Source organism: Chelonia mydas, chromosome 1 (assembly GCF_015237465.2).
Source record: "Chelonia mydas isolate rCheMyd1 chromosome 1, rCheMyd1.pri.v2, whole genome shotgun sequence".
Taxonomy (NCBI): Eukaryota; Metazoa; Chordata; order Testudines; family Cheloniidae; genus Chelonia; species Chelonia mydas.
The window spans coordinates 255,378,984-255,660,558 of record NC_057849.1 but is presented as its reverse complement, the minus strand read 5'-3'; the positions used below and the strand labels follow the sequence as shown (position 1 = coordinate 255,660,558).

The following is a 281,575-nucleotide window of genomic DNA, read 5'->3' as shown; positions in this document are numbered from 1 at the left end:
TCCCCTCTGCTCTCCAGGCGCTATTCGGCTCTGAAGAAACTTCTTCTGCTCCTCCTGCTACTGCTACTCCTGGCTTCCATTGCTTATGGTGAGTCATCCCAGGCTCCCAAGCTGTTCTCCCTGCCCCCTCCCTTATGCCCTGGACAGCGTGGCTCTAAGCTCAAGAAGACATCCTGAGCTCTCTGCGGCAATGTGATGCTCCTGTGAGGTCACAGGAGAGCCTGCTTCCCTCTGTGCTCTACATGTGTCTGTACCCAAAGGCACGCTCCCTAAGGCAGGTTCCAGCGGGCGGGGAATGCTTTCACACAGGGCCAGGATGTTGTGAGTTTGGCCTTGGCCCGTGTAAATCCAGCATTAGCGCTGTGCTTGGTAACCACTGTCTGATATTCTGAACCCATCCCCTGGGCCCCAATCCCCTGGACTGTGAGGGAATCCAGCTCCAGTTCCAAACGCTACAGCTGACCCTTATCTCCAGAATGAGCGAAACCAAACCCTTCCATCCAGCCTCCCCTTGTAGCCCTTGACTTTGTGTTCCCAATTTGTAGTTTAATGATCAGGAATAAAACCAAACTGAATTCTTTAAGGTTGGAGCCTCCAAGGTGGTTCAGGTAATTTAATTTTGTGGAGGACTGTGAATGACACGAGTGCTAAAATTAAAGACTTTATTTAATATCAAATAGTTAGTTAAAGAAAACAGGCATGCTCTGCATTTATGCCCATGTTCTAAGATGAAATAATGCATCCCGTGGTGATCAGTCCTGGATGAGAAGAATGGGTGTAATCCTTTCTCCGTACCTGGATGGTAGATGGGCGCATCAATCTAAAATTAGCATGCTGTCCTTGTTGTAATCACTTATAACAACTCCATAATTAATTAGCATTAAGCCTGCCTATTAATATATATCTATATTTCCACCACCATAATGAAAATACCTTCTACTCCCTCACTGGCTATTTAATATTAGACTTGCCTTTAATTAATATCTGCGTAAATGCCATAACAATGACTCTATCCATCTAGATAACGTTTTCCAAAACAATAACGTTTTATCTAAAACTCTTTGAAAAACAGGACCAAAACCTGTTTGCAACATGATGGGGGGGCAGGGGCTATGTCCTAACTCAGTGCTTTTCAACCCGGGGTCAGCAGACCCCTGAGGCTCCGCACACTATGCCTAAGATTTCCAAAGGGGTCTGCACCTCCATTAGAAATTTTTTAGGGGTCAGCAAATGAAAAAAAGTTAAAAACCACTGGCCTAACTTGTCTCTGAGCTGCCTCATTTTACTTCACTCAGATTTTACCAGGCCTCGCTTGGCTATTGTCAAGCCTATTTTTAGGAGGTAGATTTTTGAGCCTACTTATGTTTCAGCACATTTCTGTATAACATAAGCAAACTATCTCTGTGGGCTACACCCTATAGCAGCAGTCCCCAAACTTTTTATGTCACCCCCCGCCTCCCCTTACCTGTAATGGACTCTACTTGTGCCCCCCTGGGAGCCGGGGCCGGGAACCGAGCTGGGACCTGAGCAGAGCTGAGGTCAGCGCATGGCTGGGTGGCGATCCCTTCCTGCCTCCTGTCAGGGCTGGCCTGGGCCTTGCCCGCACCTCCAGGATACCCCATAGTTTGGGGACCACTGCCCTATAGCCTCTGGGTCAGGAGGCAAATTCTATTGCTTTGTCCTAGCTTCAACATATACACTGCAAGGGGGTTCTCTGCTGCCTTGTGTGGTGGTGGTGGTCATTGCTGTGAACTGCATCAAAAATGTGTACCTGAATGAGAGGAACCCATCTTCCGGTCACTATGGTGAAGTCACAAAGCCTGTTTGCTTTCTGTTCACATCTGTGAGCAAACCATTTCTGAAGCCTGTCTGGGCATTTCTAATGCACCTCCATTTGTGGTCTATTGTACACACCCCCTCTCCCTCCCTCCCCCCCTTAACCAACCAGTCCCCTTTTTGTGTTGCCAGGTGCTTGGTATTTCTACCCCTTTGGATTCCCGATGCTCTACCCTGCCATGTTTTCTTGGGGCACAGCAAAGCTTTCTCCCCCTGTTGCTGGGAAAGAGGAGATGCTTAGAGCCGGGGATTCGTCTGCGTTCTTTCGGGTGAGTGCCAGACGGATCTGGGGTGTGGGAGGGGAGCTCCAGCATTTCTTCTCATCCCTCCTGCTAATGTACCTACCCCTTAAAATCTCCAGTAGCAGGGTTAGGCAGACTGAATGTGGCTGAGGGACTCAGTCTCTAATCTGAGAGCAGCTCCCTTTTCATACCCTGGAAATGAAAGATGCGGGAACAAGGGAGATGTCTTTAGCATCTGGGCTTGGATCATTTCCAACCTGTGTGCATACAGCCCTCTCTGCTAGCTGAGCAGAGGGCGCATGCCCCTTTAGTCCGAGATGGATGTGTGTGCCTCCATGCGCACCACTGCCCCCTGCTGGGCGGTGACAGACGTGCTCGCTTATATAAGTTCCTTTGAGTGGTCGGCTGCCCTTCGTATACCTCAGCCATCCAACCCTGCCTGAATTTGTGCACACACCACTGCCCCCTAGTGGAGAATGGAGGACATGCTTGTATATATCCACTCCCTCTGCAGCCTGTACTGGCGAGTCACGGTTTGGTACAGAGCTGCTGGGACAGCTGGGTAAGGCTGCCGGTCCTACATTTGCCACTGTGTGTATTTGTTTGTTTGTTTTTTTTCTTTTTGCCACCCTGGGGGTAAAAGGCAGAGCAGCAAATCCTGTCTCGGTTTCAAAGTTTGGAGAAACGCTTCCAGACCCTAGAGGCTGAGGCATCCCGGCTGGAGAAGCTGGAGCTCCAGAGAGGGGTGGCGGCTGGGGGAGGCCTGACACACGAGGCCACCCTGACGCTCCTGGAGGGGCTGGTGAGCCGTCGAGAGGCCGCACTGAGGGAGGACTTGGCCCTGCACGTCAAGGTAGGGGAAGTGGGGGCTTCTCCTGGGGAAACCTGGCCTGCTCCGCCTACTTCTCCTTAAAGTCACAGCCACCTTTTTCCTTCCCGTCCCCTGGGCCTGTTGCTGTGGGGGTGGGAGAGGGGGGTGCATAAGGCTGATGTGGGTCTGGGGGTCAAGGTGGGTGGGTGGTGGGAAGGGTTGATGGTGGTTTAAGTGGTAGGATTGGGGTCAAAGTAGGTGGATGAGGGTGGCATAAGTGTGGTGAGTGGGGGTGGGGTTGGGTGTGTGCGGGGAGGTTGGTGGGTACAGGGAGTATGATCTGGGGTGGGTGTTGTGTAGTGGGATAGGGTTGGGGCAGCTGGAGTATGGCAGGTGTGCCATGAAGGTGGGTGGGCAGCAGGTGTGGGGGAGAGGATGTATTATGGGTGAGATGGTATATGTGCTGATCTCTCTCCCTCACCTATCTCCCTGCAGAGCGAGCTAGATACCATCCAAGGCCAGCTGCAGAAGGATTTAAACGGGCGCCTGGAGAAGATTACTCAGGCATCTCAGGTAAACTAACCTCCCTCTTTAAAGCATGCAAGTATCAAAAACTGGGGATGGGACAGTCCAGGGACTTTGCTCCTGTCCAACACGAGGTGTCACTATAGGGACCAGCCACGCTTAGGGAAGGAGGGGCATTTCACTTCAGTGCCTGCAGCTGTGGGACTGCAAGCTCATTGGGTCCTGTAAGCTAAATGCAGTTGGACTGGATCAATTCTCGAATAAGGAGATCACCAAGGAGAACCCAGGTGCTGCAGGAAGTGCTGCTGGTGACGCAGCAGGGTTTACTCTTCCCTTGAATTAGCAGGTGTCCTGTGCAGCTGATGGAAACCTAAAACCCAGGCCCTGACCGCTTGTGAGAGTCAGGATCTCATACCACTTTTCACAAGTGATGAGGCGTTGGCTCTGAAGAGCTTGCATGTTCTAGGTACAGTCATACATTAACTGTGCCTGCAGAGAGACGCACAACAACGCCCTTCCTCAAAGGTGGCAAATTCAAAACATACAAGGAAATACTTTTTCACACAATATCTAACTAGACTGCGGAACGCACCGCCACAGGAAGTTGTTGAAGCCAAGAACTTAACAAGACTCAGAAAGAGATTGGACACTTACATATTCATAACAAGAACATCTGGAGTTAGCATAATTAGGAACAAAAATGTTGTAGGGGATACTAACCTCATGTTTCAGGGTTTCAGCCGGTCTCTGAGTATTAGAGACCAGGATGAGACCTAATGAGGGGGGCAGATTATCCCACGCATACCTACTATGGGATTCTTACACCTTCCTCTGAAGCGTCTGGGGCTGGCCTTGGTCACAGACAGGATACTGGGCTAGATGGACATGGGGCAGAGCCAGATTAACCTTTTGTGGGCCCAGTGTCTGGACTGTGGCCTGGCCACCACCTCTGCCCATGCTCCAACCCGAGGCCCCAGCCTTGCATGGGCTCTTTCCCCCAGAGCCACTTGCCTGGAGACAGAGTGGGTGGAGAGAAGCGAGCGGGGCCAGGGCCTCAGGGTGGCACATAGGGGTTGGGGGGCCTTCTGAGTGTGAGCACAGCGCAATAGGCACCACTGTAAACCTGGTACTGACCTGGGGTTTAATCCACTCTGGCAATTCCTGTGTTCCTACGCAAAGTTGTTAAACACCCATGTGGCGGATCTCATCCTGTCATGTTTGTTTCCTTTATACTGCTGCTTTCACAGGAGGTGGAGGCCCGGATGCTCCAGCTGAATTCGGAATGGCAAAGGTAATCCTGCCAGTCTCTCGGGAACTATTCAAGTGTAGCCATAACATGTCCTCAACTTGCTTGGGGTGATGAGATTTCTAAAGGAGCAGGTAGCGGGAGGCATCTGTTGGAATCCCGCAGGGATCACTCTTAAGCCTGGTGTGGAACCCGGGGCTCATGGCACATCTACGATACCAAACTGGAAAGGGTTTCAGATTCTGATGCAGCCTGGAAAATATCAACAAACATGGGCAGGACCAAGATGAGATTTGACTTGGAGACAAGCCAGACAATATGTGGAGGGGAAAGGACCCAGCACACAGCTAGTGGGCGGGAGAGAGCGAAACCTGGAAAGCAGTGATGCCGAAAGGGAGGTGGCAGCAAGACTCGGCAGCCTGGTGGATGTGCTCTTGCAGTTTTGAGATGGTGGCAGAGAAAGCCAGTGTGCTCTTTGGCTACATGTGCAGAGGCGGTGCGTCCTGGAGCAGGTAGCCTGCAGTCCCTCTCTCTGTGACTGTCAAGATGGCACCTAGAACACTGTGCTCAGGTCTGGCACAGCAACCCCAGGAAGACATCAATACATTGCTGCTCTTCTCTCAGCTCCTCCAAAAATAACCAAGGGGGCTGGACTGGCTAAGGGCAGATGAGAAGAGCCAAGGATGTATCACTAGAGTAAAGGAAACATGGTAATCCACAAGCCCTGGAAGGGTGCTTGCACCGGGGAGGAAGGGGTGGGGGATTGTTTAAAGGGACATGTGTCTCAGAGCTAGGGAATGGAACTGAGCAAAGGGAATTGCAGCTGGAGATCGAAACCGTCTCTTGGGAGCAAGGGCTATTAGGCCTTGGAGTAACCTCCCATGGGAACCAACAGATGAGCTGGGGATGTTTAAATCCAGTTGGTCAGAGCCCTGGAGAATGTAACCTGGATGGGGACAATCTTCCGTTGGTTTGTGGGAGGGGTGACAACAGGAGAGAGGGGATGTTGGGTGAAAGAGATGTGACCTACCAAGTCTCTCACCAACAGATTACTTTGAGCCCTGGGGTGGGGTGTAAATCCAACAGGAATATACGCTCTGGTATTTATGGCTGTAACTTTCTGGCTGGTTTCCTCAGTACACCCGCTCCTCAGCGTCGTCCTCTGGGACCATGGCTGGAGGCGCCATGGGGTAGCTCACTGCCTCCATTGCAACTCGGCTGTGTTCTGTTCGTTTGCTTATTTTCCCCCCTCCCCCCCCCCCCCCCTCTTTTTTTTTCCCCCTCTGTAGCTCGACACAAGAGGGCCTGCAGGGGAGCTTCCGGCAGGAGATGGGCAGGCTGGAGGCGCAGCTGGCAGGCCTGAGGAAGGAGCTCGCACTCCTGGCATCTGACCAACAGGCAGTGGTGAAGCACATGGAGTCACTCCCGGGACAAATCAAGGGAGTGCAGGAGGACGTGAGTCCCCTTAACGGAAGTCCCATTTTACCCACTCTCTGCTAAACGGTGACGTGGGAATGTCTGGGTGATGCAGGACTTTGTGGTCCCACCATGTGCTAGGCACCTCTGGGTTAACGATTTCCTCCTCTTCCCCCCGCCCCCCCGCCCCTCCCCCCCGAAGCTGGACACTTCCAGGAGGGGTGACCTTTCTTCTGCCACAACCTGGGCACTGTTAGAGGTGGTCCTCATGCATCAGGTGTTATCCAGGGATAGAGGCTTCCCCGCACGTAAGAGTCTGTAGGCCAGACTCCCAGGGTCCTTGTGTGGTGCTGCTCTGCCCACGTGCTCTCCATCGTTTGTCGTGCTCTGCAGTGCAGACTCCCTCTCCTGGGCTGAACTCTTTCCCTTGGTGGTTTCAGGTGGAAGCACAGTTCCCCCAGTGGATCAGCCAGTTCCTGTCGCAGCCCAGGGAGGATGGAGTGGGCAGCCTGGTTCTCCAGCGTGAGGAGCTACAGGATCAGCTCCAGAAGCTGGAGCGCAAAATCCTCGCCAGAGTCTCTGAGGACCGGAGGATGTCTGCGCGGGATGCCAAGGCTAGCATTGGGGTAGCGCTGCAGCAGGAGGGAGTCACGGGTGTGACTGAAGAGGTGAGGCCCTGTCTGCTTAGCAGCTTCCCCTGAATAACTTATGTGGCTTGGGGGTTGTGGCATGGCACTGCCGACTGTCAAACAGGCTGATGCTGCTTTCAGTGTGTCAGGGCTGTCTGTGCAAGTGTGCAGACGTGGGGCAGGCCAGCCCTGAAACCCTCACACACTTGCATACATGGGGCGTGTGTGTGGCAAGCCGGGGTCCGTGTGTGTGCTCGTGGTGTGATGAATGCAGTGTGTGTGGCTGAACTGCTTTCCCTAGCATGCACATAGGTGTGTGTATGCCAAGCCTGCATGGGTGGCTATGTGCTGGAGCAGGTTGGGCTGTGAAGATCAGGGGCTTAGGGCTTCATACGTTTTCTGTGACCTATTTATTGCTTTTTTTTTTCTTACTCCCAGAACCCTGACAGTAAATTGGGTTGCGGTTGCCAGGGACTTGCTTTGGTTATTTTTAAAAGAATCAGTTTTGTGATTTACACATTTTATTAAACCCTCATGGAAAAAAGGAGGAGGCAGGGTGGGGAGTCAAGTCACTTACAGCCTGAAGTTTTGTTTTTGTTTTTTTTGTTTTTTGTTTTTCAGAAGTGCTGAGAGTTTGCAAACCCTGCAGTGAAGTCACTGAGTAGCAGGGGCTTGCCACCTTTGATAATCAGGCAATTAAAACGCAAAGCACTAAATATATCTTTACATAGGAGGAAGGATGAGCTTGTGGCTCAGGCAGTGGATTGGGACTTGGGAGATCTGGACTTAGTTCCTAGCTCTGCTACCAACTCTCCCTGTGACCTTTTAATTGTTTCATCTCTTTGTGCCTCGGTTCCCCCTCTGAAACATGCAGATGATATTCCCTTTCCCACACCCTTTTTCTGTCTTGTCCATTTATGCTGTAAAGTCTTTGGGGCAGGCACTGCCTTGCTATCAGGGCCGGAGTAACTCTCCTGTGGGCCCAGGGCTATTAGATTTTGTGGGGCCCCTGTATTACAAGTTTTTTTCCTAATTTAAAACAATTAATTATGGCATCAAGGCTATTAACACTATACTAAACTTGCCTTTTAATTAACATAAAGCCATTGGTGACATTTCAGTCTTAAAACATGTAGAATATAGTTAAGTTAGTTCAAAATAGCCTACTTCTTACCTTAGAACAGCTGTTATATTAGTTGCTTTCTGGGAGGGAGTTTGGGAGCAGGAGGGGGTTCTGACCTGGGGCAGGGGCGGGGGGGTGCAGGAGGGGGTGCGAGGTGCAGGCTCTGGCTGGGAGGCGCTTACCACAGGTGTCTCCCGGCTGGCGGTGCAGCAGGGCTCAGGCAGGCTGCCTGCCTATTGTGGCCCCATGCCGCTCCCGGAAGTGGCTGACTGCTGGCACATCTCTGTGTGCCCCTGGAGGGAGGGGGACAGCGTGTCTCAGTGCACTGGCCACAAGCGCAGCACCTTGTGGGGAAGGGGCCGGGGGCTAGCTTCCCTGGCCAGGAGCTCAAGGGCCGGGCAGGATGGTCCTGCGGATTGGATGTGACCCGCGGGCCGTAGTTTGCCCACCTCTGTTTTAGATGCTGCCTCTCATTTTAAGAAGGTTCTGATCTGTGGCTGTAACAATTCAGTGGCCTCACCTGAATCACAGAATCATAGACTATCAGGGTTGGAAGGGACCTCAGGAGGTATCTAGTCCAACCCCCTGCTCAAAGCAGGACCAAGCCCCAACTAAATCTGAAGCCCGTAATCAGCAGTTCCTTTAGTTCCAACAAACATGGTCCACATCACTTCTGTTCTGTGACTTCTTTCAGTGGTTTTAGACAACATGTTTGGAGTGCAAATGGCTGCCCTGCTACCTTTCACCCGCTTTGGACAAGTCGGCATTTTAACCAATGGCAGAGTTCAACCCAGTGCTCGCTCACTCGCTTGCTGTGTGTGTGTGTGTGTGAGAGAGAGAGAGAGTGTGTGTCCGTGTCCGTGCATGAATGGCTGTATACAATGTGTGTGCAGATGAGTGTGCCCTTAGGGACAAATGTATGTGGCAGGGGTTTGAGTGTGATGGGCTGCATGTTTTGTACCTCACTGTTGCATGTGCTGACCATTGCGCACATTGGTGTGTGTACACAGAGGCTTCATATACGGATGTGCATGCAGGTGTGTGTTGGGATTGTGTGCGTGCGTGCATGTGTGATCTGTATGTCTCCAACCTTTGCATTCAGCTCTGTTGTGTCCTTTACTCCTTGTTGCAGCAAGTGCACCTCATTGTGAACCAAGCCTTGAAGCGCTACAGCGAGGATCGCACTGGAATGGTTGATTACGCCCTTGAGTCAGGGGGTAGGTGAATCAGTGGCCACCTCGCTTCCCTCCTCCAATGGCCTCAAAATACAGAAAGGGGGTGTCAGACTGAAGACGCTTTTCCTTCAGAGGAAGGACTTGCTAGGAGACTTCTGACAGCTTAGTGCATAGCCGGCCACCTGGGCATGTGAAGAGGGAGGGTATTGGACTGTCTCTCACGCAGGCAGAGCATTACAGTGGGGCTCAGCTGGCCAGCCCAGCCTCACTGGGCGAGAGTCCGTGTACGGCACAGCACGCTGTGGTTAGAAGGGGAGTTCAGCCCTGCCTGTAGGAGGATTCTTGTCTATCGCCCTGTGAGCTGAGCTGGAATATCTCCTCCCTGCCCTGTACATTTATGCTCTGTCTGGTACCTCTCGCTCCCTATGTGAGACCATAGTTGGAAGTTATGCTCTCTCTGTATATCTGTCACCTGGTGAGGATCCTGTGGTCTCACATGTCTTTGTTTCCCTTTCAATCCCAGGGGCCAGTGTTATTAGCACCCGGTGCTCAGAAACCTACGAGACAAAGACGGCACTGATTAGTCTGTTTGGGATCCCCCTGTGGTACCATTCTCAATCTCCACGAGTTATCCTGCAGGTAGGGACCAAGCTGAGTAGAGAGGTGTCCATATTTCTCCCTGTGAACTGAGCTGGAACTTCCTGCCACTGTCCGTGGACTATTCCCTGCCTGTTGCCCCAACATAAGCCCAGCTGGATAGTTCTCATAACACCTCCCCTGATTTAGCTAATTTCTCATTGGTGCTGAGAGTGCCATCACATCACCCTTGAGTCATCTCCTCTCCTGTTGCTACCAAGTCAGGCCTCCCGTCCTCTGAAATCACACTTCCTCCATTTTCATTCCCTTTCTCTGGGTTCTCACAGTGTAACGATCAGATCTGAACATGGGGATAGGGATGCCTCCGACACCTTGTGCTACACAAAAGGCCTGTCCTGGGGCGAGGGAGGGGGAACACAGGAGTTAGGTGTGCTGTTTGTCACCTGATCTTACCTTAGCTGTGATCACAGCTGGGTCCTCAAACTCTGGTCATGGGTATGTGCGCACTGACCTCATTTGTGGCTTCAGTTCAAAAACCAGGATGCAAATGTCCTAGGAATTTCCATAGCAGACCAGGTCCATGCTCCTTCCAGCCCCATGTCCTGGCCCTGACAGTGCCCAATGCGAGATCCTCCAGAGAAAGGTGTAAGAAGCCCCATGTCTGAATGCAATGCTGTAACCAGGGGGAGACCTTTCTTCCTCATCCCAGCTAGTGAGCTCTTTGTCATGGAGCCTGAGGGCTGACCGCGCTTGTCATTGTTAATGGAGCTAGCTGGTGTCACTGCAGATGTTGCACAACTTTCTCTGTGGCAGTCAGGTTCTGGGTTGGCTCCTTTGAGTCCTTCTGCCAGCTGAGGATAGGCCAAACCTGCCCCTGATCCAGAACCAGCCCGAGGGGCACATCCGTGTCTTCCTCCCCAACGCCCACAATAACAGTGGGTTTCACGCCAGCCCAGGCTTAGGGTGACTCCTTCACAACATCTGAAAGGTAACTTTGTGCCACTCCAGTGGGGCGGGTTGAAGGTCAGACCCAATGTTTTCTTCATGTCTTGAACTGTGGTGTGTTGTTAACAGCTGCCACGTTGAATTCCAGAGGTGGCTGCACTTCCCGGGAGGGTGAGGGATCCCAGTATAGCAGCCTGTAAAGTCTGAGTCGAGTCGAGAGGGCCTAGAGAATTGCATGAGGTGATGATTATTACTGTTACCGAAAGCTGGCTTGGTTTTGTGTTTTGGATGTAGCCGGACGTTAACCCTGGGAATTGCTGGGCTTTCCGTGGATCGCAGGGCTTTGCTGTTATCCGTCTGTCCAGCCACATTCGCCCCACTGCTGTGACTCTGGAGCACGTCCCAAAAGCCCTCTTGCCCCTGGACACCATCCCCAGTGCGCCTAAGGACTTTGCCGTCTTTGTGAGTGTCTTTCTCTGCGCACGGAAATCCGGGGTAGAGGAGGAAAAGTCTGTGTTTGGGGAAGGAGGCACGGGTGGTCTTGGGATCTCTTGCCATTCATAATCACCCTCCAGTATTGGGGATGAGGATGTTTCCTTGCCTCAGAGATGGTAAACTGCTGTCTCCCTAGGGGGGGGCTGCAGAGGGCTGGTGTGTTAAGCCAAGGGACGGGGTGTTGGGGAGCAGGGTGAGATGGGGAACATGGGGAGGGACTATCCTGCAGAAGGAGTCAAGATGAGCTAGGGGTTCAGTACATTGGGGGAGGAGGAAACATGTTTGGGAGAGGAGGACAGAGACTGAGTACCTGAGGGAGGAGATGAGGTCTGAGGGGAGAGGGAATGGAGTACATGGGACAGGGGAAAGTGGGGGAGGAGGGAAGGGAGAGGTTGACTGGGGATCCATATGATGTGGGGACATTTAGGGGGGAGGGAAGGGAGGCAATGGCTGGGGGTACACGGGAAGGGGATGGTTTGTGGGGAGGCGGGTGGGTTGGGGAGGAGGTTGGGGGTACAAGGGGAGGGAAGGGCTGAGGACGTGTAACTCTCAGCCATAGGTGCTGGAACTAAGGGTGCTGCTGCACCCCCTGCTGTAAAGTGGCTTCCATCCTATCCAGGGTTTACAGTTTGGTTCAATGGCTCTCAGAACCCCCCCACTCTACAAATTGTTCCAGTGCCCCTGCTCACAGCCTTGTCCTGCCACTGCTCCTGCATGTTCCCTGTTTGTTTACTTTGGCATGGGAAAGCAGGAGTGGAGTTTAACTGCGCTTGTCTCTGTCTCCCTCTGCCCCTCTGGGCGCTCTGATCACCCCATGTTCCTCCTCTCTCTCTGCTTCCTCATCACTCCGCCCTCCCTTTCTTCCCCACCTTCACTTGGTCTCACAGGGTCTGGACGAAGAAGGACAGCAAGAAGGCATCGTTCTCGGACAGTTCACCTACAACCAGGATGGGGATCCCATCCAGACGTTCCACTTGGAGGTACGGAGGAGGAGTGGTAGGGCACGAGGGAGAAGAGCCCAGAGAGCCCCGCACCTTTAGTATTTAGAAGCCAGTTGAAGGTGTCATCACACAGGCCGTGCCCCTGCCAATGCCGTTACCTCTGCTGTGCCAGGGTCTCTGCCTGGAGCTCTTTGGACAGGGTGGTTTGGCCCAATGCCTTCCCAAGATGGGCCCGTTGCTGCCCACTGTCGGAGGTGCAGTAGGATGCAAGGATAGGTGGGCTAATGGCCTGATCCAGTGCAACAGGAGCAGGGAGACCGGAGTAGACAAGTTAATGGTCTGATCCAGTGCAGCATGCGCTTGCATGTGAACTACAGGATGTTTCGGCTACTACTCGACTGACTCTGGAGGAAGCCCCCACTGTGATGCTCCCCAGGGGTTCCGAGGTTCCTGGCCACAACCTGCCCTTTGTGAGAAGCCGTCCTATCTGTGCCTGCTGCGCATCAGCTCCCTGACACCCACAGCCTTGGGCCCACAAGCATGGACTCGGGTCTCCACAGACCTCCCCCTCTCTGTGACCGCTAGTGCTAGGTACGGCCCCCACCCCCAAGCGCTGGGTGCGTTCCCTGCCGTATCCAGGCCCTGTCACTGGACACGCACGGTACTACCCAGGTTTGCTGTCCCCAAAGAGACCGTGTACACACAGCTTGACTGGCCCAGGTCCTTGATGATAACACACAGCACTGGAATCTTACAGTGAAAACAAATGGGTTTATTTACAAAGATTAAGATTGAAGAGAGAGTGAGCAAGGACATTAAGAACAGGTTCCATGTAAAACAAAAGGTATAACACGCTTCTTAGTCTTACCTGAACTCTGACGGGCTAAAATCCTTGTCGATTCTTCACCTAAAGCAACCTCCCAGCATCACTAGCCCACAATCCAACTGTCTTGAATGCAAAGAGCGCTGTCCTTTCTGCTTTGTCAGTGAAGTATGACAATGTTTTTTTGCTTCTTCTATTTCCCCAAACTCATTGTTTTCTCCCCCCAAAGACAGGATAACTCTTGTGGTTCCCTTCCTGGGGTGCTGGCTCCAAGGTGTCTTCCCATACTCCTGTTCGATTCACATTTCCCCTCCACCATCCCCCCCCCCCCCCCCCCCCCCCCCCCCCGACTTTCATGTGTAAGTAAATAGGGTTTCCACTGCGTTGGCTTTACAGTGCTTGACTTCCGTCAGAGGCAAGGATAGGTGAATAGACCTGCTTTGTCTAGCAGAAAACCTGTTTGTCCGCTCTGCCTGGTTACAAACTTTTTAAAACCTAATTTCAGTGGGTATATGTAACTTCTTGGATATCATCAGTACGTACAATTCACTATGATATTAATGACCAGTAAGTTACCAGCTTTCTTTTGATATCTTACAAGACACTTTATGGATAAATAAATACCACGAAGGCAGTGCATTAGGTGTAGGAAGTTTGTCAGGCCTTGCTGTCACAGAACACTGACCCCTTCGCCAGTTGGCATGGAGGGGGTCTGAGGATCACAGTGACCCAGACCCCTGGCTGGGCTGTGGCTTAGTTAGAGAGGTGACTTTCCTTTTGGGAAGGTCCTCTGGACTTGAATGGATAATGCTGTAACCTCTCGATAGGGTTCTTTCTGAGCCATCCTGTAGAACTGAATAGCAAATTCTCCTCCTGCTGTACAATCCTACAGGAAGGCTCCAAAGCCTACAGAGAGGTTCTCGTTCTCTGATTGATACCAAGGGCCAGCCCCTCTGCCCCACTCCAGTCTGTTTGCACTGCTCTGGTGGCACAAGGCAGTTCTAAAGCTGGCTTAACAACGCCTGGGGATTCCCCCTGCATAGGGGACCACTTGTCTGGTGTAGAGTCACTATTGTGGCTCCTAAGCCCCACCCCATTTTTGGTCTCCCTGGCATAGGGGGTGTGGCCTGGGAGAAGGGTCCTGGTGGCACCACTTCTGTATCTGGCGGACCCATGCATGGCTGGGGCACATTTGCATTTAGATGATCCCTGGTTGCTGGGGCAGCCTGGGGAGACCACTGAATAGGACTAATGCAGAACCAGGATCCAGGGGCCACAGAGATGGCTTAAAGCCACTTCTTCCCCCACCCTTTCCCCTCTGGTCTTGTGCCAAGCACAGCTTTGCCAGACCAGAGGATCGGGCCCATTTAAGTTTGTAGAGTACTTTGCATAGGACCCTATTCATTCTGTCCCTATTAAATTCTGAGGGTGAATAGGAACTCTCCAGGATAGGTGTGAGTGAAGACCCCTTCTAAATCAGTGAGGAATCTGTGGGAAACGGGGGCTGACTCTTGCCTAGAAATGGTGCTGCTTTCTGCAGAGAACGACCCAGACTATGAAATGTCTCCTCTCTTCCTTGCCCAGGGTGAAGATGTGGGCACGTTCCAGGTGGTGGAGCTACGGATTCTGAGCAACTGGGGCCACCCGGAGTACACCTGCATCTATCGCTTCCGTGTGCACGGGGAGCCGGTCCACTAACCCCGCCCTGCCTCTCCCCTGCCCCCAGCTGGCTACCTCAGGTTCTGCGCTGGCCGCAAGCAACAACCATGACAGAGAGAGGTTGTCTCCAGAGAGAATGGCAAGCCGGTTAAGGAAATACTTCTTTTTGCTGCTTCTCTCAAGTCCCAGGGTGGGAGATGTGGGGGAATGACCACCCTTGGCAAACCTAGTCCCCATATGCTTTTCTGTGCTGCCGCTTCCAGAGGGAAGAGTTTGTATTGGGGGCGGGGGGTGAGGGGGGCGGGAAAGGATTTTAGTGTTCAAAAGGTGGTGTGATGGGAAACGAGGCTCCAATCCAGGTCAGACCAGACATTTTAACTTTTTAAAAATTTTATTTTTAAATGAGTCTATGCAGTCCAGACCTTTCCGCACCTCCCTTTTCCCAGCCCCATCCCTTCCAGATGTTAAAGAAGACTATAGCATAGTGTCCCAAGTTTTATGAACGAACATGTAGTTATTATTATACAGTGGGGTGGAGGTGATATATTTATGGCATCGCTGGCTAGGTAAGCAGCATCTGAATGTCATAGAGGTTGGAGGGAGGGTAGGCACATGGCCAAATAATTTTGCACTATCGCCCGTTTCCTTCCATTATTGGATCAGTGGTTTGTTTTAGTTAGACCCAGTGGCTAGCTTGCCATGGGTTGAATTTGCAACTCATGACCCTGCAAAGTAGCTAGCAGGCATGTTAGCAGAGGGAAATAATGAGGACACAGACATGTATTAAAGAGGTAATATATAAGCAAAAGACTGGGGTTTTAGACCTTGGGGGAGAAGATAATCTAGTCTCCCTGGGATTGTAAACCAGCCTCAACAATGGAAACCTTCCACTTGGGTCAGTGTCTTATATAGTCACCAAGATACACCTTCCCTTCCACTGCAGCTGAGTGCTATTGGATTTCACCAATATGCGAGGCTGTGGCCCAGAGTGGGAGAGGGTCCTGTATTATTCTCACACACGTATGTGTGTGTCGTTCTCGCATGTAAATCCCCAAAATAGTGCTAAACATTCACAAGTCAAAATGTCTGTGTTTGATGTCCTTTAAAACTCTTCCCCCGAAACTGTTTTTAGTAATAATGGATGTACTTTTCCATGCAACGTATAATTAACGTGTAGAACTTCATACCACAAGGGATACCACTGAGGCAAATCGCTTAGATTAGACCTTTAGAGTAGCATTTGTAGTAGCACTAGCTAGAGTGAAATGGCCAGGACTGTTTAATCCTCAGGCTTTGAGATGTGAACTGCTCAGTAGCTATATTCAGGAGAAAATTTCCCTCCATGGCTGCTGCATGATCAGATGCCATGGCCCAGGAGTTGGAGACAGGGTACTAGGCTCGATGGACCAGTGGTCTGGTAGTGCCTGCCTGCTTTGCTTTTGGAAAACCCTAGTCAAAATTATAACAGTCTGTGGTGGGTGTAAAAATATATAATTACACCCCCACTGGTTTATGTACATCTGTATATAAACAACTGTACATAGTGGGGTAGAGTCTAGGCTGTAGTTATCCAGACACATGGGGTTTGTTGATGGGGACACAGGGCAGACATGAGGGGATCAGTGTGATCGCTGGAAGTGGCACAAACCCTGCAGGATAACGGGGGAAACGAGACAATATTATACAGGCTTTGGGGATAAGGGGACGACAACCCTAACGGCTCTGATCTGGGGCGAGGGTGGGGAAAGACAGCAGGCTGAGCAGAGGGTATGGTGCCAAGGCTGGCTGAAGGGTTCTGTGACACAGCTCGTGGCGCTTACTGTAAATAGGGGTGGTGAGGCAAGCCAGTGCAGCGTGGTTCAGATCAGTAAGGATCCTGCTACCGGGCCTGCAAGGGAGAATAGTAATGGTGGCAGCAATGGTTCCAGGAGGGGGCTTGTGGCGGCAGCTGGGCCTGGCCTGTCCCCTCAGGGGAGGGGTGGGCAGGTCTGTGTCACAGCCCTCCCCCATTCACAGCTGCTGTCCTGGGCTGAGGCAGTGTATGGGGGCGGTTGGACAGGGCACATGTGGGCAGGGAGGGGCTGACAGCTACCTCTTCCCATGGATTTATCTGGGAGCAGGGAGACAGCACCAAGGTGGGAAAGGCCCCTCCCTGCCAGATTTGAGCCACAAGGACCTCCCCCCAGCCTGTTCGTGTTGTTCCCAGCTGGCAAGAGAAGCGGGGTGAGGGGGGAATTGTGAACAGGCTGGCGGGGCCTTCTAGTGGGTGTGGTTGTGAGAATATCAGCTTTGAGCTGCAGGACAGAGTAGAAGCTCGTATCAGTGGCCTTGAGAAGGTAACATGTGGCTGCTCAGAGAAGGGTTTTGTCTCTCTAGGTTTTGGCCAGCATGCTCTGCTCTTAGTTGAGCTTATGTTTTGAATTGTTTTTTACTTATCCATATTGTCTTCTCTTTATCTGAAAGAAAAGCCAAGGGCTCACTTTGTTTCAGCCCCATTTGAGGCTGGCACCCCCCAAGTCAAATTGGGGCTGTGAGCTGTGGGGGTACTGAGCACTGATTTTTGCCAGGTTGTCTCCAAAAACCTATTGAAGTCCAGTAGGGCTGGGATGGTGTGAAGGGGAAGTGAGTGGGGTACTCCCTTCCACAGCTGGCAATGGGCTTTTTCTGGCCTTAAATCAGCTGGAGAAGTCAAGCAGTGCACGTCCTCTTGGTCTGCTCCTCCACTGCCTCATCAAGCATTTGGCTCTGATCCATGTGCCCATAGGGATGAGCAGGGGACGGCACCTCCCTTTGGAATCAATCACCACTACACCTAAATAGGCTGCAGGGGGTGGTGACTGGGTGAAGAATGGCTTCTACACTAGATGCTGATTGCCCCAGGCACCAAGAGATTGGGAATCAAACCACGGGCTCCTTTATGGAAGAGCATGGCCCCGGTCCCTAGAACTCAGAGTCCCACCTGCAGGGGACTCAGACTGGCAATTGAAGATGGGTTGTCCAGGGCTTTACAACCCCCTAGGAGCAGTGGACCTACCCTCTGGTGAATCTTTAAAATCTGACTACTGACCCAACCCTCCCCCAACATCTAGGCATGCTGGAACAGTGAGGAAAGGAGAAAAGGTTTATTAACTTTTCCTGTGCTCCAGCACCAGCTGTCAAATCGCTGCTTCAGCTGCAGCCCCACTTCTTATCAACATGCTGGGTAATCATGGTACTAGATACAGAAGGTGAGTACAGCAAGGTGGTAATACATGGGAAAGATCTGCTAAGGCAGAGCTTCTCTGTTTACTCCCCTTGAGCTGCCTCACTTTTCCCCCTCTCTTTCTGTGTGTGTGTACCAGGAAAGTGTTATAAATTAACCTTGCACAAACCAAGCTGGGTACAGGCAGATTAATCTGTGTTTAATTCTGTAGCCTATTGCAAATGCTGCACTGTTTTGTTTGTTTATCTACAGACTGTAATTTATGCCTATGCAAAAAAAATCCAAGACAATAAATTGTGTCAAAACAGTTGAGATTTGTAGACAGTCCTCGGATGTGTTTGCAGTGGCGAAAGCGGGGGGCAGAGCTTGGACAGAACTCATTTTCCAGCGGGAGCAGAGGGGGAGAGACACAGAGCGAGATTCACAAGGGGGACGAAAGCCTTGCCGCACCTGACTTTTGGGGCCCTGCCAGCTACGTATTCAGGCTCTCTTGAAAAACTCCAGCAGGATGAGTAGGGAGTGGCCTAAGAGAGCCAGTAGGAAATGCAGGAAAAGGGTGTGGCCTAAGCTCTGACCCTCCAAGGGAGTTAGGCACCTAACTCTGCTCAGGATTCACAGCTATGAACCCTACCTGGGAGTTGGCCACCTAACCCATGGCAGCCCTCCTCTATAAAAACCAGGAGGAAATACCCTTATCTTACAACCTAGTGGGTAGAGCACTCACCCAGCATGTGGCAGGTCTGGGTTCAAGTCCCCACTCTGCCTGATGTCAAGGGACTTGAACCAGGTGAGTGCTCTAACCAGGAGGGGATTCTGGGTTGTCTCAATCTCTTGTTGAAGCTGTCCCCCTGTGTAAAATACTTAAATTTGCCAAACCAGCTTCATTTCCTTCTTTGACAGGGTAACCGATTTGTTGGCTAGGGGGGAATGCAGTGGACATAATATAATTAGACTTCAGCAAAGCTTTTGACATAGTCCCACATGACAGTCTGATAAGTAAACTGGAGAAATGCAAGCTTGGCAGAACTACCATTAAGTGGATACATACTCTTTGCTTGTGGTTGTTTAAGTAACTATTAATGGAATGATGTCGGGTTGGAGGGAGGTCTCAAAGGGGGTTCCACAGGGGTCTGTTCTGGGTCTGATGTTTAACATCTTTATTAATTACCTGGATGTAGGAATAGAGAGCATACTGATCAAATTTGCAGATGATGCAAAACTGGGGGGGTTGCTAACACTTTGACAGATGGAGCTAAAATTCAGAGGGATCTTGATAAATTGGAGAGCTGGGCTATAGACAAGAATGAAATTCAGCAAAGACAAATGTAAGGTGCTACACTTCTGGAAGAAAAACCAAATACAGATGGGGGATAACTGGCTTGGCAGCGGCATTACTGGGAGTTGTGGTGGATCACAGCCTCAACGTGATCCAGCAATGTGATGCTGCTGCAAAAAAAGTAAATGCAATTTTAGATTGCATTAATAGTGGCATGGCAATCAAGTCACAGGTGACAGTACTGTTCTATTTGGTCTGGTTAGGCCTTGGCTGGAGTATTGTGTCCAATTTTGGTCACCAATGTATAGAAAGGATATAGACATTAGAAAGGACCCAGAGGTGAGCTGCAAATATGATCAAAGGGATGGAATGCAAGCCATCTGAGCAAAGGCTGGAGGAACTGGGTATGGTTAGTTTGGAAAAGAGGTGATGAAGGGGAGACATGATAGTGGTCTTCAAATACTTGAAAGGCTGCCATAAAAAAGACAGAGAAAAGTAGTTCTCTTGCCACATACAATGGGACAAGAGGCAATCGATTCAAACTACAGCATAGCAGATTTAGATTAAATCTCAGGTAACACTTCCTAACTGTAAGAACAGTAGGACAGTGGAACAGACTGCCTAGGGAGGTTGTGGAGCTTCTTCAGTGGAGGCTTTCAAAAGGAGGCTGGATCACCATTAGTCATCTGGATGGTTAAAAGCAACAAATCCTGCATCGTGGCCAGGGTTAAATTAGATGACCCTTGTGGTCCCTTAGAACTCTTACAAAGTCTAAATAGTCACCGGGCCAGACTGTGATTCTAGCTTAGCAGTTAACTTGTTCCCCTGGAGTGCTCTAGGTTCCAGTCCCTGCTTCACATACCAGCTGAGTGCTCTAACTCCTGGGCTGCAGGGCATAAAGGGAAGGGGGGGGGGAAGAGTGCAACACCTTCATTCCTGTTTTTTTTTATTGGTGGTGGGGAGGACAGATCCAGTGGGCACACTCTTAGGCAGCCTTTGCGCATGTCTACCAGATTGGGCTCTACAGGCAATTTAGGTAGGGAAACACCTAGTTTAGGCTCTCAACTGGTTGGTGGTGACAAAAATGTAAGTGGCAGGGGGCCTTTAGGTACCTAGAGGGTTAGGTGGTTTTAAAAATCTTAGCGTTGCCTAAATGCTGGACTTTGTCTCCTAAAGTGGCAGTGAGGTGGCAGTCTCCCTTGTGAATCTAGCCCATGTCTTACCCAAACCCCTTCCATCCTCAGAGCACTGCAGAATTGTTCTTACAAATGCATTAGTCCAGCCTACGTTAAGTGTCTTACAATTCCTCATATCCAGCCACCATCTGACTTTGGCACTATTTTATCTCCTGCCTTATGCATACTCCCTACTTTCTCTAATACCCAGCTTGCAAAATCCCTTCCCTAAGCATTTTAGAAAACTGATTCAAGTAGTTTTTTCCCCCTGGCTAACCCCCTTGAGTTATCTTGTTTTCCCCCGCTCCAAAGAACAGCCTAGCTCTGCTTCGCACCACAGGGCCTCAAATAACCTAGCTGAGCTGGAAGTAGCCTGTCAGCGTAGAGGCAATTTGCAGGAGGATCCACTCACAGGTCTGGAACAACTGCTGTGTAACTGAACAGCTGCCTCAAATGAAGTTTGGCAACACAGGCTATGAACATTTTATATAGTAAATGGAGCCTATGCTTAGGAAGGCTGCTCAGCTCCCCCCAGTGGGTGGATTCCTTGCTCTGCAAAGCTGCCCCTGCCCGCTATTTGCATTGGAAGCAGGATTCTGAGATTCTGAGACGTTCCCACTTTTCTGGCTGGCTGGGGAGCAACTGAAGATATTAAGTGGGTGAGTTTGGACTCTGGCATACTGGGGCTTGGGTACTTATTTCCCAGCTAGTGTGAGGGATGAAGACAAGGATGCTGCATGTGATCACAGCTGCATGGCTCTTTGGCAAGGAAAAATTGAGGCCAGATGTAGAGATACCATATTACGCTATAGCAGGTCCCAGTCCACACTTAACTTCAGCAATAGAGAGGCAGTGCCTTCATAGCAGGAAAAAGTAATACCTAAACAGCTCGGAACTGCTTGGGCAGCAGATAAAAGGACACAGTTCAGCTGCCCCACACAGCAGATCCAAGTGTTCATACAAGAAGCTAGGTGTAGAGAATGGCACTTTTTGCAATTTGAATAGGCACTAAAGATTTGATTAGGTTCTATCCTCCATTGCAAAAGGGCCAGAGATACAGGGTTTAGTCCAGTGGTTCTCAACCAGGGGTACGCAGAGGTCTTCCAGGGGGCATGTCAACTCATCTAGATATTTGCCTGGTTTTACAAGAAGCTACATAAAAAGCACTAGCAAAGTCAGTACAAACTAAAATTCATACTGACAAAGACTTGTTTATACTGCTCTACGTACTATATCAGCAGTTCTCAAACTGGGTCATGACCACAAAGTAGGTCACGAGTTTGTTTTAATGGGGTTGCCAGGGCTGGCATTAGACGCACTGGGGCACAGGGCAGAAAGCCCAAGCCTGAACAACTTAGCTTTGCAGGGACTCCCCAGGCAATTGCTCTGGTTGCCACTCCCTAACACCAGCCCTGAGAGTAGGAATAGACTCAATGTAGAGAGAAACTTAACTGCTACTGTCACTTCACTGCTTCCCAGAATGAGAAGGCTCACAAGTGAAAAACGGACTCCAGTATCACACTGAAATGTAAGTACAGTATTTATATTCCAATTGATTTATAATTACATGGTAAAAATGAGAGAGTCAGCAATTTGTCAGTAATAGTGTGGCTGTGACGCTTTTGTATTTTTATGTCTGATTTTGTAGTTTTTAAATGAGGTGAAATTTGGGGATATACCAGACAAATCAGACTCCTGGTAGAGTAGTCTGGAAAGGTTGAGAGCTCCTGGTTTAGTCAACCTGTAGAAGAGAAGTGGGGCTCAGATTGAACTGCTCCAGCATCTCCACCCCTTCAAACTGAAAGCATGTCTTTCATCTACAGCTCATGGTGTGCCATGGTTCTCAACCCTGTCCCCTTTATATCATCCCTACAGCTTCCCCTTGTATGGGAAAGCAGCCTAACTTCACCAGTACTCCTCTGGAACCTATCCCCCTACAAATACAGAGGCTGCTCTCACATCTAGATTAGAGTAGAGTAAGGGGCAGGACTTTGTGAAGGCACAGGGATAAGTGATGGCCGTTCCCATGATTAACCTTTAAGAGCACTTAAAGCAACAAGACACTACTTAACTTAGAACAAACTTTTTATTTTATACATCACACCAGTCTCAGTGATCTTTGTATGCTGGTCACAACAAAAAGGAGATCACACCACCTCCTTAGCATGAATTGATGTAAATCCTCTTCAGGCCCTAGGCTTCCCTCTTTCAGTTGGGGCATAAGGAATGAAGAAAGAGGAAAATGGGCTCAGGAATGAAGAACACCCAGAGTTCTCTGCCTCCCTGAAGAGCAGTTTTAATGCTACTACAGGGCCTGGGCATGAATGAAGCCGGCCCCCATATTTTGCTAGCAACACTTCACACTCCTTCACAATTGGGGTGCCATTAATAGTCTAGCTACTTATTGTTTCTCCCCAGAGAGCTCTGGCAGTTAGGCAACTGGCTCAGGAAGGACCATGCTCTACCTCCTCACTTCCATTTGGTTTGCCCTCAAAGATGGCTTTAAGTCTCTCTAGTTAACAGCTTCCCAAGGTGGAGGCTCCCTGAAACAACGAACAGTGACTCACTTCATTCTGAGTAGAAAGTGATAGCTCTGCCTCAAGATATTAAGCTTCCCATTAGTCAGTGGAGGATAAGCATTATCCTCGAGGAAGCTCTTCTTTTGAAGACGCAGGGATGGGAGAGGAGAGAAGAACAAGTTGGGAGGTGACCAGCTACAAAGCCTGAGGTAAAAGGACATGATACTGATAAAATAAGTCACTTCAGAAGGAGTGTCCTGGAGGGCCTGTCCAAGAAGCTAGAACTTCATTTAAAAATAAAATAAAATAAAATCTCCATGGGCTCCCCAGGCTGAAAGTGCTTCTCTCAAAGTTGGTACCAACTAATCACTTCCCCCTTCTGCAAAGAGTGGGACTGACCAGTCTTACCACTGCCATGGCAAAGCTTGGCCTGCAAGTTCCAGGAGAGAAGGGAGCACTTGGAGCAGGCAAAGTCAAATGAGGGTGGCATTTGTTTTCAGTCTCCAGGCCCAAAAGGACTAGTCCACTTGTGATCATTGTCTAGTCATAGGGGAGACTTATGCTGGTCGCAGGCCGCACAGTGTTCCTGCACCACAGAGCAGTCTGGAAACATTCTCCCTATGTCACTGCTGCCAGGACCTTGAGGGGTAGGTAAGAGTTGTTCCAGCATGCATTGAACAGAGGTTAGAAGAGGAAGGAGGATGAGATGGGCAAGTAACCTCTATACTTAATCCTACCTCTGATTAAAGTTGTAACCGCTAGTGGCCTTATATTTGGGGAGGAGAGGAAGAAGTGTTAAGAAAAAAAATTTAAACATACCTACTTAAGGTCAAGGATCTCTCTTGAATCCACCTTCCTCTTTAAGGTTCATCTGTTCAGTTTTCTGCATCCCCCTCCAAATTGCAGTCACTGCCATATTAAAATTAACCCATTTAAAAAACAGTTTAAGACAGGGAGAGTCCAGAACTCATTTGGCACCTTACCGGAGAGTGAGGAATTGCTGCCCCCCCAACCACCCACCATTCAGCACATTTTAACCCTGGAATTTCAGGTCTTCTAATGCCAATGGACTGGGGACAGTGTAGAAGGTTAAACAGACAGGACCAGATAGGGGAAAGGGAAGCAGCCAAATGGCTCTTCTCCAATATGTCTGGATTTTCCTCATCTTCATGCACACATATATAATAAAGACTAAGAGCCCAGGTTGTACAAAAGTGTGTTGGGGTAGGAGGAGAAGGAAGGTGTCAGTCGATCAGTTCTGCGTGTCTTGTCACCTTCGTTAGCTTATTATAAGTTACAACCCCTCTGTCATTCCTTGGGAGGGAAGGTTCTTCTGCAGCAGATCAGCTGGATGGGGTTTGGTTTAAGCTGCTCTGGATCTCTTGGCTAAGAAATGGAGGGAGGGGGAGAATTCCTCAGAGGGTGAGGAAAAAGGGATATTCAGCAGCCACTGGCGGGAGTCACACAAGCTCCCTGAGACTTCACTTTATGGCGCTGGCCCCCACGTCGCCGGCCCCCTCCTCCAACCTTCGACTGGAAAACAAGAAAGGGAATGTTAGTTTGTGATGACCCCAAAAAATCAAAAGTGACAAACACAGAACTGAGGCAAGTGTTCTACCTGCACTCTCACTGCTAGGGTATTGGGGGAGCACCTCTCACAGGATCAGTTTCCTACTATCGCAGGTAGCAAGGAGACAAGCAGAAGCTAGTAAACTTTAGTTCTAGTCTTTTGGGGACCCAATTTACAGAAGCTCTGAACACTTAACTCCTATGAAGTCAATGGAAGCTGAAGGTGCTCAGGATCTCAGAAATCCAGGACCTGGGTTTCCATATTGTGGGTGCTGGAAGCAGAAAGCTTCCAGGATTGTTTTGCTAACACAGCTCTGTTCCCAGACTCAGGCCAGCAAGCCCACTTATCTCAAATCAGCTGTCAGGGTGCAAAAATACCTTATTGCCCTCTCGGTTGTGGGGCTCTTCATCCAGTGCAGTCTGAAGGAAAGCAGCAGGAAGAGAGAAGCAGAGATGAGCAAGAGCACAGCCACAAACACACCCAAGGGACAGGGCAAAAATACAGAGCAAGCGTAACAGGCTGGGAGTGCAGCCCTTTATCCAATGACACCGCAACAAAGAGGAGACAGAAAGGCATACAGAGACATGAACTGAAGGAAAGAATGCTGTCTCTTTCCAAGCCAGGCTCTGTGGTCTAAGTGTGATTTGACCAAAGGGAAGTGAGACAGCTGGCCTAGTGCCCTTACTTGGACTGTGAGTTCATTGTGGCAGGTGCTATGTGTTTGCACAGCACCTAGCACAACGGGGCTCTGGCCCACAACAGGGGCTCCTCAGCACTGTCTGAATACAAATGTTCCATTGAGAGGACAAGCTGACATCAGTGAGCTGTCAGGATTTTCTCAGTTATCAGGGGGTCTAGTTCCTTGCTGGGGCACTGCTGGCTGTACCCATATAATTTGTTATTGCCAAGGGAACAGTCCCAAGAAGGGGGAGCAATGCTGACGTTTTATGGCGCTGAGACCAACAGCTGGCAGGAAGGAGGATGTGACTAGCCAGAAGATACTTCGATGTCTTTTGCTAACCTGTGGTTGCAGGGCACTAGAAGGTACTGATGGGGTTGCTCCTGATGAGGTGGCATCATCCCCCACCAGGGCCCCCCCGGCTGCTGTCCCACCCTGGGGCACACCATCCTCTCGTTTCGTAAGGGGTCCTTTTTTTGTTGACTGCATCTTGATCTGCTGGGGCTTGGAGTTCATTGGAGAGTTGTTGGTGGTCTGGAGTAACTGCCGGGTACAGATGGAAGAATACGCAACATTAAAATGGCAGGGCCAGCCAGGCAAGGTTCAAAACTTCAGGGTTTCTTGAAAGTGAGGAGTGCTTAGAGAATTACTTCCACTAGCCATAAAGTGAACTATATAGCTAGCATCAGCCCACAGTTGCCCACACTAGCCCATCACCGTGCCTCAGGGCTGCCCCGAAGAAGCTATGTAGGGCTGAGAGGGGTGTTCAGTCTCTATAGCACAGCCAGGGCGACACCTGTCTCTGGAAGACAAAGACACCCGCAGCCTCCCCACGCAGTCAGTTTCACACAGGCCAGATGGCCATCAGACTGCAATACATGCTGGTCGCCACTAGCCTGAGTTTTGCTTGAAATTGGCAACCAAGATAGTGAAATTATATCCTCCCATTCCCTGATTCCCCTACTTGTCTCCTCATTGTAGGAGTAAAGGTTTACTGGGAAAGCAAAATGGCAAGGGTCTGGCTCCTCGGCCTTTACCTTGGTGATAGTACCCACTGCTTTCGTACGGCCCTCACGAAAGACCAGCCGCTGGTCTATATGCAAGTATTCGGGGGTCTTGATGAAGCGGAAGTGCACTGTAGCCTTGTCCCCTGTCCGTAGGCAGTCCTTGTCCATGCTGAGGATAGTGGCTGTCTGGCGGATACTGCCACAATGCACTGCAAATGATAATGTACCAGAGGCTCTCAAGTAGTAAAGGCCACTAGTGGAACAAGCCTCAGATTAGAGTCCAAGGTCATTACTGCTAATCTATCCACAGCACATTTGAGTTCAGAAGGAAAGAAACCTATTGTATTCTAATCAGTGCAAAGTTGACACTACAGATGCATTTGTTTGTTGCTCAGAAAAGAAGCTAAGTACTGGTTACAGCAGTGGGTCTCAAACTGTTCTGCACTGACTTTCCTAGTGACCACGCACTGAAGCATTAAGAACCAAGCAGTGGGGGACCGTGGTATTGAGAAGAACAGGGTATGTCTACACAGACAAGAAAAACCCGCAGCAGGCTCGTGCCAGTCGACTCGGACTTGCAGGGCTGTTCCATCACTGTGTAGACTTCCAGGCTCGAGCTGGAGCCCAAGATTTGGGACCCTGTGGGGTGAGAGAATCCCAGAGCCAGCCCAAGCCCAGAAGTCTACACAGCAAGGGAACAGCTCCTCAGCCTGAGCCCCACGAGCCAGAGTTGATTGGCACAGGCCAGCTGGGGCTTTTTCTTTCCCCTCAGTGTCTCAGGCAGTTTGTTGTGCAAATGATGAAGCTAGAGAACCACTGGGCTACAGCCAAAGCTGACTCTTGGTAGCCACTGTGTAGGCTTTCCTCTTCCCAAGCACACTGGTTCTTACCGGCAGCAATCCTTGCTCTTCTAGATCTGCTCTCTCACCCATAATGGAATTGGGGAAGTTAATACAAGGAACTATGCCCTACATCCTGGATAAAGCAGAAATCACAGGTGGATTAAGCAGCCTAAGGCTAAAGCAGAAGTCTACAACTGTGAGCTGTGCAACTGGGATCTAAGGGTCAGAGAAAGCTGCTACACCTACCCATGGCCTGATAGCGTGGGCTGATGGTGGTGGGATGATGCAGCACCAGAATCTCTGCTTCAAATTCCCAGGATGCTTGTGGATTCAGCCGGGGGGACACCATCACCATGCCTTTCCGGATGGAGGAACGCTTGATCTAGGGAGGAAACAGGAAAAAAGACAAAGAGTTAAGAATCATGCTTACTATAAGAATAAGTTAATTTCTTTTGCTCCTTTCATCCAGAGGGATCTCAAGGCATTTTACAGATCAATGATTACTCCAGCCATTTCTGGGATGCAATGTGATCGCTGTTCAGCAGCATACAACAATGTTATGCAGGGGTTCCAAAGAATGACTGCAGCTGAAACTTTTGAAGAAGTTGTAGATAGAAGAATGTGATTACCCAAAATTGAATTTTGGGCAGGACGCTGGGGTTAATATAGCTAAGAGTCCTTTTTACCTGTCATTCAGACAGACACTCCATCCAACAACACAATGCCCACTAGCACTATGCTAAAGGCTTGTTTACACAGTTTTTGTACAGCTTTTACGATATGGATTTGAAACCCGTGCAACACTGCTAGCATGGATGCAGTTATACTGGTATGAAGCACCATTATCCCTAGGTACTAGGGCTTGTACCAACATAACTCTTTTGGTAAAAAAACCTAAAGTCAGATTCCTAACGGAAAGTTAAATTGGTGCAAACACTACATATAGACCAGGCCTAGGACATTAGCTTAGTTCTGACAAGAGTGATTCCTTGCAACACTTGTATTTAATGAGCGATCTCCTACAAGCCACACCTACTACATTAGACTATCTGGTGAGAACACAGCTCAAGATAAAGGCACAGAATTATTAGACTGGTGACAACACTTGAAAAGGGAGTGGTATGTGGAATATGATCCACTAAATTAGTATGGGACTTTATGGTGCTGGTAGATGAACTCTCCCCCTGCCCTTCAGCGTTGGTGGAAGCAGTCTCATTTTAACCAGGATTAGAAAGTATCCTGAAGAAGCAAGGCTCTTGATATCAGGAACTAGGGCAGTCCCCCTCCCCATACACACACTCACCTTTTTCAAAGCAAAGGAGGCAGTCTGGCCACCACGCACCTCCTTCACAGGCATGCGTTTGCGGTGGATGGACTTGACAGCAATGGCCAGGAAGTTGCCCAAGGGGTCTGGACCCAGAAGCAAAGTGTCATTTAGCTTGATCAGGCCTCTCAAGGTTGTTCCAGACACAACTGTTCCCACACCCTGCACAAGAGAGAGAACCACTGGTAACTGGAGTCACTCAACCACGCTGTTAGAGCAGTAATGGAATTCCCCCTTCCAGCAGGCCCACCTCTGGTCCGGTCTCAAATGTGGCAGAGAGCCCTTCCCAGCACCAGTCCCCTTACCGGTACAGAGTAAGTGTCGTCTATTTGAAATTCTGCTGGCTCTTCCTCCCTGTAACTTGTTCGGGGAGACAGGAGATTGAGAAACATCTTAAGCAACTCCAGATTCTCACCAGTGACATTGGAAATCTGGAATATTGGGCACATCCTATAAGGGGGACAGACAACAGACAGCGGGAAATTAGTCCCCTCACCTTGATTAAAGTTCAAGGAGACATCAACATCTTGGACTGAGATAAATACTCAGCACTGGCAGGGGAAAGCTTGGCAGGCAGTTAGTTGCAGAACACCTCATAATTGAAATTCTGCAACACTGCATCTAAACTTCCTTGTGAGATTCAGAAAAGGGGCTTTAGATTCCTCCACTGAGGTCTGGGCACTGTGCTTCCATCTTATGTGGATAGCTCATCAGAAGCCCGTAACTTCCATCTGGGAGAGGAAAACATGGATGATCAGTCTGAGTTATCCCTTTATGGAACCGATGTATTATGCAGTAGATGAAACGTTAGTACATCTAAGCTGTGGGGATTCTGCTCCCTATCGTCTCACGCAGACACGCTCCACCCCCAAACAGGACTAATACAGACCACTCTCTCCACTCCCATTACCTCTCTGAGCTGAAGTTGGAGGCTGTTACAATGACATCATCTTTGCTCTGAACAAGCACCGGGATCTTCCTGCACCCTGGGGACTTCAGAAGTCGCTGTAACAGCTTCAGAGTTTCTTAAAGGGTGAAATGAACATAGTTAGGGCAGTATCCCCCCTCTTTAAAAATTGCCTTGGTCAGATTTCCTAAGGGAGACAGGCACATTTCCAAAAAATTGACTTGCGGGTCACATCTTCCATATCAGCTAGCCTGCTGCCAAGCCAGAACTGTTCCAAAAAAGTATGAATTTGCCTCTATATACATCTATTAGAGTTGAGTTTAAGTTTTAAGGTTGCTTATTAGAGGTCTGTTTTAAATGGGAGTGGATTAATTTAATCTGAGACAATTTAAATTAGCGATTTAAATCACTAAATGGAAAACGTCAATTTAAATTAGATTTCAAGCAGTTATCTTCTAACGAAAGATGACTTCTCATTGTTTTATAATCAACCAATCTGATTTACATTAAAACATGTTGATTTACAACTAAATAGACCCTTTATACTAGATTGGGTACATGTTTTTGTGATGCAGGAAGGTACACTATAACTATATACACTTATTCAAGCAATTATATAGCTCAGTATTTTCATATTCTTAATTGTACATTTTCAGTATGTTAGAAAAAAGGTCAGTAATATATTGCTTATTTACTACAAAATTAACTTTAGCTCATGATTTGTGTCAAGCTGCATCAGGATGGCAACTGGAATTAATTAAAACACAAAACAGCATATAAAATTTATTTGCATTAAAACAAAAAAAGGTAAATGTTTTGGATACAGGAACTTAAAAGATGTTTCCTATTTACAACCAAATGATTTATTAAAGGAACAGAGGGCTCAACTGTAGCCTGTGAATTAAACTGATTTCAAGTCAGCCTGTGAAATTTTTCAAATATGCACAAGTGAAAGTGACTGGAGCTTAAGTTTCTACTCACTTAAGTCTTTTGAAAATAAGACAGTCTCCTAAATTACTTACTCTGTCCTTCAAACTTTTAAAGCTAGATCTCATCCCCTCCCTCCTCATTTTTATTCATAGACTGGAAGAGGAAGACAAGTTTTCATACTCTTTCAACTTCCAATTGACTTCTCAACTTTGAATGAATTAGTCAAAATGAAGAAAATATTATTTCCTGATTGCAGAAGAAGCTACTAGTGTCAAAAGCTGGTTTAGCACTTCAATACACTCTGGTTCCTGGTGCTGAGCTAGTGACTTCTACCAATTCAGAGGTGGGACTCTTAAAGATCAGCCAGCATGTACTGCTTGAATGGTTCACTTCCAGCCCTGAAATTTATTATGGTTGGCATGATTGAGGGGTGATTACTGGATGCCCAAGTCATAGCAGCATCTTCTTCAGCAGTTGGGCATCTGTCCTGGAACTCTGAATTGAAAATACTGGCAAGAAAGAGGTGGAGTAGGTGCTTGATCCATCCACTTCTTTACTGCTGAAAATTTAACTTTGTTGCTGGGTATTTCTTTCTTCAATGTCTCTTGAGGTTCTTTCCAAATTTCAACAGCATCAGCAATACAGCGGCAATCTTTCTGCAGTTTGCTCAAGGCTATACTGAAACCTATTTCCATATTCAGTATATCTTCTACAGTTCTCTTTAGTCCAAATGTTAACTACACTGGCTGTGAGAGTTCCATCTATTGTGTTATGATTTTCTTCACAAAATTGTCATCAGAAGAGGCCAATTTTTAATTAATAGCTCAAAACAGTCAACCACTGAATTCCATCACACATTTTGGGGGAGAATTAGTTTGGATCCTCATGCTTTGTTCAGTGAAGCTGAAGCACAGTGGTTGTTATGAAGTATTCCGCAATGTCAAAAATGTTTTCCTTTATTTCAAAAGTTGTACTTAAGTCTTTGCTAAAAGACGCAATCAAGGAGCACTGCACACCCATATAAGTTTGAGGTTCCCTTTATTATCTTCTTCTAGACTTCTCATCTTTGCTACATTTGCAGCATTGTCTGCACCAAAGCTATGTGCTCAATTGTTTAATTTTTGTTCTGTTTGTTACAGCTTTTACTTCTACTTTAAGTATTCTGCTGAAAAGGCATTTCCTGATGTGTCAATTTCTGTAAAATAACATAAGATGGGGTTGTTGTGTGTCACACAAGAACAAATTACTGGATCATTGTATACAGTGCTCCACCCATCAAGACACACATTACCAAGTTTCCCGGTCAATGTTTTTTTGCACACTCTTCAGATTTCCTTTTCTTATACTGTATTCAACAACCTTTCAACAATGTCTGCTCGGCCGGATGCAGTGCAGCCTGGTCGTAATTACTGAACTACGTCCAATGAAGTGTTTGCTTGGAACAAGCTGAAATGAAGAATTTGTTGCATAAATGAACCAAGCAATCTTTAATCTGTGGAGTCGTTTTATCTTGCTGGAATTTGCTGGTCCTGCTTATGAACTCATCCATGCATTTCTTAACACAGTTAATTTACTGTCTGACATGTTTAGTTGCAGCACTCCTGGTGGTATCAGCAGGTGACTCTGAAGTTGTAGACATTGCAGGTGGATATTCATAACCCCTTATACCTAAACTGGATCCTGAAACAAAATGGTTAAAAAAAAGGGGGGGTCACTCGCTCAAGGATTACTGCTGAGTGCACTGCTTTAAAAAAAAAATTGTAAATGAACGATTCTGCCTACTAGTATTTGTACCACTGTTTAAATGAGTTTATTTTAAACCCAGTTTTATAGAAAAAATAAATCAAAGGATTATCTAAATCTATTTAAACCCTTATCTTTAACAACATACCAAACAAATTTTAAAAAAAGGTTAAGTGCTAAAATTCATAAATGCCCAATCAAACTTTAAAAAGAAAGTCATCACTTAGGATGTTTGATTATACTAAGGAATAAAGAATTTCAGAAGTCCAGCAGTGACAGTAAAAGTGTAATTGATAAATACTCCCACAAACTAACATACCGATTATATTTTGAACACATTTTGAAATTCATAAGTAATCCACCCAAAACACAAATTTATGACAATTTAAGTTATTTAAGGCATGGCAGGCAATGCATAAGAAAGATGCAAACTTATGTTTACTAACCAATTGATCCAGATTGTTCAGATGTGTCCACATCATCATCTTCAAAGCCATTACCTTCTGAGGAGCATTTTTCATAATACTGTTTCATTCTTACAGCCAGGCCTTGCATCTCTTTGTTGCATTACTGTATTTGGCACATTCCTTTTGTACCCAGGGGTACAGGAGTTTCTTGAAAATATTCCCAAACACGGTTTTATGACCTGCAGCCATGGCCGATTATTTTCCAGTTCCCAGGTGTTGAAGTCAACACTAGAAGTTGCACTCTGAAGAACATTGTCTCTTCTTCACAGTATCCTACTTTGACACCATTGTTGCTCCTTTCTGGTTGCGTACACTGTTCCTTCTGCCGTGTTACATAACTCACCCGCCCTCTCCTACCCCAAGAAAAACGAAAGAACTAACAGTCCAAGACTTCTGTTCATGTAACCCACGTGCCTGTTGCACTGCACTATTTTACTTGTTTAGAGAGAGAGAGAGAGGGAGGGAGGCAGTTGAGAAGTTAATGGATTTATGTTTGTATCTGTCTATGAACACAAGCAAGGAGACAGAGCGAGGCCATTTACTTTAAGTGTCCAGAACCACTCAGAAGTAAGGGTGGGCAGATACTGGGCATATCAGTGTATTCCCATGAGCTGGAAAGTAAGTTTGCATGGTGAGTGTTGTCAAATATTCACAATTTGAGACCTAAGCCAATTAGAGCTCAGGTAGAGAGAAAAGTTATAAAACAGGAGTATGAGTAGGGCCCTACCAAATTCATGGTCATGAAAAATGCGTCACGGACTGTGAAATCTGGTCTTGTGTGTACGTACTTTTACACTATACTATAGAGATTTCATGGGGAGACAGCATTTCTCAAACTGGGTGTCCTGACCCAAAAGAGGATCATGGGGAAGGGGAGTTGCAAGGTTATTTTACAAGGGTTGGAGTAGTGCCACCCTTATTTTGGCACTGCCTTCAGAGCAGGGTGGACAGAGAACTGCATTGTTGGCCAGACACCCAGCTCCGAAGGCAGCGGCCTGCCAGCAGCAGCACAGAAGTAAAGGTGGCAATACCATAGCAAGCCACCCTTACTTCTGCACTCCCGCCTTCAGAGTTGGGTCAGGACCCCTACAGTTACAACACCATGAAATTTCAGATTTAAATATCCGAAACCATGAAATTTATGATTTTTAAAATCCTATGATGGCAAAATTGACCAAAATGGTCCATGAATTTGGTAGGGCCCAAAGTATGAGGCCACATAGGTAGGCTCAGCAGAAGATCCTGATGAGCAGGGTGTGGCACTCTGTACCTCAAAGCAGCACCCTAGAACTCCCATATTCACCCATCATACGATGATATATTTCATACAAAGCATGCCACATAAGATACCATATGAAAGATCATAGTCTGCTGAAACCTGTTGGTCTGTCAAAATATGTGTATCATGTATATGAAGTTATGAGATTTTGCTGTATGGTTGCTACTGATCTAAAATAGGGGATAGTGGCATCATTCTTTGACTTTTTTCCTCCTGCACCTACACCAGAAGCAACAAGAATGGTGGGAAAACAAAGTCTTGAACTGAGGAGACTGGTCCCAGGCTTAAAGGGGAAGCCTATATATTAAGAACTGTAACATCTAGTGGGGTGAGAAAACAGCTTGATCCAAATACTGCCTAGTCTAATAAAGTTTAAGGTTTAGACTATGTACTTATCATTTTTCTTTGGTAACTATCTCTAACTTTTTGTGCCTACCACTTATAATCACTAAAAATCTACCTTTCTAAAGTTAATAAATCTGTTTTATATTTTACCTAAAACAGTGTGTTTTGGTTGAAGTGCTTGGGAAACTGCAGCTCAGTTTACAAAGGCTAGTGTGTCTCCTCTCCACATCAAAGGAGTGGTAGACTGGATAATAAACTTACATGGGTCAGGCTTCTGACTAGGACAAGACGGTACAGTTCTGGGTATAATGCTGGGGGGTTGGGATATTTGCTGGTGCCTTTCTCTGTCTGATTTGTGAGTGGCTCAGGTAGAATTCATGCAATCTAGCTGGGTGTAGGGCTCCACATGCTGTTATACTGAGTGACAACAGTGCCTAGAGGGGTTTGCTGCTTGTCACTAGCAAAGTGTTGGGAGAGACAGCCCAGGCTGGAGAGTTAAGGGGACACAGTGGTACTCTAGTTCCAGGTTGTACCCCAGGAATCCTAGAAATCAGTTTGCCATGGAAAAAAATGCAGAATTTGTATTTTTACAGAGAATCTTTAGTTTTTACATTTTGTGAAAAAATAAAAACATTAACTACATTTTACTGCTTGCAACCTCCCTCACTTGTGGTTGATTTTTGAATGCGCTTTAAATTTACATACTCCAGTAAACTGCTTCTGGTGCATAGAGGTTACTCAACAGCATATAGAGGTTTGTGTTTCAGTGCATCTCATTTCAGCCTCCACAAGTAATTAAAGTTATGAAAAGATGCTGAAAACTTTAAAAATCACCCCTAATGACCCCGTCACTGAGTTTGGAAAGGACAAATTTCACGTTGATAGCAATGTGCTGTTCTGTACTGTATGCAGCAAGGGTGCAGATTACGTTCGAAGGCAGACAATGGCAGAACACATGGAAAGCACCAAACTGAATAAAAAAGAAGCTAAAAACAAGAGGCTGAAACAGCAGGGCCATCCACAACACTAAAGAAACAATGCACTGTGACGGGACCATTCTATTAATTTTATTATAATGATTGGTACAGGTAGGCTTCAAACTTGCTTAAAAATTGTAAATATATCAATAATACATTGTTCAACTGATACCTATATTACGGCTAGGGAAACTAAAGTTCAGCATCTCATTTTAATTGTGGAAAAACATGGATTTTATTTATCTTTTAAATCACAGAAAACTAGAATCCCTGCTGATGAGATACATGTTACTGTCTCCTGAAGTCAGAGGCCAGGTCCAGTGGGTGGGATGACTGCCATAGGGTTGCTAGGTGTCAGGTTTTCGACTGGAACACCTAGTCAAAAAGGGACTTTGGCAGCTCCAGTCAGCACAGCTGACCAGGCTGTCAAAAGTCCGGTCTGCAGCACAGCAGGGCTAAGGAAGGCTCTCTGCATGGCTCCCAGAAGCGGCCAACATATCCGGCTCTTAGGTGCAGGGGCAGCCAAGGAGGCTCCACGCACTGCCAGAGTGCCGACTTGGCCACAGTCCTGGCCAATGGGAACTGCGGAGTCAGTGCCTGCAGGCATGAGCAGTGCGCAGAGGCCCCTGACCCCTCTGCCTAGGAGCTGCAGGGACATGCCACTGCTTCCAGGAGCTGCATGGAACCAAAGAGCCTGCCGACTTGGAGTGCTGGAAGTAAGCGCCACCCTGCACCCCAACCCCCTCCCACACCCCAATTCCCTTCCCAGAGCCTGCACCCCAACCCCAAGCCCCCTCCTGCACTCTGAACCCCTCAGGGCCAGCTCAGAGCCCCCTCCTGCACCCCAAACCCCTCATGCCCAGCCCCACCCCAGAGCCCGCACCCCCTCTCACATCCCTTGCCCCAGCCCAGTGAAAGTGAGTGGGAAGCAGAGCGTCAGGGAAGGGGGCAGGGCAAGGGTGTTCGGTTTTGTGCAATTAGGAAGTTGGTAACCCTATTTTGCCAGTGTCTTGCACAGCCCCCGCATCCCCCACAGGATCAAGCCCTTAATAGGGAGCATGATCTCTTGTGGCATCTTTATAAAACTATCTCCAGCCTTCAACTTAAAGTTTTTGAGAGAGGCTCACAGATTCAGCATATTGTTTTATTTAAAATGATTTAAGAAGTAAGTTTAGGCCTTCACATATCTGTATTAAATTCAGATTTCATTTTAAACAGGTTTATTTTTAAAAGAAAATTTAAATATGAATTTTTTCAAACAAGTCAGTGATCTTTATGCACTCTAGTTTTAACAATCATAATGGGATTGCAGAGCCATTGGCCATTATCTTTGAAAACTCATGGCGATCGGGGGAGGTCCCGGATGACTGGAGAAAGGCTAATATAGTGCCCATCTTTAAAAAAGGGAAGGAGGAGGATCTAGGGAACTACAGGCCAGTCAGCCTCACCTCAGTCCCTGGAAAAATCATGGAGCAGGTCCTCACGGAATCAATTTTGAAATATTCAGAGGTCAGAATGAATTCACCAAGGGCAAGTCATGCCTGACTAACCTAATTGCTTTTTATGACGAGATAACTGGCTTTATGGATGAGGGGAAAGCAGCGGACGTGTTATTCCTTGACTTTAGCAAAGTTTTGATACGGTCTCCCACAGTATCCTTGCCTGCAAGTTAAAGAAGTATGGGCTGGATGAATGGACTATAAGGTGGATAGAAAGCTGGATAGATCATTGGATAGTGATCAATGGCGCCATGTCTAGTTGGCAGCTGGTATCAAGCGGAGTGTCCCAAGGCTTGGTCCTGGGGCTGGTTTTGTTCAATGTCTTCATTAATGAACTGGAGGATGGCCTGGATTGCACCCTCAGCAAGTTTGCACATGACACTAAACGGGGAGGAGTGGTAGATAAGCTGGAAGGCAGGGATAGGATACAGAGGGACCTAGACAAATTAGAGGATTAGGCCAAAAGAAATCTGATGAGGTTCAACAAGAACAAGTGCAGAGTCCTGCACTTAGAACGGAAGAATCCCATGCACTGCTACAGACTAGGGACCAAGTGGCTAGGCAGCAATTCTGCAGAAAAGGACCTAGGGGTTATAGTGGACGAGAAGCTGGATATGAGTCAGTGTGCCCTTATTGCCAGGAAGGCTAATGGTGTTTTGGGCTGTATAAGTAGGGGCATTGCCAGCAGATTGAGGGATGTGATCATTCCCCTCTATTCAGCATTGGTGAGGCCTCATCTGGAGTACTGTATCCAGTTTTAGGCCCCACGCTACAAGAAGGACATGGAAAAATTGGAAAGAGTCCATCAGAGGTCAACAAAAATGATTAGGGGGCTGGAGCACATGACTTAGAGGAGGGCTGAGGGGACTGGGAAGAGAAGAACGAGGGGGGGGGGATTTGATAGCTGCTTTCAACTACCTGAAAGGGGGTTCCAAAGAGAAAGGATCTAAACTGTTCTCAGTGGTAGCAGATGACAGAACAAAGAGTAATGGTCTCAAGTTGCAGTGGGGACAGTTTAGGTTGGATATTAGGAAAAATTTTCACTAGGAGGGTGGTGAAGCACTGGAATGCGTTACCTAGGAAGGAGGTGGAATCTCCTTCCTTAGAAGGTTTTTAAGGTCAGGCTTGACAAAGCCCTGGCTGGGATGATTTAGTTGGGGGTTGGTCCTGCTTTGAGCAGGGGATTGGACTAGGCTACCTCCTCAGGTCCCTTCCAAACCTGATATTCTCTTATCATAAAGGATTTGACCTTCCTTAGTTTTCCATGATGAGCTGAATGCTAATTAGTGGTCAGGACTAGAAAGTGTTTGAATGATTACTTGATTTTGCCATGATAGGACAGGACAGTCTTACTTCTGTGGAACTGTGGTAATAATACTCAGAAGCAAGAGGGGAGCAGAGATTAGCATAAGAGCCAAGAGCAAAATGAAGTCCAGATAGGGGACACGCAGGAATCAGTGTTCCAGGGCAGAGGATTTGGCTTTCAGATCCGATTCCTGCCCTCCCTCTTCTCCTGCCATGATGGAGTCAGTTCTTTTAGTCCAGTTTCTTGCTTCCAGCAGTGGCCAAGACCCAGTGCATTAATGAAAGGTGATCTCCTACAATGTAACTGTACAATGCTATGCATGGGGGAAAACAAGGGGGATGATGTTAAGGACTTAAGTGGCAATTAGTTTATATCCCACAATTGTCAGCTGATCAGATTACAGCCTGGTTATGGTTATTAAGAAAAGGCAACTGTAGGAGACTAGTGTTTTGGCTAAGGAGATGCTGACATCTGACCATGTCATCTGTTCCTCATACAGAGCTCAAGGTAAAGGGGCCACATCTTCCATCTTCTATTCAAATTAAACATCTACATCCTTCTCTTGGCACTGTAGTGGGCTCCGAGATCAAAAAAAATTCTCCTCAAAAGGTCTGCTCTTTTACCCTAAACCAAATATGCTCCTCCCTCCCCAGTTACTCGCTTTATGACTGGGCTTCCATTAGTTTGCCAAACATCTTTTACACCTCCATTTCCTATGATTTCTAAAAGGTACTGCTCAGCGTCCCGTTTACTGAAAGCATCTTCCGACAGAATTTATACAACAGGCAGATTGCTAGTCTTCCTGGTTCTCAAAACTTCTGACCAAAAACATGTCACTGTTCCAAGTAACTAGAGCCAAATCCTTATGAGCTAGGAATGAAATCAAAGTAGGAGTATAAATTCAGGAAAAGAGCTGGCCCACATCCCCCAGTGGTGTGCATCAGAACAAAGGGAAGTGCCTAAACAGGTCACTTGACCTTCAGATAGGAAGCAGAGCAAGACCTTTTAAATTAATATCCATCCCCTACATCCCAACTGCAGGCTTCCCCCCCGCCCCCTTCAAATTTAGATACCAGGAGCGAAAGATAAACCCCCAACTCCAGCTAAAGCACTTGGCTGCCTCTCCCCAGAAAGTCTATGAGACTGCCTGCAGTTACAATCTCTCTTTGGGGACCATTATATTAAGTTTATGAATGATTTATGTATCACTGTGCACAAGGGATTGCATAGAACTCCAAGAGCAAGGGTTACCACAGCTCTTCCAGGAACTAAAAACTGGGTGGGTGATTAAGATGAATTATACAACGCCTCCCTGGGGAGGCTTATATATACTGGTTCCAACTGGGTTTTCCAAGGATCAAAGAATTTTTTATGCCAAAAGCCCCAAGTTTAAACGGACATGGGGCCTTCTTTTGACTCAGCAAGTGGACAGGACCCTCTGGCCAAGGGATCCCCTAACCCTTATGGAAGGGCTGGAAGGACTTTGGCTTACTAGGATCCCATAAGTGTGATGGGTGACCTCTACCAAGCTTTTAAAAAAGTTTGTATTAACTGGTGTTTATATGGTTTCCTCTGTAATGCTTTTACCCTGAGAATAAATTTATTTTGCTTTATGAAGTCTGCTTGGTAACTGGTGTACACTGTTGTAGTCCCTGGAGAAAGAGTTAACCACAGGTGCTGGACCCCAGTCAGATCTGCTGGGGAAATCACAGTAAGGCACAAAGTGAAAGCAAGCATAAATCCCCATCTGGGGGTGGGGGTGAGACAAGTGTCTGCCCAAGAAAAGTGTTCAGGATCCTGGCCATCACCTAAGTGGGTGCCATCGAGGAAGACCAGGATAAGGGCCAAAGGTTTAGTTAACCCTGACACCGACAGCCTAATTAGGCAAAACCCCACAAACACTTTATTGCTGCACAACTAAGCAATCCAAACAATAGAAGTGAGAGCTATAACACAAGTGAGGGGAGTGTCTTGGGAAAAAAAAAGAGGACTATTTCTAGAATGTATTTGGGCTATAGCCTAAGCCATATTAAGTATGAAGCGACTTCCATTAGCCCTGATTCACCATCCCAGCTGAGGGGACACTAGCAAGCCTGTGGATACCAAGTGTTCTGAGGACAGAGGAGCAGTTGCTGGCAAAGATCCACATTTACCTTGCAGGATGTTGGCAGGACACATGTCGATTTTTGTCACCACGACAAAGACTGGAACATTGAGTGCCAGCGCTAGGCCCAGGTGCTCCTTGGTCATCCCAACAATCCCAGCATTGCTGCCAACCTGCATCAAAAAGTCATACAACTGCAGGTAGCTGGATCACATAGGATAGTTTGGCCAGAGTATGCAGTAGACCAGCAGTTCAGGACCTAGTTTTAATGGGCTCTCCAGGGCTGGCTTACACTTGCTGGGGCCTGAGGCCGAAGCCCAAGGGCTTCGGCCCTCGGCAGCAGGGCTCAGGTTACAGCTCCCCTGCCTGGGGCTGAAGCCCTTGAGCTTCAGCTTTTCCCCCAACCTGCCTGGGGTGGTGGAGCTCAGGCTTTGGCCCCCAGCCCAGGATGGCAGGGCCTGGGCAGGCTCAGGCTTCAGTCCTCGCTCTTGGGGTCATGTAGTAATTTTTGTTGTCAGAAGGGGGTTAACAGTGCAATGAAGTTTGAGAACCTCTGCAGTAGACTATGATCAGATTGTAGACCTGTTGTGTGTGGGGAGGAAGGAGGCAATTCCAGGTCCCATCCCCTCAACCTCCCACCCCACCCCAAGAATTTTAAACACATCAGTAGGAGAGAGAGAGCAGTGAGGAAAAGAATTCAACTCATAACTAGTGAGTACAGTATTGTATTCCCAAGTTCAGAAATCTTTCTGATGACAAAGAAAACAGATATCCTGACCACTTATGGGTATTGAAGATCCCATGGCACTTCTCAAGAGCAGGGACACAGCCATGGAGTCCTGGCCATGCCATCATATTGGGAATTATATTCTGCCTACTGAAGCTATTATTTATATTAGCACAGTACCTAGGACACCCCACCCCATCATGGACCAGGTATTCACTGTGCTAGGTGCTGTAACAAAACATAGAACAAAGAGTTTCTGCCCCAAATAAAGTCATCCACTTCTCCTCTGTATTGGTATTTTACAGGTTTGAACAGTGGCATATTGCACTGCTTTACTGCCACTTACCATAAGCATGCAGAAATCTGGTAGGTGACCAGTCATGCCAAAGACTGTGGTCTTCAGGTACTTCTCATGCCCAGCCAAGTCAATGAAAGTGATGACCTTGGTAGATTTCTCACAGATTTTGGTCCACTCCAGGCTGCCACCATGGCTGTCAGGCTTGTTCACCACATTGCCCTCACTGTCAAAGCCCAAGATGTCATTGCCCACACTGCTGGTACGACCTGACTCGATCTCATGCTTGTGGCGGAAGAGCTTTTGCCGGGCAAAGCCCCGACCATTGTCCAGCTCACCATGCGTCAGGACACCCAGCAACGTGCTCTTTCCTGCATCCACATTGCCAACCACTGCTACCCTACCGGGGAGAGAATAAAGTAATCAAAGACCTGGAGAAGAGTTAATATCAGCTTGGTCGTCCCTTAGAAAAGTTATTCATGTTAATACAAGCTAGCGATGAGTGCTGTCACCAGAACCTGAAATCTGTTTTTAGAGTTTGCACAATATAAGCAACATAATCCAACTTAGAGGGACACTTTTGGGGAAATTCACTGTCCAAGGCTCATTCATGTATTAATATTAATATCTTTATTGATGCTGATGAGGGCGGCCATTGTGGCAGCATGAGTGATGCGAAAACCCACTCCACCTGGAACTGGACTGAGACTCCTAAGTCATTTTTATACAAGGTATCAGACACCCATCAAGAGATCACTTAAGTATTAGGCTGGAATTGAAATGGTGACTGATAAGCAAAAGGTTCCATATTTCAATATCTGACTTATTTTAAAGAGTCCACTCCTTGCAAGGTCCCCAGAATCCACTGCAATCACAGAATGACTGAGTCCCCAAATAACTCCTTGATGGATCAGCAGAGAATCCCTGAAGTGCTCCCAGATCAGGGAGAGCTCAACAGAGGCTGTCACTCAGACACTGAAACTTTTGAGCCAAGAACAGGAGTGCAAACTAAAGATCATTACAGACAGCTTGTATAAAAAGGAGGAGGAAAGATGTAATTAGCAAGGAGTGTTCAGACAGCTGTCTTTTCTGGGTTCATACAACACCCAAATTCAAACCACCACTTGCTCAGATCAAAGAGATGTGGCTGTGTTGCTGCCTAATCCTGCCTCCACCCGTCTCCTCACCTGACCTCCAGGAAGTCGTTGTCACCCACACGTTTCCGAACAAGGTAGTCGCGCACCTTGCCCCCTGCCTCCTGGTGCTCCCTCAGAAGTATCACATCTGCCTCAAGCTGCTCTGCCATGCTCTTCACGGTGGCATAGGATGCTTCCATATCTGCCTCACTCAGACCATATTCAGTCCCATCTAATGAGAAGTTGTGAGGGGGAAGGAAATAAGATTAGCAACAGTTCCCAACAGCCTGGAGTAAATGGTAATTTTATTCTCTCTTCACATGAACTGCCTGTAGCACTGATTATACACATGGGAAAGACACTAGTCAGCCTACAGAAACACAGGAAGAATGGCCTATTCCTGAAGGAAACTTTAGGCTTAATTTTAAGACTCAAAGGAATTAAAGCGTCACTAACAGCAAAAAAGCAAAACAATAAATAAATCCTACTATCTGAAAGTGCTTTATCTACTCGAGTTACAAGCAACACCTAAAATCACTGAAGGATTAGCATAAAAATTCAAATATTTCTCATTCTGCTTACTTTGTGCATTTAACAGCACTCTGGGTATTTAGTCAGTTTCCCCATCTACAGCCAGATATTGTATTTCCTCTATTTGTCTTTCACACTAGAGCAGGGGAGAGAAAGTGTTTTAAAAAAGCTACCAAGGGGATGCAGTGGAGAGGGTAGCTTTTGAAAAGCACTATTAACATGTTTTGTGAGACTGACTAGATCTCAAGTCTAGTTTTTCTTTACATTATTAAAACTAAAGAAATTCAAAGGAGTCTACGTGGGTTTGGGGGATTGTGACTGTGATATGAAGTCTCTCCTCTAGGTTACTGGTTCCAATACAACCCCAGGTTTGTATATAAAAATGCATATTTCCCCCTTCGGGAGTCATAATCAAGGTCTTAGCAAGCGAGTGCCTATCTCTAAACAATCACAAATTATCCTCCTTATGGGCAGTATCAGCAGAAAGCACAAGGACAGAATTGACTAACCGAACTTCCCTAGCTGTCATTATTCCCTGCAACAGGGATACAGAAAATAGATAGGACTGATATACATGGGAAGCTTGACTGAACACTGTCAATGTTATCCCTGTACTGCAGGCATAGCAATTGTAATGAATCAGACTAGTGGTCTACCTAATCCATTGTCCTGACAGACAGTGGCCACTTCCAGATGCTTCAGAGGAGGTGTAAGAAAATCTGCAGTAAACAGTTATGGGGTAACCTTGCAAGGGGGCAGGTTAACTGTTCCATAGCTTGAGGGTTGGCTTAGGCACTGAAATAGGAGATTTATATCCCTTCCAAAACATAGTAAATATTAAAAAAACCACTTATTACTCTGGATAGTCTTGATATCCATGTAAATGTCCAACTATTTTGAAACCCACCATGCTCCTGACCTTAGTGACATCCATGAGCTAATTGTACTTTCTATGAAAGGAAGAATTTCATGCTCTAGGGGTGTCAAATTCAGTATTTCTTTAGCACAACATTCAAAAATGTGATTTGCAAAAGAGAACGAACGAACAAGGGGCAGATATATGAAAGCCATGTTAAAGGATCAGGTGCGAAAACAGCAAACCACAAATATGCAAAGGCAGGTGGCTGCTGCCACACCTAGAATATATGACATTAAAGGCATTATATTTAGAAACAACAAAAAGGAACTGCTTTATGTACTATAGACAGCCTACAGGGGAGTAAGAAGCAGCTATTTTGGTTAAAGTTGATAGTTAAATATAAAGTGCTTCTAATACACTCCTGTGAAGTATTCCCAATTTACAAATGGGAAAAAAGCAATGACAGAGGTAAAGCAGACACCTCGGAACATGAAGGAAGTCTCAAGACTGAGATTATAACTCCAGAGCTCCTATCACCCAGTGCTGTATTCAGATACCTTAACCGCTCTTATTTCCAAACACATTTTATCAATAATACTTAGTTATGCCAGATATAACAGTAACAGGGTAACCAAATTATGTTTCCAAGCATAGTCACCAGCAGGGCATGCCCTGTATGTGGTATTATATTGGGGAATGGGGTGGAGGGAATTCTACTTTCCTCTGAAGCATCAAATTAGATGAACCAACACTTCCTTTTGAAGCAAGAGCAAACACCAACTTTACAAGAAAGCTGTACTCACCTGATCCTTGTCCAATTACATAGATGGTCTCCCCACAGCCCTCATCCATTCTCTCCCACATCTGCTGGAGCAGGCTGTCATACTGTTCCGATGTCGGACTGACCATCACCAACTAGAGGGAAGATCAGACACCCAGTTTAAACGCACTACCGGGGGGGACAATTCCCAAAACAGCGCGAGATAATAGTCCAGCCCAACGTGCTCTACGTAGGAAGGGGGCTCTTTCAAAGCCCCCTTTCAATCAGTTTGGACACGCTGGTCAGTTACAGCGCAGGTCTCCTCCCCACACTGCACAGAGGTATTGGAGAGGTACACTCACCGGTTTGAGCGGCTTTTAAACACTACGAAGTAGCGGGGGGGGGGATATCAGCCTCTGGGGTTGCTCAGTGAAAGGTCCCAGAAGGCGCCAATTTAGGGGGAAGGGCAGCAAGGTGCGGTACATTAAAAAATAAAAATAAAAATAAAATAAAGAAGCTGCCAGCTCACAATCCCCGCCGGGCCACATCCAGGAGCCGGGCCAGGCGCTCTCCGGGCATTAGGAGCAGCGAGCTCCAGAGACACCTGCCGCGCGACGCTTCCCGCCCTGCCGGCGACCTGCCGCCCCCGGCAGCATCTGACCCCGGCCCCCCGCGGCTCCCCAGCCCCACCGCCTCGGACAGGGGGCGGGCACCGGCCCAGCCCCCCGCGCTCGACGACACCGGCCGTTTTCTCAGCGGGACGCCCCCACAGGTGTGGCGCTGCCCCCGCCAAGGACACGCCCCAACCCCCGCCGCTGGGAGAACCGGCTCGGGCGCCCCAGCAGCCACACGTCTCCCCCGCCCGGGCCTACCTTGCTGGTGAGGTCGAGCTCGGGCTCCCCGTTGAGCACCTCCCCGTCCTCGCTGCAGTCGGAGCCGAAGGCGGCGCGGTGGGGCCGGGAGCAGGCGGTCGCCTGGGCCGCCCCGCCAGGGGAGCTGGGCTCCGGCGCGAATATACAGGCCGGTACCGGGAAGCCCTCAATGGGCGAGCGGCTCCGTTCCGCCGCCATCTTCCCTGCTGCCCCGGCCTCCTGCACCCGCCTCCTCAGCATAGCCCCGCCCTCTGCCCCCCTCTTCCTTCAGCCTGGCCTATGCGTAGTACTCCCTCGAAAGCCCGCCAATAGGTTTGTTAATAATTAAGCAGACCCCTCCAGCCAATCACCAGGCAGCTTTATGAATAATTAAGCATAACCATAACAACTACGGCCGTGCTCATAATTATTCATAAGCCACGCCCCCAAGCCAACGCTTCCTACTGCAGACTGGAAAGTAGAAGTAGCGTTGCCAGGTCGACTCCTTATATCCTCACAAGCTCAGAGTCCGCGCTACGTGGTAACTGTCCTGTGACCAATGGAAGAGGAGAACAGCATTACGAGCAACACTCTGCGCCAATCAAACAAGAGATTTAGAAAGAGGGGTGGGCCCTGAATCTCTGCCTATCATGGGACAGAGACAGAGAGATGGGTCAAAGGTTTTCCCGCAAAAGTAAAAGCAGGCATTTAGGTTTCCTAGCTAACCAATAAGAGAGTAGACTTTTCTGACAGACATATGGAGGAACCAGTCAAATGAGAAGACACACTCTGGGCCTGCTGTCTGTGGGGATTTCCCACCTGGGATGAATTGTCTTCCTCCTTTGGCAGATGCTGATGACATGGGGCTGAAATAAATCTGCTGGAACCACTTTATTCTGATGCAATGACTTTGTCAGTGCTTGACCAGGCTGCTTCTCCACTCCCACCTCCATGATTTTGGGGACCTACAAAGGTCAGGGCTAATCTCTGTCCCAGACCTTTTCATTAGTGTAAAGCCAGTGTTGATAAACTTCACATTGCCCCCTCTGACTAGCCTGTGACCTCTATGAAAGCTGATGGCCGTAAATCCATCAATTTTTAGGAGGGTAACAGTTCCCCGATCAACTGCTGTATCTGCAGTGGACAACAGTACCTCCCATGTTACCACTGCAAACTCCCTCCCTACCAGCTGCTCCACTGAGCAGCCAATGCAGCTTCTACCCACAAAGAAAACAGCTCAGTGTCACAAGGGATAGTGTAGTCTTAGAGTTGCCAGCCCTCCCACATTGGCCGGGAGTCTCCCAGAATCTGATTCAACCTCCCGGTTGCTATTGAAAGCAATCTGGGAGATTCTAATAGGCCAAAAGTCCAGCTGGCGGCACAGCGGGGCAAAGACAGGCTCCCTACCTGCCCTGGCTCCGCGCAGCTTCCAGAAGCAGCCATGTCGCTATGGCTGCTAAGTGCAGGGACAATCAGCAAGGCTGCATGCACTGCCCCCGCCCTGAGTGCTGGCTACGCAGGTCCCACTGGCCGTGAACCACAGCCAATGGGAGCTGTGGAGGCAGTGCTTGCAAGCGGGGGCAGTGCGCAGAGCCACCTGGCCGCCCCTGAGCCTAGGAGCCACAGGGACAGGTCAGTCAGTTCTGGGAGCCATCTGAGGTAAACACTGCCCAACTGGAGCCCACACTCCCTCCAGTACCCCAATCCCTGCCTTGATCCCCCTCCCAGATCCCACACCCCTCACCCCTTCCTGTACCCCTGCCCCAGCCTGAGCCCCCTCCCACACCCAAACTCCCTCCCAAAGCCTGCACCCCCTCCTGCATACCAACCTCCTGCCCCAGGCTCAGCCTGGAACCCCCCTCCCACATTCTGAACCCCCGGCCCCACCCTACAGCCCAGAGCCCGCACCCCAACCCCCTGCCCCAGCCCGGTGAAAGTAAGTGAGGGTGGGGGAAAGCGAGCCACCGAGGGAAGGGGGATAGAGTGAGAAGGGGTGGGGAGGTGCAGGGCCTCAAGGAAGCGGCAGGGCAAGGATGTTTGGTTTTGTGCAATTAGACAACTGGAAACTCTATGTAGTCCAGATGATTACTCCTGGGATTGAGAATAAGGGTCTAAGCACTCACTAATTTTTTTCCATGGGTGGTACAGGGCTGGAACACTCACAGAGTCAGCGTCTATGGTTCCTTTTAAGGCAGATTCTTTTTGTTAATAGAATACCATCTGCAGTCAGTCTGAGGCCCTCCTTTTAGAAACTTTCCCTTATTTCATTCTTTGAACCAGACATCCTCCCGACTTCAAGAAAACATTCTACAAATATGTTAGAAGTAAGAGGAAGACCAAGGACCAAGACCAACAAAAAATGTGGAAATAGCAGAAGTGCTAAATGACTTTTTTGTTTCAGTTTTCACCAAAAAGGTTTGTAGTCATTGGACATCTAACATAGTGAATGCCAGTGAAAATGAGGTAGGATCAGAGGCTAAAATAGGGAAAGAGTAAGTTAAAAATTACTTAGACAAGTTAGATGTCTTCAAGTCACCAGAGCCTGATTAAATACATCCTAGAATACTCAAGGAACTGACTGAGGAGATATCTGAGCCATTACCAATTATCTTCGAAGAGTCATGGAAGACGGGAGAGATTTCCAGAGGACTGGGAAAGGGAAAATATAGTGCTAATCTATAAAAAGGGAAATAAGGACAACTGGGGGAATTAAAGACCAGTCAGCTTAACTTCTGTACCTGGAAAGATAATGGAGCAAATTATTAAGCAATCAATTTGCAAAGACCTTGAAGATAATAAGATGATAAATAACAGTCAGCATGTATTTGTGAAGAACAAATCTTGTCAAACCAATCTAATAGCTTTCTTTGAGAGGGTAACAAGCCTTGTGGATAGGGGGGAAGCAGTGGATGTGGTATATCTTGACTTTAGTAAGGCTTCTGATACCGTCTCACAAGACTTACTCAAAAACAAACTAGGGAAATACTACCTAGACAGAGCTACAAAAGGTGGGTGCATAACTGGTTGGAAAACCATTCCAAGAGAATAGTTATCAGTGGTTCACAGTCAAGCTGGAAGAACATATCAAGTGGGGTCCCGCGGGGATCAGTTCTGGGTCCGGTTTTGTTCAATATCTTCATCAATGATTTAGATAATGGCATAGAGAGTACACTTATAAAGTTTGCAAACAATACCAAGCTGGGAGTGCTTTGAGGATAGGATTAAAATTCAAAATGATCTGGACAAACTGGAGAAATGGTCAGAAGTAAAGAGGATGAAATTCAATAAGGACAAATGCAAAGTACTCCACTTAGGAAGGAACAATCAGTTGCACACATACAAAATGGGAAATGAGTGACTAAGAAGGAGTACTGCGGAAGAGGATCTGGAGGTCATAGTGGATCACAAGCTAAATATGAGTCAACAGTGTAACACTGTTGCAAAGAAAAAAAAACGCAAACATCATTCTGGGGTGTATTAGCAGGAGTGTTGTAAGCAAGACACAAGAAGTAATTCTTCCACTCTACTCTACTCCACTCTACTCTGCGCTAATTAGGCCTCAGCGAGAGTATTGTGTCCAGTTCTGGGCACCACATTTCAGGATAGATGTGGACAAACTGGAGAAAGTCCAGAGGAGAGCAACAAAAATGATTAAAGGTCTAGAAAACATTGAAAAAAATGGGTTTGTTTCGTTTAGAAAAGAGAAGACCGAGAGGGGACCTGATAACAGTTTTGCAGTACATAAAGATTGTTACAAGGAGAAGGAAGGTAAATTGTTCTCATTAACCTCTGACGATAGGACAAGAAGCAATGGGCTTAAATTGAAGCAAGGGTGGTTTAGGTTGGACATTAGGAAAAACTTCCTAACTGTCACGATAGTTAAGCACTGGAATAAATTGCCTAGGACGGTTGTGAAATCTCCATCACTGGAGATTTTTAAGAGCAGGTTAGACAAACACATGTCAGGGATGGTCTAGATCAGAGTTGGGTAAACTACGGCCCACGGGCCACATAGAATCATAGAATATCAGGGTTGGAAGGGACCTCAGGAGGTCATCTAATCCAACCCCCTGCTCAAAGCAGGACCAATCCCCAATTTTTGCCCCAGATCCCTAAATGGTCCCCTACAAGGATTGAACTCACAACCCTGGGTTTAGCAGGCCAATGCTCAATCCACTGAGCTATCCTTCACCTCAGTAAATCCGGCTTGCGGGACCGTCCTGCGCGGTCCTTGAACTCCTGGCCGGAGATGCTAGCCCCCAGCCCCTCCCCTGCTGTCCCCCCTCTCCCGCAGCCATGCCGCTGTGTGGGCAGCGCTCTGGCCCACTGCTCCTGCTGGTCAGCGTGGCTTGCACCCACCCACCTCCCAGGCTTTCCAATAAGCCTGTCCTGTCGCTCTGAGCGGCATGGCAAGGGGGCGGGTAGCGTGGGGAGAGGGGGTTGGATAAGGGGCAGGAAGTCCTGGGGGGCAGTCAGGGGACAGGGAGTGGTTGGATGGGGTGCAGGTTCTGGGGGGGGGGGGGCCTCAGGAGACAAGGTGCAGGGGGGGTTGGATAGGGGGTGGGGTCCCGGGAGGGGGCGGTCAGGGGACAAGGAACAGGGGGGGTTGAATGGGTCAGGGGTTCTGAGGGGGGAGTCAGGGGGCGGGAAGTGAGGGGGGGGGATGGATACGGGGCAAGGGCCAGGCTGTTTGAGGAGGCACAGCCTTCCCTACCTGACCCTCCATACCGTTTTGCAATCCTGATGTGGCCCTTGCCCACCCCTGATCTAGATAATACCATGAGTGCAGGGGACTAGAGTAGATGACCTCTCAAGGTCCCTTCCAGTCCTATGATTCTATGATTATGTAAAAAGAGATTTATTTTCAGTAGCTCATTTAGTCTGAGATTGAGCTGAGACTGCCAACATGGGGAATACATTATTGCTAAATATGGTATTGGTTTTCAGTCCTGTTTCACTACTAATTGGACTGAAATCCGTAACACTGCATATTAGGATACTGAGCAGCCATTGTATGGTAACATTTTGAAATCATGTCTCGTTTGGGATTGTAATGGAATGAGTGACCTTGGGGGTGAAAGGCTCTATATCCTGTCCTGGAGCAACCCACGGAAAAAAAATTAGTGGGAGCTTAGCACCCACCGGCAGCCAACTCCTATCTCCGCCCCCCGGCGAGCACCGCCTGTCCGCCGGCGGCCTGGCAAAATAACTCCTCCCCCGTCCCTCCCACCATCTCCTCCCCACAGCAATCAGCTGTTCCGTTGTATGCAGGAGGTGCTGGGGGGGGGAGGAGTGGGGATGGGGCGCACTCGGGGGAGGGGTCAGAACTGGGTGGGAAGAGGTGGAGGTCTGGGAGAAGGGGTGGGGTGGGAGTATGGCCTGGAGTGGAGCAGGGGTGGGAAGAGGTGAGGCGGGGGTGGCGGCTTGGGGTCAGATGGGGTCGTGGCCTGGGGCAAAGCAGGGGGGTTAAGCACCCCTGGGGCCAGGAGGAAGCTGGCGCCTGTGAAAGGAACCAACATGGACATTCTCACCACACACATCAGTGTTATCTTAAAAGTAAAACCTATGGGAACCGAGGTATGACAGAAAAGCTGCTGGGCAGGAGGGGAAGAGATAAGGAGAAAAGACCTTGAGGAGAAAAGCGATTGTAAAACTTATCTAAATTAAACTTGGAAATAGAGGGGGGAACTGTCTTGAATTGATTTGTTAACTAAAGTGGTAATTAGCTCTGACATCATTTGTTAGTTAAAGGGTATAAAAGTAGGGTGACCAGATGTCCCGATTTTATAGGGACAGTCCCGATATTTGGGACGTTTTTTTATATAGGTATCTATTACCCTTCACGCCCTGTCCTGATTTTTTACACATTCTATCTGGTCACCCTATATAAAAGAGTTGTGATTTTGAGGTTTCTTTGTCAGACTCTACCTGATCATGCTGGAACATGCCAGGATGAGTTGGTTCCCCGTAGGTCTGGCCTACTTGTAAGTATACCAATCAGCTGCTTATGAATACTTTGTTTACTCCTGGGGGAATTCTGCACCAAACAATTAAAAATTCTGCACACAATATTTTAAAATTCTGCATATTTTGTTTGTCAAAATAACACAATATAATCAAGCCAGTTTTAATTATTTTGGTAATTTATTTCAAAATACCTGTCAGCAAGTATGGCTGTAACAATACAGACAACAAAAAAGATTCAGGAAATGTTTCTTGACAAAGAGACTCCTTACTAGGCATATTAATACAGAACTTTGAACAATAATACATTTAAACTACAATACAGAACAGTATTTCCTGCACCCCTCAGAAGCAGTGCAAAGGCTTGGGGAAGTCAGGGGTAACAAAGGAGCGAGGGAGAGGGAAGTAATTGCTGGGAAGGAGCCTGGGAGTGAATCTGTAGGGTTGTTGGGTGTGGATGGGAGAAATATGGAACAAGTTTTTTGGGGGGATTGTTAGGGAGTTAGGGAGCCTCCCCCACACAGACCCTTGCTGACCCCTAGCCTCTCTCATTCAATCAGGCACATCTGCCCCCCCTCCCGACATGTCCCTGCACCCCCACTCAGCCACCTCTCTTCCCCTGTCCCCATGCATCCCTGCACCTCCCCTCCCCCTGTCCCCATGTGTCCCTGCATTCCCACTCAGCCACTCCCACCCCCCTGCATCCCCACTCAGACACTTTCCTCCCTTCTGTCCCCATGGGTCCTTGCACCCCCTGGTTCGCCTATGTCCCTGCACCCCCACTCCCATTCAGCCCCGGCTGTCACCTCACTAGCTCCTGTGCCCCCACCCCAATCTGTCCCTCTCACTAGCCTTTCTGAACCCCAGACTATATGACCCTCCAGCAGCCCCATGTGCCCCGCTCTGTCCATCCCCACCATATTCTGTGCTTCCTCACCTGGCCCCACGAGCAAGGCGCTCTGAAGAAGGCAGACACTGCCCCCTCCCTCTCTATGGCTGGCTGCTCCAACCCTGAGCTGGCTGCCCTCTCTTCTGGCACCACAGCAGCTCCTGGTGGGTGAAAGGTGTAACTGCAACACCTCCCTGGCAGAATGTATTTTCTGCAGGGGAAAAAAATCTGCAGGGGACATGAATTCTGCATGTGTGCAGTGGAGCAGAATTTCCCCAGGAGTAAATTTGTTACTGTACTGGGTGTAGTACATGCTTATTTTTAAATTAGTAGGCATGTTTACAGCAATTGTATAAAACACCGTTGGGCCAAATTTATGGTCAAACTGGTGTCTGGTACTCTCCCATATTAATAATTTCTAATATTATTAATAATTCCAACAGCACAGAAGGGAACTAGTGACCTTTTAACAACCTAATTTCCTTTTTGAAATTTCTCCATTTGTCAGGGCCAGACTTTTCTACACCTCTTATTTCAGCAAGGTACCAGGCAATCAGTGCAGAACAGTTGGGTAAATCTGAAGCAAGAAAGTATTTCACTAAGGGTATGTCTACACTACGAAATTAGATCAATTTTAAAGAAGTCGATTTTTAGAATTCAATTTTATACAGTCGATTGCGTATGTCCACACTAAGCGCATTAAGTCGGCGGAGTGCATCCTCACTATTGTGGCTAGCATCGACTTACGGAGCGGTGCACTGTGGGTAGCTATCCCACAGTTCCCGCAGTCTCTGCCGCCCATTCTGGGTTAAGCTCCCAATGCCTGAAGAGGCAAAAACATTGTCACGGGTGGTTTTGGGTACATGTCATCAGTCGCCCCTCCCTCCGTGAAAGCAATGGCAGATAATTGTTTCGCGCCTTTTTTCCTGGGTTACCTGTGAAAACACCATTCCACAGCAAGCATAAAGCCCTCTCAGCTCACTGTCACCGTTGCTGTTGTGGGCAAGTCTACTGTGGGGGCTGCTGTGATCCAAGTAGCCAACGCAATCATTAACGTTCTTTTATCAAGGGTAGTGACTCTAGGAAATGTGCAGGCCTTTTTAGATTTTAGGTGCATCATATTCCTGTCCTTTGCCGCTGGTGAAGAAGTCTTGCAGCCGTCCATTCCAGTCTGGTTGGCGCTGTAACACCCCATAGCACTTCTGTGGTTGACACATGTAACAGCTCCAGGGCTCTTGCTCTTTTGCCGTGGCCGAGGTACCTTGCCCTACCAGGACCTCCAAGCTTTCGACACAGAAGCACTTGCAGCAGCTGGCATTGCTACACAGTAGCAGCTCCTGGGTGCCTTTGAAGCAGACGGTGCAGTAGGACTCCTAGCTGTCCTCGTCGGACATGTAGCTTGGTCAGGGGTTCTGGGAATGTCTTCCCTGCCCAGCTCCTAGCAACCTCGTCGGGGAGGAGTACAGAAGTCGATTTTAAGAGCCCTGTAGGTCGACGGAACAGGGTTGGTTGTGTGGACGCAGTCATTTTTATATCGACCTAACGCAGCTACATTCGACCTAACCCCATAGTGTAGACCAGGGCTAAGTCTTCTAGCACTGCAAGGTGCAAATTCCAATTAGCAGTCCTAACAGATTGACTAAAGAGCTGCAAAGACTCACCCATAGCTGGCATTTGTCCCAGCATCTTCAACTTTTTCCTGGTGCTCAATATACTTCTTCTCCAACCTTGTCAATTCAGTGTTTGGATGCACTAATTACAGCCTCAAGCATTGTGTTTAACCAGGTCTTCCACACTAGTATTCTCCAAAGATTCATTTACTAGTCAGTAATCTTTGTCTCTCCACTGATGCCTAAAAATGATCAAGACCAAAGTAAAAACACAGATTTTGTAATAAATTACTTTGGGATTATCATTATGTTGCATCTGATGAAGTGAGCTGTAGCTCACGAAAGCTTATGCTCAAATAAATTGGTTAGTCTCTAAGGTTTCAGAGTAACAGCCGTGTTAGTCTGTATTCGCAAAAAGAAAAGGAGTACTTGTGGCACCTTAGAGACTAACCAATTTATTTGAGCATAAGCTTTCGTGAGCTACAGCTCACTTCATCGGATGCATACTGTGGAAAGTGTAGAAGATCTTTTTATATACACACAAAGCATGAAAAAATATTTGTGCTGGAAATGGCCCAATTGATTATCATACACATTGTAAGGAGAGTGATCACTTTAGGTAAGCTATTAGCAGCAGGAGAGTGGGGTGGAAGGAGGTATTTTCTCATGCTTTGTGCGTATATAAAAAGATCTTCTACACTTTCCACAGTATGCATCCGATGAAGTGAGCTGTAGCTCACGAAAGCTTATGCTCAAATAAATTGGTTAGTCTCTAAGGTGCCCAAGTACTCCTTTTCTTTTAGTCTCTAAGGTGTCACAAGTACTCCTTTTATTATGTTATGTAATATACGTTATGTAACTTTGTACATACCGTTTGTGGATGGATTCCAGTAACTTCTGGCTGCATGCGGACATCATAACCAGTGCCTCATTACAACTCTTTTGGTGTAACAAACAGAGCGGATAATCAATACCACAGAACCTCTTCTTTTTTGCTGATGATGGCAAATCAAGTTGAAGCACTCCTTCCATGCATAGTAATCTGTAACATTAAAAAAATTAATCAGCTATCATATTCGGAGAATTAACTAATAACACAGTACTGTCAGTTGATGGTCATAGTTTAATTATGTGAGGGCTGCATGTATGACATACTTGTGTTAAAGTATAATTAAAAACACTGTTTTTTAAACTTTTTCTCAAATATATATCTACATAATTGTTCTGGGTTTGTCACATTTGGTACCATTGTGTTCACGGGAGAAAGGGCTTTCAAATGATACCCAACTCAACCTACTTCCAACCACATTATATCAACATTTCCTCTACCCAGAGGGCCTGGAGCTGGGAATGTGTGGTGGAGGCAGGGATTGAGTCCCCTTTGCTCTGCTGCAGAGGGTGACACCATTGAAATAATGATTCTGTAGATTTTTGACAAATCAAATGACACCACCCTTAACCTTCTATCATTAACTTGCCAACAGAATTATAATGCTCCCAGATTGTAATGTCATTAACAGGATATCGAACTAGATGAATCACTGGATCTGATCTTGTATAACCCTATGGAAACCGAACTTCTGTCACACCCCACAGAAGTAACTCCAGGTTAGGGCTGAGCCATATATGCAGATTGTGTATTTGTCACCTTAAAATGTTCCCATGGTAAATCCAGAGGTATCCAAAGGGTTAAGCATGTCATCCAGATATCAACTCCCTGCCAGCATTATGCTCTCAACATTCCAGACACTGGTTTAATTCATAAATAAAGAAAACTGCAGCACAGCAACAACAAATTACTCACACTCTTCTTCAGGGTTCATCACCACAGTAGAAAGTATTACTGTTATTGGGTGTTAGTTACATCACATATGAAGGAGGGAGGAGTGTGCAAAAGGAAGAAACAAAAAGGGTCAGAGTTAGAAAGCTGCAATAGCTATGCAATCCAGAACTGGCACTAGGCACAAGTAAACTAAGCAATTGCTGAGTCCCCAAGCAGCAAAAGGGAGCCCCCCATTCACTTTTTATTATGGCATTGTGTATGGGGGGGCCTCACAAAATATTCCTGCTTTGGGCCTCCAATGGATGCTATCCCACAACAGTGTGCAGACTGTGGGAGCTAGAGCAAGGGAGTCTCTGACCCATGCACAGGGTGTAAACCCAAAACACTATGCATGGCTACAGCCAGCTCCAAACTGCAACCCCCTCCAACTCCTCCTCTGTCCTTTGTCTCTTCCCCGGGTCTAGGAGGCCACCTGATCTCTTTGTTCTCCAACACCTTCAGTTGGCACTTTGCAGGGGAGGGGCCCAGGCCATCAGTTGCCAGGAGACAGGGTGTCAGCCATTCTCTGTGCAGACAGCCTAGGGCTCTGCAACAATCACACACACTTACCCCACTACCTAGATACTTAAGAAATGCATAGGGGAAACTGAGGCACCCACACAGTATTCAGAGAAAACATTTAAGAACATTCCCACTTTGTCACACTGGAGGAGGGGCAGCTCAGTGCAGAGAGAGAGGAAGAGAATGGGCTAGAACCAGGGAGAGGGTAGGTACCAGCTCTATGTGGGTGGGGCGGGGGGGATTCTGTTTATCCCCTCCCCAGCCCTGCTGTGCTTGCAGTTTACCCCTGGCCGCTCCCTTGCTCCAGGAACCAACCCTAGCTCCCACCCCACTGTGCTTTTGCCCCCGGCCCCTTTTACAATCATTCCCAGGGGGGGCCCACAAATATGTTTGGAGCCAGGCCCACAAAAAGTTAATCGGGCCCTGGCTACAAGAGCTGTTAAATGGCGGTGCTGAGGGTCTGACTCCTGCCCGGGCTGCAGCTCAAACTCTGTGCAGGGCAAGGCACTGAGCAGGCAGCACAGGCCAATACAAGGGGTGCGTAATCCAGGGCGGTCTGTACGGTCCACACACGGCGGCCTGCAGGGTCGCTACTCTAGCAGGGCACCAAGCAACACCGGCTGATGCCGTGGGTGACGTGACTAACCCACGGCCAGGCTGCAGGCGCGTGCTGCCTGGCCGCGGGGAGTCAGGTCCGCTCTCGGCACAGGGGGCGAACAGATTGCAGTGACGTCATCACTCGCGTGGAACTGCGCCCGGAGCGTTCAGGCTACGTAAGCGTGTGCGAGGCGGGGACAGAGCACGCGCCGTACGTGGGGCGGGTTGGCCGCGCGCGTGCGCGGGGACTCCCGGGGGTGGCTGTTGAGCCAGGGAGGTCGGGGCTGGCCAGCGGTGAGTAGGGGGCTCCCCGGGAGGGGGACACCGCGGCCGCTGCCTGTCCCCGCCGGGCGGCCCCGGCCTCTCCTCGGGCTTCCCCCTCATGCGGGAAACCCCCCCGGTCCTGCCCCGCTGCTGCCGCCCCCCCCCCCCCCGCGCGGGGCGAGCGCTCCCCGGCCACACGGTGCCTCAGGGCCGCGCTGGTGGGGGGCGCCCTGGCACCTGAGGGTGGGGGCTGCCCGCTCGCGCTGCTTTCCGAGGGGGGTCGGGGTAGAAATGCCTCGAGCGGGCTCCCCGCCCTGCCCGGAGCCCCGCGGGAACCTGCCCGGGCCCGATGCGCTTTGTGCCACTGCTTTTCCTGCCGGGCTAATCGAGGCTTCTCTTCCTTGCTCAGGAGCGTGGCAGGACTTGGCGAGGAGCTCACGCCTTGCGAGAGGCCGCTTCCCTCCCCAGCCCTTGGCATCTGCTTTTCAGGACACAGCCACTCCCAAAGGGATGGAGAAGGGCAGCTGAGAGGCCCCCAAGGCTCCTGCAAAGGGCCTCTGAGACTGGCCTCATCTTACCTGGTTTGGCTTCGTGGGGGTGGGCATTTCTTCCCAGCCTGCTCTGGATCCTTTTTAGCGGCGCTACGGACCAAAGGAGATGGAAGAAAAGGAGCGATGTGATAAATTCCAGCTAGTATCCTGATGCTAAGCGGATTTAAATCTTATTTTGATATTTTTGGAGAGGAGACAGAGGGAAGGAAATACCCCAACAGCAACTTTTTATGGGGTGGGGGAGGAGGGAGGGCGGGAAAAAATGTTACAGATCCCTACGTGATTTTTGCAAGCAAGCAATTACTAAACAAACTGAAGCACAAGAGAAGGGCTTGCCAGCTGGAAGCAGGATTTGCTGATAAAAGAAGGGATCAGTGGGCTCTTGTTTTGATTGTGGAGCAGGGGAGAAACTTCAGACTCCTCTGTTTCTCACCATCTTCCCCACAACTACCCTAAGAAAAAATGAGTTGCGTGCCATGGAAAGGTGACAAAACCAAATCTGAGTCTCCTGAGCCACCACAGCTGGCACCACTACGTATTTACCATGAGAAACAGCGTAGGGAGCTGTGTGCTCTCCATGCCCTCAATAATGTCTTCCAGGACAGCAACGCCTTCACCCGGGAAACACTGCAAGAGATTTTCCAGAGGTAGGGAGCACCCTGCACTGCCATTGTTAGTTCCATTTTTGCACTTCATTGCTGGGATGAGTATCTGAAATACCCTTTCTGTGCGTGGCAAGGGGGAGAGGAAGGTTGTTCAGAATCTGACACTGCTGAAGGCTAGACATGGCATCTTTTCTATTCTGTCACATAAATCTCCTATATTAATGATGGAAAAACCCTGATCTTCTCTCCCCCCTCCCCCCCCATGGTTTCCTGTCCCTCATACTGTTCAGGCTGCCACTGTAGGGTGCAAGGACTCAGTTGCAGATGCCCTTATGTAATAGGCCCGCTTTAATGGTCTCTCCTTCCCCAATGCTCTTTCCACCTGGTTCCCAAATTTCCTCCCTTCCTGTTTTTTAAAAGGTAAATTATTCCCATCAAAATACTTTGTTTGCCTTGTGGTCGTGTGGTTGGCCTGAGAGCGGGGAGGGTAGGAGAGGACTGAAAAATGGGTCAGAATGAAAAAATTTTGACGTAGTTCTGTCCAAAAACTTCTAAACAGCTGCAAGTTAGAGCCTATGTCTACTTCCTGTGCTGTTCTGTGATCAAATGAGTGACTCTTGGTGTTCATTTATGAATGAAATATTATTGCCTCTATATTTTCACACAGGCAAAGTCCTGTATACTCTAGCAAGCAAGATCTAAATTCTGCAGCTAGTTCCCTATGATCTGTGACACTGTGGTGCAAATCCTGCAGCAGTTTTGGATAACTTTTAAATATGGAGTTTTTTGTTTAAATATGAAAAGAAATAATCCAGTCAAAAGCCTTGATTTTTATGATCAAATTCAAAGTGTTTTATGCTTTTCCTACACTTTCATGGGAGCACTTGTGAATACTACTCTGAAAGTCACTTCCCTCCACCAATATACTAAAGGGAATCCCCTTTGATTCTCCATCTCTATCCAGACTCGTCATTGCAGATTAATCTAATTTGGGCTGGAGGTCCATTACCAGAATCTGATAGTCTAGAATATGTGAGAAGCCAAGCTCCATGTAAATAAATGTGCTGGAACTTCATGCCAGGGGACGTGACCTAAAGTCTTTTCTGCCATTGATCAAGGTTTGTGTAGTCCCTCAATGCTGACAACACAATAGCAGTATTCTGTATCAGTGAGCAGGGAGGTGTTTTCCCCCTAGCTACTCTTCTGAGAAGCCACGGTCCCATGAGAATGGTATCCGGCTCGCCCATGTATCTTTCTTTGATTATCTCTAACACATTTTCTTTTTCAATTTTAAATCAGACTACAATACTATCATGAGTAGTCTTCAAAATGGACCCTAATTAACATACTGATCAAGAAGTGGAGCTGTCCATCAGTGGTCAGCAATGAAAAGTGCTGGTGGTTTTGTTCCAGCACAGGGACAGAAACATAATCATGGATCATTTCTGTTGGACTGGGCTTCTGTGTTGAAGATCTTTCTCAGAAGTGGAAGAGGTTTTGCATATGGGTAGTGGAAAAGAACCTATCTTGGATTACTTGCTGAACTTTATTGAAGGCAAGAAGAGGTTGAAGGACTATGGGCCATCTTCAGCATACTGTGCTTCAGTTGACAGTTCCACTGTCTTCAGTCATCTCACTGTGTGTCATCAGATTCCCTAGAGGTTTGGTAAATGTATCCCCACCAAACAGTGAACTCACTGAACATGGGATCTAAACCTGGGGGTGACAAAATTAATGACTTGCCCTTTGAGTCCTTACCAGTCACCAAAGACAACCTTTGTAACCGTAATCACATCTACAAGAAGAGTTATTGAATTGCAGGCTTTAATAGTTGATCCCCCAACCTTCGTTGTATTCCATAGAGACAAAATGTGTCCTACATATTCATCCCAAATATATAGCAAAAGTTGGGTCCAGGCTTCCATCTGAATTAGACCACTCATATCCTGGTATTCTTCAGACCTTATTCCTATTCACAAGAAGTTAGATTGCATACCCTAGATGTCAAGAGTCTTTTATTTGCATATCCACACAACATCTGTTAAAGAGGACTAGTTGTGTTCTGAGACCTGGTTAGCCAGGATGACAGTACCTTAGGGTCTTGAGGCTTACTCTATTGCACATCAGTGACATACTTCCATAATGATTCTGTTTTATAAATCTGTAGGACGGCTACCTGAAATTCTACACATACATACACAGCTGTACTTGTACAGCTTGGAATCTAGATTGCATACTCTGTTTTGGGAGTGCAGCTTTGCATTCCTTGTGTAATTAAACTCAGCTGATCTATCTTTCTGTGGGTTCTACAGTACAAGTTAAGTGCACATACGAGTAGGAATACATAGAGGCAGCTCTCAAAGAGGAAATGTTACTCACCGGTAACAGTTTGTGTGTTACCTCTGCATATTTATACAACCTGCCCACTTTCCTTTTCTTCTCTGAATTCTACTCCTCTGGAAAGAACAAAATTGGTTGTAGCCTTACAGCTCTCTTATAAATGTGCTTCTGGACTTTTTTGTGCCCAGCGGGCACTGTTTACTAGAATGTAAGCTCTCTGGGGAAGGGTCTGTCTGTCGGGTTCCCCCCCCCCCCCCCCCCCCAGTTTGTACAGTGTCTAGCACAGTGGGGTCCTGGTCTGTGATTGGGGCTCCTAGGTGCTATTATTTCTATTACCATGATGCTCAGCAGCACCAGCCTGCATGTCATATGAGTGTAAGTATGCAGAGGCAATATTCTTGAAGTAGAGTTAAGTGTTTGGAAGTGGATATGCTGAAAGAGTTGTGGCCAACTATCTGCAAAAAGCAGCTTTTGTGTGACCGGTGAAAGCCAGTTGAAGTTTTGGGACCATAATTACTTGTGAATATTACTGCCTCTGTTTTTGGCACAGTCATATTCTGATCATGTTAAAAGAAGCAGTAATTTGACCTTTGCTCAGAAACACACCAGTGAAATTAGTTGCCTTTCCTATTAACAACTTGTTTCAAGCCTTCCCTCCCTTTTATAGGCCCATCACTTTTGGGTTGGATTACACCAACATAGTCTACTGTAGCTGCCTCTGAAGACTAGAAGCTTATATTAGTGCAAAATGCTGCCCACTTAGGCACTGATGGCCTGGGACCTGGCTATGTGAAAAGCTGTCTATCCCCTCCTGGTGTCAAAGGCTTTACCGTAGAATGCTCTAGGATCATGGTATTTTTAGTGGACAGCCTTAGCCTGCACAAGTCGTTCCATCTGGCTGTCCACCAAAGTTTGACAGCCTTCAGGGCACAGTGTAAGAACCAAGCAGGCATCTTTGCTCCCCCAGCCATGTGGGAGGAAGAGCAGGAGCTCCTGGGGATGGAGCTAATATGTGGGTGACTTTTCCAGCTGGAAGCAACAACCTTTGGACGCTAGTGATGTCATCGAACTAATTTCTTCAATTTAGCCAAATCAGCAGAGGTCATCTTACTTCAACTCCCTCACACCCCTTTTCCTTATGGGTCCTCTGTAGCTAGCTGCGCTTGCCGGCTATTGGGCCCCCCTCAGCTACCCCTCCCCTCTCCCTTTCGCTGCCTCCATTCCTTCCCTATCCTCTCATTCCTTCCTGCCTTTTCCTCACTGCAAAGTATATTTTAAAAAAAATACAAAAACAACAAAATGTAACTGGATATTTGCCAACCATCACTCTAACTGACCTGCTTGTATGATATATGCTTTGCCCCGTGCCTTGTCTATTGAGATAGTAAGCTCTTTGGTGGGGAGACTGTCTTCCTATATGTTTGCACAGTACACAGCATGATGGGACCCTGATCCTGATTGTGGCTGCTGTTGAGGTGCTATCACACTACAAACAAACAATAATGTCTAGGCAAGCTTCTGAGTGAATGTTTAAGTGGCAGCGAAGAGAGATTTCCCACCAGCAAGCTTAGCTGTTGAGCTATTATTGTAATAGCATTGACAGTTGGTCCATGCAGTGGTGATACTGCTTGTTTTAATAGGTTTCAGAGTAGCAGCCGTGTTAGTCTGTATTTGCAAAAAGAAAAGGAGTACTTGTGGCACCTTAGAGACTAACCAATTTATTTGAGCATAAGCTTTCGTGAACTACAGCTCATTTCAATCTGATGAAGTGAGCTGTAGCTCACGAAAGCTTATGCTCGGATAAATTGGTTAGTCTCTAAGGTGCCACAAGTACTCCTTTTATTCTTGTTTTAATAGGTTCCCAGATGCTACAGTGTTGGATTTTATAAACATGAGTTCTTCTTCCTTGGCAAACATGAAAACATACCAGCAGCCAAACCATTCCAGGGTGCTGTGAGCTCATCCATTCTTATGAGTTTAGTAGGGTCAGACCCAGTCAATACCGGTACTCTTTGGAGGTTTCCTATCTAAATGACATTACCCTTTTCCTTTTGAGTCAGGGCTGAACTAATACCTTGTCAATTTCTCTCTCTGCTGGGTAAGAGAGAGAGCAGAATAGTTCAGGTTGAAGATGCCAGGCTTTGCCAGTTGTCCGATTGGGATTTTGAACAGTGAGGATTTATAACAGGATTGCACAACCTTCCCATTGAATCATCATCTTTCAGCTGAACTTTGCATGGGACAGGTACAACAACCAGTGCCACTTCTAACTAGCGTATGGATGTATGAACCTGGGAGATGGATACAATGAACTCCTGCAACAGTATACTTTCACTTTGTGTTCACAGACTGTCTCCCAACACTATGGTGACACCACACAAGAAGAGCATGCTGGGAAACGGAAACTATGATGTGAATGTCATCATGGCAGCGCTTCAGACCAAAGGCTATGAAGCAGTTTGGTGGGACAAGCGCAGGTACTGAGAACCAGCTTTTAAATGCTATAGTTTGGGAAATGGCTGCCTCATGCTAGGGTTTATAACAGAGGAAGTAGGAGAAATAACTGAATACCATCTCTGCTCTCTCTGCTTCCCCAGGGATGTTAATGTCATTGCCCTCTCTAATGTGATGGGCTTCATCATGAATCTGCCCTCCAGCCTCTGCTGGGGTCCCCTGAAGCTCCCCCTTAAACGACAGCACTGGATCTGTGTCCGGGAGGTGGGAGGCACCTACTACAATCTCGACTCCAAACTCAAGATGCCAGAGTGGATTGGAGGTGAAAGTGAGCTCAGGTGAGTCTCCTTCCATCCTAATCCCCTACTCCTAGCCCCTATTACAGATTGAGCATCTGCTTTTAACACCCATATCTGGTACAATACAGTTCATGCTTTACTGCCACTGTAGAATGGCATGAATTCTGATAGCAAAGACTGAAGAATGGGAATGAAATTCGTATGCCCCTCCTGGATCTTACCCCATATGTCTTATTTATGTGAAGCTAAGAAAACAATGTTAGCTAATAGGAGACTTCAAGGTTCAGGAGAGCCTGGGCTTCTTTCCTAAGGCTGCTGGTTTTGTCACCACGATGAGTGTAGATTCCTAGATGGTTAATCTGTGGTGACACCTGTAATGGACCGACCTACCATGCTCTCATGTTTCTTCAGATGGGGAGCACTTGACAGCGTTCCACTGATGGTCAGTTATTGCATGTGTCCAACAGAGAGATGATTTAATTTGAAAAATGCAGCTTTTTTCCTTAAACAGTTTCTACAGTGGCTAATGAGCCTCTGCCCATTTTCCTGTTCTTTCTGAGATCCAGGTAGCACTTCTGTGCTTGTGCTAAATTTTCCATGTCTTTCAGAGTGTAAAATTGTGGTTCTTACCAATCATGGTCAATGAAGATTCGTGGCATTCGCCCCTCACATACTGAAAACCATAATGATTAGCCTTGATGCCCCAGACAAATTGATTCCATTTGGAGAATTGTGCTCTAGCAATGTCTGTAGAGCTGGTCATGCCAATCAAGAATTAGTGAATTGAGTGACAACCTAAAATTCCACGTGTGTAACTTCCAGTAGAGAATTCATTCACTCCTATGATTGCTGCTTAATACTGCTGGTTTGGAATGATTACTGTTTCAGTCTCAAGACAGTTGCATTTCAGCATTAAGTGAATGATTCCTGTGTATAAAATTTTGGGAACTTTTTTGGCAAAATATATAAGGGAAATTTAAGACTTATTTTCATATTATTTAAGTCCTTCTATCTTTGACTACCGGATAAATCACTCAGTCAAAGAGAGACTGAAAAAATGTATCGGATCCCAATTCACAGGCTGCCAGTAATCATTCTGTGCCACTAGGTTTACCATGGCATCCTACTTTTTCCTGCCAGTCACTTCACCTTGGGGTGGGGGGGGGGAGTGCTTTGAAATGGATGAGATTGCTGATCTCTGAAACCCAAAGAAGTAAGTTTGTTTATTTCAGTCGCATTACATCTTGCCAATTCACAAGAACAGCGTGTGTGTCCTTGGAGAATGGGCAAGATTTTTTTGTATAAACTCTAATAATGAGGTTAAGACTATGCCCATGTGGTTCCAAAATAACCTGCCAGGTGGTGTATGCATTTAGTTAGAAATTTAATATGTAGTTGTCAGAAAATTGATTGTGGAAAAAGAAAAAAAAAAAGACCTTCACCTATTATCTTCCTATGTATTTTGTCACATCTGCTTATTTAATAAGTCTTTACTCCTAAAGGCTTTGCAGAGCCAATACTACTTATTCTGGATTTTGTTGTTTCACCTCACTTTTGCCCTTCTCCTTTCCATAGGAAATTTTTGAAACACCAGCTGAGAGGAAAGAACTGTGAACTTCTGCTGGTGGTGCCAGAGGAGGTGGAAGCACATCAGAGCTGGAGAGCTGACATGTGACCCGGATTTGCCCTGTCTTTTCTCACTACAGCTCCAGTCCCTCCCCCCACAAACCCCTGATGTCTTCTGACCTGGATAATGGGTGCCCTAGCTCTTTTCCTCTGAAACTTCCTTTCACTGGTCTCTTCTTTTTATATTGATTGTGCAATAGGACAGTGGCATAGGGTATTGTGGGGGCCAGAATGGATGAGGATGGAAGCCAGTCACTTTTTAATGAGGAGAGTGAGCTCTAAGCTTTTAAGCTGATTACCTTGCATAGTGCTCTTTAAAATACACTTTGGGGATAGGGTGTTTGGAACACTCCTGCTGATTCTCCCCCATGCCCCAATATCTAAAAGACTGATTGTGGCTGGACACTACTCCCTCCAGACTTAACAAAACTTCTTTGGATGGGAAGTGTCAAGCATGCTGCCTCCTCTCTGAAACAGTCTCTACCCCCAAAGCAAACTATTCTGGATACATTTGCAAATCATGGGGGACTCAGGAAACTCTCGAACACTAGCAATGGTATGGTGCTCTGTAGAATCTCCTGCTTAGTGAGGGTTTGTGCCAAGGGTTAGGGACATCCTATCTTTAAAGAAACCGTTGGGGTAAGTTGGGGGATTCTTCTCTAAAGTTTTTAGGGATTTTTATTATACAGATGGCTTAGATGCTTCTTTGGATAGGGCAGGCTGATTAGGGAGTAGAAGTGGTAACAAGTTTAGGCTGGTTCAGAAGCATCACATATCTGGAGTAAGAGAGGCCACGAGGGGCTTGTAGAGGGTTTTCTTTGGTGCAGTATATAACATCTTAATTGTTCCTTTATGTGCACTTGTTAGTTCAGGAGCTGATTGCAGAGAAGGGAATAAAACTGAAGGTGTTTAAGAGGAAGGAGGGAGTTGTTCCCTCTTATTTTCCTCCTCTGTGGAAGACTAGCCACGACCATGAGAGAGGAAGAAAGAGGGTGGAGAAACTCTTCTACAAATAACCTAGAAGTTACGCAAAGCAAAATCAAAGCGAGGCATTGTAATTGTAGATTTCTCTGCCTCCTGCTGTCACTAGCAGTTACTGGGGGAGATGTGTACAGGGTTCATGAGAGAGTCTTCCTGATGGTAAGGGCAGACTGTCTAGCATGGTAGCTGAACCAAGTACTTTGGTTTTGGCTGACAGACATTCCCCCTGGCTGCTGAATCACCTCACCCTCTGTTCCCTCCTGCAGAGAAGAGTGACTATGACAGGGAGACTCCAGTAGGAATATTTCACTCAGTTTTTTTTCTATGCCACCCGGTGCTGGGTGTAGTTTAATCATTCCTTCCACAGCAGAAAGGAAAGGGTGAGTTTGGGATGAACTTCACACTATTGTTGACTCTTCCTGGTCAAGCTACGTTACAACTGTTTGTCTCATTTCCTAATGCACATGCTGTCCTCCCAGTTATGACAGCAAGTGTAGAACAGTGATGGAAACGACCCTGGGTAAGCCAGTGTCTGAAGCTAAACTTACAAACCACCAAAGCCTTCCCTTTGCAACAGAAAACAGAGGCCATGTGGCAACAGGACAAGAGTGGCGGCGTGGTCAACCCCGGACATCCTACAGGTACCATGCTGCAGCCTCCTGACAACAGACTGGCAGTGGCTCTTCTGCATGTTCTGCAGTCCAAACCCAATGTTTCTATTTCTACTTCCTTCTTACCACATTCCAATGACCAAAACCAGCTGGCAGAATTTTTAAACACATCACAAGGAATTCTGCTAATGACTTGAAGCCATTTTCTAAAAGGGAAGGAAAAAAACAGCAAAAGAATTTTCTATGTTGATTAAAATCGCACTTTGGAGAGACCCTGTTTGCATGGAAGCTGCAAGCCAATGGATCAGTGCACAATATGCAAAGACGTTTTAAAAACATTGTAGGGCTGCCTCCCTATATTTGTATCTAATGTCACTGCTTAACCCCCAGGGAAAAGGTGTGATCCAGCTGCTCAGGAAAAGGGAAACTGTATGATCACATCCCTGGGGAATAGTGCTGTGGTGACAGATGGAGGGGAAACAGACTAATCTCACTGCTTAGGAGTGGGGAAGCCCATGTTTGTTTTCTTGCTTGTTTGGTTTTGTTATAGCCTTGTCTTGGGTTTGTTTACAGAGATGTATTTTGTTTAACCAAATATTAAAAATGGAAAAATCTCCATATAAAGTGTCCTGTCACTTCTGTGTGTTCAGCTGAATTGTTCTGTAACATGGTATGTAAAGGAAAAAATAAATTGTTCTTTGTTATGAAGTTGTGGCCTTCTTGGGAGAAACTACCTTCATCAAACTGCTTCTGAACTCTGTTATGGAACCCATCTAGTTGACTCTAGGTAGCCCTAAGATACCACTCTTGAGACATTGCTAAGTTATCCAAAACTTCTTACCTATCTAAGCTGTCTTAGGTTGGAACCATCTCCTCTCCCACCCCATCACAGCTAACACTGTATACATAAAGCTGGAGAATAACCACCCATCTGGGTGCAAAGCAGTAACAGCTATTCTAGTCTTCCATTAGTATCTGGGGCCATGAACGTTGAGCCCTCAAGATGCAAATCCACAAGGGATGTCTACTAAACACAACATGTTTGGGTTCAATTTATTTAATATTTAATACAAAAAAGATATGCAGCCGATTTCCAAAGTGTAGTTGTTTTATGATGCAAACAATCGGCATAGGCAAAATCTTTAACCAAATGTGCTCCCCTTTCCTCCTCCAACAAAAAAAAATTGCAAAGAAAATATTGAAAACAAGTTTTCCTACAGGGCTCAGATGAAACTTACTACTCTTTGTACTCTGCCTCTTGGTAAATTCACTCCTTCCTTTCTATCACTGGCCTCTTCTGGCCTTGATTTAGCCAGGAGAAATACAGGATTTTCTTTTAATTGCAGAATTTACTGAACAAACGTGCCAGAGCCTAATTTGTGTCCGAAGGTAAGGAGCCCACAACAGGCGCTCTTCAATTTGAAGTCTCTGTAACTGCTCACTGCATGGACTGACTGGATAAAAGGAAAAATGTTACCTTTGGGGAGGGGAAGCTACAGGCAGAAGCCTGTCAAAAAAAAGGTCCAGGAGAGGGGATTTTGCCCCATTATGGATAGGTCAGTGTCCCAAAGTTTAAAAAAAAAAAAGAGGCAGGGGGAATGCCCAGACTGACAAACCAACAGTTCAAATGAATCAATGTTGAGGTCTCCCCATGTAATATGGATTGAAGCAGCTTTTGGAAGTTAGATCTTTCCAGAAAGTGGTGGCAGGGCCCCTGGTATACTGCCAGACAACCCTGTAGTGGGTCCTAAGAGAATCTGCAAGAGATGATACTGGGTTAAAAAAACTATTTAAATTAACTATAAAGATTGAAAACAGCATAGCACCCCTCCCTACCCCCATAGTTCCAGTAAGGAGGAGGTTTAGCATCTGATAATAAGGGTTCCACATTTGTGACTGGGCAACAAAAAGGTAGATGACATTCAATGTCGATAAATGCAAAGTAATGCATACTGGAAAACAATCTCAACTATACATACAAAATGATGGGGACTAAATTAGCTGTTACCATTCAAGAAAGATCTTGGAGTCATGGCTAGTTCTCTGAAAACATGCACTCAACGGGTGCAGCAGCAGACCAAAAAAAGCGAACAGTGTTATGTGCCGAGATTAAAAAGATTGGGACTGTTCAGCTTGGAAAAGAGACAACTAAGGGGAGATATGATAGAGGTCTATAAAATCGTGAACAGTGGGTGAGGAAAAAGTGAATAAGGAAGTGTTATTTACCACTTCACATAACCAAAAATCAGTGGTCACCTAATGACAGGTTTCAGAGTACCCAGCCGTGTTAATCTGTATTCACAAATGCATCCGATGAGGTGAGCTGTAGCTCGTGAAAGCTTATGCTCAAATAAATTTGTTAGTCTCTAAGGTGCCACAAGTACTCCTTGGTCACCTAATGCAATTAATAGGCAGCAGGTTTAAAACAAAAGGAAGGTACTTCATGCAATACACAGTCAATCTGTGGAAATTGTTGCCAGGGGATGTTGTGAAGAGCGAAAGTATAACTGCGTTAAAAAAAGAATTAGATAAGTTCATGGAGGACAGGCCTATCAATTGCTATTAGCCAGAATGGTCAGGAATGGAATTCTATGCTCTCGGTATCCTTAAGCCTCTGCCTGCCTGATGCTGGGGATGGATCACTCAATAATTGCCATGCTCTGTTTATTCCCTCCAAAGCATCTGGCATTGGCTATTGTTGGAAGACAGGAAAGTGGGCTAGATGGACCATTGGTCTGACCCAGTATGTCTGTTCTTAACTCACACTGCAGGGCTGAGAGTGCAATACTCCTGTCACTTTGCAATACCATTCCTGCTCTGCTATGGCAGCTAACTGCTGTAGACTTATTCAGATAGCAAAGGGAAAATAAGACATCTCATCTCAGTACTCTTAGTCAGGTGTATCAAACATGAGGCCCATGAGCTGTATCAGGCCTATATGATGTATTTGATGGCTGCATGATATACTCACGTTATGCAGAACTTAAGCCAATGGTGGGCAACCTGCGGGCTGTATGCAGCCCATCAGGGTAATCCGCTGGCAGACCAGGAGACAGTGTTTACACTGACCGTCCGCATGCACAGTCACCCGCAGCTCCCAGTGGCCGCGGTTCGCTATTTCCAGCCAATGGGAGCTGCGGAAGCAGCAGCAGCCAGTACATCCCTGAGGCCCGCGCCGCTTCCTGCAGTTCCCATTGGCTGGGAATGGCGAACCGTGGCCACTGGGAGCTGCGGGCTGCCGTGCCTACAGATGGTCAATGTAAACACTGTCTCATGGCCCGCCAGCGGATTACCTGAAGGGCCACAGATTGCCCACCACTGACCTAAGCGCTCTTCCCCACACCCCAGCCTAAGTTCCCTCTAAGCAATGCGGCTGTGCAGCAGGCTATCAAGGTCTACGCAGGCACGCAGCGCAGAGAGGTGCCTCTCCCCCGGCCCTGGAGCTGCTGCGGACAGGGAGAGGCTCTCTTGCCCAGGCCTGGGCTGCTGTGGCGAGAGAGGGCTGGGGGGAGTTCTCTCTCCCCACCACAGCCCCAGGGCAGCCTGTATCCCAAACCCCTCATCCCTGGCTCCGCTCCAGAGCCCACACCTCCAGCCAGAGCCCTCACCCCGCCCCCCAACCCTAAGCCTCCTCCCTCACTCTTAACTCCTCAGTGCCACCCCCGCCACACATCACCTATTGGTGCACATAACAAAATTTATTCCACACATGGATGTAAAAAATGAGAGGGAACATTGCCCCCAACCCAAATCAGCTTTTAGCCCTCACTGCTGCAAAGAGCACCTTCCTCATACAAACTAAATGTAAACAATGTCATGTCAGCTGCCTGAATCTGCAGAGAGCTTGGAACAATGAGTCTGTGATGAATTCCCCTTCCCCCTTTTAATCTGATTGAAGTAGCCACTGTAAAAATCCAGTGATGACATGCCAACATCAGCATTAACTGATAACTCTAGCAGATGGAATAGGGTAGTGGGTGTGAGTGCAGCCTTCAAGAGAGAGAGAGTTGATCTCTGTGTGAACCTCCCACTGACATCAGTGGGATTTGTGCTGTGGATTGAGGATAATAAGCCATCCTGAATTTATGCCCTGGTTCACGGACCATAATTAAACATGAAATCAAGCCCTCTCCTCTCTGCTAAATGAGTTTGAAACTGCTGGTATTAGAAAAAGTAGGGGGGAATCCTGGTGACTCAAGCAAAACAAGGTTTATGATGTCCCACAAACCCCATTATCATCTGCTAATCTCTCTGTTGCAAGGCAACCAAAGAGTATTAGCCTGTGTTCATGGACTGCAATGGAGCAAGGGTCTTGAGGTTTCAGGCTCACCTGTCGCTGCTGCAGCTGCTGCTGTTGCTCCATCTGCAGTTTCTCAGTTTCAAATACAACAGGAAGAACGAGGATCATGAAGGAGGTAGTCCCAATCCACAGAGCTGCCCTGGAGAATCTAGAGAGAAAAAAATAATCATGACAGAAAAATCTTGATTTGATTTCCCTTCATATGGGAGGAACAACAGTCTCCTGTATATGGAACAACAGACCCCTGTTCCCCTTCTACCTCTAGAAAGGGAGGACCAAGAGAAACTCCCATACAGCTCTGCCTGGGTACCTCAATCCTGATTTGGACTAATTTTTGATATTCCAGTCTTGCACACTCCAGGAAGCTCTGCCAAAGCTGAATCTAACCTGGAGTCCCCATTGCTATTCCAGTCCTGGCTCCCATACTCTGCTATGTGCTTGAGCAGGATGTGTAGCGTTACCACACACCCCTTCAGCACAGTCTGCGCTGCTCACTGACGCTCGCGCACAAGCCCAACAACCGGTGGCGGGGCAGAGAACGCAGCCCGCAAGCGCGGTACCTGACCGGCCAATAACCGACCCTGACCGCCCACCCGGGCCCGGGAGAGCCAGTCCCAGCCACGCCCCCGGCGCCGCCTTCTCACCGGTACATGCTCTGGGCCACAGAGAGGGACAAATCGAAGGTAGCTCCCGCTGCGGTCCGGACGCTCTCCGGGAACATCTCGGTCAGGCCCCAGAGCCGCTCGCTCAGGGTCTCGTCCAGCTGCGGGGGAGGCTCAGAGTCAGACCCGTGAAATGCCGCCGGGAACAGCCCCTGCCCTGCGCCCCCCCCACGCCCAGGGGTCACCCCGGCCTCGCACATGGAGCCCGGGGGCGGCCACGCTCCCCCTGCTCCCTGCCCCGTGACTCGGTACCTCGTCGTCGTCCTCCTCCAGCTCCTCCTCCAGCTCCTCCGCCTTGCCCGGGCCGCCCTTGGGCAGCAGCAGCTCCTCGGGGGACAGGGGCGACGCGGCGGCCATGGCTGCAAGCAGGAGAGCGGGGGAGACACCGGAACCGGAAGAGAGCCGACGCGACGGAGGCCCCGGCCGAGGACAGAGACAGCGGAAGGGAGGCGAGGACAGTCACGCGGGAGGGGCTGAGAGCTGGGGGAGAGAGCGGCCTCTAGCGGTCAACCTCCCCCCTAGCGGCCTCTCCTGCCCAGTTCTGCAAATCCAGCAGGGCAAGGGGCCCTAGCCTGCGCCCCTGCCTAGCGGCTCTCTCCCATGCTCCATCGCTGCTCCCCCACACCCGCTGCACAGCCCTTAGCCTTGCCTATCCGCTCCACCTCTTCCATCTGTTCATAACTCCTAGGTGGCCTCCTCCATTGCCCACGGCTTCCTGGCCCCTCTGCTTCCAAAGGCTCATGCCCTTAGCTTAACAGGCTCTTGCCCTGACACCTTGCGAAGTAGGTATGCAGGGGGGAAATTAGACCCCAGCCCTCCCCCACTTGCTCATCTCCTCTGCTGCAGAAGGAAATGGCCAGTAGTTGCGCCATGGCCCATGGAGGAAGGGCATAATACATCTCTGTGAGATAGAGGCAGTGTTGGTTTAGTGTACAGGGCACTGACGTGGGATTCAAGCGACTGGCTTTCTATTCCCAGATCTGCCACTGACCTGCTGTGTGACCTTGAATGAATCACTCCACCTCTTTGTTTCCCCTCTCACTCTTTGTCTATCCTATGTAATCAGACTGTAAGCTCTTCAGGCAAGGACTGTTTCTCACTACATGTCTGTGCAGCATCTAACATTCTGGGGCCTGTTTTCAGTTAGGGCTTTAAGAGAGTGTGTGTGTTTGTGGGGCGGGGGGGGTAACCTGATCCCAACCTTAGCAAGAATGTAACATATTCACAAATGTGATTTGTTTTAATTTTATACAATTTTTTTAATTTGTTTTCATTTTATACAAATGTAAGAAACACTCAGGAGAACAAACAATTCCAGAAACCCACCTGCCAACAGCAGGAAGCAGAGTTAGTGGTTTGTACAAAAATAATAATAATAAATATCTGAAAATGGAAAGACTGTTTTAGTTTAGGATGTTATTTGATTTTTAGAACAGGAGTTGGGGAAAGGCCAATCTGAAGCTTGTGAGATCAAAGATATTAGCAAGGAGACCCATACAGAAGCTGCAATCCAGAGACACTAAGGCCATGCAAATATACAAAGACATCTTCCCTACCATCCACTCACAAATACTCCTCTGCTCACAGTATAGAAAGGACTCTTGCCCAGCACTCCTTGATAAAACAGATTATCAACATGTGCTTCCACCAAGGGCTCTGTGCTTTGAGTGGCAGGTCTATAGAGGAAAAGAAGTGAGGAGTGGTCTGGGCAGAAAGAGATGTTCATCACTACAGAACATGTCCTACGGTGACTTATCAAGAGCATTGCATCAGCTCTATGGAGTAGTATAGTAGATGCCTTCTGGTTGGAGGCCGCATTAACATTTCAAGCCTGGGAACATGGCTACCTGTCCAGTGGACTGTAATATCACCATGTGCTACCAAGACAATGAAGCTGTCCCAGCCAGGCTTTAGGAGCCCTTCAGCTTTAGCAGCCCTGCTTGCATGGGTGATGGAGATTTCAAACCAAATTCCCTTGCTCGCCCATCCCCTAACCCCCTGTTTCTTGCTGTTGTTCACTTCCTCCTCCGGCTGTGACTCTTCAGGTCCTCCAGCTCCTTCTCCATCAGATGGGATTCAGCTGTGGTCTCAGACAGCTGCAACCAAGAGCAGACAAGAATAAGAGTAAGAATAATCCCTCACATCCCCATGGAGTATTGTTTTTATGAAATATACACCAGAATAAGAAAAGTACTATTTAACACAGGGGTCGACAACCTTTCAGAAGTGGGGTGCCGAGTCTTCATTTATTCACTTTAATTTAAGGTTTCGCATGCCAGTAATACATTTTAACGTTTTTTAGAAGGTCTCTCTCTATAAGTCTATATATTATATAACTATTGTCGTAAGTAAACAAGGTTTTCAAAATGTTTAAGCAGCTTCATTTAAAATTAAATTAAAATGCTGATCTTATGCTGCTGGCCCGCTCAGCCCGCTGCCAGCCTGGGGTTCCGTTCACCTAGGCTGGCAGCAGGCTGCGCAGGGCCTGCAGCCGGGACCCTGACTGGCAAGGGGCCAGCACCCAGAATCCCAGACCAGCAGCGGGCTGAGCGGCTCAGCCCACTGCCGGTCTGGAGTTCCGTCCACCGCCTCCTGCCAGCCAGGGTCCTGGCTGCTGGCCCCGCTCAGCCCACTGCAGGTCTGGGATCCCGGCCCTGTCCACATAGAGTGGGTACATACCTTCTCCCTGGTTCTAGCCCATTCTCTTCCTCTCTCTCTGCACTGAGCTGAGGGTGGGAGTGCACTGAGCACAGAGCTGGGGGTGAAGGAGAAGGCTGGGGGTTGGGGTATAGGGTCTGGCCAGGAGCTAGAATGAGGGAGGGGGCTCAGGGTTGGGGCAGGAGGTTTGGCTGTGGAGTGCTACCTGGGCAGCTCCCATTCGGTGCGAGGGGTGCAGGTAGGAATGTGGGGGAGGGGGGTGCAGGAGCTCCCGTTTGGTGCTCATGGTGGGGGTGAGAACGTGGGGGGTGCAAGAGTCAGGTCATGGGGTGCGTGAGGAGGGTACAGGAGCCAGGGCATGGGGGGGCTGGGTATGTGTGGGGGTGCTGGAGTCAAGGCTGGGGTTGTGGGGGGGTGCAGGGGTCAGGGTAGAGGGCATGTGAGGGGGGTGCAGGAGTCAGGGCATGGGGTGTGGGGGGCTGGGTATGTGTGGGGGGTGCTGGAGTCAGGGCTAGGGTTGGGGGGGGATGCAGGGGTCAGGGCAGGAGGCTGGGGTGTGTGTGAGGGGGGTGCAGGGGTCAGGGCAGGGGGCTGGGAGTGTGGACTATGGTTGTGGGGGTGCTCCCAGCCCCCTGCCCAGAGTGGCTCATGGCAGGGGGCTGGAGGGGATATGCCCTGATTCCACCCCCCTTCCCCAAGGCCCTGTCCCACCTCTTCTCCCCCTCCCTCGCAAGGTCCATCAGCTGATAGGCAGCAGCGAGGGAGAGGAGGAGGGGCAAGAACCCAGCACGGCGGGGGGAGGGGGGAGCTTGCCTGCCCTGTAGCAGCAGCTGGCAGGACCAAGCTTCTTCACCCTGCCCTGCTGGGGGAGGGGAGGGAGGAGAAGAGCGGGCTGGGGTGGGCAGGATTTTTAATGGCATTCTGCTGCCTGCTAGGGTCCCAGCCTGGGTTCGGCAGCGGGCGCTGAGCGGGGCCAGCGGCTGGGACCCCAGCAGGCAGCAGCGTGCCATTAAAAATCGGCTCGCGTGCCATCTTTGGCACACGTGCCATAGGTTGCCGACCCCTGATCTAACATATCTCTGAAGTCCCTTACACCCAGCAGGATCCCTAAGCACTTTACACACATACACCACAGATACACAAGTGCCTTTGGGGTGGAACTCAGCAGGTCCTGAGTCTGTAACACACTATACGACAGCTTTAGGAAGAAGTGAGAAAGAGCTTCCGCAATTAATACTTTGGATTTCACAGCACACTGTGTCCAATGACCTTGCAGAGATTTACAAACGTGAATGAATTAGCTTTCACCCATGTGAGGTAGAGAAATATCACTCTCATTTTACAGAGAGGGAAACTGAGGCATGAAGGTTCACTGAATTGCCCAAGGCCACCCAGAAACACTATGGAGAGCACAGATCTCCTGACTGTGCTTTAACCACAACAGCATCTTTCTAACTGAAACTGCAGAAGGAATTTAGGGAAGGAGAATGTAATTACCCAAATTGCTATTTCGTCAGGATGACATAGCACGGGATTAAAGTGCAGCTCACAGACCCCCCCACACAACACCCCCATTCTCCACCTACCAGATTGCGGGGGAGGGGGAGCTTGGGGCTTCTGCTAGAGACAACTGGTGCCTGAGAGTTGGGGGAGGTCACAATTTAAAGGTTCACCCCCCTCCCAACAGCTTGAGTCACGCCCTCCCAGGCATGCCTTCCTCTTAACCTCAGGAGTTCTCCCTGCAACTCCCAGCTGTTTGCCGCTGCCTCTCCCCACAGCTGCAATCCCAGCTTGCCTGCTCCAGCAGCTGCTGTGCAGAGAGGGGGCCCGGTGGCGCCATGTGACTGAGTGGGGTCAGCAAATCCTAGCAAAGATTTTGGGGGGCATGTGACCCCACGTACCCCCCTCCTGCGCATTGCCTCTGGCTTCTGTTCAGTAGGAAGTGGGGGTCTCAGGGCTTCAACCCTATGGGGTGCACCGGCCAGGGTTTGAGGCTTCAGCAGGACCATGCTGAAGCCCTGAGACTCCCCTCTCTGCAGGGCATCACCCTGCCACAGGGCTGAAGCCCCAAGCCCCAGCAGGTGTGCCTCAGCTCTTGAACTTCGGAAGATTGTCGTACATGAATTGGAGGCTCAGTAAATTTGGCCACCCCTGACATAGCGGTTAACATTCTTACTTTGTTAAATAGTTACCATGTTTCACTCCAGGAGTTGCTGCATTTTTTTCCATGGAAGCTGTGATCCCTGTGTATTGCTGTATTTCAGTTTATAATGGTCTTTGGGGTGAAAAACTATATGGAGATGAAAGATCTTTTTCATTACTCTTGCAAAAAAGAAGGCCTTATGGAACCTAAGATCTCAAGTGACCATGAATGGTCAAGGTCTTCATTTCACTGACTGCAGAAGCCCAGTAGTGACAAGCAGAAGATACTAATATACAAATAGAAAGTGGAAAACACTCAAGGTATGGGGGAAGTCTTCCTATATCATTCAGATGTTCAGGCCCCTCCTCTCAACTATGGTACTCACTGTAATCCAGCTCTTCTCCTGAAGGGACCTGGACCTTCTCCTCCTCTTGGAGAGGAAGTGGATGAGGTCAGTCTTCACTCTTGCACAGTTACTACTGTGTTAAGTGTGTCTAACAGCGGAGTAGGGTTCAGTGTGAATGGGAGCAGGGACACAGGTTGGCATTAGGACCTGTGTTTTTGGGATGAACCAGAGCTCTTCACTCTGTCTCGGGGGCATTTCTGGTCACTTCAGAGAGGTGAATCTCCCCATCCTCACCATGTCCAGCAGGATATCCACTTTCAGACGCAGGAGATTGTTCTCTTCCTCCAGCTGCTGGTTCCGTTTGCGCAGGCGCTGTGTCTCCCTGCGATCCCCACTGCTGCTCCCTGACTCTAAAGGAGAGACAGGCCAAAGTTATAATCATCATGTAACTCCACAACCCTCCCAGACCAAAGCAACAGGAGCAGCTCCTCACCTGCTATCCACTGGCCATTCTCAAACTTCAGACTCTGTCCAGTGAGGTTCATGTTGGGAGTGCCATAGTCCAGGCCCAGCTCAATTTCACGGGTCGATCTGTCCAGCTGCAGAAAAAAAATAAATGTTTCTAAAATTTTCATTTTCTCTCTCCATATTTTCCCTCACACCTTCACTTTTTTTTAAAGTGACTGGCATTCTTGTGAAAGATGCTGTATCAGTGGCCATAGAATCTGATGTCCTATTATTAACATTGCACATGCTGCTGCAGTACAAGCTTCTGTCTCGCACACACCTATGCAGAGTCTCCTTCCAACATATGTCACCCCTGAACTAAAAGAGCTATCTTTAGGGACATGAGGGGAGTTCATTCTCCGGGTCCTACTCTATCTTTGGTGCCAATTGTAAGGAAAGCCCCTGCCCCACTGTGGTCTGTATTAAAAGCACACATTAGAAGTTTCAGGTGCAGTGAATCTGGCTTCCGACTGAAGATGGAGTGAAGTATGCCACTAACTAAACATTCCACTTCTTCTCTCACTATCCAGCCATCAGTAAGTGGTCATGACTCTGGACCAGAAGAGGAAGGAGAAACAGATGGCAATATGAGAGCGGAGAGAGTCTGTGTGTGTGTGGGGGGGGGAGTGTCTAATACTTGTTATGAGAGTTGTTACAATAACATTTTTAAGGCAGACTACCTGTCCTTGTTCTTAAAGGGTTGATAGAAGATCCCTAGAACCCCGCACTTACCAAGTGCAGGTTGGAGAGGGAGGCTGATTTCCTAGGTGGGGTTTTCTTTGGACTGAATGTGTTCCCAAAGAGAGGCATGGCTTTCCAATCTCCAAGCCTGCTCACTTCTGCTGCCTTGCCCTGTTTTCCAGATACAAGGACAAAACATAGAAAGAAAAGCTCAGACATTTCTTATCTATCCAACCTCGCACCACAGGATGATTCCCTATAGAATATTTAGGATTTCCAGTTTCTGGTGTTTGTTGGTTCCAATTTTCAGTATTTATGCTTAGACAAATTATGGCTTTTAAAAAAGTAAAATGATAGGATATATTTAAAATCACTGTTTAACTCTTCTTAAGACCTAGGGATGAGCCCTCAGTGAGTGAGAATCTTTTAGGCTCTTTCTGGAAAGTGTCTTCCTGAGTGTACATATTGTAATTTTAAGAGTATTTTCAGTTACTATTTTATACAAACCTACTAGTTTCCTCAAATATTTGATCAGCTGGGAATTTTATCAATTTTAATCAGTTGTACTCTAAAACCAGAAACCCCAAGTACATTTTCAGAGCCTTGTTCAGTCCCACTTTAAAAAGAACAAAGCTTCATATGAAGCATTCACCCTGGAATAGCCTCATCTGCCTGGAGTAAGTAGTCCCTTTCAGGGGATGTCTTCACTGCATGGTTAACCCAGTCTCTTAACTGGGTTTTAGCCCTGAAACCTATACTGTCACCACACAAAAACCTTTGACCTGCTTTTGGAGTGGCTTTGAATCCAGATTTGCTTGCCTGGGTGGGGGTTAGAGCTTGGATTCTGCTTTAACTCAGGCTGTGACACCCACCCTTTGCAGTGTGAAGGCGAACTGTAACCCAGGTTACATAATTTGGGTGCTACTAATCCTTCAGTGCCTTCCCACAATTCCCCAGGACTGGATTTTCTTTACCTTCTACACAGGGGCAGAGATTAGGGAGAGCAGGGGGGGCATTGCCCCCCAAACCAGAGGTGACATGGAGTCACATAACGTCCCCCCCAGATTTCTGTCTTCCATTTAGCATAAAGGTTTTCAAACTATGTAGTATATCCCCCTGCCCCACAGTTTGAAAACGGTCACCTCCTGCCAGGAGCTGGCAGATTGGAAGCAGATGGGAGCCACCCAGCCTGCCCAGGCCCCTGGCTCTCCACACTGGGGGAGCCAGGACGCTAGCTGGGTGCCTGGCAGCCATCCCTGCTCTGCTCCCTGAGCTGGGCTGCCCCTGCACAGCCGGGCACTCCACAGGCAGGGCGGGCAGCACAGCTCTAAGTTGTGCCTTGATGTGCTCTTGCCTCTCCCACAAAGGAGCTCCCTGAGATGCTTGCTCACCGCTGCCCTGGCTCCTCAGGAGCAGAGGCAGGTCCAGGAGTGCAAGGGCAGCAGCGAGTGAGCACCTCAGGGAGCATCGTGGCAGCCGGGCTCCACGGGCAGGGACCAGCAATACGGGGTGTCGTCGGCCAGTGCCAGGCTCCTTCAGGGCAGAGGCAAGAGTGTGTCAAGGCGCAGCTTGGAGCTGTGCCGCCCACCCTGCCTGGGGAGCGCCCAGCCGTGCACAGGCAGCCCGGCGTGGGGAGCAGGGCAGGGAGGGCTGCTGGGCTTCCAGGCCCCGGCGGGGGCTTATCCCCTGGGGTGTCCCTAGCTCCTCCTCACGGCTGGGCAGCGCGGGCGGCGGCGGCGGCACGTGCCCACGCTGGGGGTGGGAGGGCGCGAAGTCACCGGCTGCCCAGCCACGAGCCGGAGACACGCGCGTGTGTCGGGGGGGGGGGAGGGGAATGCTGGGGTGTCAGTGGAGATTGTCTCTTTCGATCAAAAACGAGGCTGAAACATCCGGGTCCCCCGCGACCCTTCTAGTACCCGCGCGGCAGGGAAGCTCACCATCCTCACCTCACCTGCACCAAGCGCCCCACTCTGCCTTGTTGCCCACTGCTAGCCGTCCTGCGCATGCGTATCTGACGCCTTCGAAGTCCGCAGTTCTTTGCGGCGGGGGAACGGTCCGTACCACCTCTGTGGAAGAGATTAGGATTCTACCACTGGGGAGAGGGGAAGGCCGGGAATCGGTATAACGTTATTCTGTATGAGGGCATACGTTAAAGTACATCCTCTCCCCAGGGATCTGTTCATGAATGGAACGATCCGTATTCAGAGCCCTTGAGAGAATTCAGAGGTATGACCCGGTATCAGATGTCAGACCCCCCCCCCTTCCCCAGCCCGGAATGGTAGTGTCGGACTCGCGAATAGTCACGCGGGGGGAGACTCTGAAGCTAGACAGTACCATGGAAGAGGGAGGTGAGTGCGAGCCAACGGCATTCTCTTTCTACCTCACCTCGAGTTCCTTGTCTCCCTCCTCCCGCACCCAATGGGAGCGGTCGCTCCCTTCGGAGTGCGGAGGAGAATGGTTTGCGCTGCAGGGTTGCCATGGTGATAGAGGGACGCCTAGTATAATGAGCCCTCACTAGAGACTTCCCCCGCCTAGCGCCGCTTGGGGGCTCGCGCGAGCGCTCAGGTGAGCCGTGTGCGGCCAGCGCCACCCCGGCAGGCTCAGGGGCGGCCGGGGCCTCTTTCCCGCCCGGGCTGTGTCCGCGCCGGCGCCCCCCAGCGGGGGTTCAGCCGCCCTCCGCGCTGTGGGGCTGGCTCCTGGCTCACGGCTCACCGAGGCCCCGCCCGTGCGAAGCCGGGGGTGACGCTGCGCCCCCTAGTGGCGTCAGGAGGCGCTCGGGGCCCGGGCGGGGCTGCAAATCCCTCCTGGGCTGAGGCTCTGCGCTGCGGCCGCTGGCCGCCCGGGGGCGCTCTAGGGGCCTCCCGGCTCCGAGCTGCTCCAGGGGCTGACGGGGAACGTGGGCAGCCCGAGGGCTCCGTTCAGTCCCGGCAGGGGAGGAGGCGCTGCCCCAGTGCCCCCTGCACCGTGGGGCCTGCGTGCACTGCTGCTGCCCGGGGCCGTGCCTGGGCCGGGTCATTTCTCCCCTGCTGGCCCGCCCGCCGCAGGGGCACCCGAGTGTAACAGCCCCGGTCTGGCCTACAGCGGCGGCGGGGGTGACACAACCAGCCCTGCCATGTCCTAGTCACTTCCCAAGAAGATGTGCTTTTGAGGAGTGTGGTGGCGTAGCCCTGTTGGTCCCAGGGAGTGTGAGAGACAAGGTGGGTGAGGTAATAGCTTGTGTTGGATCAACTTCTGAGGGTGAAAGAGGAGACCGGCTTTCCCGCTCGCTCCTCTTGAAACCTTCAGTTCTGGTGTTGATCCAAAGCCCGTCTTCTTTTTCAGCAACAGAAGTTGGTCCAGGAAAAGCGATTACCTCACTCACTGTGTCCCTCTTTTAAGGAAACTCATTGCTATCAGGACAGAGGGCCACTTCTCCACCTTTTCCTCCTAACCAGCTGCTTTCCCAGATGGGAATTATCTTGGTTAATATTTTCATACAGGAACTTTTGACAGGCCTGCTCGCTGCTCATTTGTTGGAGGAAGGCCCAGACATCTCACATTATACCTTAAAAATGCTACCAAAATCTGATATTTTAATGTCTCCCTCCCTCTTCACTCCAGAGTTTCTCTGACCTTCCACACATTTCCCATGTATTATTAATTATAGTGTTATAGGTGTGTAAGGCACTGTACAAGTAAAGTATATAACAAGGTGCCTGCCCCAAGGAAATTACAGTTAAAATTATAAAAGTAAAACAAATAAATACAGCATATATATAAGGGAGAAAACAAATGGTCACAAAACAAGTGTCATCTGGAAACATCTGAGCTTGCTGAATCCTTGCTTATGCCTTAAAACATAGCCTGGCTGTTTGTTTCCATTGTTATGGGGAGAATCATCCTCAGATGACCTTCTCCCCTCATCTGAGCCCCACAATTGTCCTGACCTTTCCACATGAGGTGCAGTGTCCTTACTGCCTGTGGCAATGAAGAATTATCAAGAGGGACCTCAGTATGAACCCACGCAAAGCAAAATCCAACAAGGTTGTCAAAGGGCATTTGGTTTTGAAGGCAGTAAAGTAGGAGAGAGGAAGAGATTCTATAAAAATATTTTTGTAATGGAAATGTTTTGTCCCCACTTTGCTAGGAATTAGTTTATATTTTGCACTGGAAACATGGCAGCCTTAAATAATACTTCACCAATTATCCGATTCCAAGAATTTGTGGGGGTATTGCCCATGCAACAAGCAAAGGAGACTGAGAAGTTGAACATGCAGCAGAGCGTAAATGAGAAACCTTTATGTATCTTCTGCCAGTGAACAATCAACACTAGAGAGTCACATACTGTGTTGCTTATGTAGGCCAAGCTGTACACCCAGATGTGCATCTTGTGCTTCCACTCCAGCCAAGCCCCTTGCCCCCATCCCCCACGATGGGCAGAACTCTGTTGATTTTGGTAAACGTTAATGGAAATCAAGCTTTTGGGGTTTCTAAAATCAGTTTGTTTTTTGGTTTCTGATTTTCATCAACATCAATAGGGTTCTGTTCAGTGTATGGGTGTGGCAGCTAAGGGCTCTACTAACCATAACTGGACTCTAATGATGAGGTCACCGTCTCACTCTACATCCTCAATGACTAAATAGGGATTTTAATGGCAATCAAGCTTTTCTAACTTTCACCAAAATCAATAGGATTCTGCCCATTGATACCTGGAGGAGTCCCTGAGATTCTGGAATTGATGAAATGTGATTTTTCAACAATGATCATGTTACAGACACACAAAGAAATGCCATTGAGTTGAGTGTGAGGGATTGCTTCACTTGGCCAATTAAACATAACCAGCACAGTTTGGGCTGTTCTAATAAGGGCATGATGCTGAGATGTCAGCAGTGAAGAACAGCTCAGATGCTGGGGAAGGGAGAGGTAAGACTTCATTTGTTTCATCAACACTTGGTCTGTAATAGACCAAACTTTTTGATTGTCAGAAGATGGTTGGGGAGATTTTGCTGTTCTATTTCTTGATGACTGGCTGATGTATTGTACTGTGAAGGCTATTGTGACATCACCCAGGGTACAATCTAGACTGTTGAACAGCTGTGTCCCCTCAGTTCTCCAATCAGAGGTCCCTTTGCACTGCTTTGTTGGGAGAACAACCACTCCTGGCCAGTTCACCTACAGCATCTAGCATGCAAAAATCACTCCCAGCTGAATTACATTAATGCTTTGGCCAGACACCCGTTAATTCCATACAGGGCCATACCAGCAAACTCCCAGTCCCAGATCTTCCCCCAGAAATGTGTCTTATACTGCCCAGCTCTCTACTGGATGATACAACCTCATATAAAGTCTGTCAGTTCATCAGTGGAAAATGATATGCACAAACCTTGTTATCTCAAGCGGAGGTTCCCAAACACTTCAATCCAAACACACTGGTTTAGACAAAACAATAGAACAAGTTTATTAACTACAGAAAGATTTTAAGTGATTACAAGTAAAGAGGCATAAAAGTCAGACTTGGTCACAAAGAAAATAAAAAGATAAAATGCAAACTAGTATGTAATTTACCAAGCTAGGTAGATTCTAAGCAAAGGTTTTTCTCATCACCTGCTCTTTGTAGTCTTTAATGGCTGGAAGCTTTTAAGCCAGGACCCCTCCTTCAGTTCAGTGTCTCTTAAGGCATTGCTGCCATGAGAAAAGGAGTAGAGTAGAGAGGTATTTATGTTGTGTGAGGATTATTTTTGGGGATTATCTCCAGCTGGGGTGCAGGTGATAGCCATTCTGTTTATATGGGAACCCCTAGTTGTTCTATTGTCAATATGTAAAGTTCTTGCTTACACATTTCTTCCTGCCAAAGAATGGCCATTTAACTAGGTGATGGTCCACTTGACTTTGTTGACACCAGGAAAAGGTGTTGGTTTGTCTTTTCTTTTTGATGAACTGGTTTGTGCCTGCTTTTCTAAATTTGGATCATGTTACAGCAATATTATACAGTAGAATCTTATAATTTTTGACATGTAATTTTGCCACACATATTTTACCAGGACAATAATGTTAAGCAAATTGAATTTTTGAAATGATACCTCACAAGGCATACTTAGTACAAAATTTATCATGGTCTTGTAAAAAGGGTGAAGATGGGGTACAGACTGTATTTATTGGTATGGAATGTATTTTAATGGATGGCAGGGTGTCTAGAGCCTATGAGAAGCATCTCTTTGAGGCAAAATCAAAATAAATATCCCTTCCCTTTTAATTTTTCAAGAGGTCCCCAATTTGCCAAACATTTTGTTGGTAGTTCAAAGTCTGCAGCTCCACTGTACAGATACCATTTGCAGGTTTGGAGGCTTTTCTGAAAGATTTGGATTGTGCAGTCAGTGAGATGAGTCAGGGCTGCAGAGACAAGGGAAAACAAGTCAAAGAGAGAGAAAATATGGAAGAGAAATAGCAGCAAATAGAGAAAGTATCAGAAAAAGAGTAGCAGCATGATTTTTTGTCTGGTTTGTTACACTTATTAATACTCTCCAAAGAGGTTCCTTAACATACCTACCTTCTCAGTGTGCCCAATTGGCAGTATGCAGAAAGTGAACCAGAAAATTGCACATTTGCGACTGGAGTTGGAAAAATTCCACACTGGTGACCTGGTGAGTAAAGACAGTTTGCTGCAGCATATGCAAGGAAAAGCATAGACTTAGTACACTTGGGGGAATTCTGCACCACTGCGCACACACGATTAATGAGCCATACATATTTTTATTTTTTTGTGCAGAAAAAAGCTTCTGCTCAAAAGTTGCTGCAGTTCCGCCTTTTGCACACCAGCAGGTGCTGTGGCAATAGAACACAACAGCAGCAAGTAACTTCTGCAGTACTGCTTTTTGCCCACCAGAGGGCACTGGCGATAGAACACAACAGCTGGTCCCAGCCAGTTAGGGGAGAGAAAGAGCCTTCTTCACAGCCTCTGTAGGGCCAGGTTAGGAGACAGGGACTATGGGGAGACAGATAGTGTGGGGCTGCTGGGGGGTCAGACAGGGGCTCATAAGGGCTAGTGGGGGAGGACAGACTAGGGCAGGGGCTCAGTGGGAGTGGAGGCTCAGAGCCACAGTGGGGAGGGAGGTGCAGGGCCACATAGGGACAGGGGAGTGGCTCAGTGGGGGCACAGAGACACATGGGGACAGGGATGGGGTGCAGGGCCACATAGGGACATGGGGTTGATGAGTGGGGGCACAGAGACACGGGCAGGAGGTACAGGGCCATGTGGGAATGGGGGAGTGGGTGTCTGAGTGGAGGTGGAAGGACACAGGGCGTTGGGGGGGCGTGTCTGAGTGGGGGCGGAGGGACACTTGTGTCTGACTGACGGAGGCTAGGAGTCAGCCAGGATCTGCATGGGGGAAGTTCCCTAACAGTCCCTTGCCGCCCCCGAAAAAAACCTCTTCCATACTTTTCCCACCCATACCCAATAACCCTCCAAGTTCACACCCAGGCTGCTTCCCAGCAATTATTTCTCTCTCTCTCAGCTCCTCCGTTACCCTTGATTCCCCCCAGCCTTTGCATGGCTTCTGGGAAGTGCAGGAAATTTGATTCTGTATTGTAGTTTAAATGAATTATTACTCAGAGTTCTGTATAAATATGCCTAGTAAGGAATCTATTTGTCAAAAAACATTTTCTGAATCTTTTTTTGTTGTCTTTATTGTTACAGACATATTTGCTGACAGGTAGTTTGAAATGAATGACCAAAAATAATTGAAACTGGTGTGATTATATTGTGTTATTTTGACAAATAAAATATGCAGAATTTTGCAGAATCTGAAAATATTGTTTGCAGAATCTTTAATTTTTTGTTGCAGAATTTTTAATTTTTTGGCACAGAATTCCCCCAGGAGTAACTTAGGAGTGACTCGTAATGGTACATTTGGGCAATGCATCATTCCAGCAGGATAGATGTTGCAAAACTGTGGCCTCCTAACAGTGGCTTCCGAGGAGAGTAGGTGCTGGAAATTACTTAGTCCTTTAAAGGGGGGGGGGGAATTATAGAGCGGACACCCCAAAATTAGAACAGAATCTTGCAGTTTTGAATGGGGATTTTGTGAATTACCTGGATTTTGTGCGTGCGTGTGTGTGTAGGTATGTATGTAGTAGGGAGAGGAAAGAGAACGGAAGAGCAATGGCACGAAAAGTAATAACAGAAAAAGGAAGCAGGAGAAAGTTAATTGATTGTAGAATTATATTTCAGAACTGCAAACATTTGAGCTTAAGTAGCTGCTTTAGGAGTCCGGGGTCCTTTTGTTCCCAAGCCCCAGAACTTAGTGTGGAATTAATCCCTAACACCAATTGCTGTTGTTTTTGTTATTGTTGAAGGTGATTGAGGACTTGGAATCATTAAAGAGATACTCTGGACAGAAGAGCTTCAGAAGAGAGAAAAAGCACTTCAAGACATCCAGGGAAAGAGGCACACATGCTTTCTAATTACATATCTTTGGGGTTTTATTGGGGAGATGAGTACAGCTTAAGGAGCTCCAGATCAGGACATTTCCTGCCAGTGAATACTGGGGTGTTAATGATCCCCCTTCCAGTGGAATCCCAGATTAGGACATTTCCTGCAAACTCCAGATTGAAATGCCCCTGGCATCTCAAGCCGCTCATGTCCTCCTTGTGTATTTGCCCTAGCAAAAAGTAATTTTACCATGTAATTTTTGAAATTCTGAATATACAAACCGTGTGTTCCCTCATGTCCTGGAGACAGCTCTAGATTCCTGATGAGGACTTTGAAACAAACAAAGACACCTCTTGCAGAGAATCCATGACAGGTTTTGAGCCCAGTGAATAATTGGGACAGGGTTGGGGGAGTTTAGGCCCTGAATCTGTGAATACTTCTGCCCACGCTCAGGGCCAGCCTTTGGGGTGGGCTGTACAGGCCCTTGCCCAGGGTGGCTCGCCCAAGGGGGCGCCATGCACAGGGTTTGGATTCCCACCTGTCCTGCTGCCGAGAGGCCAGCTGGGCTGATGGAGGCAGCAGGGCAGGCAGGCGAGCAGCAGCATAGGGCATGGGGAGAGACCCGAGCTGCAGGGGGCAGTTGGACGACCAGCCCTCAAGCCAGGTGACTCCTCTGGAGCAGGGATGCCCCTCCTCCGCCCTGCTCCACGGGTGCAGCCACTGCTATTCCTGTAACCCCACTTCCTCCCTTCGGACTGGGAGCCAGAGGCGCCAACTTCTCCTGGCACCGGTGGGTCCCGCCCCAACTGTATCCCTGCCCTGCCCCCATTCCAACCCCTTCCCCAGCTCCAACTCCGCCCCCTCCCTGCCTCTATTGGACTCCTTCCCCAAATCCCCACCACGACTCCTCCCCTGAGCGCGCCGATGCCTTGTTCCTGCTCCTCCCCCCTCCCTCCCACAGCTTGGGCAAGCGCTGGAAGGAGAAGTGGGGAAGGTACACTCAGGGGAGGAGGTGGAGGTGAGCTGGGGCGGGGAGCACCTACGGAGTCGGCGCCTATGCTGGGAGCATCCTCCTATCTGCTCTGTGGGGGGGAGAGGGGCTGATGGCAGGGTGTCCTCCTCCTCCCCCACCCATGTACCCAATTTCCACTAAGCTGGGGTGACGGGACAGGGGGAATCTGTGTGTGCTGGTGCCTCTCTGGGTCCAGAGCTGCTGGCAGCTGCTTGTGTTCGAACAAGCCTAGTTCAGGCTCCTGACCCTGAGTGCTTTCTTAAAAAGACAGCACACTCACTCAAGCACACACACTCCCCTCAACACACACACACTTTCCTTCACATAGTCCCCGCAACACACATACCAGGGCTCCCTGCATCCAGGTCACTTCCCCACCTGGGCTGTGCTGAGGCATCAGGAGCTGCTGCTCTCCTGCCCTCCCCTTACACAGCCCGCAGGGAAAGTGACCTGGATGCAGGAAGCCCTGACATCTTGCTCACAGACCCCTAGGGCTGTGGGGAGGAGGAGTAGCAGTCCAGTGGGGGAGCAAGCAGCAATGCCAGCTGCTCTGTGTATCCAGGTCAGTTTCCCAATATAAGTGCAGGAGGGGGATGCAAGGGTTAGGGGCAAAGGGGGCACAGTGCAGGGGTTAGGGGCTCATTAGGGGACAGGGGTTGGAGTGAGGAGGCATGCATACTGCAGGGTTTAGGGGCTCAGGAGGGAGGTGCAGGGGGTAGAAGTGAAGGGGTGCAGGAATTGGGGCACAGGAGGGGAGTGCAGGAGTTGGGGTGAAGAGGGCACAGTGCAGGTGTTAGGGGGGCAGGTGTTGGGGTGCAGGAGGGGGGCAGAGGTTGGGAGTGAAGTGGTGCAGGAATTAGGGGTGCAGGAGGGGGAGCAGGCATTTGGAGCGAAGGGCGCACGGTTAGGGGGGAAGGCAGGGTGGGGAGCCTGGGGAGCTCATGGGGGCCAGGGGCAATGGGGGGTGCCACACCCACAGGGGCCAGGGGCATCAAAATACAAGTTCGCCTATGGTGCCATTTTCCCTAAGGCCAGCCCTGCCTATGCTGAACTTTATGCATGTAGATAGTTCCATTGAGTTCAATGGGGCTATTCACTTACATAAATATTTGCAGCATTGGGACCAGAATGAGTGGTGTGAGAATAATGCAGTATAGATATGATAAATAATATTCAGTGTCACATACATCACTAGCAAATCTCATTGTTTTGATTTAAGGAACCCCCGGTAACCTGGAACACAGATTGTGCATCAGCTCCCCCTAAACTACTAAGAGCTAAATGTTTTGGCATATGTATTTTTCCATTGGCATGTGTAAGGCACTCAGGCCTACAGTAATTGAGAACCTCATAAAAATGAATGAATATAGCCTTGTAACACTACTGTGAAGTGACTTGGTACCATGTGATATTTTGATAAAACTAACATGGCACACACTAAATGAATTAAAAACTGGCTAACTGGTAGGCATCAAAATGGAATTGTAAATGGGGAATCGTCATTGAATGGATATGTTTCCAGTGAGTTCCCATGGGGACAGTTCTTGGCTCTATGCTATTTAAAATTCTTATCCATGACCTGGAAGAAAACATAAAATCATCACTGATAAAATTTGCAGCTGACACACAAATTGAGGGAGCATTAAATAATGAAGAAGACATGTCACTGATTCAGAGCAATCTACATCACTTGGTAAACTGAGTGCAAGCAAACAATATGGGTATTAATACGGTTAAATGTAAATGTATACATCTAGGAACAAAGAATGCAGGCCACACTTACAGGATGGGGGACTCTATCTTGGGAACAGCGATTGAAAAAGATTTGGGAGTGATGGTGGGTAATCCGCTTAACATGAGCTCCAGTGTGACACAGTGGCCAAAAGAGCTAGTGCGATCCTGGGCTGCATAAATGGGAATCTCGAGTTGGAGTAGAGAGGTTATTTTACCTCTGTAATTGGCACAGGTGCTAACACTGCTGGAATACTGTGTTCAGTTCTGGTGCCCACAATTCAAGAAGAATGTTGATAAATTAGAGAAGGTTCAGAGAAGAACCACAAGAATGATTAAAGGATTAAAAAACATCTCTTATAGTTATAGACTCAAGGAGCTCAGTCTATTTATCTTAAGAAAGAGAAGGCTAAGGGGTGATTTGGTACAGTCTATAACAGGGGTCGGCAACCTTTCAGAAGTGGTGTGCCAAGTCTTCATGTATTCATTTTAATTTAAGGTTTCGCGTGCCAGTAATACATTTTAACGTTTTTTAGAAGGTCTCTCTCGATAAGTCTATATATTATATAACTAAACTACTGTTGTATGTAAAGTAAACAAGATTTTCAAAATGTTTAAGCAGCTTCATTTAAAATTAAATTAAAATGCTGATCTTACGCTGCTGGCCCACTCAGCCCGCTGCCAGCCTGGGGTTCCGTTCACCGAGGCTGGTAGCAGGCTGAGCGGGGCCTGCGGCTGGGACCCTGGCTGGCAAGGGGCTGGCAGCCAGAACCCCAGACTGGCAGCGGGCTGAGCGGGGCCAGCGGCCGGGACCCCAGACCGGCAGTGGGCTGAGCGGCTCAGCCCGCTGCTGGTCTGGGGTTCAGTCCGCTGGCTCCTGCCAGCCAGGGTTCCGGCTGCCGGCCCCGCTGAGCCCGCTGCTGGTCTGGGATCCCGGCCCTGCCCACATAGAGTGGATACCTACCTTCTCCCTGGTTCTAGCCCATTCTCTTCCTCTCTCTCTGCACTGAGCTGAGGGTGGGAGTGCACTGAGCACAGGGCTCGGGGTGAAGGAGCAGGCTGGGATGCAGGGTCTGGCCAGGAGCTAGAATGCGGGAGGGGGCTCAGGGTTGGGGCAAGAGGTTTGGGTGTGGAGCGCTTACCTGGGCAGCTCCCATTTGGTGCGAGGGGTGCAGGTGGGAATGTGAAAGGGTGCAGGAGCTCCTGTTTGGTGCTCAGGGTGGGGGTGGGAATGTGGGGGTGCAAGAGTCAGGACATGGGGTGTGAGAGGGCTGGGTATATGTGGGGGTGCAGGAGTCAGGGCATGGGGTGTGGGGGGGCTGGGTATGTGTGGGGGGTACTGGAGTCAGGGCTGGGGTCATGGGGGGGTGCAGGGGTCAGGGCAGGAGGCTGGGGTATTTGGGGGGTGCAGGGGTCAGGGCAGAGGGCTGGCTGTGTGTGAGGGGGTGCAGGGTTCAGGGCAGGGGGTTGGGGGGGAGATGTAAGGGTCAGGGCAGAGGGCTGGGAGTGTGGGCTGGGGTCGTGGGGGTGCTCCCAGCCCCCTGCTCAGAGTGGCTCACGGCAGGGGGCTGGATGGGATATGCCCTGATTCCACGCCCCTTCCCCAAGGCCCCGTCCCCACCTCTTCGCGCGCTGCAGCTCCTCTTCTCCCCCTCCCACGCAAGGGCCATCAGCTGATCCGTGGCAGGGAGAGGAGGAGGGACAGGAACGCAACACACTGGGGGAAGAGGCGGGGGAGGGGGGAGTTTGTCTGCCCTGCAGCAGCAGCCATCAGTACCAAGCTTCTTCATCCGGGCCGGGGGGGTGCGCGGAGAAGAGTGGGCCGGGGCTGGCAGGATTTTTAATGGCATGCTGCTGCCTGCCAGGGTCCAGGCCTGCGTTTGGCACCGGGCTGAGCGACTGGGACCTGGCAGGCAGCAGCGTGCCATTAAAAATCAGCTCGCATGCTGTCTTTGGCACGCGTGCCATAGGTTGCCGACCCCTGATGTATTATATAACTAAACTATTGTCTTATGTAAAGTAAACAAGGTTTTCAAAATGTTTAAGAAGCTTCATTTAAAATTAAATTAAAATGCTGATCTTACGCCGCCGGCCTGCTCAGCCCGCTGCCAGCCTGGGGTTCTGTTCACCTAGGCTGGCAGCAGGGTGAGCGGGGCCTGTGGCCGGGACCCTGGCTGGCAAGGGGCTGGCAGCCAGAACCCCAGACCAGCAGCGGGCTAAGCGTACCATAGGTTGCCGACCCCTGGTCTATAAGTATCCACATGGGGAACAAATATTTGATAATGGGCTCTTCACTCTGGCAGAGAAAAGTATAATATGATCTAATGGCTGGAAGTTGAAGCTAGACAAATTCAGACTGGAAAATAAGGTATACATTTGTAGCGGTGAGATTAATTAACTATTGGAACAATTTACCAAGGGTCACGGTGGATTCTTCATCACTGGCAATTTTTTAAATCTAGATTGGATATTTTACCTGTTCTAGGAATGATTTTGGGGAACTTCTATGGCCAGTGCTATACAGAAGGCCAGACTAGATGATCACAAAGGTCCCTTATGGACCTGGAATCTATGAAGCAGTACAGAAATAAGAAAACATTTTGAAGCTGGGGAAATTGAGGCAGGGAGAGGTTAAATTATTTGTCCCAGGTCATGTAGGGTTTATGTGGCAGGACCAAGATAGAACCAAGATCTCATGGCTACTAGTTCTGTGCCTTAACTGCAAGGTTGTCTTTCCCCCATATGTTGTTGGAAAGGTAACTGTTCCTAGATCTATAATAGTGTTTCTTATTTGATATATAACTTGGATGTCACCATAATTTTGCCATTTTACTTCCTTGAGCCAGTACCTTAACTGATTCTTTAATACTGAGATAGCGGGGAAGGGTACATCCATTCCCCCCCCTCCCTTCATCCTCACTCTTATTCACTGGAATGAAGTAGGGTAGAGAGTAGCATGCTGCCTCACCTTTCTGATTCAGCTGAAATTCTCCTGGTTTGTGTCATTTTGGCCTCAGTCATGCTCTTCAGCCCCTCAGTATTCTCATTCTTCTATCTTCTTGCTGCAGACAGAGATAGGAAGGAGATATGCAGCTTTGCACAGAAGTATGAGCACCCTACGAATGTGTCAGACTTTGACTCACTAGATCAGACCAAGATCACCTACAAGAAGGTAAGATCACCTATAAGAAGGGGCAGAATTCTTCCCTTCCCGTACACATATGCAACATTTCTTGGAAAGAGACAGAGTCCAGTTCTCTAGATTGCTGGGGGAAATAATTGATGTTTGTTTTATTTTTGGGAGGGATTCATAGAAACGTAGGAATTGCCTTATTGCATCAGACCACTGGTCTGTCTAGTCCATTTCCCCCCCTTCCTAACAAATTGGATCATATCACTGGTCCATCCCTTCCTGTATCCTCCTTCATTCCGTACCAGTTCCACAGATTGATTATACTGTATGCTCTGTAAAGGATTATTTCCTTTTTATTGATTTTAAATTTTACTGCCCTTCAATTTCACAAGTCTTGCTTGTGTTCTGTTGTGGAACAGGTAAGAAGGGGAAGGTCTGATCAGTTATCACTAGGGCCAGGTCTACACTACAGACTGGTCAGTGCAAGGTGTGTCAACATAAAGCCACTGCAGTTGGTATATTCACTTGTGAGCATGCACACTTGTCTGCTTGCTTTGGCACTTTGTATACTCATCAAGCATGCTTATCTCAACGCAAAGTGCAGTGTACCATGGATAGGTGTCCTAATGTGTCACACACCACCAGTGCTTAATTTGTAATGAAAGAGGTGCCGGGGCTCAGGCAATTTTTTTACTTTCATAACTGATTTGGCAAGCTTAGAGATGCCAGGGCTATGAACTGCCAAGCCTAGAGGTACCAGGGCTTAGCCATAGCAAGCCTTGGCACAAATTAAGCATTGTGCACCACCCTCCGGTGCAGTGCCTTTTGGGGGATTTTTGCAATGTGTTATCGGGTAGAAATGAGTCGCACAAGGAACTCTGGGACCTGGGGGGGTTCAAGTTCCCATCATGCAGTTTTCTCCATCTCATAATGCCATCCCTATCCCTAATTTTCACGCCTTTTTTAAAATCCCACAAACCCACGCAGCACTTGTCCACCATCTCTGACAGAAGCATGGAGCCCATGCAGCTCTGCGCTATTGTCGTGAACATTGCAAACACAGAACCAATGACTCCTCCAGTATTTGCAGAGCTGTAGGAAGTATCATAACAACGGGGGACATGACGATTTATTTGAGGACAGATTGCTAAGGGACATAGCGAAAACCAATTTAAGGTTGTTGGGATTCCTGGATCAGCCACAGAGTGTGGAGTGCTGCTTCTGGGCTTGAGAAATGAGCAGACAGGTGGGATCGCATCATGATGCAAATTTGTGGTGATAAGCAGTGGTTGTAGAACTTTCTGGTGCAAAAGGCCATCTTCCAGGATCTGTGTGCTGATCTTGCTTCAGCCCTCCCACGCAGGACACAAAACTGAGACCAGCACTTACAGTTCAGAAGCGAGGGATGATCAAACTGTGGAAGTTTACAGCGCCGAACTGCAGCTGGTCAATGGAAAATCATTCTGGAGTTGTAAAATTCACAGTGCGGGCTGTTGTCATACAACTGAGTAGGGCCGTTGTATCCTGCTACATTGGACTGCGACTGTAGGCAATGTTCAGGATATCATGGATATATTTGCAGCTCTAGGGTACCCAAACTGCAGTAGGGCATATATAGCACATCCCTGATTTGGCACCAGCCACACATCTTGCAACAGAGCACATCAACAGAAGGGGCTACTTTTCTATGGTTATGCAAGCATGGTGGATCACTGGGGACACTTCTCCCATATCAGTGTGGGCATGAGGCTTTCATCTTTAAGAACAGAGGACTGCTCAGAAAGCTGCACACAGTAACATGCTTTCTTGACTGGTGGATTACCATTGATGATATTGAAATACCAGTTGTGATTCTGGTGGACCCAGAGTATCCCTTGCTCCCCCGACTCATGAAGCCATACACTGGCCAACTTGATAGCTCCAAAGAAAGATTCAGCTACCAGCTCAGCAGGTGCAGAATGATAGTTGAATGTGCTTTTGGAAGACTGAAGAGATGCAGGTGATGTTTACTCACTAGATTGGATTTCAGTGGAAAAAAATATTCCAGTGGTTATAACTGCCTGTTGTGTCCTGCCTAATATCTGTGAGGCAAAGGGGGAGAAATTGCTGCCGGAGTGGAAGGTGGAGGTGGAGTGACTTTGAACAGTCAGACACAAGGGGATGTAGGCTTGGCCTGACATAAATAATTAAACGTTGGGGAGGCCTCATGTCTTGGAAGACAGGAGTAGGGAGGTAAATTAATTAGCTGGCTGAAAATGTAATAGTTGTGCTAACTAATATAAGTAAATGGGTCAGTAATCTAAGAGACAATGTCTGAGCTAACCAAGATAAGAGGGAGAACACCCAAGAAACTATTTACTACGAGCAATATAACAATGGACAAGATAAGTCAGGAATGTAAAGATGAGGTAAAGAGTAGGTCAAACGTGGACAGTGTGTGAATACAGCATGCTGTACAGAGACTGGTCCCTACAAAGTAACCAATCCAATCCAAAAACATGTGATGCAATCTACAGTAAACACAATGTAGTACATGTATATGAAGGAAGACATTTGCTTTGTAAGTCTGGATTTATGGTATGCCTTATACCTTCTCCCACTACGCTTGAGTCTGATCAACTCAGCTTAACTTTGTTGTATGCCAAATAAAGGAACCTGAGTAACGAGACTGGAGTCAAAAAGAGTTCTCAGGGAACTGAGTGGATGAGATCTCAGTGCAGAGCTATGGGGTTGTGGGAGGCTTTGAAAGAGCACTTTAACTGTCAGCCCCAATAATGTGCCATGCTGGATAATGCTGTATCTGGCCCTGAAGATTTGGAGGTTGTTAGGAGTTGTGCAGTGCTTGGTGTACATTTATGAATATCACACGGTCTTTTAATGAACCTACAAATTATGTGGTGCTTATTGTACATTTATCATTATTACAATGTGTTTTGCACTGAACGTATGAGTTCTGTGATTATGTCCAATTACAATTAATGCGTGCTTTTGGTAGTGCTAGGCATTCTGCTGGATATGCTATGAAATAATAAAGATGAATTTATTACCAAAAAATTAAAACGTATTGTGTAACCAAAACAGTGCAAAGAATAATGAGCAATTAAAAACCCACAGAGTGTAAACTTATTCAATAAATTAACAGAACAGACCTTTACAATTAGAATGCTAGAAAACATCTGTGTCTATTTTTGCCAAACATACAGTAGTCGTGGCTCTCACAGGTCAGTGTATGTGAAGCTGTGTTTTTTACTGTCCCCCACCGTGGAGTTGTAGTGGTAGGGATGCAGCCCATGTTGCCGCATGGAATGTTGGGGGTTATAGGGAACTGCTCAAATGGAGTTGTCCATTGACTGCAAAAGGAGGTAAGCATGTGACTGACTTGTAGGTCAACAAAAGTCTGCAGCATTTGTGTTTCCTGCCTGAGAAGCCCCATTATGTCCAGGTGCATCTCCCTCTTCTTTCCCTGATAGGACTCCTGGGCATTTCTCCTGTCCACTCTTTCCTTCTCCAAGTTGTCTGCCATATGCACTTTCCATGCTTTCTTTTCATGGTCTGATGCAGCACTGGTTTGCAGGATCTCACTGAACGTGTCCTCTGTAGTCCGCCTCTTCCTCCTCCTCATCAGGGACTGGTGTCCCGTGGGTGTGGAGGGGGCACTTTTCAAGGCTGTACGGCAGCAGCTGCAGATAAAAGATTGTATTTACAGTCACAACAGAAAGTAAAATGTTTAATTTCAGAACTCCCTTCCTTACTCCCATAAAAGTTTTAAAATCAGCCATGCTTATTGACCCTTCAGCCTTGGAGCATCTCTCCACAGCACCACTCTCCAGCTGCAGCAAGGTGAGTATGGCCCACCGGGAGTGTGGGTGAGGGAGGAGGGAATTCTTTGGTTGTGTAAAATAGGAAAATTTCGGCCCCTATTTCCATGGATACAAGTACAGGGCAATGGCACTGAGTACTGGCACTATTTGCCACAGGTGGTGGTGGTGATGATTTTAGCTGATATCTCACTCCTGAGGGTAACAAAGGCACAGAGAGCACAGCTGCTGCTGGGATCCTGAAGCCTCCTGGGTCCATATGCTGCTAGCCTGTTTATACAATGGCACCTGCCAAAGTTGGCATGGAGTGTCGTGGGAAAGCATCCTACCATGGAGGAAGAAATCAAGCAGCCACCCCTAGAAACCTTCAGGAGAGGATTGCAGACCGTCTCCATGAAAATTTCATCACGATCCCTTAGGAGGATACAAGGAACATCCTTATCACATAAACAAATTGCTACACAGCCTGCCCCCAACCTGACGGGAAAGAAAAGCAGATACCAGCTCTACCTCTAAGTTTTGTTGTACCTTTACCTCTTCTCCTGCTCATCTCGTAAGAGTAAAATGATGAAAAGCAGAAACCTGTGTTCTGCTAACCTGGTGTTGACCCTGGTGTCATCTTCACATATATTCTTTTTAAGGGAGAATGCACTCACACATGTGTCTAAGGTTCTTTACCCTGGATCAGGCTTATCTGTGCTCAGCTGGCAGGAATGTCTAGACTGCAGTGGAGTCTCTAAAAGACCCTGGCTTGCGGCATAGCAGAACCCACTCACCACATGTCCCTCCTCCTCTTCCTTGCTATTCACAGCAGGGGTCTCTCAGGCTCCACCAAGGAATCCATAGTGGTCTGAAGGATGCTGTTGGAGTCTCCACCAAGTATGGAACGCAGCTAGCTGTAAAACCAGCAGGTCTGTGGCTTGGCACCAGATCATCTGTTGGCCTTCCTGGCCTTTCATAGTGCCTGCTGCAGTTCCTTTGCTTTCATGTGGTATTGCTGCTGATTCCTTTTGTACCCTTTTGCCTGCATCCCCAGTGCAGTCTTTTTGTAGATGTCCATGTTTATGTGACTGGTCCATAGCTGTGCCTGCACAGTCTCTTCTCCCCAGAGGCCCAGGAGATCCACTGTCTCCCGTCTACTCCAGGCAGGAGTGTGTCTAGAGAGCATGTGACCAGTATGGTCAGTAAGGCAGCTGTACACAACAAGGGAGAGCTGCTAGGTGAGCTCACCAAGCTGGGCAATCAGGAATGGCATTTCAAAAATACAGAGGTTTTAAAGGCGGGATTGGTAGCTTCCGTTCTCTGTGACCCGTAGGCAGTGGAGTTTACAATTGTGAGCAGAGTGGTCGCTGTCGAGCATTGTGGAAGACCTGCTGGAGGACTGTTATGGTCAACACAGGTCATGCAGTGTCTACACTCTCACTGTGTTGACCATGGCTCAGTGCCATTCAGGGAGGGGATGTTACTGTGTCACCTGTAATGGGACACTTACGTTGGCAGGAGACAAATTTGAGTGTGGACTCATTCATAAATGGGTCGATGGGAGGCAACTTACATCAACCTAGCTTTGTAGTGTAGACCAGGCCTAGGCTGCTCATCATTTTCGACTCATCAATCAAGTCCCCTCTAACTTCTCCTCTTCAAGCTAAATAATCTCAGCCTTTCAGGTTCTTGTGTAGCTGCTACACTCATGCCACTAGTGGTTTCTGGCATCTTACTCTGGATCTTTTTCTAGCAATGGATGACTAGTCACAGACCCAAGAGTAGTGGGCTCTATACAAATGGAAATCATGATTTCCTTCTCCCTGGAGTTTGCAGAGGATAAGGGAAGTCACACAGGGAAAAGAACAGCAACTAGTGTAAAGACTGCAGCATGCTCTTCTCATTCCTTTCCCCTAGTTCCATCTTCTGCTGGGTGTCAGCTTCAGTAGACCAGTGATTTTCAGCCTCTCAAACCATGATTCAGCCATTTGCAACCAGTCCTCCAGGAGTGAAACCTCAAAATCTTTTGTGTGATACTTCGGAGTAGCCACCATGAAGATCAGTACAACACTTAGGGTCTGATCCTGCTGCTGTTGAAGTCAATGGCAAAACTCCCATAGACTCCAATGGGAAAGGCTCAAAAACCCTTATAGGGCACTCCTGGTATCTGGACCAATTATAAGTGCCTGAACAAATCCATTTAAATAGGGACAAGGAATGGTGACCAACCCCCACCTCGCAAACTCTCCATTGAAGTCTCACAACCAAGAGGTTCAGAACCACAGATAAATCAAGTCTTGAAATAGCTAGTTCCTGCTCTTGAGACATAAAGCACCAGAGGCTGGGGGATTTGCAGGCACTTGTCATAAGTATATGTGTTTTGTATTGTGTCTTTCCTCCCTCTTTGTCACCCTAGCCTCAGAATACATCAGAAAAGAACAAGCTGGTGGAACTGTATCAATACCCAGGGTACAACAAGCATGAGCCAACACCGCTGCCTAATGGGACGGAGCTGACTGACGTCATAGAGAAGGTGGTGTGTGCCCAGAGAAAGTCAGCAAGTGGGAAGGTACTCCACATACTTACAAAGAGCAGCAAATGTGTGCTTGCGTGCGTGTACCTACATATGAGTGGATATGCATGATTGCCATGCACATGTATGTGAATATGTGTGTGAGTGCTGTGAGAATGTGTGCATTTGTTTCTCAGAAATGGCATGCTGCTTATAAGGCTCTGTGAATGAGAAATTTGGAGGTTCTTAAGGATGGATTTATGGTAGAGTTGAGAACAGGAGAGAGGATGTGTGAAGATCAGAGAGTGATTTGCCTTGTGAGTGTATCTTCATCTGTCTGTGCTGCATGATGTTGCAAAGTTTCATTTCTTTGCCAGACACCTTTTCCTTCAAAAATGCTGCAGAAGTTTCTCACAGCTCCAATCTCCCATGCTATCCTGTTGGACAGCTTCTGGTGGTTTTTTCTCCACTTATATCAGGTGAGGAAGAGACTAGGACAAGGGATGGATATTGATGTATTTCACATGGTTCCACTGGGTATAGAGTCTCTGCCAGAGGGAAAGTTTAATAAGTGTCTTAAAATAATATTGAAAACAAAAGGTCAAAATTTTGCATTGTGGTCCACTCCTGCTCCATCTGTCCCTTGTAGGGAGCAAATACCTGCTCCAGCCAGGCCCTACAATGCAATACAGACTAGAGGAGGTATTCTCCCTCCCACTGTAGTGGCATTTAGGGTTTGTACAAATCCCTTAACTAGCCAGGGAGGAATTTGCCTGGGACAAGCACTGTATAAGGCAGATGCCCTATGTAGGATCCCTTGGAAACACTAGTGTAAGGGTGTACTACCAGCAGGGCTGGGAATGAGGTTTTTATGCAGAGCACAATGGCGATTCTGGAGCAGATTCAGGTTGTAGATCTGCCCCTTGGTAGCATCAGAACAGTTGCTATAACTTAGAGCAGCCCCCAGGGCTTTTTTGGCTCCTGAAAAGCTCAGAATCAGGAGGGTACAAAGCTGTCAAAGCCACCTTCCCTCCAACGCTCCTCGTGGGATGTTCCTGTACCTTAGCTGTTTTCACACATACTGGGCCAAATTATTATGCTCTTAGTTATGCTCTGATTCTGTCAATTTCAGTAGAGTCAATGGAGTTATTCCAGATATATGCTGGTAGTGTAACTGAGAGCAGACTTTGGTCTACTGTATTTATATTCATTGTTGTTGCTTGCAATTCCTTAAATTCACTGTTGGGCTAAATGAGGAAAAGTTTAAAAACTACAGGAAGAATATTTATTTTGTTTAGTAAAACTCTCCATGTCAGGTGAATTTTCTCACCGAAAAGACACTTCTTGTGTGATCTGACGTCCAGAATAAAAATCGGTGATTAAAATGAAAATCTGGGGGTGTTTTCTTTTTAAATATAAACCTATTTAAAATTAAATTTGGTGTGTGTGTGTGTGTGTGTGTGTATATATATATATATATATATAAAAAGAGAGAGAGAAAAAAAATATATATTATGTGTTGGCAAGACAAGAAAAAAATTAGAAGTTCTTTGAGTGCTTGCTCATGTCCATTCCATTAGGTGTGTGCACGCGCCACATGCACCAGTGCTGGAAGTTTTTCCCTAAGCATCCGTAGGGGACCAGCTCTGGTACCCTCTGGAGTGGCGCCCGCATGGCACGGTGTAAAGGGCGCCGCCAGCTCCCCCAACCCTCAATTCCTTCTTGCTGCCAGTGACTGTGCTGGAACGTCTGCTGCTTCTGCTAGCATTGTTTCGTTCTCTGTTCTTGTGAACTTTGAAAACCTGTAATATAGTTGTATATATTTAGTAGTTGAATTAGTTACCCTTAGCAGTAGTTCTCGAACTCTTCGTTAGTCCCGAACGGGACTCAGCTGGGGGATGGGGCATGCCCCAGTCCCCAGACTTTAAGCCCTGCGATCATTGCAGATGGCCTATGCCCATCAGCGATCCACATAGTAGCTGCTTACGGTGCTTGGGTGAGGGCACATAAGCAACAAGTGTCATCTTTGTAAGTCCTTCAAACCCAGGATGAAAAAGGACAGGGACAATCGCTTAAAGGCGCTCCTGATGGAGTCAGCACTCACTCTAGCACCAGAGCAACGGTCTGACTCGGCACCGAGGACCACAGCATCGGTGCACAGTTCTCTGCTCACACCGTCCATGAGTCGGTCCCGGTCCCCACCCGCTGCAGCTCCAGCCAAGAAGCCAAACAAGACAGGGAGGGGAAGATCCCCTACTTCCTGCAAGGGAAAAGAGAGGGCTGGGGGTGAGCCAAGACCTGTGCCGAGCAGCTCAACACCCCCTTTGGGAAGTCAGGCCCCAGCTCAAGCCAAACGGTGCAGCCCATCCCATGCTTTGCCTGCGACTCCAAATAGTGGTACAGGCCTCCACCAGCTCCAAGCGCCATCGACTCCTGAGGCTCTGCAGGCAGTTCAGGAGATCCTGATGCTTCCAGTGCCACCCACACCGGCTCCAGTGGTACTCAGGTCTCAGGGTAAACCCGCCTTGGGACCTCCGCATGTGTCCCTGCCTCAGCGGCACCATTCCCCATCATGTGGGATGTCCCGCCACTACTCACCCGCCTGAAGCTGTCACACCTCAGATAGGCAGGCTTAGCGAAGCCCTCTTCAGTCCTTGGACCTTGGGCACAGACAGTGGGATTCAAGGCGTATCTCGCCGGTAGTCTGGCACAGACCCACTGAGGTGTGTGCCCCGCGGCAGGAGCACCGAGACTGACCCCTCACGTCACCAAGAGCTCGGTACAGATCCTGGGACCAATCAAGGGGTCGAAGTCACCAGACCGCCATCGTCAATCTCCGAGACTGAGATCGCCACGTTCGGGGACTTCTTCCCAGCAACCGGTGTGTGATAGCTCCTGGTCCTACTAAACATCCTGGTACCGGTTGGGCATAGATTGCCAGGTTTCTGACACCGATCTGCCAAATGCTGTTGGTCCCCGAGGCCCTGACCAAGACGTTTGTCCCGTTCGGACAGGTCTGCCTCCAGGTGCAGCGACCAGCACCGGTCAGATAAGAGCTGCTGCTCTGCCCGATCCTGGTCACCAGGTAGCGACTGCTCCGGCTACAGCTCCAGCACCGAGCTGGGCTCCCTAACTGCGGGACTGCCTGGGGTGCTGCCTACATCTTCAGCATCCAAACCTGTCCCATGGCCCCAGGCAGAATGGCTGGCACCATGGTATCCATGGAACCTCTCGGGGTTCACCCAACCTTCCCAGGCTGCATGCTTGGTGTCAGGAGCCTCAGACAGGCTAGCGACCTCGGCATCCTGACCCCCTACAGTGCCCGAGACTTCGGGGGGAAGGACCCCACAGGTCCAGGAGGACCCAGGGGAGCAGCCTGCTGGACCATCAATGGACATGGCGGTTCCTGCGGTACTAGCATCACCCATATCATCGCCAGACGAAGGTATCACAGAGCCTCCTCACCCAGTTCCTCAGGATGATACTAAGGCACACCAGGAACTATTGAAGAGGGTTGCATCTAACCTTGGGCTCCAGGCCAAGGAGTTGGAAGAAACTTCAGACTCCTTGTTTGATGTCCTATGCTCCTCAGCTCCTGCCAGGGTGGCTCTACCCCTTCATGAGGGGGTATCAAAGATTACCACTGCCCTGTGGCAGACTCCCTCCTCCTTGCCCCCATCTCTGAAAGGGCCAAGCGCAAGTACTTTGTACCAACAAAAGGGCATGAGTCCTGGCCCCCAATTCCGACCTGGCCCCCAATTCCCTTGTGGTTGAGGTGGTTAACCACAGAGAGAGGCAAGGCCAACCCGGGGCTATCCCCAAAAATAAAGACTCAAAGAGGCTGAATCTTTTTGGGCATAAGATGTATTAATCTTCCAGCCTGTAATTGAGAGTGGCCAATCACCAGGACTTTCTTGGCTGCTATGATTAGAACATAGCAGGCGATGGGCAAGTTCAAGGCTTCACTCCCCGAACGGTCCAGGAAGGAATTTCGGGTGATCCTTGCAGAGGGCACAACGGTGGCCAGAACGGACCTCCAGGCGGCTTCTGACGCAGCGGACTCTGCAGCCCGCACCATAGCTTCCACCATGTCTATGCGGCGAGCTTCCTGGCTGCTCCTCTCAGGCTTGTCCACCAAACTCAGCAGTCGATGCAGGACCTTCCCGTCGACGGCCAGGCCCTATTTGCAGAACAGACTGATACCAAGCTGCATGGTTTAAAGGATTCCCGTACCATCCTGAAAACACTGGGGCTGTACATCCCAGACCCAGCACATAAGCGGTTCAAACCGAAACAGCCTCAGGGACAAGGGAGGCAGCCTCGGCAGGACCTGCCTCATAAGAAGGCCAAGGGCTACAAGTGCCACCCGAGCCACCCTCTTCCACCTCCTGCTCAGTCGGGCTCCACGCAGAATAAGCAAGGGGCCAAGTGACCGTTTTGAGGGTGTGCCCGAGGGCGACATACCAGACTATTCCCCAGACCATCTTCCCCGTTTTTTTTCCAACCGCCTTTCCTTTTTCCTCCCTGCATGGACCACGATAACCTCAGACCGCTGGGTCCTGAACACAGTGGCACAGGGAGATACCCTTCAGTTTCTTTCTCCCCTCTCCCCCCACTCCCCTTCCCCATCCCTCTTCAGGGACCCATCTCGCGAGACTCTCCTCGCACAGGAGGTCCAGGGTTGCTGCAGATGGGGGCAATGGAGGAAGTTCCTCTAGAGTACAGGAACGGGGGTTTTTTATTCCTGATTCTTTTTAATCCCAAAGACCAAGAGCAGTCTACGTCCCATTCTGGACCTGCGAGATCTCAACAAGTACCTAAAGAAACTGAAGTTCCACATGGTTTCCCTGGTCTCTATCATCCCCTCCCTGGATCTGGGAGACTGGTATGATGCCCTTGACCTAAAGGACGAGTACTTCCACATAGCGATCTTGCAAGGGCACAGACATTTTCTCTGTTTCATGGCGGGACCTTGCCACTACCAATTTACGGTCCTCCCATTTGGCCTGGTGACAGTACCGAGGGTGTTTACCAAGTGTATGTTGATGGTGGCGGTGGCTTACCTCAGGCACCAGGGTATAAAGCTCTACCCTTACCACGATGACTGGCTTGTCAAAGGCAGCTCTAGGTCTCAGGTCCAAAGGGATGTCGCGGTGCTGCAAGCCACGTGCCGCTCCCTGAGCCTACTGGTGAATAATAAAAAGTTCACGTTAGTTTCAGTGCAAAGGGTAGAATTCATGGGGGTGGTGCTCGACTCAACCTGCGCGAGAGCGTTCCTGCCACTAGAAAGGTTTTGGGCCTTGACAGACCTTATCGCAGAGGTGTCCATGTTCCCCCTGACTACAGCCAGGGTCTGCCTGCATCTGCTGGGCCACATGGCAGCTTGCACATACGTTGTCCACCATGCCAGGCTCCGTATGCAGCTTCTGGAGCAGTGGCTGACGATGGCCTATTCCCAGTCCAGGGATCACTTGAAAAAGATAGTGACCATCCCCCCAGCAGTACTCACCTTGCTGTGATGGTGGACCGATCGTGAGAAGGCCCTAGAGGGAGTTCCATTCTACAGTCCCCCTCACTCCTTTTGAGTTGGTGTCAGACGCTTTGGACCTTGGCTCGGGTGTGCACCTCGGAGATCTCCAGACCCAGGGTATGTGGTCCCCAATGGAGAATGGCACGCCACATAAACGTCAAAGAACTCAGAGCGGTCCGATTGGCATGCAGCATCTTCTTACCTCACCTGTCGGGCAACGTGGTGAGAGTCCTGATGGACAACACAGCCTCAGTGTTCTACATCAACAGGCAAGGGGGAGCGCGCTTGTTGGCTGTCTGCCAAGAGGCACTCCGTCACTGGAACTTCTGCATCGATCCTGGGATCCACCTGGAGGCTTGTCACCTCCCTGGCGTCAAGAGCATGCTAGCAGATCGCCTCAGCAGGGCCTTCTCCCCTCACCACAAGTGGTCGCTCCACTGGGACGTAGCCTACATGGTCCTCCAGAGGTGGGGAACTCCCCAAGTGGACCTGTTCGCCACCAGGCAAAACATAAACTGTCATCGGTTTTGCTCTTGGCAAGGACTCCCTCTATGATGCCTTCCTCCTGCCATGGTCAAAGGGTCTGATGTACACATTCCCTCCGATCCAACTCCTCGCCAAGGTCCTGGCAAAGATCAAGAGAGACATGGTGCAGGTTATCAGGATCGCACTGGTTTGGCACATACATTAACCTATCAGCGGCCCCTAACCAACAGACCAGACCTGCTGTCACAGGACCACAGTCAGCTCTTACACCCCAAACTTGCGTCCCTCCACCTCTCGGTGTGGATGTTCAGTGCCTGAACCCGGAAGAGCGGACCTGTTCGGAGGAGGTCCAGCAGGTCCTCCTGGGAAGTAGGAAGCCCTCAATTTGACTGACTTATCTGGCCAAGTGGATGAGGTTTTCCTGCTGGGCGTCTGAGTGTGGCATCTCTCCTTCGCATTCTTCCATACAGGCTGTCCTGGACTACCTGCTTCATTTGAGGAACCAGGGCCTGGCACACACTTCCATTAGACAGGTTTCAGAGTAGCAGCCATGTTGAGTGCATCTCGCGGCCATCTCTGCTTTTCACCTGCCGATCCAAGGATAGATGGTATTTTCCCCAACATGACAGATTCTTGAGAGGGCTCGAGAGACTCTTTCCTCAGGTACGGACTCCTGTCTCGCAGTGGGATCTTAACTTAGTCCTCTCTAGGCCCACCAGTCCGCCCTTTGAGCTGCTGGGTTCCTTCTCCCTTTCCCACCTGTCATGGAAGGTTGCGTTCCTGGTGGTGGTGACGTCATCGAGTCAAGTCTCTGAAATTAAAGACTTGACCTCAGAACCGCCATACATGGTCTTCTGCAAAGACAAGGTTCAGCTGCGACCCCATCCAGCCTTCCTACCAAAGGTGGTGTCTACCTTCCATATGAACCAGGACATCTTCCTCCCAGTGTTCTGTCCCAAACCGCACAAGGCCAGCGAAGAGAGGCATCTTCACTTGCTGAATGTCCGAAGGGCCTTGGCTTTTTACTTAGAACGTACCAAGCCTTTCCGTAAATCAACTCAGCTCTTCATCGCTACAGTGGATGGGATGAAGGGTCATCTGGTATCCTCGCAGAGGATTTCCAATAGGATCACCTCATGCATAAGGAACTGTTATAACCTAGCAGGGGTTCTGCCGCCGCCGATTGTCAGAGCTCAGGCGTCTTCAGCAGCCTTCCTGGCGCATATCCCTATCCATCTGTAGAGCTGCAATGTGGTCCTCTGTTCACATGTTTACCGCTCATTATGCCATCACTCAGCAGGTCAGGGACAATGCTGGGTTTGGCAGAGCTGTGTTGCAATCTACACGTCCGTGAACTCCTACCAACCTCCAGGGGTACTGCTTTGTAGTCATGAACAAGCACTCGAAGAAGAAAAGACAGTTACCTTTTCTGTAACTGGTGTTCTTCGAGATATGCTGCTCACGTCCATTCCACAACCTGCCTTCCTTCCCCATTGTTGGAGTTTCTGGCAAGAAGGAACTGAAGGTGGGGAGAGCCGGCAGTGCCATGTGGGGAGGGTAAGGGAGCCTCCAGAGGGCACCAGAGCCAGTCCCCTACGGATACTGCTAAAGGAAAAACTTCCAGCATCGGTGCATGTGGCGAGCACACGCACCTAATATGGAATGGACATGAGCAACACATCTCAAAGAACACCAGTTACGGAAAAGGTAACTGTCCTTTATTACACTCTACGTTAACACCTACACTTACTGTAATCTATTAAATTTAAAAAGTAATATTCAAGCAGTACATCTTTGCTGCTGAAGTTTTAAAGAAAGTCCAACCATTGAACTGGCTAAACACCTAGAACCAAAGTTGAAGTTCTAAACCAGCTTTTGACTGCCTCTTCTTCATTTCATTTTATTCAACAAGTTCAGTTCAATGATTAGCTCATTCAAAGTTGAGAAACTGATTGGAAGTTGATGACCAGAAACAATCAGTTCAAAATTCATAACTACAGATAATATTTTAATAAATCAGCTAGTTTTAAATGCAAAATATGTTTTGATAAATTTTTGCTTTTCCCCTATGTATCCAGGACATTAAACATAGTTTTATTTAACTAATAAAAAATTTTAAATTATGTTTTGTGCATTTTTAATTGAATTCCAATTTTCATCCAAATGTTCCTTGACACAAATCATGAGCAAAAAATTAATCATCAGGTGTAAATACGAAATGCATCGTTTGCCATTTTAAACTAAATGTATGTTAAGCTATATAATTGCTTAAATAAATGTCCATAAATACAGGAACTCCTCACTTAATGTTGTAGTTATGTTCCTGAAAAATGCGACTTTAAGCAAAACGATGTTAAGTTAATCCAATTTCCCCATAAGAATTAATGTAAATGGGGGGGTTAGGTTCCAGGGAAATTTTTTTCACCAGACAAAAGACTATATTATATATATACACACACACAGTATAAGTTTTAAACAAACAATTTAATACTGGTACACAGCAATGATGATTGTGAAGCTTGGTTGAGGTGGTGAAGTCAGAGGGTGGGATATTCCGAGGGAATGCCTTACTGCAAAATGATGAACAAGCCCTCAAGGGTTAACTCATTGTTATTAATGTAGCCTCACGCTCTACAAGGCAGAAGGAATGAAGGGAGGGGAGATAGCATAGCAGACAGAGACACACACTCTGTGTGTGTGTGTGTGTGAGAGAGAGAGATGTGCATTTCCCCTTTAAGTATGCTGATCCCTGTCTTAAGTACACTGCCTTGTTAATTAGATCAGCAAGCTGAGACCCACCTCGGCTGCTGCCTCCGCTCTATGGAAGATGGAATAAGCAGGGTGCAGGAGCAGGGGGGAGGGAGACACCCTGACATTAGCCACACCCCACCCTACCCCCTCCCCAAGAGGCTCAGGGAGCAGCTGCAAGGGAGAGGGCAGGAGCAGCACATGGCAGTGACAGAGGGACAGCTGAATTGCCGAATTGATAGCCTGCTGGGCAGCTGCTGTACAGGGAACTTAGGGGAGCTGCTATGGGGGCTGCTGGTCCACCCTAATTCGAAGCCCCTAGCAGCTAGCTCCAACGGGCTGCTCTTCCTGCAAGCAGTGGACAAAGCAGGGGGCTGCCAAACCATGTTTGAAGGGAGCATTGCACAACTTTAAAAGAGCATGTTCCCTAATTGATCAGCAACGAAACAATGTTAACCGGGACGACTTTCACGACAAGTGAAGAGATCCTGTATAGTGTATCATCCTGGTTAGCAAAATAAAATAATTAAAATAATACTTAGCTCTTATATAGTGCTTTTATCAGTAGATCTCAAAATGCTTTATAAAGGAGGTCAGATGTACCAAATTTAGTGTAAAGGCTCTATTTAGTTACAAATCAACATGTTTTAATGGTTACCAACCACTGAGACTCAAACTTTATTTAGGAAAATAGCTAACGAGTACAAATAGATAACAAGATTAAAATAGATTATTTAAATCAACGTTTCCTGCTTGCTGATTTAAATCATTATTAAAATTGGTGATTTAAATCAATCCACTCTGCTCATGTCATAGTAGAACATAAACCTTCAGACAGGCTTGAGGATCTCCATGTTGCTGTGGTTTGATGGGGAGGGGAATGCCTCTCTGATGATTCATTCCTTTCTTTCTTTCTTGGTAGCCAAATAGAGAGATTCAGGGACGGCTGTTTGATCGCATTGCAAAGAATTATGCCGCCCTCCTGTTTGACTGTCACAAGTTCCACTACCAGAATGCTCTTATTAAAGTGAGTGTAAAATGGTTTAGAAAAAGCAATAGAGTTTACACTTAAGCAGTGAAATGACCTGGGAATATCCAGCACTATCCGCCCCTTTATCTCTGGCCACAGGGATAATCTGACACTAACAACAGTTACCCCATATATAGCACTTTATATTTTTAGAATGCTTCACGGGCATTTACTAATTAATTCTTCCAGGGCTTGGAATGTGCAGTGATCAATTGGCCTTTAACTCTTGTTGAATATCAGACTATCTTGTCTGATATCGCCACAGTTTGGAATGCTCCATGATGGCCAATATGGTTCATGCTCTTGTCTTGTGAATATCTTTTAATAACCTAAAATCATGGGTAGGGATAATGAGATCTGAGGAGCTGCTCTGTCTCTCCCCATCAAGGTCCACTCTTCATACCCTCCTCTTGTTCATCCTCATGCCTTCATCCCCATCCCACAGACTCTTCTCCTTCATCCTTACTCATCCTCTGAATTCCTTGTTCCCTTCTGTTTCTTCTGTAATTTCTGGTTCATCTCCAAGAAACTAACCCTGATCCCCAACCTTTTTATTTCGGACTCCTTCCATCTCCTTGTCTCATTGAAAACTAATTCTCCATCTGACTCAGCATCTGTGATTGCCTTTTCTTCTCCAGTTCTCCCCACTCAGTAAGTTGAAGCATTGGTATCTACTTCTCACACTTTATTATTAATTATTATTATTTATTAATCATATTTATTACAGTAGGGCCTAAGGCACAACCAAGAATGGGGCCCCATTGTGTGAGGTGCTGTACAAACATAGACTAATAGATGGTACCTGACCTGAAGAATTTATAATATATACAGACAAGACAGACTCAGGATGGGGGAAGGGGTAGAACACACAAGCAGAGTGAAGTATGTGATGGCAGCGAATGACATGTTAGTGCCGTGGTGGTTTTTGTTTTTGAGGGGATAGGTTTACTTCTCCCCCACCCTGCTCCTTTGCCTCCATTGAGATGCACTCCATCCAATTCTTTCTGCCCTCTGTACTTGAGTTATTTATTTACTGCCACAGCTTCCTTTCTTCATTTTCCCTTGACTTTGTTGTCTGGCTCTCTTTCTTCCTCTCACTTCAGTTTTTTATCCTTATTCCAGGGATCTTGTATTTCCACACTGAAGGCCTATCTGATTTTGTGGCCTCTTGTTTCCTTTTGGTAAACATGACCAAATTTAAAAAAAAAGGGGGGGGTTTGTCTCCTCCTTTGCTTCCAACTATGCAAACATTTTTCTGCTTGTTTCTTAGATTTAGAAATTCCTTTCTCCCCCTAGAAGACTCTATAATGACTGGAAAACTAGTGACATCACAAGGGACTGAAAGCTGAGCAACTTTGAAGGGAAGAGATTTTTATTCAAACTGTTTGAAACTTAGGTTTTGGTTTGTGTGTCTGAACACCTGTGTAATGCCGGTGTTGAACAAATACTTGGGAGACGGGATGGCTTTGTTTAGGATTCAGCATCCCCCTCATCCCCTCAGTTAAGGTATGAGAGGTCCACGTACACTAAGAAGTCTTCCAACAAACCAGACTTAACATTCTTGATGTTTCTAATGTAAAAAAACAGGAGAAATGGCACAAGAAACAGAATTACAGTGCTGGCTAAATGATTGTTTATATTAAAATGGAGGATATTCCTTTATGACTGAATCTGCGTGGACTGGAATTTTGGATAGTCCCTGTATATAGGAGGAAGGAATACAGCTCCTTTTAAGCTCTAACAAGGAACAGTCTGTCCCCATCTCTCATCTAACCTGTCTAGATTGATGGAGTTCTGATTTTTCTTTGCTTTACCCTTAGGTTTTCCCTTCATTGCTGAGCCAAACTTTGTACACCTGCTTCTGCTCCAGCTTTCCAAGATCCTGGTTCAATACACATGAGTTCAAGTCCCAGCTCTGCAATGTGCTGTCAGAGTGGATGGCAGGTGAGAGGGTCTTTTCTTCCCGCTTAAAAGGCAATATGTGCAGGTCATATTCAGCCAAATGGAGGAGAATACTTTCCAGCCTTTCAAACTGCCTTCCTTCCCTGGCCTTAATAAAAATGTCTCTAGCCCCCCTTCCATCCTGTGGTACTAAGGAACAAAAAGAATAGAGAGGAACATAAGGATAGAACTGAGTGAATAATTGACTTTTTGGTTCAGAGAGCAGACCAAAAGAATCAGAAAAAATGCTCTGTTCAGTTCTGAAAATGTTCAGAAGTTGTCAGCAAATGTGAAAAGTCTTTGTCAGACTAGCAAACTGCATGTCCATGTCCAAAATGTTTAGCCCAGTGATTAGGGTGTTTGCCTGGAATATGGGAGACCCAGGTTTGAATCCCCACTCTGGAGCAGGGACTTGAACTCAGATTTCCCCTCTCCCAGGTAAGCATTGTAACCACCAGGCTGGTTTAAATTGTGTTGCTCTCAGTCTCCTGTGGAAGCAGTTTCACTTTCTATAAATACTTAAATATTCACAGGGCCAAAGAGAGAGTGAATGAGGACCAGGGCTGCTGGAGGGTAGGGGGGATGACAATTTGCTCCAGGCCCCCATTTGAGGGCTCTTAAACTGAGTTGGGTTGTAGCCTGGTCTGTGGGGTCACAGTGCCACTCAGGTTTGGTCTGGCAGCCCCTCTATCATGAGGGAAAAGTGGTCAGGCAGAATGGTACTGTGATCCTGTGCGCCATGTCACCATGCCCAGAGTGGGGAGCTGGGCCCAGCCCACTGGGACAGGAGCAGTCACTGTGGGGTGAGCTCGCTCTTCAGACTTCCCCGCTCTCCCACCGGGGCTTCCCCTTAGTGGTAATTGTTTTGGAAGAGTGTGGTTTTGGATTTTGCCCTGGATCCCCCAAAATCTCTGTGTGGCCCTGATGACAAAAACTCTATAACCTGGTAATTAAAGCCCTTCTTGGGAGGTATGAGATGTGGATTCATATCTTCTCTCTGCCTGATTCAGAGGAGGGATTTGAATCCATATCTCCTAGTTGCTGGCCTGGAAAAAGTTTTTCTCTGTCAAAACTGAGTCAAATTCATGAATAGTTTCAGGTTGACCAAAACTTCATTTTTTGGTGAATAAACTGTTAATCTAAAAAATTTCACCCAGCTCTAAATATGGGACCCTGGCACACAATTTCCTGATCTCTGGGAGAAATTCCTGGTCATCCTTTGTCCATCATCTTGCTCACCTTGGTGGCCTGCAGCAAACATAAAATCAATTCCTGGGAGTCAGGCGTTCTGGGTGGGATGTTTTCTTCCTGGAGTTCATCCCTCTTTGATAGACAGGAGATAAAAGTCCAGTGGACATTTTCAGCCTCTGAAGCAATGAATATTCCCTGCAAACTGGGTTTTCACTTTGCTCTTACCACCCCCTCCTTCCTCAGTTTATCACACTTCTATATGTCTCTTCATTCTGCTCTCTGTCTCATTCTCAGCTTCGTTATCACTCTCTCTTTCTGTTACTTTGATTGTCTCTTATATTCTCCTCTCAAGTGAAATAATAATTTTAATATTAGTCTTAATCATAGTATGAACATAGGATTGGGAGCAAGCAACTCCTGAATTCTATGCCCAGTCCCGGGGCAGATTTCCTCTCATGTCTTGGTCAATTACCAGTTTTCTGCCTTGGCATCTCCATCCGTATAATGTGGATGATAGAGCATCTTCTGGGGCATTGTGAGGTTTAGTTAATGTTAGTTGCAACTCTGAAGATGAAAAGTGCCAAACTGTATTCTCTCTTTCTGTTACTACTTCTTTTGCTATTTCTCTCTTCTTCATTTCCAGTCTCTCTCACTATTTCTCATTTACCCTCCCCCTTAGGGACACTGCCTGTCCCAGGGAGCTACAGTAGCTGGGACTACTCCCACCTGGAACCAGAGAGATTTAGGAGGGAAGACTTGCTGTCAACAAAGGGAAAGCAGAGGACAGGTAAGAGCACTGACGATAGCTTCACCCCATGTTTCTGCTGAGCTAAACAGGGGCTTGGTGTCCAAACCAAGCATCCACTGTTCCATACAAGATGCCTTGTCTTTGCAGGACCAACAAACACCTGTGCTGTGGAGCTAGAAAAATGGCACAGCATGAGTCAGATGCCTGGCTTCATGCTGATATATTGTATCTGAATGATGTATTCGTGAGCTGCCCTTTTGTCAGAGAGAACTGATAAATACTCATTTGCAAACAGAGCATCCTGGCTAAAGAACTTTTGAATGATTGGCGATGACCTGTCCTAAGCAGGGATAAGTGCTCTTTGCCAGCATGCAGATTTGCATTCAATTCTCTGTTTGTCTCTTATTCTCTATTTCATCAGGCAACGGGAGAGCTGCAGGGACCAGGCTTGGTTCTATAGGAGTAATACTCTGCACTGCCGTGGGGGAGACCTGGCTTCGTTCCCTGTCCTAGGTTCTCATTCCTCTCTGGGTCAGCAAGGGATGCAAGTGCTGGAGGGAAGCAGGGAGCACATTATGTTACTCATCAGTACCCACTCTGGCCAGCTTAGAAGTGGTTTTGACAGATCCCAAAGGGGATCCCATCCAAGGTCATGACGTGTGATTGCAACAAGGGTGGTGCATTTAATAGGGATGGAGGAAAATATTCATCATTCGATAAGGAACACAAAGGACCTTAACAAATACAGACTGTAAATACAGGGACAGAACCAAGGTCTCATTCAGTGACTGCATTGAGTCGCAAGTAAACAGAGTTTTGTAGAGAGTGTGCTCTTGAGCGGGACTTGGTCCTAGGTCACAGATTTTAAAATGATGAGCAATATGTATCACTGTTTTTTCCCAGAATCCTCTGTCCCCTTTGCTTCCTCAAAGGCTTCTGGCAACCCAGAAAAGACTCCTCAGCCATCCATTCAACCATACAAGGTAAAGAGCATCTTGTTCATGAAGACATGCAACAAGGCAAGGGAGGATGTCATAGAAACAGAGACATTTGAGACTGAAATGATCCATTTCACATCTCTTCATCTTTCCCCTTTCTCCTGCTAGTGCAGATTTGTTCCCTGTTCTTTTGTCCAATTGGCTGTTAAATGACTTGGGAGAAGGGACTTTCCCCTCACCATTTGGAAAGGTTTCCTAACAGCCATCTGTTTTTTTATCTTTGCTCATCTTCGTCCCATTACTCTGAGTTATGTTTTCTGTAAACACTTTGTACAATTCCTCTGCTATCTTTGGATTTACACTCAGAGGGAATCCTTTACTAGCTAGCCTTAGACCTTGATAATCATTACCCATAGTCTTATTCCCTGAGCCAAGGAAGAATCTTCCCAAGAAACAAAGAAGTCAGAGAGGCAGGGCAGACATACAGGCATGTTTGGTTTAGACGCCTGTTTCAAGTGCTTGAATATTACTAAGATTCACAAAATCTGAATACAGTAGAATTCCTATTTTACGAAATACTTGGGGATTGAGGAGTTCATAAAATTGAATATCTCAAAATTACAGTAGGTATGGTGAATAAGTTGCAGTATGGTGTACCACATTCCTTTCCTCTTCTTCAAACTACTGCAAAGCAATTTCCAATGCACTGAAAGAATTGGAACACGAAGGGATGTTAACTTATTCTTTACTGACATCACTTTTGTTTAAATGATTTCTTTTCCTGTCAGAAAAAATGGTTTATATAACTGATTGTTCATAAGACTAGTGTTCATAAAATTGAGGTTCTACTGTATTACAGGTGAAAGTGTACCATGATTAGAAACTCATATTGAAACAGCAAGGGAGCTCTTCAATGAAAAGATGTAGTGCAAGTGAAATGTGAGCACTCCATCTATAACTGTGAATTTGAGTGTCTGGTTAAATGATAAGATAGATATTGTTTTTGCATTGCTGCATTGCAGCAAATAACTTTTCTTGATGCTTAAAAGTGTTTTTAAAATGTTTTAAATAGCCACAATGGTAGGCACTGACCCAAGTGATATGGTTGTACTCATCTCAAAAGTAGAAAGAGACCGAAGTCAGTGTGCTGCAGATTTAATTTTGTTACACAAAAAGGGAGATGAAGCAGCGTGAATTATTTTTATGGATAAACATACAATCACTTCTCACTATTTATTTGTTAATTCACTAATAATCTAGCACATTGCTTGTGTTCCAAGTTTAACCAGCTAGCAACAGTAACTTATTATTTATGGATTTTATGGCGTGTCAGCATGCTCTGTCTTCCTCTGTTTTGTACAAGGCCTTATCTTCTAAGTTAGAACATATGAGAATTCTACATGCAAAGAAAGTGCAAGATCAAGTTCATAAAACACAAGGATCAAGATTTTCAAAATTAAGAGCCTATAGCTAGTCTCCTAAATCCATATTTAAGTACCTAAATAAATCGTCAGATTTCAAAAGCGCTGCATACCTAGCATGTCCTTTGGTATTAATGGGAACTGTTAAGTGCTCTGATTTTGAAACTCTCGCTCCTTATTTTTGAGTCTAAGGTAAGGCTCCTGTTTTTGAAAGTCTTGGGCCAAGTGACCAGATGATGGACGGATGTAAAAGCAGTAATGTCTGTACTTAGATAAAAGGTGACCAGTATCTTAGAAATGCTATAGATAAAACAGTTATCTTAGATTAGATATCAGAGTAGGTATCTTTTTGTTGCTTATAAATACATTTCTTTCTTTGATAGATTAAGGAATATAGGACATAGGACTGGAAGAGACATCCTGGGTCATCGAGTCCAGTCTTCTGTTATTGTGGCACTCCTGTCATATAATCCCATTCATAAACTTGCCAAGCTCCATTTTAAAATTAGTTAGTTTGTTATCGGGAGGCTGTTCCATATCCTCAGTCCTCTGAGAGTTAGAAACCTTCTAATTTCCAGCCTAAGGTTAACACTGATTTCCTGCGCATATTAACACGGATGAGCTTTGCGGAATAGCAGTGTTTTAGGAGGGAGGAAAAGGTGGTCATTTGGTGCACAAGAAGCAGGAAAGCTGTAGTGCTGCAGCATTGACACTACTTACACTGGTGGGAGGGGTTCTCCTGTCACTGTAGTTAATCCATCTGCCCAAGAAGCGGTAGCTAGGTTGACAGAATAATTCTTAATTTGACCTAGCACTGTCTACACTGGGGGTTACATCGGTTTAACTATATCTCTCAGGAGTGTGGATATTTCATAGAAGATGAAGACAAGAGTGGAGAAAAAAGTACAAAAGAGGTATTGAGAAGCATGGCATGGAAAGAGCACAGGCAGTGGGAGGCCGGTATTAAGTGAGATGTGGGCAGGGGCTGAATTTTGCAGAACTCTTGAATGAAAGGTTGAGAAAACTGAACTTGATATAGAAGTCAGTGATTGTGAAGAGCTTCAAAGTGGGGAGTGACATGATTGGAGCAGCATATTTTGCTCATGTACAGTGGGAGTAAATTAGGTTCCAGCTGACCTTTACTGTATTGTAAAGGATATGTGCTGGGGAGAGAGGGAGGAGGGAATGGATGATCAGTATTGAGGTCTGCCTGTTCCTTAGTAAATGGTGTTAGAAAAATAAGCACAATTAGGAGAAAAACAGATTTTTGTCTTTGAAATCCACCATATGGGATATACTAACCAAACATTTCCTTAGGGAAGAATACACTTCCCTTCCTCCCCCACCCCCAACAAAGGCTTTTATTCCCTTCTATAAAACATGTACATGGGGGCTGGGTCTTGCTCATCTCTATAATTTTTTATTGAGAGTGTCTGCTTTCAAATGTTTGTAGACAGTTATATCAAACCCCCTCCATCTCCCTAGATCAAGCTGAATATAGCCGACTGTATTTTGTTCTTTTAATATAAGTAAAGCAGTCCTTCCAGTCCCCAGATCACCTTTATTGTTCTTTGGATCAATTTGTGAGCTGGAAGAAGCTTTGTGTACATCATGATATCCATTTTATCCAAGTGGGTTGCATATTCACAGATCTAGTCTGACCTCTTGTGTAACACAGGCCACAGAACTTCCCCCAAATAATTCCGAGAGCAGATCTTTTAAGAAAAATGTCCAACCTTGATTTAAAAACGGCCAGTGATGGAGAATCCACCACGGCTCTTGGTAAATTGTTCCAGTGGTTAATTACTCTCACTGTTAAAAATTTATGCCTTATTGTCAGTCTGAATTTGTCTAGCCCAAGCAGGACCTATTGGTCGCAGCCCAGCCTAGGTCTTGCCTCTGGAGAAAAAGTATTTCCCTCACCCATACTGCTCTGTTGCTGGAGGGTGGCAAAGGGATATCATGATTCATGGAGGAGCTATGAGGTGAAGGGATTTCTAGAGATTCACTAAGTTACAAAACCCAGTCACCTCTAGATGTATGCTGTAGATCTCCAGGCCAGAAGGATGGAAGCTGGGAAAGAATGCTAGTTTGTTGCTCTTGAGCAAACTTGAATTGACAGCCTTTGAAGGAAGCCATTTCCAGACATTCTGCAGCCAGAGCCAGATGGCTTCAGAAGGCTGGAGCATTTTAGGAAGTGTTCCTATCAGTCACTTTTCATTACACAGAGAATTCAGCAGCTGTCTTAGCTATCTACCAACCCACATAGTTACATTCTACCAACCTAAAATTTTTCCTGTAGTTTCAATTTAAGAGGTTATTTTTTATTTCCTTTCGTATGACTCTACTATGTAGCGTTGCTGATAGAGACAGTATTTCTCTTCAAAGGCAGTTATGTATCAGTGGGGGGGCAAACAACATTTTTCAGGGGGATAGAGACTATTAAAGCACTAATCCTATCAACATGATGTATGAGTCCATTAAACTTTTTTCCTTCCTTTCCTTCTTTCTTGGTCCCAGAAACGCATGTCTTTGGGCCAAACTGTCAACAAGCACCAACCTGATCAAACAAGCCTGGACCTCGGCTCCAAGGAAGTTGTACATGCATCTATGTCCTTGAAAGGTAAAGGATTGGGAAGAAAGATGAAATCTTCTTTGATTTATTCAGACTTTCTAAGGACTAGCTGTTTCATGCTCCCCTTGCAATGTAACAGGTGTGTGTTCCCTATATGACAAGTAGGAGTGGGTTTGTTCACCCCACTGATTTCTACTGATCAGAATATATCAGAGCTGCTTGTACGTGTGTGAGCTTTCTTTCTGTAGTTGAATTAGTGCCATTGCTTCTTTTGGGATGGATTTATGGTGTGTATGTGTGTATCACTGCCTCCTACTACTTCTACTGAATCAGTCACATCTTTATTCCTCTACTATATTGATTTAAGAGAAGTATGATAACAACTGAATGGTGAGGAGATATCTTACAGCTGATGTTTCTTTCTTGCCCCAGGCATCAACCCTCATACCATGCCACATGATCTGCAGCCTGAAAAGGATGACCTGAAAAGTGCTTGGAAGCAGCCCCAACACACATTTGAAACAAGGCGGCTAAAGATCGCCCCACTCCATAGAGAGGTAATGCTGTGCGTCGAGACGGGATGGGAGAAGTTGTGACAGACTGAGTAAGCGTTTCCTCTCCTCTGGTATGGCAGACATCTACTGGTGCCTGTCCCATGCTGTTAACACCAAAATATCCTCGGAACTCCAGAAAGGAATCCTTACCAGCTGCCCCACGTACTTGATTTTAGTACAGCTTTTGACACAGTTCCACTTGACAGTCTCATAAGCAAACTAGGGAAATACGATCCTGATGAAATTACTGCAAGGTGGGTGCGCAACTGGTTGAAAGATTTTACTCAAAGAGTAGTTATCAATGGTTCACTGTCAAAGTGGGAGGATTTCAGAGTAGCAGCTGTGTTAGTCTGTATTCGCAAAAAGAAAAGGAGTACTAGTGGCACCTTAGAGACTAACCAATTTATTTGAACATAAACTTTTGTGAGCTACAGCTCATTTCATCGGATGCAGTCAGTGGAAAATGGGAGGAGGCATCTAGTGGGGTCACACGGGTCAGTCCTGGATCTGGTACTATTTAATATTTTCATGAATGACTTGGATAATGAAGTGAAGAGTATGCTTATAAAATTTGCAGATGACACCAAGATGGGTGAAGTTGCAAGCATTTTGGAGGACAGGATTACAATTCAAAATGTCCTTGACAAATTGGAGAACTGGTCTGAAATCAACAAGGTGAAATTCAATAAAAACAAGTACTACACTTAGGAAGGAAAAATCAAAATCCCATCCATAAAATGGGGATTAATCGGCTAGGCGGCAGTACTGCTGAAAAGGATTTGGGGATCACAGTGGATCACAAATTGAATATGAGTCAGCAATCTGATGCAGTTGCAAAAAAGGCTAGTATTCCCAGGTGTATTAACAGGAGTGTTGTATATAAGACACGAGAGTTAATGGTCTCACGCTACTCAGCATTAGTGAGGCCTCAACAGGAGTACTGTGTCCATTTCTGGGCACCATGCTTTAGGAAAGATGTGGACAGTTGGACAGAGTCCAGAGGAGAGCAACAAAAATCATAACAGGTTTAGAAAACCTGACCTGGGGGAAAGGTTAAAAAAAATTACTGGGCATGTTTAGTCTTGAGAAAAGGAGACTGAGGAGGGACCCGATAACAGTCTTCCAATATGTCAAGGGCTGTTACAAAAAGGCCGGTGACTATTTGTTCCCCATGTCCACTGAAGGAAGAACATGAAGTAATAGGCTTAATCTGCAGCAAGGGAGATTTAGTTTTGATATTAGGAAAAGCTTTCTAACTAGAAGGATAGTTAAGCTCTGGAACAGGTTTCGAAGGGAGGTTACAATCTCCATCACTGGAGATTTTTAAGAATAGGCTGGACACACACCTTTAGCACTGGTCTAGGTTTACTTGGTCCTGCCTTAGTGTAGAGGGCTGGGCTTGATGACTTCTTGAGGTCACGTGCAGCCCTATATTTCTATGATTCTATGGTTGTCATGGTGGATTTGCCCTAGCTAATACAGACAAATACTTGCTTTCCCAGTGCACATCCACATACCCTCCCTCTACAGCCTGTGTAAGTCCCTCATTAAAGTCCTCAGTCTTCTGCCACAGAAGACTGTATGGGAAGCCCTTATTCCCTCCTTCAACTCCCTCCCCTGGGAGCATGTACTATTACAGAGCTTAAATAAATTCCCAACACATTTGAATTATTTGAGAGCACTTCTCCTCTACTATAGCACTCTGGGTTTATTTTCATTTTCTTGTTCAGGTCAAGATAATACTGAAGTCAGTGGTTGTGGATTCTCCCACAACCAGCTTCCCTTACCACTTTCCCTTTGATGCTTTTAATCTTTCTCACACCCAGTCTAACAACAGATGGTTGGATTCACAGTTCTTCCATTCCTAACACAGCAACCCTTCACAGCCAGTTTGCCATTGCTGCAGTAGCACTGTGATGGCTGGGAATCAGAATGTACTTATATAGTGAAGTGTTCAATTAGAACCACCTCCCAGTAGTGCCCATAATATTTAATACAAGTACATAGCCCATATTCATAACTTCACATACAAAAATGATACACACATACAGACAGTATAATCATAACCAGCAAATTACAACCTTTTCATAGACACCTTACTTGACCTTTTTTGTACAAGATTTGGTGCAACTATACGAGCTTGGTTGCAACAATGATCTATATGGTCACAGTTCATGTCAATAATGTCATAGGGGGTGGGAAAAATGAGGGAGGGAGTGAGGGGAAGAGACAGTGGAGAAGGAAGGGGGTGGTATAGGGCAGGGGGAGGTGAATGTGGGAGTGAGGGGAGGGGGATGGAGAAGAAAAGGGAATGGGGAACTGTGGGGGGAAGTGGGAGCCTGGCATGCAGTTTCCCCTCAGCAGCAGCTGGGGCTCCCCCATTAAGCAGGCCCATCGACTCCTCACCCTGAGAAGCCCTACCCTTCTACACCTGGACCCCTCTGATGAGCCCCCCACATCCAGACCCCCAACCCACTGATCCCCAACCAGCTGCACCTGGATCCCCACCCCATCAAGCCCCACTCCCAGGCCCCTCCCCCCCGCCCCGAGCCCCAACCACCTTCACATGGATCCCTTCCAGAGTCCCATTGCCCTGCACCCGGAACCCCCAATGAGCCCCTGTGCATCCAGATCTCCCACTGAGCTGCCCACACCCAGATTGCCCCACATAGAAACCTCTCACCCCACACCTGGATCCTCCCACAATAAGCCCCTCCACACGTGGATCCTGCTGGGCTAAACCTGCCCAACCACGCCTGGTGCACCTGGTACAGAGGGGCAGGGCCCCAGGGTGTTTCTGGGGCAGGCCCAGCCCTTGCACTGTGTCAGGGTCAGATGCAGCCTCACTGCCGAGTCCCTATACTGGAGGAGGTGGCGGCTTCAGGGTGATCTCCCACCTCAGTGTAGTCAGGTGCCTATATGGACAGGTTTCACTGCATTTCCAATGGCTATATATTTGGGGATTATTTTATCTTTCACTCAGAATATGAATCATTAGGGATATTACATGCCTTATTCTTTGGACTTCGTTTTGATATAATTAATAGCCTCTTTTCCTTTGTTTCTTCCCCTCTCCAGTCACACCCAGCTTGTCAGGGCCCTGACTTCACTTGGCATCTCTTTAACATCAATGGACACAGCCCACTAATTCAGCACTTCCTCCGGAGCTATAATGTTGAACCACAGTCTGGACAAGACATCTTGATTCACAGGAGGGAGATCTGCAAGCCTATACCATATCCTTATGATCAACTCAGAGAAATCAGAGATGGAAAAATCTTGTTAGGTTACGTTCTATCCATTCCCCACGAGTGCAGAATTATTCCTGACAGCATATTATTGAATTTTTTCTGGGTTCAATAGTAAATATCTCAAGCTTTAGGGCTTTCCCTCCTTCCATTGAGAAACTATTCCACAAGCTAACAAACCTCATACTTTGTGTTTCCTGAAAGCCAGCCTGAATTAATCACCACTCATTTTCATCCAACTACTTCTAGTTCTATCTTCTGACCACCTAACACAATTGTCTCCCTCTTTATGTTTGTACCCTTCATATTATTGTAAATGAGTGACATCCCTTTCTTATACCCCTAGACATTGCTTAGCCAAGTTATACATATTTAGTTATTTTAATCTCTCTTCATAAACCAGTCCTAGCCCCTTTATCACGTTTCTAATGCCCTCTTATACGCTTCAGCGAGGAAAACAGAGAAAGGTCAGAGTTTGCTTACTCTCCTTCCCCGGTCGGTGGATTGCTGGCTTAGTCTGTGTGGCTGCAGAACTTTGTTCAGTTGCAGGACCAAACCTGAAGTTGATTATGGCTTCAGACTGCCAGAGACCAGATTGAAAAAGAGGTGATATAAGAACACGTTTATAGATAGGCCAGATAGTGTGGAGCCAATGTATAACCATACTGGTGGTAACCTTCAAGGGGACTGCTTTGCATTGAACAGAGTCAGGCTGACAGGCTCTCAGTAACAGAACAGAAAGGTTAAGAAAACAAATATGGGAGGGAGCACCTGAATAAAAATGGGAGATAAAATGCTGTCTAATTGAAAAAGGCATGGAATAAATTAGATTGGGGTTAAAATGCAAGTTTTTCTACTGGGGAGTTTGAGTGCTTATAAAACTTAAGGGAGCAATGCCAGGAGGGAGGCTCAGCCTTTACCACCCTTGCTCCTTTGATCCTAACAATGAAGATCCCTGCTATACTAATCCTAACCTCTCTGACATAAAGCTCTGCCAGTACGCCCCAATCCTGACCTTAAATGTCCTGTGCTATTCCAGTCCTGAGTCCCCATCCCCTACCTGCTACAGCTCTACCAATTCATCTCAGTCCTAACTTATGCATCCCCTATTGTTCCTCTCATATGTCATTTAGCAAAGAAAAAACAAAGCAGACAATATTTTTTTCTTTTACATTTCAAACTACGGAGTCCACTCCAACCTATGCAGATGTGATCCGACAAGGTTTTAATCATATTCGCCATCTGGATGATGCCTTCAAAACAGTGCACCAGAGACACTGCAGAGAAATGAAGGATTTTGACCAGCACCAGTGGAAGGAGAAGCAAGAATTCCTCAGGTACAAAAATGAGTGTAGTTTCATTCTAGCATATTCTGTGATGATCTGAACCCAACTGATGATTTCCTTGTCTGCTACAGGCGAAACCTGTTAGCTAACATTGATTCCAGAGGAGTTTCAGGGCATGAGGAAATATGGGGATGGCTTTGTGCAGTTAGTTATTCCAGGGGGGTACAGAGATGCAGTGTGGTGTTTTTCTGACATTGCTTTAGGTGGAATCTGTGAGCTAATGTTCATCCAAAGGAGTTTGAGAATATAGTTTGTTTTGGAAGGGTGATCATGAATTTTGGTGAGGTTAACAGGGTGATTAAGAGACTGAGTTTGGAGGGGTTATGGAATGCAGAGCTTTCAATGTTTATGGATTTGGGGATACAAGGGTTAGCTAATGTCAGTTCCAAAGTGGTGAAGAAATCCTCTCCTAAACTTTGTTTGATTGCTCTAGGTGATTTAAGGTTAGAAAAGATTTTTCTTACTACTTGAAAATACCTTTGAACAGTTTATATTGCTTTTCTCGCTCTCTCGCTTCCCCACTCCACAGAAAAGAGAAACAATTGCTGTCAGAGAAAGGAGAGAAGCTGAACCAATTACTGACCCCTCACCTGGATGTACTCTACAGTTCTGACAAGAGTTCAAGTCTGTCATAGAAGTGTCTTCATCCAGAAACAGCACCCTGACAGAATTCATGACTCCCCCAACATAAATGTCCATTCAGATCTTCACATGCATCTTAACAGTATATTTTGGGCAGCCCACCCCAAAGCTTTCTCCACCAATTAGGAACAGACAAACCTGAAAAAATGTGAAGATTCAGTTCACAGAAGTGCTCTGAGTTTAAAAGTTTGACCTCACTGATCTGTAAAACTGGGCTGGAAAAATCTCACAAGATTGCAAGAATGGAAGTAATATATGAGGATAAAAAGTCACTTGAATATGTTTTTAATAGTTTTCATAGTTTGGTTCTTTGGCAAAGATTTGAGTTGTTTTTATCTGAACTGACTTGGTCCCAAGCTGAAAGGCAGAGTAGTTCAGCCTCAGTGCATCCCCTTGCCAACAATATGTAGTAGTGGAGCTGTGCTGGCCAGCTGCAGACCCTCCCAGACAGGAGGAAAGTTGCGGGAAGCTTGCTGTGCTGGTGAAACCTGCAATGAATCCAGCCCTGTATCGCAGTTTTCCATGGTATAAAATAGGAATATTTTATATGCCACACATGGGTGGTGTGAAGCTTAGTTAAGGATTGTATAGCACTTTGAAGATGTGAAGTTTAAGTTCTATGTATCAGCATTATCATCTTAGCAGCACTTTGGGCTGAGTGGTAGCCTTTCCAGCTTGGTCCACTCATCTGCTTCCTGGAAGAGCCTGTCTATAAACAGGAAAAACAGGCCAAGTTTTTTTAAAATAGGAGGCTAAAGCTAGGCCTTGTCTACACAGGAAAATACCAGTTTTACTGGTATAATTTAGCTATTCCAGAATAATTCCCCCACATGGACACACTATTCCAGAATAAGAGTGAGCTATGTGAGTAAAGTAGTTATTTCAGAATAACGTCATTTTTATTCTGGAAGTGTCCATATGGGGAATAGCTTATTCAACAAGAGCTGTGTAGCAAAAGCCTTAGGCTCCTAAGCCCACATTCAGGTACCTAAATACATGGCTTGATTTTCAAAAGTGCTGAGCACCCAGACACTCCCACTGAGGAAGATGATCACAATTTACCTTTCCATGTTTCATTTTCTCACGTGGCAAATATTAGAAATGCCTACATACACTCCTACACCCTTGGGGACTGAGAGTGGTATTTTCAAAAGTACCTTGAAAGTCATTGGGATATGTGCTCTTTCCACTCAGATGGTTTCAAAAATCTCACCACAACTAAAGCCAACAGCTTTGATATACAAGCGTTCCTTTCCTGTTGTCAAGATTCCCTACTCTGGCTTTTCAAGTGCAGAAGGTGGGGGCCCATAAGGATTCTAAAAATTAATACTGGCCCCTCTTAAACTCCCAAGATTACAGCTTCTCTCTGACCTTGGAGGGGTAGATGCTGCTACCACCCAAATGCAAAAAAAAACTCTTTGAACCCAGGAACGCACACTTGGGAATTCTTCCCTGTGGGGTACCCTCAAGCCCTCCGGGAAGAGCTGAGAAAGAAAACAAAGGAGATCAGCTATTGCCACCAGCTAATTAAACAACATATGCACAAACCTCTTAGGACACAAAAACCCAAACCTGTTCTTAAAAAGGGTAAACTTTATTAAAAACAAAAAGAAAGAAAACATCTGGAACTTACGCTATTACTAAATTTAAAAAGAGGAAATATAATAATCAAGCATCAAGAATGGTTTTCTTGAGGTCCAGCTTAATGGTTACAGCAAAACAAAAGCATTTGGGGGTTAGCACAGAGGAGTCCACAAGCCACAAAGAAATAAACCTAATCGCATCTTCCTAGACATTTCCTGATCTACTTACATATATAGGGTTTTCAGTAAGTAGTTTCTAGGTATGATTGATGATTTTTCATACTTGGCTCAAAGCTTTTTACAGCATAGTCCCAGCTCTGGCCCTGCTTTGTCCCCTCTCTCTGGGGAACGACAGACAGACAGACAAAGGGAAAGTTTTTTTCCCCCAATTTTAAAAAGTTCTAGCCCTCCCATTGGCTCCTTTGGTCTGGTGCCTGCTCCCTTCCTTTTACCTATTGGCTTTTTTTAACCCTTTACAGGTAAAGCAAGCAGAGAACAGCTACTAACAGGGATTGTGTAGCTAACTGGCTGGCTGGGTGTTCATAAAAGGGAGGTATCCCCCACTCCCCCTTTCATTTATCACACCTGTAGCAGTAAGGATATATTTTATGGAATTATAGCGAACTAGTATTAACTGCAGTATTGAAACTGAACTTGAACAAGTAATTTCTGTTCACTTATCCAGGCAAGTAAGAATACAATGTTTGTAACTGCTTTGACAGTATGAAGAGGCAGGATAAGCTGATGGATTATGCATGTGACTTCCTCAGACGCTGCCTTTTGTGACCTTAAACAAGTTACTTACATCAACATAGAAGAGGTCTATAATTTTGCATGTCAATTTTTTGCCAGCTAATTTGGTACCATGACCCTTATTTGGAGCTGCATGTGCAAGGCACCTTTGAAAACCAGGTCTAAACATGGCTGTGGTTTGGGGGGAAGTGGTGTTGACCCCACAAACTGCAAGCCTCAGGCAGCTGAAGATGAATTATTAAAATGCTTTGAAGACAAAAAGCAATTTAAATGTACTATGTATGTTACATATAAATATTAGGGCTTTATGCAATTTTTAATATAAATGTATGTGCCAATGCAAGATGTCTGGTCCTTCCACCAGCGAAAGAGCAGCAAGCAGGCTTGTCAAAAGTTCCTGTATGAAAACATAGACCAAGATAATTCCCATTTGAGAATCTGGGAAAGCAGCTGGTTAGGAGGAAGGGTGCAGAAGTGGCCCACTGTCCTGATAGCAATGAGTTTCCTTAAAAGAGGGACACAGTGAGTGAGGTAATCGCTTTTCCTGGACCAACTTCTGTTGCTGAAAGAGAAGACGGGCTTTGGATCAACACCAGAACTGAAGGTTTCAAGAGGAGCGAGTGGGAAAATTGGTCTCTTCTTTCACCCTCAGAAGTTGATCCAACACAAGCTATTACCTTACCCAACTTGTCTCTCACACACCCTGGGACCAACAGGGCCACGCCACCACACTCCTCAAAAGCACATCTTCTTGGGAAGTGACTAGGACATGGCAGGGCTGGTTGTGTCACCCCCGCCGCCGCTGTAGGCCAGACCGGGGCTGTTACACTCGGGTGTCCCTGCGGCGGGCGGGCCAGCAGGGGAGAAATGACCCGGCCCAGGCACGGCCCCGGGCAGCAGCAGTGCACGCAGGCCCCACGGTGCAGAGGGCACTGGGGCAGCGCCTCCCCCCCTGTCGGGACTGAACGGAGCCCTCGGGCTGCCCACGTTCCCCGTCAGCCCCTGGAGCAGCTCGGAGCCGGGAGGCCCCTAGAGCGCCCCCGCGCTGCCAGCGGCCGCAGCGCAGAACCTCAGCCCAGAAGGGATTTGCAGCCCCGCCCGGGCCCCGAGCGCCTCCTCACGCCACTAGGGGGCGCAGCGTCACACACACCCCCGGCTTCGCAGGGGCGGGGCCGCGCCGCGCTGAGGTACGGAGAGAACGTCGCTGACTCGCCCTCCCTTCCATGGTACTGCCTAGCTTCAGAGTCTTCCCCCCAGTCCCGCCCCGCGTGACCGTTCGCGAGTCCGACACTACTATTCCGGGCTGGGGAAGGGGGGGGTCTGACATCTGATACCGGCTCATATCTCGAAACTCTCCCAGGGGCGCTAAATATGGATCGTTCCATTAACGAGTAGAGCCCTGGGGAGAGGATGTACTTTAACGTATGCCCTTATACAGAATAACGTTCTACCGGTTCCCTGCTCCCCAGTGGTAGAGTCCTAACCTCTTCCATCGAGGCGGTACGGTCACATTCTACCTCCGCACACGGCGGAGGGCGTCGGATACCTACCAGTGCGCCTGTGCAAGATGGCTCCGAGTCCGGGTGCGCACGCGCGCGCTCGGGTAACCGCCACCTCCTCTTCGGTTCAGTGCCAGCCCTTGTTAGCGGGAGTTTTGAGGCGGGAAAGGGGAGGCGACTCGAGCTTGTCCCTGGCTCGTCTGCCACGAACGGCGAATAACGGGCGGGGCGGGGCAGGCGCTCTCAGGCGGCGGGGGCTGCGCTTGGGGTGAGCGGGGGATGGGTCCCGCCGGCTGCTGCGGGGCTGAGAGCGGCCAGGTCAGTGGGCGTCGCTTCCAGCCGTCTCTCGCTGCGCCTGGTCAGAGCCTCTCTGCCCCGCACGGAGCAGTAGCGCTACTGTGGCCTCTGCTCGGCTGAGTCCCGGGCTAACTGAACATTAGAGCGGCCTAGCTAGGGGGCTGGGCTCTGTGTCGCCAGAGGGCTTGGCTACGCTTGTAAGTTAGAGCGCATTAAAGCAGCCCCGGGCACCCCAACTCCTGAGGTGTCCAACCTGGCAAGGCACGTAGAGCGCCTGGACTCTGCAGCTGGAGCGCTCCTGGTAATCCACCTCAACGAGCAGCATAAAGCTTGCTACACCCTCCCCCCCACATCCGTGTGGACGAGGTGTTGCATTACTGCGCTCTGATCAGCCTCCAGAAACGTCCCATAATCCCTTGAAGTCAAGTGGCCACTCTTCTCATTGTTTTGAAATCAGCTGCAGGTAAAAGTGCTACCGCAATGCATTGCTCTTTGTGGCGTTGCAAGAGCTGGTAATGTGGCCACGCCAGTGCACTTGTAGCTGACAGTGTAAACACATGGCAGCGTTTTCGCTGCTGCGGTCTCCGAAGGCTGGTTTAACTCCTAGTGCTCCACATCTGCAAGTGTAACCAAGCCCAGGGTCATGCTGTAGTTAGGTCGACCTAACCCCCGCCGTTCTTCTTTCAACCCAGCTACAGCCTCTGGGAGAGGTGGATTAAGTACAGCAATGGAGAAACCCATTCCATCGGTGTAGGAAGCAGCTACATTTCAGCACTGTAGTGGCACAGCTGTAATGTGTAGACATACCCTGAGAAGAAAAGTAGAATTTGCCCCTTTATTTCTTTAACACGTATCTTGGGAGGTATAGAAATAAACATAGCAGGGCAGTAACTCTGGTTAAGGTTGGAGTAATAGGGAAGGATTCACGCTTTTTCCTTCTCAAGGCTCCCCCAACCCCATGCACAGCCCCATGTTCTGTCTCAACCCTTTATCTCCTGTCTCCACGCCCTGTTCCATGTTGTCCCGTGTGCTTGGAACCCTCCTTATCTCAGTGCACCAGACTAACAATAATGCATGTCACACACGTAAAGGCAAAAAATATACTTCAAGGTAAATTCATCCTCTGGGTGCATTTGTGCCTGATTTTTGGAGTTGGTCTGTATAAGTTTTTAGATACAACTCCAACTTGGCTGTGGGGAGAGACACATTACCACAGTAGGAGCAGTGGAAGGCTCCCCAGAGAACAGGGGAGTGTCTACACTGCTACACCTCTTAACAGGGTGTGGCATAGTTTTTCCTACATCCGTTGCTGGCCAGTAGGAAGGTACAGCCTTGGCTCTGCCTACTCTGCCAATTTTGAGTTGCCATTTGCCCAAAGGGGAGCAGTCCCCTTGCCCTTTTGAATGCAAGGAATGCAGGATTATATGCATTTCAGGACAGGGAAGGGAGGATTTATTTTTAAAAAGTACAGAGAGAGGACTGTAACATGTCCTTTACCTTTTATATTAATTTTTCTTCTGTCAGTATCTGAGGGCAAGGAGCTTGTTAATGTTACTTCAGGAAATACTTCACCTCTTGTTATTAATATATTAAAAGAAAATTGATACAGATGACTAAATTTTCATAACTGGCAGGGATTCCATCCATTTGTCTCGAGGAAAGAAATACATTGTGGTGCCATATGGAGGTTTCAGAAATAAGTTATTTGAATATTTTTCTTTAGAAAGTAAGATAAGTCATTCCATTTTATTTTTACTTCCAAAGAACTCCTGTGAAATTACACCAATTTTTTCTTCCTTTATTTCCATTTCCTCTAGTCAGGAAGGCTCTTTGTCACATCAGTCCTCCCTCCCAGAAAGGGAAACCTTGCCTAAGCCAATTTGGGCAGAGTGGGTCTTCTGAGAGCAAAACAAGATTCTCCCTCCTTTATTGGGGAGCTAAGCACCTTTGCCACACATCCATCCCCTGCTGGCACATGCAGTGAAGGACCAAGCTTAGAATCTGAATTTGGATTCTTAAGTGATGACGCATCGATATCCCACTACGCCATTGAACCCCTATTAAGAGTACTTTATAATTACTTTATGTATTTCCACCCTGATGGTGTGTTTGTTTGCCTTTTTTAGTACTGACTGACGCCTTATTGCCTGCTCTTTCACAATGAAAGCCATGGAGGATCAAGTAGTGCAAGAAGAAGTAGGGTATCAGGATGACGAGGTATTTATGGATTGTGAAAAAATATGTTGCAGGGTGGTACATTTGATTACAATCTAAAGCAAAGAAAATCTTGCTTCCCTGCTCCCTGCACACCCTTATCCTTCAAGATCAATTGTTCTTTGTCAACGTCTCAAAACACATACACCCAAATAAATTATGTAGGTTTATTGTTATCGTCAATACATGTTTTACTCTTAGAGTAAAAGAGATCACAAAAAATTGACTTTGAATAAGGGGTCTCCAACCTGAGAAGGTTGAGAAACACTATAGTAGAGGGTCAGAGGGAAGAGTATCATTATATGGCTTCATTAGTAGAGTTTCTCAGCATGATTGGTGGCTGTGTTTCTCCGGATGGTTACACAGTATGAGGACAAGAGGAAATGCTGAAGCCCTTTTGCTTCTTTCTTTGTTGTGCCTATATTTGTAGATAGTAGGACATGTACTATTATGAAAAGCAATCCAGGTCTAAGGATTTAAAACTGACACATGTTAAATTGTCAGTGAAGGTAACAAAGGTGGTGAAAAAAAATGACCAAGATTCTGTCTTTCCTCCTGCCTCATTTAGGAATCCTTGTTTCAGGATATTGACCTGTTGCAGAAACATGGAATTGTAAGTATAAGTAATAGATATTATCTAGACAGTTCTGCATGGGATGTTATTTTAGGAAAGTTACCAAAAACCACTTATCCGTGAGTGGCGGTAGCGACATCAACGGAATAATTCTTCTGTCAACCTAGCTGCATCTACACTGGGCAAGTTTTGTCTTTGATAGTTTACATATTAAGGGCCACATTTTCAAAAGTGCTTACCACCCAGCAGCTCTTGAAAATATGGCCACTTATTTTAGCACCTAAGTGAGAGCAGTTGGATGGTGAGCATTTTTTGAAAATCTGGCCATAGATTACTTTCTGCACTAGCCAATAACTATCTATAATTACTCCAATGTCTTCTCTAGCCCCTACATTATACTGTGAGTGGCTTTGTTATGCTGTTCTCAGAATGCTGGTGAAATGGGGAGCAGTTTTCTTACTAGTTAAAAATTCTTCAGTAAACTCCACCAGTAGGCTTCTCTCAAACTGGAAAAAATAACTCAATGATTTATATTAAGTGAGTGCTTATTATACCCCTTTATGTATAAGACTTTTCTTCTTCATGACTGGCTTTTCTTCATCCATCCTTGTCATCATAATATGCACAAGATAAACCCAAGGAGAAGACAGAAGCTTCTCAATGGAAGCAATTAAGTTATTCATTATTCTCCCTCATGTCATTTGCACACAGCTCCTGTGCATAAATGAGAGACACATTCAAGTTTTTACCCAAAGAAGGGACTTGTCTGGGGGTGACAGTTTGAAGCAGTGTCCTTTAAACCTTCTGCTACTATTTTATCTAAGTAACCCACTACATTGCCTCTGTTCCATTACATTTCCATTGAAGTCATGGCACAACCATTATTCAGAAACACAGCGAATGCATTCCCACCGAGGAGTATCTGTAACATTTGACAACAAGCAAGTGTATTCTTCCCTGGACATATTTAGAACATTCAGAAGCAACAAAGCAGTTATATCTATTTTTTCTTAGTGAAAATAAACATACATGTGAACGTACAATATAAAGGGCTACAAAAGCTTTCTTTACTTTCCAGTCGTAGCATTTCATGAGCTAGTGATCACAGAATGTGAACTTTCTTCACAGAATGTGGCTGATATTAAAAAGCTGAAGTCTGTGGGAATCTGTACTGTCAAAGGGATCCAGATGACAACGAGGCGGGCATTGTGCAATGTGAAAGGGCTTTCAGAGGCCAAAGTGGACAAGATCAAAGAAGCAGCCAACAAACTAATTGTAAGCAAATCACATACCTAGCATTTTCAACTTAGAAGCCCACCCTCCCTCCCCTGCTAAGATACTTTGCAGCATTTTCCACTGCCAGCATTAGAACAATCATGCTTACAAGTGATTGTGCTTATTAGTCTGAAGTCAGAGATACTACTTTATAGTCAATAGCAGCCAGACTGACAGGTGTGATGGCCCTTGACAGGTTCAGCCAGATGAGAGGTCAATGAGGAGAAATGGATCTTGGCTGAGGATATCACATTCTTCCTAAGTATCAGACCAAACTGAATAATTTCCTTTGGTGTTCCCCTAGGAACCAGGATTCTTGACTGCCTTTGAGTACAGTGAGAAGCGGAAGATGGTGTTCCATATCACCACTGGGAGCCAGGAATTTGAGTAAGTTTATCTCTACTTAACCCCTGCCTGAGCTTTGCCCAAAAAGTAATCATATTCTTTTTCTCCAGCTGGCTACAAAACAACTATTAGAGACACATGTTCAATTAGGACACAGTGGGTGCACTTGCAAAAAAGCAAGTGGAAGTGAGTCATTTAACCCTGCTCAGAGTAGGGTTGGGTGACACTGATAACAAGCCTGATTCCTGCTTACTCTGCAGTCTCCACTCTTGCTACCACCTGTGTAACTGTAATGGTGGTGAATTGTAGGGCCTAAAGTTGCCTGAGTAGACTCAACCTTTTTGTATGCTAATCAAGCTCACACACATGATAGTTTCATGTCAATAACATGCACCTCAAATCTAATTTCAAAAAATAAAAGTACTAGTTGACCCTGTTTATTTTGCTTGAGGTTTATGCAGGAAAACCAGAAAAAAATTCCCCACATTCATCCACTTTCCCAGAAGTGACACAATATATGTACAATATGGTGGAATGGTTCAGCAGCAAAACCCCCATCTGAATCAGAAAGGACTCTTCCTCAAAATGTAGGAGCAGACTGTTTGGTTCTTGCGTGCGCATGCACAAGGAGGCTTCCCTCCTTTGTGTGTTCTGCAGAGGTGCCAGGCACAGTTACAATCCGGATACTGTCTTGACTGCAATGACTACTTCTTCAAGCACCCCCAGTTTGTTAACCATCCTACAGGGGACAAAGAAGAGGTGGGTGTCTTTACCCACTGTCTCATACCAGACAGTAGAATAGCTGACTGTGCAAGGCAGCACTCCTTACACCCTTCTAAGGGGTAGTGTAACCAGGGCCAGATTAATCTTTTGTGGGCCCAGCACCAAACATATTTGTGGGCCCCCATGGAGGAAATGGAGCATGGCGTGGGGAGGTCAGTCCCCAGACAGAGGGGCCAGCCAGGGTCAATGGAGCATGGCATGGCAGGGGCAGCCCCACTCCACCCAGCCCAGCACTATTTACAAACCGGCAGTTGCCAGACGCACAGTGGCCTGCCCGGCCCTGTGCTGCCAGCGGACACCTTCCCCTCTGGGGCGGACCCATGCCACACCACACAGCGCCCCCTGCCCAACACCCTCTGACTCCCTATGCCCAGAGCCCCCCTGGACCCTCTATGCTCATCGCCTCTCCCAGATCCCCCACACACAAATGCACCATGCCCAGTGCCCCCCTGCCCACAGCCCCACCACAACTGCCCAGAATCCCCCACAGAACCCACACTCCCTAGTGCCCCAACACACACACATCTTCCCTGCCCCCTCACAGCCCAATACCCGCCCCTTCTGACCTCCCAGAGACCCACTCCCCCAAGCCCTGTCTCCTGGCTGCACTCACCGGCCCTGCTGGGAGGCGACTATGTCTGCTGGGCCTGAGCTGGCTGAGCAGCTAAGGCTGGTTCCGGGGCCAGGAATCGCTCCGTCCCTTCAGGAGTGGCTTGATCAGCCAGGCCAGGGCCTACCCCGGCCATGCTCCCTCAAGATGCCTTGCCTGGAGGGGCCCAGCCAAGTCCCCCCACTGTCCTGTCCCCCTGACCTGGCTGAGACTGGCCAAGCTTCTGCACCAGTCCCAAGTGGCTCAGCTCCAGGGAGATGGGTGAGGCCCCACAAGTGGTAGGAAGCAGAGACTGCCAGGAGCCAGGATACACTGGGGTCCGGCTGGGGACGGAGAGGAGCAGGGGGGTGAGGCCAGCCGGTGCAGAGGAGCCCTTGGTCAGTGGGCACGCAGGCGGAGAAGAACAAGTGGTGGGCAGGGGGAGCCAGCAGGATCTCGGGCCACAGTGCAGGCAGAATAGTCCAGGGCCCCTTCTGAGCATGGGCCCAGCTCCATGGAGCCACTGGCGCCATTGTAAAGCCAGCACTGAGTGTAACAAGTGCATTCCCCAACCTGCTTGGGAGCTTTAAGAAGCATTGTGTCTAAAACAGCGTTTCTCAAATGTGGCCACCAGTGGATTTTTTTGCGGCCACGACAATCTCCAAAGCATGGGCGGAGATTGGGATGGAGGGAAAAGCAGCAGCCACTCCTGCAGTGCCTAGCTGTTGCTCCTGAATAGCTGTTACCAAGGGCAGCGAGATGCACTGCCTTAGTGTTTGCATTGGTACCACCAGCAGGGATTGGCGCCCTGCACCACAGAGCCTTCTTGGGGGTTCCAGGCAGCGCTTCTGGAGATACATGGGGCTGGTGTGTATGGTGCCAGAGGTGGCTCTTGTCAGTGGAGGTGGCTGTGGTATTCGGTCACCGGGATTCTCCCCTGAGCAGCTCCCCCACTCCTGACCAGCCAGGGCACGGGGAGCCTGGGACTTCACAGGTGGCTGGTGAGTTCCCGACCCACCTTCCCTGGGGTGGGTTCTTGCTGCAGGGCCGTAGGAGGCAGGGACAGAGAGACGGGTCTGTCAGAGTGGCCATCAGCAAGAGTTGGTGGCCGTACACTGAAGCCACCAAAAAATTTGTTGTGAGAACCCCTGGTCTAAAGGAGTTCTTTCTGGGCTGGTGCAGCTCCAACACTGTTCTTAACAGTGACTTGTGCCTTAAAGGTACTTTCTGGATTTGTTTTCTTGGTGGAAAAACAAGTGAAAAATGACTAAACATAAGCAGAAAATAAATTGAAAATGTGGGTAAATTAATAGATTAGGATTTTTAGCAATCCCATGACCACTTGTTGGTAGAGCCTTATCTTCTCAAAAAATATTTTCTCTCTTCTATCTACCAGATGGCCACTCGAGTACCTGTAGAAGGGGAAGCTGAGACAGAATTAGCACTCTGTATACCAGGGATCATGTGGTGCCCTTGCACTCTATCACATCATGAGTTACGTGCAGGGCCTTTTGGATGAGAACAGATTTTCTTAAAGTGGCAAAGATTCCCCTTTTGACATTACTCTCATGACTGTGGGCATTTCAATATGCTTAACTCTTTCTCTCCCTCCAGTAAACTATTGGGTGGTGGGATTGAAAGCATGGCAATCACAGAGGCCTTTGGAGGTGAGTGAACCATATTAAATGGATTTTATTGCGTGGATTACCAGTAGAGAGCTGCAGCAGATGTTTAGGTTTTAAAGCAAGCTACATTATTTCTATCAAATTCTTATCACACTGGACCTGAAAAGATGGAGGTTGAGGCTCAACTGTAATGGACGGTCCCTTTCCAGGGTTGATGTAAGCAGAAATAATCCCATCTTTGTCAGTGTTTTGCCATTGTTCTTCTTCAGTTGCTGCAGATGAGGGTTGAGCTGGGTAACACTCACATTTGGAGGCATGCTGGTTCAGTATGATATACCATTATGAACAATGTTGCTCAGGAAACATTTCCCCATTTTGCTTCCCCATTTCTTCCCAGTAATGAAACCTTGATGTGAGATTTCCTGCTGATACATACTCTTCTCCACAAAGAATCAAAACTTAAAGTTCAGCCCAAAATAGACTATTGTAATTCAAGAGATGTGTAAATATTTGCACCCAGCTTCTCTCATTCATTAGCTTTACTACAGGCAAAAGTCACAGTGTAAAGCAATATAAAGTATGCAGATCCACGGATGTGACATATGTCATTTTGGCAGCACCGTACAGAATTCAAACAATGAGATATGAGCAAATAATGCAATGCCCTTCATATCAGATTTAGATAGTAAGCTATTATTACAGCAAAAGTCAATCAGCAAGATCAAAAGACTTCAGCAGCAATAACTACAGTTTATCAAATAGAGCACGCTCCCCTTTTAAAAAGTGTCCTTGGGGCTTGAACAGTTTGATGAAAGATTTTCTGGACACGTTGTCTTCAAATATTATCTCCTGGTCTTCAAAGTAATACCACCAACTTGAAATCTAGATAAAAATGAGATAAAAGTTGTTTCAGGTGTTACCCCCACCCTTGAGTCTCTTGACCAATTTTTCTGAATTTAAAATAACATTTTTAAAATTTGATTTTCTGTTCTCATCTGTTATGTGGAAGACACACACAACTGATAGTGGAAAATAACTATCTGAGTGTATAAGGGAAGTAGGGAAAATAACTATAGACAAAGTGCTGTCAAATGTACAAAGTAAGCAAACTGAAATACAGTTTTTTAAACCTTTTAGCTATTGCAAACTTAGGTATTACTTGTAAAATAGTAAGTTAAAATATTTTAGATGGAAGTATGTTTTTTTTAATTGATAGTATCCATTTAAAATCGATGCTGATATTTCCATTTGAGTGCAACATACCTCTGCAGTAAATGGAATTCTTTGTAGGTTGATTGTCATGATTATTGCAGTGTTTATCTGTTTTTTTGAGAAACGGTTTCACATTCATCATTCTTGTCTCCAGTAAGATGTCTTGATGTGTGCTAGGTTTGCTGGATCCTACACACAAGTGGGAATGGCAATCACACCACCATTTGGATTGTTAGTATTATTGTACTAACTCTGAGCAAGGCTATTTCCCATCTGTGTTGTCAGTTTTCACTGGTGCAATGCCAGTGGAACAGCAAGCACTGGTGTAGCCAATGCAACTAGTCTCTCAGTACAGTCACAGAATGCTCCAGTATACCCTTTACTAATAACTTTGACAGCTCATGGCAGTGCCTTTGGCACCTGTCAAGATGGCTCCGTATGGCACAATAGCAGTTATAGCTCTGTGTGGACCCACAATTCCCCCCACATGTCTCTTCCTTTCAGAACTGGCCAAAAGTAAATGAGGCAGTATTTGGATGGTTTCAGGTATTCCCAGGCACCTCTCCTGAGACCCCTGCCCTCAGAATAACAGTGGACAACCAACAAGATAATACAAAATACAAATTTACAAAACATGTAACATGTCCCCCCCCCGTTTTTTGTTTTTGTTTTTAAATTCTCTGGACATTATTCACTTATTCCAGGGAGCTGTGCCAGGGACTGTGGGATAGATGCAACTATCCATAGACTCTGCAGTACTTGCCGTGAGTGTTCTTTGTGGACAACGTATATTGTGGACAACCAGAACAAGATGCCTAGTGTAGACACACTGCACCATAGTGACCATATGGTGTAAATTACAATGGTGCAATTCTCAAACAGCTTTGGAGAGCAAAGCTGTGGCTATAATGGGTTCTGGGATTGCTCACATGGCTTCTGATATTGGAACCCATTTGACTGAAAATAAAGTTAAGCCTGGTCAGTGGAGTTAACCCAACACCCTCAGCAACATCTAACATTTTTCCAACAGTGTCTTGGAGTTGATATTATTATGGGCTGGGTATAACCATTGCTCCTCATTTAAGATAGTTGTAAGAAGACATTAAGCTGCTTTATGGAAGTAGAGGAGAAGTACTTGTGGCACCTTAGAGACTAACAAATTTATTTGAGCATAAGCTTTCGTGAGCTACAGCTCACTTCAAACTGGACAGTCTCTACATAAAAGAATAAATGGACACAAATCAGACGTCAAGAATTATAGCATTCAAAAACCAGTCGGAGAACACTTCAATCTCCCTGGTCACTCGATTACAGACCTAAAAGTCAAAGTATTACAACAAAAAAACTTCAAAAACAGACTCCAGCGAGAGACTGCTGAATTGGAATTAATTTGCAAACTGGACACCATTAAATTAGGCTTGAATAAAGAAGGGGAGTGGATGGGTCATTACACAAAGTAAAACTATTTCCTCATGCTTATTCCCCCCCCCCCCCCCCCCCCCGCGCGCACGCACTGTTACTCACATCTTCTTATCAACTGTTGGAAATGGGCCATCCTGATTATCACTACAAAGGTTTTTTTCTCCTGCTGATAATAGCTCACCTTAATTGATCACTCTTGTTATAGTGTGTATGGCAACACCCATTGTTTCATGTTCTCTGTGTGTGTATATATATATCTTCCTACTGTATTTTCCACTGCATGCATCCGTTGAAGTGGGTTTTAGCCCACAAAAGCTCAAATAAATTTGTTAGTCTCTAAAGTGCCACTAGTACTCCTCGTTCTTTTTGCTGATTACAGACTAACACGGCTGCTACTCTGAAATTGTCAAGCATGATACCTCTCACAAGGCAGCACTTCTAAGCCCTGCTGTTCATAAGTACAATTTGCACTATGCTTCATATGATTTATGAGTGGGGACTGAAAGACAGAAAGCAATACAGGTGATTGAGGTTTTATAAATGACAGTGTATTCTTATTGAAACAACTCATGTATTTGACAAACTGCAAAAACTTTTCCCCTTGTTTTTTCTCTTTAATAGAATTCCGAACAGGCAAAACCCAGCTTGCCCACACCCTTTGTGGTAGGTACACAGTCTTAATATTGACAGTTATATCCCTCTGTAATCTCATTCATCAAGGAGTTCTATGGCAATATCAGTCTTTGCTCTCTAAAAGAAACACGCTACCAACCTACTAAACAGCATTTAGGAGCTAAGACCTGCCTGCATGTAGCTTGGGTACACATACCTAAAGATGAGCTCCTTTCTTAGATACATGAGAAGGAAATATCTTGTTTTAGAGAAGTGGAAATATGCCATCTTCTGTTACCTTTAGAAATTTTGTGAAGTAAAGACTTCAGTGAGTATTATTTCTATTAATTCAGATGTATATGAATTGTAAGTTTCTTTGTTTACATCTGTTCCTTTGCCATTATTCTATGCTTCAGAACATTATTGATAGTGTTTACATCCTCTTTGAATCCATTCAAAATGCTGTGGCAAAAATATTCTTCACAGTGTGTTGCTTTGACCACTTTTTCCTCCTCTTTGCATCCCTCCACTGGATCCCCCTTTTCCACTGCGTCAAGCACAAGAGCATAAGGCTCTTTATAGCTTATCCTTGCCCTACCTCTCATCTTTATACTCTGTAGAAATGTAGACTCCCACCTTCACTCTGCCAACAGTGCCACCTGCGATTGCCCATTTGTCCAATTTTTGGATAAGCACCATGATACATTCTCTCATGCTTCCCCTTATGCTTGGAAAGAGCTCTCGGTAATAATTGGTGAGACCACTACATTATCCTCCTTTTAATCTCTCCTTAAAACCCACCTTTGCCACAATGCCTACAAAATGGTTAGGCAGCTGATGTGCTGCAACCACTGAGACTGCTGCTTATTATATTGTTTTAACTGTTTTGCTGTTAACTTGTGCTCTCCCCAGTCTGTCTCTTCATATCCACCTATTGTCTCCTATCTTAAATTTATATTGTAAAATCTTGGTTAAGGACCATCTCTTTGTAATACGTTTGTACAGTGCAAAATATAATAGGACTCTTGATGCTACCACAGTACAGATACATAATAATAAATAATGTAGTTGTTAATAATATTGGAATTTAGTTATTAAAAATTGTTGAGAACCAACAATTTCTCAGTCTGATCTCCCTTTATGACAGATATTGAGGCTCTTCCTTGAAAAATGGGCATGTTTTCATTTAGTCCAAGGATGTCCAAATTACAGCCTGAGGGCCACATTTGGTACAGAATAATAATTTTTTGCATGTAGGATGAGGACAAAACTGATCATTTGAATTTGTTCATTGCGGATAAACTCAAACAACAGTCGGCATCTATTCATCTACCAAGAAAGATATATATCCAAATAAAGTGAGGTAAAAGCGTAGTAGGAAAGAGATGGAAAGCCCCTCTTAGAGCATTACCATTGATCTTAGCGAGAAGGCCAAGAAGATGTTTTTCTTCATTAATTATTACTAGTTGTTTTCATTAAATATTTATTTTTAATAAAATTATGCAAATTTAGATGCAAAGTAAGTGTTGGTGCTCAGTAACATAAAGTTTGATTAAGTTTGACCTGACATCCCACAGAGAAAATTTACTTTGGTTCCTTCTTAAGCTAGCTGTGGAGGCAAATCAGCCTTGCTATAAAGGCAACTCTGGTTATTAGTACTGGATCATTTGTTTGTTGTTTACAAACTGGTGGATCTGTTATTTGTTAAAAGTAGTAGCAGAGAGAGTTGGAGGGGTGGAAGGGGCTTTTTCCCCTCTGCTCATTTTGATCCTCTCTTTATGATGCATTCTAGTGACAGCTCAGCTTCCAGGAGCAGATCGCTACACAGGAGGAAAAATTATCTTCATTGATACTGAAAACACTTTGTATCTTTTTTACTTAAGCAAGTTGTAGGTATGATAGAAAGGGATGTTGATGCATCTTGTAATGAGTACAGCATCCTCATAATCTTCTGATGGAGTGCATTTTGTTGCAGAAGGCAGATGAGATGCTCTAAATGGCTCCATTCATGGATAAAAGTAAGAAACTGTCTATTAAATCTGGCCCGTGGCATCATGAAGAAAAACAAAGTCAGTGCTGTCCACAACAGTTTATTCTTATTATAAATTACTAAAGCAAGATGCCAAAATGATTTAGGTATTGGAGTTTGGACATGGTGCTTTTTATCTCTAGGTAATTTGTTATAATCCAACCCAAATGGGGGATAGGGCTGGGGTAAGATACAGAACTTATTTTATATTTCTATTTGTGTAGTTCTAATGTGCTCATCTTTTTAATATCTAGGTGATAGAAGCTTTTCATATCCAAATTACTGCTTCAAAAGTGATTCCACTGTTTGTTACTATCTCACAGCTTTTTGATGGACTATGTAAAGAGTTTGCTTTCTGTCTAGTTATTCTGTATCACAAAAACAAAACAAAACACATCACCATAAGCACTAATTGCTCCTCTTGTTGGCAATATCAACTGAGAGGCCAAGGCCTTGTCTGGGAGCTCTGGATTTGGACTTGAGTTTTATGGATTTTCATAATTTGCATGATGTATATAAAGAGAATCCTTAAATCTTACACATTCCAGCCGTCCAGATCGTCTTCGTGACATTGCTGATCGCTTCAACGTAGACCATGATGCAGTGCTTGACAATGTGCTGTATGCACGTGCATATACCAGTAAGATCATCATTGGAATGGGCACAACACCCTTTCCCCCCACCTCTAAAACTACTGTTCCAGCAGTTCTCAACTTATTGGCTAAGACCTTCTCCTGGGGATCACTAACATTTTTCTGTGTGTGGGGAGTCACAAGCCTGCTTCAGTTTTCTGTTGTGGTCCTCTGCTGCCTTAGATTTGCTCAGGATAAGTGGTCCTACTTAGTTACATTCTGTAAACTATTTAGCAAATTCCAGAAATACTAAGGGCTTGTCTAACACCAAGGTTTAAACCAGACTAAATAGAGTTAATCCATTTTCAAAATGCTTGCATACACATAGCGTAATTTATTATAGCACATTAACTCTGCGTTTATCTCAGACTCTGGAGTCCTCTTTCAAAGTGAACTAAGTTTGATGCAGTTGAGTTAGTTCAGTCTATTGTCCGTATGCACACAATGCTGCTGCATGCTACTTTGGCAGTCCTCCAGCTACTGTCCCACACTGTTTTGTGGGCGACTGTTACTGACCTGTCTGTTTACCTGTGCAGCTGTGATGCTTTCTGGGGATACCCAGGGTTGTGAGGAATCTCACTACCACCTGCCCTTAACATGACGAAACCTTGTCTGTGTCTGCAGGGAGTCAGCTCCCCAACTCCACTGGCCAGGGGTAACACAAGCACTCCCCACTAGGCCTTGCAGACCCTGCTGTCTCTCCACTGGTTAACAATAGGCAAACTCCAACCCTCAACTCTTCCGAGTGTCTCCCTGGAGTGTCCAGTCCCTGGTCCAGTGGACACTTGCAGGATTCACAGATCGCCTGCTTCCTAAAAATCAGTAAACCCCAGTTTACCAATTCCACCTTAGATCACTTCTCTGCTTAACAAACAGCACTAAGATATGCTTATAGTGAAAACAGTATGGCTGTTCTTATGTTCTTAGGTATAAGTTTATTTAACAAAGCATAGAGATTCAAGTAATAGTATATAGAAGTTCTGGAAACAAATGGGTACATATAAAATGAAATCTTAATATGCATTCTAGAACCTAGATTTAATTAACTAGATACTCTGATGTCTTAAGCATAATGCTCACCCAATGTCCTTGCAGCATTTTATAGCCAGGCTTGGCAATGAACTTCCTTTCATGAGACAGACATGCTTGTGAGCTTGTCTCCTAGTTGGCCCATTGTGTTCCATTGCCTCCTAGGATATAAAAGTTCCATCCTTTGTCTTCATTCATATACAGGACACCCCCTGCTGTTTTGGTTCTTCTTGTAGATTTTGTCTCTTGTAGATTTCACACCCTTTCAATTGGCACCTGGCTCAGTATGCAAATAGACCTCCATTGTGATGCAGACACTACACAGTACACATATGACCAGAGAGCAAGATAAGCATCTGTTACTTCCTGCCTCAAAGGAGTACATCTGAGCATGTCACATCTTGGTGACTGGCCTTAACTCTCTAGTACATTAAGAACGTAACTTTCAATATAGATACATAATTTCTTAAATATTATCCATACATACATTGTGCAGTAATGATGATGACCAGTGATTATGGTGGCTCTTGGTATTGACTTTGTATGCTACCCTTTGGTGTAGTATTATGAATATATCTGACAGAGGGGATACCTGCAAAACCCCATGCACTCCCTGTGCCCTCTGCCAGTTGACACCATGAGGTTCCTGAGTCACAGAGCCCTCCACTGTTCTGCTGTTGATCAGACATCCCCATATAAAAATTGGCCAGAATTTGCTCATTTAGTCCTGGATTTGAGTATATCAGCCATGCTGTGATATTACTCTAGAAGCCTTATAGTATGCCTTGAGCAGCCTCTTGGAGCTATGCAGAGACTCTAGATCTCATCGCCCCCTGCAGAGAAACATTGATGCAGGAAGCTCTTGTGGCTAGTCACCAGAATAAAAATCTTTCTGTAGACATGGATAAGTACATCTCCATGAAGGGCCACAGCTGGGATACCTAACAGTGCAGGATAAAGAACAAACAACTCAGGAGAATGTACATTAAAACCAAGGATGCTAGGAAAAGGTCCAGCAATCGACAGGTGTCATGTCCTTTTTATGAGGAGCTGGACAGGATTTTGATCAATTATACCACTGCAGAAACCAAGAAGTTTGCTGCTCCACCTCCCTCCAGGACAAGCACCAAGAGTCATTGGAGGATGAACACGAGGAGGCCAGTGAAGAACTGTTTCCAGAAAGCCAGGAGCTTTTCGGGACTGAAGACCCTGAGGATGGCTGGGTAGAAAGCAAGCCTGATCCCTGCCATGCAGGAATGAGCCAATTCCCAGCCAGAAACCCAAAATGGTACTGAAGAGGTAGATCCGATCCAGGGAACAAGAGCATGTAAGTATTTATATCTAAAATTTATTATTATTTTATTATTTTATTTTGTTATGCTATACTGCTGTGCTAGCTTCTGTTCCAGGTGCCCTGTGGCCGCAGTCATTTCTGACAGATGTTTATCCAGCCCCGTGTCTCCTTCAGCTCAAGCTGCCTCTCCCATTCCCCTCCCCCCACCATCTCTCCCATACACTTCTTCAAAATGGCAGCTGCTGTAGCTGGGCATTCAGCCTCTGTGTCATGCTAATGTCCCGATCATCAACCAATTTGAAGCCCACGCCATGGAGGACACAAAACTATTAACCTATTTTTCCTTCCCTGCATCTGTCCTTCATTACAAAATCCCTCCTCCCAGTCCTATTCACCAGCTTAACATGGCTGTTGGCAGTATGGTGCAACCTCAGCCTGTACCCAGACTGCCTACTGCAGCAGATGCAAATAATGAAAACATTCAATTGTGTGAAATTCAACAGGAGTACTTATGGCACCTTAGAGACTAACAAATTTATTTGAGCATAAGCTTTCGTGGGCTAAAACCCACTTCACCGGATGCATGCAGTGAAAAATACAATAGGAAGATATATATATATATATATATATATATACAGAGAACATGAAACAATGGGTGTTATCATACACACAAGAACGAGAGTGATCAGTTAAGGTGAGCTATTACCTGCAGGAGGGGGGTGGGAACCTTTTGTAGTGATAATCAAGATGGGCCATTTCCAGCAGTTGACAAGAACGTGTGAGGAACAGTAGGGGGGAAAAATAAACATGGGGAAATAGTTTTACTCTCTGTAACGACACATCCACTCACTAACACGGCTGCTACTCTGAAACAGTTTATTGAGAGACTGGTTGCAGAAAAAGAAGTTTGGTTAGTATTCTCACTTTACATGAGGTAGATGTGGACATTGCATGGCAAAACTACAGCTTCCACTCAGAATTATCGTAGAATATCAGGGTTGGAAGGGACCTCAGGAGGTCATCTAGTCCAACCCCCTGCTCAAAGCAGGACCAATTCCCAGTTTTTGCCCCAGATCCCTAAATGGCCCCCTCAAGGATTGAACTTACAACCCTGGGTTTAGCAGGCCAATGCTCAAACCACTGAGCTATCCCTCCCCCCAGATGTCCTGTAGCACATATATTTACAGGGAAAGAGCTTTGCCTTAGGGACAGCAAAGTTCTTAGTGCCTTTTAACAGGCGTATATTGAGAAAGACTCGCAATAATTAATGCTTCAGACAATCACTGCAGAACTCTATCTGTTTTTCTCTGCACTTTCACCATGTCTGCAGGAGAGAGAAAACAGAATCTAAGGGTACGTCTACAGTATGAAATTATTTCAAAATTATTCTATTCGAATTTTTGGAAGCTATTTTATACATTCGGTCTTCTGTGTTCCCACTAAAGCGCATGAATTCGGCGGTGTGCGTCCACACTAACAAGGCTACATCGAATGTCGGAGCGGTGCACTGTGGGTAGCTATCCCACAGTCCCCGCCACTCATTGGAATTCTGGGTTAAGCTTCCAGTGCATGATGGGACAAAAACATTCTCGCGGGTGTTTCTGGGTGTGTGTCGTCAGACACTCCTCCCTTCATGAAAGCTATGGCAGACAATCGTTTTGCGCCTTTTTGGCATGCAGACGCCATACTGCTTTCAGCAGACGGTGCACCGCTGCTCTCCTGCTACTGTGAATCCACCTCTCATTTCCTCTCATCTTCCTATGTAATCACTACTATCTACTCTTTCTCTTCCTCATTGAACACTTCCGCTGCCAACTCTGCTCAGCCATTGTGAACTGAGCAGCACAGCTTCCGCCGCCAACTCTGCTCTCCCACTATTGCTGCGCTTCCGAGCTTCTCTGTGTTGTCTGTCCTGGGCTCCCACCTCTGTGAAAGCTACAGAAGACAACCATTTACTGCCTTTTTTTGGCTACTGTGAACCGAGCAGCACAGCTTTCGCCACCAACTCTGCTCTCCTACGTTTCGCGCCCTTTTTCCAGGATTACCTGTGCAGGCGCCATAGCCATGGAGCCCGATCAGATCTCCGCTGCAGTTTTGACCATTGTAAATACCTCGCGCATTATCCAGCAGTATGTGCAGTACCTGCAAAACCAAACAAGGAAGCAATGACAGCACAATTACGATAGTGATGAGGACATGGACACAGACATTCCTAGAAGCACGGCATGTGGCGATTAGGAGATCATGGTGGTGTTGGGCCAGGTTCATGCCATGGAATGCCGATTCTGGGCCCGGGAAACAAGCACAGACTGGTGGGACTGCAAAGTGTTGCAAGTATGGGATGATTCCCAGTGGCTAAGAAACTTTCATATGCACAGGGCCACTTTCATGGAACTTTGTGACTTGCTATCCCCTGCCCTGAAGCGCAAAGACATCAAAATGAGAGCAGCCCTCACAGCTGAGAAGTGAGTGGCCATAGCCCTGTGGAAGCTTGCAACACCAGACAGCTACTGGTGAGTTGGGAATCAGTTTGGAGCGGGCAAATCTACTGTGGGGGCTGCTGTGCTGCAAATAGCCAACGCAATCATTGACCAGCTGCTATCAAGGGTAGTGACTTTGGGAAATGTGCAGACCATTGTGGATGGCTTTAATGCGCTGGGGTTCCCTAACTGCGGCGGGGCGATAGACGGAACGTATATCCCTATCTTGGCCCCAGAACACTGGGGCGGCCAGTACATAAACCGCAAGGGGTACTTTTCCATGGTGCTGCAAGCACTGGTGAATCACAAGGGACGTTTCACCGACATCAACGTGGGATGGCCGGGAAAGGTGCATGACGCTCGCATCTTCAGGAATTCTGGTCTGTTTGAACAGCTGCAGGAAGGAACTTACTTCCCAGACCAGAAAATTACTATTGGAGATGTTGAAATGCCTATAGTTATCCTCGGAGACCCAGCCTACCCCTTAATGCCATTGCTCATGAAGCTGTACACAGGCACCCTGGACAGTAGTAAGGAGCAGTTCAACTATAGGCTGAGCAAGTGCAAAATGGTGGTAGAATGTGCTTTTGGATATTTGAAAGTGCGCTGGCGCAGTTTACTGACTTGGTTAGTTCTCAGCACAACCAATATTCCAATTGTAATTGGTGCTTGTTGTGTGCTCCACAATATCTGTGAGAGTAAGGGGGAGACATTTATGGCGGGGTGGGAGGTTGAGACAACTCGCCTGGTGGCCAGTTTCGCACAGCCAGGGCGATTAGAAGAGCGCAGCAGGGTGCACTGCATATCAGAGAAGCTTTGAAAACCAGTTTCATGACTGGCATGGATACGATGTGACAGTTGTGTTTGTTTCTCTTAAAGTTACCCATCCACTACATAAATGAAAGGAAATAAAGTCACAATTGTTTAAAAACCGTTCTTTATTATTTGTTGCACAAAACATTGAGAGAAATCAGAAGCTAGACAGGGGAGGGGGGATATTGGGTTATGGGGGTGGAGGAGGAGGGAAGGACAAGTCCAGAAACCAAATAAAAATTTAGGATATGCCAACTTTCTGCTGCTTGTGCAATCCTCTGGGGTTGACTGTGTGGGTCCCCATAGCCTCCTCCCCCCGCCGTGTTCTTGGGCATCTGGGTGAGGAGGCTATGGAACTTGGGGAGGAGGGAGGGCGGTTATACAGGGGCTGCAGCGGCAGTCTGTGGTCTTGCTGCCTTTCCCGCATTAGATCCACCATACAGCGAAGCATGTCAGTTTGCTCCCCCATGAGCTTGACCATAGCATCCTGCTTGCTCTCATCACGCACGTCCCTCCTCTCTTCGTATTCATGTAACGCTTTACGCAACTCCACAATTGTTTGCCTCCATGCATTCAGCTGGGCCCTATCAGTGCGGGAGGACTGCATGAGCTCGGCAAACATGTCGTCCCGAGTTCATTTTTTCTGCCTTCTAATCTGGACCAGCCTCTGGGATGGAGTAGATCGGGGCCGTGTTGAAACATTTGCACCTGCTATGGGAGGAGAAAAAGGGAGGGTAGTATTTTAAAAGATACATTTTAGAGAACAAAGGGGACACTCTTTCTCAGTGAAACAGGCAATTCATAGTACACAGTACATGTTCTTTCTGTACAAGGTCTCATTTTGCCTCTTATACTGAAGTGCCTACCACTTTCGTGTGAGTAAACCATCACATGCGGCCGGGCAACAGAATTCAGCTTGCAGGCGGCTATGGTAAGCCCTAGGGGCATGTGGGTTTCCACATGGGGGTTTCCGCTTCTTCCGCATTCATTTCAATACTTTCAAACTGCTGGGCCCCCTTTCCCATAGCAAGCAATGTCTGGTGGGATGATCGCTTCACACAACACCCTCCCCACACACACACACCCCCACCGCGTGGCTCCGATGAGGCTCTGAGCAGGGATGAGCCCTTTAAACTAAACGCGAACAGCCCAGCACGGCTGGGTTTCCTCCCACCCCCCACCGCGTGGCTCCGATCAAGCTCTCACTCACCAGAAATGCCTTCTCCAGGGTCATGGTCCGGGAGCATGCCTTGGGAGTGGGCGGAGGCTATTGGCTCCAGCGTTAAGAGTAGTTCCTGGCTAGGGGGGAAAACAGATTCCCCACTTGCCGCCTGCGCACTGTCCTCCTCCTCCTCCTTTTCGTCCTCCAAAAACTCATCCTCCTTGCTTCGTGCTACTCCCCCCTTGCAGGTGTCCACGGACAGTGGTGGGCTAGTGGTGGCATCACCTCCCATAATTGCATGCAGCTCACGGTAGAAGTGGCATGTATGGGGCTGTGACCCAGAGCGCCCGTTTGCCTCCCTGGCTTTTTGGTACGCTTGTCTGAGCTCCTTGATTTTTGTACTACACTGCTCTGTGTCCCTGGAGTAGCCGCTTTCCGTCATGACTTGAGACTTTAGCGTACGTATTTGTGTTTCTTTTTTTGGAATGTAGTTCTGCCATAACAGATTCATCTCCCCAACATGCAATGAGATCCAGTACCTCCCGTTCGGACCATGCTGGAGCTCGTCTGCAAATCCGGGACTGCGTGGTCTCTTGTGATGGTGGACTCTGCATGGTCGCCTGTGATGGTGGACTGTGCTGATGGTCATCTGTGCTGATGGTGACCAAACAGGAAATTCAAAAGTTCCTGGGGCTTTTACTGCCTACCTGGCTAGTGCATCGGAGTTCAGAGTGTTGTCCAGAGCGGTCACAAGGGAGCATTCTGGGATAGCTCCCGGATGCCTATATCGTCAAATTGCGTCCACAGTACCTGTAACCCGGAACTGCAATCTCGATTTTAGCACTACTCCACTTGCCGAGGTGGAGTACAGAAATCGGATTAAAGAGCCCTTTAAATCGAAAAAACTCGTTTGGTCGTGTGGACGGAATCAGTTTTATTTCAAAGTAACTTGGCTAATTCCGAAATAACCGCGTACTGTAGACCAGGCCTAAGACTAAGAAGTGTCTCAGTTTTAGTCCAGACGTGAGGGATAGCTGCACAGTCATTTTCCCCAGTATAGCTTGCAACGCCCTACCACTCCTGAAACACTGCTGGGGGGGACCTCCTGGGTGAATAACTTCACAGTGTATCTGACTGTTCTGCCCTTTTCCTTTTTGAATAAGGCCATTCTCTGCCTCCTAATCACCCACCTCAGTGTCAAGTCATAAAGAATCAGGACAGCCTAAAGGGGATGTAGAAAAGATTACTGTCCCAGTCTCCCCCAGATTCCCTCTGCTAACCTCTCAACACCAGATGGCTCAAGAACAGGAAGATGCAGAATTGAGGCGTATGCTCACCTGTGACTTGAATCCCCCCTGCCCTTGTGTTCTGCCCTCCACTGCACTGTGTAACTTTGAATTTTGGTTTCATTGTTGTTTTAATTAAAGGTTTATTTCTGATTGCTATGTAATAGACTGAATATTTAACTATTTTTATTATTATACATAGAGTTGTCAATGCATTTTAATCAGAAAATCCCTAAATTTTAAATAATAGGGTTTTCCAAAATATTGAGTCACAGACACAAGGTAAAATAAGGATTGTCACAGTGGTCCACTTTCATTGCCCATAAACAAGACTTGCATTGCCCACAATTCATCCCACTCAACCCTGTCCGCAAGTTAACAGCTGGATGTACAGCTGTACATTTTCAGGCCTCATACTCAAAGTAGGAACAGCAGGCATCCCTGACAGTATTGCCCTGGCTGTTTCCATTTTCTATTGGATTCCTTGTTGGCTGTTCAAACTGCTGAGCAAGTCCCTGCACCTCAGCCTCCCACCCATCTTTAAGGCTTTCTCCCTTACTCTCACAGATATTGAGCAAATACAACATGGAGCGATCACCTTTCTGCAGCTTCCAACCTACTCCACAAACAATACCACTGTCCTTTCAAACGGGCAAATGCAAGCTCCACTGCCATTCTGCAACTACTGAGGCATAGGCGCTGTCTTTATGAGTTACTGTGGGGTACTTGACCCCCATTCCGCCCCAGGGCCCATTCTGTCCCTTCCTCCAAACCCCCACCCCACCCTGCCTCTTCCTTCCCCTGCTCCACCCCTTCCCTTGAGCGCCCTCATTCCTTGTGCACACCACTAAACAGCTGATCTGCAATGGGCGGGAGGCACTGAGGGGTAGGGGGAGCAGCTGATTGGCGGTGCTGCCAGTGGGTGCTGAGCACCCGCACTTTTTTTCTGTGGGTGCTCCAGCCCCGGAGCACACATGGAGTCAGAGCCTATGTACTGATGTGATAAACAGTTTCCTCCTTCTGTCCACGTGGCCTGTGAATGACTTCATTAACCAGGGAACCAGAGGATAAACCAGGTCTCCCAGGATAATTGGAGTAGTCTCCACACCGTTCATGTCCATAGTGATCCTGGGGGAAAACAGTCCTTTATTCATGAAGGTAAATAGAGCTGAATTCCAAAAGATACTATCATTGTGGAGCCTTCCAGACTCTGCATTTTATGTTTGTAAACCTGCCTCCATGGTCAACCAGCCCTTGGAACACCGTGGAGGAATATCTCTTTTTGTTTATAAATTCTGAGCCCTGCAGTGTTGGGGATACACAAATAATAGGCACAAGCAAAGGCATCAATACTCTCCTGAGCATTATCAAGCTTTATAACCTTGTGGAACAGTACCTTATTCAGGGCATCACATACCTGCATGACAATAGCCCCAACAGTAGATCTCCCTACACCAAATTGATTGGCTATAGATGGTAACATTTGGGGGTGACCAGCTTCAAGATGTCAGTGGCAACTTGCTTCTCCATGAATATGAGATGCTGCATGTTGGTAAGCTGCTGTTGCAGCTCCAGGGCTAGTTCAGCTCATATTTCAAAAAAGGTTGCCTTCCCCATCCTGAAATTCTCTTGCCACGGCAGGTCATCCCAGGTCTGCCAAACAATCCTTTTCCAGCAATTGACGCTGGTTTTCCAAGCCCAGAAACAATGCTGCATGTTGTGAAGCTGCTCCAGGAACAGCTCCTTTAGTAGCAGTTCCTTGGTGTCTTCCTCTTCTTCCTTGTCCTGTGTAAGGAATTATTTTAAAATTTGAACCTGCCTGGCTTCCCCCATGCCTCCACCAGTGCACAGTGAGAAAAATCCCAGAATGCATGCTGCTCAACAAAGTACCCTCTGAGAATGTCATGTGCTTAGTATGCAGCAAGCTGCTGCCATGTGTATGCAATGATGAGAATTGAAAGAGAGACCAGCCATCCTGTGTGCATGCTATTAGTGTGGCTTGCATACTGTGTGTTAAATAATGTGCACCAAATCAATCTGGTTTAAATCCTCTGTGTAGACAAGCCCTAAGCGAACTCCATATCTTATAATATTTGCGTACCACCATGATATCTGAATTTGCTTTCTTTGAAGCACTATGGAAACTGGTATATTTGTTGGAGACTAATTGTGAGTGCTTGAATGTAAGTGGGCAGTATAAACAACATTGAGAAAGTCTGTCGTTTTGTGAATGGAACCTTATAGGCATGATCCCATGCACTATGTGGCAAGGCCTCTATATCCTGCAGCATTGCGGTGCAACAGACTCGAAATTCTGTGGCAGCTTCAGTTACATTTTTTAAATGGAAGTTTTTATTGAGTTAAATATGGATAATGCAGTTAGTATAATATTCCTTGTGTTATTTCACTTTGTCCCTCCATTTGCACTGTTCTGCAAAGTCATGTCCTGATGCATAGTAGAAATTGTCTTGGGGAAGTTGAAGGTTTTGGTAACTGGATAGGGAGTGCGGCGGCATGAGAGGCAGTTGTAGATTTTGGTGGGGGTGGGAGAGTAAATGCATTAGTTGGAATTGCGACTAAAACTATTAGTAGTGAAATACTAAACAATGTTGACATTTAAATTGTCATCTTAGGTTTCATAGTTAATTTCATATGAATGAGGCAATTCACCCCTCCCAACTGCGCTGATTTACATTTTTAAATTGTTTTGTAATTTTTTTAACCATAAACACTAAGAACTTAATGTTTCAAGAATGAAAACTAATATGATGCACAGTTCCATGCATGTGGTGGGCTCTGTAGAAAATTCTGCAGCCACGGAATACATAGGGCATAGTTTATGAACACTCAGTTTACTGTCCTTTGCCTCCACCTTAAGAGTTAGGCCAGGTCTACACTAGGAGCGCTTTGACAGTATAGCTATGCTAGTATAGTATCATGGCAAGATGCTCCTAGTGTGGACACAGCTTTTACTGGCAATATTGAATTTTTGGTGGGATAGCTTATTCCAGACCCCCTGAGCAAAATAAGCTATCCTGCCAAAGTAACACCCCTGGCTGACACAGCTATGCCAGCAAAAGTTTGTATGTAGTCCTGGCCCTAGTGCAGACATCACTTACACTGACAAAACCTGTTTTTGCCAGTATAGTTTATACTGGTTCCATGAATGAAATAATGCTGGTATAACTGTGTCCACACTAGGGTTTTTGCCAGCATAGAAATGTTGCCAAAAAAACCCCACACCCCTAACTGACATTACTACATCTGCAAAAGTTTCTAGTGTAAACCTGGCCTTAGTGTTACCTCACGCCTCGGCTCCTTCTGGGTCTTAATTTCATTGTCCAACTGTACTTTCCACCAGGTGAACATCAGATGGAGTTGCTTGACTATGTAGCAGCCAAGTTCCATGAGGAAGCTGGCATCTTCAAGCTATTGGTATGAGCCTTTAGGTCATTTTACTCTTCTGCATCAGCTTAATGCTTTCAGGATAATTTCCTCTTTTCTTCCTTCCTTTTCTTTCACTACATTCATTTATTTTGTATCTTTACCATGCAGATCATTGACTCCATAATGGCGCTCTTCCGTGTAGATTTCAGTGGCCGTGGAGAGCTGGCTGAACGGCAACAGAAACTTGCTCAGATGCTATCAAGGCTTCAGAAAATCTCAGAAGGTAGGGGGGACCTTGCAGGAAAAGTGAAAAATGTATTGGAACTACTGTGAAAAGGCAGTTGGTAGCCCAGCATTACCACATGGTAGCCCCAATGAATTTAATGGTAGACACTGCCCAATTAATCTTTCCTTGCCTTACACAACCACTTACTAACAAAAATGTGATACTTAGTTAGAAATCATGTGACTTCAATTTGACCAATTGGCCTCCAGGATTCTTCAACATTCTGAGGCATCTCAGAATTATTCTTATTTGTATTTCAGTAGCACGTAGAAGCCCCAGTTGAGAGAATTGGGACATTGTTCAAACATAGTAAGAGACAGTTCCTGTCTTGAAGAATTTACAATCTAAATAGACAAGAAAGACAAATGGTGGAAGGAAAAACAGAAGCAGAAGGGGTAAAGTGACTTACCCATTGTCACAGTCTATTAGCAATATTGGAATGTTGTGATGTTTTATTGCTGGCTGAGTAGGAAGTTACATTTTCCCCCATTTTTTGAATGTTTCACTACAACTGGTGAAGGGAGTGACAGAGGTTCTTTCCATACAATAAATTTTAAAAAGTTAACAGTTTAAAAAAAAAAAAAAAAGGTTAAGATGGGTTTTCCAGAGGAGCTCAGTGCTGGCCTAACTGCTCCCACTTTGAGTTCAAATGGAAGAAGAATTAAGCTAGCTCTGATCGCTTTTAAAAATTCCATCACTAATTAGTCCAAGCCATCAGAAAGATAGGCAGGAGTGTTCTGTTGTTTGTGATATGGGTGCTGGACCTGACAATCAGAAACTGTCTCCCTTGTGGCACTCATGGGACAATATGCATGAATTCTAGTGTGATCTCTTCCCCTTCCTTTAGGTCTTTATATTGTTCTTTATTGCAGAATATAATGTGGCTGTGTTTGTGACCAATCAGATGACTGCTGATCCAGGAGCAACTATGACGTAAGCCACTTGTTCTTCTCTTTTTCTTTTAAACTTCTCCTCTTGCACTAAACCAGGGGTGGCCAACGTGTGGCTCCGGAGCCACATGCGGCTCTTCAGAAGTTAATATGCGGCTCCTTGTAGAGGCACCGACTCCGGGGCTGGAGCTACAGGCGCCAACTTTCCAATGTGCTGGGGGGGTGCTCACTGCTCAACCCCTGGCTCTGCCACAGGCCCTTCCCGCCCCCTCCCCTGAGCCTGCCATGCCCTTGCTCCTCTCCCTCCATCTCCCCCCAGAGCCTCCTGCTTGCCACGAAACAGCTGATCAGGAGGTGTGTGGAGGGAGAGAAGGAGGGGGAGGTGCTGATCGGCGGAGCTGCCGGTGGGCGGGAGGCGCTGGGAGCTGGGGTAGGGGGGAACTGATGCGGGGCTGCTAATGTATTACGGTGGCTCTTTGGCAATATACATTGGTGAATTCTGGCTCCTTCTCAGGCTCAGGTTGGCCACCTCTGCATTAAACACTTAATAGATACGGGAAATGGATTTTCGTTGGGAAGGGCAAGCTCAGGTGTGAAGATGCACCCTACATCTTTAAACAGGTTTAATACTGGGCTGTGATTTGTTGAGGCCATGTCTACACTAGCAAGATTACAACTGCACAGCTGTATCAATGCAGCTGCGCTGCTATAAGATTGCTTGTGTAGCCGCTCTATGCCGATGGGAGAGAGCTCTCCTGTCGACATAATAAAACCACCTCAATGAGCACTGGTAGGTATGTCGGCAGGAGAAGATCTTTCGCCGACATAGCGCTGTGCACACTCCCAGTTACACCAGTGAAACTTATGATGCTCAGGGGTATATTTTTCACTCCTCTGAGCAACATAACATTTTACCAACATAAGTGGTAGTATAAACATGACCTGAGAGGTACTGGCTGCATCGATCACAAGACACTTTAAGATTGGGTGTGAATGAACTCTTCAAATAACAACTGTTAGGTGAGTTATAAGAAACTCCCCACCTAAGACAAAAGGTGGCTGTGGAACGTGCCCAGAAGTGCAGACTGAGTGAGCATAGGGGTTTTACTGAGTATCACTTAGTGTATGTGTGGTGTGGGTGGGGGTGGGGGGATTGAAACAAGGTAGGTGAGGTAATATCTTTTATTGGACCAACTTCTGTTGGTGAGAGAGACAAACTTTCGAGCTTACACAAGAGCTCTTTGTCAGGTCAGGGAAATGTTCTCGGGGTATCACAACTAAATACAAGGACAAATACCATAAATCCAGTGCCTCTATTCAATTCATGATTTTTAGTGTCTAGTAAAGTTACGAATTTAAGCTCCCAGGCTCATCTTTTGAAGGTGTTGTGCAGGTTTCCTTTGAGGATGAGGACTGATAGTTCAGACAGAGAGTGATCACTTTGTCAAAAGTGTTCACCCACAGGCGATAGGCTATTTTTGTCTTTTATCATTTTTCTGTGGGAGTTCATTCGAGAGTGTAGTGATTGTCTGGTTTCACACATGTAGTTGTTATTGGGGCATTTAGTGCACTGGGTGAGATACACCATAAATTGTGATAAGCATGTGTAGGACCCATGGATCTTGAAAGGTGTGTTGTGGGGTGTGTTGATCATTATAGCAGTGGATATATGTCTGCAGGTTTTGCATCTGTTGTTCTGGCAGGGTCTGGTGCTGCTTTGAGTTGGTGTATCCTGGTCTGTGGGGAGTTTGCTTCTGATGATGAGCTTGGAGAGGTTGGAGGTGTTGTTTGAAGGCCAGACGAGGCGGTCCAATAAAGATTTATTTCAGGATAGGGTCCCCATCGAGTATGGTTGTTGTAGTTTGATGATACTCTGTATGGTTTCCAGTGTGGGATGGTAGGTGACAACTAGGAGTGTGCGGTCGGAGGAGATTTTATTTCTGTATTGAAGCAGCTTTTCTTGGGGTATTTGGGTGGCCAGTTCCATGATTTGATCTACTTCTCTGGTGGAGTGTTCTTGTTTTGGTGAAGGTGGTTTTGAGTGTGTTAATGTGTATATCCCAGACTTTCTCCTCAGAGCATATTCTGTGGTATCTGAGTGCCTGGCTGTAGATAACAGATTTCTTGGTATGTTTGGGGTGGTTACAGGATCTATGAAGATAAGTGTGGTGATCCATGGCTTTCTTGTATCTAGCTGTCTGTAGGGTTCCACTGTTGAAGCTGATCGTGGTGTCCAGCAAGTTGATGCTAGTTGGGGAGTGTTCCAGAGAGAGCTTAATGAACAGGTGGTGGTTGTTGAAGTTGTTGTGGAAATCTGTGAGTGAGTTTAAATTGTATGTCCAGAGGATGAAAATATCAGTGATGTATCTCAGGTATATCATTAGTTTCGTGGTGCATTTGTCCAGAAATTCTTCTTCAACGTGGCCTATGAAGAGGTTGGTGTATTGGGGAGCCATCCTAGTAACCATGGCTGTGCCATGGTTTGGACAAAGTATTTGTTGTTGAGTGTAAAATTATTATGGGTGAGGATGTAATGGAAGAGTTTGGTGATGTATTTGGAGTGGATATCTGAGGGTTGTCCATTGTCTTGTAAATATTTGAGTCAGACAGCTATGCGAGGGAAGGCAGAACATTCAGAAACTGAGAACAGAGGAAAACTGAGAGAGAGGCAGAGGCAAAAAGCAAGAAATTGAAGCCGTAGCCTGTAAGTACTATATATGAACCTGGAAAAATGCTAGTGAGAGAGCTTTTAGGTTTGGTGTTGGCTAAGGAGGCTTGTGGCTGTAAGCTAAGAAAGTGCTCCATTTGTTCTTGGTTTGTCCAGCATTTGGAGAAGCAGGATTTTGTATGTTACTTGTAAATAAAGAAGATTGCATCAAAGAGAATACCAGATGCCATTAATTTCTACTTCCAACTGAGACAACCCCAGGGCCTGAAGTTTGACTAGCCACTCGGGTCAAAAAGGGGCAACAGATCATTCACAAATTACACTCATGGGTTTCTCCGAGTCTTTAAATTCTTTTCCTTTCATTGTCCATGCCCTGTCTGTCATGATGACCCCTTTCACCATGAGTTGAACTTAGAAAACATATCACAAGAAATGTTGAAAATTTTGAGCAGAATTGTTGTGGAACCAGTTTAGGTGCAAAGATTAAGGTGGGATTTCTCAAAACATTCAGTGTTGGCCTAACTTTACGCCTGTTGAAGTCCATGTGAGCAGAGTTAGGCCAACACTGAGCACTTTTGAAAACCACACCTAAGAGCATACATGTAGTAAAAACTTAGACCTGGTTTACACTAGGAAATTAGGTTGGTATAACTACATTGCCCCAGGGTTGTGAAAAATTCACATCCCTGAGCGATGCAGTTAAATTGATGTAACCTTGGTGTAAACAGTGCTAGATCTATGGGAGAATTCTCCTGTCTCATGGAGGTGGAGTACCTATGCCAACGGGAGAACCTCTTCTGTTGGCATAGGAAGTGTCTTCACGGAAGCACTACAGTTGAGCAACTGCAGCGGTGTCGCTGCGCCACTGCATTGTTTTAAGTATAGAGAGGCCCTTAGCTAATCCTCTTGTTACACATCCATTCATCTGATATCATCATGTCTTGTCTGATGACTTATTATGATTGTTAGCCTATGGAATTCACCAAGAGAAACTTAATAATTATTTTTTGTTAATTTAGTTTTCAGGCAGACCCTAAGAAGCCCATTGGCGGCCACATCCTTGCTCATGCTTCAACCACAAGGATTAGTTTGCGGAAGGGAAGGGGGGAGTTGCGTATTGCCAAGATATATGACAGGTAAACACCTCTCTTTTGTGGGACAGGAGTTATGTTGGGTGGATGGTTAATGGCTGACATAGCTCATACTACTGGAACATGATAGTATCGTAGCTGGTTGCTGAGTTCCAAATGAATCCTGCTTCTGAATGACATCTTGAGAAAACAATGCACAAGAAAATTAACTAGGAGACCTAGGTTGAAATTCTTTACTTGTGACCTAAGTCACAAGTAAAAGAAATTAGAGAGGTCTCATCATAATTGCCAGTAGAGATTTGTCTCTATTAGGAAACTACTAAACAATTTGGTATAACTGGCAATCTCTGCCCAGAGGATGTCCAGGACTGGAACAATAGAGAGTTCTGTGGATCAGGATTTAAATCATGTCACCCATGAAGGGGGCAGGTCAGGACTGAGGCCATGTGTACACTACGTATTTTGCTCGACACAAGTTATGTCGGTGAACAGTCACCAAAGTTTGTATATTGGTTAGGCCTCTACATACTTGGCTGCTTGTGTTGGCCTGCACATACTCATCAGGAGTGCATGTGTCAAAGTAAAGTGCAGTGCACCACCAGTAGGTATTGCAGTGTGTCTTGTGCCATCATCTGGGGCAATGCCTTTTGGGATATTTTTGCAGTGTTTTGTGGATAGTAATGATTCACGCAGGGATCTCTGGGAGCTAAGGATCAAGTTCCCAGCATGCAACTTTCTGCATCCCATAATGCCATTCATATCCCATAATTTCCATGCTGTTTTTTAGAAATCCTACACACCCCCATGGCACTTTTCAGTCTCTGTTATCTTTGACAGAAGCACAGCGCCTGCAGAGCTCTGCACTATTCTCATGAACATTGCAAATACAGGACAGCACAATTCTCCTGTATTTGCAGAACCTCCAAAAGTACCGCAACAACTGGGGACATGAGGATTTCCTTTAGGACAGTTTGCTTAGGGATGTAGCCAAAGACAATTCAAGGTTGTTGGTGGGTGTAAATGGAGAAGCTGCAGATCGTGAAATGCTGCTTCTGGTCCTGAGAAATGAGCACTGACTGGCTCCCATTGTAGTGCACGTTCGGAACAGTAAGCAGTGACTGCAAAGCTTTTGGATGCAGAAGGCCACATTCCTGGATCTATGTGCCAAGCTTGCCCCACCCTCCAGCACAGGGACACCAGAATGAGAATTGCACTAACAGTGGAGAAGCAAGTGGTGATCACACTGTGGAAGCTTGCAACACCAGCTTGCTAGCAGTCAATGGGAAATCATTTTGGAGTTGGAAAATCCACTGGGGGCTATTATCATGCAAGTGTGTAGGGCCATTAATCGCCTCCTACAGGTGGAACGACTGTACACTGACTTTGACCACCCAGGCACAAGGGCTATTACAAGACTGCTGCATGGAGCTATACAATTGAAGGAGGCTTTGAAAGAGCACTTTAATGGTCAGCCACAGTAGTCTTCTGTGCTGGAGTGTTTGAGCCTGGAGCTTTGAGTGCTGCTAAGAATTGTGTAATGCTTGCTACTGCACATTTATAAATATGACTGGGTGTTTTTCTGAAGCTATGAATTCTGTGGTGCTTAATGTGCATTTACAAGTACTGTTTGCTTTGACTGCTGCTATGAATTCTGCAAAATTTGTTGTAAACTAATAAAATTCCAAAAATAGAACTTACTGAGTGGGAAAAAACAGTGCCGAAAATCAACGTGCAAATAAAACCATAGGCAATGTTATACACATTTTTAACATAACTTAATGGGGTGAAAATTTAAAATTAGAAAGGAGATAAATATTTATGTCCATTTGAATAAACAAATGTTGTCTGTTGTGGCTACATGTACACCAGTCGTGGTTCTCACAGGTCAATGTATGTGAAGCTGTGGTTTTCCTTGCAGACCCCCAGCGTGAACTGGTAGGCTAATGTCGTGCCCCATGATGCCATGTCATATGTTTGAGGGTGCAGGGAGCAGTGACCATGCAATTCTCCAACCCTGGAGAGTCCAGGATTTTTGAACCTGTATGTCAACTAGGGTCGGCAGCGTTTGGCTTTGCTGCCTGAGAAGACCCATTATGTACTGGTGCATTTCCTGCTCCTTGTCCTATGGGGAATCTTGGGCCTTTCCCCTGTCCTCTCCATAGTGTTGGCGATATTGGCCTTCCAAGCCGCTTGCAACACTGGCTTGCAGGATTCTGCATAAGTGTCTTCCCTAGTTCTCTTCCTCCTCCTCCTCCTCATCAAGGTCAGGCATTCTCCAGGCGTGGAGGGGGTACCCCTAAGGCTGTTACACCAGAAGCTGTGATAAAAACAGGCAAATGTACCATTGGATTTACAGTCACAAGGGACAGGGAAAGATTCATTTTCCCAACTCCCTTCCCTTATTCTGATAAATATGTTTAATAAGAAATGCTTATGGACACTTCAGCTTTGGAGTGCCTGGGCAAAACACTGCTTTCCAGCCCCACCTGTGGTAAGTAAGGTCCACCAACGACAAAAGAGGGAAGGATTTTCTGTTGTGTGAAGCTATAAACTTGCAGTCCCTATTCGTTGGGTATGAATATAGGATAATTGCACTGAACACTGGCACTATTTTTCACAGGCTGTAGTGATTTCTCACTTCTGAGGGTCACAAGTGCATAGAGAACACAGCTGCTACTGGTGTCCCAAAGCCACCCAGGCCCATATGCTGCTAGCCTGTTTATTGCAGTGGTGCCAGCCAAACTCATCACAGACTGGCATGGGAAAGCAGCCTACTGTGGAGGAAGAAATAAGGCAGCCAAGTCCTGGCCTCCCTAGCCCCAGCAGCACTGAAAAGGAGCAGCCTGCCTGGGCTGGGGCCAAGGGGGAAAGAGCAAGTAGGAGGGGGCTTTGAGGAGGAGCATGTTCGGGGCCACAGAAGGCTGTTTGGGGAGGCACAGCCTTCCCCAGCCTATTGGATGTGTCGCCCATGTTGCACAGCCTATTCTCCTCACAGGCCCAGGAGATCCAGTGCCTGCTGTCTATTCCAGGCAGAAGTACGTCTAGTGCATGGAGCTGGTGTGGTTGGTTGGGTGGTTGCATGCAAGGGAGAGCTGCTAGGTTTGCTGTCCAAGCTGGGCAATCAGAAAATGGCATTTTAAAAAAATACTCAGGGAGCTTTAAAAAGGGGGAGTGGCTTCCAGTTTCTGTGACCCCCCCTGGCAGTGGTGCTGGAACCAAGGGAGCCATGCCCACCCCCCACTTTTACCAGTGGGAGGGCCACACCCGCTCACCTTTTAACACGAGTGTAGTAACCTCAGGCAGGCACAGCAGGGGCTGCGCTTTGCAGCGGGGGAGCTTATAAGGTGATCGGCTCCCCTGCCGCGAGGCACAGCCCCTGCCAGTGGCACCGGCTTCTTCCCAGTAGGGGGGCTGAGTTGGGTTTTAGCCCCCCCTCACCATGGAGCCCTGCTCCTCCTCTTCCTCCTGAGGCCCTGCTCCCTGGCCAGGCCGGAAGCTGGAACCCGGCTGTGCTAAGAGTCACCCAAGGAGCCCAGGCCGCTGTGGGCAGCCTCAGATCCTCCACCTGCCCCGGACAGCGCATCCTGGGGTCGGGGACATGGGCTGGGGGCTGCTCTCAGGCACCCTGGATCCCTGCCCAGGGCAGGTGGAGGGTCCGGAGCTCCCATAGCATCCTGGGCTCCCTGGGCAGCGGGTCACATAGGCCAGCGAAGGCTGTGCCTCCCCAAACAGCCAGGTGAGGCCCTGCTCCCTGCGTGCGGCAGCGCCACAGCTCCAGTCCTGCTCCAGCCCCCACAGTGCTCCAGCTGGGGCTGGGGAGGCTGCAGCCGCCCGCCACACCCTCCTATGCTCTGGGGCTGGGACCATGCACCACTGCCGCTCTGGAGGCTGGGGTCGCACGCCCTCCCAAGCTCCAGAGCTGGGGAGGCTGTGGTTGCATGCCTCCCGGCACTCCAGGGCTGGGGGGCTAGCCCGGGGCGAGATTGGGCCAGGAGGTGGGGGCGTCCTCTGGGCTCCGGTGGGGGTGGAATGGGCGGGGCCTCAGGTGGAAGGGGCAGGGCTGGGGCTAGCCTCCCCCAGCTGGCGGTTCATGCGCCGCCCATGCTGGGCAGGTATCACTGCCTGGATCTGGCCTGGTCGGGATCTCAGGGGAAGAGGAGGAGCAGGGGCGGGGCCATAGTGCCAGTGGCCCCCCCCCCCACTTCTGTACAGGTTCTGGAGTTTCTGCCCCCTGTGCAGTGGAACTTACAGTTGTGACCAGAGCGGTCACTGTTGCAGGGAATGGGGGATTGCGGGGACAGCTGCTGGAGACTTGTTAGGGTTGACAAAAGTCATGCAGTGTCTATATTTGCACTGTGTTGACCTCAGTAGGTCAACCACGGCTCTGTGCCATTTGGGGAGGTGATTTTACTGCATTGCCATAACAAGGAGCTTATGTCAGCCGGAGATAAATTTTAGTGTAATGCAAGCACTAATAGGTTGATGCAAGGTGACTTAAGTTGACCTAACTTTGTAGTGTAGACCAGGCCTTAGTTGTATTGGGCAGAGATGTGTGGAGATTCAAGGTGGTGATGTGGCAAACCTAGGATATGGAGGGAAAGCTTCCATAGCCAAAACTGTTTGGTTCTGCCACATCACTTAAAAAAAAAATTGGAAACCACTCTAAACAGAAAATCTAAACAAAAATATATGCACTTTTGTGTGCAATTCGCTCCAGTCTGTATTTTTGAAACGTTTAAAATAAAATTAAGTGGTGTACAGATTTGGTGTTTACCCTCTGCACAGGGATGGATTTCGCACTTTTTGGTCATAAATCCTGATGGACAATTTCTATAATTTACAACTAAGAACATGAGCTTTGAGGTATTCTACCTGATAAAATCTTGGATACTGCATCATGACTACATTTTACACAGAGAACAGCCATTTTCTTGCTTCTTTCTCTTCCCAGCCCTGAGATGCCTGAAAATGAAGCTACATTTGCAATAACTGCTGGAGGGATTGGGGATGCCAAAGAGTAGATGGAAAACTGGTGCAAATCTCCGTTTGAAAACAGCTCGTGCACCTCAGATGAAGCCATGATATGCAAGGTCTGACTCCTTGGTTGCTTAGTGTTTTTCATACACAATTTGGAAAGTTTAGAATTAGAGGGATGCTGGGAAGAGCTTTTTAGGTATCATATTTCAATAATCTTAACAGTTCCTGGTTCACCTTAGTGCTATTTTAAAATGATCTTTCAAGCAGCCAGAAGTTGAAAAAGCACAGAAATGTGACTTATTCAAGGATTACCTTCCTTATTGTTCAGGAGAAGCAAAGCTGTTTTGTCACATGGGCTTAATGTGCACTTTTTATAGTTTCTCGGGAAAGGAATGTCTGTGGAATAGAATATAATGGCATGGAATGGAACAGCATTGAAACATAGTTTTTACAAAATAATGAGTAACTAGTACACAGAGGGAAAGTGCAGTGAAAGAGAGATAAGAATAGGTGAACTTACTAATGTTTCATTGACAGTAGAGGATTGATAGTTGCTTGAAAAGATTTTTAGAAATCTTGATTAGATTATTTATTTGTTTTTAAAGTGCCTGTATTTCTGTTTTGGAATATTTAAAGCTCTTGTCTATTTTTCATATCTATGAAAAATGCTAAATTAAAATGTCTCTCTTCTTTATACTTGTGTACAATACAGCCAACACATAGTTTGAGTGAGACCCTGGTTCTACCCTGTGAGTAGTCTTGCTGATTTTGTTGTGAGAACTTGCATGGGTAAACTAAATGGGATATAGCCCAACATTATTATTTTTAAAAAATATTTAAAATATTAAGAAACACTATTTTTAACACTTTGGGGCGGATTCTTCAATTTTTCATCTTACTTCAGCTGCTATCTATGAGGGTCCCAGGCTGCAGAGATCCTCTCTGCAACTGAGGAGAGCCAGATGGGATGGGGCTAACTGGTGACTGACAAAGCTATTAAGATTGGTCAATGAGACAAAAGCAACACAGCTTCTCCACTTGCTCTAAGCCGGTGGTTTCCAAACTTTTTCAGAGTAAAGAACATGTTAATAAGCAAGATTATTTTGTGGACCACCTCCTTTCCATTCACAATCACATAATATCCCTGTGGCCATAACAGCAATTGCTCTCTTAGAAAATATTAGGATGTTATATATTTTTTTACCACCTTTCAATACAATACAAGGAAGAGACTCAGCATCAGGTGATGAGTTAGTGATAACAAATCTCATGAAACACAAGATAGAAGACTCCATGGAGCCTATGGGACACCACCTTGAGCACAAAGCTGCGGAAAGTCCACTCTAGACAATCTCTCTCTTAAGATGTCAACCAAAACAGGAAAAAATTTGAGAGCCACTAGACTACAGGGTTTGGTCCTGTGTTTGGATCAAAGGTTGGCAAAATATAAGCTCTTGATATCCACATGAAACTCTAGATGATCAGCCTAATTAAATGTATCTGTTAAAGTATAAACTTAAATGCAAAGCAGGCAATTCATTTATAGTGCATAAACAAGCAATGAAAGAAGCTTCAATACATGAGAAAATAATATTTTCTCACAGTCTCATGGATGGCCCACAAAGAACACACATCAACACATTCTTCTAAGAGGAAATTGACAAAATATGATATGACCTTCCCCCTCCCCTTGGCTTGCATTCTCTTCCCCTCTCACCTCCTACTATTCTCTTCTGCTTCTTCCCTGTAAGGGATGCAGAAGTTTCTTGTCCACTTTCCTCCTTTAACTAGTCCACTTGCCCTAGTGACTGCATCCAGTCACATCTTCTGATCTCCCTCCTGCCTATACACATCCCCTCCCTTACTCTTAACTTCTTTCTCTCCTCTGGCTTTTTCCTCTCACAATACTAACATGCTTTAGTCTCTTCCATCTTAAACAAACCCACCCTTGACCCAATTTACCTCTCCATCTACTGCCCCATTTCCCTTCTGTGACCCAGTGTGCCTAGGCTAGACCTCACTGAAAATGCCAAGATCAGGGCAGGCTGCAAAAAGGAGAGCAGATTCTCCCAAAATGGGTGGTTAACACTGAAGTTAGACTCACCAACCAGTCAAAAATTGTGCTCCTGATCCCTCATACTGGTTATCAAGAAGCTGAAAAAAGAAATCACACAATCCTCTTTATTACATTCCAGTTCTCTGGCTCCCAACTAGCACATAGGTCCAGTAAGGTCAGGAGTTATTTAAAAACTCTGCCCACCATATAAAATGTTCTTCTGAACCCCACAGAGTTCACATTGCCAGGTCAGTATTAGTTTGAGTCTTACCCAAAATACACTGCTGCCAGCCAATCCTTTAGTATCTAAAACTAAAGGTTTATTAGAAAAGAAAAGGCAAGAACAAGAAGAGAGTTGTTAAATAGTAAAGCAATCAGATACATATATAAGTCTCCAGATCCATATATCTGTTTCTTAGCAGTACTGGTGAGTTTGTTGACTTGAAAGTCCCTCTGGAACACATCCAAAGCTTGGATAGGTCATTCAGTCCTTTGTTCAGAGCTTCAGTTTGTAGAGAAGTTACTCCAGAGGTAAGAAGCAGGATTGAAGACAAAATGGAGAATGATGCAGCTGCCTTTTCATATCTTTTGCCATGTGGCTTGTACATCCTTTGTCCCAAACACAAGCTTCACAACACATGGTATGGAAAAGCCTTAGAGTTCTCTGTTCACAGGAATGCCCCTACAAGTCTTGTTGATTCATAAGGTGTAGCCTCTGGCTTCCTTCAATGGGTTCATTGTCACTGATTGCCCTTGATGGGCCATTGAACAGGCTAGGCAGTGCTGATGCATTTCTGTCTGGGGGTGTCACCCAGATACACAGCACAAGTTTGAAATACAAATATACCATACATATTTATAACTTACAATACAAAGATGATACAAATATAAAAAAGATTATCATACTTTGCAAATCATAACATTTTCACTGATACCTTACATGGTATATCTGGTAAGATTATAATATGGATATCAATAATATCATAAAGTGTCTCTCATATTCCATACAGTGTCACACCTCCTTCCTTTCATGTCCAAGCTCATTGAGTGTGCTTTTTACAATTGGTGTCTGCAGTTCTTCAAGTAGATGCAGACATATTCCAGTTAGGTGTGTGTGCCCAATGCACTGGACCCAGAGACTTTTGCCTAGCAGTACCTGTAAAGGTGTGGTACTTGCATCTAGTGACTGTGGCCCCTCCCTTGGCTATATCAGGTGGCGTGGCCCTGACTCTCCTCCATTCCTTCTTACTACCTGTGGCTGGAGTTTGAGCTCCAAAGCAGGCAGTGTGCATGGGGATTGCTGTTAGGAATCGCTCCCACACATGAAGGACAGTGTTTGAACTGCACTGAAGGCATCACGGGGGGAGGACTACTAGAACTAACTAACGCTAAACCACTAACGCTAATACTGATTGCAAGGTTGTGAGGTTACATAGATCATCCTCAAGCTCAAAGCAGATTGGGCCAAGCTTATCCTCATAGTCCTGGTGTGGCCGAAACAGTGCTGGTTCTCCGACCTTCTTGTGCTATCGATTCAGCCTCCCATATCATTTCCTCCCCATCTCAACCTGCTTACTCAGAACCACGGCCGCATTTGCCATGCCGCACTCAACTCCCTGCACCTCATGGCGTGGCTGCTGCATGGTTTAATGAAGAAGAGCATTGTTCAGCAGCTGTCCAACAAGTCCTACTCAACAGTAGGAAGTCCTCTACCAGGATGGTCTACTTAGCGAAGTGTAAAAGGTTTCTGGTGTGGTCCTTGGCTCGCAGGAACCAACCAACGTGGACTTCCATTCAGGACATCTTCAGATATCTGGATGTGCACTCAGTTCACTGAGGGTGCACTGGACTGCAGTATCACCCCCCTATTTAGGGGGAAAAAAATCGGTCTTTGCCAATGCTATGGTGACGAGATTTCTAAAAGGGCTTCTCCATTTATACCCTCTGGTCTGAAAACCAGTCCCTTTGTGGGACCTAAACATAGTTTTGGTGGCCCTAATGGGCCCTCCATTCGAGCCCCATGCATCCTGTAGTGTCCACTGCCCCTCTTGTGTCAGAAACCCGCATTCTTGGTAGCCATTATGTCTGCAAGGAGGGTGTTTGAATTGCAGGCTCTGATGGCAGGGCCTCCTTGCACACAGTCCTTCAAAGACAAAGTAACTTTATAACAAAGTTTTTATCCAGATTGGTTTGTCAATTTCATCTGAACCAGGTGGTGTATTTACCTGTGTTTTTCCCTAAGCCGCATTCATCCCCTGAGAAACAGCACCTCCAAACTTCGGATGTCAGGCAATATCTAGCCTTGTATCTGGATAGGATTGAACTGTTTCATGTTTTGCCTCATCTGTTCATGTCTTATGCAGACCGCATGAAGAGACAAGCAGTCTTTGCACATACCATCTCTAGATGGATAATATCCTGTATCAAGACTGCACATGAGATAGCTTCGGCTATGCCTCCTCAGCGGATATGATCGCATTCGAAAGAGTGCAAGCAATGTCATTAGCAGTCCTCAGTGACATTCCCATATTGGACATTGGCTGGGTGGCCATGTGGTCCATACATACATTTACAGACCATTATGCTATTACCGCATCTTCCAGAGCGGATTCAGGCCTCGGAAAGGTGGTTCTGCAATCCCTATTTCAGTAGACTTTGAGCCCCCTTTCTGAATGGGGTAGCTTGTAAGTCACCAAAGTGGAATACACATTGGCATCAACTTGAAGAAGAAGAAATGGTCACTTACAGTAACTGTGGTTCTTTGAGATGTGATGATGACATGTATTCCATCACCCACCCTCCATCCCCTCTGCAACAGAGTCTCCTCTAATGGGCTTTTGGTGCAAAGGAACTGTGGGAGGTCAGGGTGGTGGGGCACCGCCTCACACAGCCACGAGGCATGAGCGCTGCCCTTCTATGTGTACTGCTAGCTAGAAGTCTCCAGCATGCTGTGCATGCACACATCTAAGTGGAATACACTTCTGCATCACATTTTGAAGGACCACAATTACAGTAAGTAACCATTTCTTCCTCTCCTCAACTTCTATTCTAGACTGGCTTTAACCCAGGGGTCTCAATCTCAATTTACCTTAGGGCCAGTGCAAGTCCTCAAATCCTCCCAGGGGGCCAATAATGTCACTCATGCCGCCCAGAACCTGCCCCCCAAAACTCCGCCCCCCACCTGCCTAAGGCTCTGGGAGGGAGTTTCGGTGTGGGAGGAGGTCTGGGGTAGGGGATTGGGGCACAGGCTCTGGGAGGGAGTTTGGGTGCAGAAGGGGTGACAGGTTGGGCTCTGGGAGGGAGTTTGGGTTGGGGAGGGGGTCTGGGATGCAGGCTCTGGAATGGAGTTTGGGTGCTGGGTGCAGGCTCTGGGCTGGGGCAGGGGGTGGGGGTGCAATAGGAGGGGGTGGGGTTGCAGGCTTTGGGAGGGGGGAGGGAGGGGGTGCAGGCTCTGGGAGGGAGTTTGGGAGCTGGGGGTGTGTGGGGAGGGGGTGCAGGCTCTGGGAGGGAGTTTGGGGGCTGGTGGGGGTGCAAGCTCTGGGAGAGGGTCGGGGGGTGTGGCACTTACCTGAGGCTCCAAGGCGGGGCGGGCCAGGGGCCTTCTGCGTGCTGCTGTCCCCAAAGCTTCCCATTGGCCGCAGGGGCGCTCGGGGTGAGGGCAGCGCATGGAGGCGCAGCCCCGCCCTGCCCCAGGGCTACAGGGCAGGTCCAGCGGACACGTGGAGCGAGCAGGCAGAGACCGCTCAGCTCCACTGCGCTGCCAGGGCCCTGGGCCATTTTAAATTGCCAGGAGGGGCGAAGCGCCCGGGGGCGGCAGGTGAGGCCAAGGGAGAGACCCAGCCCCAAAACTGCTGGAGCCCCGCTGGCCACATTGCGGAGGTTCGCAGGCCACAGATGGCCCACGGGCCAGGAGTTTGAGACCCCTGCTTTAACCCCTTGCATTCGACTGAAACCACACTCACTAAAGTCTCTAATCATAGAATCATAGAATATCAGGGTTGGAAGGGACCACAGGAGGTCCTCTAGTCCAACCCTCTGCTCAAAGCAGGACCAATCCCCAATTTTTGCCCCAGATCCCAAAATAGCCCCCTCAAGGATTGAACTCACAACCCTGGGTTTAGCAGGCCAATGCTCAAACCACTGATCTATGACAAATGACCTCTTAATGACCTCTTCCTAGCCAAAACTTAGAACCAGTAGAAGAACACAGAAGAACCAGTTACAGTAAGTAACCATTTCTTCCACAGGGCTCTATCCTTGGTTTCCTTTTTCCCCTCTCTGCATTTTATATCTAGGTTCTCTCATCCACAGACACAGATTCAACTACCATCTCTATGGTGGCAACTCACAGGTCATCTTCTCTACTCCACCCCTGCCTCATTCTGTCCAAATGAAAATTTTGGCCTGTCTCTGACATCTTGTCATGGGTGCCTAGCTGTCAACTCAAGCTCAACATGGTTAGAACAGAGCTCTTAATCTCACTATTCCCCCCCCCCACACACACACACGACCTTCCTGGTAGATTCTATAGATTTAATAGAGTTTAAGGCAAGAAGGAACCACTAGATCATCTAATCTGACCTGTATATCACAGCCCCTTATATTACATCCCATTACCCCTTTTTGGGAACAATAATCTGTATTAGACTAAAGTATTTCAATCCTCAGGAGACAACGTTGTTAAGTACCACAGACAGAGAATAGGAGAGATCAAGGGGCCACCAACGACCAAGGCCCATCCAACTGAGAATTGATTAGATAAGACCAGATGATCATAGCAGGTTATCAGTACTCCATGCTAGAGAGGAAGGCAAAACAAAAAAAACTCCAAGGTCCCCGCCAATCCGACCTAGAGGAAAATTCCTTCCCAACCCCAAATCGGGGATCAATTGGATTCTGAGCATGTGAGCAAGACTCACCAGCCAAGCATTTAAGGGCATGTCTACACTGCAGTCTAAGGTGTGACTGCAGCGCAGGTAAAAATGCCGATGCTAGTATGGCTAAAAATAGCAGTATAGATGTGCTGGTGGAGGCTTCAGCACAGGCTACACAAGAACCCCGGGGATCTACTCGTATTGCTAGCCTGCACTGAAACCTATGCCGCCACATCTACTCTGCTATTTTTAGCCATGTTCGCATGGGTATGTCTTCCTGAGTTGCAATCACACCTTGGATTGCAGTATAAACATACTTTGGGAAAGAAGATTCTCTGTACCACCATAGAGCATTGGTCCTTTCTGTCTGGTGCCTCTCTCCAGCTGGCCAATACTGGATACTTCAGAGCTTGATACAAAGCTGGATACTTCAGAGAAAGGTGGGGGGAAAAACAAAAACCCCCGAACACATCTGACCAATTGTGCATCAGGGGAAAAAATGCTTTCTGGCCCCTGAAGGTGATCAGCTGAAGCCCTGAAGCATGAGATGTGATTATAGTAATTGTCTTAATGCAGAATTTCAAATGTTATTGAGCATGTTGAAGGCAACAAAGAATTTCCTGTTCCTTCCATAGCCCACAAAGGGAGTGATGGATCTTGATCACTGTGGACAACCCCACCATCCTGCCTTTCACTCAGGTCCATAACCTTGGGACCTCTCTCTAGATTCTCACATTCAAGCTATGTCTAAATATTGCAGCTTCTTTCTGTCTAACATCTCTAAGATATAGCTTTTCCTACTATCCACACAGCTAAAACTCTCCTGTAGGCTCTCATCTCACATTTTGATTACTGCAACATCGTTCTCCCTAGCATTGACAAATGGAGCTTTGCCCTGCTCACATCCATTCAGAATGCTGCTGCAAAAAAAAAAAATTTCCTAGCCTGTTGCTTTGACTATGTCACCACTATCTTTGTGTCCTTCCACAGGAGCGCACTCTCTCTCTCTATTACTTCAAAAACATAAAGTACTTGTATTTTACTTTCAAGGCCCTCCCAGCCTATATTTGCCCAAGCTACCTATTATCACACATTCACTATCAAGATGTCAACTCCCACCTGGCACAATGGGGTCGGGATTCAGGAGCACAGCTAGGGCTTCCAGGCACTCCAAATAATAATAATAATAATTAATAAAAAAAACATTAAAATGGTGTTCAGATTAAATGAACTCTTGTTTATTAAACAGAGTTGAAATTAGTTTAAGTGTTAAACAGGAAATGGAAACATTTTTAACCTGTATTTGTATATTCAGCCACTGCATAAAAATGATTGTGTGCATGCAGCATCCCTTGTCCATTTTCACAAAGGTAATGGTAGTAATCCCAGTGTTTTGGCCATATTCTAAATCAGGTGGATACCTGAAGTTCCCCTGTAGTTTCAAGTAGACACATTTTTATTTACATTCCATCTGAAAGTTTATTTAACTGTATAAAAATACAAGCTGTGTTTCTTCACCAGAGGTGACGGCATTTGAGAGGTATATGAATTGTGATGCCTGAATATAGTTTTCCCCTCCTCTGTGAGGGGAAAAAGCTTGCGCAGGGCACCAAAATTATGCAAGGTTTCCCCTTTGGAGCTTCTGTTCACAGTTGAGGTGTTGTGGGGTGATGCTGCTGCAGAGCACAGCCAACTCCTCGCCCTGCACCCTGCCCTCAGTCAGTGTTTCTAAAGGATTGGAATGACACTGCAGAGCTGACATTACCTTACCTCTTTCAACTTCCCCAAGGCTCAGATCAGTGGAGTTTCATGCCTTCCACTTGTGGAAGGAAGCATAGAAAAGATTTGGACCATGTAAAGTACTTAGGAATCCTTCAGCATAAGAGGAGCAGAGGAATACAATATACAGAGCCAAATTCATTTCACATTTACAAACTGTGAAATCCTGTTGATACTAGTGGAGTTACACAGATGTAATAGAAGGCAGAATTTTGCCAATTATTATTACAGGGTTGTGGAACGCTTTAAAATATTGTCCTTATTCATACTTTTTAAAATGTAAACTTTTTAATTGCAACAGAACACTTTAAAGCACACAATATACTATCACACAAAATAACATTGTTTGCCCTGTTGTTGTAGCCGTGTTGTCCTGAGAGACAGGGTGAGGTAATATCTTGTTTGGACCAGCTTCTGTTGGTGTAAGACAAACTTTCAAGCTCCACAGAGCTCTTCTTCAAGTTAAATGCTTCTGTAGTTTGGGTTTTTGCACAGGTCACAAGGAATCTCTTTCCTATTGAAGGAGCTGTAACTACTTCACGCAAATAATTACATTAATTTAGCTAAATATCCTTTCCCCTTCCATTTACTGGAAATAAGGAAAGAGTAAATATCATGGCGGCTACTGCTACTGAGCCTGTGCTGTGTGTGCACTGCGGCAAGATCGCTTTTATGGCATCTGTTCAACCGCAACCCCTTGTGTGCTCCAGCAGACACTGAGCTTAAATGTTGTGTCTGAGGGTGTTTCCTGCAAAGGGGGCAGCAGGAGGGAGATTCCTTGGACAGCGAAGATTAATTGCACACTAAGGCCCTAAACTCTGCAGCTTGCCACAGAGAAGTATTGTCTTTCCAGCCTATTGCCACCTCCCACACATGCAGTTGCTGCTAAGGCAAAAGGCTTTCCTGTGTTCTCCAAACACAATACGCTGTAGAATGCATGTAATCTTGCACACACCCCTCCCCCCAGCTGAGCAAAAAGCAACTGAAGAATTTTACGCAAAATGGAAGGCTCTTCCTTCCCCTACTTACGCTAAACCCACCATGGAACAAGCGACAGCTACGAAACTTCCGTATAATATTTAGTTAATATGCTGCTTGGCCAGGGTTTTCCTCACAGTTCGTAGGTGGGTTACATGATTGGCGTTTTGCGCAGTCGAATTTCGGGAATAGGGAGAGCGTTGTCTCCACACGCAAAAAGCCGACTCAGCTCCTGGGCACTACGCAATTTGCGTACACTGTTCTGTTTGGGTTCGGTTTTCTGGCCTCGGCCTCGTACGTACCCTGATTTCGAGAATAGGCGCAGCGGCATTCACGTCCCCCTCCCCCCGGCTATTCAGAGACGGAGTTTACGCAACGTTCAAGCCGTCCTTAACGTAAGTAGAGCGGGCTGGGGTAGCGGCGGCCATTTTGTGCCGGGAACCCGGAGGAAGAGGACGCTGTCTTGTCTCCGCGCCCGACGGGCCCTGAAGCTAACTGAGCCGCTCTCGGCCCCGCACACCAATCCCGACCGGATCTCTAGCCTCCCCGCTCCCTCGCCCGGGAAGCGAGGCGGCTACGGGCGACTCCACCGGGACACAACAGCCGCCGCCGGCCGAGCCCCCCCGCCCCGCGCCACCCCCAGCTCGCGCCCCTCGGTGCCCCCCTCAACGGGAGCATGCGAGGCTTCGGAGACCGGGGCCGCGACCGCGACCGCGGCGGGTAAGAGGGCGGGGGTGCGGAAGCCCCGTGTGGGGGAGGGGCGGGGCGGAGTAGCCAGGCAAGGCCCCAAGACGGGGGTGGGGGGGCGGCTCGAGCCCGATCCCCGGCGGCGGCGGGGGGCCTAGGTCGGGGCCTTGGGGTCAGGGTCACGTCCTAGGGCCACGGGAAGGTTCCGGAGTAGGGCGGGGTCCGGGCCTGTGAGGAGCTGAGTGACGGGCTGGGACCCCGGAGCTGGGGTGCCCCCGAGGGGAGGAGCCCGGTGGGATCCCTGAGGTGGAAAGTGAGGGGCCCTAGGTAGCCGCAAGGTTTGGAAGGAATCGCCCCCGCATGCCGTTCTTCCTGCTCGGCGGTGTCTGGTGCGAGAAGACAGGGAAGTTTCTCCGGTGGCTGGCAGGATACGTTTTACCTGTCACTAGGCCTGACTTCAGTTTGCCTTTCCGTCCTCCGCACTGTTCCCACTTTGAGCCATAAGGATCCCTCTCCCTCCCGCTGCTGATCTCGCTTCAGAAGTCCTTGCTCACCATGGAGGACACACGTAACTTGTAGAGTGGACTGGACCTGACTCCTTCTCTGAATGTCTTTACCATTCAAATGACCAGAAAGATTGTTCTTAAATAACCGTGCATATCACTGCAGTATTCCCGGCCCCTGCTGACGGAGAGAGTGGAAACAGACCCGGAAATTGAACGTGGGCCTCTTGTGTAGTAGTGGAGCCCTGATGTCAGGGACCAGGGCCCTGGATTAAGCCTCAGGAGTCTGTCCAGGGTTGGGGGGGGGGGGGGGGGAATCTGCAATCAAACCACAATCTTCCATATTACTGTGCAAAGGCCTAACAATTTGGTTTCCTGCTCTTTTTATTATTCTTGGTATCACTCATCATGGGGCCTCATTCTGTTTAGGAGAATCAGGTTCAGTTGAGCTCTGATGTTGTGGAACAAAACAAAAGATAAGAAAGCATCTAATATAATAAAATGCTTGATAGAAAGCATGTGAATGGTCCAGGGTTGTTGTTTGAGTGTTCTTTTTAGTAGAAGGGGTTAAGTAATGGCAGTACCCCAAGTTTTTCCTGGAAAAGACAAGTACTGGGGATTAAAGAGGAATCAGGCCCTGAGAGAGAGCAAATAATAAAATATACTTGTTCCTCTTATTTCTTCTTTGATTTTTTTTGAGTCAGGAAAAGTGCCAGCTTCCCACATTTAAATTTATTTCCTCCTTTACGCAGGTGAAGTTCAAGAATGTTTTCCTTGCACACGGAAGTACTGGTTAACATCTTTCCCAATAGAGCAGGAGAGGCTAAGAGTTCCACTCTAATTTTATATTTGCATTCTACATACATACAAACAACCCCCTTATGAAATAAAAAGATCCTGTCAGTTATATTGCAGAGAAGACGGCCCCACTGTACACAGGTACTTAAAGGGGCATTAACCGAATTTTAAGGCATGAGCATTTGACCTGCCTTGACATTTACATGATCTCATTTGGAGTAAAGAGATGTTTCTTCTTTTTAAGAACTTGGCTTTCAGATTTTAAGCCATCATTGGTTTAGAACCTACAAAAGCACAATACTTGGTTCTCTTTAGAATTATGCTGATATCGTTGATACGCCTTGCATCATCAAAATGTATTATGACAGGCTTTAGAGCAGAGGTGGGCAAACTATGGCCTGTGTGACTGTCTTGCCGGACCCTTGAGCTGAACCCTTGAGCTCCTGGCCAGGGAGGCTAGTCCCCAGACCCTCCCCCGCTGTTGTCCCTCCTCCGCAGCCTCAGCTCACTGTGCTGCAGATCAGCAGGGCTGCAAGCTCCTGTCTAGCAGAGCGGCAGGAGCTAGCTCTGGCTGGTGCTGCAGCCTGACATGCTGCTCTGAGCCGCATGGAGGGGGGGGGGGGGGGTTGGATAAGGGGTGGGAGTCCCAGGGGGCAGTTGGATGGGGCAGAGGTTCTGCGGGGGAGGGCGGTCAGGGGATGGGGAACTGGGGGGGGGGGGGGGGGTTGGATAGGCGTGGGGTCCTGGGGGCCCTGTCGGGGGTGGGGAACGGGTCAGGGGGCGGGGAACAAGGGGGATTGGATGGGGTGGGGTCCCGGGGGGGGCCTGTCAGTGGGCGGAGGTGTGGAGGGGGGTGGGGTCCCGCGAGGGGGCAGTTAGGGGACAAGGAGCGGGGGGGTTGGATGGGTCGGGAGTTCTGAGGGGAGCAGTCGGGGTGGAAAGTGGGAGGGGGTGGGGGCCAAGCTTTTTGGGGAGGCACAGCCTTCCCTACCTGGCCCTGCATACAGTTTTGCAACCCCAGTGTAGCCCTCAGGCCAAAAAGTTTGCCCACCCCTGGTTTAGAGTGACCACAGGAAACGAATTAAAAATCTTATTTCATCTCCATGCTAAATGAAGGGGGGAGAAAAATATTTTAGTCAAATAGAAAAGGACAGAATCAGGAATAGGGAAACTACTTGACAATGGATCTTTTTTAAAAAAAAAAAAAAGTTTAATTCACATAAAGGCATAAGTAATGGGCTTTGACCCTGATCTCATTCCAAGTAATACTTTGGCTTTGTTGCATATCTTTATGAACTGCTACAAAAATCTCACAAAACTTAGTTTCTGTAATATCAAAAACTGGGTTGCACGTGTGTATATCTATATTGTAAATTTGTTTTGACATTGAAAACTCTATATATGGACAGTTATATACCAGAAGTTCAGCACATCATGACTCTTCTTAAAAAAAATCATTTCTGAGATGTAAAACAATATTTCCAATGATTGCAGTCATCAAAAATTGTATGGTGGTATTTGAAAGATAATTGGGTACTCCACCCAGTGTGCTGGACAAACTCCAGTTGTATGTTTACATTCTGTTTACTGTCCATTCCTGTTGTAGGGCCAACTAGATCTGGAATTTTTCTTTGCTTCTTGTCCTGAATGAGTTGGAGATGACTTTTTAGGACTGGGATGGTACAGTTTTACTTCAGCACTTGAATAAGCTGCTGTTGCATTCACTTCTGGAAGTGGCTGCATTTCAGTTGCTGGTGAAGTGATCACTGAATATCTAAGACCAATCTGGATTCAGTCACCACTGAACCAGGGAAAACTAAATAACTCTGTGCAAGTAAATAGAATTACTCTAGATTTACACCAGTGTAACTGTAATCTGTTCCATATCAGTATGTAAAATGTCAATTAAGTCAGGATCAGTGAATGAAATATGATACATATTGGGGTATTATAAATTCTAAAAGACTCACTTTTTGGAAAGCCAATCTAAAGCTATATTGTGTGTAAGCAGAGCAACATGGAACTGAAATTCTGCGAACTGCATTGTATTTTTATGTTGATGGCAATAAAGCAAACAATGTCCAAATATCTAAGGCCCCGAATTTGCAAACATTCATGCATATATTTAATTTTTACTCACCTATGTACTCCTATTGCCTTTGTCAGTAAAATTACTCAGGTGCACACTGTCAGGGTTCTAAACTAGCATAGTCTGAAGAATGTATTCGATTGTGAAATGCTCCTGTAACTAGTAACTTGCATTGATAGCCCTAAGAAATCATAAAAGATTCAAGTCACTATTTTTATTTACAGGTGGTCGTAAATAACTTTTATATGTTTTATAGTGTTAAATGTGATAAAAGTAAATAAGCACCCGTTTTAGCAATCTGATACAGAATAGCACTACATTTATAGAAAGGAGAAAAGGGCTGTCAAGACTGCAGCTTAACCAACATTTTTGAACCTATAACTTAAGTGTTTTAACCAGCATCAAATTAACTATAAATTTACCTTGCATTCTACAAGTGTAATCCCCTTTCCTGTTCTGCTTTCTCTGAGTTTTACTCTTTGTCACTCTAGCTTCTCTTGGGAAATAACTTTCAGAGAACACTTATTTAACATTTAAAACATTTCCTTGCCAATATTGCAAATAAAACCATGGATTATTAAAACAAAAATGCTTAAATCTAATTTAGTTTTGACCAGAGTGTACATTTTAAAATTTTTCTCATCTTGGATATTATAAACCTTTTTTGTTGATAGTTTCTAATTAGTTTCATTTTCTGGTACTCGTGCATTAGCATAATGTTCTGTTTCAGTGGAAATACTTCAGAAGTCTTTATTCAACTGGAGTTTTTAAAAAAATCAGACACTCTTTCTTGCCTGTAGATTTTTCAAAAGCTTATTCTTTATCATATCTAAAGTTAGAGTAGTGTTTGACCTGACACTATTTAAAATAGCAGCTTCTATTGAAATCTGGCACAATAGTGAAACAATAACAGGTTTTTCAAAGAATTATTTAAAAGATGTACTATTAAGTGAACATTTACAATAGCTAAACTCTTCATGCCAGTCTGTGCTTCAGTTTTCAATACTTCCCAACTGTGTTGTAGGCCAGAAAAACCATGTTTATTCTCCTTTGGATAAATGAATCATTACATATAAACCCCCACCTCTTTTAAAAATAAACAAATAAAAATTAAAAGCAGGGTGGAGTGTATTCCTTATGTGGAGGATACATTGTACTAATTTCTGAGTAGCTCTGCCAGGTATTAAAGAATAAAAACTGACATTTTATTAGCTCTGCCAGGTATTAAAGGATAAAAACTGACATTTTATTTTCTCTCGAGACTTTCTCAGAAGTGTCTAAGAAATGGGACTCGGTTTTTTCCCCCCCATCCAAATACTTCTGCTATGACCCTGGTAAAAATTGTAGCTGCTTTGTAATTGCTTCAGATCTGCTTAGCAAAAACGTTGATATGGACGTCAACTTTTCTCTGTGCTTTATTTGTGCGTTGACTGGGGCATATTGATGAGGAGGGAAAGAAAAGGTGAAAGGAATGGTGAAATAGTTAGATTCTACATTAAAAGTAACATTATCATTGGAGTAGTGGTAATTGGGTGATAGACTTTACAGAAGGGAGCAAGAATACAGAAGACCTTCCCAACCCTTGTGTCTAGCAATGTTTTAAGGGGATTTTCAGAGTAACTAAAACTTCAGTATTTGTTTTAGCTTAAAGATAACCGTGAAAGCATCTGAGGAATCTACAAATGCCAGAGCTGTGAAATCCTTTTATAAATTGCTTTTTAAAAAACTTATGTTGATACCCCCAGGTTTGGTAGTCCTCTGCCCCCAAAGAAATTTGGTAATCCAGGGGAGCGTCTGCGCAAAAAGAAGTGGGACCTGAATGAGCTGCCCAAATTTGAGAAGAACTTTTATGTGGAACATCCAGAAGTGGCCAGGCTTACTCCTGTAAGTTTCCTTCTCCTGTCCTTTCCATTTTCAGTGCACCAGAGAATATTTAAAAGTGGGAAAACGGGATATGCAGACTGTATTCTACTTATACTCTCCCTTTCCCTATATTGTTTTGTATATACACTTTGCAGAAAGGTATTTCGAGTGCTTGCTCATGTTCATTCCAATGTAGGTGTGTGCTCACCCCGAGCACCGCCACTGGAAAGCTTTTCCTTTGGTGGTATCTGTTGGGTTGGCGCTGGTGCCCCCTGGAGTCGTGCGCTCATAGTGCCAGTATAAAGGTTCTGCTGACCTGCAACCCCCGTGGTTCCTTTTTACTGTCTGTTGCGGTTGTTGGAACTTCAGTTCATTCTTGCTTTTTCCACAAGTACTCCTCTCAGTGGACTTTGATTGTACATAGTTATCTTTATTCGTAGTAGTTACGTTTCAGTTGTTAAATTAGTTAGATTAGCAAACCCCGCTCAGCGGAGCTAGTCACTCCTGGCACTGGGGAATGCCTTGTGGTTCGTGCCACAAACTGAAGCCTGTCAGTGATCCCCATTCCAGCTGCCTTAAGTGCCTGGGGGACTCTCACATGTGGGAGCACTTCAAAATCTGCAGAGACTTCAAGCCCCACACCAAAACAGAAACGGACACCAGGCTTAGGTTCCTCCTCATGGAGGCAGCACTTTGCCCTCCTTCAGAGCATAGTCACTCCGACTTGGCGCCGAGTACTTCAGCCTCCATAAGAAGCGCCCTAGCTTCTGTTCAGAAGATTCAGTGCCATTCCACATTTCTGGCGCTGAAGAAGGACACTTCTGCTTCTTGGGACTCCCAGCACCATCCATCATCCTAGGTGCCAAAGAAGATCACTCCGGCAAGGGACTTTCGGCATCGTTCTCCATTGCCGGTGCTGAGAAAGAAACAGAAGTCGACGGACAAGGTGCGATCCCTAACTCCGAAGTCCGTGAGGCAAAGAGACACTAACAGAGTGTGACCCTTGCTGGGCCACTCAGACTCTTGCAACTCACCTGGTGCCATTGACATTGGCCCCAGAATGGACACCTTTGAGGCTGGCACCGATGGACTCTTCACCATATGAGAGCCGTTGGAGCTCTGCTGCCCTGGCAATACCGTCTGTGCCAGAGGCTTTTGAGGCCACGAGACATTTACTATCTCTCTTGGTACCACCATCCCCTGCCGTATGGGAGATGTCAGTGGCGGCAAGAGCTTCCCTGGCACCAAGGCCCCAGGTGCCGTCATAAGGGAAAACGGTCATCATGGGGCAGCCCCAATCTCCGCTGGCACTCTTTGCCAGCACCACTCCACTCTGGTTGCCTAGAAGGGAATATTTGGAGACGGACTGAGAGGTGGAGTCATACGTCTCCTACAGAAGCCGGCATCAACACTCTGGCCAACATCACCCGTTGACAGACCTGGGCCAGGGCATCCCACCTGCGGTTTGGCCTCAAGCACAGTGGCAAGTGCCACTGTGGTGGCCATTCTGGAACCCCTGGGCTTTTCCTCCAGTCCAGGGGTCATAGTCCATAAGGTGTTACTCTATTGTATCAGAGTCTAGAGCACCTCCAGTGCCCTCCTCGGAGCAGGACCCAGGTTTTGGTACTGAGCCTGGGGCTGAATATCAAGACCTGGTACTGAGAGACCTGTCCTGTGCTGAGAGCAAGGAGCAGTGCTCCCTGCATATGCAGGTTTTCTCTTCCTCCTCTCCAGATGAGGCGGTGACGGGAATGGACATTGTGTCCTCCCAGGTTAATTACAGGGCGCATAAGTAGCTCCTCAAAAGAATAGCACAAAACCTCGGTTAGAGGAGATAAAGGAGTCCTGCCATGCTCTAGTGGATATTCTAGCTGCACTGGGCCCCTCAAGAGAGACTTTGCTCTTCAATGAGGCTATTATGGACCCCATCAAGGCCTTATGGCAGACCACAGCATCCTGTCAGTCGATGGCAAAAAGGATGGAGAAAAAGTACTTTTTTCCAGCTAAAGGGTTTGAAGTCCTGTACGCTCATCCACCAACGGGCTCATTGGTATAGTATCAGCCGTCAACGAGCAGGAGTGACAGGATCCGGAAGGTCCAAGGCCAAGGATGCCAAAAAACTAGACCTTTTTTGACAGAAAGGTCTATTCAGCTGGCAGCCTCCAGCTCAGGATCGCAAATCAGCAAGCGCGCCTGAGCAACTATGATTTTAATTCCTGGGACTGTGTGGCAAAATGTAAAGAATTATTACCGTAGGAGTCCAGATGCGAATTTGCAGCCCTAAAGGGAAAATCCATGGCAAGGGTGTCCCTACAGGCAGTCTTGGATGTGGCAGACTCTGCAGCCTGATCTGTGGTCTCAGTGGTGGCAGTGTGGAGAAACTCCTGGCTTCAATCCTCGGGCCTACCCCACAAGATGCAGCAGACATTGCAGGACCTCCCTTACCAGGATACATCACTCTTTTTGGAGCAGGCAGACTCCAAACTGCACAGCCTGAAGGACTTGAGAGCCACACTCAAGTTTCTAGGGCTTCATACACCAGTTCCCTCTAGGAAATACTTCAAGCCCCAACCAGCTACTGGTTTCTAACAGGTAACTGCCCGGCAAGACTATAATAAGAGGGAGGAGCAGGGGCTATAGGAGAAGATCTCTGCCCCAGTCTAAGGGTGTACTGCCTCCCCACCCCTTCATGACACCTGGCAGGGTCTAAGCAGGCCTTTTGATAGGACACTTGGGGATGATGTACCAGAAAAATTTGTGGATCCATTTTCCTCATTTTTTGTGAACCGATTATCCCACTTCTATCAGGTGTGGGCCTGTATTACTTTGGATCTCAGGGTGCTACGCAAAATAGCACTGGGACACACCCTTCCGTTCAGTTCCTTCCAACCCCCTCTGCCTTTCCCTCTTCAGGCACCCTTCTCACAAACAACTTCTAGCCCAAGAGGTGCAGTTGCTCCTGAGGGTGAGAGCAGTGGAGGAGGTTCCACAGGAGTTAAGGGGCCGGGGGCTCTACTCCCATTATTCCCTAATCCCTACAGCCAATGGCAGTCTCAGACCGATTCTGGACCTGTGAAACCACAATTGATGTATGAAAGAGCTCAAGTTCCGCATGGTTTCCTTGGTCTCCATCATCCTCTCCCTGGATCCAGGGCACTGGTACGCCACCCTCGATTTGAAGGATGCTTTTTCATATTTCAGTCTTTCAGGGACACAGAAGGTTCCTCAGATTTATTGTGAAGGACGAGCTGCCGTTCAGCCTATCGGTGTCCCCTCAGATGTTCATGAAGTGCATGGCAGTTATGGCAGCCTTCCTGATGAGACAAGGGGTTCAGGTCTACTCTTATCTCAACGACTGGCTGATCAGAACAAGGCCCAGGTGGAATCCGATATAACGTTTAATACAGTCAACTTTGTAGGAATTAGGTCTGCTAATAAATGTGCAGAAGTCTACTCTCTTGCTGGTTCAAAGAACAGAATTAATTGGGGCGATCCTCAACTTGGTCCCAGCCAAAGCCTTCCTCCCAGAAGCTTGATTCCTAGCAATAGGGATGCTTAGAGAGAGCCTCAGAAATCACCCTGTCACCACAGCACATCTTCAAGCGTGGCTGGCATCTGTATACTTAGTGGGCCAACATCACGGTTATCACACTTCCCTCATCAGTGATCACCTTCCTTCTTTGGTGGTTGGCAATGTTTGCAAGAGTCCCATTTTCAGGACCCCAACCATCAGAGTGTCTCATCGCAGATGCTTCTGGGATGGGCTCGGGAGCTCACTTGGGGTCCCTCAGAACCTCTGGTCTCCAAAAGAGCTCACTACACATCAGGGAACTTTCGCCTGGACTGCCAAGCATTCCAACCCCACATGGTGGGCAAGTGCATGTCAGTTCTCACAAACACAACAGTGATGTTCTATAGCAACATGCAGGGTGGAGCGCGCTCTTCTCACCTGTGCCAAGAAGCACTTTGCTTGTGGGAATTCTGCATAGCCCACTCAATCCACCTCAAAGCCTCCTATCTCTTGGGGTCGCAGAACGAATTAGCGGTCTACCGTAGCTGATCCTTCTCCAACCATCACAAGCGGTCCATCCGTCCAGATGTTGTGAAAGGCATTTTCCAGAAGTGGGGGACTCGCCAGATAGATCTGTTCATGATGAAGCACAACAGGAAGTGTATCCGGTTCTGCTCCTTCCTGGGTCACAGTCCGCAGTTGCTCGCAGACGCCTCTCTTCTCCCTTGGATGGGCAATCTTTTCTACACATTCCCTTCCATTTGTCTCGTACACAAGGTCTTGCTGAGAGTCAGAAGGGACAAAGCGAGTCTCATTCTGATAGCCCCGGCCTGGCCATGTCTGCACTGGTTCACCACGCTCCTAGACCTCTTGGTGGAAATGCCAATCCGTCTGCCACCCTTTCCAGACCTCATCTCCCAGGATCATGGCCATCTAGGTCATCCAAACTTCGAGTCCCTTCTTCTCATGGCCTGGAAGCTCTATGGCTGAACCTCGTAGAGCTAGCATGCTCAGCGCTGGTTCGCAAGGTGCTTTTAGAGAGCAGAAGATCCTCCAGTAGAGCCACTTACTGGCAGAGTGGAAAAGATTCTCAGTCTGGTCTACGAAGAAAGGTGCTACAGCTGCACAGTTAACATTACATTCGTTCTAGATTACTTGCTGCACTTGAAACAGGAAGGCCTAACTGTGTCATCTATTAGGGTCCATCTAGTTGCATTCTTGGCCTTTTACCCATGGGTGAACGGCTGTTCTGTTTTCTCAAACTCCATTTGCAGTTGATTACTTAAGCGCCTTGAGAGATTGTATTCCCATGTATGGCAACCAGTCCCTCCCTGGGATCTCAACTTGGTGTTGGCAAGGCTAACAGTACCCCTTTTGAACCGTTGGCAACATGCTCTCTGCTCTATCTGTTCTGGAAGGAGGCCTTCCTGGTGGACTTTACTTCGGCCAGGAGTGTCTCAGAGATCCAGGCCTTCACTTCAGAACCACTCCATACGATATTGTTCAAGGGCAAGGTCCAGTTGCGTCCGTATCCGGCCTTCCTCCCTATGGTGGTTTTACAATTCCATAGTAACTGGGATATCTTCCTACTGGCCTTTCGAAAACCTCATGCCAATAGGGAGGAACAGAGGCTCCACTTGCTGGACATCAGACGTGCACTAGCCTTTAACATAGAAAGGACTACATCATTTTGGAAATCTATTCAGCTATTTGTAGCTATTGTAGACAGGATGAATGGTCTTCCAGTCTCAGCCCAGAAAATTTCATCATGGATCTCCTCCTGTATCCATAAATGCTAAGATGTGGTAAAAGTCCCCACTCCTCCTGCCCTGATGGTGCATTCCACAAGGGCCCAAGCATCTTTGGCAGCAGTTATGGCTTAAGTTCCTATCCAGGATGTTTGTAGAGTGACATCGTGTCATCAGTTCACACTTTCGCATCTCACTACACCATCACCCAGCAGGCTAGAGATGATGCTGGGTTTGGCCAAGTGGTGTTACAATCCGCATATTAGAGAGCACTTGAAGAAAAAATGGTTACTAACCTTTCATAACTGTTGTTCGAGATGTGTTGCTCATGTCCATTCCAACCCCCCAGCCTGTCCCTCTGTTAGCATTAGCTGGCAAGAAGGAACTGAGGGAGCTGTGGGTTGGCGGAATCCTTTATACCAGCCTTTTTCATCTGTCCTGTGTGCTTCTGAATTTCCTTTTCCCCCATTGTTAAAATTGGATTTTAAATACAAGACTTAAAATATAATTCTTTTCTAATCCATCATCTCCTTGCTTGACCTGTCTGGTTCTGTCAGTGAGGCATATCTGATGCCATGATTTATTATTGTGGATATGAGCTACACTACATCAGGAAAGTTTTTGAACAAATTGAACAGTTGACGGAAAACAAAACAGAATAGTCTGTTTGAATCACAGATGATGCTGCTAATGGATGAGAAATTTTAGGAACAGTCCGTTGCCCTTTTCATCATTTATTTTTAATCCCATCTTCCTGGTTTTTTCCTTTAGACCCCCTCTATATACGGAAAATAAAAGGTGTATAATAAACTGAATTATCTTTTTAATCTCCTTTCTTGGCAAATTCCATACACCCTCCATAGGAAATAGTTCTTTGACCATATATTCATATAGGTGCTCAGTTGTAGGATGCACACGCCTGTGTGCTCAGTCGGACCATTGAATCAGCAAGGTCCTCATCTTCACACTGTGCAGTCTCAAGCGAGGGTATGTAGGGAGGCACAGATATGCCGCCGCTGCAGTTCCTTTTCAAACATCTGCAGCTCTAGACAGAGCAGATGCATGTCCACTGCTTCCTAGAAGTTCTTTCCAGCCTGTATTGTATTGTATTATACTTATTTCCTCTTACTTTGCACAAGATTGTGCTTTGGCGGCAGGGGGATTCCACCATCCCAGTTTCCTGGGAATGTTTCCTTGGCCTTTCTCTTCGGCCTAGTTTCTGAGGTATGCCAAAGGCTCCAGAATTCAAATCCTGCCAGACCTGCAATACATTTTTTTCCCCCCAAAGGCAACAGGTTTTCTAGCTGTCTCCAGTGTCCCAGAGATACTAATGTCGCATCCAAATGCAAAGTTTGCACTGGGTTTAAGAACAGGTTTCACAAAGAAATGTTCTTGAAATCAGGGGAGTTTGTTACACGTGCCAGCATTTTTCCCACAACATTCAGGGTCACGCTACTAGAGTAATGGATGGACAACCGGGTGGACGTGTACTGTATAAATCGGGGGGTAAGGGGATGCAAAATCCCAGTTTTTGTGCATAGAATTACTAAAACTATGGAACTGGTGCATTGCCTACCACATAGAGATCTCCACAGTTTACCTATGTGGCCTCCAGAACACAGTGGCGGATGCCCTAAGCAGAAACTTCAATCAGGACCATGTGTGGGAGCTCAGTCTGATCTGCCACAGCAACTGTGAAGCATAGGGCCCCCCATAGTGGATCTCCTTGCAACCCTGACCAGTATGAAATGCCAAATCTTCTGCTCCAAAATGGCATGCAGCTGCAACTCTTTAGGGGAGAACCATTCTAGTCCCCTAGCACTGTGCTGTTCGCTGTGCCTACTCTCCAGCACCTCTAATCCCCAGCACTTTAGTCAGATTGAGGCAGGAGCAAGTGAGGGTCTTCTTAATAGTGCTATCTTGGCCCAGACAAGTGTGGTACTCATATCTACTCCACTTTTCTGGAGGGATATCTCAACACCTCCCCCTTAGATGAGAGCTCCTGACACCCCAACCCCAATAAATAGAGGTGTTTATCTGAACTTCAAGGCACTGGCTCTCAGTGGGTCTCAAATTTTAGAATGGGACTGCCTGGTTTAGGTTCAGGCTGTACTTTTGAATAGTAGGAAGCCTTCCATATGTAAGACATACCTGCAGAAGTGGAAACCCTTTCTTTCCTGATGTTCCTGTCACTCCATATCCATTTCTGAAGCTACTCTCTCAAGGATTCTTGGCTGCTTGTTAGAAGTAGATCCAGTCTTTTTACCTGAGTTTTCTCTCCGGGTGCACCTAGCTGCTACTATGGCCTTCCATTCGTCTCTTGAAAGATATTTTTGTTTTGTTTTTGCTCACCCTAGCATGGCCAGATACTTCAAGGATCTGTCCAACTTTTCCTCATATCTGGAACCCCACGCCTGAGGACTTTAATTTGGTCCTCTCTGCCTTAAACTCTCCTTTCCAACCTATGGCCACCTGCTCATTCCTTCATCTCTCTGTCAAGACCTCATTCCTGGTAGCTATTGTCTCAGTAGCTATTGTCTCAGCTGGAAGCTGATCTGCCGTATACTGCCTTCTGTTGTGACAAGGTCACATTATGTCCTCATCTTCATTTCCTGCCGAAGGTCAGGATATCAGTCTACCAGTATTCTTTGCCAAATCTCACCCCTTGATCGAAGAGGCTTGCCACCACATGTTTAGATGTTTTGAGGACCCTCATCATCTATCTGGACAGGACTAGATCCTTTCAAATGTCCTTAGGACTGCTAGTAACCTTCTCTGAAAGAATGAAAGGACCATCTGTTGCCACTCAGACTGTCAAAGTGAGTTTCAGGTTATATCATAGCTTGCTCTGAGGCTGTCAGGGTACAATTCCCACCTCCAGCTTACAGCCTGCTCCACCAGGGCTCAGTCTGCTTCTTTTGCCCTTCTCAAAGACATTCCCGTCGTAAAAATTTGAAGGACCACAACCTGATCCTCTGTTCACATGTTTTCTAAATGTTACGCTATCCTACCCGTGTCCAAGATGAATGCATCCTTTGGCTACACGGTTCTCCAAACTGTCCTGGATCCACTTCCTCAGCACCCACTTCTTTGCTGACTTACTGCTTGTGAGCCTCCTGTGGTGGAGCACCCATAGGGATATAGATTTGGAGGAGCAGAAGTTACTTACCTTTCAGTAACTTGAGTTCCCTGAGATGTTTTGTTCCTGTGGGTGCTCTACCTCTTGCCCTCCTTCTGCTCTGCTGTGGAGTCTTTGGCTCTGTAGTTGAGAAGGACCTGGAGCATCAGTAAATCTATGCCTCCATATACATCCTCGCTTGGAAATAAGAGGCTTTGTATTGTGTGGGTGGACACAGCTGATTCAGATCTCCAGTTGAGCGCATGTGGGGGTATGCGCATCCTATGATGATACATCCCTGGGGACAAAACATCTTGAACTCAAGTTACTGAAAGATAAGTAATCTTTCCTTAATTGCCTTATTTACACAATGCAAAGGGATATCAACTTTAACTCATTAAAAAAAAACAACGAATTTCATTAGTTGCAAGTACTGTACTGCACTTGAAGGTCCCTGTTAATTTCTGTTGTTTTACAATCCCATGTTTGTATTTTCAGAATGTTTTTCCTCTCCTCTGTGTTTATGTGAAGGGGTCTCACAAATGGGAAAGTAACATAGGTTTAATCCAAAACATGCATTAATGGGAGTCTTTCCATTGACTTCCCTAGGTTTTGGATTAGGCCCAATACTGGGGAAATAGTGAAACTGACTTTGCACAAAGTGCTGTGAAATGTGCAAAGTAAACTGGAAGCGTAGAGAAATATTTTTCCTAATCCTTCAATTAAGCTAACCTGGGATGTTACTTATAACAATTAAAGAGGTACAAATGTTTTAGAAAATGTTGTCAGTGTCCTACTTCAAAAATAATTGGGACTTAATTTATCATTGCTATGTTTCTGAGTAATGTTTTCCACAAGAAAGGAAATGTTAGTTCACAAGTGGTTCTGAGCAGCAGTTCTAGGTGATGGCTGCTATAGCACGGAGATGTGCACGTAGCTCCCATTTAATTGCATTGATGGAAAGAGAGGGACCGCTTGCTTCATCCTTAGTGAGTAGAAATCTGTTTTGCTTCCTTACACAATCAGACCTCTCAACCAGGCTGTCAGCTAAAGCATTTGTGGAATTTATTAATAGTTGACATCAGAAACGTGTATTAAGTCACTTCTGACAACCTGGAACTTTGTGTTTTTGGTTTTTTTCCCCTCTACCTAACTAGTATGAAGTTGAAGAACTGCGACGAAAGAAAGAGATTACAGTTAGGGGGACAGATGCTTGCCCCAAACCTGTGTTTGCCTTCCACCATGCTAACTTCCCACGTGAGTATTCTGTCATTCAAGATGCTGAGCAGCTTTGTTGTTGGAGTAAGGGAGGAGTGCTGGGATAACACCCTTCTGATCAGACCTGTTTGGTTCTAGAAAGATTTTGTCAGATCTACTGTAGCTTTAGAGATCTTAATCAGAAAAGTTAACCTTTAAGGAATCCTCCTGCTTGTCATACCCGAGACTCTCAAAGTGAGAAAGTTGAAATTGCTCCCAAACTGGGTTCTGTAGGAAAATTTCCCCAGCACTTCTGTCTTTGAACTGATGGCTTTTACTCAGATGTACATAGTTTGTGTTCTTCACTTTTTTTGTTTAACTTGCAGAGTATGTAATGGATGTCTTGATCGATCAGAATTTCACAGAACCCACTCCAATTCAGTGCCAGGGCTTCCCATTGGCCCTCAGTGGCCGAGACATGGTGGGCATCGCTCAGACAGGCTCCGGGAAGACATTGGCAGTACGTGTTTGTGACCATTTCCTCTTAGTTGCTTTGTATGAGTTTCTTCTTGCTTTGCATCTCTTGGTTGGTCATGTGCAAAGGAAGGGTGATAGCGTTTTAAAATATGTTCTGTCTGTGTTGTAGGTGGGATAGTTAAGTAGTAACGAGCACATGGTTTGTTTTGTGTGCCTGATCTTGTCTGTTTTCTGCTTGGCTGTCACACAGCCAATGTTCCCATTTTTTAGAGGGGAGCATATGTTTGTTTGTTTTTAAATGGACCTCACTTACTGGTTGACTTAGTTACACAAGTTAAAACCACAAAGGCTAATACAGGCTCGTACTTCCAACTGACATAGGCAGGAGTAGTAGGCATGTTCCCTCTAATTTTTCCCACCCATGTGCAGAATGAATTTGTGGTGATTGTGTGACACATCTCCATATTGGTGCACATAACAAAATTCTTGTGGCGGGGATGGGGTCAAGGGGTTCGGTGTGTGGGAAGGGGCTCAGTGCTGGGGCAGAGGGTTGGAGTGTGGCGGGGGGGTTGAAGGCTCCGTCTGGGGCTATGGGGTGGGGCCAGGGACGAGGGGTTTGAGGTGCAGGCTGTGACAGGGAGAGAGGACTCCCCCCAGCTCTCTCTCCCCCCTCAGCAGCACCTGGGCTGGGGAGGAGAGGCGCCTCTTGCACAGCCCCGGCAGGTCCAGGCTGGGTTGGGGCCATGGGAGGGGCACCACGACCCTGGACCCAACCCAGCCTGGCCTGGAGCTGCCGCGGCCATGGGAGAAGCGCCCCAGCCACAACCCAGCATGGCCCAGAGTTGCTGTGGGACAGGCACCTCTCCCCGCACTGCGGCCCAGAGCACACCCAGCGCTCGCTACGCATTAGGTGACTCCCTGGCTGTTGCCTGGGGGAGCACGTTGAGCCGCTACATGGGACATAATGGCAAAGAGACGCTCCTCCCGTTTCACGCATGGCGTGTTTGAGTCGCCTTGCTGCCACTGTGCCAAAGCCTTGGCGTGAACGGGGCTTGGAAATGCGTTTTGGCTGAACAAGGCGCTCCACGGCAGCTCCAGGACAGGCTGGGTTGGGGCCATGGGAGAGATGCCTCTCCCCCAGCCGCAACAGGTCTGTGGCTGGGCTGGGTTGGGTCCGGGGCAGGGGGACAAGAATCTCTCCCCGCTGCAGCCCTGAGTGGCTGCGGGGCCGTGCAGCTTAGAGGGAACTTAGGTTGTAGGTGCTCATTAATTCAGAAAGTCAGGCTGTCTTCTATTATGTACCTAAATGTAGACATCCAAGTTTGAAAGCTTTATTTTGTGGACACTAAAGCATGTGGTACTTGTCACTGCTTGAGGAAAGATGTTAAGCTAAATTCACCATTACCAGGATCCAATATGATAATCATTGGCATGATCTAATATGGAAAACCCCTGTCTCTTAATTTTCATTAATTTTCTTCTATTTCAGTACTTGCTGCCTGCAATTGTTCACATTAACCACCAGCCATATTTGGAGAGGGGAGACGGTCCAATTGTAAGTGGTCCTCAGTCTTTTCCTTTTTACACGTATAATATGCAGTTAACAGAAATGTGTAGATTAATTTTGCACCACAGTGCCATAGAGAGGAAGTTGAGAACTGTTCATTGTAGCAGTGTGGGTAGCACGTTCCGTGTATCAAAAGCCCAGTGATGATTATCGGCATGTACTAGAGCCGCTGTTAGTTGTTTTCTAGGTAATTGCATGCTGACAATCTAGTCAATTCTGCCTCTGATATCTGAACAGAGATAATTAATTATCTTAGCTTGAAACAGTGTTCTCCACTCAGCTATCCTGGATGGGTTCTTTTTTTTTCCTCCCCGCAGTGTTTGGTTCTAGCTCCTACCCGAGAGCTGGCCCAGCAAGTCCAGCAGGTGGCTGATGATTATGGCAAATGCTCAAGACTTAAGAGTACCTGTATATATGGAGGAGCACCCAAAGGTCCCCAGATTCGAGACCTGGAGAGAGGTAATGGTATTCTTGTGTGTTTACAAATTCACTGTTGCAGGAGCTGTGCTTAAGGTAGCAGGAAAATATGATACTGTAAAATACATAGTAAAAAGTGATTTTCTTTTTTAAAAAAAGCCTGTTTGGGAAGGTGCTAAGCATGATCACAGCCCCATCTACTGCTACAATTCACTGCAGTTGTACCTCCAGTCAGAGCCATGGTGTGCATACAACAGTACCAGTCATCCACATTTGTCTTGCAACTTATTTAGAGAGCTCTTTTTCCTCCCCTCTTTTCTCTGTGCACCCTCCCCATATGATAGTCTCTACAGTTGCCAACTTTCTAATCGCACAAAACTGAACACCTTACCTCTGCCCCTTCGCTGAGGCCACACCCCCTTCCCCTGTGGCCCCCCATGCCTAGGAGCCAGACCTGCTGGCTGCTTCCAGGGTTCAGCGCGGAGCCAGGACAGGTAGGGACTAGCCTGCCTTACACCCGCTGCTCAGCCTACTGGACTTTTAACAGCCGGTCGAAAACTGTACACCTGGTCACCCTTAGTGTCCGCTTCTCCCTGTTTATTGGGAAGAGACCACATTTATTGACTGTGGGTCAAGGTTTAGGATTGACTGTCCCTCAGGTTGAACTCCAAGCATTCTGCCTCCAAAGTTGTTTAAAGGGTCAACCTCAATTTCTTAGTATATAGCAGAACTTTTTTAAAAAATATCTACAAGTTTCCTTCAGACTTTTTTGTTCTCAGAGGTTTGCCTTCATAAACTGTATCTTCAGTTGGAGTGGGGGAGAATTGGCATAATTTCTGGAGTGTGATTTATACTAGAAATTAGGTTGGCATAACTCCTGTTCAGGGTTATGAAAAATCCACACCCCTGAACAACATAGTTAAGCTGACCTAAGTCCCTGTGTTGACCGTGCCCTGTCTACAGAAGAATTCTTCTGTCAACCTAGCTACTGCCTCTCGGGGAGGTATATTATCTACGCCATTGGGAGAACCTTTGCCGTCAGTATACGTTTTGCCTACGCTGAAGCGCTACACTTCGCAGCTGTAGCATGTTAAGTCTAGACATACCCTACGGCATGAACTTCTCTACCCTATTTCTCCTCAAAAATAGTGACACCAAGGGGAAAGAATAAATGCCCTACTGTTTCTCACCCTTCTGAAGCAGTCCTTGGATGCAAGAATGCACAGGCTGCATGGGCCTCTGAAAGATGAGGTGTCCTCTGAAACACTTAAGGCCAAATCCCCTGCACAGCAACCAGGGAGCTTTTCTTCCTATGCGTAGTCAACATACCCTTTCTAACTGCCATCTCTTCCATAAGGATGGTTCAGAGTTAAGCATGCTGTCTGGAGAGCCACAGTTCTGTGTGGGCCACCAAGATAAAATAGTGCCCTAGAGTCACCCAGTCTCCCCAAGGGCAACTTCATTGATCCAAGAATGTAGGGTTAATTTCATTCTGCCCCAAACCAAAGAATCATAACATAATAGAATGGCGTGAGAAAGATGGGAGGAGGGTCTGTCAAGGTATATCTAAACTGTACAGACCTCTTCAGGAAATCCAAGTTTCTCTTATACATCCCTGTAGTCAAAGAAAAGACCTGTTCCAAAGCTTCAGTATTCCCATAGATAAAGGCATGCATAGCAGAAGCCTTAAAAGACCAAAGGTGCAGCCCCACCCAAGAAAATCTTCACACAATCCACTAGAGAAGCAGTGACTTCCTGGGTAGAGAGGTCAGAACTCATGAAGAGATCTGTGGAGCCACAGCTTGGTCCCTTGTCATGCTTTCTCCAGGTGTTACAAAGTAGACATAGTCTCCTCTAGGAGTGTAGCATTTGATTGGGAAGTGCTAAAGAATATGTTGCCCTTAGTCTTTCAGATTGCCCTCCTTTTTGTGTAAATAGTTGGTGAGAATCCTCTTCTCACTGTAAACGCTGTCAAATATAGAGAGTATAGAGAAGGAAAAACTTTTTTCAGCTATAAATTTTCTTTTTGGGATTCTTTTATGACCAACTGTTTACACTGCACCTGTGGAGGAATGAATTAACATCAGTGTGTGTTAAATACAGTGGATCTAAGAGGAGTCTTTCTCTTGAGTCTCTACTTTGACCTTGGACTCAATGCCCTGTTACAAATGTTTGTTCTATATGTTGCCCTTAAGTATATTAGTATTTTTTCCTCCAGCTTTGGAAGCTGTTGTTCTTGGAATTTGGTCTGAAGTCCTGGCCTAGAACTAAAAGATTTGGTCTGCCACCAGCAGCCAGGGAGACTGTTGGATATGGAGTTTCCTCAGAGAGGAAAATTCTACCTTCCTCAATCTCTAAACTGCTCACTGGACAGCTCCATGAGTTTGGAGGGCTTAACTGTGAGACTCAAATGGAAAGAATGTCTCCTTTTTAGGAACATGAGAATTGTCATACTTGACCATTAGTCTGTTTAGGCTTATATCTTGTATAGTAGCAGATGCTACAGAGGAAAACAGATGCCCATCTTCCACAATAATTACCTAATTTAAACAATACTGTACAACACTTCCTCTTTCTGTATACAAAGCCATCTGAGAAAATGAAAGGTTGAGCTATCTAGTAGCTGTTGAATAGGGTGTGGCTTCCTGTGTTACTACAAAGGGGCTGATTAGATACAGTATTGGAAACTTAGCTGGGACTTAAACTTTTATTCCTCTACAAACTAAAGCTCTCTAGAGTTAATATCTTTGGATGAGGGGGATTCAGCTGGACTAGAAGCATTGGTTAATTTTACCTTTTCTGCTATTGTTGAGTCTTTACATTTCCTCTTCCGTGTAAATTCTGGGAGGAGGCTGTCTGCTCCTGGACTGTATTCAAGGTTCTAATGGTAGTGTAACAGTAACTTCAGAATGGCTAATAAAATGATTAAGGATGTCTAGAGTTCCTGGTAAAATAGTAGTGACTCAGTCTAACGCACACATATAAGGGAAGTGTTGTAACAAATTTACTGCCAAAAGTGTGGTTTTTTTATGACACTAGAAATATAAGCCCCTCCCTCTTGTGTGTTGAAGGCGTTGAGATCTGCATTGCCACACCTGGCCGCTTGATTGACTTCCTGGAGGCAGGAAAGACCAATCTTCGTCGATGTACGTACCTTGTGCTGGATGAAGCGGATAGGATGTTGGATATGGGCTTTGAACCCCAAATTCGTAAAATTGTTGACCAGATAAGGGTACGTGAACCTCTGATTTATAGTTTCCTTCAAATTCCCACTCAAAATATATCATCCAAATAACATCTTTTCCCTTTCTTTTAGCCTGACCGGCAAACTCTAATGTGGAGTGCCACTTGGCCAAAGGAAGTGCGCCAGCTTGCTGAGGATTTTCTGCGTGACTATGTTCAAATCAATGTGGGCAACCTGGAGCTGAGTGCTAACCACAACATCCTGCAAATAGTAGACGTATGCATGGAGAGCGAGAAGGACCATAAGTATGGCTGTTGTTCTGCTATCCCAATTTTTTTGGGGGGGTGGGATGGGAGAGGAAGGAGGCTTAAAATCTTCATTGCACAGGAGTATTTTTAAAAATGATCAGTCCACTGCAGTTACTTGCAGTCATGTAATTTTTCACTACTGAAACTTGCCAACCAGTTTAATCCCCTTGTCATCTAGTTGCTTATAGGTGTTTACTAATGTTATTAAATAGTAAGATAATTTAACTCTTCATAAATAGTACTGAACCAGTTTTCTCTTAAGTGGTTGCTTATTACAGGCGTTCTCTCAAAATAATATGTTGAAAGCTCTCTCCTGTGTTCTTGTAAATACATCTTGGCTCTTCCTTTTGTTTAGACTAATTCAACTGATGGAAGAAATCATGGCTGAGAAAGAGAACAAAACTATCATATTTGTTGAGACAAAAAGACGATGTGATGACCTCACCCGAAGAATGCGCAGGGATGGGTGAGTATCTTGTTTACGTTTTTTATTTCCCATTAGGAATCCCTAAACTGTAGTGTGGGGAGAAAGAGGGGGCAATGCTTATGTTGCTAGACTTGGAAGTGGTCTTTCCCTTCAGCCCTGTAGCCAGATGCTCTACTGGGGCTCCTGGAAGGTTCCATCACATTGAAGCACTATATAAGAGGGACAGCGTGCTGGCCTACTTGGGACATAATGAATGCTGCAATGTGTATGAGACTGTCATGGCAAAGGGATTTTCTCAGTATAGTAGGCATGATTGGATTAAGCACTAGTTATTAGTACCTGTAAGAATGATGGGTGCTTTCAGCCTGTACAGAAACAGATCCCTCCCAAATAGTTTACATTTTAAGTAGAGAACTGACAAAGAAGGGAAGGAATGCATAAGTATTTCTTAATGATTTTAATCCTTGCCTGTTTTCTCTTAACATTAATAAAGCTTCTTGTTACCTCTCTAAAATAATGTGCATCTTCCATTTGGCAGCTGGCCAGCTATGTGTATCCATGGAGATAAGAGTCAGCCAGAAAGAGACTGGGTACTTAATGGTGAGTACAGTGTCTGGGAGAGCTGATAACTTGAACTATTGAAGATCTTCTGCTTGATTTAGGCAAACACATTTCCCCCTGTGTTGTCTTTCTCTGAGATGCACACACTATCTGTGTTAATTGATTTGCCTGTAGTCCTAAAATGTTTTTTGTTTAGCCTTTGTACTTGTTAATTTCAGTACTGGAAGGTTGTTGCAGAGAACCACTCCTCTGTGTCTAGCCCAAAAGGATTTGACAACTTCCAGGCAGTCTTTGTGTGCTTCCCATGTTTCTCTCTCAAAAAAATTCCCATTCTGTTTGGATTCTGGAAAGGACATACATAAGTTAAATCCACAGTCTTCAGCATAGTTTGTGACTCCTAGTCTGTTTTCACAGTGGATTCTTGTCTTGCAGAATTCCGTTCTGGAAAGGCTCCTATCCTCATCGCTACAGATGTTGCATCTCGTGGGCTAGGTTTGTACATACAGGCCTCTCTTGCCTGCTGCTCCATATTTTTCTTCTTTGAACTCAAAAATATTTTCTTAAAAAATTCAAAGCGTGATTTTCCCCCACATGTGAAATACCTTTTTTTAACATTACTCTTTTTTTTCTTTCATATTCAAAGTCTCTTCCTGCTCCTAATGAACAGGCTTTGGTCTGCAGCAAGGCCTAGGCATGACTAATCGATCGCCAAGAGGGAGAAGAGACGTCCAATTATGCTACCCAATCCTTCCACTGCTCCCACTTCCTCCCCAATTCCAGCTTTTTGCGGCTGGATGGCTAGGGCTGGATTGCTCCCAATTTACAGAGGGGATCAGATAAAAGTTGAAATAGAGAGTTGTGTGGAAGAGTAGTTCAACATAAAATAATTTACAATACATAGATGATATATACAAATAAATCCCTTCATACACACAGTTTCCCCATCAGATGTGCTCACATCTGGGAAAGCATTGCTCCAGATTTTCTATTTTCACAAATAGCCTTCCCAGCTCTGTGTTAGTTGTAGGCAGGTTCTCTTCTATGCCTTCAACATATACTGTCCAAGTGTGGTGTTGGATCAGAATTACATAGTTTATTTCACTGATGTGAAAATGATCTTTCTGGATGCATAAGTTAAAACACCCCCTTTTAATAAGTATATTTGTAGTATGAAACCTTTGTATTTAAACATTAACCTTTCTCCCTTATACGTTTGCCCAGTGTAAGTTTAGAAATATTCTAAAGCAGTTTTGGTCCTTCTGCATTCTTACACTTTCCAGACTTGGCAAAGACCACTATTGAGGGCCATATACCAGAGTTAGTGCCTCAGTGGTCTGTTCCATTGTGGCAAATCTTAAGTAAAACTATTGCAAGTGATCCATGAGGAAGCACAGAGGGAAAATTCTGTGTTTACAGAAGAGTTTTAGTTATTTGAAACCTTTTTTTATATTCTGAAAGGGTGGCTGCACTGTGCATCTCAAGGTCATTTAAATGTTGGCAAACTAGTGTTAACTTGGCAGCCTTCATTCACATAACCTTCACCCCACCCCCAAAATTGTCCAATACTTCCTCTAAGAAGTGATTAAATGGACTTCAGTCTCTGCCCTCTAGGGTCATGTCTGGACCTGTGCAGTTAGAACTTGGGCCTGTTGGGAGAAGGGACTGAGGCCGGAAACTAGTTTATATGAAAGAGAGCTGCTTTCTGTAGCAGTGGTTTTTAAACAGGCTTGCTATGTGCTGGTAGCTTCTTTGTGCATCTTGCCTAGACATTTAAAACAGCCCCACCCCCAAAAATGCTCCCCCAAAACAACTCAATTGGATATCTCTCGAGAAAACACTCCCTGTTCCCCCCCACCCCACTTCACCCAAGCTGTGGGGGAAAGGTGCCATCGTCTGTTTCTTGTTACTAAACAACATCTCTGCTTGTTTTGGGGCCCTGAGTTTGCTGCTTTTTAAAATAAAGTCACTTAACTGGCAAACTTCTGGACGACTTCCTCCAAGATCCTGGAAAGTGAAGGCTACTACATAAATAACTTAAAACAGGGGTGCGCGCTTTTTGGCTGAGTCACCAGGGCTTTCCCTCATCCCAATGGAATATTGGTTTCCAAAAAGCTCCTTCCAGGTAAGTTCTGGGTCCCATAATGACTTCTTTGTGATAATCTCCAGAAGAGAGGTCCTCCCTCTGCACTGATTTTTTTTTTGTTACTCTTCACTCTGTTAAACTAAAAACATTGAATTTCTTTTGTTTTGTTTTCTTTAACAGAAGCTTTGATATCAGCTGCAGATCATTCTCAGTGCAGGGTCGGGGGCATATCTACACTGGTGGTCGAAGCAGCTCTCTAGACGAGCATGTCTGCTAGTTTATATCACTCCTGATTAACAGTCAGAGACTCAATCTGTGCCATAGGGTATTTTGGTTGTCTGACAAAGGGTATGTGTCCCAGGCAGCTGGCCAGATCACTTTTACAATTTGTTCTTGATCTTGCTACGGTATCTTCTAAAAGCGCAGGAAGATTGTGACTGTGCCCAAATACATTGGAGCATGCTAGACTGGAGAAACCAAATCTTGTACTTGCTCTGATCTTTCTTCAGCCTGATATGTGCACATACAGGACCACCTTTTTAATCTGGAGAACATCCCCTGCCTTTTCTGGCCTTCCCCTCAAAAAAAGTCAGTAGTGTCTGTGCTATTAGCTACAATTCCGGGTGCTTTCTGCCAGGAAAGCGCTTCCCTGTACCCACTGGTAATTCAACTCGCTTTGCTGCTCATGGATGTGCGGAATGGGATTGGCTAAGGATCATGTAGCCTGCTGCTTGTCAGACTCTAGTTAAACTCTGGCTGTGAAGATGTGATTGTGGCTATCATATTTTCCCCTCCCTTACCGTACACTTTTCCCATTAAAATAGTCTGTTGTTGCACCAAGGACCCTAGTTGGAGACTCGCGCAGCCCCCTGTGAAATCTGCCTTCTCACTCCCTTTTTGGTGTGATTCAGGACTTTGGAGTCAGCAAAGACTAAGGAGACCCCTTTGCTGTAATAAGAAACAGACATAAAGTCCCCTCTTGCCACTACACACCCCTTGTTTTTATTTTCTCCCTGTCCCCTCTTTGAAATTGATGAAGTCTGGGCTATAGATGCAGTCTGACCCTTTGGATATAATTTTTGTATCTTCATTTTTTTGACATTCGCCCCTATTAACCCCGGGTGGGGCCAAAAAGCGTTGGAGGACCTGAAATTTTTACCTGAACCCAGGTTCTCCGGCACTTCACAACCAAATGGGGCTACAGAGAAGCATCTAAGCCAGTTCACAGAGCGAGCGTATGTGGGGACTTCTCGCTGCCATGGACCCTTGATGCATGCTCCCCGCGCTCCAGTGGTCCCGTGTCAGAGGGCGGAGTTTTCGAAAGGAGGCCGCCAAAAATAAAAGGCAAAGAGACGGGATCGGCTGCAGCGGTTTCCCACAGGAGGAGGGAGTGTGCATCGGTCTGGTAACAAACAGAGAATGTTTCTCTCTTTTAAACAAAAAAAAAAAAAAAAAAAAATTACAAAAATCTGTGTTTTATCTTGGATATTTTCTGTATATTCTTCTTAAAATACAGATTTTTTTTTTTTCATGAACTGTAAGGACATTTTTTATTGTAATACCATTCTGTTTTAACATTGCTTATCATAGCAAATATTTCTTCTACTGTAGGTGTTTTAACTAAAACGTTACACTAACATTTACTTAGTTTCTGCCCCATAAATTTACAAAATCTGATTTCCCAACACAGAACAGAATATTTTGATATCTCCTAGGGTTTAATGGCATTTCTGCAAAAGATACAGCTTTTTTGTCTTTTTGAGCACAGTTACCCAGTTCAGTCTAACATCTGAAGTTTTGACTTGGACAATCTTAAATTCTATGACTAAAATTCAAAAGTTTGCTAACACTGGGCTTAGTAGCATGGTGAAATGTTAGTGCAACGCATTCTCATAATAACTAAGAAGGCAGGTAAAATGTCTTAGTTGTGGTTTGATATATTTTTTTAAAATAAGTTGGCAGGATTTGACTTATGTGGTGTAACTGGGATAAATTCTAGGATAGGGGAAGTCATTCAGTATATTTTATAGTCCTTAAAACTCATAGTGAAGTAAAAGCCTTTCATTTTTAATTTTCATGTGCTTGATTGGAAGGTAAGTGATCTTATTGCAGTTAGCCTTTAATAGGCTTCTCCCAACAGAGTAAAAGCCTCCCTGTCGCAGATCTCTCCCTCTTCCACCCTAGCTTGCTGTGTCCACAACAAAGGTGGCATTTTTATTTGTTCCAGATCATGTTCCTCTGAAGGAGAGGGGACTAAAGTCAGTAAAAAATTCAGATGGTATTGTGTAAAGAACCTCTCACGTGGCACAAAGATGTACAAGGGAAGGGTGAATTTGAATGGAGAGAACTGCTTTAAGACTTGCCATCAGTTTTCAGGTCATTGGCCTTTGATCCATGCATGGCTCAAATTTAAACCTTCTACTCTTTTGGGATGAGTCTCTTGTTTTTATTCCATTCCGTTACTAACTTGTTTTTTTCTCTTATTACTGTCACCTGCATTCGTGCTCCCCACCTTTCGTTGGCACGTCCTTCTCTTCCTCTCCCCTTTCCTCCACCTACCCCCTCACTGTGCTTCGCTACCTGGGCACCTCGCAAGATGTGGAAGACGTTAAGTTCGTGATAAACTACGACTATCCAAACAGCTCTGAGGATTATGTGCACCGAATCGGCCGCACTGCCCGTAGCACCAACAAGGGCACTGCCTACACATTCTTCACACCGGGGAACCTGAAACAGGCCAGGGAGCTGATCAAAGTGTTGGAGGAAGCCAACCAGGCCATCAATCCGAAACTGATGCAGCTCGTGGACCACAGAGGAGGAGGTGGTGGTGGTGGAGGTAAAGGCAAATGGGAAGGGGTTAGAAAGATGGAATAGGTGCTCCATCTTGAAGGAGGATAGGTGTAAAGAGGCAGAGCAAAACACCTTCATAATTAAACCATCTCAACATCAGACTGCTGCTGTCTAGCTTATTATATGTAGACTTACAGTAATAAATATTTGATATAAAATCTATTAATTTGGGGCATACATACCCAACTTAGGGTCCTTCTAGCTAACTGAAGGAGGCCGTTCAGTGTTTTAATCATAGCCATAGGATTTCTTTCCTCAGCAACAGTGTCCTGCAGAGAACGGCCTCTGTGAATTGGTAAAATAGTTTTATTTCTTGTAGCCATGTCCTGCTTCCCACCTAATTGAACCACAGTTAGTAGTCTGATACATTCTCCCTTCTTACAGGATGGAGTACTGCCTCCCAGCCCACAAGGAAACAAATGAAATTTGACCAAGTCAGTTTTAAGTCAGTGCTATATTTCTGCCAGTGTGTTTCTGTTCTGCTCTCTCTCATATCTTGGGGTAGATCAGGATTTGAATTTAGTATCCACAGTTGGGATAAAAAGAAGGCAAAGTTGTGCAGGAATATTTGCAACCCAGTCACTTGAAAATGTTGTTACTTACGGCCTCTGGCCCTGTTGTCATGGGACTGTTGACTTTAGTGGTGAGGGAGTAATTAAAACCATTGCAAGAATTCAGTGCTTTATAGACCTTTCTTATTTGAGTTATCCACAGTACTGAACCCCACTGTATTCACTACCAGGAGGTCGTTCTCGTTACCGTACTGCTGCCAGTTCAGCCAACAATCCGAACCTGATGTACCAGGATGAGTGTGAACGGAGGCTCCGGGGAGTAAAAGATGGCCGGAGAGACCGTGACCGTGGCGACAGTTTTGCCAATGGAGCCAACAAAACCTATGGCAGTGCTTATGGAAGTCCGAATTCCACCTTTGGGGCGCAGCAGAGCCAATATGGCTATGCCCAAGGGAGCTATGGAGCAGCTGCCTATGGCACAAGTGGTTATGGCACTGCAGAATACAATGCTACTGGCTATGCTGCCACTAGCACTGCCACCGCTGGGAGAACCGCTCAAACCGCCACCCAACCACAGTATGCAGGGATAGCTCGCTCAGGCCAGCAGCCGCAGCCTCTCATGTCACAACAATTTCCTCAGCCTCCGGCCACTAACATGATAGGCTATATGGGACAGACTGCCACATACCAGTATCCACCCCCCCCTCCACCCCCTCCTCCTTCACGCAAATGAGACCACTTGGCTGCTGGTGACCAGTCTAGACTTCTTGCATTTAAAGGAAACTTTTCTTTCTTTCTTTTCTTTCTTTTTTTCCCCCACTTTGTTGTCTTTCTCAAGCAGGTTAGATTTAGCATTCACCATCCCAATTCCTCCTTCCCACCAAAAATGGCCCCCCAGTCCACAATTACTTATCTTGTGGGTTTTTAACTATATATATATATCTATACACACACACAGAGAAACACACACAATTGACTGGAAATTTTTTGGGGTGGGGGTGGGGGGGGTTGTCTTGCATGTTGAGGAAATTGGAACAACTTTTTATTTTCTCTTAAAAGAAAATAGGTATAAAGCAGATAAGTCCCAGCCCAGTCTTTTTGGTGTCTGAGGTTTGTGTGTGAAAACTTACTGCAGACCCGGGGAGGCCTCTGTACTATAACATGCTAACTTAATTTCAGGAGGTATTGAGAGGTGGGGAATTCTGGGGAGTCAAGGCACGCTTCCTTTAACATAATAAATCCAAGGGAGCAGTGTTCATTTGTTTTCTAGATTTAAGATTTTTTTTTTTTTTTAAATAACTGAATATTGATGCTTGTACTCTGGCATAAGTAAACTTCTAAGGAAAACTCTTGCTTGTTTGGCTCAGTTTGGAGGCATTCTGAGTGTTGCCCCACAGATAGTGTAAAACTGTTCTGGTTGGCATTTTTGTAGCTCCTGATTGCAGCAGCTTCCTTCTGAAGTAAGTTCTATGATCTGTGGTAAGGAGAAGGGGAATAAAGCCCCAGTGTCAGAGACCAGAAACCTGTTTTCATTTGGTGTCTCAAACCCCAGATCTAATCACTGTAAGAACTTCTGTTAAAATATAACATCTATTTGAAATATTTACCATTGAAGTACTTTCCCAATGATTGTTAAAATGCAGGAATGGATGGAATCTGCAGATGGATGGAAGCTGGTTACTGACTTCTTAAATCAGCTTCTGCCCTCAAATTCCCATTGCTGGGGTCACCAAGATAACTAATCAGTAGAAGGCATAGAAACACTGACCAGAATTAAGATTATGTTCAGTACTGTTTGTGTATATTCTTAGTGAGCAAAGCACCTGGTCCTGGGGAGTGTTCAGAATGCTGCTGTGCTGAGTGAAATGTAGCAAAGTTTTCCCTCTTAAAACTTACTGGGATTTGGTGGGGTGGGGGGAGGCGCAACTGGAAACACCTCTTCATGAGGTGAGGAGAGAGCTGGTTAGTGTCCTGATTCTGAAGCTGCTTTTCCTTCATACCCTGGACTGCCTAGTGCTTTCCCTGGCATTTCCCCAGCCCCGGCAGTCCCTTTTGAGCTCAGCCCTTGCAGGTAGGTAGCATTCTAGGAAATGTTAGAAAAAAGTGGAAATTTAGTAAACATTTTAATTCAATCTTGTTTATTCTACAGGCTAAGGTAGGTGTGGGGGTGTTCCCCTTTAAATAGTAAAGTGTGTCTACTTTGTGATTACCATGAGGAGACGGTTCTGGGGCAGTAGATCATAGTGAGAGTTGGCTGCTCTTGTATTCGGATAACTTGGCAGGAAATCAGAGCCATATACCGATGTTGCAAGGCATAATCCTTGTGTTACAAGAGTTTGTTGTGATTTTATTTTCTATTGCGGGAGTCTGTAGTAGTCACAAACAAGGCATCTCAACCCTTCTGAAAGGCAGCCCAGACCTTCTGTAGGAGAGCAGAACATTTGATAGCTGTGGGAGAGAGGGCTTGCTTAAAAAAAGCTTTTTTTTTTAGACATCTTCCCCTTAGGACATAGTATGAGGGGTGGGATGAATCTATGGTTTGTGTGCAGCATACAGGTAGGTTATCAGCACAATGTCAGGGGGACAGCTAACTCCCTTAACACCCCCATCTTTCTTACGTTGAGGCTATTTTAAAAAATTAACTAGTACTTTGGCAAGAAATGTTTGTGCTTGTGTGTTTAAGTGATGGCCACAAATGAACTCTTACTGTCCCAGCACTGACTGATCTGTTGTCTTTTATCTCCCCCACAAGCAAGCGTGGAGCTATTCTTCATTTGTGAGTTTCTGTGGGCGTGGAAGGGCATGGGGTGGGACACGCTGCCTAGCTGGCTTTAAGAAGGGTCTCTGGAAAGCCAAAACTGCCTTGTGGTGTGCTGTAGCTTTCACTTCTTCCTTCAGGGACTTGGGTAGATGTAAAACAGCTATCCTGAGGTCTTGCAATTCTTTATTGTAACTTTGTCAGCTGCAGTCCAGTCTCTCTCATGCCCGACTTGATTGTTGAATGCACAGTAGCATGTGCCTGCCCCCTGTCTCACCTGGTGCTTGCTGTTCTGTTCCATATACCAGCTAAAGAGCCCTTGTTGATACAGTGTTAACATCTATTAATGTTTGCATTGTTCTCAATCTGTAAGTGTTTGTGGGAGTGTCAAATGAGTCTGGCATCTCCTCCCTTCCCACTTCCTGAAACAACAGTACTGTGTGGATTTCTCCTTCAACAACTGAAGGGTTAGTGGCTTTTGTGGGGGATCAGTGCTCTGTTTCACACCTTTGCTGGTCTCTGGACACATTCCTGTTGTATTAACGAAGACTTGAATTGAGAGATTCATAAATTTGTGATGTTCAGACAGGATGCTAAGAGCTATGTTACTATTCTTAGTTTGTAAATTGTCCTTTTGATACCATCTTGTTTTCTTTTGTAGGTATAAATAAAAACACTGTCAATAAAATATGAGCACTTATTTTTGTTTCTAGACCGTAAATGGTTTTACCCCCATTCGCCACTTACCCCTCTTTTATATAACAAAAAATAATCCAGGGAATAGTCATGTCTGTCAGCAACCAAATATATTTTAATAAAAATGCTCGCTATCTGTAGAACATCAGGGACTGTGATTGAAAGGGGTTGATTAGAGCAGAATGTTTGAATATTTACAATATTGAAAGATCTTCAGATGTAATCCTTGCCGTTTTAATGGAAGGATGTTCCCTTAAAAATATTACAGGGCCTGGAGAGACTGGGATATGGGCACTTGCACCTCTTGATTGCCAGTTCATAGTGGCTTAAGTGTCATTAATCACATGGCTGCAAGAACACTGCAGACAAATCGCAGTAATTGCAAGTTGTCTGTCTGCCCCTGGTTTCCCAGTATGAAATCGACTGGTGGTTTTTTGGTGTTTTGGGTACCTGTTTGCTAAGAACTGAGCAACTGTTTTACAGCTGGCAGTCTTGGAAAGACTGAAAAATAGCTGTGGAAAACAAACTTTCACTCCTTGAGGTGATCCCTTAAAGGGTCAGGTTTGAGGCAGATTTTGGAAGTGGCTGGGGGGAGGAAAAGAGAGGAGAGAGAATAAAGCTTGCACTTCTGGATCTACTATGAGGATAGAGGACTTCAGTCGCTAGCCAGAACCATTCACCAGTACAAAATTCACTTAAGCAAAAACACTAGCAGACATTTTAAGGAAAAGCCCTAAGCAGATCAAGAGCTTATCAGCCATCCAAGCCTCACTATATTACTGGCGCTGAGTTGAGATTCTTAGCTGAGCCATTTTTGTCGATGGTGGGGCAGAAGAAGAAAGCTGTGACCTTGGAACTGCATCTGCAGGAACTTCTTGTGTTGTGTGGTGCTGTTTTCAGACTGGCATTGGGAGACTTAGCTTCTTTCCCTTCAGGACTGTGCAAGGAGAGGAAGAAAGCATAGTGAATGAAATTTGAGGAAATTCACCATTTCCCAGTAAAGTCCCTGTGCCTGCTCTCTAAAGCATAACATTGTCATCTACAAGGTTAACAGCTCACAACTAATTAGAATGGGTGTCACCAGGGATTATTGGTGGCAGAGGTGTGCCAAGGAGAGAGTTACTTTTAAGCCTCACAGGACTAGTGCAGGTAGAGCATCCTTAACATCACCTTATTCACTAGGACAGCTGTAGAGCGTGCTTATCTTCAAGAGCCAAATGCCTTGTCCTGAGTCTAGTGCCAAATGCTAACACCACCAGAGGATATAACCTTTATTGCCAAGTTCTTGGATGTTACCCTCCCTCAGGGTCTTGAAGAATTGTGCAGGCTTAATGGGATTAATGTATGCAAAACTGAGGAGCTTTGGGAAGAGGAGGGAGTCATTCATATTCAGTTCTTGGTTGAAAACAGCTGCTGCAACATGGGCAGGGGGCCCTAGAAATGGAATGCTCTTGATGAAAATGAGTCATTCTGAATTAACCTTATCTCCTTCTTTCATAGCCATCTGGGTCGTGTGGGTTCACTCTCTTCGCTTACAAAATCCTTAATTTCTCTCAATTAGTGTAAAACCATGTAATACGTGGTCAGGACTCACACTTTGGACCACTGAGTGGTGCTCCTGGGACTGTAGCCTGAACTCTACCAAAAAGTGTGTCTGCTAAGAACACAAGGACCAAGTATTTCACAACTTGTGTCTAAATGTGCTGCATCAGTTTGGGTTTGCCATCTCTTGAGTTGGACAGTGAAACTGGATTATTGTGGCTGGCTGTCCTCCACTCGAGGTACAAGTGTGGTGATAGCATATATTAAAGGGAGAGCTGGTGCTGACACTTGGTTAAGGTTGCCTAACACTTTCCTTTGTAAAGACCCTGTTTTCAGAAGTTTCCAAAACTAATTCAAGCTGGAGGTTCCCATGCCTTAGGCTGACTTTTGGGAATGTTTCAGTGAAAACACTTCAGATATTTCTGAAGAGATTTGGAGAAAGTGCATTGTTTTGCCCATGTTTAATTTAAAAGAAATTCTTGCAGCTATTTAATTGAGAATCTCTACTGTCTCCATGTTTTGGTGCAGGGACTTGAAAATTGGCAAAAGCATTGGTTGCCTTTGTATAAGGGATGTGCTTTTTGCTGTTTCCATGAAAATCCACCCACATTTGACTGGGTTTGAGTGTCTGTCTGAAAATCTGTTTGCATATGCTCTGTAGAGACTTGGTAAGAGTTTTACAGTTAATTCTCTGAAGATTCAGTCTACTGGTCATTCCTCAGGAGCTGAGCAGGGCCTTCCCTGCAATTAAAAGTGGTGGGGAGGTGTTTCTGCACTGAGATATGGGAGACTCTCTCTTAGGGCAAGTCTACACTTAAAACGCTGTCACAGTGCAGCTGTGTTGCTGTAGTGCTTCAGTGAAGATGTACGCCAAGGTAGTTAATCCACCTCCATGAGAGGCAGTAGCTATGTTGACAGGAAAAGCCCTCCTGTCGACATAGTGCTGTGTACGCCATGGGTTAGGTTCATATAACTGCGTTGCTCAAAGAAGTGGATTTTTAACAGCTCTGAGCGATAGGTATATCCATAAAAAGAAAAGGAGGACTTGTGGCACCTTAGAGACTAACCAATTTATTTGAGCATGAGCTTTCGTGAGCTACAGCTCACTTCATCGGATGCATCCGATGAAGTGAGCTGTAGCTCACGAAAGCTCATGCTCAAATAAATTGGTTAGTCTCTAAGGTGCCACAAGTCCTCCTTTTCTTTTTGCGAATACAGACTAACACGCCTGCTACTCTGAAACCAGTTATATCCATGACAGTTTATAGTGTAGACCTGGCCTTATGCTTTTGTATTTCCTCTGCTGATACCTGAACAGTGTGGAGAAGAAGAAACAGCCTGATTGAAACAGAGGATGGAGGAATCAAGGCAGGGGGGCAGAGACTGCAGTAGGGAACAGAAAGGCTGTAATGGAATGGGCAGAAGGAGGGGATGGTGAAAAAGGGGCCTGAAACCACTGAATATACTCTTCCAAAGCCTGGAATGGAACCCACCGTTGGAGAGTCTCAACGTTCCTCTGCTGTTTAACAAATATCAGAGAAACTCACTGGCACCGTGTCTCATCCCCCTCTAGTGGCTTGACCTCATAAAACAACAAGAGGAAGAATTTGCTGTGGATTTAAAGGTCTCTCCCTTGCTGATGACACAGGTCAGCATGGTTCCATATAAATTCTTCACCCCCCCCCCCCCCCAAAAAAAAAAAAAAAAAAACAACCTAGGAAACTACACCTTGAGGTTGCAAAGTCAAGCACTCAAAAGTTAAATACCTGAATTAGTTCTCTATACAACTTTAATTTGCCCACCTTGTGCACATGATCACATACAGGTATTCTTTTTCCACAGGGCCCCTGCCTCAGTACACAGGATGGACCTACTCTGGGAAGGAACCAGGGTTGTGAAGGAGGCTGTGGGCTTGCAGGACCCCTGCCTCATTTGTTGCAGTACTTGGAAGGTACAGGATTAATCAGGCAAGAAATGAGCAAGAGAAAGGATGGTCTTCTGGTTTAGGCAGTTAAGTGACACCTGGATAGTTGGATTCTATCCCTGCCTCTGCCAGAGTTCCTATATGATGTCAGGCAGGCCACTTAAACTGCATTTCAGGTGGCCACTGCTTATGTTTCTCATCAGCCCAGCTTGAGACTTTTGGTTCTGCTTTGCAAAAGTATTCATCATTCACAACCCCACTGAAGCCAGTGCTAGCTCTGCTCTGAACATAACATGCTATAAAAATGCAGAGTCCTTTGAAAAGTCAGGCCAGAAGCACTTCCGTGTAGGAACCCAACATTAGTGGACATGTAACAATTTTGGCCTTAATCTTTCTGTGCCTCATTTTCCCCATGTTTGAAATGGAGATACTTGCCCCCCTCATAGGGGAGTTGAAGATAATGTTTGTGAAGCACTTAAATATTGCAGCAATGAACACCATAGAAAAGTCCATGAGGACATTAATTGCATATGCAGAGCAGGATTTGGACAAAGTACAGCAGTGATCACCAACCAGTTGATCGTGATCGACTGGTCGATTCTGGAGCCTCTGACAGTCGATCACTAAAAGTCCAGTGTGGGTAAGGCAGGCTCCCTGCCTGCCCTGGCCCCATGCTGCTCCCAGAAATCACCACCCTCACAGCTCCCATTGGCCAGGAATGGGGAACTGCAGCCAGTGGGCGCTGCAGGGGCGGTGCTTGTGGGCAGGAGCAGTGCACAGAGCCATGGGCCCCCTCCCTAGTGGCCACAGGGGCATGCTGGCTGCTTCTGGGAGCAGTGTGGGGCCGGGGCAGGCAGGGAGCTGGCCTTAGCCCTACTGCACCGTGGACTGGGAGCTGCTGGAGGTAAGTGCTGCCCAGCGGAAGCCTGTGCCCCAAACCCCCTCCTGCACCTCAATTCCCTGCCCCACCCCTGAGCCCCCTCCCAGAGCCCACACTCCACACCCCTTCCTGCACCCCAACACTCTGCCCCAGGCTGGAGCTCCCTCCTGTACCCAAACTCCTTCCCAAAGGTTGCACTCCTCACCCCCTCCTATACCCCAACCCCCTGCCCCGGGCTCTGCCTGGAGCCCCCTCCCACATTCCAAACCCTTTGGTCCCATCCCAGAGCCTGCACCCTAACCCCTCTCCCCTGCCCAGTGAAAGTGACTGAGGGTGGTGGACAGCGAGTGATAGAGGGAGGGGGGAATGGAGTGGGTGGGGCAGGGGTTATTTGGGAAAGCGGTAGGGCCACAGGGAAGGGGAAGGGTAGATCCTGGGTTGCACTTAAATTCAAGAAGTTTTGTGCATGAAAAGGTTGGCGACCACTGATGTAAGTAGGGCCTGGAGCCACATACTATATGAGGAGGAGCAAACAAAATAGTGAATAGTTGCTCTTTCAATGAGCACTATCCCTCCTTTTGCACTGACTCAGAGAGAGGTCCTACACTGGCCGGGGTGGGGGGGAGGGAGGGCGGGCATGTGCTCATGTAATTCAAGACTGTTGCAATGAATTTGCACAAGGGGGTTGAATTAGGTTGCACAAGCAAACTTCATTCTGGCATTTCTGATTTTTTTTGGGTGCTTGACTTTGCAACCATAATATTTTAAATATTGTTTGGTATGTAACTGTAGCCTTTGAAAGATTGAAAGTCTGAAGAGGGGTGAAAACAAATGCAATCTGCTACAATACCTCTTGTTTTAAGGGTAGTTATGAAGATGGTCAAATGCCTACCTTCCATCCCCACTCTAGCCTGCTTATGGAGCTGAGTTGAATATACCCCTTTCCTTCCTGCTTTCACCCTCAGTCCAGCTCCCTACCTACCTTTAGTGACGTAGAGATAGAAGAAATCACAGTAGAAGATGGTCTGTACCACCCCAGAAACCACGGCAATCTGGTCATAGAAATTCTCTGTGTGGTAGCGCCAGATCCAGTTGGCAAGGTAGAGTGCACGATAGAGACCCAGGAAGAAGAGGTAGTGGGTCGTGATGGTCTCTGCCTCCCCTGTCTTACTGATCATGAAGAGCTGAGGAAGGATGGCCACTGATTCCAGGTAGATGGAGAAAGTCCAGAGGATCTGTGGGAAGAAGGAAACAATTCAGAGGAGAATCTTATGGGCCAATTAATTTCAATAGCCCTCAAAGGCTTCAATCTGGAATCAGAGCCTCATCAGCACAATCAGGGGTTGTGCTGATGCATGGTACAAACTGTCTCTTCCCCAAAGAGCTTTCAACTTATTTTAAGACCAGAAGTAACAAGTAAGCAAAGCAAATAATAGGGGGAAAGGGAGGATGAGGGGAACAGTGCTACTCTGTTTGCGTAGGCCGACAATGCCCAATTTGATGGGTCTGAATCATTTAGATCTTGAGGTGGGAGAAGGAGAGTGTTTAAATACATAACTCAGCTGTTCCTACTGGCCCTTTACCTAATCAAATGTGCCCTGTTGAATGCAGGTGCCAGTCTCAATTCATTTCTTTGTGAAGGGGGAGGCTCAATCCTGAAAACCACTATACTCATTGGTTTTTTGGTTTCCTCGTTAGTAGTAATAGCTGAAAGACCGAAAATTGGATTGAGTCATGGAGAATGAACCTATAGGTGTAGCACCTCCAGGTCAGGACTGAGCCATGAGTGAGATGAGGCTGCAGAAACTTGAACAGCTGTTTGTCTTGTCTGTCAAAGAGTCTGTCTCCAAAGACTGCCAGTCTGGCCCCTTTCTTCACAAAATTTACTTCCATGCTCCGTTGATCATGCTAAATCCCAACTAGTTTTCACTAAGTGGTTATCACCTTCTTTTTCCCCCTCCTGTCTCTTCCATTTTTATACTTCCTTACCTCTAAGGGGGTAAAGCTGTGGTTCTCCAGAAATGACAAGCCTGTGACAGGGACCAAGAGGAATTCCAGACGGAAGGAGTCATGCTCTCTGTCAAATGTTTTCTGGAACTTCACATAGATCATATACACTGTGATGTAGGCACACACCAAGAAAATGACCTGCAGAGGAGGAAAGTTCTTTTGAAAGACATTTGTCTTACATCCTATTGTCTTCTCCAGTTAAAAGGGACTGACTTGCTTGTTTGCCTAATTCAAGTCCTTCTTTTAAGTTGCTGGTGGTAGGGAAGTTACTGCTCTGGACTGCCCTCTGGAAGACCCAGGATTGATTCCCATCTCTGCTGCTCTCCCGCCTGGGGATGCTGCAATGCCTAGGCCACGTGACCCTAGGAGTTATTGCTCCTGTACTGCCAGGTCTTTTCTCTTGCTACTTTAGGCTTGACAGGAGGTGTTGGCCTGGTGCTCCAAGGTATTAATACTCCTACTGTGCAGGACACCCAGGTTTGAATCCCGGTTTCCTGATTCTGGATTTGGTAGGCACTAGTGGGGCAGTGGAATCCGCTTGTTGGAGCTGCTGTGGTGAGTGGGCTGTTGTCGTTTGTCTCCGGTCATTGGAGGAATAGTCAATCTAAAGGACAGTTTTATCTCTCCCCTGCCAAAGGGATGTTTACTGTAATTTTGGGGGTCTTGTAGGAAGCTCCCTCCAAAATTTAAAATCCCGATTTGGTGAATGTCTATCACAGAGGTGCGCAAACTGTGGGCCACATCCGGCTCGTGGGACCGTCCTGCCTGGCCCCTGAGCTCCCAGCCGGGGAGGCTAGCCCTCGGCCCCTCCCCCGCTCTTCCCTCTCCCCTGCGCGGGCAACACGGCGGCATGGCTGGCTGTGGCTGGGCAGCGTGGCTGCCAGTCCTGACGCTATGAGTGGCATGGTAAAGGTGCGGGGAGCACAGGAGTTGGATACAGGTCGGGACTCCCAGGGGGCAGTCAGAGGACAGGGAACAGGGGCGGATGGATAGGGGGTGGGGCCCCAGAGGGGAGGTTAGGGGCAGGGGGTCCTGGGAGGGGGCAGTTAGGGGACAGGGAGCAGGGGGGGTTGGATAGGGGCGGGGGTTGCAGGAGCGGGGGGGGGGTTGGATAGGGGGTGGGGTTCCGGGGGGGTGGTCAGGGGACAAGGAGCAGGGGGGCATTGGATGGGTTGGGGGTCCTGAGGGGGGGGAAGTCGGGGGTGGGAAGTAGGAGGGGGGGGGGCCTGGCTGTGCGGGGCCTGGCTGTTTGGGGAGGCACAGCCTTTCCTACCTGGCCCTCCATACAGTTTTGCAACCCCAGTGTGGCCCTCAGGTCAAAACGTTTGTCCACCTCTGGTCTATCACCTCCCCCAAGTAACTACAATGAGGAACCTATGGGGTTTCTTGCAGTGGGGCTCCTGCAGCATCTCCCTGCCGTTACCTTCATCACGGTGTTATAGACTGAGATGAAGGTGGTGAACAGGTCAAGATAGCGGGTTGTGAAGACAAGGGTGAAAAGGATCTGGCTCTTCCCGGAGATACCTACACATCAGGGGAAGCAATGGGAGATAAGACAGGTAAGAGAGGAAAGGTTTGAAGACACGGCTGTTGAAAACTCCCCATGCACATGCCCCCTTATCTTGTATCAAGGTATCTTCTCTACTAAGTAACAGTTCAGGACAAAAAATCCTTCAGCCTTGTTATCTGGTTCTGTTGGTGTGTTTGTAGGACAATAGCTGTTATACAAAGTGGGTGGTCAGCCACTCCTTCCAGTGAGAGGGATCCCCACCTGCTGCCCCTGTGATACCTGGGAAAGCAGCTACACATGCAGTCAAATTAGTTCACTGAACTAAAATGCAAAATTGATTTGGACAGTAAATAGCTATTGCTATTAATATCCTACCAGATCCATGTCTTCCCTCTCTGCCTAACTAGCATGCTGGAGCTCATGGCTGGCTGGGCCATTCATTGGTCAGTGACTGGCCACTTTGCCCTGACCTATATCTTTCCTGAACTAGGGGAGTGCTCAGAGCATGATTAACCACCTTGTGCTAGATCAAAGCAGTGCAGGGGCAGAGTTACATGGAATAAATAGGGAGAAGAGATGGTGGGAGGATTTTGTTGCAATAGAGCCAATGTGTTTAAAACCGTTTATCTTGGGCTGTGTTAAGTGAGCTTGGCATGGGCAAAACGAGCCAGATTGACAGAACAGATCTTGCGTGGGCAGTGGCAGTGCAGGATTCCCCTGACACCACCTCACAGGCTTGCCTTGCAGGGCACAGCTCTGGGGTGAGAGGATGGTCCTTTTTCATGCCCCATTCAATCCTGGTTCTTCTGAGTATGCCCTTCTCTCCCCCTCCATCTTGTTCGCACTGGTGATATTTTGTGCAACATCTGCCTTGGTAGCAAACTGGCTGAGAGATTGGGTCCCAGCCCACAGATGGTAATAGCTTTCAGTCACCAGTGAACTTGGGGCAAAGTTGAGGTACACTGAGGAAGAGGCTGGGGTAGGGAGGGAAACTGGCATTATTTCCACCTGTGATGTCCCTGCTGTGAAGGATAATGAAAAAAAGACTCCAGGCGACGGGGCTCTCAGTTCAGCCTCTTTCCCTATTAGCTCCCATAGCCTAGCACTTGGAGAAGGGGAAAGGACCCTACAGCTGAGTTCTGTTCCCAACTCGGTCACTGACTCACTTGGTGACCTTGGCCAAATGACTTCATCCCTTTCTGCCTGGGTTTCCTCATTTGTAAAATGAAGATAACCCTCCTCCTTCCCCACAGGGGGTTGAGGCTAAAGGAAGGTTTGTAAAGTGTTTTGAGATGCTGAGAAAGTGCAAAGTATTATTACAGCTCCTCTGCATCATCTGGCCAGCAGATGCGGCCTAAGGGGAGGGACAGCCATTTATGTCCTGTAATGTTACACACCTTTAGCAGGGATGCCTCATAGCCTCTCTTTTTGTTTCTTTCGCCTGGAAAGGTTTTTACAGCTGCACGCTTGCTAATCCCTCCCTGCCATTCTCCACCCCCAGGAACAACTCCCGTGTTATCGCCACCCCAAGATAAGCACCTGTGCTAAAAGCTGATGCTTTTTGCCACGTCCCAACACCCTCCTCCCAATCACATCCCTGTCCCGCCCTCTGATGGAAATAATGTTGAGCCAGGATGGCTTTGTTGGCCCCTTTGTGTGTGTGTGGAAGGGTCCCAGCAGGGCGGCCCACCAAAAAAGTGGGGGACCCACAAGTGGGGAAGAAGGAGGATGGGGAAGAGGTAGTGAGATGGCAGAGTGGGTGCGATGGAGAGAGGGAGATTTAATGCTCCCTAGAAACCCAGTTAGGGAGGGCACAGAGTGTCACTAACTTGCAAGCCATTGATTTTCCCCACTCACTGCCCCTGCCTCATCTCGACACGGTCTCTCACGCTCACTCTCACACACACACACACACAAATTGTCAGGGAGAAAACTCACCAGCACAGGACTTGGATCTCCAGATCTTGACCAGCAATATGATCATAGCCAGCAAATGGGAGACATCTCCCAGGATCCGGAATATATTCATTGCTCCAAGAACTTCCCTGCGGCAAATGAATCAGTGCAGTTTTGAAGAGGAGGGAAGGCTTGGGGAGTTCTATTGGTTTCTCCCAAGAGATTCTCTCTGTTACCTGGTAAAACTCTGCAGTGAATCTTTTCCCTTTCCTGTCCCAGATCAGTTAAACTCTCTCTTCCAATTAAACTTTCTTTCTCTGTGAGTATGGAGTCCCCTGTTCCTGTCTCCTGGCAGATGAGTAAACTCTCTTTCCTAGTATAAAAACTTTCTCCCGTGATATTCTTACCTCCAGAATAAACTGGTCCCCTCGCTCTTCCTCCTGGTATATTTAATCTCTGTTCTATCAGACACAATTTCTACCTACTCTATGATCTGCCTACGGCCCTCTTCCTCCCCTGTGTGCCAGTGCAAAGTAGGGGATTGTCCCCCAGAATGTCCCTCCCAGTCTGAGCTTGCTTAGCTGTCCCAGTGCAGGCTGGGTGACGTGGCTGCTGCCTGCATGGGAAGGGCGGAGGAGGAGGGAGAAACTCAGCCGAGTTTCTTTCTTTCTTTTTCCCCACTTGATCTTCTCAAGTTACAGCCCGAAGTGCCCTTAAAGGGGAAAAGGCACATGGAAATGATCAGCTCTTGTCAGAGGCATGGAGCCTTTAGCGATGGAAGAGATCCAGTAGGTCACATCATGTTCCTGCCCTGGTCTGAGCAGGGCAGGTTGTTTCCTGCAGTATAGTCCCTGAGGCTTTGTTCAGTCCCGTTTTAAAGGCCTGTAGAGGTGGGTCTTGCTTGATTTCCCCCCTCTAACAGAGGTCGCAGGTGGGAAATATTTCTTGATATTCATGCATAATCCCCCTTTGCTCAATTTTGTCTCTTTAGTCACCTGTGGGCAGAGTGTTTAGAAGATGACAAGTGCAGTGTTACGTGCCTGGTTGTTTGTTTATTGCGTCTCATTGAAACCTCCTGATCCATTTCCTCTCCTGCCCTGGTGCTGCCTTCCTCGTAGAATCACAGGGTTAGAAGGGACCGTAAGGGTCATCTAGTCTAACCTACTGCCAAGATGCAGGATTTGTTGTGTCTAAACCATTCAAGACTGACTGCGATCCAGCCTCCTTTTGAAAACCTCCAGTGAAGGAGCTTCCACAACCTCCCTAGGCGTCTGTTCCATTGTCCTACTAGGATTACACTTAGGAAGTGTTTTCTGGGTGTCACGGGGTGTGCATACCCCGCACTGGCCAAGAAAAGGTTAACCCATGCTATGGGCGGCGGAAGTCCCACCCCGTAGACTGTGCTGGGCATGCTCCAACTGCTGCCTCAGTATAAAAGGGAGCAACCCAGCTCATTCTAGGCTGACTGCCGGAGAGGAAGGTCCTTTGGAAAAGGCTCCAGCTGAACAGATGCCACAGTCCTTGCCTGCAGGAGCCGGAGATCCTGAGATTGGGACTGGAAAAGATCTCTGGCCAACAGAGCTCCAGGGAATTACCTGCGCTGAGGAGCATGGAGACCTCAATGCCCCATGGACTACAGCTTCAGGAAGAATGCTAGGAAGCCACCCAGGGAGGGTGAGCAAGTGGTATCTCCCACCTGCATGAGGTCAGTGTGTTTCAGTAGGATTTCCCCCTGACCAGGTGGTGGACCACTCTGCCACTGTTAGGGCCCTGGATTGGGGCCCAGTGGAGTCGGAAGGCCCATGCCTTCTGGTGCCTGAGGGCCACTGTAATTGGCTCTGGCCGCTAGGCCGTGCCACTTTCAACACAAGGGAAGTCTGGTAGACTGTAACCGTGGTGGTATCACAACCCCGCCCCACCCCAAAGGAGGACGGGGGGTGTATACCACACGACATTGAGATTTAATCTAAATCTGCTATGCTGCAGTGTGAACCAATGGCCTCTTGTCTTGCTGTCTGTGGCAAGACAGGACAACTTTTCTCCATCTTTTTCTATGGCAGCCTTTCAAGTATTTGAAGACCACCATCATATTCCCCCCCTTAATCTCCTCTTTTCCAATCTGAACATACCCAGTTCCTCCAGCCTTTGCTTATATGGCTTGCATTCCATCTCTTTGATCATCTTTGTTGCCTGCCTCTGGGTCCTTTCCAGTTTCTCTCCATCCTTTCTACACATTGGTGACCAAAATTGGACACAGTACTCCAGCTGAGGCCTAACCAACACCATGGAGAGCGGTACTATCACCTCCCGTGTCTTACATGCTATGCCTCTGTTACTGCAACCTAAAATTGCATTTGCTTTTTTTGCAACAGCATCACATTGCTGACTCAAGTTGAGGCTGTGATCTATGACAACTCCCAGATTCTTCTCAGCAGTGTTGCTGCCAAGCCAGATTTCCCCCAGTCTGTATTTGTACATTTGTTTTTTCTTCCCTAAGTGTAGCACTTTACATTTGTCTTTGTTGAATTTCATTTTGTCCTCTATCACCCAGTTCTCCAATTTATCAAGATCCCTCTGAATTCTAGCAATATCCTCCAAAGTGTTGGCAACCCCCCAGCATTGTGTCATCTGCAAATTTGATCAGTACGCTCTCTATTCTTACATCCAGGTTATTAATAAGGATGTTAAACACCAGACTCGGAACAGATCCCTGGGGAACCCCATGAGACCTCCCTCCAATCTGACATGATGTATTTGCCAGGGCGCTCCCCACTTCTAAATTCAGCGCATCACCCCCAAGAGGGTGGGGTGGGGTGGGGTGGAGTTGGGAATAAGTCAGTAAAGAAAGAGATTGTGAGGAACTCTTGCCCTTTGAATAGCTAGGAAATCCTCTACGGATGCCAGTGGGGAGCATCGCAGAAGAGGTCATAGGCTTCCCTCTGCCATTTAACACATCTCTCCATACTCACGCACACAGAGAGAGCTCCATTTTCTTTTGTAGCTGTGTGAGCGTCTGTGTGCACACGTGCACACACACAGACACAGACAGCTCTCTCTCTCATATAAAAGCCCCTCCTCCAGACACACCCAGAGCTTCCCGCTCCCTGATGCTAGACCCTCCCACACTCAGCCATACACAGCACTTTTCCCTCCTATACAATATAATAGCCTCTTCCCATGTACACATCTTCCTTCAGTGTGGCAGGCATGGTCGTTAGCACCAAACTGGCCTATCCAGTGGGTTGTTTAGCTTTCTCTGAGCTAAGTCAGTGATGTCCCAGCTCCACTATAGTGTTGTCAGACTAGACCCCCGTGACACATACAGCAATTTCCTGCATATCCTCGGGAGAGCTTATTGAATTAAGTTTGTCTCTTTGGGGTCCATTGCTTTAAATTAATGGTTCATGTACAATGGTGTTCTACTCCCATGGGGAAGGGCTGCCATGGCTCCTCCAGGAACTAAAACCAGTGGGTGGTAATTAAGGCAAATTAAGCAGGTTGTAACCCCACCAGAGAGGTACTACCTCCTGAGGACCTTTACAGGTACTAGTTCAAACTGGATTCTCCAGAGACCAACAGACAACTGATTTTTGGATAAATAGCTCAAGTTTAACTGACTCGGGACTTTCTTTCTGATCCAGCAAACAGACAGGACCTTCTGTCCAAAAGGGCGTAGCCCAATCCTGGATTGGAAGGGTTGACGCTGACCAGAGCCCAAGGTTGGAGTTGGGATGACCCTCTGCTAACCGTTTTAGCATGTGTGTAGGTTCCTTTACTGTTAATACATTTTTCTCTGTGATGCTTCCACCTTAAGAATAAATGTGCTTGCTTAGAAGGTGCAGTTATCTGAACTATGACAACCCTGCCTATGTTTTCCAGAATGAGTTCAATAGGGTTTATACCCTCCCCCATTTCTATCTTGCTACTCCTCTCTTTGCCCGCCAACCTCAATTTTCCAGAAGCACAGCCTAGTGTGAACAGGCAGGTTACAATCACATTTCCTTTCGCAAGAGCTTGAACTGACTGGACAGGCAGTCTGTGTGAATGAGGCAGCCACAAGGTAAAGGAGTGAAACCCACCCGTGCCCACACAGCATTGAAGTTGGTGGCTTAACTTTTCCCCACTGATGAGCAGCAGAGTATCTGAGCCCACTTTGTTCAGAGATCACCAGTGCCCCCCTGAGAGAAGTCAGATGCTGTCAGCCCCTCAACACACCAGTCTGCCTGTGCTGAAGGAACCAACAGCAGTAGTGAGCTCACCTGCTACTGTCTGGGCTTGGGCCCTTCACTCCAGGGAAGTTATTGAGAAAGACATGGTGGAAAATCTCCAGCATTATCTGCCTGCCTCGGATATTGCGGATCTCTTCCTGCCAGGTTTTAGGTCTGCATGTGCCATCATGGCTGCGCTCTTTGCACTGATAGATCATCTGTGGGGCTCTACTAAACTCATGGGCCATTTTGGTAAATTTCACAGTCATAGGATTTTAAAAATGGTAAATGTCATGATTTCAGCTATTTAAATCTGAAATTTCACAGTGTTGTAATTGTAGGAGTCCTGACCCAAAAAGGAGGGGTGGGGGGGTCGCAAGGTTATTGTAGGGGGGGTTGCGGTGCTGCTACCCTTACTTCTGCATTGCTGTTGGTGGCGGCGCTGCCTTCAGAGCTGGAGAGCGGCAGCTGCTGGCTGGGAGCCCAGCTCTGAAGGCAGCACCAGCAGCAGTGCAGAAGGATGGCATGATGTGGTATTGCCACCCTTACTTCTGCGCTGTTGCCTGCAGAGCTGGGCCCTCAGTCAGCAGCCGCCACCCTCCGGCCGCCCAGCTCTGAAGGCAGCGGCCCAGTGGTGGCATAGTATGGTACTGCTACCCTTACTTCAGCGCTGCTGCTGGCGGGGTGCGGCCTTCAGACCTGGGCACCTGGCTAACAGCCACCGCTCTCTGGCTGCCCAGTTCTGAAGGCAGCAAAGAAGTAAGGATGGCAGTACTGCAACCCCCCCCCCCCACAAATAACCTTGCAACCCCCACCCCCCACTTCCTTTTTGGATCAGGACCCCCAATTTGAGACACGCTGGTCTCCCCCGTGAAATCTGTATCGTACAGGATAAAAGCACACAAAAGAGCCGCTTTCATGGGGGGGAGACCAGATTTCACAGTCCGTGATGCTTTTTTCATGGCCATGAATTTGGTAGGGCCCTGATCATGTGGTCTAGTCATGGCAATGGTTAGAGAACAAAGTTAGTTCTGCTAGAGCTTTTAACAGCATTTGGCAGCCCTCGTGGAGAATTAGATCTTGCCCACCCATCTGCAGGACCTGGGGGCATAGGTTGTCCGTTTCAGACAGACCCCAGAGAGTCATGGTGCTACAGTAATACAAATAAATAATAACTAATAGCAGCTGCTTCTGTTCCCAGGAATCTATCGTCTCATTCAACACCAGTATGAAGCCACAAGGGGAAACTGTCAGAACACACTACAAACTAACGATGCCATTAGTGCCCAGTTCTGTGCCCCGTGAACAAACGTGTCCACCCCGTCCCCCTCGAGAGGCAGTGCCTGTGAGGGGCTGGACGAAGAGCAACTGGCTAAATGCTGACTCAGGCGAGATGGCAATGATGTCATTGGAGAGGGAAAACACTGTGGATCCGGCTAAAAAAGATTCTCATTCCTGCATTGAGTGTGGCTGACCTCTAGTGAAATTATTATGCAGTTTCAGGGTCCTGCTCCTCTCCATGCTTCTCCCAGATGCTCAGCAAATTGGCAAGAAGAGTCTAGTATCACCTCTGACTAGCTGAATCACTCTGCCTATTTCAGTCCAATGCAGACTACCAACAGTGACTCATGCCTTTGTCTCCCCCATTGTAACACAATCCATCTTGGACTGACACTAAAGGTATTGGGCCTTCCTCCCATCAGACCTTCACACCCTGAGGTCGTGCCAAATTCTGGGTCCATTTCAAGGTCCTTTTTCTTAGGCCCTGTTTTCTCAATGACTGCCTCTCTACCTGCTCCGCTATATTCTGCGGGCTCATTTTGGTCGACAGAAACCATGTTGGAGCTTGTGATGTGGGAAGCAGGGCATTCTCAGGGGAAGGACTACATTTATGTGACTCAGTGATGCCCTACAGAATACTGATCTTGAATATCTCTATCTTTAAATCATGCCTTATGACATACCTGTTCAAAGCTTGCATTGCCTCCAAAAGCCGTAGCACAAAACACCTCAGACAGACTGAGTCAACTACCCGCTCCTACTCAGACTGGAAATCAGCTTACTAGGCAAGCTCTTCCTTCAGAGGGACATATTCTAGCTCTAATCTCGGAGGGTGCTCCCCTACTTCAGTGAGATGAGTGCAGCAGATGCCTATAAATAAATTAATCAGGACAAGGGCAATGGAATAGTGATAAATTGTCCCTGTCTCGAGGTGCCATGTTTCACCCCAGCCCTCATCAATCCCTTCCTGGCTCTCTGATACCAACTCAGTCTTGCTGTTTTTAAGAGCTGTCAGTGTTTTCCCCCCCCCATTTTGACGCTCTTTGAATACAGCTGTTCCTCTTACGAGGCGCAGCTTCACGGTAGCAAGCAGAAGGGAAATGGTAATGCCATTGCCTGTGGCAGAGGCTTGTTCTTTTGAACCTCTGACTTCACAGGATCTGATGGTCACCAGTGACACTCCCTCACCCAAATGGTGAGTTCTGTCCATTGCTGGGGCTGAACACCCTGCTGACTTCATGGGGTTGGCACGGACAGGCCAGTCGGAGGCATTCCATGGATGTGGCACTGACTTGGGTGTCATGGCCTCGGAGTGGCGTTGTGGCAGGGATGCCCCGGAGCAAGTGAGGAAATGCCTTGACAGCGACAACGCATCCATTCTTCTCTGTTACTGGCTGGGCCTTGATGCAAAGGAGCAGGCTGGGAAGTGAGCAAGGGGAGCTCTGATTGTCAACTGTGGGATCCCCATGCCACCAAGACGGCTGAGAGAGGAGGTGAGGGAGGAAGGGCCTGGAGGAGGAGGAAGAGGCATCCAAACTTGGAATTCTTAAAAAAAGAAAATTGGCACATGAAGTGGGAACACCTAAAAATAAACCTCCTCTCCCCCCCCCCCCACCTCCTTCCCTGCCACTAAATAAGCTTGAAAGCCTCACACCAGGTGTCTCCCTGCCTCCCAAAATAATCCAAGACACTGCCACTGTCTTTCGCTATGATGCTCTCTCTCCATGCCTCGGGTTTCCATGGTGACTGCAAGCCATGTCGCCAGGGTGACAAGGAGAGGAAGCTGGGATTTGGCAGTTGAAACTGGAAGTTTTTTGGATTCTATTTATTTTCTCTTCATTTGCTAGTTTGCGGGCCCTGTTTTCCCCTCCTCCTGGGGTGAGGGTAGTAACTTTTTGGAGAACAGTTTTTCATCACAGGCCCTTTCCTTATCAGAGTCATTCCATGATGTGGTAACGGGGGGTGCGAAAGGTGTGTTGCTAACTTGAGTTTGCAGCTCGAGTTAAAGCCCAGAGGGAAGGCTGGGGTTGAAAGCAATGACTCGGCTGCTGTTTTAAGCTGAGTTAACTAACTAACCCAAGTTGAGAGCACACCTTTTGTTGCAGGGTAGACATACCCTCTCCTTCTTGCCACACCCACCAGAGCAAGGCTGCTGTGCCTCCCCAATGGGCAGCTGTCCACTTAACCAGGCAGTCCCCCTCCTCACCCTGATCACCCACCTCCATTTTCTTTTGGTCTGTGTCTGTGCTGAATGCCAACCCCACCACACTGGCTGAGCTGGTGCAAAGCCCTGGTAAGCTCCCCTCAGCCTGCTGCCAACAGAACCCCCAAGGGTTGAAAGGAGAGTGGAGGGATTTTTAATCCTTGCAACAGGGAAAAACCAGAGCCTCCAGTCTCCCTCTTGATCTCCATTGCCAGCATCTCAGCCAGCCAAGGGGCTAGATCTAGGGGTGTCTCTTGCCCGGTGAAATAGGCATGTCCCAACATGCTGCCCCATTCCCCTTGCCAACCTCTTCCCATTTGTGGGTTGTATATCCCGACAACTCTGATGCCAGAAGGTGGAGGATTCAAGGTGGTCGCTGCCTTGTCTGGATTCAGCCCCATGAGCAGATCACCACGTCTCAGGCTGGCATTGTTACCTGATATTGGCAGATGCTGTGGGGCTGTGTCTACACTGCATAACAATAGGGTTTGAATCCTGGCTTGACTCAGGCTCAGACCGTCCACTCCTGTGGGATTCTAAGACCCTGGGTCCAAGCCCTGAATTAGCATGATGTATGCGTAGACAGAAAGGGGGTTAGGCTTGAGCCTGAGTACAAAACCTGGGCTGACAGTGCAACGTAGAAATACCCCTAGACAGCTCCGTATTTAAACGTACCCTCTTGCAGAACTCCAGTCCTCACCCCAAGGTCAGAGCCTTCTAGTTCAGGGCATGGCTTGCTGACCCCTTCCTTCTTCACTTCTGTTCCTGTGTTGCTTTCTATTTAACCCTCAACTTTCCAAATTCTGGATTCCTTTGTTTTGTCTGTTGGGTAACTTTCCACTCCCCTTCTCTCCCCCGCCCCGCCCCCGGGATAATATAAAACTGCTTTTCCAAGAACGAAGCTACTTTTTAGCATACCTATTGTTACTAAAGTACATTGTTAAAAGTTAAGACCTTCCTTTTGTTCTCAGTCTGGGGGAAACATGCTTTTCAGGCTGGGAAGACATGGCGGATACATGTACAGAGAGACAAGGTAGGTGCGGTAATATATTTTATTGGATCAACTGCTGTTGGTGAAAAGAAAAGGAGTACTTGTGGCACCTTAGAGACTAACCAATTTCTCAAAGTCTCTAAGGTGCCACAAGTCCTCCTTTTCTTTTTGCGAATACAGACTAACACGGCTGTTACTCTGAAACCTGCTGTTGGTGAAGGAGACATGCTTCTGAGCTCCACAGAGCTCTTTTTCAAATCTGGGGAAAGCATTCAGGATACAGCAGTTTTGCTAGTAGCACTTTATGATAACTTAATAATATCAACCAGAAGTCATAAGCTGTATAGACAAATTCCCCAATCATCACAGCCTGATTCAGAGCTGGTACCACTGGGTGTTGGGCAAAGACAATGTGACCCTCCTATCTAGGGGAAAAAGCTAAGACTGGTTGATACTTCCAGCAACCAGTAGCTTCCCTCCTGCCCGCTCCCACAGCACATGGTATTCCCCCTCCTCAAGCTGCTGTTCCCCCGCAGGCTAAGCCTCCCAGACAGCCAGGTGGGGCCCGGGCCATGCTCTGCCTGAGGCTCCTTCCTGCTCTTCCCCCATGGCCCCAGCCCAGGATGCTCCTCTTCCCTGAAGCGGGTGAGGACTGGGGCTGGAGTTAGGGAGGGCCGGCCTGTGGCCCGGGACTCAAGGTAGCTGGGACCGTTGCTTGGGCCACCTGCATGGTGCTTCAGGGCTGGGGGTGCAGTGGGGGGCTTGGGGCTCTGGCGGGGGATGGGGATGGAAAGGGTGGGGATGGAGGCTAGTCTCCCTGAAGGGGTGGTTCACATGCCACCCATGCCCCAGGGAATGCCATACTGTAAACCTTCCCCCACCCACCCCATCGTTGTATGCAGTGTTGTAGCTGTTAGCCTCAGAATATTAGAGAAACCTGACGAAGAGCTCTGTGTAAGCTTGCCAGCTTCACAGAAGTTGGTCCAATAAAAGATATTACCTCACCCACCTTCTCGCTAATATTGTAAGCCTGTCAGGCAAGAGCTGACCTGACGTGTGTGAGGAACAGGCCAAGGCAGGAGAGTACAATGAGGGAGCGGGGAAAAGTGATAGGGAGAAACTCCAGTGATTGAGCCTTCTTCCTAGCATAGAGCATAACCGTGGGATGGCCCAGGCTACTGCTGTCTAGCCAAAAACTTCAGACACTGAAAGCCTGATTTTTCACCGGGAGGCTGAGCACACACAGCTCCCATTGACTTCAGTTGACCCCTCTGAAACTCAGAACCACGATGTGTCAAGTTTGGGCACTGTGATAAGAGCTGGAAGGGAGTGGTCATATTGAGTGCATGAAGTGGGTGGGTGCAAGCCCACCCACTGCTAAAGGCCCCTTCCCCAGCCTGGGAAGGAGCTACTGAACCCAGTGCTCAACTAAAGACAGGGGCCAACAAAGAAAAAAACAGGAACAGGTGCGGGGGCCAGAGGGCCAAAACTAGGGAATTGGAAGGGGACACAGAGCAGAGAACTCTGGACAGCGCCCACTGCTCCTCAAAAGCGTCCAAGGAACCAGCGGAGGCCGCCCAGAGGAACTCCGCCCATGAATGGATGAAAGAACGAAAACAGGCCCCACAGTCGCAGCCCTCCCCCACCAGCCAACCCCCTCTCCCTGGTGTTATAAATGGCCACTTTGGCCATGGCTAGGAGGAGGTTGACAAGGTGGTCCCACACCTTTGTGAGGCCACGGATAGGATGTGCATATATAAAAAGGTGCAGGGAAAAGTGCCTCCAGAACCTCAACAAGAGGTGGAAGAGGGTGAAAGGGAGTGGTGGAAGGCAGATGTATCTGTGCTAGAAGGCTGAATACACTTTTCCCTATTAACTGAAAAGAGGTTACCTCAGGTTAATTAGAGACACCTGTGTCCAATTAAGAGCTGCTGGTGACCTTTTAACCCCCCCCCCCCCCATCATCCCCGGGATTCCAATGAGAGAGAGAGAGAGGGAGGAGGAGAAGGAAGAAGAAGAAACAACAACAAGAAGTTGCTGCAGGGAGAAAAGGGTTCTCCTCGCTTCAGGGCTGCTCTCCTCCCAACAGAGGAAAGACTGAGTTTATTTCTGTTTGGGGAGGGGCTGATGACCAGAAGCCAGCATTAATAAGTCAATTTTCTGGGGGAGGCAAGGAGAGGTATTTCTTTTATGTTGTGGGTATTTTTGCTTAAGAGAACTGCTCGGCTTACCCTGAGGCCCACCTTTAAATACCGTGAATAAACCAAAGTTAAGAATTAAAAACCTCCGGAGTAGGACTGATTAACTCCAGCCCTGCCGCCAGTAGAAGAAACATTGAGGCTGATGGGATAAAAGAGGTACCTAGTCACACGTAGTGTTAGAGGTGGGATTGACAGAGTGGAATACCCTGGGGACAAGGTAGATCATTCCTGAGCATGGACCACGTGGTGAGGATGTTGTTGCAGGCCACTATGGCACAATAAGAGGCTACCAGAGTCCAGACGGCCACTCAGCAGGAGTCTGTACAAATACAAGAGACAATTCAACTGCTGATGAACCCAGTGGCACAGGAGTGAGCCACCCTACAGGAAGTAGTGAGATAATTGAAAGCCCTGACTCCTCTGAGAGATGGCCACAATGGAACACGATCCTTAAAGGCCAGCAGTTACCTACAAAAGGTGACAACAGAGTAGATGTTGAGGTTTTATCTCCTCGCATTTGAAAGAACAGCCCTGTGTGAGGCCTGGAGTTGTCAAATATCCTTGCTCCCTTCCTGTGTGGTGAGGCCCAGAAGGCCTACTATGATATGGCAGTGTAAACTGCTAAAGATTTCGGCCAGTTGGAAACTGCGATCCTGGGGAGATCCAGAGTAACTACAGTCATAAGGGCCCAGAGATTCCATGAGTGGAGGTTCCAAGAGAACAAAAGCACCAAGACCACAACTGTTCTACCTGATCCATCTAACGCAGAAGTAGCTGAGTCCCGACACCCACACTGTGCTAATATATAAATGTAATAGAACTCTTGTTTTGGACAGATTCCTGAGAGGACCTGCTGCCAGACCTGCGAGGGTGAGTTTGCTGAAATGACAGCGCCCGCTTACGATGATTTGGTCACCCTCACAGACAGACACTTAATGGCCAGAGAGCTTTCTCAGACTACCAGAGAAGAGATGCACCAGACCAGGAAACCAGCCTCAGTCCTGAAGGTCCGTACCTTTGAGAGTTCAGGTAGGCCTATACTGGGGAGGAGGAATTCTGAAGAGGGGCCTGAGGTTGTGAAGGGACTTGGGGAACTGGGGAAAGAAGGCCATGGGGTAAGGCTTAGTAGCCTAAAGAATAGGGGAATGTACAGGACTACATAAACATGTCATGCTTATGGAGAACTAGGGCATATAGCTGTTCAGTATCCAAACTGTGAGGAGCTCATGCAGTGCAACTTGGGTGATAGTGAGCGTCTATGTGGATTAAACACTCTTGTAGGTGTAACTATGACTCCACATAAATATATGTGGCCAGTCAGGCTGAATGGTATAGTGTTGCTTTAGTGGACTCGGGAAATGCAGCCACACTGGTCACTGGGACATTGGTGGGATGGAACCTATGTCTCAGGCCAAACACACAGGAATAACCTACTTACATGGGACAATTAGTTATTACCCAGCCATTCCTATACAAATAGAGGTTCAGGGAAGCACAACAAGGCTGACAACAGTTGTAATCCCTAAACTTCTATACCGAATGCTCACAGGATGAGACTTCCCAGGATCTGGAAATCTACTCCCAGTGGATGGATTAGGGGAAAGTAGTAGCCCCCTGCTGATATCATGACTCCAGTAAATAGACCACCTTCCATCTTCTCTGAATCAGCCCCAGATGTGTTTTCAGCATCTGGTAAATCGTGGAAAACTAAAAGAGGAAGGAGAGCAGACAAATGGCTGGGGGCCAAAATATTGGCCCAGAATCAAAAGGTGGTGCTCGTAGGTAACTGATCTCATTTAGCTTGTGGGGAGGCAAGTTGGACAGTTATTAAACTAGAGGTTGGGCCAACTTCCACAGAGACCAATCCTGGGGGTGAAAATAAAATAGACTTCCTTGAGTTTGGACATTTTGGGCAGGATCAGACCAATGATCCTGTATACTGAAATATTAGAAAAGAACTAGGTGAGGTAAATGGGGTCCCAGTAGAGGAGAAACTCAAAGGTGCAGGGCCTTACTTTGTGATTTAAAAAAAGGACCTGATATATAGACTAGTCTGACTACAGGACCAAGAACCGCAGCAGCTTTTAGTACCCTGAGGACACAGAAAGGCCGTATTAGACCTAGCCCATAGTCACTTGTTCAGGGGACATTTTGGGGTGGATAAAACACTGGATAGAATCCCATGAAGGTTTTTTTGGCTGGGAATCTATACGGAGGTTCAATGCTATTGCACCTCCTGCCCTAAATGCCAATTGCACAGCCCACACCCTCATACAAGGGCCCTTTTAGTCCCCCTACCAATTATTGAAGTCCTATTTGAGAGGATAGTGGACCTGATAGGTCTGCTGAAGAAGTCACTCCAAGGTCATCTCGTTATGCTTGTGATTCTGGACTATGCTGCCTGGTACCCGGAAGCTGTACCCCTGTGAAACACAATGTCCAAGAGGACAGCAAAGGAGTTAATCTGAATTTTATCTCAGATAGGCATACCTAAGGAGATTCTGATTGATCAAGGGACTCCCTTCTTGTCAAAGTTGATGTCCTTGGCCTACCATCCACAGACTGATTGGCCTGGTCCAATGTTTTAACAGAACACTGAAGAGCATGATATGGAAAGTACTGAGTCAAGATGGAAAAAATTGGGATAACTTGCTATCCTACCTGATGTTTGCTATAAGGGAGGTTCCCCTGGCTTCCACAGGCATTTTCTCCCATCAAGTTGCTATATGGTCACCATCCCTGGGGCATTTTGAACATTGCCAAGGATGACTGGGTGGAACAGACTAGTTAAGGAGTGAATGTAATTGAACATGTGATACAGATGCAGGACAGAATAGCCCAAAGTCACTCCCATAGTGCAAGATGGGGAGGGGGGAGAAGCACAAAAGGCCCAACAGGCCTATTATAATTGTCAAGTGAAGGTTTGGAAATTCCAGATAGGGGATTGGATAATTGTGCTGGTGCCCACTGCGGAAAACAAGCTCTTGGCCAGATGGCAGGGATCATACAAAGTAATAGAGGGGAGGTTGACTATAAGATTTGACAACCTGATCACTGAAAGCAGGAGCAAATCTACCACGTCAACCTGTTAAAGCCCTGGGAAGACAGAGGAGCTTATATGGTTGCCCTATATGGTTCCACTCCAGGAAGATAAAACCTTAGGGATGTGTAAAATATGCCCCAAATTGAACCCTGAACAATGTACAGAAGTCGTCCAGATGATCAAGCGAAATCACAATGTGTTCTCAGGGAAGCCAGGCAGAACCATGGAAGCTCATCACCACGTCATCATGGATCCAGAAGTAAAGGTGAAGAATGAACCATACCAAATCCCCGTGGCGAAAAGATCAGTACAGAAGTTGAGGATGCTGGAACTGGGAGTCATCAAAGAGTCCTATAGTCAGTGGCCCAGTCCAATCATTCTGGTATCTAAACCAGATGGTACTATGAGGTTCTGCAGTGACTTCCGAAAATTAAATAAACTGTCCCAGTTCAATGCTTACCAATTCCTCAAATAGGCTAATAGACCAGTTGGGAAAAGCAAGATTTTTGTCTACCATCAACCTGACCAAAGGATATTGGCAAATCCCTCTGGCAGAGGTGGCCAAGGAGAAGATTGTCTTTGTTATGTCAGAGATCCTATACCGGAACACGGTCCTCCCTTTTGGATTACATGGGGCTCCAGCAACCTTCCAGTGCCTCATCAATAAGCTAGTATGCCAACATGCCAAGTATGCAGCTGTTTACTTGGATAATGTGATCATTCACAGCCAAGACTGGGGGATACATCTGGAAAAGGTGGAAGCAGTACTGGATACCCTGAGGAAAGCAAGTCTCACCACTAAGCCATCCAAATATGTAATATTGGTAGTAGAAGCCAAATACCTCTGATACATCATGGGGAGAGGCGTAGTGAAACCCCAACTGAACAAGGTAGAGACAATACAAAGTTGGTCTCGACCGATCGTGAAGAAACAGGTGAGAGCATTCCTGGGGATAGTGGGGGTACTACAGGTGATTCATTCCTCTCTTTGCCTGGATGGCATACCCTCTGAGAGATCTGATAAAGGCCAGAGACCCAGACATAGTATAATGAACTGGTGTGGCTGAAGATCCATTTTGTGAATCTGAGGACAGCCCTCTACACTCATCCAGTTCTAGCAGCCACAGACTTTGAAAAGGTCATACTACAAATGGATGCCTCTGAGGTAGGGTTAGGAGCCATGCTTCTCTCAAATAGTAGGAGAGGAAGAACACCCAGTCTTGTACTTCAGTAGAAAATTCCTTCCCAGAGAACAAAAGTATGGCGTGGTGGAGAAGGAATGTCTTGTGGTAAAGTGGGCCAGGGAAACCCTGTGGTACTACTGGCTCGGACGGAGGTTTACCCTCATTATGGACCATGCTCCCCTGAAGTGGATGCACCAGAACAAATTAAAAAATGGAAGAGTAACAAGATGGGTCCTGTCACTACAACCCTCCCACATCAGGGCGCAGCACAGGGCAGGAATCAAGCATGACAACGCAGATGGCCTGTCATGAGTATGCTGTTTCCTGGCCCACGTAGCCGAAGTCCTAATGCTGAGCCGGAGTTGGGGGGCCAAGATGTGACTAAGTCAGAGCAGCTATAAGCAAGTGGTGGAAGGTAGATGCATCTGTCCTATAATGGTGAAGGCTCTTTTCCCTATGAACTGAAATGGGGTTACCTCAGGTTAATTAGAGACACCTGAGTCCAATTCAGGGCCACCTTTAATAACCTGCTGCTAGAGAGAGAGGAGAGAGAAAAAAACAAGTGGACAACAGGGATGGAGCAGCAGGGAAAAAAGGCTTCTCCTAGGTGGAGGGCTCTTCCCTTATAGGGAGGAGAAACGTACTCCAACCACCCCCTGCACCAGAGGCTGACATGGCCAAAGAGGAGCCTGGCCACAGCACCCAAAATCAGAGGCCACTTTGGGAAGCGTGGCTGTTAACTTCAGCTTGGGCCAAGCCGTGTGTTAGCTCACATTCCAGGGAGCGCCGCGTCCTCGTCTCTCCCTCCCTTCGCTTCCCCCATCCCCACAGCAGCAGCAGGAAAGGTTGGTGGAGTGGGGCTATTTTTGGGAGCATCTCCCTAGCAACGGCTGCCACCACCGTCTGTGGTGGTTTTTCCATAGGTGCTAAAATATTCTGTGCGGCTTATTAAAGAAAGCAGCTGGGGGAGAGTGGCGGGGATGGGGAGAGGTAGCCATCCGCTGCCTCACCCAGTAGTTTGCTGCTGGCAGCGTGGGGTACAGCCGACCCTGGCTGGAGACGGTGAAAGTGAACCAGGTGTATTTAAATGAAGACTGTCTCCATTGTGGGTCAGTGAAGTTCTCTATAGAAAACACCCAACGCCCCCTGCTGGCGATAATCCTTCTGTCCTGCCATGCTAACTCTATAGAGAATGGCCGAGGAGGCACAATCAGCCGCTTGTTCGAGAGATGAGGGGGAAGAGTTCGTGCCTCATGTCTCGTCCTTTCTTTACCCACCATTCCTGACCTATGGCTGAGGTCAGATTGGCAGTGACAGCATTTTGGGGGGAGTCATGTCCAGGGAGGGGGAGAACAAGGTATCATAGAAGATTCATCTTCTGCCCCCCTTAAAGAAAAAAAAAGAATTTTGCCTTCTCATTCTATTGGGGGTTTTTGTATGGCTCCCATCACTGTAGTAGCTGAGTGCCTCACAAGTACTAAAGCGTTTTATCCTCTCACCCCTTCCCATGAGTCTGGGAAGAATTGTCTTCATGCTAGAAATGGGGCATTGAGGCACAGCGAGGTGAAGTGACTTGCCCGAGGTCACAGAGGGAATTGGTGGCAGAGCCAAGAGCTCCTGAATCTCACCCCAGCTCAAGCCCAGACTTCCTTCCTGGTTGCCTTGCTGTGAAGGAAGCACCTGGAGAGCTGTTCTGAGTGAAGACAGGGCCTGATCATCGAAATAATTCCACCATTCACATTTCTAGTGCCTTGACTCCTGAAGGGTCCCAAAGCACTTTCTCTCCTAGGCTGGGACACTGAAGCATAGCTGCCTCTGAGCTGGAGCAGTGCACAACAACACAACAGTTTTCAGGAGGGGAAAACAACCATCTATAACTGAAGCTTCAGAGGGGATATTAGGTAGCAAGAATATAATTACCCAAACTGGAATTGGACTATGACAGCACCTAAAGCTCTTGGGGAAAGGGTCTTGGGACCTTTACGGCCACAAATTGTGGTTTGACAGTATGTCTCATTTGAAAGGTGGTGTTTACAGCTGCACAGCAGGCTCCTAGCACGCTGCTGATGTGAGTTCAGTACTGGCTCAGAGGGAAGAGCACCCCCTACTGACTGACGCCAGCTCCTGCATCACCTGAGGTGCCTTAGAGGTCTCCCATCCAAGGGCTAAGCGAACTGTGCGCTATGGGCTGCAAAGAGCAAGCTGGTTGCATGGTGCTGGCTCTTCTTCCTTACCGCTGCTAAACTGCACTGAAAGGCGCTAAGACCACATCTCTTTCCCTATATTGCTGTTCCATGTAAGCGCTTGCTGTGGCTGCCACAGGGATGGTGTTTGATCACCAGTGAGGGGGAGGTGGTCCGTGGGATTACGCATGGGAGGTGAGGTGTCCACAAGGCAGTGTTTTATTACGATGTGATCCATGTTCTGAAAGGGTTTAGGAAAATTCTGGCTGAGGAAATCCAGTGAGACCATAACCTCCCAATGACTGGCCCTGAAGCCCAACGGTTAGGTGCCTGAGGGATACTGAGTAGCTAAAGGGAGAGCCCTGTTACCTGTACCTTGTTTTAATACGAAAATGAGGGACACCACCTGTGCTTTCCTCTGATACAAAGCCCCTGTGCCTGCTAGAGGAGCAGCCCTGTGAAAAATAGCTGAAACATTTCCAGGAGGTGAGACCCAGAGAATGTTTTCCTGGCTGAATCTCTCAGCAGGTGAAGGTCACAGCAGGCCCTGAACTAACTCCACAGGGATCCTCAGAAGGCCCCTGGAGGCCCCTGCAAGGACATTCTTTGTAAATCTATAGTAGGATCACCCAGTACTGGGAACTGCTTCAAATCCAATGACAAGCAAAAACAGTGATGACACACGGCACCTTTGGAGAAAGTTCTGGAAGAGTGCGATAGCTGGTGAATTAGAGGGAGATTTCTGTACCTCCCTGGATTAGATGCTGGGTGCAGCATCTGGGAAGAAGGGAAAAAAAGGACCTGGATTTCTATGCCTTCTGGTACAGACTGTGTGGCAAGCCTCTACAGGCCACTGTGCTCCATGCAAACATGCCTGGGGCATCTGAGTGCCAGCTGCATGTGTTCCCATTCCTGTTTCCATTGCTTTTGGTTGCACTCTCATCTCTCCCCATCTCTGCATCTGCAGTGTGTATCCATGGCTCTGAGATCACATGTGAGGATGGGCTAAAGTAGCGGAAAGCTGTTGGATTCTACCAGAGAGTTACTGACTTCTTAGCTACAGACTGCATAGCAATCTAAGAGAGAATGAGAGGGAGGAAGGAGAGAGGAAAAAATAGAATGGAGAAAAAGAGCGACTGGAGAGATTGTAAAATAGAGACAAACTGAGGGGGGTGGGAGTGGGGGGTGGGGAAAGTGACAACCAGACAAAAAAAGAGAAAGAGGGTGATAAACAGACAGAAGGGAGAAACCGGTTCAAGAACTCATCGACAAGCTGCAGACAAATAAATCTTATGAAGGATGGAAATTCCTCAAAACAAAAAATGCTAAAAAGGGTGAGATACAAAGTGCAGGAAAGAGAAGGAGATAGAAACAAATGAGGGAAAGTTAGAGCATGCTAGAGGAAATTTTTAGGAGGAAGAACTAGCTACTTGAAAAATAGTGAGGAGACAGAAAAAGAGACTAAAAGGAGAGAGATCCCCAGATTCCTTAAATCCAGGCTCGGTGACAGATTTCATGGTGGGATGAAGAAATCTCCCTCTTTTCCCTTTCCCTGACTTTTGGCTCTCCAGGACTCAAACAGGGAATAACACAGGACCTGGGTAAGAAATTATTATGGTTATTAGCCTCATTATAATTTTCCAGGATTTTTGCTATGCTAATAATGCATAATTTCATATGAATTATCGATGCAAATATATAATAATTATAAGTATGTGTGTGTGTATATACACGTATTTATGTCTGCATGTGTGTGTGTGAGGGGGTTGTGTGTGCATATATAAATATATATAATAAACTGTGTGTGTGCATATATAAAATAAAGTGTAAGAGTGACTGTGTGTGTGTATAGTTAGATAGACAGATAGATATACACACACACAAACACATAAAGTTAAAGTTAAAGCTCCATAACTTTCCCTCCTTTTTTGACCTGGAATGTCAACTTTGGTTACATTTATGTGACTTTTTATTGTTAGCCGCAAATAATTTTTTGACTGCTCCCCTTTACAAGTTGTTTTTTGTTTTCTCTGTGTCTCTCACCCCCAATTGCTGGCACCCTCCGCTTCTTCTGTGTGCCTTTCCAATCCATTTCCCTAATCAAGTCTAGAGATGAGGAGCTGGATTCCTTGAGGATGTGCTCAAAAACTCAGGCACTTCAGGGCACATGCCAGTTCTCTCTCTGTGAAGCTTGTCAGAATCGATAATCAATACTCCACACCCCTCTGTCCAACCTCTTCTAGGTCACTGATTGTCTGTGTTGCTGATCTAATTGGCAGAAATGAAGCCCAAATAAGCAGTCTAAAGAGGCTTCAAACTCTTGAGTTTCTTTGAAGCTGAGGAAGCAGCCAGCAAAAAGCCAGGGAAAGTCTCTGCTCCATCTAATCTCTCCCTCTCCCTGTGTTTCTAGTGCATCCATCACTACAGTGCGTTGTGTTGTCAGAACGTGTGGGTGAACCTGGCATGTCTCATGTGAACTCCTGCTGCCACCCCCCACTGTGGAGGTCCCTCCTGTACACATTGGACACTGCATCCTCATTAGTGGGCAAATTTCAGAGGGGCTCCCTCTGCTAGGAAGCTGACGTATTCCATCGCCAGAGTCCATCCATTCCAACATCACTTGATGGAGGTAGGAGGTGACAGCCATGGCTTGGTGTCCCAGTTAGATTATTCCATTGTAACATACCCAGGAAGCACTGGTAATGAATGACCCAAATGGCTAGTAGGAAAGACATCTAAGGGCTGGTCTATGCACAGGTTTTGTGCTGTGGTATCTGTTGAGAAAATGATGTAATTAGATCAGTGCGACCCCCATCCCCACCATGGGCACAATTATTCTGGTATAAAATTGCTTACGCTGGTATAGCTTATTCCTGGAAATTTACCAAAGCAAGCCACAGTGGTATAAGGTACCTTTATACTGGTGCAGCTGTATCCGCACTAGGGGTTGTACTGACTGATCAGATATAGCAGCACAAAAACTGCATCGCCGACCTTATAGAGCCAAATCCCATTCGCTTTACTCAGCTGAACAGCCCCATTGACTTCAGTGAGGAGATAGTGACGTCAGTGTGCAAGGAGAGCGGGGTTTGGCCCGAAATGTATTTGAATGGGTGACATATGGCAAACAAAGCCATCCCCTTCCAATCCATGGGGCACAGTGCTAACATGGGTGCTAAAATGGACGGGGGCCCTTTGAAGTGCCCTGGCCTTGCTGGGAGGATGGAAAGAGAATAGTTTCCCTTCAGGATCTGCTCTTCACCTGCTGTGTTCTGAGGTGTAAAGCAGATGGGACTGGATATAGGAATTAACCTTTGGGGTTTTCTCTTGAAATCCCATTGAGTAATTTTTTTTCATTTGATCAAAAATGGAATGTGCTCTCACCCTCTCAAATGGGCAACGATCCATGGAAGGAGGGTGGCAATCTATGCTGGAATCCCCGTCACTGGAGGTTTTTTTTCAGACCACCCTGGACAAACACCTGTCCGGGATGCTCTACGTTTACCTGGTCCTGTCTCAGCGCAGGGAGCTGGACTTGATGACCTCTCAAGGTCCCTTCCAGCCTTACCTCTCTATGATTCTATGGATGTCAAAACTGGTGTTCCGTGTGGTCAGGTGAGGGAGAGAACCAGGGCCAGTGGCTGAAAGGGCCCAGAGGCCAGTGGCAGTGACAGTCAACTTGTTTCTTCCTTGTGCACATATATTCTCCCCATGGCTTCCAAGGGTGGAGGGGAAAATGGTTAGATTTACCTATCTATGTCCATGCACGTGTACAGTGTCATTATATTGCACATTCTCGGGGCTGTGTGGTCTCGAGGCTCCTGACTTTGGAAGAAAGCTTCCTGGGACACCATGCTCTGAGAGGGGTGGGCTCTGATTTCCTCTTGTTTGAAGTCTGTGTGTGGTTATTGGGGGGAGGCTCTATTCTCACTGCATCATTACCCAAGTGAGGGACTTGCTGTCTGCCCTTCCCCTCCTCAAAGCCCATTTGGGCCCCTTCACTTTTTGTGCACAAGGGACAGAGTTGATGTGCGTCAAGCTTATTTGGTGCAAACTGAGTGCAAACGTGTTTGCTTGTCTAAACGTAAGCCTTGCCTAGACGCTGCCAGTCCTTGCCCAGCAAAGTGTGCCAAGTTATTGTGCACCAGCCTGATTGTGAGCAGAAGCGAGCAATGCCTGGGTCCAAGTAAGGTTAAGCAATGAATATTGGCCTCTGTGCTGTATGAAGCCTGCACACCATCTGTCTCCCTTGCAAGGGGGCAGAGTGAAAACGGGGCGGTTTTGGTGTGCTGCAGGGGTGTGACTGACGAGACCTGAGCATAGTCCTCATCATGCTAATGGAGCTCCTAGCTCTCTGCTCCCCTTAGGTTTTTCTGCTGAGGAGATCCCTGTTGGGAGCAAGCTCAGGATGGAGAGATGGGAGATCTCAGCTAAGCTCCTGTTCTCCCCACCCTACTCACACAGGAACCTCCATTCCTCAGGTTCCTGTCTAAAATGCTGCGTAGATCCGTCTGGGTAGGCCCTGGTGCTGGACAAAGAAAGCAACATCCCCATTCTTGTACATATATTATTTATTATTTGCATTACTATAGCTCCCAGCGGGGCTAATTATGAATCAGGGCTCCATGGTGCTAGGGGCTGTACAAACACAGAAATCAAAATCCATTTGGTTTCCCTGTTTTATGAGGCCTTGTCCACCCTGCCCATGTGGTGGGAGCTAGAAGGATTGGCTGCATTGTGAGGGAACTATGTGATAACATGGAGTAAGTGATAGGGGGTTCTGCCCCCTTGAGATCCAGTGGAATATGGGGCTCCAGGTTTTAATAAATGTTTCCTAAATAGGGGGTTCCTTAATACTGAGTTTGGCTGTCACAGAAGGAATTGAAGTGTGCCCCACTGTTGATTTAGTAAGTGGAAATGGCGCCCCCACAAGGGATGAGTGATCGAAACATGCAGCCTACTGCATGTAGCTGTTGACAATAATAATTGTACAGGGGACACACATTCTTTAAAGAGAGAGCTGTTCTGGTGGGGATAGGAGGGGAAGAGGAAGGCGAGAGAACGGGAGGAGATAGAGAGGAAGGAGACAGAGGGAGGAGAAGGGGTTGAGCTGGAAAGGAGGAGCTCTATTTCCTTCTCCTCTCTCTTTGTCCCTCCTCTCCTCTCCTCTCCTTTTTGGAGGCCAAAACTGACTGGTATGATCAGTTATTTCAATTCTGAGACTAGCAGAGGCAGCAAACCCCACCCCTTAGAGCATTGTCATGTAATTTGCAAGGAAAACTGACTTTTTTCAAATCAAAACTATCTTCTGTAAAATGTGTGAGGTGCTCAGGAAAACAAGAGGCTACTGCACAGTGCAAACCCTTTGCACCACACTTTGCCAATGCACCTCTTCCTCCCCACCCTGCCCTACAGCTCTGTGAGTGCTCCTCAGCTTTGCCTCACAACTCCTGTTTGTTTAAAACAAACAAAAGGAAATATTTTTTCACACAGCGCACAGTCAACCTGTGGAACTCCTTGCCAGAGGATGTTGTGAAGGCTAAGACTATAACAGCTCAAAAAAGAACTAGATAAAGTTTATGGAGGATAGGTCCATCAATGACTATTAGCCAGGATGGGCAGGGATATTATCCCTAACCTCTGTATGCCAGAAGCTGGGAATGGGCAACAGGGGATGTATCACTTGATTATTACCTGGTCTGTTCATTCCCTCTGAAGCACCTGGTATTGGCCACTGTCAGAAGAAAGGATACTGGTCTAGACGAGCCTTTAGTCTGACCCAGTATGGCCGTTCTTATGTTCTTATTCCAGTCCTGGGGGATCCTTCATGCATCTCTTCCAGGTTATTACTCTGGTTATTACTCTGCCAATGTACTCCTTATGAATCCACTCCCTTTTGGCTAATAGCTACTGTAAATCATTCTGCAGTTTCACATGGAGAAATTATTCTTCATTTCTCCCCCTATGACTCTGGTGCATGGGGTGACAGGTACAAAGTGTCTGCTGCATTCCATCTCAGAGGCAGCTGCATTTCAGTGGTGAGATCACTTTGAAGGGTACCAGGAATTGGGAGAAGGACATAGCAATTGACACTGTGCTCCCCTGTGACCTACGCTCATGGCACATAGCCTTATGCATACACATTCCAGACTGGTTAATAGGAGTCTGACCTCAGCAAGTTCCAATTCTTCAGTGTTGTGACGTTATTTAGTTGTATTAGTTTAATCGAATGGAGCAGCCTGTGATCAATAGATGGCTGCTTGTGTCTTAGTGATCAATCCCTTATTCATAAATGTGTAGCTTCCCGGCCTCCTGCTAGCACTTATTTTCTATGAAAGGTAAAAACTGAGGAGAAGCAATTTCCCCATTCCTCACAGCCCTGCAAAACTATCTGACAACAGGTTAACAGCATTAGAATATACTGACTGTGCATGCTTAAAGATAGTGGAGGGCTCTTTGATTTTGTACACGAAGGCTGAGCAAGATCCTATGGCTGGAAGTTGGAATTAGACAAATTCAAACTGGGAAAAAAGGTGCAGATCTTTCCCGGGAAGGGTAATTAACCAGTGACACAGATTACCAAGGAATGCAGAGGCTTCTCCATCACTTGAAGATGGCAAATCAAGACAGGAGGTCTTTTCAAAAGATATGCTCTAGTACAGAGATTCCCAAACTTTTTTTGCTGAGCACCCATTTGGAGATTTATGTCCCGTCGGCACCACCTCTCTCAGGGGAAGGGGTGTCCTGTATTCACAGGGGGTGACAGGTGGGGGGCAAGAATGCCCGGTACCCATAGGGATGGAGGGAGTATTCACCATGTGGCAGTTGAGGAAGTCTTCCACTCTCTGCAACAGTCAGGTGGTCTCAGCTGCCAGGACCCGTCTCTCTGCCTGTCTTGCTCCCCGCCCCAGGTAGGAAGCAAAAGGGGCCATGCTGAAGGGCCGGGGTCAGGAGGGGAGCAGAAGGCTGTACCCATAAGTACTGTCTCCCTGCCAGTGACATCCCCCTGCCAGTGCCCCCGACCCTTCAGCACTGTCCATCCACTTCCCCTGTACTGTCTCTGTCTGACAGAGGCTCTGTGCCAGGGGTTGCGCTGAAAGGCCGCAGTCAGGAGGGGACTCTGTCTGGCAGGGGAAAGCGGACAGGGATCTGTGCTGAAGGGCCAGGGTCTGGGAGAGGTTCTGTCTGGCAGCAGGATCAGCACTCCCGAGACGCATCCTTTGGCTTTTGCTCACAGCGTCCCCACTGGCCTCCCCAGCAGAGGAAGGTAGCTGCCAGTTGGTGGCTGTGGCAGATGGGCATAGAGCCTGTTCCCAGCAGCTGAGACCACCTGTGCTCCCCTCCCCACAGCTGATAACCTTGTCACAGCTCCCCAGGGGGGAGTGCCCCACAGTCTGAAAACATCTGCTCTAGTTCAAACGCCAGTTGTTGAATTTGACATAGGAATCATTGGCTGAAATTCTATGGCTTGTGTTACGTGGGAGGTCAGCCAGAGGGTCACAGTGTCCCTGGCCTTGGAATCTATGACTGTGTGAAAATACAGAGGGGCAAGGAATCCTGCCACCAAACTAAAAAGTTCAAATGTTTCGAAACCACAATCTAGCTCCCCAGCAGTTGTAAATGGGTGATGGGCACCTGCTGAGGAGCTGCCCCTGTGACTCTGCACTGCAGTTTTATTTCTGTGGCAACATGTCCCCTGAAATGTTTCACAGATCAAATAATTCTGGTGTCAGCATGAAAAAGGCAACTTCCCCCTCCCCACCCCCTTATAAAAACTGGCCTGTAACCCCCGCACTCCTGACAATGGGATGTAGCACAGAGGCGATGGGCAGCCAACCTCAGAATGTGCAAGCCACTTAATGCATGCTGTGACATTCCCAGCCCTGATGCAAGAGAGGTCATTACTGGTGCAGGGTGGAGTTTAACACAATCAAACGTCCTGTCACTTTCACCTCTTCCCTTTCCCTTCCTGTGCATGGATGTGCCAGCCCACTCTACTTTTCCGTCTCACTTCCACTCTCTTTCCCTGGCTTTCTCTCTATCTACCTTTTTCTCTCTCTTCCACTCCCTTCCAGTTCACAGCCATCGCAAGTGGCCCACGGGCACAGAGGGGATCAAGGGCAAAGTTTTCTTTCTTTGTTTATTCTTTCCCATTGATAGCACAATGAAGAGGCTGCTTTTGAAAGTGGGGCTGACAACTGAGTAGTTCAGAGTTTGGTTATGTCATAGAATCTGATAGGTTTCAGAGTGGTGCCATGTTAGTCTGTATTGGCAAAAAAACCGAGGAGTCCTTGTGGCACCTTAAAGACTAACAAATTTATTTGGGCATAAGCTTTCGTGGGCTAAAACCCACTTCATCGGATGCATGCAGAGGAAAATACAGTAGGAAGATATATATATATATATATATATATATACAGAGAACAAGAAAAAATGGATGTTGCCATATCAGCTGTAACAAGACTAATCAATTAAGGTGGGCTATTATCAGCATGAGAAAAAAAGCTTTTGTAGTGATAATCAGGATGGTCCATTTCCAACAGTTGACAAGAAGGTGTGAGTAACAGTAGGGGAAAAATTAGCATGGGGAAATAGTTTTACTTTGCGTAATGACTCATCCACTCCCAGTCTTTATTCAAACCTAATTTAATGGTGTCCAGTTTACAAATTAATTTCAATCTGCAGTTTCTTTTTGGAGTCTGTTTTCGAAGTTTTTTTTTGTTGGAGAATTGCGACTTTTAGGTCTGAAATTGAGTGACCAGAGAGATTGAAGTGTTCTCCGACTGGTTTTTGAATGTTATAATTCTTGATGTCTGATTTGTGTCCATTTATTCTTTTACATAGAGACTGTCCAGTTTGGCCAATGTACATGGCAGAGGGGCATTGCTGGCACATGATGGCATATATCACATTGGTAGATGTGCAGGTGAACGAGCCTCTGATAGTGTGGCTGATGTGATTAGGTCCTATGATGGTGTCCTTGGAATAGATATGTGGACAGAGTTGGCAACGGGCTTTTGTCATAAATATAAAGGGAAGGGTAAACCCCTTTAAAATCCCTCCTGGCCAGAGGAAAAATCCTCTCACCTGTAAAGGGTTAAGAAGCTAAAGGTAACCTCGCTGGCACCTGACCAAAATGACCGATGAGGAGACAAGATACTTTCAAAAGCTGGGAGGAGGGAGAGAAACAAAGGGTCTGTGTCTGTCTGTATGCTGCTTTTGCCAGGGACAGAACAGGAATGGAGTCTTAGAACTTTTAGTAAGTAATCTAGCTAGGTATGTGTTAGATTATGATTTCTTTAAATGGCTGAGAAAAGAACTGTGCTGAATAGAATGACTATCCCTGTCTGTGTGTCTTTTTTGTAACTTAAGGTTTTGCCTAGAGGGATTCTCTGTGTTTTGAATCTAATTACCCCGTAAAGTATCTACCATCCGGATTTTACAGAGGTGATTCCTTTACTTCTATTAAAAGTCTTCTTGTAAGGAAACTGAATGTTTTTTCATTGTTCTAAGATCCAAAGGTTTGGGTCTGTGGTCACCTATGCAAATTGGTGAGGATTTTTACCAAACCTTCCCCAGGAAGTGGGGTGCAAGGGTTGGGAGGATTTTGGGGGGAAAGACGTGTCCAAACTATGTTTCCCAGTAAACCCAGTTAAAGTTTGGTGGTGGCAGTGGAAATTCCAAGGGCAAAGGGTAAAATTAATTTGTACCTTGGGGAAGTTTTAACCTAAGCTGGTAAAAGTAAGCTTAGGAAGTTTTCATGCAGGTCCCCACATCTGTACCCGAGAGTTCAGAGTAGGGGAGGAACCTTGACAGCTTGTTGAAAGGATAGGTTCCTGGGTTAGTGTTTTTGTTGCACATCTGCCAATGTGATACATGCCATCATGTGCCAGCAATGCCCCTCTGCCATGTACATTGGCCAAACCGGATAGTCTCTACGCAAAAGAATAAATGGACACAAATCAGACGCCAAAAATTATAACATTCAAAAACCAGTCAGAGAACACTTCAATCTCCCTGGTCACTCAGTTTCAGACCTAAAAGTTGCAATTCTCCAACAAAAAAACTTCAGAAACAGACTCCAATGAGAAACTGTAGAAGTGGAATTAATTTGCAAACTGGACACCATTAAATGAGGCTTGAATAAAGACTGGGAGTTGATGGGTCATTACACAAAGTAAAAACTATTTCCCCATGCTAATTTTTCCCCTACTGTTACTTACACCTTCTTGTCAACTGTTAGAAATGGGCCATCCTGATTATCACTACAAAAGCTTTTTTTCTCCTGCTGATAATAGCTCACCTTAATTGATTAGTCTCATTACAGTGTGTATGGCAACACCCATTTTTTCATGTTCTCTGTATATATATATCTTCCTACTGTATTTTCCACTGCATGCATCCGATGAAGTGGGTTTTAGCCCACGAAAGCTTACGCCCAAATAAATTTGTTAGTCCACAAATACTCCTCGTTTTTTATAGAATCTGATCTTAACCACATTTTAAGAGTTAGTCAAACTTTTTCTTTTCTTTTTCTTTTCTTTTCACTTTTTCTTTTCGGTGTAGTTGTAGCCGTGTTGGTCCCAGGCTATTACAGACACAAGGTGGGTGAGGTAGTCTCTTTGGTTGGACCAACTTCTGTTGGTGAAAGAGACAAGTTGCCCACTTCACATTCAACGGCCTCTTGCAATGTGTGTAAACTCCTTATGCGTAACAATCTGTTCCACCTTGTATTTTGCTGCAACATTCTTGAGTACTCTGAAGAAGAGCTCTCTGTAGATCAAAAGCTTGTCTCTTTCACCAACAGAAGTTAGTCTAACAAAGGATATTACTTCATCCACGTTGTCTTTCTTTCCATCAACAGTCATTGCTTCTTTCTTTCTCTAATCTTAGTTTCCTATCCCCTTGTGTGTTAGACCATCCCCTTTGGAGTAAAGGAGAGTGTTTCTGGAAAAGGCATTCTAAAAATTACACCAAAATAGGAAAGTATAATCTGCCCCCATTATCTGTGTGAGTTTCCCAAGTGAGCAGCAGCCTGGGGTTGTATTTCCATGAAGATGTGACAGTTAAGGTGAGACAGCATTTGCTTATGTATCCTGAAAGCACCGTCTTTTATGGTTTCTGGAGACCCAACACACATCACATTGCCAGCAAACATAGCAATCAGTTCAAATGTTATGCATAGCACGGAGGTCGTAGGAGGTGATACTATTGGCACACCTAGGTACAAAGGCAATGAACATGTAGAAAATAGGAATGCAGCCCAGAATCCCAGGAGAGATTATAATAAAACATCACAGTGGAGGTAAATCATAGGTGTAGAAACATTGCTACTATGTGCTGTTCCTAACAGGGGTGCATTTACAGTATCACCGCCGGTTTTACTGTGCATGTCTGTTCTTGCTGAGTCTGGAACCGTAGGCTCAGTGATCCCTATGCTGTTGGAAATCCACAGTACGGTTACATGCAATCTGAATGTCTGCTGCATTCCAGCCCAGAGGTGGCTGCATTTCAGTGGTGGAGCATCAATTCGGAGAGTGGCAGGAAAAGGGACAAGGGGCACTGCGCTCCCTCCTCCATAGCAAACACACTCAGTTCCATCGGATGGGACATAGCCCGCTACATACACATTCTAGACAGAGGTGGTAGTGAGCTGCCCTCAGCAAACGCCAACTCTTCCATGCTGTAACATTATTTAGTGATATTAGTTTAGCTGGACTGAGCAGCCTGTCATCATTAGATAGCTGCTTGCTCTAAATCATCAATCCCTTGTTTCTAAATGGGCAGTTCTGCAGCCTCCCAGTGACACTGCTTATGATGATTTTTGAGGTGTGGGGCAACTTGGCGGAAGTAACTTTCCCATTTCTTATTGCACTGCAGCATGGAGGAGGGGTTACGTTCATATCACATGAACAATGGTACTGCTAGGGCCTGCTTAAAAGTCACTTTTCCTTTGCTGATGTTTTGCGACTAACCCTGTCGTATCAGGCTGTGATCTAGTACCAGTGCTGCAAACCATGACTGCCCAGGGTAGGAGGTACTCTTTCTTAGCAGTGTGGAAGAGTGAGATGAATGTCTTTTTTGTAATTACCTACCCAATAAACATATTTATTAGTAATTGATGATCAGTGATCAGGGCTCTGTTATGCTAGGTGCTCTATATACACAGAGTGAAAGACAGTTCCTGCCCTCAAAAAGCTTACAATCTAAGTAGACAAGACAGACAAAAAGTGGCCATAATGAATGTTAAGCTTCAAGAGGCTATTTCTACAGGCCCATGGAATTACTAGGGTCAGCCAGAGAGTAGCCTGTTGGAAGCATCCGAATATATTAAAGATACAGTGCCAGATCCTTCACTAATGTAAATAGACAGAGCTTCATTTAATTCTGAGCTACATCAGCAGTGGTTCTAGTCCTTAATATACTCTATCAATATCACTGTCCTATCACAAATGTATCTTATTTTCCATTTGTCAGTGGACGATATCCCAGCAATGCTCAGCGTCCCTCAAGAACCAAAGAGCCAGCGGCAATCTTAGATTGTAAACTCTTCAGGACTGTCCCTCAGTCATTCTATGTTTGTACAGCGCCTGGCACAAGGGGGTCCTGGCCTCTCAGCTCTGCCGTAATACAACAATAAATGGCAAAAACAATTTCTCTTATGAGTGTGGAGCAGAGAAGATGCAACTTAAAATTCTCTCGAACAGTTTTAACTTAATTCCATTTTTATGCTGCTTTTGGAGGCAAGGGTGTCAAATAAAGGAACTGATCTAGGTAATGACCCCTTTTTAGAAGGCATCATCCACCGTTTTCACCACCAAAATTGGAATTCTGTTTTATGCCTAAAAAAGTGATTGAGCCAACGGCACTACTGGGTCAAATGCTGCTCTTGTTTGCATGGACATTAGCGGATGCAGTGGTGCCGCTGAACGGCATTTGGGTCTGTGCCTCCTCGCTTGTGTTGGGCACACAGCGGAGTACGTCTCTCAGGGCACTCTTCTAGAGAGGACTAGCTGTAACTTGTACCCTTCTAGTCAAGCATGCATTGTGCAATGCATCAGGCCCCGGATGAGAGTTCTGGGCCCTGGGTCTTTCCCGCTTCTCTGTTCCCATAACTCCCTCTCTCTCTTTGTCCTTTGTACTCCTTTCTCCATCTCTTTCTCCCCAGCTTACCTCTCTCTCCTGACCCTAGCCTTCCCTGATGTCTTGCTTGCTCTCTCTCTCTCCCCCAATTTTGGAAGAAGTTAGCTTTTTAACATTTGCCCCAATACCTGCCTCATACCCTCTCTCAACCATGATGCACAGTGGCATATTCTCTTTCCTCTCAGCAGAGAGACGCAGGGAGCACTAGAGTATGTGTCTAGTTGTTTCAGAGTGATCTTTGCATGACCCATGCAAACGGTGCCTCAGTTGACATGGGTTGTGTGTGTTGGGGTGGGAGGGAGCTGGCAGAAGCCAGAGGTGGCTGAGAATGCTTAACCTTTTTGCATCTTTCCCTCTGACTTTGTCATCCAGGGGATCTTTGTGTACATCCCTTTCTAGCTGTGTTTTCTTCCTCTCCCTCCCTCAGCATGTGGGCTGATCGCTGCTCAAACTTTTAATTCAGATGGTAATTGGAATAATAATACGGGCAGAGCCCTTCTGGCTCTGTTGCTGCAGCTGGCTTCAGGGAGCTATGAATAGCTCTGAGTCACACGCACGGAGCTGGTTTCACATCAGATCATTTTGTTTTGTTTTCATATTCCCCATCCCCGGGACTTCAAAGAAAAAAAGTTCCCCCTCTCACACTACCCCGCAATATAACTCAGGCAAAAGTATGTCAATAAAATCTCTATTTGGGTGCCAGAGAATGGGATGCCTAAAGAAATCAGTCGATTAATGAGGGTTTGGGGGGCGGATGGGGATTGCAGGCATCTATTTATAATGATGGAAAGAAAAGGCAAATGTGCATGTGTAAAAATAGTGCACAGTTGATTGCAGCTTCCTCCGCTTACCTTCCACCTGTCACTTTTCTTCTTGGATTGTAAGATGTTTGGGGTAGGGAGTGTCTTTGCTTGTGTTTGTACAGCACCTAGCACAATGGGACCTCTGTGTGCGACTGTGATACATAAGAACAACATAATGTAAAAATAGCCATACCGGGTCAGACCAGTGATCCATCTAACCCAGTATTCTATCTTCTAACAATGGCCAATGCCAGATGCTTCATAGGGAATGAACAGAACAGGGCAATTATCAAGTGGTCCATCCCCTGTCATCCAGTCCCAGATTCTGTCAGTCAGAGGCCTAGGGATGCCCAGAGCACAAGGTTGCATCCCTACCCATCTTGGCTAATAGCCATTGATGGACCAATCCTCCATGAACTTATCTAATTCTTTTTTGAACCCCATTATAGTTTTGGCCTTCACAGCAGCCCCTGGCAATGAGTTCCACGGGTTGACAGCGTGAAAAAGTACTTCCTTTTGTTTGTTTTAAACCTGCTGCCTATTAATTTCATTGGGTGACCTCCTGGTTCTTGTGTTATGTGAAGAGGTAAATAACACTTCCTTAGTCACTTTCTCCACACCCTTCATGATTTTATAGACCGCTATCATATCTTCACTTAGTCGTCTCTTTTCTAAGTTGAACAGTCCGAGTCTTTTTTAATCTCTCCACACCTGGAAGCTGTTCCATACCCCTAATCATTTTTATTGCCCTTCTTTGTACCTTTTCCATTTCTAATCTATCTTTTTTGAGATGGGGCTACCAGAACTGCCTGCAGTATTCAAGTTGGGGGTGTACCATGGATTTATAAAGTGGCATTATGATACAGACGCTCCCCGACTTACGCAATCGTTCCGTTCCGGAACGCTTTGCGTAACTCGAATTTTGCGTAAGTCGGAAACGTATACCCGACCATTACGCAAAAAAAAAAACCCCAAAAAACCAAACTCCTATTTCTATCTTATGGAACTTTTTCCGTAAATGCGGATTTGCGTATGTCAGGTCTTGCGTAACCCGGGGAACGTCTGTATTTACAATCTTATTTTTATCCCTTTCCTAATGGTTCCTAACATTCTGTTAGCTATTTTGACTGACGCTGCGCATTGAGTGGATGTTTTCAGAGAATTCTCCACAATGACTCCAAGATCTCTTTCTTGAGTGGTAACAGCTAATTTAGACCCCATCATTTTGTATGGATAGTTGGGATTATGTTTTCCAGTGTACATTACTTTGCATTGATCAACATTGAATTTCATATGCCAGTTTGTTGCCCAGTCACCCAGTTTTGTGTGAGACCCCTTTGTAACTCTTTGCAGTCTGCTTGGGACTTAACTATGTTGAGGAATTTTGTATCATCAGCAAAATTTGCCACCTCACCGTTTACCTCTTTTCCCAGATCATTTATGGATCAAATAATAAATAATACTAAGGGATCTAAGTTCTGTGTGCAGTTCCAAAGTTCTGTGCCTGCTGTTTCTGTGACGGTCGAAAGAACCATAGATCTTTTCCACATGATCAAATTCTATATCCGTAATTCACCTGCTGTGCAGCTCCAGCAGTGGTAGCAATGGCAGGAGTACTATGGAATGCAGGGCTCAGAGTAGAGTTAGACAACACAGTGGTGAAAATGTCTGTGCCGTGTACACACTTGTGCTGTCACCATTGCAGTCACTGATGGAGGTGCACCAGTGGTGAATTATAGCTATGAAAAGGAGTACTTGTGGCACCTTAGAGACTAACCAATTTATCTGAGCATGAGCTTTCGTGAGCTACAGCTCACTTCATCGGATTCATACTGTGGAAACTGCATCCGATGAAGTGAGCTGTAGCTCACGAAAGCTCATGCTCAAATAAATTGGTTAGTCTCTAAGGTGCCACAAGTACTCCTTTTCTTTTTGCGAATACAGACTAACACGGCTGTTACTCTGAAACCTATAGCTATGAAGTTTCCTTGTGCAGGCATAGCCAAAGTGCACAGCAAAATGGCAACCAGGAAATCCTTGGTGGCCACAGATTTGTTACAACATTATTGGCATCACCAAATACAAGGCCGAGGAGGGAGAGGATTAACTTGAAGAGCTGCGGAGGGGGCGTGTTTCAGGCTGCTGATGAAATCAGGGCTAGAGAGGGTGGCTTAGTGGTTTAAGTGTTATCCACACTAGGAGAGTGGGGTCTTTGTCCCCCTCTGATGGATGGCACACGTGAGAGGTTAGTGGGTCAGCTAAATCCGGGGAGTCAGTCCTATAGCTCACATGGTAGCAGATCATGCTTTTAGGTGCTGAAGGCCTAGGGCTCATACCTGGCTGAGGTAACATTGCTCTTGTAACCCATACCTATAGGGAAGGTTACAAGAGCAATGCCCAATGTGGAGCTTGAACTTCTATAGCCCTCAAAGGCTTAAGATGAGCAGCCCCAAGCAGCAAAGTCTGTAATCCCCACTAGCAGAGAGGAGATTGCTGTCTTTCTCAGAGGCATCAGGTATGAATCTCCTAGATTTTCCCTCCATAACCATTGGTTTGAATCCTATCAGGCTAGAGTCAGCCCTTCATCTTTCTGAGATAAATAAACTCTGTGTGGGTGGGTGTGTATGGGTAGATGCGGGGAGGCGGGGCAGTGTTTTAGATGAGACCTTCCTGTTTCCTCTCCATGGGCAGTAAACCCGTTGGCACTTTTTGCATGAGTAGACTTCCGTGTCTGTGCCCGCAGGCAGTATGCCCTCTCCTTCACTGTGGTGCAGCGCACTGCACGCCAGCTGGCTACCACCCTCCTACACCAGAGATGACTGCGGTTCGGTGGTTCTGCCGAGCTATAAAGCCTTTAGAGATTAAATGTACTATATTTTTGTCCCCGGGGAACCATTTGGCTCTTTCTTCTGCTACTGTAATACCATTAAAAATAAATCGTAGATCTGATAATGCCCATGAGATTCAGATTAAAGTGGATCACATGGTGCTTTCTGAAGACAAGACAGAGATCTCTGAGGTGGCCCTGACATAGAGAAGCTGGTCATTGACCAAGGGGTAGTGTCATGGCAGACTCTGAAGCAGCACCTGCAGCAAGGCACTGAGCGACAGCTGCCTCCCATCCCTGGACTAGTCGCCGGTATGTTTCTTTCTCTTCCAGGTTATGATAGATGTTGGGGGGGGCATATCCAGATGGAAACAGCTAACGAGTTTATTTCTGTCTTGCTCCTGATTTGGGTAGCTCCGGGTTTTGTGATTCTACGGCTTCCCTTTGCCAGTCAGGGGAGTGCTGATTCAGACTGCCACACCACCTCTCTGGGCCTATCCTGGCCAGCCTCTCAGTGGGTCATGCAGTCACATAGCACTCTGGCAATCCACTCGGTCTCCTCTCTGGTCCTCTGGGCTGGCCCAAGACACAGTCCCTGCCCCCTCAGAGGAAGCAGCATCATAAATGCATTTAGACCAGTTGTCCCAGTAAACCAATGAAATCCTATCACCGGGCAATGACACACCCGGTGTGTTAAGCCTAGGACGCATGTAGGGTTTTCAGCAATCCCGTATTACAAGGGATGTCCCTTATTTAAATAGATAATTGCCTGTCCTGTACTTAATTTCCATACAACAAGATCAGGAGTTGCTGGGTGCTGCAAAAGCAGCAAGGAATATGCCTGGCGAATGTAGGTGAGGACTGCGTATTTATTATTAATAATGATGATCATAATTAATATTGGGAGGTGGAGGGGGCTGCTAAGAAAACAGTCCCTTATTTTTTAAATAAATGTTGGCAACCTTAGATACGGGTGATTGAGCTATCCACACACATTGAGGGTTTCTGGTGACATCCTGTAATCCTGAGAACAAAGCTCAGCTCACCTGATCCTTGGGAGAGATAAATTGAGTCAATCACAGTTTCCCGGGATTGCGGTTGTTTATAACAGAAGGTTTTCATCACCAGATTTTGACACAATGCATGTTTTTATTAAAATCGGATTCAAATTCTTCTCCTGGCCCTGATCCTCATGAACCTCCCTCCCCACCATTGTGGCCTTATTCCTTTACCATGAACATCCTCATCTAATGCCTTACAACCCTGGCATGAATCCTACTGGTCCAAATCCCCATGCTATGTAGCCTTTAGTGACCTTATCTTCCTGCCATGAGATCCTTCTGCAATGATCCCCTGGCTAACCCTTAGTCTTGCCAATAGCCCATTGGCCATGATCCCCTCTGCCTTAAGGCTCCTGCTTTGAATTCCCCCTCCCCGTTACTCTATTCCCTCTGCCCTGATCCCAAAACAGGAGATGGATCATTTGATGATTACCTGTTCTGTTCATTCCCTCTGAGGCACCTGGCACTGGCCACTGCCAGAAGACAGGATACTGGGCTAGATGGACCTTTGGTCTGACCCAGTATGGCCATTCTTATGTTCTTATGATTTCAGATTGCTTTGTATAAACTCATTTGCATGTCAAGGCTATTAATGAACAACCCCATGGCTGTGAGGCCCAGAGTATGGGAGTGGGATATCAGAACTGACCTGGCCTATCCTACGCTTGACAGTTATTTGTATAGTTCAGTCTCATTGGCTGAAATGCTGTGAACATTGATCTGGCTGTTTCTCTTTCCCCTGGCTGCGAAGTCACAACATGAAATGCAGTTGTCTGATGACATCACAAACCTAGATGACTTCTGCTCCCTCCATTATTAAAGCTACAGACACATGCACACCCAGAGATGATTTAAGTACACATACTTCTGTAACTCACTGTCACACTTTGAATGGTGCCTAGGCTAAGACAACTGCTACAGAGGATGGCACAACAGTGGACGGCTCAGACAGCCCTGTCACAGAAGAGATGTGACCTGTGCTGGAGCTAATTTGCAGACTGCTACTTCTGTTGGAGTCTACAGCACTTCAAAAATGCCACGGCCGCTTTTCCCCTCAGGAACATTGGAGAGGGCCTGTCCACAGTCCCAAGGCCTAGCTAATGAGGAGGAGGAGGAACCCATATGCTGTTACCCGCATCACCCGCCACCTTCTCCGGACCATACTAAGAGCCTCATCAGCCCAGGGGACAATCATCTGGAAGATCCAGAGGGAGCCATTCCATTTTCCTTAAAGGGGTTTGTAAAAACGAAAACTCGTGGCACAGCAAAAGAAGAAGAGTCGAAAAATAGAATGTTTGCAAAGAAATTGGCCAGACACAATCTAGGCCTTGAAGATGACTCCTTATCTCCAGAAGCACTGGGCTTGAGCTTGGAATTTCAGGAACCATTTTACAAAGACCTGGAGATGTGTGATACCTTATCAGATGATGAGGATGATGACTGGGGTGGGAGCTATCATCACCCTGCCCTTGAAAAAGCCCGTAAGTCCAGGTTTGCCAGCATGTCACCTTGTAGCCCGCACGATTCTTTATATCACAACACAGCCAGACAGTTGGGAATGGAGACATTTGCTCCCTGCCTCCATCCCAGCAACTTGTATGTTTCCTGCACAGCTCATGACAAGGCACCTGAAAGTTGTGCTCTTCATGAAGAATCCATAGGAGACAGGGAGTATCCATCTCTGCAGCTGAGCTATGAAGAACTCAGAGAGGAGAATTCCATGCTCAGGAGGAAGATCAAAAGTATCCAGAGCTTCTCAGAAAGTCAGACACGCATGGTGAGAAACCTGGAGAGAAGACTGAGAGCCAGTGTGGTCAAAGAGGAGAAAGAGGCTCAGGGTTTAGAATCCATTGTCCATCAGGCAGAACGGAATCTGCAGGGGATGACCCAACGGGCCCTGAAGGCAGAAAGTAAGGCTGCAAAGCTGAAGCAGGAGATGTCCCTTCTCCAGGTGGAGCTGGAGAGCTTCAAGGCAGAGAATGACGTGCTGCGTGCAGGCCAGTCTGCCAGCCTGGGGGCAGTGCAACAAAATGTAGACGTTGCCTTGCAGAATCTCTGCCAGGTTATAGCCAATGCACACTTGTCAATCAAACAGCTGGTCTCAGGAACGGAAATGCTGCATTTTGTGGCTGACCTCCTGAAATCCATAGACAAGATTTCTGAAGTCAAAAAGGAAGATGATGGATGAAACAGCACTTAGGGGGCTCCCACCTGTGAGTGTATAGACTGAGATCACATTGTTCCCAGACTGCAATCAGTAATGCAATGTTTGCTTTCACATGCTGAAATGTTGCGTGTCTTCAAATAGGTGGCCTTTATCCTTCCCAGAAGTACTTTTATTGTAATTAAATATGAATTTCATGTACTAATGGAGTGTTAGCCTCCGGTGCTCTGTTTCAGTAGTGCAGTGCCCCAGGCTGGGAGAACCAGCTCTTTGTCCTGTCCTCGACAGAGGTCCCGTGTCGAGGTATTTTACAGGCTTTGGGCTACAAGCCAGAGCCCACATTGGGAAGGGGGTGGCACAGAGGCTCGGTACCAGCAGGAGGCCCTGCAGATGCACTGGCTGACTCAACCAGAGTTCTTTCACGGGAGCTGGGGCAGAGCACGCCAGAGGGGGCTGTGTTATCCTTTATCAGATAGCAGTTTACACTCCCACCTGGCTTATTTGTGCTGGCTGGCACAGAAGGTGGCTGGGCCTCAGCTCTGTGCACATCTCACCTGTCCCTCTCCCCCTGCCCCCGTTGGTGGCTTGGGGAATGGAAGGAACCAGAGTTCTGGGCATGTTTGCATAGGGTTACAACGAAGGGAAAGCTCCTTATACCCTCTTAGCACTTCCCTTGAACTCAGGGTCAATCACAGTCTGTCCCCTTTAGATGCAGAGGGTTCCTCTCCCTGGAACCTTTACATCCATGCATGGAGAAGGACGAGAGAGACTTGCTCAGTAACCTTTATGAAGTTGTTAAATATCCAAGTGTGATCTGAGACAATGTCCCTTTCTTCACACTACTAGTTCCAGTGCGGCCTAACTGTGTGTGAAAATGCTTTGATTTCCATGTCCTTGTCCCATGGCAGAAAGGGAAAGTGCTGAGATTTAGCCATCACGGTAGCTGTACTATCTCAAGAAGGGGATGTTCCTCCTCCCACTGCTAGACCTGCGTGTGTTGATGTGGCAACCCTAACTCTGAATCTCCTACCTGTTGCAGTTTGCTAAAGAATATACAGCACAGGCAGTCTTGTCCTTGCTCTGGTGGGACCATCTCCAGGGATGAGGGGGGATAGTCTCCATCACCCCTTAGCCTTTCTGTTGGGCTTAGATTATCAACCACAATTCTGCTGCAATATATGCAACTGCACAATTGCATTTTACACAGAGGGCCTCATCTATTTTACTAGAATTTTCTCAACAGCCTTTAATGCTCTTGGCCACCAGGGAAGGGTGGCAAGGCTCCAGCCCCTGATGGAGCTGGGTGGGGTGGCTCTCAAGTGGCTGTGTTTATTTCTGCCCAGGTAGGCTAAGAGGGTAATTATTTGTCTTCACCTTGAGCCCAGCCAGTAGAGTACCCAAGGTTCTATCATGTCTTCACTGCTGTTCACTCATGATTCCATTCTGTCCATGTTCCTCTTCAAGTGGCCATGTATGGATGGTCTCAGATACCAAAGTGCCTGAGCAACATTTTTATCTGCCTGTGAGGCAGCTGGTTGAAACTCAGCCCAGCCAAGCCAGAGGTAGGAGGAAGTGTTTTGAGGAGCTGGCTTGTGATTTGTCCATGTTCATTATTCACGGAGTGTGTCCACCACTAGTTAGCCAGAAGCAGAACCTGGGGATCTCCCTTAGCAGCGTGGAACTCCATTTTGCACCAGTGATCAGAAGCGGCTATTACTGTCCCTGGCTTAGAAACCCAGATGTTTCGCTTAGACTTGGACCGTGACCAAATCATCCACCATACCTTTCTCACATCCAGGCTAGTCCACTGTAATGTGTTCCTAATCGCGCTTTCCTTGAATTTGCCCTGGAAAAATGGCTGCTTACTTGCTCCTGATGATGGGAGTGAGGGAGTGGGCTGCTTATGCCTGCATTCTGCAATGGCTGCCAGGAGCCCAAAGAGTACAGTGCAGGATTAGCACTGGTCCACAAAGCCCTTCCTCATCTAAGAGTCATCACCCCTTGCAGTATGTCACTGCAGCTCCAGTCAGCCAGGACAAGTTGATTCTTGGTCCTTCGGGTTCATGGTTCTTTGGTTTAATCAAGACCAGGCCAGGGGCATGGCTTTCTCAGTCCACTGAACCCTCTGCAGCTGGTTATCTAGCAGAATCCTTCCTTGGCTGCTTTGGGGGCATGTTGTAAGGCCTGTTTATTACTGCAGCCTTGTCCCTATCTCTGGATAACTCCTGTGTATCACTTTGCTTTTTTGTATCCGTTAACCACTTTCCTTCTCTGTCTTTGGGGTGTGTTCACCGGGAAGTGTTCCCTCTTGCCTGGGGTGCTGGGGGTGGTTTGCCTGAAGGCTTCTGAGCTCCTTTAGCCCTTGTTTTTGGTGTATTCTGACCATCTGATCTCTAATCCCCATGTAAGCTTTTATGTTACTGTAGTGCATAATGCTAGGTGCCTTAGAAAAGTGCTAAATCGTGGGTTCTTGACCTGGGAGTTATGACTGACCTGCCCTTCCCATATTGCTACCTGGGAGGGGAGACTGGGTTATGTACACGGGAGCCTTGGGGGCTGTGGTATGGCAAAGGGGGCTGCAGTATGGTGATTGCTGGGAACGGCTGTACTGTCTGTATAAATCAGTTCTTTATACCTGTTTTTACAACTAGTGGATTGAGACCAAGTCTTGGCGAGATAGAGCAACATTATGAGGCCTCTCCTGAGTGATCACAGAGACCTGGGAACTCCATGCTCTGCTAGCTTGGCCAGGGACTGCTCTTTTTGGTTGTCATGTTGATGGGATTTTCCTTTGTTGTTTGTCTCTAAGGTGTGTGCTCAGCACCAATCACAGGTATGGCTGGAGCCACAGCTCATCAGGGGTGAGTCCCAGCCTCACCCGGTCCCATGTGAGCTCCGCTGTTTGAGACTCGAGACACGTACAACTCCCACTGCATTTCACGATCTGAGATACCCTGATGATAAAGCGAGCCATGGGTAGCGTCCGAGTTAACAGGTGAGTGACCCCTTCTCAAAGGCTGTCATCATCCCTGGGATTATGGGATTCCTTGCCTAACCCCTTCTCCCCCCAGCGGCATGTGTGTCTCTTTAAATCTATTCCAAACTACACCTCATCACTCCCCACAGTGTCAATGGCTGCCAGGCCACACCTGCTCTGCTTCTCCACTCCAAGTTTATGGCCCTTTTCCCCTGCTCCCACCTTATTAGGAATGTGCCACACATATGTGAGGAGTTACCAGTTCTCAGCCAGATCAGTCCCTTTAGTGGAAAGGGGAAGCAGATGAGGGGAAGGTGACGGGCTGAGGCAGTTGCCCGGCAAGAGGGGAGATGAATTACAGATTTCTGCCTGTAATCATCAGGAAATAAATGCCCACCTTCCATAGACCTCACTTTGCCCTTCCCAAATGAAGGGAAGAGGGTGAATGATTTGGGAGATGATTATTATCACCTTGAAGAGACCCCCATGTTTGACTCATGCGGCATCTCAGGAACCGTTAGAGACGGGGTCAAGGAAGCCATCTTGGAGAACTCCAGATGGTATGCTAACCTAGGGAGATCAGTGGAGTACAGAGACGGTCCTTGAAGGAGAGGCACTGAAAGCCAGGATGCCCCCTGTGGGCTCCCTCCTCCTGAAAGTCTATCAACTTAATTCTACCAATGGTCAGAGCATCCACTCTGATTATGGGATCAGGGAAAAACTGTGATGTCATAGAGAGCCTTATGTGACCTAACAGTAGCAGCTTTCTTCCTGACAGGGAGCAGGGAAGTGGTTGGGATATTCTGAGGGAGAGGGGAGCGTGAGAGCGGGACAAGCAGCTCTCAGAGAGAGGGAGTTTCTCACAGGGAATCTGCCAGCAGTTTGGCTGTTGTTGATCTCTAAATTACACCTTTGGCTCTGGATACAGGATGCTGGGAGCCATGTTCGTTGCTGTGGCAACAGAATTGTCCTGAACTCAGGAAGTGTATAAACATTGTCACAGATGCACAATTAGATCAGTGAGGAGAAGGCAACAGAAAATAGAAACTTCCAACCTTATATAATTCAGGGCCAAAATGTTATAAGATCCCAGGCCCTTGTGCTTAGTCTTCTCTGCTGGCTGCATCTGCACCTCATTGTAAATTAAGACTCTCAGGGCTTTGAGGTATTTTCTCAGAGTTAAGGCAAGTCAAGATTTCAGTGTTGTGAGCTTCCTCACAGTGGAGTTCAGTCAGGACTTGGGTAGAATGAGTTTCCTTGCAGCGATGCTCTGCAAAATGTCCAACCAGGGATCCACCAATCTTTAGAGCCCTGCATGGATACAAACACGTGTATCCACATCCAAGCTGTGACCCGCACAATTTATCTGCGGATATCCGCAGATTTGCAGGTCTCTACACCGGGGGCCGGGTTGAGGCTCTGAGGTACCGCACCCCCCCTCCACCGGAGCCCAGTCGAGGAGAGCCACGCAGGCAGCTGTGAGGAGCCCGCCTGGAGTTGTGGACCCTCCACCTGCCCTTGGCCGGGCGGGGAGCCTGAGGGGCGGGGCCACGGCCGGGAGCTGCTCTTAGGTCCCGTCCGCCCCCACATCGCAGGCAGATGGAGGGTCCACCGCGGCTCCTCACGACTCCCTAGTTGGGCTTCACGCTGGCCTGGCCTGGGGAGGGGGGTGACCTGGGGAGCTGTCCGAGGAGTGCTTGGGCCCCCAGCTCAGGGCAGGTGGAGGGTCCGCCGCAGCTTCCCGCAGCTCCCCACCTGGCTCTGACTGTGGCCGGGCTGCTGCTCCGAGCTGGCCGGAGCCAGAGAGCTGTGCTGGCAGCTGGCTCCCTCCACCTGCCCCGGGCGAGGGGCCCAAGCAGCCCCCGGCCTCTGTCCCTGCCCCGCACGCCTCCCACCCAGGACAGGTGGGGCGACCCAGGCTCCCCACAGCTGCCCGTGTGGCTCTCCCAGACCGGGCTCCAGTGGGGGGACGGGGGGGGGGCCTCAGAGCCGCAGCCCAGCCACAGTAAGAGCCAGGGGGGCAGCCGCAGAGGACCCTCCACCTGCCCTGGGTGGGGGGCCCGAGCAGCACCCGGTCCCTGCCCCCCAGACCCTGCACTCAGGGCAGGTGGAGGGTCCACACCGCATTCCTCACAGCTGCTCGCCCGGCTCTTACCGTCAGAGCCCTGTGTGGATACATTTGCATTCGCATCCGCACTGCTGTCCATGGACATAAAGCGGATACTTGTGGATTTGCAGGGCTCTACCAGTCTTACTGCCGTGTCTTGGTAGAACCAGCTGGGGAATCAAGTGTTGTGAACTTCCTCATGACAGTGCCCTGTCAGGACTCCAACACTTCCTCACAGCAGCATCCTGACAATGCCAAAGAGGACCCAGATAGTGCCAGAGGAGGACTCGTGCTCTTCCTCAGAGCTCTCCCTTGGTAGTGCCCAGCTAGCCACAACTCCAGTTGTTTCCACTTCTTCACAGCAGGGCTTTGTCTCTGAGAGCATGAGCTTCCTCCTGGGGAGCCAGTGACCCTGTAAGTGCTCAGGTTCCCCCCCACACACACTCTTTTTGTTTATACCTCAGCAGTTTTTTTTCTCTGAAAGGTACAGCATTGTCTCAACTGAAGAGGATGGGCACAAGGTCTCTGCTCTAGGCAACATGAATGGGCACAGCTGGAATGGGAAAGGACATGTCCCCAGGCGGAAACGCCGTAACCGTTTTGTGAAGAAGAATGGCCAGTGCAACGTGTACTTTGCCAACCTGAGCAACAAGTCTCAACGCTACATGGCCGACATCTTCACCACATGTGTGGACACTCGCTGGCGCTACATGTTTATGATCTTCTCAGCAGCCTTCCTGGTCTCCTGGCTCTTCTTCGGCTTCCTCTTCTGGTGCATTGCTTTCTTCCATGGTGATCTGGTTGCCACTGGGGTGGGCGGTGTCCCCAGTACTGCAAAACCCTGCATCATGCATGTCAATGGCTTCCTAGGAGCCTTTCTCTTCTCGGTGGAGACACAGACCACCATTGGGTATGGGTTCCGTTGTGTGACTGAGGAGTGCCCGCTGGCCATCATGGCAGTAGTGGTCCAGTCCATCGTGGGCTGTGTCATCGACTCCTTCATGATCGGCACCATCATGGCCAAGATGGCGCGGCCCAAGAAACGGGCCCAGACCCTCCTTTTCAGCCATCATGCTGTCATCTCTGTGCGTGATGGCAAACTGTGCCTCATGTGGCGAGTGGGAAACTTGCGGAGGAGTCACATTGTGGAGGCTCATGTCCGGGCTCAGCTCATCAAGCCCTACATGACACAGGAAGGTGAGTACCTCCCGCTGGACCAGCGGGACCTCAACGTGGGCTACGACATAGGCCTTGACCGTATATTCCTGGTGTCCCCCATTATCATTGTCCATGAGATTGATGAGGAGAGCCCACTCTACGGAATGGGCAAGGAGGAGCTTGAGATGGAGGACTTTGAGATTGTTGTCATCCTGGAGGGGATGGTGGAGGCCACAGCCATGACCACCCAGGCTCGCAGCTCCTACCTGGCCAGTGAGATCCTCTGGGGCCACCGTTTCGAGCCTGTGGTCTTTGAGGAGAAGAACCGCTACAAAGTGGACTACTCACACTTTCACAAGACCTACGAGGTGGCTGGCACCCCTTGCTGCTCAGCCCGGGAGCTGCAAGAGAGCAAGATCACCATCCTGTCTTCTCCGCCACCTCCTAGTGCCTTCTGTTATGAGAACGAGTTGGCCTTAGTCAGCCAAGACGAAGATGAGGATGAGGATGAGGTGGAAGTGGGGCCCGGGTTAGGAGGAAGCACCAAGAAGGATGGAGGAGTCATCCAGATGACGGAATTTGGGAGTCACTTGGATCTGGAACGGCTACAGGCTACCATCCCCCTGGACACCATCTCCTACCGCAGAGAGTCAGCCATCTGACTCCTCCTGCCTTTCCATTCCACATCTATTGCCCACCATCTCCTTCTCCCTTTCACTCCAGTGCTTAGTTGAAAAATTCCCCAGAGAACCTCCTTTGCCTATGTCTCAGCCCCTGAGCATGTACAGTGTGAGACATGCTCATGTTTCCAGTGGGCACAACCCACACTGGAACAGACTTCTTGCAACCAGATGGGAGAGCAATATGTGTATTTTGAACTCCCACATTGACAGCTGATGTGAGGGAATGCCCCCCACAAGCCCCACCACTGTTGGGGGCTGGAACCATGGGAAGACAGGCTTGAACCCAAAGCAATCACCTCAGTACAACCGTTGGCCATTAAATGGGTCCAGCTTGTTACCAGAGACGAAGTAGGCTATAAATGCCAACCAAACTGGGAGGACAGGAGAATCTGGGGGTCATGGGGAAAGAGTGAAAAGGATCTGGGAAGTGGGGTGTATTTTGCATGTTTTTTGCTTGTTGTACATGATATTATTGTATATAAAACAGATCAAGAACCAAAATCCATATTCTTCCATTTAAAATCCCAGATCAGGAGTCAAGGACTCAGTAGCCCTCTTGACTCTCTCTCTGGCCCTTGGCATCCTTGACTCTCAGAGGCAGGTTGACTCCACCGACGCATCCCAAATCTCCCTTGGTTCTTTTTTAAAACTATTCCCGACTTTTCCCAGAGACACCCACCAGAGGAGGAAGAGCTCTGTGTGTGCAGAGGGAATGTTAACTGGGGCAGTGTCTGGATGACAGACAAATGACTCGTTCAGGACAGTGGTTCCTCCACAAACTCTTTCCACCTCCTCTATCCTCCTCCCTCTGTGAGCAGCTCTACAACTGAATTTGTAACTATTTATTTTTAAAAAGAAAAGGAGTATTTGTGGCACCTTAGAGACTAACTTCATCGGATGAAGTGAGCTGTAGCTCACGAAATCTTATGCTCAAATAAATAGGTTAGTCTCCAAGGTGCCACAAGTCCTCCTTTTCTTTTTGCGAATACAGACTAACATGGCTGCTACTCTGAAACCTATTTATTTTTAATAAAGTATAATGCCCCAGGGGAAGTCTGGAAAGAAGAGAGAGAAAGAGACCCCACGGCTGAGGTAGAGCGTAGTATTATTACTGCTAGGATCTATTTGATATTTATATTGCAGTAATGCCCGGGAGTCCCAATCAGGGCCACATTGGCCTAGGTCCTGGAGATGCCCATACGAAGATGGGCCCTACCCTAAAGAGTTTGCAGTCTAAGAACACAAGTGGCATATGAAAAGTGTTGGGACAGGGATACCACCCGTTATATGCGCATAAACATATCCACTTGGTATAGCACTCGGTGCCCTTCGGATGGGGGCAAGGCCACGTAGAGGTGGATGAGCCTCCTAGGGGAGAGCGGGGTCCCTTAGCTCAGGCAGGAGAGGTTCATGCATTAAGAACCACAGGTCCCAGGTTCAATCATATTGCCAATAGCCCACCCAGGGTTACAGACATTGTATTCAATTATTATACATGTACATACCTTTGCTTAAAAATGATGATACGTGAAGTGTCAGCTATGCCCATGAGGAGACCAATCCTGCTCTTGTTGAAGCCAATGGGAGTTCTGCCAGCAACATCAACAGCAGCAGAATTAGAACCTTAGTGAGCAGCAGGCCAAAACACCAGATCTATCTAAAGCTTTCTCTTACTTCAGTAAAGTGGTGTGCTCTTAACTTGAGTTAGCTAACTGGACGTATAATCCTAGTGAACACAAGGCACTTTATAGTTGTCACACACATTGGCAGGTTGAGTTAAAGCCCACCCCTGCCATACTCTTTAATTCAACCTGCAAACTTGGAAGAAGACTACAAACTGCTTTGTCTTCACTAGGATTTTATCTCAAGTTCATTAACTCAAACACACCTTTTTTTGGTCATGAAGACAAGGCCTAAAAGAGACTGTCTTGGAAGTTATCCCACTACTGCCACCCAGTGATTTATTTATACAGGAGGAAGCCAGGGAAATCCTCCCCCTCCTAATTGTCTCTTCCTTGGTTCTAAGCATTCACTAGCTTCTCAGCCCAAGGAGATGTGTTTTCCTCTTCTCACTAGACCAGAGCCTGAAGTCATTACTTAAGTTTTGCTCAGATAAGATTCTCACTGAAGTCAAGGGGAGTTTTGCCTGAGAAAGGGCTCCAGGTCACCAGTTATATTACAGGCATGCTTAATAGGTAGGTGAAGAAATGGGGGTTACAGCAACTATTGGTAGGTTTTATTAACAATTGCAAAAACTCCTCCATTAGTGGGCATATAAAATATGTGCAGAGAAGGGGGGGGAGTGAGGAATCTGTGAGTGCACTGCACTGCCGCTTAGTGGTTCAGTGTGGCCTACGGGAACTATGGAGACGCTTTCCACCCAGGAAATGGAAGCCGTGGAGACAGTCCTTCAACACTACAGAGAAAAAATACAAGAGAGAAAAAACAACCAGATTGACGGAATAGCTGCTCTTGGTCCATACAGCTAAACCCCATGGGAGAGCAGCTGCTTTACATGAGAGAATGACCTCCCACCCCATCTCCTGGGGCACCTATGACACAAGGAAACAGGAACAAAATACACATGTAGCATGACAACATTTTGTAACTGGCACAAAATGGGGGAAGGGAAGGAGGGAATGGATAGCACAGGGAGTAGAAGAGAGGAGATTAGGAGGAGGGGATGAGAAGGAGAAGCTTAGGGAGCAAGAGTAGGAGAAGGATTAAGTGAAAGTGGGGGGGATGAAGGAATAAGAAAGATGAAGGGAGCGAGGTTGTGAGGGGATCAGGGAATAGGTAAGGGAGAGTTAGGAGGAGGAGAAAGGAAGGGGGAGTAGGTGAGAACCGCCAGGAATGAGGAGGAGGAGGAATGAGGGTAGATGTGTAAATGGTCCTTCACCCACCTCCCTAAATAGGTCAGCAATGATTCATTCATACCTCCCCCATTGGAAGGTACATATTAGTAAATGTGCGTAGGAGCCACATAGATTATTGTGTTTCTAATGGATTTTCCCATCGCTAGCATGACATGCACCCTCATGTACCACTTGCTGATCCATGTGAGTCCCTGTCCCTACTTCTCCTCTCTTCTCTCCCAGCTGCTAATTAATGAAGGGTTTTGTTTGTTTGTTTTTCCCCTTGAGGGCATAAACAAGGCTCAGTATTGACCTGGCTTTTAATATAGCTTTCAGAGGCTTGTGCCTGTCGCTGGGGCACTGTACTGGAAACAACTAATGGACCGAGAAGGAATCCAGGACACACATCCACAGACTGGGGAGGTGTACACAGGGAGAGGAACCCACACAGCTGTGCACCTGTGTGCCATGTAGCAGTGTACACCAGAGATAAGGCAGTGAGTGTGCAGACACAGGATGCGCACAAGATCGTCATGTGTCTGCGTGTGCACAAGACTCTGCACATGCAGACATAAGGATGTGCACAAATACGTACACATGCAAACATGGTGACATGAGTGTGTGTACAATGTTCAGTGCATGCAGACATACAGCCTTAGGGGAATGTGAACAATGGTCTATGTGGGCAAATACATCAATATGGGGCCCTGTGCTCTTTGCACAGGACTCAGCTTGTGCAAACATTGGTTTGGGCCTGTGCACACGGCTATCCATGTGCACACATACAGAGAAAGCATGCACACAAAGGTCTATGTGTGCAAACGTATAGAGATGGGGAAAGTGTGCAATACTCTGATGTGTAAAGATGAGGTGTGTACAATGCAATAAATGTGCAAACATGCAGAGGCAGAGGTGTGTACAAGCAAACATGTAGAGATGGGGTAGGTGAACAAGGCTCTACACCCGAATTGACAACTCATAGCATTCAGGTATTGGGAGTATGGCCACAAAAATATCATAAGATCGGCTACAAATCGTGAGACTTTTAAAAAATAGTAGGTTTGGGGATCATTTTATTTGTCTTCTGGTTTCTGTTTTTATATTTCCTCTGTAACCAGGAGGACTAGAAATATACTTTTTAAAAAATGAAAGCTGAGAGTCTCATTGAATCACATGATCCGAGCAGCTGGGGCTTTAAGGAAAAAAACACCAAATATTGAGAGACTCGCAATCAAACTGTGAGAGCTGGCAACATTGCCACACATACAGAAAGAACAGAAGAGAAAGCTGAGGGAGACAGATGGAAGGAATGGTGGAGAGAAGAAGGAGAAGAGAGATGAAAGGAGGAGAATGAGCTCCTAATTCTTCCTCTCTTTCCCTTTGCTTTCACATGACACCCTGCCTTGCTCCAGCCCCTCCATTGCACCACGGGAGGGAGTGCCTCTCTCGGAAAAAAAGGGAAACTGAATGCCCAATGGTGAGGTGAGTGCTCTCTCCGGTGGAGTGATGTGGAGTTAAGACAGAAATAAGATCTGCTACCCCCTAACCCCCAAACACCATAACCACAGTCACAACTCAACCTCAACTCTGGGAGTCCAAAGCCAGTGAAAATGGCATCATTGAAGCCCTGTGGCCTGGTAAATATATGGAAACCCTGCAGTCTGGCCTATGGTGTTGCCATGGAAACCAAAACCTCACTGAGTTGTTATTATTTCCCTGGAGAACTCTTAGACCAGGACATGACACCCTTGAGAAGGGCTCCCATATGTCCCTAAAAATGAGGAGGGTGCCTGTTTCCAGGCCTTGCCCTGGTCACCCAGGGTTGCAGCCAACTCCCACAATTTGTTGTATTTCTTAAACTCCCAGCTCCTGGAGTCTTGTGAATACCTGAGAGTCTCTGCTTTCATTTTAAAAACAAAGTACAGTATGTTTCTATCCCGCATGGTTGCAAAGAAAAGCTTGAAAACTAGAGACTCAGAAACAAGATGGCAAATAAAAAGATCTCCAATATTTATTATTTTTTTAAATCTTCAGATGTTGTGGGGCCTGACTCATGCTACTTCCATGCTTGGAGTTGCTTTCATGGCTTGTCCCTGTTGCCTGTACAAAAACGGTCTGGTAGTGATTTGTGTAACACCTGCAGACTGGCTGCCTGAGTGGGTGATATTCAGGACAGGCTGGTGTGGCTGGGAGCGTGTGCACTTTAGGAACCATGTATCCCCCCTAGCATACCTGTCACACGTTGCTACCCCCTCCCTTTCCCTCTGCAAAGAGGACTCCCTGTGTAGCCCTTCCCCAGCTCTCCAGCCAAGTCCTCACAGCGGCCTTCCCCAGGCACCTAGCAGCAAAACCACAGGTGAAGAAGGAGAGGACAAGCCAAAGCCTGGTGGAACATACTCTCCCACACACAAACACTTGTACACCCCACTCACTCTACACACACACTAACACATCCCAGGCATACCACAACCTCTTCCCACAAACATACTGTCACCATAAGCTCCACAAAGACACATCACTCACACCATGTATAATCACCTAGAACAAATCCACTCTCACAGCACACACACACACTGCCAATTCCCCACAGACATATAAACACCGAGACACAAACGCTCCCTACACATACAGACACCACAATCTCCTCTGCATACACTACTATACCGCGCATGGGGCTGTCCAGCCCACATGTCCCCTGTCATATGCTCCAGGACGCTTGCTTTCCTGAAGCGGGTCCCGCAGGAGAGTGCTTCCCACCTGCCTCTCATCCCTGGCCCTCCAGACTTTGTCATTGGGACCGTCCTGCGAGCCTCCCCGGCTGCCCCTTACATGCAACCTAAATTGGCTACACAAGAAACAGATGGTCTGCCTCTGAACTGCACCCAGGAAGCAGCTGTATGTGCTTGTGCTTCACACCATCCGCTGCCTTGCCCTCATGTCCTGCCCTGACACCAGGTGGTGGGACCTGCTGCCACCTGAGGAGGGTGAGGAACCCCGGCAGGCCAGTCTGTACTCCCCTCTGATCCTTCACAGAGCCATGAGCATGGGCATGGCTCACAAACACTTGTCCCTTTTTGCGGTGAGAGGGAGACCCTAGCGCATCTCTACGTCGAGTGCATCAGATTGCAGCCCCTCCTCCGGCTCCTGCAGAACCTCCAACTGCGGTTCTGGCTGCACTTCTCCCCACACCTCCTGCTCTACCCACGGCCCATCGGTGGCCCCACAAAGTTGCAAGACCTCCTCAGCAACTGCCTCCTGGGGCTGGCCGACTCGGCTGTCCATCATACCCACAGGAGGAAGCTGGGTGGGGTGGGGCGCTCTGTGACAGTGAGGCCCCTTTCTGTTCCCTTCTCACATCATGTCTCTGGGCAGAGTTCCTCCGGATGGTGTCCGCTGACTGCTTAGATGCCTTTGTGTAGCAGTGGGTGTCATCTGAGGGGCTCTCCTCAGTATCCCCCTCAGGATCCCTCATTATTAACCTTTGACTCCACTTCTACTCCTGTTTTCTCTTTTGTTGGCCCCTGTAATCACTAGTAACCTGGGCTCAGTGATTCCGCCCCCTTAGCTAAGGGGACTGGTGCCCAACTCCAGTACTACTGACAGTACACACTACCATGCATACCACACCCATCAGCTATATAAATTAGAGATATAAACACAAACTACCCTTTCATAGCCTCCTAGCATACACACGCCCACCACGAATACATAAACCACACAGCGTCCCCATACACACCACAGACTCCTAACACATGCGCACTCCCATCGCAGACGTACCCACACACCACAAATGCCACCTAGTCAGACTTCATAGATATACTCAACACACGTGGAGTTTTGCCTATGGTGCTATGTATGTGACATTCAGAGCACTGCACCTGCTTCTCCATAACAGACTCCATACCACCTCACCCCAGCTTTGACTAAAGCAGATTGGTCCTACTATCTGCTAGGGCACAATATTGGACTTCTTCCCTTCGGCAGGATCTCTTAAAGCCCCAATGCTCTGGAGGGTTTCTCCCTCTCTTTGCTTGCCACCCCCCCCCCCCCGTTCTGTGGGTACTTCCCCCATCCTCTTTTAACTTACTGTTAAGCCCCTCCACACTGGGCCCAGGGAGCAAACAAAGGGCTTCATCCTACCTTTAACCTCAGGATCAAGACTCAGGGCCCAACCCCACAGCTTATGGAAAATTGCTGTAACAGCTGCACCACCGCCTTCGCTCACATTTGCTGAAGGAACATTTTTTCATTTTTGAGAAATGGTCTTTTTTCCGCCAAAATGGAAAAAAAAAACCCGTCTTTTTTTTTTTTTTTTGAAACCACTCTCAGCATTTTGCAATTTATCAAAAGCCCAGCAAATGAAAAGTGTTGACTAAAAAACATTTTTTGCATAAAGGTTCAAAATAGTGAAAAAAATGGGTCCAATTTGAATTCTGCAAAATGGAAACACATCTGAGATCTTTCACACTGAAAAGCAAATGTACTATTTTGTCAACCAGCCCCTGATTGGGTCACGTCTGGGCAGGGGCTGTTAACACGTTGTACTGGTGTAGGTCGCTGCCTTCTACAGCGGGATTTCAGGTCTTCCAGAGATCCTGTATTTTTGCAGCAGAGGTCTTGAGTTCTCTCATTGCTTGTCCATGTGAAATACTAGGTGGCCATGGTTATAGGGGCCAGGGGAAGAGCGAACCTGCCTTCACAAGCTATTAAGGGCTTGCTCCTGCTCCCATTAAAGTCAATGGGAGTTTTGCCATTGACTTCAGGAAGAGCAGAATTAGGCCCTAATGGACTGCCACTAATAGTGACAGCGTTGGAAAAGCCCAAAGGGCACCAACTGTGCACTGAATCTGTGAAGTTGGGATTAACTATTCCAGACTGTGGAGGGGGGATTAAGCTAGGGAGGAATCTGGCACTGGGGAATTGAATTCCTCATTCAAGCCTGGAGATGGCCTTGGTCAGACTGTTACAGCATTGCAAAGGGCTCCAGTCCGTGTTGCTATCAGCTGAAGGGCCCCCCCCGTTTTGGGGGAAGGAGGGGGGGCGGAGGAGATAAGAAAACGCCCAGTAGGGAGGATGCGTTGCGGGAAGGAACCCTCCTAGAGCCAGAGATCTATGCAGTGATCTCCCAGTGCCAATGCGTGTTTCTAAAAATTCCAGTAAGGAAATGGAAATAAGCAGGAGGTGGGAAGAACCCTGGGTATGGAGGGGTGAACATTGTATCCTGGCTTTTACTATTGACAACCTCAGTTTACTCAGCCCATTGCCTTCTCCGTTCCAACCTAAATTTCTATCCCTGCTCACGTAGTTGCCAAATTCATTAGCAAGGCAGAAATCACCCTTACAGTTAGATGCTGCTTCTTGCTTTCCCCACTCCCAGTAGACTAAATCACACCCTGAGGGGAGAGAAACTACAATGAGGTTTGACTGGAACACTTTACTGAAGAAACCTGGCCCATTGTCTGTCCTAAGAGCACCACCTAGGGACCAAAGGGTAGAGTGCAGCTCAAAACCATAGAATCATAGGACTGGAAGAGATCTTAAGAGCAGGGCCAGCCCACAATATTTTGGCACCTGAGGCGGGGAGCTCAAATGATGCCCCCGTGCCTCCTCGCTTGGGCCAAAACTTTGAAAGGTCTCAATTCTGCCATCTTCCTGTTCTACTCATCTCATGGTACTGTTCTGCTACCTACCCCAATAAAGGAGAACTAACAACTTAAAATGCCTTGTTCAAAAATTTTAAGTATCACTTAACTTTCAAATGCCTGAACAGCAAATGTAACTCTTCTTGTCTGCATAGTAAACACTGGCATTTTTATCTGTTTGAATAATCAAAGTGGTGCTTTCCGTGCCTTCTTGATTGCAAAGATTTGAACTGCTTGGCAGGCTGTGTGCGCAAAAAATTTCTTCTGTGCAAATTTTTGAAGCAGAGTTCAAATTTGTATGCCATGAGGCAAATGCGCCCAAGCGAGTAAAATGCTTATACATTTAAAAAGTTTTAATTTACAATTTGTGATAATAGTTTTACACCATGTTATTTTATAAATGTCATTTTTAAATACTTAGAAAAAGGAAATTTAACCATTCTTCATGAAGCAGAAGTTAGTTTTAAGGATTATGTTTTATGATCTTTTTTATAGACAATCACGAGCATATATCAAGCACATATTAATCATGATCATTATCAGTCCATAGGCTTCTGCCCGTTGGTGTCCGCTTTCACCTTTCATTCTATACACATGTCCGAAAAGATTTTGATAAACATATAATAAAGACAATTTAATAAGTATGCCATTATGTCAATTTATATGGGTTTTCAGATAGAGACATCATAAGTAAAAAAAGAAAAACAAGAGTTTGTGTTTTAAATTTAAAATTTTCCTAAAAAATATCAATAAATGATTATCAGCCAAGAATAAGATATGTAATTACAAATGCATTTTAATTTCCTTATTGGTCGAAATGTCAAAGACTGCTAAACTAACCTTACTATTTTTCCCTACGATCTTTTTCATTTGCCCATTCAATATAAACTCTGTCCAGATCTATCAGTCCTCCATCCAGCTGGTAACTCTTAATACACATCAGCATGTCCAAATGATCTACTTTACTTGTAAACGATTCCGTAGTTTGTTTTTTAGAGTGTTCATTAAGCTAAAGCCACGCTCACAGTCTGCACTTGATACTAGGAATGTTCCTCCCATATCCATCAACTTTGCAAGATCCTGAAACTGTTCGTTCTGGTGAGCAAATGTCACCATATCCGGGATACTTAAAACCAATTGGCTTTTGATTCTTTCGGCTACTGCAAACTTGAAGTCATTGTACTGACTGACTATAACAATCTCTTCAGCAAGGAAGTCTTGTATTTTGAACATAGGGATTTGACAGATGACACTTTAAGAAATCCAACTTCCATACATCATTCCACATTCTTCCTGTTGAAAATTCTCCCAAAGCTCTGGCATCTCGACAATATACACAAACCACTCCGTTGTCCTCATCATATGTGAATATTTCACGAAGTTTAACACTATGTGACTTTGGTGTAACCATCTCTATAGTCTCATCCAGCCATCCATATTTAAATGAAGTCCCTGTTCTTTTACACTTTAGGCCTTTAAACAGTGACATTTTGGGATTGATTTTTTTACCAGATTGGCTTATTTAAAATTAATACTTTTATTATATGGCTACTATTCCAATGCGCTTAACAGCGTGACTTGACAAAAGGGCAAACAGGAGATCATTCAGATCAGGATACCGGAAGTTTGTACATAGCTCCAATCACGTCCATGCATCTGCGGCAAAAACCTAAAGCAAAGTTTCACTAACAAAGTAAAAGTAACTTTTAACAAGTTAATGTTTGTACTTCCACTTGGTTCCTTCTCTCAGGTGAGTCTGAGAAGCAGTTTCAGCCCCATGCTTGAATGTGTCCACGTTCAAGAGGAGACCAATGAAGTAAATGGAGAAACATGGGGTTTAAAGTCAAGTCATTTTGATTACAGTTTTGCTTCATGCCCATACTTTAATTTCTACATTATTATAGCAACAAATAGTCTCAATACCCCCTAGAGGGCTATATACTCTTCGAGATATCAGCTTGCAAGCTTTGAGAAGGTACAGTCTTGACTCTCAATCAAACAGATGTCAGGATAGCAGCTACTAAAATCAGGGCAGAATCCGAGAAGGAGGCAAGGCACATTGCTAACTGGAATGATGTGAGTTCAGTGCCCTGTACTTTATGATGAAATCCAGGATGGAAATGAATGCTCCAGTGGAATAGTTGTGAGGCATTGGATGTTAAAATAGTCACTGGCCCCTTGAACTAGCAGGACTATTCTGGCTCCATCCCAGGACTTAAAATAGCAAGTCTGGGAATGCTATCCCAGTGAGATTTTTTTTATCCTTGATTGAGGCGTGTTGGTAGAGCTATTAGAGGTTCCCTGGGCTACAATAGCTGAGATTGCTGCAGATCAGGAGTGAGGGACATTGGCAGGATTGTGTGGTGCAAGGGGGGAAATGCATGGTCCTTGTCTGCTCTGTTTCAGATTCTGTCTATTCTGCAGCATTGACATTATCACATTGAAGTTCTAAATGCGTAGCACTTTCTAAAAAAGAAGGAACAAGTCTGTGCCACCCACAGAATTTTCCAGGCTCACATGTTTATTTATTTACACTATTAATTTATATTATGATAGCACCTAAAGGCCCCAGCCATGACTGAGGCTCCGTTGTGCTAGCTATTGTACAATCACATAATCAGAGACAGTCCCTGCCCCAAAGAACTTACAATCTAAATCAGAGGTGGGCAGACTACGGCCCGCGGGCCACATCTGGCCCGCGGGACCCTCCTGCCCGGCCCCTGAGCTCCTGGCCCTGGAGGCTAGCCCCCAGCCCCTCCCCTGCTGTTCCCCCTCCCCAACAGCCTCAGCTCTCCGTGCCGCTGGGTGGCTGGGCAACGCAGCTGCAGAGCTGCGGGCTGACCCGGTGCTCTGGGCGGCATGGCTGTAGCACCACCAGAGCCACTGGTGCTCCAGGCAGCACGGTAAGGGTGCAGGGAGCAGTGGGGGTTGGATAGAGGGCAAGGGAGTTCGAGGGGGTGGTCAGTGGTCAGGGCGGTCAGAAGGCAGGGAACAGGGGATTGAATGAGGGTAGGGGTTCCAGGGGGGACAGTCAGGAAGGAGAGGGGGGTTGGATGGGGCGGCAGGGGGCAGTCAGGGGCAGGGGTTCCGGGCGTGGGCAGGGGACAGGGAAAAGGGGTGGTTGGATGGGGCAGAGGTCCTGCGGGGGCAGTCAGGAATGAGAGGAGGGGTTGGATGGGGCGGTGGGGGGCAGTCAGGGGCAGAAGGTCCAGGAGCAGTCAGGGGACAGGAAGCAGGGGGTGGTGGATGGAGCAGGAGTCCCGGGGGGGGGGCGTCAGGGAACGGGGGGGGGGCATCAGGGAACAGTGGGGGTTGGATGGGGTAGGAGTCCCGGGGGGGCTGTCAGGGGGCGAGAAGCAGGGGAGGTTGGATAGGGGTCGGGGGCCAGCCCACGCCTGGCTGTTTGGGGAGGCACAGCCTCCCCTAACCGGCCCTCCATACAATTTTGGAAACCCGATGTAGCCCTCAGGCCAGAAAGTTTGCCCGCCCTGATCTAAATAGACAAGACAGGCAACGGATGTGAGGGGAAACAGAGGCACAGTGAAGTGAAGTGACTTGCTGCAGGTCAGTGGTAAAGCCAGGAACTGAATCCAGGTCTCCTGAGTCTCAGTCTACCTGAGTTTATCCAACAAACTCTATACACACGTCAAGAAATATAAAATAATAACTCACGAATACTGATTAAGTGCCCCCTCCCCCAAAAAATAGTTTTCGGCCCTCCCTTCAATCAAAAGATTCAAGGAAAAGATGAGCCTTACATTATAGTATTTTAGCCCCTAACTAGATAACCAAATGAGCTTTGATGGACCAAAGGCGAGGTGCATATTCCAGAGGCTGAGACCCTGTGCTGAGAATGCCCTGCCTGCTGCCATTCAGATCCAGGGACTGTTAGCTAAAATACCTCAGCTGCTCTTGAGAAGAGAGGTTTCCATCAGCCATCTGACCATATAGGACTTTAGAGATAAAAATCAACACCTTGCATTATATCTAGAAGTGAACAGGGGGCCATTGCAACCTCTAGAGAACAGGTCGGGTATGTTTCCTGATTGACAGCACAATGCAAGGAGGCAGCTGCAATCTACACTGGGCTTCTGAGTGGCCAAGCGCAGGCCCCTGTAGAGAGGACTGCACTAATCCAAGGTTAGTCCTGGAGTTGACCGGGGCCTATCCAGCGCAACTAGGGGAAGGCCTCCATGTGTTTCTATTGTGGGAACTGGTCATCCAAAAGGCGTGTTAGCTGAGCAAAAAAACCCACCCTCCTGAGCTATTGCAGGAAGTAATTCCCTGCCACCTCCCACCCTGTGCTGTGTGAGCAGGCTGTTGAGATGCCCTTTGTTAATCGGTGCCCCGTGCCTGGCATTTGGCTGGCCAGGACAAGCTGTCCCTGCCGGAGAAGCCCCTTGCATAAGTATTAAAGTGAAGCTGGGTTGAGATGTTGAACTAATCCACTGGGGCATGGTGGGAAGCCGCATATTAAAGCTGTTCTCTCTGCCCTCCCTTCTCTCCACGTGTTGTTTATCGCTCCTGCCCCTCCCACGGAGGAGGTACAGTATGTGAATTATCCTGAGAAAGCTGGTTTCATAACCGCCTGTCCTCCTCAGGCCGCATGGGGGCAGCACGCACACTGAAGTCTTTCCAGGATTAAGGCCAACCGCATTGAGCATGGTGTGAAAAACAAGCTCAAGCAAACACAGCACACACGACATGTACAGCACAGTACCACACAGTACCTGCACATGGCACACATATTTAGTCACCGTGCCCACATGCTCACACAGAACTCACACGACACACATATTCACTGCAAACTCACAAGCACATTCACCACCAATACACCACACATATATACACAGACATGATATGCACACTTCTCACCAATATACCACACGTACTCAGGACAAGCACATTCCTCACCAATATACCACATGTACACACACTCACTGCAAACTTACTACACCAAGTCCTCACAAATACACCACACGTACAAATGACACACTCACCACAAACTTACAAGACACATTCCTCACAAATGTACTATATGTGCATGACGCACTCTGAGACGAAAATTGATCCAGAATGGTCTCTGAAAAAGTAATCTTCTTCATGATGAATGTTGAGGTGAGGACTTACTTCCATTCACATAAAAAGGGAGGATCTTGTTTTTCCAGAGGCATAGGAAGGTTTAAGGCTGGTTTTCTAAGACAGTGGTCCTAACTCTGGTCCACAGTCCACTGGTAGTCTGTGGAGCATTTGTGTAACCCACGCTGGCAGAGTGCACGTATGAGTCATGTGAAGGAGACTCTACCTTTTACAGCTGCCCCTGCAAGCATCCAGGAACTTCATCAAAGCCACTCGTTCTGGGGGTTTTAGTGGTTTGGTTCCCAGACGAGACACCTTTGACCAGATTTTTAGATGCAACGGGCACCTGCAGCTCCGCCTGAAAGCAATGGGAGCTGTGGGTGCTCAGGGCCTCAGAAAGACCGGCACAAAGTGTCTCAAGCTGAGCACTCAAAAGGGAGGCAACCGAAATCTGAGGCTACTTTTGAAAATTTTGGCCAAACAGTTTGGTTGGCTGTAGAAGCAGGTGAGGTGCTAGCAGCCTCCACTAAGGGCTCCAGCAGCTAAGGCCAGGTCTACGCTCAAATGTTGAGTCAATTCAGCTATGTCATGCAGGGGTATGAAAAATCCACACCCATGAGTGATGCAGTTAAATCGACCTAACCCCCAGCGCGTAGACCGTGGAAGAATTCTTGCATCGACCTAGCTACCACTGCTCAGGGAGGTGGATTACCTATGTCGACGGGAAAACCCCTCCCGTCGCTGTAATGGTGGCTACACTGAAGTGCTACAGTAGCATTTCAAGCGTAGACTAGCCCTAAAAGAAGGACTGGGGAGATAAGTCAATGTCCACCAGCAGGAGAAGCGCCAGGAGTTAGCATTGGGACTTAAGCCACTTGTGAGGTCAGAGCCTGGATCTTCCTAAATGAAGTACCTCATGGAGGAGCGGAACATAACAAGCTGTTTTTATGAGGTAATCCACATTCTGAAAAAGGGTGAGAACCCCTATTCTGGAGTAGGGATGTCTGCACTTAGGCCTCCAACAGCGTGGGCTGTGGTGTGGTGGGAGAGTTTAGCTCTTCAAATGAAAGGTTACAGATTTCATGCAAGAAGTGAGCAATTTTGTCTGCTGGATGAGGCCTCAGCCTCTGATACTGTAGATCTGGCCTCCCTGGCTCCACCTCGAAACGCTCTCTTTCCGTGTTGGCTGCTTTCTATTTGGCAATCTCCCGAACTGTAAGGGCCAGACACAATCCCTAAGACCTGTGTGCAGAGCACAAAGGGCAAGAAAAGGTAAATAAACCACATTCAGGATGGAGCTCTTCTGAAGATGCATCAGATTAACTCTCTTATGTATCCCAGAGATATCTTTGTCACAGGGCCGGTCACATAATGAACAAGTAGGGTTTCCAACTTTGTAATATTTTAAAAAAGGACACTCCAGCAGGAGTGCTGGAACCTCCCCTTCCCCCCCGAGGCCCCACTCCTGCCCCGCCTCTTCCCCCTGAGGATCTGCCCCCTATTCGCTCCTTTTTCTCCCCCTGCCGGCCTGGGTCGTCTGCAGAGCCAGGGCTGGGAGCTGCAGCTGCTTGACGTAGGTAGGAGGTGACCCTGGCTGAGTAGGGGCTGGCGCAGGTGATGACTTGGCGCCTCCCCTGCCCACAGTAACCGGATTTTGGGTGTCCGGTCAGTAGATCTGGACTTTCTAGTCGAAAACCAGACACCTGGCCACCATAGATTTTTAGTTTAGCTGACAGCAAGATAAGCTTGCTGAAATCTGACAATATCTTTCTAAAATTTAGTTTTGGAATAAGGAGAGAGAGAGAGTGAGAGTCTTTCACAATATCTTAGCCCAATCTTCTAGCACAATAAGGGTACATTTTGCATCTCATTTTTCTCCGGATTGGGGTAAGTTCATATTCTGTAATTATCGAGCCAAAAGTAGAAGTTGTCAACAAAATGAGTTGACAGAGTCCCCAAAACTGGCAGCCATGTCTTCTAAAGATAAGCTGATTTCCAAGATTTGATTCTATAAATGGCTGTAATACTTGACAAACAGGAGATGTGAGTCATGGAGCTGATATTTTTCATTCACTTGCATGAGAGCTCTCGAGTTTGGTTTCTGTAAACATGTCCCCTAAGCAATGTATATTATGAATTAGTGTAGTTAAGTTAGAGTAGCATCAGTTTGCCTTGTTATTCTAAGGTGGGATGTTAGATGAGGAGCAGGCATCTGAGTTAACATCCATTGAAATGACCAGGGCAGTTTACATCTCAGAGCTATAGTCTCAGGTGCTCTGCACACTAAGCCCGACATTTTGCTTCGTGTTTGGAAGGTTTTCTTCGTAACCATACCAGCTAGACCCTTTTTTTAAATGAAAGCTGAGATTCGAGAGGACAACAGAGCTTTGTCTGGCACTACCCCACTCCTGGGTGGGGGAGCGGAGGGAGGACATGCACCTCCCTTTGAGAAACGGTGTCTTAGCTGGTAGTTATAGATTATTGAAACCTATTTGAAAAAGGTCTGACCAAATCCAAACTCCTTTAGGGTAATAAGTAGGCACAGCCTCCTGACTCCGTGAAATGCCTTCTTGCTGCCAATGGACAGCAGGTAAGCATTTCATCTCAGGACCAGTAAATTGTTTTCAAAGGCTTTGGCAATGTCTTTTAAGGCCTTTGATGAGTGAGGATTGAAGTAATCATGGAAACAGTCTGCTGCTTTTCAATCCTGTTTGCATGCTCTTTGCCCATATGTGGAACAGTTTTGTTATATCATTTTTATATAGCGCTCACTTTTGGAGGATAAAAGGGAGTTTAAATCATAGTTCAGTTTTACTAAGCTGTGTTGGAGGTGGTCATTGTCTGGGTCTCCACAGATTTAATCTCATTCCCCAAGTTTGTCTGCTGGAGAAGACTGGTTTGCTTCTTTCTGGTATTGTGTGTACTGAACTAATGTACATCCCTCTGATATTGGCTTTGAGAGCTTCCCATGAGAGCCTTTGATGAATTATGTGTAGTCTGAGATGATCTTTGAAATTGTTTGTATGAATGTTGTGTCCTTAAATAGGGATAAATTAAATCTCCCAAAGCTGGATTTTGAGTGGACAACACCATTTCTACAAAGTTTGTGATGGGAGTCTGATCCTAAATTGTAATCCGATATACTGCGGATGACCTTCAGTCAGAGCCATATCCTGAGCAGGCATATATCAGTGAAACTGAAAAGGCTTGACTTCAGTCACCTCTTCTGTCATTCCTAAATGTTTATCTTGCTCTGCAGCCCTCGGTGGGAGAGGTCTAGGCTCTTGTGCCTCTTTGGGAACCTCTCTTCTTGAATTCACTCTGGCATGTCTATTTCATTAATTATTTAAGGTCAGTACCAATGTGGACACAAGAACAAATGGATATAAACTGGCCATCAGGAAGTTTAGACTTGAAATTAGACAAATGTTTCTAACCATCAGAGGAGTGAAGTTCTGGAACAGCTTTCCAAGGGAAGCAGTGGGGGCAAAAGACATATCTGGCTTCAAGACTAAGCTTGATAAATTTATGGAGGAGATGATATGGTGGGATAACCTAATTTTGGCAATTAATTGATCTTCAACTATTAGCGGTAGATATACCCAATGGCCTGTGATGGGATGTTAGATGGGGTGGGATCTGAGTTACTACAGAGAATTCTTTGCTGGGTGTGTGGCTGGTGAGTCTTGCCCACATGCTCAGGGTTCAGCTGATCGCCATATTTGGGGTGGGGAAGGAATTTTCCTCCAGGGCAGATTGGCAGAGGCCCTGGGGTTTTTTCGCCTTCCTTTGCAGTGTGGGGCACGGGTCACTTGCTGGAGGAGTCTCTGCATCTTGAAGTCTTTAAACCATTATTTGAGGACTTCAATAGCTCAGACGTAAGTTAGGGGTTTGTTACAGGAGTGGGTGGGTGAGATTCTGTGGCCTGCGTTGTGCAGGAGGTCAGACTAGACGATCATAATGGTCCCTTCTGACCTTAAAGTCTATGATTCTATGACTGATCTCACTTAACATCCTTATCACTTAAATCTACTCTTTATCAGTCTCTCACAACGTATTCTGAAGTTTTCCATTCTATTTCTCATACTTTCTACACTGAATTCTCCTTCACTCAGGGGTCAAATTGGGGGAAAACAGGTGGTGCTACTCTTCCAAGCTGCCAAGAGAGTGGATGAAATGGGATGCTGCTCGTTGTAGATTATGCAGCTGTTCAAAATATGATTTTGCAGCACTCTGATCTGTACTAATATCAAGCTCCTTAAGCTTGGCTCACCCTCACTGGGGCCTGAATATATTCATCAGCTCCGCTAGGCTTCTTGGGTTTAGATCCTCCTTGATTGGGGAAAAAAGATAATTGATATCTCCCAAATGCCACTAACTTGTGGCACTGACAGTAACTTGTGCAGATCTGTGAGCTTCCCTCTCCTTCCTTACATGAAGAATGACTCACTGGGCATATGTGTTAACACCTCGCTAAGATGAATAGGGCAGCTCACACTTCTCAGAGCTATTGTTCCAGGCTTGCTTCTCAGCTAGACACGTCCGCATTGATTCACATTGTTGAGGTTTTCTTTGCAACCATAACACCTAGAGCCTTACTCTTTTTAAAAATGAAAGTTGAGATTGTGGAGAACAAGATAGCAGCCATATTTTACATGCTGTACTGCCACGCACCAGTGCAATCTAAGCCCTGCTTGTGCTTGGTCATCCTGTAGCTCCTTCTTATGCAATCGTGCCTCCAAAATTAAATGGAGACAACCCATTTAGGCTTCTTAATTTCACTACCTGATGGATCTCTCTGAATTTGTCTTTTGGAATGTGAGAGGTTTAAATAATTCCTGTGAATGATCTAATATATTCTTCCAACAGCATTGGCTTTTTCTAAGAAACTCATTTTATCCCAGAAGGAGAAAAATTGAAAAGAAAATTAGTTGTCCCTGCCCTTCATACATCATTTAACTCCATTCTAAAAGAAGAGGTCTAGCTGTTCTCATTCATAAGAATGTTCTATTTAAGTACATTCTCACTTGGCCCAGTCCAGGTAGACATCCTAGGTTTAATCTACAACCTTCAGAGTATAAATACTGGTCTCTTTCTGAAGACATTCCCATGAAAATAAGAAGCAGATCAACACATCCACCCCACACAGACCTCTCTCCTCCCATCCTCCCGCTAACTGCATTCAACAACTGCACTCTGTCTATCTATTTTAGGACTTTTAATGTGCCCTTCATCATAATAGCTTGGCATCTGATACAGGACCAGATTCCTTGAATTCTGAATAGCACCTTACTCCACAGGTTGTCTCACTGGCTCCAATGGGGCCACGGGTGGAATAACATGCTACTCTGCATAAATAAGACAGCCAAAATTAAAAAGTAATTATAAAGAATTGGTAGTTGCTAGTCTGCAAACAGGCCATTAACTCTGCTGTTCCCACAGGATGGAGAGAATATATGGAACATCTATGGCATCTTGTGAGTGTCAGTATCTAGAGCGAGGGAACAGAATTGAGTGTGTGTGTGCTGACTCCTCCAGAGAAGGAAAAGTGTGTTTTGCATTTTGTTCTGAGAGCATGATCCACAGCATATTGTAGGCAATGAGAGTCTTTTAAATGATTTCAGTGGGTTTTGAACCAGGCCTAACAAAGGAGAGACATGGGATCATCCTGATCTCAGGTGGTAGAGGGTTCCATAGCTGGGGAGCCTCTTCCAAAAATGTCATAGAGTTTAAGTCCAGAAGGGACCACTGGATCATCTTGACTGACCTCCTGTATATCCCAGATCCTTCCCCAAGTGGCTGAGAGATGCACTTTGGGCATAAGAACATAAGAACGGCCATACTGGGTCATACCAAAGGTCCATCTAGCCCAGTATCCTGTCTTCCAAGAGTGGCCAATACCAGGTGCTTCAGAGGGAATGAACAGAACAGGTAATCATCAAGTGATCCATTCCCTGTTGCCCATTCCCAGCTTCTGGCAAACAGAGGCTAGGGACACTATTCCTGCCCATCCTGGCTAATAGCCATTGATGGACCTATCCTCCATGAACTTATCCAGTTCTTTTTTGAACCCTGTTATAGTCTTGGCCTTCACAACATCCTCTGGCAAGAAGTTCCACAGGTTGACTGTGCGTTGTGTGAAAAAATACTTCCTTTTGTTTGTTTTAAACCTGTGCAGGCTGTCACGGTGTCCTTGGGGATCCAAGTATCCTTGGAGGTTTGTGTAGATGGCAAAATACATTTCTGGTCACCATTAGTCTTTAGGTGCCATTCTTTAGCGATGAGTGAAATAGGTCTACAAGACTGAGCCCCAGTTTGACAACTCGGGGGAAGTGGAGATGCCCCTACTAGAGGATGTGGTCATGGATTCTGCCAGTTCTTTTAAACGCTTCCCTTTCTCTATAACTATCATGCCCATCTAGCGTGGGTTCAGCTTGAGAAGCTGCCTTTATTCAGGTGCCTCTTTATTTTAGACACTGGGGCAACCATTAATTATTAATTATTATTATTATGTATGGTTTCAGAGTAGCAGCCGTGTTAGTCTGTATTCACAAAAAGAAAAGGAGTACCTGTGGCACCTTAGAGACTAACCAATTTATTTGAGAACAAGCTTTCGTGAGCTACAGCTCACTGGATGAAGTGAGCTGTAGCTCACGAAAGCTTGTGCTCAAATAAATTGGTTAGTCTCTAAGGTGCCACGAGTACTCCTTTTATTATTATGTATATTACTGTAGCAATTAAAGCCCCAGTCAAGAGAGTCCCCATTGTACTGGGTGTGGAACAAGTACAAATCAAGATACGGTCCCTGCCCAGAGGAACTAACACTGCAATCTAAGTCAGGATGCAACAAGTGGGTGTAGCAGACAAATACATAGGAGAGAGCAGGGGTGGGAGAATGAGGGCAGCAGTGATCAGATCACAGGATTTGCATGCACAGCTTGATTATGATTCAATTAGAGGATTTTTTTAAAAATTAAAGCATTTATTTTAAGCCTTTAAAATAAAAGCACTGAAGTGTCCACACACACGTACGGATTGCATTTTCTTTAATTAATGTGAAAGATTTAGGGCCAGATTCACTGAACTTGACACAGGGTAAATTACATCCCTCTGGTTCACAGTGTTGGAGGGGGATTCTCCCCAATGGGCTGCGTCTACACTCAGGATTTCTTCATATTCTCCCCTGGTTGCTCTAGCACTGCCTCCACTCCCCCAGTGCTAGTGACAGTGAAAGAGCTAATGTAGACAGACTGTAGGCAAGTTAGCTGCAATCCTGCTCAGAGCACCCATGCAACAGAGTTGTCTAAACCTGAGAGCAACACCAGCACTCCGACTACCACGGGCACCGACAGAGCCGCACGGGTCGGAGAATTCCCTAATGATACTGACACTGCTTGCTTTCCTGCATGGGCAGCTTTAGAATCTGCTGGGATATGAATCAGGTCATTCCCTGGCCCCATCCCCTTTCTACTCAGTGCCACCCACTTTTTTTTGTCTGTGCTGGCCTTCTTCAAGCTTCCCAGCAAAGGGGCAGTTGTAGCTATTTTAAGCTCCTGCAGCTTCACCCCTGGCTAACTTTCTTCTGCCAGGAACTTCAAACTACTAGGGAATACCCTGGGTTGAATTGAGCCCCCAGGCTTTTGCATGGAGCTATACATTTTATAATTTGCATTTCCATCCATTTACTGTTACATTAGCCATAAAACTGTCAACGTTCAATAAAGCTATTTAAAAACTGCCATCAATATAAAAACAAAACATGTTTAATGTCTAAGAGCAGAGGAAAAATTCAGAGATTAAATTAGCCTGAAAGCAGTAGGCCCTGGCCCAGTCACCCTAAAATCTGACCCTCCCCACAATTCCAGTCCGCTGCTTCCCAAGTAGTCCTAATTTGAACGTGCTGTTCTAAGGCCCCTCGCCATCTGCACCGGCTGATGCATCTCAAACTTGATCTGCAGCACTTCTACTCCAGCCCTTCCCACACCTTTGCTAATACACCTCTGTGCTGACCCCCTGCACCCTCCCGTACTTCCACTGATGCACCTCGGTTCTTTTGCAGCACACAGTGCTATTCCCTTCCTGGGCCCTCTGACCACCTCTATAAATATACCTCAGTCTGACCTTTCAAACCCAGAACACTGGGACCTCACACCGTTCTGCCTGTGCACCTGAATTCTTACCGACGTCGCCCCTTGCCAGTCCAGTCCTGCTGACTCACGCATTGATAATGCGCCTCATTCCGGACCTGCAACACTGCGTCTATCAGTCCTGGCACAGCCGCAGAGCTCTAGTGACGCACCTCGTCAGACAGGTATTTTGCACAATGCTTTAGTCCAGTAATGAAAGGGTTAAATGAGTTGCAGAGTTTGTGTGAGTTCCTATGTTCCTATTGGTGACAGGGGGTTGGGAATACTCACTGGTAACCCAGTGCGGTGTTACAGCATGTTCTGGTCCGCAGTTGTGTGTACAAGTAATTTAGTCTGAGTCTGGGATAGGCTGCATGCCTAGGTGCAGGAGGTGCTGGTAACGGAGACTGCTCTTTGTTCTTTAAGATTCCTTGGGAGTCTTTCTTCTTGTGTTTAATAGAAGTTCCGCCTTGTAAAGAAAATCCAAGTGAGCACTGTATTGGTACTCAACACACCTGTTCCCATGCACTTCCACGCATGCAACTATTGGGTCGCTCTGCCGAAGCACCTGACTCCTCATTTGGCTTAATATTCCTGTCCTCAAATCTTACCGCTCTAGCAAAATACTTCAGTCCTTGTCTGCAACACCCCTTCTTAGTCTAGTCCTGCCTCCCCACACCAATCTACCGTTGCACTTCAGTCCTTCCCTGCAGTCATACTCCTTGCCATTTTCCAGTCTCGACCCCCCCACTCCTCTTCCAATGCACCTCAAGTCTTATCTGTACAATCCCTTCTATTCTAGCCCTAGAATAGCCCACACAGTTCTGTTATTGCAATCCAATGTTGATCTGAAATACCCCTGGTCTTCCACTCCTGTGGCCCCTACACAATAGTTCTGCCAAGCCACCTCAGAAGTTTCCTTCTCCGGCCTCTGCTATGACAAACCTGAAATTCACACTCAGCTCTTCCAGCGCTCCTCAGTTCTAGCACATAGCTCCTCCTGGTATTCCTGTCCTACAGCTACCCTCCACCCTTACAGAATACCTCTGGGTTCCCTTTTGCAGTGGGTGGAGGTATTCTGGCTGATTTTTGCGATTACAGGGTTTGGATGCCAAGTAAATAAAGTAAAGCAGGAGAGAAGGATTGCATCTGAGTACATGTTTCTTTGTGCTTTGTAAAATGTTATTGTGACATGTTTGTGGGACTATATTGGTGTGTATTTATGTGAGGTTTTTTGTATGTTTATTAGGGCTGTCAATTAATCACCGTTACTCACGCGATTAACTCAAAAAAATTAACTGCGATTAAAAAAATTAATTGCGATTAATCGCACTGTTAAACAATAGCATACCAATTGAAATGTATTAAATATTTTTGGATGTTTTTCTACATTTTCAAATATATTGATTTCTATTACAACACAGAATACAAAGCGTATAGTGCTTACTTATATTATTATTTTTGATTACAAATATTTGCACTGTAAAAATTATAAACAAAAGAAATACTATTTTTCAATTCACCTCATACGAGTACTGTAGTGCAATCTCTTTATCGTGAAAGTGTAACTTAGGGCTTGTCTACACTGGCACTTTACAGCACTGCAACTTTCTCGCTCAGGGGGGTGAAAAAACACCCCCCTGAGCGTGGCAAGTTTCAGCGCTGTAAAGTGCCAGTGTAGACAGTGCACCAGCCCCTCGTGGAGGTGGTTTTTTTAAAGCACTGGGAGAGCTCTCTCCCAGCGCTGCACCACAACCACACGAGGAACGTTAAAATGTTGCCAGCGTAGACTAGCCCTTACAAATGTAGATTTTTTTCTTACATAACTGCACGCAAAAACAAAACAATGTAAAACTTTAGAGCCTACAAGTCTACTCAGTCCTACTTCTTGTTCAGCCAATTGCTAAGACAAACAAGTTTGTTTAAATTTATGGGAGATACTGCTGACTGCTTCTTATTTACAAAAAGAACAGGAGTACTTGTGGCACCTTAGAGACTCACAAATTTATTTGAGCATAAGCTTTCGTGGGCTACAGCCCACTTCATCGGATGCATGCAGTGGAAAATATAGTAGGAAGATTTTATATACACAGAGAACATGAAACAATGGTATATAAAATATTCCTACTATATTTTCCACTGCATGCATTCGATGAAGTGAGCTGTAGCTCACGAAAGCTTATGCTCAAATAAATTTGTGAGTCTCTAAGGTGCCACAAGTCCTCCTTTTCTTTTTGCGGATACAGACTAACACGGCTCCTACTCTGAAACCTCTTCTTATTTACAATGTCACCTGAAAGTGAGAACAGGCATTCACACGGCACTTTTGTGGCCAGCATTGCAAGGTATTTAGGTGCCAGATATGTTAAACATTCATATGCCTCTTCATGCTTTGGCCACCACTCCGGAGGACATGCTTCCGTGTTGATGATGCTCATTAAAAAAAAATGCGTTAATTAAATTTGTGGCTGAACTCCTTGGGGAAGAATTGTATGTCTCCTGTTCTGTTTTACCCACATTCTGTATTTCATGTTCTAGAAGTCTCGGATGATGACCCAGCACATGTTCGTTTTAAGAACACTTTCACAGCAGATTTGACAAAATGCAAAGAAGGTACCAATGTGAGATTTCTAAGGATGGCTACAGCACTTGACCCAAGGTTTAAGAATCTGAAGTGCCGTCCAAAATCTGAGAGGGAGGAGGTGTGGAGAATGCTTTCAGATGTCTTAAAAGAGCAACACTTTGATGCGGAAACTACAGAACCCGAACCACCAAAAAAGAAAATCTACCTTCTGCTGGTGGCATCTGACTCAGATGATGAACATGAACATGCATCGGTCTGGACTGCTTTGGATTGTTATCGAGCAGAACCTGTCATCAGCATGGATGCATGTCCTCTGGAATGGTGATTGAGGCATGAAGGGACACATGAATCTTGAGTGCATCTGGCATGTAAATATCTTGAGATGCCGGCTACCACAGTGCCACGTGAAAGCCTGTTCTTACTTTCAGGTGACATTGTAAAAAAGACGTGGGCAGCATTATCTCCTGCAAATTGTAACCAAACTTGTTTGTCTGAGAGATAGGCTGAAGTAGGACTGAGTGGACTTGTAGGTTCTAAAGTTTTACATTGTTTCATTTTTGAATGCAGTTATTTTTTGTACATAAGTCTACATTTGTAAGTTCAGCTTTCATTTTAAAGAGATTGCATTACAGTACTATATTAGGTTGTAATAAAAAGTAAAGATAAAATGAGCACTGTACGCTTTGTATTCTGTGTTCTAATTGAAATCAATATATTTGAAAATGTAGAAAACATTCAAAAATATTTAAATAAATGGTATTCTATTATTGTTCAACAGTGCGATTAATCGCGATTCATTTTTTAAATTGCTCGACAGCCCTAATGTTTATGGTTAAGAGTAAATATTTGTAACTATCTTGTAAATACATGGTCTTGGCAGAACTTCACATCTGTCACTGCTCTGCATGCCATGGTGTGTTGGAGCTTCACAGTAGGAAGGATGGGACTTAGATCCTCTGACTCCAAAAACCAGATGCCTACCGCTACAGAGAGAGTCTCTGTTAGCGTCTGTGTGTATGGTTATGTGAGCTTGTATATGTGTTTGTGTACTTTTATTTGTGTTTATGTTGGTGAATTTGTGTTTCTTTGAATGCATGTGTGCTTGTATATATGTATTTATTTGTATATTTGAGTCAGTGTTTGTGCAGCTTTGTTTATATTTTGGATTTGTGTGTATGTGTTATGAAAGACAGTGGGTTGCAGTACATGGGCCACAGGCCCAGGCCCCAGGGAGTCTGTTTTTTCATTACTCTGTGCCTTGTGT

The 281,575-nt window shown here is 46.9% G+C and overlaps 11 protein-coding genes and 6 long non-coding RNA genes across 53 annotated transcripts in view; 7 read left to right on the top strand and 10 right to left on the bottom strand.

The window, feature by feature from the left end:
- SUN2 (Sad1 and UNC84 domain containing 2) overlaps positions 1 to 17,975 on the top strand; it is a 24,194-nt gene extending 6,219 nt beyond the window's left edge. For 5 of the 6 annotated variants that reach the window (XM_037881799.2, XM_043543534.1, XM_043543526.1 and 2 more), the window contains exons 7-18: positions 18 to 88; positions 1,969 to 2,105; positions 2,722 to 2,931; positions 3,385 to 3,462; positions 4,662 to 4,705; positions 5,950 to 6,115; positions 6,517 to 6,744; positions 8,961 to 9,045; positions 9,527 to 9,642; positions 10,840 to 11,007; positions 11,928 to 12,020; positions 14,389 to 17,975. In XM_037881799.2, the coding sequence (XP_037737727.1) occupies positions 18 to 88; positions 1,969 to 2,105; positions 2,722 to 2,931; positions 3,385 to 3,462; positions 4,662 to 4,705; positions 5,950 to 6,115; positions 6,517 to 6,744; positions 8,961 to 9,045; positions 9,527 to 9,642; positions 10,840 to 11,007; positions 11,928 to 12,020; positions 14,389 to 14,502 (1,510 nt within the window). In that variant the 3' untranslated portion in view covers positions 14,503 to 17,975. The remainder of the gene's footprint in view (positions 1 to 17; positions 89 to 1,968; positions 2,106 to 2,721; positions 2,932 to 3,384; positions 3,463 to 4,661; positions 4,706 to 5,949; positions 6,116 to 6,516; positions 6,745 to 8,960; positions 9,046 to 9,526; positions 9,643 to 10,839; positions 11,008 to 11,927; positions 12,021 to 14,388) is intronic. The other variant, XM_037881817.2, reaches the window with a different exon arrangement.
- A 4,208-nt stretch (positions 17,976 to 22,183) lies between these two features.
- On the bottom strand, positions 22,184 to 45,284 carry GTPBP1 (GTP binding protein 1). Of its 2 annotated transcripts, XM_037881777.2 has the most exons (13): positions 44,795 to 45,246; positions 43,966 to 44,077; positions 41,824 to 42,004; positions 40,688 to 41,036; positions 39,664 to 39,787; positions 28,968 to 29,082; positions 28,363 to 28,507; positions 28,037 to 28,219; positions 26,980 to 27,115; positions 25,922 to 26,100; positions 25,227 to 25,427; positions 24,583 to 24,624; positions 22,184 to 24,168 (listed from the first exon to the last, which is right to left on the bottom strand). In XM_037881777.2, exons 1-13 carry the CDS (start codon positions 45,032 to 45,034, stop codon positions 24,076 to 24,078), a joined length of 2,100 nt encoding a protein of 699 aa, XP_037737705.1. In that variant the 5' UTR covers positions 45,035 to 45,246; the 3' UTR covers positions 22,184 to 24,075. The 2 variants fall into 2 exon arrangements, with proteins under 2 accessions (XP_037737705.1, XP_037737711.1); XM_037881783.2 differs by lacking the exon at positions 24,583 to 24,624 and having other exon boundaries at positions 44,795 to 45,284.
- Positions 29,722 to 35,545, bottom strand: LOC122465162. The gene is made up of 2 exons (XR_006289785.1): positions 32,084 to 35,545; positions 29,722 to 31,574 (listed from the first exon to the last, which is right to left on the bottom strand). It is a non-coding gene; the product is annotated as an uncharacterized LOC122465162 (long non-coding RNA).
- A 7,163-nt stretch (positions 45,285 to 52,447) lies between the features above and the next one.
- On the bottom strand, positions 52,448 to 55,046 carry LOC119565265. Of its 2 annotated transcripts, none has more exons than XR_005223891.2 (3): positions 54,108 to 55,046; positions 53,288 to 53,478; positions 52,448 to 53,110 (listed from the first exon to the last, which is right to left on the bottom strand). It is a non-coding gene; the product is annotated as an uncharacterized LOC119565265 (long non-coding RNA). The 2 variants fall into 2 exon arrangements; XR_006289769.1 differs by having other exon boundaries at positions 52,448 to 53,478; positions 54,108 to 54,278; positions 54,697 to 55,046.
- A 1,312-nt stretch (positions 55,047 to 56,358) lies between these two features.
- JOSD1 (Josephin domain containing 1) lies at positions 56,359 to 66,616 on the top strand. Its single transcript, XM_007069089.4, has 5 exons — positions 56,359 to 56,471; positions 56,851 to 57,639; positions 62,286 to 62,414; positions 62,535 to 62,729; positions 64,266 to 66,616. The coding sequence occupies exons 2-5, from the start codon at positions 57,455 to 57,457 to the stop codon at positions 64,363 to 64,365; spliced, it is 609 nt and encodes a 202-aa protein (XP_007069151.1). The 5' UTR covers positions 56,359 to 56,471; positions 56,851 to 57,454; the 3' UTR covers positions 64,366 to 66,616.
- Positions 66,617 to 66,949: 333 nt separating this feature from the next.
- On the bottom strand, positions 66,950 to 71,296 carry TOMM22 (translocase of outer mitochondrial membrane 22). 3 transcript variants are annotated; one of them, XM_007069090.4, is made up of 4 exons: positions 71,123 to 71,296; positions 70,853 to 70,971; positions 70,239 to 70,356; positions 66,950 to 67,665 (listed from the first exon to the last, which is right to left on the bottom strand). In XM_007069090.4, the coding sequence occupies exons 1-4, from the start codon at positions 71,225 to 71,227 to the stop codon at positions 67,591 to 67,593; spliced, it is 417 nt and encodes a 138-aa protein (XP_007069152.1). In that variant the 5' UTR covers positions 71,228 to 71,296; the 3' UTR covers positions 66,950 to 67,590. The 3 variants fall into 3 exon arrangements, with proteins under 3 accessions (XP_007069152.1, XP_043399424.1, XP_043399428.1); XM_043543489.1 differs by having other exon boundaries at positions 70,853 to 70,973; positions 71,128 to 71,285; XM_043543493.1 differs by having other exon boundaries at positions 71,135 to 71,282.
- An 808-nt stretch (positions 71,297 to 72,104) lies between these two features.
- CBY1 (chibby family member 1, beta catenin antagonist) lies at positions 72,105 to 79,313 on the bottom strand. Of its 3 annotated transcripts, none has more exons than XM_027831255.3 (5): positions 79,157 to 79,313; positions 77,257 to 77,376; positions 76,511 to 76,616; positions 76,312 to 76,427; positions 72,105 to 72,966 (listed from the first exon to the last, which is right to left on the bottom strand). In XM_027831255.3, exons 1-5 carry the CDS (start codon positions 79,208 to 79,210, stop codon positions 72,886 to 72,888), a joined length of 477 nt encoding a protein of 158 aa, XP_027687056.2. In that variant the 5' UTR covers positions 79,211 to 79,313; the 3' UTR covers positions 72,105 to 72,885. The 3 variants fall into 3 exon arrangements, with proteins under 3 accessions (XP_027687056.2, XP_007069153.2, XP_043399407.1); XM_007069091.4 differs by having other exon boundaries at positions 79,152 to 79,258; XM_043543472.1 differs by having other exon boundaries at positions 79,143 to 79,166.
- Positions 79,314 to 79,444: 131 nt separating this feature from the next.
- On the top strand, positions 79,445 to 122,470 carry FAM227A (family with sequence similarity 227 member A). 4 transcript variants are annotated; one of them, XM_043543387.1, is made up of 16 exons: positions 79,564 to 79,770; positions 81,332 to 81,486; positions 83,740 to 83,825; positions 85,537 to 85,627; positions 91,424 to 91,527; positions 97,705 to 97,857; positions 98,178 to 98,279; positions 107,487 to 107,591; positions 109,415 to 109,538; positions 111,406 to 111,513; positions 112,378 to 112,457; positions 116,354 to 116,456; positions 116,841 to 116,965; positions 120,041 to 120,198; positions 121,392 to 121,547; positions 122,086 to 122,470. In XM_043543387.1, exons 2-16 carry the CDS (start codon positions 81,360 to 81,362, stop codon positions 122,189 to 122,191), a joined length of 1,728 nt encoding a protein of 575 aa, XP_043399322.1. In that variant the 5' UTR covers positions 79,564 to 79,770; positions 81,332 to 81,359; the 3' UTR covers positions 122,192 to 122,470. The 4 variants fall into 4 exon arrangements, with proteins under 4 accessions (XP_043399324.1, XP_043399322.1, XP_043399323.1 ...); XM_043543388.1 differs by having other exon boundaries at positions 79,565 to 79,770; positions 121,395 to 121,547; XM_043543389.1 differs by lacking the exons at positions 79,564 to 79,770; positions 81,332 to 81,486 and adding an exon at positions 79,445 to 79,553 and having other exon boundaries at positions 121,395 to 121,547.
- Positions 82,618 to 104,072, bottom strand: LOC119563978. Of its 2 annotated transcripts, XR_005222797.1 has the most exons (4): positions 103,310 to 104,072; positions 102,864 to 102,986; positions 91,324 to 91,417; positions 82,618 to 83,574 (listed from the first exon to the last, which is right to left on the bottom strand). It is a non-coding gene; the product is annotated as an uncharacterized LOC119563978 (long non-coding RNA). The 2 variants fall into 2 exon arrangements; XR_005222799.2 differs by lacking the exons at positions 91,324 to 91,417; positions 102,864 to 102,986; positions 103,310 to 104,072 and adding an exon at positions 83,732 to 84,062.
- A 1,303-nt stretch (positions 122,471 to 123,773) lies between the features above and the next one.
- LOC122465149 lies at positions 123,774 to 126,222 on the bottom strand. Its single transcript, XR_006289760.1, has 2 exons — positions 126,085 to 126,222; positions 123,774 to 125,096 (listed from the first exon to the last, which is right to left on the bottom strand). It is a non-coding gene; the product is annotated as an uncharacterized LOC122465149 (long non-coding RNA).
- DMC1 (DNA meiotic recombinase 1) lies at positions 125,642 to 161,699 on the top strand. 16 transcript variants are annotated; one of them, XM_037881625.2, is made up of 14 exons: positions 125,642 to 125,760; positions 128,457 to 128,547; positions 129,113 to 129,157; positions 130,247 to 130,393; positions 130,698 to 130,780; positions 133,725 to 133,777; positions 136,991 to 137,032; positions 138,774 to 138,846; positions 139,559 to 139,650; positions 151,068 to 151,141; positions 151,262 to 151,376; positions 152,252 to 152,312; positions 155,957 to 156,073; positions 156,866 to 159,969. In XM_037881625.2, exons 2-14 carry the CDS (start codon positions 128,491 to 128,493, stop codon positions 156,978 to 156,980), a joined length of 1,074 nt encoding a protein of 357 aa, XP_037737553.1. In that variant the 5' UTR covers positions 125,642 to 125,760; positions 128,457 to 128,490; the 3' UTR covers positions 156,981 to 159,969. The 16 variants fall into 16 exon arrangements, 15 of the variants coding, with proteins under 15 accessions (XP_037737553.1, XP_037737607.1, XP_037737575.1 ...); XM_037881647.2 differs by lacking the exon at positions 125,642 to 125,760 and adding an exon at positions 125,936 to 126,117 and having other exon boundaries at positions 156,866 to 159,970; XM_037881605.2 differs by lacking the exon at positions 125,642 to 125,760 and adding an exon at positions 125,938 to 126,137 and having other exon boundaries at positions 156,866 to 159,966.
- LOC122465153 lies at positions 148,504 to 172,069 on the bottom strand. Its single transcript, XR_006289765.1, has 3 exons — positions 171,819 to 172,069; positions 151,010 to 151,387; positions 148,504 to 149,491 (listed from the first exon to the last, which is right to left on the bottom strand). It is a non-coding gene; the product is annotated as an uncharacterized LOC122465153 (long non-coding RNA).
- On the bottom strand, positions 163,360 to 171,100 carry LOC122465155. Its single transcript, XR_006289768.1, has 2 exons — positions 170,744 to 171,100; positions 163,360 to 164,926 (listed from the first exon to the last, which is right to left on the bottom strand). It is a non-coding gene; the product is annotated as an uncharacterized LOC122465155 (long non-coding RNA).
- DDX17 (DEAD-box helicase 17) lies at positions 171,067 to 202,038 on the top strand. 2 transcript variants are annotated; one of them, XM_037881501.2, is made up of 13 exons: positions 171,067 to 171,412; positions 176,515 to 176,653; positions 186,167 to 186,266; positions 186,593 to 186,726; positions 188,173 to 188,238; positions 188,568 to 188,709; positions 191,739 to 191,899; positions 191,984 to 192,156; positions 192,515 to 192,625; positions 193,125 to 193,186; positions 193,580 to 193,639; positions 197,827 to 198,066; positions 198,823 to 202,038. In XM_037881501.2, exons 1-13 carry the CDS (start codon positions 171,369 to 171,371, stop codon positions 199,323 to 199,325), a joined length of 1,935 nt encoding a protein of 644 aa, XP_037737429.1. In that variant the 5' UTR covers positions 171,067 to 171,368; the 3' UTR covers positions 199,326 to 202,038. The 2 variants fall into 2 exon arrangements, with proteins under 2 accessions (XP_037737429.1, XP_037737435.1); XM_037881507.2 differs by lacking the exons at positions 197,827 to 198,066; positions 198,823 to 202,038 and adding an exon at positions 195,411 to 196,549 and having other exon boundaries at positions 171,117 to 171,412.
- On the bottom strand, positions 199,412 to 212,441 carry KDELR3 (KDEL endoplasmic reticulum protein retention receptor 3). Of its 2 annotated transcripts, XM_027831244.3 has the most exons (6): positions 212,045 to 212,441; positions 211,851 to 211,957; positions 209,826 to 209,926; positions 208,382 to 208,540; positions 207,375 to 207,627; positions 199,412 to 202,983 (listed from the first exon to the last, which is right to left on the bottom strand). In XM_027831244.3, exons 2-6 carry the CDS (start codon positions 211,939 to 211,941, stop codon positions 202,943 to 202,945), a joined length of 645 nt encoding a protein of 214 aa, XP_027687045.1. In that variant the 5' UTR covers positions 211,942 to 211,957; positions 212,045 to 212,441; the 3' UTR covers positions 199,412 to 202,942. The 2 variants fall into 2 exon arrangements, with proteins under 2 accessions (XP_027687045.1, XP_007069156.1); XM_007069094.4 differs by having other exon boundaries at positions 211,851 to 212,440.
- Positions 212,442 to 222,491: 10,050 nt separating this feature from the next.
- On the top strand, positions 222,492 to 256,681 carry KCNJ4 (potassium inwardly rectifying channel subfamily J member 4). 5 transcript variants are annotated; one of them, XM_043543353.1, is made up of 3 exons: positions 222,492 to 223,699; positions 251,910 to 252,095; positions 254,669 to 256,681. In XM_043543353.1, exons 2-3 carry the CDS (start codon positions 252,058 to 252,060, stop codon positions 256,002 to 256,004), a joined length of 1,374 nt encoding a protein of 457 aa, XP_043399288.1. In that variant the 5' UTR covers positions 222,492 to 223,699; positions 251,910 to 252,057; the 3' UTR covers positions 256,005 to 256,681. The 5 variants fall into 5 exon arrangements, with proteins under 5 accessions (XP_043399288.1, XP_027687043.2, XP_007069157.1 ...); XM_027831242.3 differs by lacking the exon at positions 222,492 to 223,699 and adding an exon at positions 230,050 to 230,703 and having other exon boundaries at positions 254,675 to 256,681; XM_007069095.4 differs by lacking the exon at positions 222,492 to 223,699 and adding an exon at positions 230,050 to 230,703.
- On the top strand, positions 247,970 to 249,124 carry LOC102939466 (endosome-associated-trafficking regulator 1). Its single transcript, XM_027831230.2, has one exon. It carries the CDS (start codon positions 247,970 to 247,972, stop codon positions 249,122 to 249,124), a length of 1,155 nt encoding a protein of 384 aa, XP_027687031.1.
- Positions 256,682 to 281,575: the final 24,894 nt, after the last annotated feature.

Coding starts and splice junctions, on each gene's coding strand:
- CBY1 (XM_027831255.3), bottom strand. CDS start 79,210: ATGCGCAGGACGGCTAGCAGTGGGCAACAAGGCAGAGTGGGGCGCTTG. Junction 77,377..79,156: donor GAGTGGGGCGCTTGGTGCAG/GTGAGGTGAGGA, acceptor TCTGGAAAACAG/GGCAAGGCAGCAGAAGTGAG. Junction 76,428..76,510: donor GAATGGCCAGTGGATAGCAG/GTGAGGAGCTGC, acceptor TCTCTCCTTTAG/AGTCAGGGAGCAGCAGTGGG.
- LOC102939466 (XM_027831230.2), top strand. CDS start 247,970: ATGCCACGGCCGCTTTTCCCCTCAGGAACATTGGAGAGGGCCTGTCCA.
- FAM227A (XM_043543387.1), top strand. CDS start 81,360: ATGGCAGCCTTAAATAATACTTCACCAATTATCCGATTCCAAGAATTT. Junction 81,487..83,739: donor CGTAAATGAGAAACCTTTAT/GTATCTTCTGCC, acceptor CTACCTTCTCAG/TGTGCCCAATTGGCAGTATG. Junction 98,280..107,486: donor TTTTTCTCCACTTATATCAG/GTGAGGAAGAGA, acceptor CTTTCTTGGTAG/CCAAATAGAGAGATTCAGGG.
- KDELR3 (XM_027831244.3), bottom strand. CDS start 211,941: ATGAATATATTCCGGATCCTGGGAGATGTCTCCCATTTGCTGGCTATG. Junction 208,541..209,825: donor TCTATAACACCGTGATGAAG/GTAACGGCAGGG, acceptor CCTCCTCTGCAG/GTCATTTTCTTGGTGTGTGC. Junction 207,628..208,381: donor ACAGCTTTACCCCCTTAGAG/GTAAGGAAGTAT, acceptor TTCTTCCCACAG/ATCCTCTGGACTTTCTCCAT.
- GTPBP1 (XM_037881777.2), bottom strand. CDS start 45,034: ATGCTGAGGAGGCGGGTGCAGGAGGCCGGGGCAGCAGGGAAGATGGCG. Junction 41,037..41,823: donor AACGACTTCCTGGAGGTCAG/GTGAGGAGACGG, acceptor TCTCCCCGGTAG/GGTAGCAGTGGTTGGCAATG. Junction 26,101..26,979: donor CCCACGCTATCAGGCCATGG/GTAGGTGTAGCA, acceptor TATCATTTGCAG/TGCATTGTGGCAGTATCCGC.
- TOMM22 (XM_007069090.4), bottom strand. CDS start 71,227: ATGGCCGCCGCGTCGCCCCTGTCCCCCGAGGAGCTGCTGCTGCCCAAG. Junction 70,972..71,122: donor TGGAGGAGGACGACGACGAG/GTACCGAGTCAC, acceptor CCTCCCCCGCAG/CTGGACGAGACCCTGAGCGA. Junction 70,357..70,852: donor GTGGCCCAGAGCATGTACCG/GTGAGAAGGCGG, acceptor TTTTCTCTCTAG/ATTCTCCAGGGCAGCTCTGT.
- JOSD1 (XM_007069089.4), top strand. CDS start 57,455: ATGAGTTGCGTGCCATGGAAAGGTGACAAAACCAAATCTGAGTCTCCT. Junction 62,415..62,534: donor GTTTGGTGGGACAAGCGCAG/GTACTGAGAACC, acceptor CTGCTTCCCCAG/GGATGTTAATGTCATTGCCC. Junction 62,730..64,265: donor GGAGGTGAAAGTGAGCTCAG/GTGAGTCTCCTT, acceptor TCCTTTCCATAG/GAAATTTTTGAAACACCAGC.
- DMC1 (XM_037881647.2), top strand. CDS start 128,491: ATGAAAGCCATGGAGGATCAAGTAGTGCAAGAAGAAGTAGGGTATCAG. Junction 128,548..129,112: donor TAGGGTATCAGGATGACGAG/GTATTTATGGAT, acceptor TGCCTCATTTAG/GAATCCTTGTTTCAGGATAT. Junction 133,778..136,990: donor AATCACAGAGGCCTTTGGAG/GTGAGTGAACCA, acceptor TCTCTTTAATAG/AATTCCGAACAGGCAAAACC.
- KCNJ4 (XM_043543353.1), top strand. CDS start 252,058: ATGATAAAGCGAGCCATGGGTAGCGTCCGAGTTAACAG. Junction 252,096..254,668: donor GGTAGCGTCCGAGTTAACAG/GTGAGTGACCCC, acceptor TTTCTCTGAAAG/GTACAGCATTGTCTCAACTG.
- DDX17 (XM_037881501.2), top strand. CDS start 171,369: ATGCGAGGCTTCGGAGACCGGGGCCGCGACCGCGACCGCGGCGG. Junction 188,239..188,567: donor AGAGGGGAGACGGTCCAATT/GTAAGTGGTCCT, acceptor TCCTCCCCGCAG/TGTTTGGTTCTAGCTCCTAC. Junction 188,710..191,738: donor GATTCGAGACCTGGAGAGAG/GTAATGGTATTC, acceptor TGTGTGTTGAAG/GCGTTGAGATCTGCATTGCC.